This window comes from Thunnus albacares, chromosome 18 (genome assembly GCF_914725855.1).
Source record: "Thunnus albacares chromosome 18, fThuAlb1.1, whole genome shotgun sequence".
Taxonomy (NCBI): domain Eukaryota; kingdom Metazoa; phylum Chordata; class Actinopteri; order Scombriformes; family Scombridae; genus Thunnus; species Thunnus albacares.
In genome coordinates this window covers 29,414,170-29,634,350 of record NC_058123.1, presented here as the reverse complement: position 1 = coordinate 29,634,350, position 220,181 = coordinate 29,414,170, and the positions used below count along the sequence as shown (strand labels likewise).

The 220,181-nt window shown below is 39.2% G+C and overlaps 7 protein-coding genes across 11 annotated transcripts; 2 read left to right on the top strand and 5 right to left on the bottom strand.

Moving 5' to 3' along the window:
• Positions 1-1,938: 1,938 nt before the first annotated feature.
• On the bottom strand, positions 1,939-13,342 carry auh (AU RNA binding protein/enoyl-CoA hydratase). Its single transcript, XM_044332889.1, has 10 exons — positions 13,062-13,342; positions 10,626-10,693; positions 10,147-10,234; positions 9,822-9,908; positions 9,614-9,706; positions 8,909-8,965; positions 7,526-7,713; positions 5,929-5,979; positions 3,613-3,660; positions 1,939-3,475 (listed from the first exon to the last, which is right to left on the bottom strand). The coding sequence occupies exons 1-10, from the start codon at positions 13,294-13,296 to the stop codon at positions 3,398-3,400; spliced, it is 993 nt and encodes a 330-aa protein (XP_044188824.1). The 5' UTR covers positions 13,297-13,342; the 3' UTR covers positions 1,939-3,397.
• A 1,073-nt stretch (positions 13,343-14,415) lies between these two features.
• nfil3 (nuclear factor, interleukin 3 regulated) lies at positions 14,416-21,756 on the bottom strand. Of its 3 annotated transcripts, none has more exons than XM_044332887.1 (2): positions 21,659-21,756; positions 14,416-18,475 (listed from the first exon to the last, which is right to left on the bottom strand). In XM_044332887.1, the coding sequence occupies exon 2, from the start codon at positions 18,358-18,360 to the stop codon at positions 16,990-16,992; it is 1,371 nt and encodes a 456-aa protein (XP_044188822.1). In that variant the 5' UTR covers positions 18,361-18,475; positions 21,659-21,756; the 3' UTR covers positions 14,416-16,989. The 3 variants fall into 3 exon arrangements, with proteins under 3 accessions (XP_044188822.1, XP_044188821.1, XP_044188823.1); XM_044332886.1 differs by having other exon boundaries at positions 21,527-21,731; XM_044332888.1 differs by lacking the exon at positions 21,659-21,756 and adding an exon at positions 21,278-21,470.
• Positions 21,757-30,142: 8,386 nt separating this feature from the next.
• On the bottom strand, positions 30,143-95,844 carry ror2 (receptor tyrosine kinase-like orphan receptor 2). Of its 2 annotated transcripts, XM_044334550.1 has the most exons (10): positions 95,286-95,844; positions 95,118-95,203; positions 68,835-68,906; positions 54,648-54,935; positions 54,293-54,323; positions 40,494-40,615; positions 40,072-40,386; positions 39,646-39,900; positions 33,851-34,056; positions 30,143-32,992 (listed from the first exon to the last, which is right to left on the bottom strand). In XM_044334550.1, exons 2-10 carry the CDS (start codon positions 95,179-95,181, stop codon positions 31,535-31,537), a joined length of 2,811 nt encoding a protein of 936 aa, XP_044190485.1. In that variant the 5' UTR covers positions 95,182-95,203; positions 95,286-95,844; the 3' UTR covers positions 30,143-31,534. The 2 variants fall into 2 exon arrangements, with proteins under 2 accessions (XP_044190485.1, XP_044190484.1); XM_044334549.1 differs by having other exon boundaries at positions 95,118-95,844.
• Positions 95,845-98,983: 3,139 nt separating this feature from the next.
• sptlc1 (serine palmitoyltransferase, long chain base subunit 1) lies at positions 98,984-114,705 on the bottom strand. The gene is made up of 15 exons (XM_044334269.1): positions 114,614-114,705; positions 112,188-112,295; positions 112,002-112,096; positions 109,821-109,914; positions 109,633-109,705; positions 109,064-109,196; positions 108,266-108,395; positions 107,653-107,742; positions 106,704-106,811; positions 104,286-104,381; positions 103,481-103,577; positions 103,189-103,243; positions 102,017-102,134; positions 101,588-101,661; positions 98,984-99,466 (listed from the first exon to the last, which is right to left on the bottom strand). Exons 1-15 carry the CDS (start codon positions 114,665-114,667, stop codon positions 99,373-99,375), a joined length of 1,419 nt encoding a protein of 472 aa, XP_044190204.1. The 5' UTR covers positions 114,668-114,705; the 3' UTR covers positions 98,984-99,372.
• Positions 114,706-117,564: 2,859 nt separating this feature from the next.
• On the bottom strand, positions 117,565-125,582 carry chsy3 (chondroitin sulfate synthase 3). The gene is made up of 3 exons (XM_044334259.1): positions 124,403-125,582; positions 122,982-123,265; positions 117,565-121,561 (listed from the first exon to the last, which is right to left on the bottom strand). Exons 1-3 carry the CDS (start codon positions 124,977-124,979, stop codon positions 119,990-119,992), a joined length of 2,433 nt encoding a protein of 810 aa, XP_044190194.1. The 5' UTR covers positions 124,980-125,582; the 3' UTR covers positions 117,565-119,989.
• A 2,069-nt stretch (positions 125,583-127,651) lies between these two features.
• Positions 127,652-196,692, top strand: megf10 (multiple EGF-like-domains 10). Its single transcript, XM_044334423.1, has 25 exons — positions 127,652-127,899; positions 143,658-143,793; positions 145,976-146,077; positions 148,255-148,355; positions 150,993-151,085; positions 166,257-166,503; positions 167,973-168,093; positions 169,672-169,808; positions 174,979-175,191; positions 176,922-177,096; positions 178,590-178,710; positions 180,845-181,008; positions 181,415-181,517; positions 182,440-182,586; positions 183,329-183,463; positions 184,590-184,718; positions 184,831-184,959; positions 185,156-185,284; positions 186,310-186,438; positions 186,581-186,811; positions 188,183-188,298; positions 188,404-188,527; positions 189,657-189,701; positions 189,796-190,005; positions 192,063-196,692. The coding sequence occupies exons 2-25, from the start codon at positions 143,675-143,677 to the stop codon at positions 192,227-192,229; spliced, it is 3,387 nt and encodes a 1,128-aa protein (XP_044190358.1). The 5' UTR covers positions 127,652-127,899; positions 143,658-143,674; the 3' UTR covers positions 192,230-196,692.
• A 4,040-nt stretch (positions 196,693-200,732) lies between these two features.
• Positions 200,733-218,702, top strand: LOC122968844 (long-chain fatty acid transport protein 6). 2 transcript variants are annotated; one of them, XM_044334341.1, is made up of 10 exons: positions 200,733-201,373; positions 204,886-205,089; positions 207,544-207,702; positions 209,048-209,172; positions 212,604-212,798; positions 213,942-214,032; positions 214,148-214,346; positions 214,770-214,867; positions 216,354-216,484; positions 216,576-218,702. In XM_044334341.1, the coding sequence occupies exons 1-10, from the start codon at positions 200,896-200,898 to the stop codon at positions 216,750-216,752; spliced, it is 1,857 nt and encodes a 618-aa protein (XP_044190276.1). In that variant the 5' UTR covers positions 200,733-200,895; the 3' UTR covers positions 216,753-218,702. The 2 variants fall into 2 exon arrangements, with proteins under 2 accessions (XP_044190276.1, XP_044190278.1); XM_044334343.1 differs by lacking the exon at positions 207,544-207,702.
• The last annotated feature ends 1,479 nt before the right edge of the window (positions 218,703-220,181 follow it).

Sequence of the window (220,181 nt, the reverse complement as noted above, 5' to 3'; positions counted from 1 at the left end):
AGTTTGTGAACCCTTTAAAATTTGCTCTGTTTCTGCATAATTATGACCTAAAACATGATCAGATTTTTACACAAGTCTAAAACTAGATAAAGGGAACCCAATTAAACAAATGAAACAAAAACATTCAATTTATTCATTTATTTATTGGGGAAAATGATCCAATCTCACATATTTGTGTGAGGCAAAAGTATGTGAATTCTTGCTTTCAGTAACTGGTGTGACCCCCTTATGCAACAATAATTTCAACCAAATGTTTCTGATAACTCTTTATTAGCTCTGCACATCAGCTAGGAGGAATTTTAACCCATGCCTCCTCACAGAACAGTCTCAACTCAGGGATGTTGGGCGGTTTCTTTGCATGAACTGTTGCTTCAGGTCCTTCCACAGCATTTCTATAGGATTAAGGTCAGGACTTTGACTCAGCCATTCCAAAACATTAACTTTCTGCTCTAACAATTCTTTGGTAGAATGACTTATGTGTTTAGGGTTGTTGTCTTACTGCATTACCCACTTTCTGTTGAGCTCCAGTTCACAGACGGATACCTTGACATTTTTCTGTAGAATTTGCTGGTACAACTCAGAACTCAGCGCCTTCAATGACTGCATTATATTTGGCGCATCACCAAACATAATGCTTCTCATTCAAGCCGAAAAGTTTGATTTTGGTCTCATCCATCCACAGAACATTTTTCCAATCACCTTCTGGTTTATCCATATGGTCTTGAGCAAACTGTAGATGGCAGCGATATTCATTTTGGAGAGAAGTGGCTTTTTTCCTTGCAGCTCTGTCATGCACACCATTGATGTTCACTGTTCTCCTGATGGTGGACTCATGAACATTGACATTAGCCACTACAAGAGAGGCCTTTAGTTTCCTAGATGCTACCCGGGGGTCCCTTGTGGCCTCCCAGACTATTACACGCCTGCTCTTGGTGTGATCTTTGTTGGTCGACCACTCCTGGGGAGGGTAATAATGTTGCTGGATGTCTTCCATTTGTACACAATCTGCCTGACAGTCGACTGGTGGGGTCCAAACTCTTTAGAAATGGTTTTGTAAACCTTTCCAACCTGGTGAGTATCAACAACTCTTCCTCTAAGGTCCTCCTCAATCTCCTTTGTTTGAGCCATGACACACTTCAACAAACCTGTGTTGTGAAGCTCAGGCTTTGATAGTGAAGACCCAGATTTCTCTTAAATAAGGCAGGGCTCCCTGACTCCCAGAATGAATTGATAATCCTAGAAGTTCACATACTTTTGCCACACACAAATATGCTACACTGGATCATTTCCCTCAGTTAATAAACAAGTGTAAGATTTTTGTCTCATTTGCTTAATTGATCTCTCTTTATCTAGTTTTAGGACTTGAGTGGAAATCTGATCATGTTTTAGGTCATATTTATGTAGAAATAGAGCAAATTCTAGAGTGTTCACAAACTTTCAAGCAGCACTGACCTCCAATGAGTCTGAATTGTCAGTTGAACTGACATACATACAAAATGATGTATATAATTTTATTATGAGACAGTTTCCATCATTATGTTTTTGAAGTGTGTAAATCTGCAAAATAAGACTTCCATCAACATATGCTATTCCCTGAAGAGGGAGATCATTTTGGCACTCTGAGCTGGATTAAAATACATTTCCATTATTCTCCTCCTCACATAAAGTTCTGATTATTAAACCTCAAAATTTCCATTTCCAGCAATTCATGCACATGCCTCAGTTAGTTTCCACCAGTGTCTACAGTGGCTGTACTTGAGCTTACTGCATGTGAGGGAATCCAGCCCCCATTTGTAATGCTTTAATATCTCAGATACACCACAGAAAGAGCAGAAAAGTTGTGGCAACACAGGACAACCAGACGATATCAAGGGTTTATGCAAGAAAGGTTCAGAGAGCAGTGCAATAAAAAATAAAAAGACAATCACAGTGGGGAGGAAACTTTTGTTTGTGATAAGACGTTTTATTTACAAATGTGTGATATGGTCTCAGGCCCCACAGGCAGTCTCACACTGATGGAGGCTTACAGGCTCACTTCACTTACTAAAATAAAATCATCTTCACTGTGGCTGATTCATTCATTAACAGTTTCATACAAGCAGTTTGAGGCTTGATACCTAAATTAACTAAAACACATGTAGTACAGAAGAAAAGGCAACTCAGAGGAAACAAATTCAAGTGCTTCATGATGGATTACAGTTTCCATTGGTGTGAATACAGCAGTCTCTCTGACGGTCAATGGCTACATTGTTAGAACAGAAATGTGACCAGGGGAAGAGAAATACACAAAATCATGCTTCCATATACAGATCATTAAGTAAAACCTGATTACAATTCCATTAGTATTATATTGACATTTTCTCATGTTAAAAGGACCATTAAGCAATTTATAGGGACACAAACTGTGGTGGACGGAGCCCCTGGAGATCTGATTTTTTTTCCCTTCCATCTTGTTCACATCAGCTATGCTATTTCAGAGCCTGCACAGAAAAGATTTCTTCAAATTCTGATTATCAAATATGTTTGACAAATAACAAAATCTTAACTCAAGGTCCATTTACAGTATTAACCTTTTCTTGAACTTTCAACCACATGTCATGGTCTTCATCAGCAGATGCATTTTGCACAGTATGAGATCGACTGAGTATCAACTGCTGTTGAAAGCTCTGGAAACAGCTAATAAGTGGACCTTTTCTGAGGCATAGTAACAGTGGTTGGGGAAGATCCTTTGGAAAATTGCTTAATGGTCTTTGAAGCCACTATGTGTACAAGTTTTTATGTCATGGTTGTATCTTTTAAAATCATTCTGTGGGTATATGCTTTGGTTTGTAGAAAAATGTAAATGTAATGCTCTCGGGTTACAGTGAAACCTATAGTGGCTTTAAGTCAATCTTATCATGTCAAGCCACTGGTGTTCTTCAGTGCTGTGAACACAGAAGTTCATTTCCACCAAAGTATGGAACAATAAAACTTCTGATGCATCATTCATGTGAAGCATGAACAGAACTTCATGGTAATTTGATGGCTCTTGGATTGGTTCACTAGTCAAGGAGGCTAAAGTTAGAGACTAACTGCCAATTGGACTGCAAAAAGCAATAATCATTGTAAGTAAATCATGTCAGAGATCGCAGGTGTTTTTAGTATTGTTAGCAGTGGTCAGCACTTGGTTAGCATTACACTTTTAACCTGAAGCTCAGCGTGGTGGTCGACACACTCAGCAACCTGATGTTTAAAAACACCAGCCAGCATCAACCCTATTGTGCCGCCGTCACACAGACGTCCCCTGGGTGCTGTACAGGTTAATGTTTTGACGTGTACAGTTTCACCCCTAAATATGTTGGAAGCAGTGGTACAGTGGGAGAGCTGAAGGCAGATTGTTTCTGGGAGAAGAGTGGACTCACTCCCCTTTGAAGAGAGGACGCCTCTTCTCCTTGAATGCAGCCAAACCCTCCAGTCGGTCTTTAGTTGGTATCACCTTGGAAACAACATAAATATGTCAGTGCTCTGTGCACCTCTTTATCTAGAAGTTTGCAGACTCTTAAGTCCACACTATAGTATTTATCTCAACACTTAAGGGGTCAGTGTGGTTCAAAAGAAATGCTTTTTCCTCACCTGGGCATAGCAAGCCTCTTCAATTGCCAAACCTGTAGATAAATCCACCTGAAAGAGAAAGTACTATCTCTTAGTGAGTGTTCACATTGCAGGTGACAATGGGCAAGAATATTTTTGTATTCTTATTCTAAATCTCCCTGACTTTTTTCTGAGAGGTTTAATCGTTTGAGTTTTCCTGTTCAGATTCAACAAACTCTCTTAACTGCGCAAACCTGTAGTAAATCTCTTGTTTCAGCCTGATGAACATTACCTGTTCATGAGGAGGTGCACCTTGAGATGAGATTTGATCATTAGCATAATCAATGCCCCTAAAATGTCCATATAAGGCTACATGTTCTGCTCCATTTGTAGGCAAGTTTCATTCACAAAAATGTTCCCAAAGACTCAAAACAAGAATTTCACACTGTGGAACTTCAAGTCCTGCTGTCAGAAATCAACAGATAAAAAGATACCAAATTTAGTCAGTATTATGAGCTCAGGAGGAGGCAGAGAGACCTGAGAACGAGCAAAAACTGAAGGTGTCTGCAGTGAGGGCCTGGGAGAGCATCACCAGGGAAGATATGAAGTGTGTATCTGCTGGCTCCAAGACTTTAGCCAGTCATTCACTGCACATGATTTCCCATTACATATTAAATATTGGGGGTGTAACAGTATGTGTATTCGTCCCCAATTGTCATGGTATGGACGTTACGGTTCGGTGCATGCAGTCGTATGAAGAATACACTCTATGACCTAACAAATTACTGTCAAAATAGTTTAATAATCCAATTAGTCTGAGGTGAGGAACAATAATCCTAGAGCGTGAGTTCCATCCAGAAAATTTTGGCAGCGCACCACTTAGCTATAGCATGCTCATGGGTGTATGCTAGCCGGCTTTGCTAAGGTAGCCTGGTTATCCTGGTTACCCTGTAGTGTCGCTGCCCTCAGAATGACAATCGAGAGACCCATAACACTGAAAGAGTGCAACACTATTATTAAAATATGCTCCGTTATGTCCATAGTGAAAAAATACTGCGTCTCCCTCCTTCCTCTGTGATGGTCGTCTCCCCGTCCCTGTGTACTTAAAAAAAAAAAAAAAAAAAAAAAAAAAAAAAAAAAAGTATGAAAGTAAAAGTAGTGGTTTGGTCCGTCTGACTGATATATATATATATATTTTTTTTTTTAAATTAACCAGGAAGTCCCTTGAGATAGAAATCTCTTTTCCAAGGGAGACTTGGCCAAGACATCACACCAGTTACATTTTAAGTAGAAATAAAATGCAACAGATAGGGAATAAAAACATCAAACATACAAGGAAGAGACTAAATCCAGCTCTAATAAGGCAGTTGCAATTCTCAGTTACATGGACTTTTAACATGGCTTTACATATTTTCATATATTATATATGACATCATTAGATTATTTATACTGAAGCATCAGTGTATAAATAGTATTTTATTGTTGTAGCTGCTGAAAGTGGAGCTAGTTTCAGCTACTTTATATATAGTTAGACCATAAATCGTCATAAAACAGCTGTCAGCAGGTGTCCTGACTCTCTGCAACAAATCACTGACTGGAAGATCGGCAGTTCAATCCCCAGCTCCTCCAGTCCACACGTTGAAGTGTCCTTGGGCAAGATACTGAACCCCAAATTGCTCCTGATGGCTGTGCCATCTGTGTGTGACTGTGTGTGAATATGTTCCCCTAATAGGTTCCCCTCCTGATGAGCAGGTTGGCACCTTGCATAGTAGCCATCAGTGTATGAATGTGTGTGTGAGAATGGGTGAATGTTGGCATGCAGTGCTTTGAGTTGTTGGAAGACTAGAAAGGCGCTATATAAGTGCAGTCCATTTACCATTTTCTTTAACACTGCAGCACAACTAAATTGTTTCAGTAATAGTTTTGGCCAATGAGCAATTGTTGGATGTTTACATTTTTCAAAATGAAAGACCAAAATGTTATTTTTCATCTTTCTTTTTTTCTGCTGTACTGAAATTGTACCAAACCATGACCCCAAAACTGAGGTACATACCAAACCATGAATTTTGCGTACCCATACACTGCTATTTAATGTGATGATTTCAATTACTTTTGAACCCCTACACTCTGGGCGCTATTTGCTAAAGGGGCTATATCTCCCACAGAGTTCTTTCTAAACCTAATCAAATTAAAGCTGAGACTTGATTGTAGTATGCATTATTTTGTCAAATTGAATGTACTGAAGGACAGAGCCTGAAGAACAAGAATATGTAACTGTCCAAATTACTTATTGTCTGGATTGTGAATAAAAATGGACTTGACGGGATTTAAACCAGTCCAGCAAAGTTTAAGACTTACCTCTATGCCCTGGTTGATAGCCAGTTTTGCCATCCTGATTGCAATTGGACCCTGTGGAGACAAAAATCAAAGAGTCTGTCTTTTTAAAGGTTATAAAGTTCTATTAATTGCTGTGCATGATATACAGATAACAATAACTGCAGTCAAGCGCTTTCTGTAAGTCTGAATAAGATTTCTACACTTCTCCTCTGGTAGTTCGGCCCAATCTTCTTGAGCAAACTGCTCCAGTTCTCTAAGGTTTGTTGGATGTCATCTCCAAACTGCAGGTATCAGCTCTTTCCACAGATGCTCAATGGGATTCAGATCAGGACTCATAGCAGGCCACTTCAGAACGGTCGGGCATTTCTCATCCACTCTTGGATACTTTTCAATGTATGTTTGGGGTCATTACCCTGCTGGAAGACCCATGACCTACGACTAAGACACAGCTTTCTGACACATTTTCTGTCTGTATGTTTTGCTTCAAATGCCTTGATAGTTTTCTGATTTCATTGCGCCCTCCACAGATTCAAGGCACCCAGTGCCTGAGGCAGCAAAGCAACCCCAAAACATCACTGAGCCTCCTCCATGTTTCATGGTAGGCATTGTGTTTTTTTCTTTGAAGGCTTCATTTTTTCCTCTGTAAACATAGGGTTGGTGTGATTTACCAAAAAGCCATAATTTTGTTTCATCTGTCCAAAGCACATTCTCCTAGAAGGACTGTGGCTTGTCAACATGCGTTTTGGCAAAGTCCAATCTGGCTTTTTTATGTCTTCCTCTTAGAAGTGGGGTCTTCCTGGGTCTTCTACCATGGAGCCCATTTTCATTCAGACAGTGACAGATTCTGTGACTTGAAACTATTGTACCTTGAACTTGAAGAACAGCTTGGATCTGTATTAAAGTTTTCCTTGGTTCTTTCTGGACCATTTGAGCAATCCTTCTGTTCAATTTTCCACTTGTGAGCAGGTCCAGAGATGTTGGCTACAGTTCCATGGGCCTTAAACTTCTTAATAATATTGGCAACAGAGGTCACAGGAACATCAAGCTTTTTGGAGATTGTCTTGTAACCTTTACGTTGACCATGCACGGCTGTTACCTTTTTTCTAATGTCTTCAGACCACTCTCTAGTTTTCCTTCTGTTTTTCATGTTCAATGTGATGCACACAGTGGCACAAAACAGCACAGTGAGTAATTTTTAAACTGGCTGCCTGATTGATTACGAGATTGAAAACACCTGTGATACTAATTAAAACAATAGTTTGCTTAAAGTATCACTACAAATCAATTATTTCTTACAACATTAAAGGGTACCAATAATTTTGTCCAGGCTATTTTAGAATGTCTATATGTAGAATAAGCATGAATTCATTTATTTTCACAATTTTCTTGTTTTGTTCCACTGCAAACCAAACATAAACATGCATTAGTAATAAAATATCTTTTAATTTCAACACTGTTCAGGGAGAATGAAGCATTATTTTAATAAAATGCAAGGGTTACAATAATTTCGGCCACGTCTGTAAATTTCTCAGTGCAGATTATTAGGTCTAAAACAAACAACAGCCGTTTTAAGTTCATCACTACATCAAATTTTAACTGACTGGGGGCCTGTTGTTACCTGAGGGTTGATCTCGCGGGCGAGCTCCAGAGCTCGCAGGTAGGCAGCATCTCCACTCTTATTCTGCTCCACCGAATGACTGACAAGACCCACACGACAGGCCTCTGTTCCATCCACAACGCGGGCAGCAAAGATGAGCTCCTTAGCAAGAGAAACACCAATCACCCTAGGGAGACGCTGTGTACCCCCTGCACAGGAAAGATGAGAAAACTGGATGCAACACGGCCTCGACCACAGACACTGACTTCTAAACTGAGAAAAGACAGTACTCTGCATTATCAATGTGTGTCTATGTAGCTGTGTGTGCAGACTTTAATCGCTAACTGGCCTAAAATTAGCACAATTTGCACTTTGGCACACTCTGTTTGGCAACAGAGCATTTGCAGCATAACAACAATAGATAAATCAGAATAAAAACAAGTTAGGCTAACATTCAGAGAAATGATAAACAGTGCTGCTTGACTAGAAAATTACTCATGTATTCCTTCTTGGGCATAAAATGTTTTCAGAGTTTTCAATTTAGCAATTCTTAGTTTTTTTTTAAAGAAAATAATAATGAATAAAGTAGTTTTCCCATCATGTCTTACAAGCAGATCTTAACTTCTATACAACTAAGCCAAACTCAACAATTAAATCATGCAGAGATAAGAATGTCCTTGTGAAAATAAAGAACGAAGAAAGTATTTAGAGGCAGCCTGGGTGCAAACAAAGTAAATGGAGACAAGACTAAAAACAGACACCAACAGCTCTTGACTGCGTGATTTGAGAGGTGAATGAAGCCACAACACTCCTGCTCAGTTTGAAAATGACAATTTATGTGGAATTGTGTGTCTCCACAAATGAGAAGGTCTGGAGAAAAATGAGATAAACTGAAGCTGCTGGGAAGTTTGTTAATCAGTCAATCACCTGTCAATGCTTGTTGTTAGAACAAACATCAGTTGAGAAACATGTTCACTAACTGACCATTTGCTGTTTGTTCTGTCTATGGTCACTGAGCCAGGAACATTTCCCTTCTATAAGTTTTCTAATATTCAAAGGGTCCTCTGAATACCTGTACCAGATTTCATGTCAATCTAGAACGTAGTTCTCAAAATAACTAGACAACAGTGCTGGACAGAAAGATGGGTATCCTCAGTGTGACTTTCTCTCTAAACTAAGTTTTTAACCAGCATGTGTAGCTCTCACTTTTGCATCTTAAATAGCTCTCCCCATTTGAAAATTACTGCCTTTCAGAATGGTGGAAAACACTCAAATGTTCTTGCTTGTGGTTTCAAAAATCTAAGCCATTTCAAATAATGTCTATAACAGGTTGCAGTCCTCTGAAGTGTAGATGTGTGTGGGACAAATGAAAACTGGAAATTATGAGATAACCAAAAATCTTACCTGCTCCAGGAATGATTGCAAGTTTGGCCTCAACTAGTCCCATTTTTGCAGTATTGGCTATAGAGATAAAAGAATAGTGCAATTAGTTAGTGTAGATTACACATCAAGACACTACTACTATTACTTGTACTACTACTACAGTTCTAACATAAGAATACAATAAAGAACCTTCTTTCTGCATCAGTAATGGTATTCTAGGAACAGAGAAGGCTTTCAGGTGCCACTTTTACAACACAATATAACTATCTATAGCCAATTATCATTGTAATAGACTGGGAGACACAAGATGATACACTGACAAATCTAGCAACCAATGACTGTAGATGTTGATGATGTGCTGTAGAAGAGCTGAAAATGATCTGAACCAGTGTGTCCCTCAGAATACTGTGTGCAAGCTGTGCCTGTCTGAGGACTTCTGGACCTCAACAGGCCTCACTGATCAGACAAGAATCTTACAGTATGTTTAGCTGTGATGACGCCTCAGATATCAGTGGTGTATCATCATCATCTCATCTTTTCAGGCTGTTAGCATTAGCCATTACCAATTTTACTGCTTTGACACAATTCCAACTAACCTTTTGCACTGCTGATATGAACATTAACATTTACTGTCCTCACACTGGAGGGTCTTGTGCTACAGTGCCTTGCACATTTTCTAAAAGCACACTTTTCTCTCCCTTCAAAATAAAGTCCACTGAGTCTTACAGGCAATTCTGATGTCACAAGCCAGGGCCATTTCCAAGCCTCCTCCCAATGCAGCTCCATCAATTGCTGCTATTGTTGGCATTGGCAGATTACCTGTATGAGGAAAGACAATGTATTCATAAGTAAACGTTAATCTGACTACCCTCAACTAATCTATTAAAAGACTAATCACTTCAGCCCTAATTCAAACATTCTTTCAAGTCTTTACCCAGTTCTGTGATGAGCGCTCTTGCTTTCGACACAAACGGTCCCACTTCACTTTGGTGCATCTTAGCCCTCTCCTTCAGGTCTGCACCTGCACATAGGGACAAAGCATCGGCATCAAGCCAGAGGCCTGTGGCTTCCTGAAACATGCAGCAGACGACTACAGTGTGGTCTATCACACACACAACTGTGGTATCTGCCAAAAGCTCTGCGTCAAGGTTTCTGAATACAGAATTCAAACCTGCTCAGCATCACAGTAATTTCATCTGCAGATTTACAACTAAAACCTACTGTTAAATTTGCTCCATTGCAATAATCAAAAATTTTACCTGCACAGAAGATCCCAGGAACTAAACTGCATAAAATGACACTGCGAACTTTGTTGTTCTTTTTGATATCCTCCACAGCCTCAGACATCTAAAAAGATATTTAAAATATAATTTTATTTTTTTTTCCAATAATCTGCACATCAAAAATACATATCATAATTACTTATAATTTGAATGTAAAACTCATTTAATATTACATATAAAAAATTATAACTAGAAGCCATTTCACATCAGAAATTCTAAAAGGACTTCAGAAAAAACACTGCAGGTAGAAATGGCAACCTGAGGGCTAGAAGTTACACTTAGAGTAATAATAAATAGGCAAGATGGAAAACAAGTGTATTCCCCAAAATGTAAGTGTTTGCATACAATTCTACTTTCAATACACTGCTGAGTCATCAGTTATTTGTATTACTGATTATTAATCATTATCATCTTAATCATGTTAAAATAAATAAAAAAGATATAGTGATACATACCAGTTTGACCAGATTTTTGCTAATGGCATTTTTGGCTTTTGCTCGGTTTATCCCCACAACAACAATACCTGAAAGACAGTGTTACAGCATGCTAATTAACAACGGCAAACAAGTTACAAAGGCCATCTTACCAGGCTGGACCTTGTAACATTTCCATAAATGCTTTTTTGCACATAAAGAGGATGTTGTTGCCCATCATTTACATTGGAGACACATTGGAAGGGAACTCTTAATGACCAGTATGAACAGAAGAGATAATACAGCAAGAAAAAACTGTTTCAATGTACACTTGCCTTTTGGGTCATTCTGTGTCAAATCAGATACAGTTGTTTCAGCATTATCTAAGATTTTGTTCAAACCTTGTCTTTATCATGAATGGGCCCAAAACCAAGGCCTGCAAAATATTTATGTTCAAATCCTATCGATTTGATATTGTTTCATTTTTATAGCCTCAAAAACAGCTTATCTAGGAAGCCATGTTTGGGCAGTAATAACTTGACAAGTATTGTTCCTAACCTCACCAAACTTTGTAGGATGGAAGACAAACATGTGTTCTGTTTGCCAAAACCATTAAAAGTCTGTACTGCATGCTGTTTTGTGGTAGCATTTTTCGGTCATTTTCATACACCCCAAATGGTATTTGGGGTAGCTAGTAGGAACATAAAAGTGTACATGGAAATTGTTTGATGTATGGTTATTAAGGGTACAAAGTACCAACGTCCTTCTATTTTTCCTCCATACAAAATGGACTCAGATTTGAGAGATAATTTACTTATGCAGAAAAACACCCATTTCAGGATTACATTTTTTTGCCTCAGTATCTCTTGATGATTCATTAATCATATGATCATTGAATTCCTGTGTCATAGGAATGATAAGAAATAAAAGGATAAATATGTTTTCAGTATGTTCACTGCAATAGAAGGAATTAGAGATGAGAATGGTGTTTCCAGTAAGGTCCTGGATATTGAAAATAAGTGAAATATTATGATAAAACCTGTGGTATGAGGAGGAATAAGTACTATCCTAAATGGTCCTCTCAAGCACCAGAGGGAGTATCTGAATGTGTTTCCACATTAAAAGGTTGGATGTGTTTATTAATGATTTATTAATAACCTATAGTAAAGTGAGCCTAACGATAACATGTATTTCTTTACTCCAACCAGTATTCCAGAGGCTGAGACACATGGAAGTACAGATAATAAGGGAAGACCCTGCTTCTTCATTATAGACGTTTTTTTTCCAATGCCTTTAACCATGTGTATTTGTCTATGGAGGGAACAAGGAAGGGCATTGGCACTTTGTACTAAATGACCATACATCAAGCTATTTCCACATACATTTTTATCTTCCTCCTAGCTACCCCACACACCAGTTTGGTCCTATGAAAATGACCGAAAAATGCTACCACGCCTTGTTTTATTCATAATATCTTCAAGTCCATTGGTGGTAGAGACTTCAAATATTGGCACAACTTAATAAAAGATAGTATTTGAAGAAAAAATAATGATTGATAGCATATGGATCCAAGTAGCAGTATAGATGCAGTAAAAACATTTAATGGCTCAGTCATACTGAGAACGTGTTTGTCTTCCATCCTACAAAGTTTGGTGAGGCTAGGAATAATACTTTTCAAGATATTAATGCCCAAACATCTTCCAAGATAAGGTGTTTTTGAGAGTGTAAAAAGTTTTGGGACCCAAACATTATATAGACAAACTGTGAACAAAATGTGAGACAGTGCTTCAACCACTTTTCTGGATTCTGTCTGATTTGACATGGAATGACCCTTTTGTCCAGAGACTGACTTGAAGAAATGTGAACCTATACCTAAAAGACTTTCAGTGAAATCATATTGCGATGATATGACAATGGAATTTTAATGTCCACAAATTTCTCGCATGCACAGAATGGTTCTTGTTAAGCTTTAAAAACAACACACACACACACAAACTTTACATTGAGCTGTCTGTTTAAAACAGATGAAGTAGGGGTGCAGGGCTGGCCTGGGAATGACTTTGTTAAGCGGATCATTTATCATCAGCTGTGACTTGACGACAAATTCATACTATATATAGTTTGTTCACCAATGACAATCAGTTACATTCATTCAAGGTGGCTACTATCGAAACACTTTTTTGTTGTAATTTGGGTAGCCCAGCCCTAAAACTGTACGTCAAAGAGAAAATGACTGTTGTCACCAACGACTGTTACATTTAGGATTTTTTTGTTGTTGGATTGCTTATCATCTGATCGTTTTTTATGTGAGGTAGCTTACCCTCTATTTTAGTGGTGGGCGGGGCTTCCTCGATCGCCAGTGAATGGCTGACTGTCTCTTTAAGCTGCTTCACGTACCGGGTTGTTGCACACATCCACGGTTTGTCGGCTTTCTAACGTGACTTCCATGTTAACAGCAATGACTGAGTTTGAACTTACCGGCGTCCTCTCCGTCCAGGTATCTGACGCGCAGGTCATCCTTTGCCTCAGAGCTGTAGTGTCGTGTCACTGCTCCGTGGCCGTTCGGGCAAGAAGGCGCGACTTTACCGGGGAAAACATACTGTCTCGAGACGGAGCAGACTACCCCGAGCCTGCACGCGCTGTCCCGGTCCGCTATCTTCACGCGGAAGGCTTGCAACAGAGCTCTGCTTCCCACCAGGACCCGGCCTGCCATGCTGAGGAGCTGCAGTGCTATTTGACTTTCAACTTTGAACCCAGTCACATGTTGTCATCACATGACTTATTTTCGGACTGTACGGATACTAGCCAATCAGAGGCAGAGTAGGGCGGGTCATGACTTCGCCATGCTGAGAAAAAAAAATTGCGTACGGATCATGGATATATAGTCTATGGGATACATGCATGGATGAGATATATGAGACAAATATCATTAAAATATGATGACTATCATCATTATTTTATTCATATACTGATAGTTTATCTTGAAAAAAACTCTGATGTTGCCAAAAAGTAATGCATTACACAAAGTACCTCATTAATATCAGCCAGTTAGCACAGCCAGTTGAAAATCTGCTATTTTAATGCACAGACAGTACGCAAAAAATTGTCATCAGCGATGTCAACCGGCAAAGTTTTATTCATAGAGGAAAACTATGGCAAAATATATTCAGCTTTATGTCTTCTGAACTTTAATGTATAACTATTCCTCTTAGTATTATAATGCTGTTGGGATCCATATTTTTAATCCAACATTCCTTTAATTTAAAGAGAAGCATCCCTGTCAATGTCAGCTCCAATATCCAAATGTTATATTCATAAATGCAATTTTTGATCAGTCAAGGCCATACTTTTAGACTTGGTTGAAATCCTTTTTTGTAGATTTTGTAAATCTAAAAGCAGTTCATCCATATCCCTAGTGGTATAAAGCCATATGGACAGTTGCAGCTTTAATCCACAAGATTTGACATTTATGCCTCTTAAAATTCCTTCCCCACACCAATTCAATGAATGTACTGAAAATGTGGTGCCCACTGCATTGAAATGAAATAATGTCCTTCACCATTCAGACCGAGAAATTATACTTATTAGTGTTCAAACCCGGGATTTGAACACTATTTTTTTGGTGCCAGTTTATTACTTTTTTATTATTCTGCTAAAGCTCAAATTGCCATGAGCTGGAATTGGTTCATATGTTCAGTTGGTTGCAATCTGCAATGTCACTGCTAGATGCCACTAAATCCTACACACTGGTCCTTTAAACTTACTATATTTTACATTTTAGAACTAAGATTGAGATAAGCAAACATCAAGAAAAACACAGGAAAAATCATGATTATTCAGTGACAAGACATTTATTGTAAACAAAATCTCACCATTACAATAAATCTTGAGAAAAGTGTTCAGATACAGGTAGCTGGACTTCAGGCTACTGAGAAAAATGGAGTTACTACCATCATCATATTCCAGACTATGACAACAAACGCAAACACACTGTTGTTTTTAAATGAACTGCATAATATGACATCATATCAACTAAGGCTGACTGAAGTCAACACTTTTACATTGACTACAGAGAATGTCATGACAAGGTATGATGCAATCATCCCCAAATGGCTATACGAAATTCATAAATAAGCCATTTGATGAAACCCTGTCAGCTACAATAACTGTAAGGGTATAATGCTGACTTTTTGATCATACAAATGTTCATTTTCTACAAATTGCAAACATTTGAGGATATAATGTGTCAGAATAAACTGTTCATCAGAGATTTATTTGGCATGGACATTGATAAAATCCAGTTGCACTCCTCTCAGTTCCTTCAGATGGTAGTCACCACTCTCCAGCCAGTGTCACACACTCGCTTTAATCGTTGGCCTTGGAGTTTTAACAAATTAACAAATATCCACTAAAAAAAAACAAAAGAGAAGCAATGGCTATTTGGCAATATTTAGGGTTCCTTTCAAAAGAAACAAGAGAACAGTGAATGTAGAGGAGCCTATTTCAAAGTTACACTTGAACTTGGCTCAAAGCCAAAACCTGTAACCTTTTGCAACTACAGCAGAGATGATGGAGTGTGTAGTGTGGTGTCTGTGAATGTTTCAGCTCACTGTTGGAATGCAGTGATGATGTCATTAACTGCAACATGAACAAGAATACAGTTTTGTTCACTGCTGTGATGAAGGGGAGCAGCATTAACGTTGTCAACCAGGACAGGAGTATGATCATGGGTTTTCTTAGCTGTCTGTTTTTCTAAAAAAAAATTCCTAGAAAGTTTCCTGAAAAAAAATATGCAATTTGGTACTAATTACGAGGAAAAAACGAATGTCCTTGAAGGAAAAGCTCCATTTAAACCCAAGTAAATATAAATGTATTTATTCTTGGAAACTTTATTGTCCATATATATTCAATTATGTTTGACTTGAGACGAATTTCACACTTTTGCATCAACTGATCTGCTGTGCACTGACTGAGGTCACATTAGTAATTCATAAAAGTTAAGTAATTAAGTGTACCAATTAATATAAGTACCAAATTGCATAATACTTTTTAGGATATTTCTTTTAAAAATGACAAACCCATAAAATAAAGTCCTAATAAGTAACCCGACAATCCTGATCAACAATGCTCTTCAGCATAAGTAAGGAGAGTCTCTAGCTCCAGTGTCCGCTGTAAATCTGACATACAGGTGGATACAATAACCATACTACATGAATTAAAAACATGACTGATTTCAGCTTTAAGGCAAAGAATGACCAGATTACAAACCCAGATAATCAAATCCCACATCCCGACCTGTAATGACAACAGCAGCAGGGCACGTTGGAACCGGCTGTACTAACATAACTGGTGCTTTTTCCAGCTCCATAAAATCCAAACAGAACAGTGTTCAGTGACAGTAGGTGTATACTGATGGGCAAGAGAGCCCAGTGACAGCAGTCATGAATCATTTGGTAAAAGGAAAATAAAAGCTTCACACATAACAATGCTCTACACATTAATCATGTCTGTCACACATCATTGATTAACGATTTACTGTAAATTCTCAAATAGTGGCCTGAAGTTCTTCATTTAGGCTACCTCCCCTGCAGAGAGAACCACATATTTATTATTGACAGGTCTTTATATCTAATTTCCCATTTTGTTTTTGATCATATTTTAGTAAAATGTCTGATCTTATCTTGTTTTATTTTGCTATTAATGCAAACACTTCCTCCATGCTTACCTGTAGTCTTGATACATTTAGTATAATGTACATTTCCCCAACACTAACTTGATCAGTAAAACAGTCATGTCATACGCACCCCTCTACTGCTCTCACTAAGTTTTTATTTTTTTTAAAGCAGAAAATCCATTTTCATTCACTGATTAATTCCAGTCACTTTCACTTTTCACCATTGTTTGATGGCTGAAAAGCTGTTGTTAACGAAAGTCAACACACCTTTACATATTTTTCACATTAAAATCCTCCCAAGCTTCCTTTAAGGACATAATCCTGCCTGTTCCTGGTAGGCTTTTAATGTAAAAACATGCAGCATGTGTTGACTCTTTGACGGTAATTGGACAGCGGTTGAAAAAAAAAAAAAACAGGAGAAGCAGCAGCAAGTGGATTTAATGAGTGAATGAAAGCAGTACTTCTGTTGAAGAGGAGAAACTATGAGCAGTAGAGTAGCGAGTATCACACGACTCTGACATTGTACAATACAGGTAACTCTCCTTCTCAGTGTTTTTTAATTAGCCTTCATTAGCCATCAGCTGTTCATGCTCACCGCAGCTATTATTTGTGACCCTGCTTATATGAACACTTTTTATTTGAAAATTTACGGTAATTGAAACATTGCTTAACTCTAATATCAACCACACAGTGCAACAGCGAATACAGTGGAAATGCAAAACATACAAAGGGTCATTCAGGGAAACAACCTTTTGTTAATGACTCATGATGATCAGTGGTGCTTTTGGTTGACTCGATCACAGACCCTTCTTGTGTTGTGATCAGTCTTTTCAGAGAGGCCACTTTTGCAGACAGGTTGGCAAGGCCCTGTTTTAGATACAAGTCCTCAGCGTCTGAGTGTGCATAGGAAGGTTCTTTTACATCCACAATGGTTTTGCTTGAGACGGGGCTCAGACTTCGGCTGCTGCTCTTGCAGCCATCCTGCAGTGTTTCTGTGCTGCTTTTATGCCACTGCTCAGACCGGTGGGTCCAGTCTTGCATGTTGGTGACCTGTACTGACAAAGGGCACAGAGAGGACTCAGTGCACTCTGAAGAGTCCTGACTGGTCTGATAGCATCCTCTATCTAAAACGTTGACGGGAGAGGAGGACTTTCCGGACGACTCGTATTCAGGGTCGATGGCCTCCACTTTGATTTGGATGCTTCTGGCTTTGATCCTCAGTTTATGGGGCAAAGCTGAGGAATTAGCATCTGGCACTTTGTGTGTGGAGACAATGACACTTCTTGGGTCAGCTACAGATGGCATCAAGCCTTTGGGGACCTGCTGCTCATCCTCTCCATCTGATGATTTGCTAACAGCACCGTCGTCAGAGCTCCTGGGGGAGTTACTGGATGACCTGGTGATCTGCAGGAATGAAGCAGGCTGGGAGTAGACTCTAGACAAAGGGCTGGCCATGTAGTTCCTATAGAGTTCATAGGGACTACTCCTCTCCTGTGCATAGCTGCCGTTCTCTGCTGGTTCTTGCTTGACCTCTGTGTTCCTGCAGATACTAAAGCTACCCTGAGATGCGGTACATGTCTCTGGTATGTGAGGTGAATGCTTGATGACTGATATGCAGCTGCTGCGTAGGTGAAGAGGTTCCAAATCCCTGTTGGAAGAACTGTGACCAGCATTAGGTGTGACAAACTCTTGGAAGAGGGTGGTGGTGGTGGATAACTTCTGGACTTCCTGGGCATATGCTGCTGAGCTCACCAGACCAAACTTCAGCTTCAATGACAGCAGCTCAGCCTTGAGGGAGGCGTTTTCCTCTCCCAGCGCCATCAGCTTGTTCTCAAGCACCATGTCGTTGATGCGCCGCTTCTCCCTTGAGCGCTTGGCCGCCTCATTGTTTTTGCGTCGCCTCTCCCAGTAAACAGTGTCTTTCTTCTCATCTGGGATAAACTCCCTTTTTCTGCGACAGGTAGTTTTAGCCTTGAACGGCATAGCAGAGATTTTGTGGCCCATCAGGTCTCTGTTAGCCCCTTGTAAGGCCACAGCCAGGACAAGGGCATCATCTCCACTGTAGGACTCACTGGAGTCCACCTCTTGCTTGATTGATTGCATATTATCTTCGTTTGCTACTGCCAATATGCTCAGAGGACTTTAACTGTACACCATGATGCCTGTATACAGTAATAGTAACATCCACATTGGATTAATCCACTGGACTTGAGGAAATCTGTGGAGTGAATATGGAATGGAAAAACAGACAATGAGAGGTTTTAAATGTCAGTATCAAGTGGGGACAAACATCTAGGGATATTTTCCAATAGCCAGTACCATTTTGGATTTGGTTCCCAGTGGACTGAGTATTTTGTAATTTCAGAGTGGAGACTTTTCTCTAGAGAAAAAATCAGCTGATCACCTCGTGTCAGTTTAAGAATCTGCCAGTTTAACTTCAGATTCATATCATGTAAACATTTGAATCTGATCAGATTCGTGGTTCTGAATCAGGACAGACAGTAGATACATTTAATAAACATTTCATGAATTATGCAGCTTTTCTCATTTTCAAGTTGTAGATAAACATCCATTAAGTTGCCACTAAAAACCCCCATTCCTACAAACATCCAGTTCAAGTCAATGATATTGTAAAGTATTTCAGCTAGAGTAGGTAATGATTCAATATGTATCAAAATATATGGTCCAGAGTCTGATACAAAAATACACTATGATTCCAAAAATCTGTGGTTTTATATAAATTTGATAGCATTATCTGTATCTATATAGCATTTGATATTTTTACTTGTTCTGTAATGAATGTGTATTGCTTTTGAGTTAATAACTTCAATTTTTATTTCAAGTAAAATTTTACATATTTTTTACAGTTCTTTAAATTCCTAATGTACTCTGACTATGCGTCAAGGTCACATCAGTGGGTAAAAAACATTTCTCATCTGGAAAAACATCCACTTTTTTTCATATATTGTTAATGATTAATCGATTATTGATTGTTAATGTGGCTGACTATCGATTAAGGAAATAGCATAAAATTTGCATTCCTAATTTTGGTAATTGATTAATCCTTAACTGTTTAACTGATTTTTAGCTAACAATGCCAGAATGAGGGGATTCGCTGCTTTTCCTTGTCTTACATTACATTAAACTGAATATCTTTGGGTTTTAGGCTGTTTGTCAGATAAAAAAGCTATTTGAAGAACTGTGGGCTCTGGGAAGTTGTGGTTGGCATTTTTCATTATTTCTGAAATTTTAATAGCAGTCACAGAGGGTTTGAAATAAGGTTCATCTAGTGATATACCATTGGTATGTGTGTAATAGATAACAAGGATTGTCAAACATATTGAGAATTAACAGCATCTTAAGATTCAAACCCCTTGCACTCTTCCTGATTGTACTTAAATCTTCTTTTTTGCTTCTTAAAATTACAGTTAAGCACTGAAGTTAGTAGATAAAGTATAAATACAGTAGTAATACATTAGTATAGCCAATTATCACCTTAAAGTTTTGAAGTAACCTCTACTCCTGGGTTTAAAATATTGCTTTCCAGTGGAGTGGTACTTAAACAGGCAACTCAGCCTGCTTTGGGCTTCCAAGCTCCCGTATATCCAGAGAGGAAGGAACAAAGGACTACCTACAGCTGTAATCATAACACGTGGCCCAGTGCAGGCTCAAACACAGAAACACACAGCCTGTAACCTGAGACCTGCATTACACACGCTCTCACATAACTAATGTTAATTATGTCTGCTGCAGATAGATGTCAGTATATAATACAGGAGATTAAAGGTGTGGTAAATTTTCCCAAATATATATCTGAACATTCTCATTTTGTCCTTGGTGCAGGTCTACATTTAGGAAGTAAATGATTAAGGTCAATACATGTTTAATAACTAACTCATGTATAGGTTAAATCTATAAGCTGACTGAAATTCACTTGTGTCTTTTAATGGTTTAATGTGATATTAATCTCGATCTCAGAACTTTCAATTCTGAGAAATTGTTTCAAATTCACACAACACAATTTTATCACTTGAAATAGCAGCCATAGGTGTGTAGTCCACTCTAAAGATAGTTTTCTTTGTCTATATTCATAGATCAGTGGGAAGAGGTTTTACAGATCTTCAGATTTTGCACAACATGGCTGTTGTGATGCGAGGATGATCACTCCCTTTTGTCTTTTCTAACGAGGCAACATATGACATCAAGACTAAATTTGGAACACACGTGACAAAAATGGGTGGTTATATTACAACAACGTTCACCGTCGGTTCAGCCGCGGCTGGCCGGACCTGGTCGATGTACGCAGGGGTTGGCCCCGCAGCAGCGGCCCCTCAACACGTCCTATTGCCCCAGATTCCTTCATTGTGTCCGGATTACACAATAAACTCCGCGCACCCCCCCCCCCCCCCCCCCCCCGTCCCCTGACTGCCAGCAATTTCTATGGCTGCAGACATTATGCAATATTTGCCTGTGTGGCAACAACAATACAGGCCTATGTTTACTCCGCTTTGTGCGTGTGTGTGTGTGTGTGCGTGCGTATGTGTGTGTGTGTGTATAAGTAAGTATATCTCAATATATATACAGTATATATACATTAGATAATAACCTCTATGTGTAACAGGCTGCACTGAGACAATGTGGGCATTCACTCTGTTACATGACATCATTGCCTTGCTTACTCATGACAGCGTGGGGTCTATCTACGCCCTTACAGTGTTAGGATAAACTACAGTGTAGAGAATGTGACTTTGTTACTTAGATAAATAACTTACTAACTCGTTACAGTCACACACGGACAGCTGCCATGAGGCTTTGATACAGCCAGCCACATCGATTTTTGGGTTACAACACTGTGTCGCAATCTGTGAACTCCTGCTACTGGTAGGCCTACGTGCCTGAATAAATTCAATACATGTCCCTAATACCGGCCATTATCCTGCTTTTATCAGCTACGCTCAGGCGAACAACTAATACAATACAATATAATTATATTAACAACCGACCGAGAAATACACATTACCTCGAACTTGAGCTTGGTTATACCTTCCATGTGAATCATAACGTGGTTAACAGTTTCTCTAAGTTTAAAACGAGTTTTAGGCAAGAAAAGGTTAGCTACAGAACACAGAAATACAAGCTAGCTGTGCGCTGCGGTGATTCTGGGGCGTTCATCAGAGCTCGTAAACACAACACCATTCCGCAGAAATCTTTCAAACACTAGGTCTTAAGATAAGGTTGGCTTTATGTAAACCTTAAATCACAACTGTACCTTTGCTACCAACTGGCTGGAATGGTTGGTCTCGTTTTCCACCACGTATCAAGCACGGGTAAACAAAACAGTTTATCCATCAGCTTATAAGGAAATAACTGTGTGAGTAAAATCCTACAAGTTGCGAAGTACCTAGCTCTCCTCCTTTGGCTTTTTCCTCTCAAGGTGGCTCCTGACTCATGGATCTGTGTTAGTAGGTCAGTGGTTAAGTGTATTGGCAGTGTGAGATTAAATGACAGCCACTGCAGCCAATCGGAACGCAGCATTTTCCAATTTTTAGCCAATGACTCTTGGCTTCAGCAGAGCGCTCACAGCTCATATAAAATGTATGTCGTCATCCACAATGCGTGTGAGGCATTTAGGTGCGTCAGTTCATTACGCCGTAGATTTTTACATGAATTTACAACCAAATCTGATATATTTCATGTTTATACTACTACTGCAAATAATAAATAAATACATAAAAATCTTCATTTATAAAGCACCTTTCTAAACAAGGTTACAAAGTGATTCACAATGCTCAATGTTAAAGGACTACAGCCTACAATAAGTTGGTACAGTATCTACATACAGTTTTCTGACTGATGTCAGTTTATAATATAAAGACAGATATTACAAACAGCTTATAAATAGTCAGTCAGTCAAGTGTAGTTACATCTCTTACATCAAAAATTTCAAATATTGTTTTAAGATGAAGCTTCATTGGCCAAAATGTAGTGTACTGTAATTTAATGAATAAACATCTACTTGCAACTAGCTCTATAATAATAATAATAATAATAATAATAATAATAATAATAATAATAATAATAATAATAATAATTTGTAGCTGGTTGAGGTGGAGCTAAATCAAATGCTTTTCTATACTTCTGGGTGGTTTATTTGACATCATGTTTTATTTGCTCATATATAGATTTACTGTATAACATATATATACTTTATATATATATATATATATGTGTGTGATTTACTGTAACACACACACACACACATATATATATGTGTGTGTGTGTGTGTATGTATGTATGTATGTGTATATATATATATATAAATATATATGTGTGTGTGCGCGTGTGTATGTGTATGTATATATATATATATATATATATATATATATATATAAATCTCTGAATTGTGCTACACAAGCTTATTTTGAAAGGTTTCATTACAAAGTAACTAGTAAATTAAATTGTCACAAATGTAGTAATGAGTAAAAATGTAGTGGAGTAGAGGTATAAAGTAGCAGAAAATCAAAATACTCAAGTAAAATACAAGTACCTTAGAATTTCTGTAAGTAAATATACTTAGTTAGAGAAGACTAGATAGAGTACCACTTCACCAGCGCAGACCCCCGTCGTGTGTGGCAAGGCACCCAGCACATCACCAACTACAAAGGCAGCAAGGACCCACCCACCAGCAGCAGTGACTCTCTAGATGAGGAGCTCAACCACTTCTTTGCTTGCTTTGAGGTGGATGAGGCAGAGACTGGGATGACACTACTGCCAGCTACCAACAGAGTGGAGCGTGCTGTCTAACACGTCGGTCCAAAATCTCCCATGGGTGTTCAGTTGGGTTGAGGTCTGGTGGCGAAGGCCATAGCACATGATTCACATCATTTTGATACTCATCAAACCATTCAGTGACCCCTCGTACCCTATGGATGGGGACATTCTCATCCTGGAAAGACCACTGTTATCAGGATAGAAATGTTTCATCATAGGATAAAGGTGATCACTCAGAACAACTTTGTATTTATTTGCAGTGACCCTTCCCTCAAATGGACCCAAAGCATGCCAGAAAAATGTTGCCCCCAGCATAAAAGAGCCACCAGATCCCCTCACTGTAGGGATCAAGCATCGAGGCCTGTACCATTTTTTCCTTTAATTTGTCACCTGTCTGTATATGACAAAGGCTAGAATGCTAGTGCAGTTCTAGTGCTGTGTGTCAGTGCCTTACCACCCCAAGCAACAGGAAAGGCATGACAAATGACAGAGCTGCCCAATCTTTCAATGATGTTTGCCAATTCTATGACATGGAGGAAGACAGTATGCTCTCCCTATCAGCAATGTCCAAGCTATGCTTACGTGCCTTAAAGAACATGATGTGGATGCAGTCTTTCCAAAGCTGACAAAATCATTCAAAATAAATGCTACATTGCCAGTGACAACTGCATCAGTCAAGCAATCATTCTCCAAACTGAAGCTGAAACAGATGTGGAGAAGGAAAACCTTCCGATCTTCTGCTGTTGTGCATTGAGAGGGACATCTCAATTGACCATAACAAGGTCATTAACATTTACAAACTCGTGACCAAAAGAATTACTTTATTTCACAAATCTTGCTTCTCATTTCCCTGACAAGACTGCTCAAAACAGTTAATTCTCAAAATGTTTATAGTTCTGTGTTTTTACTAAAGTTGTGTTTGAGAAATAGATATTTAAAATGTTACCCATTCCCTGTATTTTATTACAGAGATGTTTGCAAAATAAATGTTTAAAAAGTAAATCCTTTTCCAATGCTAGTTTTTTACTTGGTATGTATGCATGTAACTAGCTAGTTAGTATGTACAGTTGAAGTTTGAAGTTTACGTAAACTTTAGCCAATCCATTGAAACTCAGTTTTTCACAATTCCTGACATTTAACTGTAGGAAACATTCCCTGTCTTAGTTCAGTTAGGATCACTACTTTATTTTAAGAATGTGAAATGTCAGAGTAATCGTAGAAGAACTGATTTATTTCAGCTTTTATTTCTTTCATCACATTCCCAGTGGGTCAGAAGTTTACATACACTTCGTATTTGTAAGCATTGCCTTTAAATTCTTCAACTTGGGTCAAACATTTCAGGTAGCCTTCCACAAGCTTCTCACAAAAGGTTGCTGGAATTTTGGCCCATTCGTCCTAACAGAACTGGTTTAACTGAGTCAGGTTTGTAGGCCTCCTTACTTACACATGCTTTTTCAGTTCTGCCCACATATTTTCTATTGGATTGTGATGGCTACTTCAATATATCTTGACTTTTTTGCCACAACTTTGGAAGTATGCTTGTGGTCATTGTCCATTTGGAAGACCCATTTGCAACCAAGCTTTAACTTCCTAGCTGATATCTTGAGATGTTGTTTCAACATAGCCACATAATTGTCCTTCCTCATGATGCCATCTATTTTGTGAAGTGCACCAGTCCCTCCTGCAACAAAGCACCCCCACAACATGATGATGCCACCCCTGTGCCTCATGGTTGGGATGGTGCTCTTTGTCTTGCAAGCCTCCCTCTTTTGCCTCCAAACATAATGATGGTCATTATGGCCAAACTTCAGACCAGAGGACATTTCTTCAAAAAGTAAGATCTTTGTCCCCATGTGCAGTTGCAAACTGTAGTCTGGCTTTTTTATGGCGGTTTTGGAGCAGTGGCTTCTTCCTTGCTGAGTGGTCTTTCAGGTTATGTTGATATAGGACTTGTTTTACTGTGGATATAGATACTTTTGTACCTGTTTCCTCCATCATCTTCACAAGGTCCTTTGCTGTTGTTCTGGGATTGATTTGCACTTTTCGCACCAAAATACGTCCATCTCTAGGGGACAGAATGCGTCTCCTTCCTGAACGTGTTACCTTCAGGTGTTGGAAATTGCTCCCAAGGATGAACCAGACTTGTGGTAGTCCACAATTTTTTTCTGAGGTCTTGGCTGATTTCTTTTGATTTTCCTATGATGTTAGCCTATCAGAAGGTTCCAAAGCTATGACACCATTTTCTGGAATTTTCCAAGCTGTTTAAAGGCACAGTCAACTTAGTGTATGTAAACTTCTGACTCACTAGAATTGTGATATAATGAATGATAATTGAAATAATCTGTCTGTAAACAATTGTTGGAAAAATGACTTTCGTCATGTGCAAAGTAGATGCCCTGACCAACTTGCCAAAACTATAGTTTGTAAACATGAAATCCGTGGAGTGGTTAAAAAATGAGTTTTAATGACTTCAACCTCAGTGTATGTAAACTTCTGACTTCAACTGTACAAGATCAAAAAAAGAAAATAATTAAAAAGATATAACTGAGCTCAAAACAAATTCAGAAAATACAAATGTATAACAGTAACAAAATGCATAAATGATCCGCTGCAATATACTCTGTATCATGATGTATTTAATTGTTTATTTTTTGTGTACATTCAACCCAGATGGTTTAATATATGTGGTTAGGGGGACAACCTATTACCGATCCAATTCATTTGCTCATACTGCTTAACACCTGCAGGGGTCCCTGTTGGATCGCTAGTGTAAAGTTCAATGCCACTTGTGGATCTGGAGGTTAAAAGTTAAGATGGCTGCTGCATACCAGGTTCTCTGCTTATGTGTTAAGTTAAGATGCCTGTTTGAATGAAAATGCCTATCCATTGTATTAATGTTTACTGTCTCTAGCATACTAACTCTAACATAGGCAGAAGCAATACTAATCAAGCCATAATTATATGAAGCCATATGGACTTAACTTTCTTAACCATAATTTTCCCAAATGTTGAGGTTAATTGTTTGGAAAACAAAACAAAAAAAGTCAAACAAGAAAAAAAAATATTACAAATACTGTATATTTTCCCTGACACTTCACTTTATATGAGACATGATGCAATACCATCAAGGAGGTAAATTTCTTCTGCAGCATGACAACCCAAAACATATATATGTGTGTGTGTGTGTGTGTGTGCATGTGCGTGCGTGTGTGTGTGTGTGTGTATAAGGCTGACACTTGTATTGAACTCCCTTGAGAAAGACTTGTGGTCATAATGTCGGTCATACAATAAAGTTATTGGAGTTTAGTGTGTGGTCATCTTCTTTTCAATAAGAGAGTGAACACACAAGACGCAGTCAACAGCAGACAGGATGGTTGGCTATGTCAAACTGAAGAATGACTGCCCTGTCAGACAGATGATGGGTGAAAAGTTTGTTTTGAGAAGTAACAGACTAAACATAGAAACCACTAGGATATGGCAAATTGTATATAATTTAGTGAATCATAACATGAGGTCATCATTATATTTCAAACTGCAGAAAGAATCACTTGCTCATGTCTCCCAAGCATAGAGTGTCTGTATACTGACCACTGCAGGAGCAAAGTACAGGCTATTCTCAGGGACTCCCTCAATTCAAGACACACTCTTCACCTGGCAGAACACTAAATACAACCTCATGCATCACAGACCACAAAGTCTCACAACTAACAACATTTTGGCTGGAGAAAGGTATTTCAAGCCCATAGCCCACCTGAACTCAAAGTACTCAACGCTATCCTCTAAAACATTGTACACACCTTTTTTTTTGAGTTTTTGAGCATTTTCATGCACATAACATGTACAAACATAGCATCATCTTTCTTTCCTATATAAGTATACATATCCTACATATTGTCGACTATAGTTTGTCAGAGTATTTTATTGTATGTAATATACACTGTGTGCAGTATATTAAAGCACTGTTGAATAACCAAAGAGAATAGAATAGACCCTAATGGTGCAATACTATGAAATTACATGATATTTGTTCTTTAACAATAAACACGTAAAACAAACATTATTGAAAAGGGTTATTAAACAGTTGTGACCAAGATATGCAGTGAGTGGGGCATTTTACAGTGTAAAAATAAAGTTGCCAGTGCTCTCTGGTGGACAGACTATGTAATGGAGACACTGTTTCTAAACTACCATGACTACATCTTATGAATTTCTACACTTAAATGTGTTATCACCTATCATATGCAAATACCATTATATCTGCAATAAGAAATAAAATTGGATGATAATAGCTGATACTGATGTATCAGCTTGGCTCTTCTTTAAACACTTAAAAAAGACCAGATATTTTACTATTAATACCATCATTGAAGTACCAAGTTAGCAAGGTCACCTTGTCATTTTAATGCTCAGCCACAATCAGAAAAACTTTGTGGCCAGAGCTACATATATCTGTCAATTTGATAACATTACTTTCATATGCATGTTCTGTTGATGAAAAGTTCACTGATTTAGAGCCTCTGTTTTTCTTACAGATATCTGACAAGGACTGCCAGCAGCTGTTTTTGGACCGTAGATTTCTGGAACAAAGTTCTATAGACCAATAAAACAAAAATCAACCTATCTCAAAATTATGGAAAGAGGAAAGTGTGGAGAAAAAAAGGAACAGCTCATGAGTCAAAGCATAGCACCTCATCTGTCAAATGTGGTGGTTATTCTGTTATGGCTTGGCAGGGCATGTATGGCTGCCAGTGGAACTGGCAGACTGGCAGTTATTGATGATTTCACTACTAACAGAAGCAACAGGATGAAAGCAGAGGTATACAGGAGCATTCTGCAAGGTGTCTACAGTGAAGTCCTGGAAGAGCATTACCAAGGATGATACAAAGCGTCTATCTGCTGATGTCTATGGCTCCAAAACTTTAGCCAGTCATTGACTGCAAACGATTTTCCACTAAATTTGAAATATGATGATTTTGTTTGACTTTACATGTATCTGTTCAATTACTTTTGAACCCCTAAACTTTGAGCACTATGTGTTATAAGGGCTGTATTTCCCCACACAGTTTTCTATATAGATGTAAACCTACTCACATTAAAGCTGAGACTTTAATGTGGTATCCATTATTTTATTTCAAATTGAATGTGCTGAGTGTGTGTGCATTTTAGTTACCTCATTGGGACCTTTTCCGGTATAAACACTGACCTTGTTGGGACCAGTAGTCCTCATGGGGACCAAAGCCCGGTCTTAATGAGGCAAAATGTCATTTCTGAGCTCCTGGTTAAGGTTAGGGTTTGGGTTAGGCTGTCCACAATGAATGGAAGTCAGTGCAATCTCCTAACCACAATAGCTGTGCAAACTTGTGTAGATATAGATGTAGATACAATATGCATGTGTGTGTGTATGTGTATGTGTGTGTGTGTCTGTCTGTCATAGGCTACCTCCGGGGACAAATTTCAGACTAAAACCAGTTAACTGGGGACGGCGTGTCCAATCTAGGACAAAGCCGTGTCCCCAATTGTTAAAATGCTGATTTTTGGGACAGTGGTTAAGGTTAGGCTTAGGTTGAGGTTAGGGTAAGGGTTAGGGTTAGGCAAGTAGGGGTTATGATTAGGGTTAGAGTAAATCTCCAGGAAATTAATTAATGTAAGTCTGTGTTATGTCCCCAAAAGTGACCTAGGACAACATGTGTGTGTGTGTGTGTGTGTGTGTGTGTGTGTGAGTGTGTGTTGCCTTGAGAAAAACCAAGTGTGGTCAAAACATAGGTTATGCGATAAGATAATTGGTGCTTGGTGTGCAGTCATCTTCTCTTGAATATACAGTATGTCATTGCCATGACCAGCGCCCTGTCTTTAGTGTGCATTCACCATCCAACTCTTGTTGATTCTGCATGTTCACTCTCTTAAAAATTATTAAAAAATGATCGATTTGTGGTTTAAATAAAATATGGCCTGTCACATCAGGAGATAAAACCAGTATTCTCACTTAAATGAATATGTTGATGCTTTGAGAAACAACATTCCATCAGTTCAGTGAGGTATCCAGTCGGTTATCTCAAAGTCTTTGATTGTGAGGGAGCATGCAGGGCTAAATAGGTCAGGAGCGTTTAAAGGAGATGACTAACTCCTTCATATGTTGGGCCCTGGTGTGTGTTTTTACACACTTGCAAATGTTTGAATAGACTGGCTTGGTTGGAGGCAGGTTTTCCAGATTTAATGGATTGTTTTTTACTTGTTGGTGAATTCCTGCATTCTTTAGCTTTTTTTCTTTTGGCCATGGACTTGCTGTGATTTTTAGATTGATGTGTAGAACTCCAAATGCAAATGATGTCCATCATTATAACCTGCAATTTTATAGTCATATATATGACAAGTAGTCTGGTGAGAATTTTAAATAAACATTATGAAACCCTAAATTAGTCCTATCTTAATATCAACTGAGCATGTACCTCAGCATTGTTGTTGACCAGGTGCATATGTAGCTTCACAGCCCCTGTATTCTGAAACGTGAAAGTTCCATCTTGACATTGTGAATAGCTGTTTGACAAAATGGTCTTAACTCAAGGCCCAATTATTAGCTTCTTCCAGATCTTTCAATCACCAAATTTGAGTTGTACTTAGTATGGAGCTATAGATACATGATTTTAGAGATTTTTTTCCAGATTGCCGGGAGTTTCTACCCCACCTGACATGTGGTACCAATAGCCTATATAGACAACAGTTTCCACTACACAACACCAAAGTCTATTTTTGAACAGAGATATGGGTTACAATCTGTGCATGATGTGACTGAAATTCTTGGTATGGAATGCAACTGTATGGAACAACTTAACCAACTTCATGACAACTCAGCCAACAATCCCATTCCCTGATGACGACTATACTGGTTGAAAGGTCTGCATAAGTGGGCCATAAGTTTATTTTGTTAAACCCAGTGGCCTTGAAATTGAATTGAATTATAAAAGGATAATTTCAGCAGGATCATGCATCACATTTTAATGTTTTTCATAGGGACCAACATCTATCATATGCTCACATGTTGTTTTGATGTTTACAGGGAAATATAATCCCACCAAAGTATTTGTAAATAAACCCTAATTGAAAGTTGGAGTATGTGTTCAATTAAATTATTTTATTAGTATCAGCAATTAATGATTTTCTTCACTACAAAGTATACTTTTTGGCCTAATGTAACTTGACTGTGCAGTGAACCATGTATTTAACTCCCTGAACATTTAAGGATGATGACAAAATATAATAAAAAAGTGATAGTACATGGTTTCCCTATTTTACTAAGGGGGAATACATTGTTTTATTCATTTGACTTTCTTGGATACACCATAGATGGATGTACACAATATATGGTAAGCATATTACAACTGCTTAAAATAGCAAATATCTGGTGGCAAGGACATTGTATTAAAAAACCATATAAACACCAGGCTTAGCAATGTTCACCAATAAAGAAAAAATATAAACAAATACAATGTTCAAACCGAAGTACATAAATTACAAATCTGTACAACTTGGTTATCAAAGTTGATGCTAAAGGTATCAACCTAGTGGGAAATAAGTCACATAAAATACAATTTTGTCACTGGCTTGAAAAACAAAACAAAACAAAAACAAGACATCATTGTCATATTATTCTTAGTTTTGTTTGATGGAGGTAAGTTCCAAAATATATCTCCATGAGTATAATTATTAACAAAGTAACCCATAGACTGTTTCTTTGGAAGCTCTTAAAATATGTCTATTCATCATACATTCTATTGCTCTATGATTGTGGCTATCTTTCACAAACAACAGAATAATAACCTCAAAAACAACATTAAACTGTCATCAAGTGTTGCACAAGTTGCACACCAGCAAAACACTTGTCCACCACTACAGAAACTTGGGTTCAGTTCTGGGTTATGGTAGTAATACCTCTGACTTGGTTGTGCATTCCAATAAACACAACTGGCATTGGGTGGGAAGAGGGTGTGAACTAGCTATTCCCACTGGTAGGTCAGGGTGACTGTATGGAGGGGTGTGTCATCCAGAGTGAGACGGCGGTTTAGCGGGGGTGTGAACCCCACCTTTACGCCCTCCCAGTAAAAGTTCTTGCTGGCAAGTGAAAAGAAGCGTCTGGTACACCATGTGCATCCAAGAGGGCAAAACGTCTATCAAGACAAGGCAACCTCTAAAGTAAAAATGTAAAAATGTTATGTGTTGCTCAGCAACTTTAAGAAAATAAATTCTTATGAATGGCAACATTTTAAAAACAAGGTCTATAGAGGACTGCATGATTAATTTTGCTTTATCTTTGACAGGAGTTTAAGAGGTACAAACGTGAGACACACTAGACATTCATATGTGTCAGTACTATCTAAGAAACTAGTAAAAAAAATTCAGTCACTGTTCTGCAAAATTGCTCCCTTCACTTCATGCTGCTCATCAAATTTATGGCAAGCAAGCACAGCTCACAGAATATTTCAACTCTACTGTCCTTCAAACAGAATCACACTTATGTGTCTGACGAGTGGATCGCCAATTCGTCAGTCTGTGGATGGTCATTGTCACCTAGCAATTCTGTTTCAGGCACTGACAAGTGCTCATTATGCTCTAGCTCTTCTTGGGATTCCCCGTCAGCCAAGTCCTCATCATTGGCCTTGGAGTCCTCATTTAGCAAAGCTGCTCGTTCTGTCACAGAAGTGTTGGAAGGGGCAGTGGTGACATAGCCTGTAGATGTGGAACCACTGCCACTATGGTGAGAACCAGCTTTGGTGACCATCTGTGGTGGGTGGTGAATCTGCTGGTGGGGCATAGGCATGGATATTTGCATTGGGTAAAAGTTCTGCAGGTATGGGTAAGCTGGCATGGGGTGATATCCATTGACAGGGATATAGAGCTGTGGGGGCACCATTGGTCGATGCATCTGACCCTTCATGGGCATGAACTGGGGCTGATGGAAAGGTGAGCTCTTTTTAGGGCTGGTGTAGCGTGATGCATTTGCTGTGCTCATGCTGATGTTGCTAACAGGGCTGGTGCTGAGAGAGCTGGTCTGGGTTGTGTTGCTGGTGCCTGAAGTCTGAGCAGAGCTGTTGTAGTTGGACAGGCTCTCCCAGGAGCGCAGACGTGTGTGGATGTCCTTGAAGCGAGGCCTTCTTGCTTGGAATTCACTCCAACACTCCAGCATAAGGGTGTAAATCCAGGCTGGGCAGTCATCTGGACAAGGCAGTAGCTGGTGGCTGCGCACCATCTCGATCACATCCTGGTTGGAGTAGCCACAATACGGCTGCAGACCATAACTGAAGGTCTCCCACAGCAACACACCATAAGACCAGATGTCTGAGTCAGTGGAGAACTTGCCATACATAATAGCTTCTGGGGACATCCAACGAATGGGGAAAGGACTTGTGCCCATGAGATTGTAGTAATCAGCCGAGTAGACATCTCTGAACAGGCCCAGATCCAGGATCTTGATGTTGAGTTTGTCAAAGACAAGAATGTTTCGGGCAGCAAGATCTTTATGGACTACTTGCTGACTGGAAAGGTACTCCATTCCAGCAGCAATCTGGGTGATGACATGAAGGAAATCAGCCTGCTCCAGTGTGGATTTGACTGTCTTGTCATCATCTGAGCTGCCAACATCTGAGTTGGGGGAACGCATCACCAGATACTCATGCAAGTCACCAAGGCTGGAGTAGGTGAATATCATGCTCATCGGCTGCTCCTTGGTGACCACACCCAGCAGACAAACAATATTTTGGTGTTGAAGGTGAAAGCGGAGCATTGCTTCATGGCGAAATTCATCACTGAGTGTGGGATCAACCTTGTCCTTTAATGTCTTGATGGCCACAACCTGGGTCTGCTCACCAGGTGCTGTGCCATACAGGTGGCCTTTGTAAACCTTGCCAAACCGATCCTCACCAAGCTCCTCCATAAATCGTACTGCTGACATGTTGATCTCCCGCAGCTTGGCCTGCAGCCACAGAGCAATAAATACAAATACATGTCATCAAAGTGTACAGCCAACAATAAAACCTAATGTAGTACTTTAGCCCAGGAATGCAAATGTTCTTAATTCAGGTGTTCAGCGGCCCCTTTTTTTCTATTACTGGGTGTTCAGTCCAAAACTAGCACTGCATTAAGAAAACACAAGTGTCTGTGTCCATGAGTTCTTAGATTTATCAAACACAAAAAACACTGCACAGTGGTTCATATAAATCTGGGACATCAGCAACAATAAGTTTTTACTCCATCTCCATAATCACCAGGTAAATGGTAGAATCACTACTGGGTGGATTACCAACAGGGCAAAGCCCTCAGAGGGCCAGAAGGCTACAGGTTACTGTGTGATTTGTGGTAATGCACCAATTTATTTGGTAATACTGCATGCAACACTAAAAACACGATGTAAACCAAAACTACTGGGACCTTAAGGTGACACCTGCATTATTACATAAGCTTCAAACCCCATCTTGCAGAGAGGCCCTGAGTCTAAAACTAGCTTAAAAGCCTTCATTATTTCAATTTATCTTGAATGAAGAAGAATTAATTTGTACTTAATCAAATAACCACAAACTAATCACTAATTACTAATTAGAGAGTAGGAGAAACAGGGGAGGTCAATAGATGATAAATAAATTTCCCACAGGGCTCTAACATGCTAATGCAGTAAGTATGAACAACTCTGTTTTTTTTTTTTTTAAATCTCTATATCAAAATTAATGAGGGGGCTGTGATTTTTAATTCTGCATTAATGTTGGTCTGAATAGGGCCTTATATTAGAGAGAATGTACCCTCATATCAGTGTGTCTTTACTGTGTGTGTATCCTACCTGGTGTTTTTGCTGATTGAGGTGAGACAGCTCCACATCCTGGCTGGGTGAGCAGTTGAGCTGGCAGCGAGGTGGTGTGTCAGTAGATTCCCTTTGCTTATTGCGGCACATGCAAACCAGAAAGAAGAGGCAAGCGATGACCAATGGGATGGCAATGGCAGGGATTAGAATGAACAGAATCTCCTTCCTGGGGTTCTCTGGAGGCTCTGGGGATAGAAGGATAGAAAGGAGGATAGAAGCAGGTTAAATTCTCTGATTTGTAATGTGTTCATTACAACAGTGTTCAGTGCTGTGAACTGTCTTAAAAACAGCTGTTGTATCAAAAACATACAACACTCACACTGATTTAACCATCGACTATAATGATGGTCAAGTGTCTATCGATTATCTGAGAGATGCTTGATGTGTCTTCACTTGATGTGCTAGTGGGAGATCAATCTGATCAGTCAATAATAATAGCTTTACCATGAATAATCCACTCTAAAAACCACATCCACTCTTCTAGAGGATGAATAGAATTCTGGTCTGTTGCATGTGATGTGGTCTTAGTGGAAAAAATATATTCTGCTCCCCCAAAAAAAGGGCCCACTGAGGGCCAATTGAGACTTCAAGATCTTAAAACAAAGAGACATACTGTATTTCCACATTTAGAAAACTGAAGGAAAAGTTACATGTCAATAATCAACATAAACTATAACTGACAATGAGCTCAAAGCAGAAGGCAGACAAGAAAGGACAAACATGCAACAAGGAGCTGGAACAGTAGTAATGCATTTCTACACTCCCCCAGAAGACTTTATCAGTTGTTATACATTTGTTATTTGGTGATCCTATATACCAGAATTGCAGATTAATAATAATAATACTGATGTAATGGCCCTGAAGTGAGTAGTGTTAGGAAGGAAGGTAATAGCAACAGAGGCCCTGTTCATCATGGCTGTGAGCGCTGCTACCAGCAGAAAGTTCCAGTGATGTACAAACAGATCAGTTAGAGATATTCAGGTTTAGATATGCCAACATCTAATCTGCTTGTTGACAGAGGCAGGTATGTGAGTACAAGCTGTAAAATGTGATGGATCCCAGGTTATCCAAGCCACTGCTTCTATGTTGTGCTCTTTTTTTGTCCCCAGATTACTGCACTGGCCTAGAAACGTGAATCTGGGGTTCACAACTAGGTAGTAGAGAAATAGAGTTTGAGTACCAAAACTGAAATAATTCACAGATGCATGTTGCACTTTTAAGATGAGAAGAAATTCTATGGCAACCACAGTGCACAAATATTGATTTGAAAGTACAGATTCATAATTTGTAATACAAAATACTGATAGTGATTCATGTACATGTTTGTTTGAACAGAAGACATGCCTATTTTTTGCATAATGTCATTCACTAACAAGACCATGCCATTTGTACGGTATAAACAAAATAGTTCATTTGATTTGACGGTTGGATTGAGGATCGAAGGGAGAAATGAAGGTGGTTGAGTGGATGAATGGGTGTTGTGATGCGTCTGGAATGTCGAGGAACCCAAAGAGTGAGACTCAGGGTGAGAACACGTCTTGATGAGTTTAGGGTTCATCATCCTCCAAGGTTAGCTTCAAATGAAGAGGTGAGAGCGGGCTTTTGAGGTGGCTGTGGATGTAGCTGTGGTAAGCTTGAGTTGACTGTTAGCTGAGAATTTTGATGGTTAGGTCTGAGATTGCTTTTCTGGATGCTTTGGATGGGTTTGAAAGGATTCAGATATGAATTTTGGTGGAAGAGAACTATGGGGTGAGAGAGAATGACCTGGTCAGTCTTCATGTGAGATTAAATATGAGGGTGTATGGGGAGTGGATGAAAATATCGGAGAGGCTTGTGTGCAGTGAAAGGAAAGAACGATCTTGCAGGATGATACCAACATTGTAATTCGGATGTGAGAGGGTGAGAAGCTGACACTTGGGAGCATCCAAGGGCAAGGACATAGGTTGAAAGCTGGTAGATTTAGGAAGGGCTGGATGTCGGGTAAAGAGGGATGAAGGAGGGTTGAGGGGTGGGATGAAAGATGGAGGTTAGAGGGGAGGAAAAAAGGGGAAGGGGTCGAGTGTGAGGGAATGAACCAAGGCCTGGGAGGAAACCGTGGGACAACCACATACAGGAAAATGGATGAACTGGCGGTCTGGATGGTTCTTTGGACATAAGTTGAGGTTGCCTCTTGTAATTAGTACTTTGGGATATGGCGTTGTCATAAACCGGTAAACCATTCTGCCAGCCTGGTAGAAGACAGGTCTGCCCCTTCTGTCTACACCCTGGGGAACTGGGCTGTAAGCAGATGGCAGAATGTTGGCTGGTGGAGTGGTGGATGGTTTGGGAGTGATGGGAGGCTGGGGCACGATGGGGGAAAACGTGAAAAAAATGGATGAGGTGAGTATGGCTGGAGTGGAAGAATGGGGTGGTGGAGCAGCAATAACACATGCGGTGGCTGGGTGGGAAGGCACTCCGCATAGGTTGCAAGCCAGAGAAGAGGAGCTGTGAACACGCAGCAGTAGAGCTCTAAATCGAGTGCACTCTGATAGGTTCCCTTATTGAACAGACAGCCATTGGCCTGGGAAGCAAAGAGAACATGATAGGTGTAACAACCAGTGCCACTGAACCACAAAGCTAAATCCAAGATGATGGACAAATAGTTGTCAAGCTCTGCCCTGCAGTCAGTTTAAGACTGAGCATATGGCGTCATGGTACAGAGAAAAGGAGTGAGCAAACTCAAGTGGCATGAGTTCTTTGGAACATGAAGGTGAAGGGTGCCTGAGCTGGGCTGCACTGTAGGGCGTTGAGAGCTCTCTGGGACCTAGCTGAAAAGGCACGAGCAGGAGAAATGCCACCGGTAGGGTTAAGGGCTGGGAGAGCCAGAGTACAGGTAGCAGGAGGTGCTGTATGGAAGGAAGGTGCAGTGGGATGTTAGGTGGGGGATGAGAACAGAGACAGGTCAATAGGAAATGGATTGGGCTAGAAGGAGGAAGGAAGGAGGAGGAGGGAAGAGGAAGGAGGCTTGCTGATGGTATGAATGCCAGTATTGCTAGTGTTTACTGCGAAAGTAAGGGCTGGATAAGGAGATGGAGTCGAAGGAGCTATATTAGCTGTGGCTGGAGGAAGCGAAGAGTAAGGGATGGTGGGATGGAGGGATGTGTGTGTGGAAGTGCAGCCTGTGGACACAGGGATGAAAGAAATTAAGAAAATGTGCGAGACAAATCACGGAAATGTGCGAGACAAACGAGGGAGCGGGCATGTGGGGAAATACAACCTTGCTCCCAGCGAGGGCTGAGGAAGTCTGAGGCTCTGTTGTAGTGGGTGGTGTGATGACCTCATTGGCGTGTGGTAATGGGGTGGTGCTAGGCGGCAAACCTGGAGGAGCGGGAGGATTTGAGCGGCTGGCCAGAGGAGTGAAGTAGTCTCATAGAGTTGGAAAAGTTTGGCTTTATTATCATTTCAGAGGAACAGGGTGTCCCCCCACGCTGAAGGTGAGTGACCATCCAGTTGGAGATGTTATTCGTGTGAGGAAGAGCTGTGTCTGGCACCTGTAAGTTGGCTATTGTGTGGATGCATGTGGTGAAATGATGGTGGTGGTGGTGAAGGACAGATCTTGTTGGTACTGCTGGATTGAAGGTTATGAATGGTACTTCATAGTGGTACTTTGCTGAGGAACGGGGATTGGGAAGCACAGGCAGGATGGCTGAGTAGCTGGCTGTAGGGATCGGGAGGCAACAACGGATCGATTGTCAAACAGGTCACTGTCTGAACGGTTGAGGACCATTTCGTTGTCGATGGTTAAGGTAATCGAAAAATGTTAGCAACTTGATAGTAATATGTCTGAGAATGAATGAAACAAATATGAGAACTGAGACAAATGGGAAAGAAAGAGGTTAGGCACATCTATGTAGGTAGATACAGGTGATTGAATTGGGGAGAGAGGCATGGTCTTGTTCCTGAACCCTAGTTATATCCTAGTTATAATAACTAATTATTTAGAAAGTGGTGGTAATGAGTAATTAGTTATGGTACACTTATACTCCGTACCATTATGGATCGGCCCTATTCGAGCACTGTGTTTTCTTCAGATGGACCTTAAACTCTCAGTTTGTAAAAGTAAAACCACTCTGTTTATGTTAAGTGGACCATCTGTGTGACTAATTAATCCATAGCCACCTGCTGCCAGCCAGTGGATCTAAGTAATTTGACAGAGCAAAGGAGGGCCTTGAGAGATATCAGCACCCTCTTTAGAGAGAAAGGTCAGTTTGTGTGCCAGGCAAAGGGGAAAAGACAACATTGTGGGCAGTTTCTGTTGTCCTTCAAAATGTCCCTGAACATTTTTTAGCAGCAGCTGGTGTTAACTCTCTACAGTTTGACTGGGCCCTGTGGTCCATCTTAAAAAAAGAATGGTATTCTGCCATCAAAAACAGGGACATGTGAAGACTGCAGAGCCTGACAGTACCTTCTACAGCATATCATCAACCTCCAGGACAAATGAACATCTGGAGAAATGGGCTAAATATGTACAGCAGTGTTTATAGATTTTGGATGACATCCTGTGCCTTGAAGCAGATGTCACAAAGGATGTGCTGAAAGTTTAGAAGTGCTGTCCTGCACTACAGACCAAATAAACAGCAGCCCACAGTCTCCTATTTCAGCTCCCTTCCAGTCTGAAAGAATCTTGGTGGTCTAATCAGGACAAAAGATTATGTCTAAAGTCTCTTTCACACATTCATTTAGAGACAATGATTGAATAAATTGCCTTAAATGCTCCATTACAGGCAGCTGCATCTGTTGTTCAAAAAAGCTATTTTTAATGCAATGTCACATTCACTACACTAAACAGTAACACTATACTCAGCTGGTCCAAACAGTGTTGACAAAAGATCACCATACATCACAGTGTTCTAAGGCATGTGTGCACCCACAGCAGTAATGTGATACTTTTGTTCATGCAACATGCCAGTATGGTGCTTGCATGGTACTGTTACTATCATTAATATCAATGACAAAATGACAAAGACTGCATGTGTGAAAGTGTCAGAATGACTCTGACACTGAGGTACACAGAATTCTGTATTTACACAGAATGAATCCTGGCTTTTGCAACCTTATAGTTAGGAATCCCTTGATGTATGCCTATATTCAAGAAAAGAAAAGAAATTCTAGCCATATGGAAAATGGATTAAAACGTTAACTTCAAGATCAAAGTACTATTGATGGGTCATATATTTTTCAGCATAGAAATGCAAGTGCCAAAATCAAAAAGTGGCTGAAGATATGCCACTTGGTTCACTGTAGCATATACCAGTCGATAATGTTCTAAGAGCATATCACTTACAAACAACATTTCACTCATATTCTACTGGCAGATACCTCTTCCTACTAGCACATACAGATTCTTACTGGCATATGCACCTGCTGTTTACATTATGGTATAAAAGTCTATTACGTCCTCTTTTTTTATGTTAGTCTTACCACAAATTGGCAGTAATAAAGCTAGTTAAAATGACCGCTTAGTCTTAAATGAAGAATCAGTGATGTCTTCTGGATCAAAGATGTATACCTATGGAGATACTCTAAAAATACTCTTTTTCCTTTCTGTTTCTATCTTTGTTCCACACTATGTTTCCCTATGAAACTGTCCTTTATCAAAACATTCTTTATCTTGATCTGAAAAACAATTACAGGACAGCCTTTTCAAAAACCTTATCGATTCTAAGCCTGTTGATTGTGACAGTTACAGTTAAAGTGGATGTTGACAGCACATCTTATTGCAGCATGTTACTTACTGCAGGGCTGGATGTCACACAGGTCAACCCTGACCTGAGGGTCCAGGGTGAAGCACCAGGGTGCCTGCATCTGGCCTCCTGGGTTCCGACAGAAGTTGTGGCTCCCCCAGAGCTCGGGGTACTCCTGGGACACGTGGTGACTATGAGGGTACTGAGCACTCCATGGCTGGCAGTGGTGACCAGATTTAGTGATGCTGACTGTGCCTCTGTAGTCAGCCCCACTTCCATTGTAGCAGCTGTGGTCTGAGGGGGAATCTGTAAAACAGATTGTGACTTAGTGTGGCTGCTTCTATACCCTATACAGAGATGGCCCACATTTTGTAGGTTTCCAAAATGATTGCATCTTCAGAGTTTGTCTATTTTTCAGCCAGTTCAATGAGTGACATATTTGTGTGTGTGTATATGCATGCTACAGTATCCACTTACATGGACCCAGTTTCTCTGGTGGCACTCCTATCCTCATACAGGAAGCAGCATCAGGCGTGCCTGACCGCGGCAGCAGGTGGCAGCTAGGAAGCTCCAGTTGCATGAGGATCATGGGATTGGATCGGGCAATGGTGTACTCAGTATGGCACAGGTCGTTCTCCAGGGCCTCACACTCATCTCGGCATAGCTGACGCCGCCGAGGACCCCGGGAGCTCTCATCACACAGAGGGAAGACGAAGTAGCAGAAGGATGGGATGGCAAACCTGGAGCACTGATCCGACAGGTGGGTGGAGGTTCCAATCATTGTGAAGGCAGCTTAGATGGAGGAAACAGAGACACGTTCTTAAACAGTTTGTTTATGTACAGTAATCTCACAAATCTGATGCAATAAGTCAACTTAGAAAGGCAGTTGATTCTCTTACCTGTGATGCGGTTTTCACTCTCACCCTGCATCTGCAGAGATTCAACATAGATGCTCTGGTTTCCGATGAAGCGAGCGCAGGCGATGCCTCTGTATGGCTGGCAAAAACCTTTATCACGTGACCTAAAAAATAAAAACAAACTATGCTTTAGGTGCAAATGATTTGAAAGGAAGTAGGCCAATCAGAAATGAAAGAGAGAAAGAAAGAAAAAAAGAAAACTGAAAACACTTTATTGATCCCAGCAGGTAAATGCAGTGTTACAGCAGCCAGTTATATCTACTACAGCTAACTACAGCCCAACTGATATATTGACCCTGCTATAGCTAACTACAGCCCGACTGATACATTGACTGGGCCAAAATATGATCAGCTGATTATGACTTACCAAAGATATATCTGCAGAGGCGTATACAGTAGGACAGCTAATAAGTAACAAGAAATTGCAGTACAAAGGTTACAAGTAAGTAAAGTAGAATCAGTGTCGCTATTACATTACATTTTGTCAACCACATGGATAAATTAACCTGTTAGAGAGCCAAGTCACAAGCATTTGCTGCTGGGCCCCTACTGGCCCCCCCCACACCTTCTGCCGACTGTGCAGTGTAGATGTATCCTGTCATCTCAAGGTTCCCATTAAGCTCAATGCACACAGCAAACTGCACATGGCAGCTTCATTATTTGCCCAGAGACCTGGAAACCAACCAGATCTAAGACCTAGGAGTTCTGTATGTGATTAGTTTGTGGTGATTTAATAAACAAAACTATTTAAGAATAAGCACTATGTGAGGATAGTGAAAACTGGAAAGAAATAAAGTCTTGAAACTACATTTTGACACAGGACCACAGGGTTAGCCAATAATGAAGAACCCACGTGATGATATTGTAATTTAATGTTGCAAATTCCTATGAGAATGTGCAATTAATAACATTATGTGCAACTTTTCAGCACACAGTGAAGATGAGGTTATGGATATTGCTGGCCCACTTTTCCTCTGTTGATAATCCAGCCTTGGCCTACCAGAGAGCACTCACAAGTTTTTTTTAAAAAATTAACACAAATAACATTACAAAATAGGAAGTTCTCATCCAAAGTTCCATACACACACGCCTGCGTGCGCGTGCGCGCACACACACACACACACACACACACACACACACACACACACAGACATAGACATACACAAATGTACACAAATGTAGTTGAACTAGACCACAGTATATAAAGAGTTAGGTCAGCAATACTAGAATATATGAAAGCAAAATATCATTGTTATATTAAGCTCTGTGCTGGGTTAAGATTAAGACTGAACAGGTGAGGAATCAGAGGCAGCACCTATGACGGCATTATACTGCCAAAATCTGCAGTATAATGTGGAGGAGCAACTCAAACAGCCATGCATAATGTTTTTATGAGTGCTTTCACAGGACTCGCTTGCAGAATGTCTGCTTGTGCGAGCAATATTGTAGCCTGCAAGGAGAAAACCATGCTTTGAGCGCACACAGAAGCTGAAGGAGTGCATGACATGTTATCCCTGAGCTCACAACTACTATCATTGCTCTCCTGCTTGCAAAACTTTCACCTGCTCGCTTGCGTGCTTTGATTTTTTGATTTTTTCTTTTTGGCAGTATGGTGGGTGGACCCAGTCACCATTGTATCCCTAAATATAATTGGTTGACAGCTAGGTAAGGCAACATCACTGCTTTCCCAGTGGTTGTACTACGACTGAAGACCTATTTAAATAAGGTAAATACAACAACTAACCAGGTAGTCATATTTAAAAAGTCACACATCTTAAAACACCATATTTCTACAAATAAAAGTAACATAATTTTCATTATTATTGAAATTAGAACATAACTATCAAAGCCAAATCATTTTTTTAAATCTCATACAGTCTATGCTTTAGCTAGGTTAGCAAATGCATTCAATATGTTAGCAACTGGTAGTTAGCAATGCAACACACCTCTGCTTTTCTCATGTAGAGTCAATATATTCGAATGGATAGTTAGTCATTATTTTATTTTTGTTATCCTTATTTAAGACAAATAATATGCCATTAATCAGCTTTACATCCTCCACAGAGGCCAAGAGTAAGTATAAATATCATAGAAATATCTGGAAGTCAGACATGGAAATTTCATCACAAGACATTTTTTCATTTGAGAATGATATAAACTAACTGAAGTTTTTAACATTACATTACATCCATTATACACTCATGGAACACACTATAGCCTGGTAAAATAACCTAACCTGTTTTCCTCATCAAATTGACAACTTGAATAGAAATTAAACCAAAACCAGAAAATAACTTGCTTTTCACTTGTCTGTCTAAAAAAATATTTCAGAAGCTAAACATTGTTGAACAGTTTCCTCTGTCCTGTAAAGTTGATAATTACAGTTTGAGCTAGTTTAGTATTTATAAAGAGGATGGCTGCTTTGCTCCAAACAGAACACAGAACATTAATTAACATTAGATCCTGACTGATCTTGTCAGTGTGACTCTAAGGAGTCGGATGTTCACTTTTTCTGGTAAGTTCATTTTATTTTAATGGTTTTAGGCCTGTTTTTTACTAGCAAAAATTTGCATTAGCACTAGCATTACCACAGTTAACCATAGACTGTAAATGCACTGTGCAAACCAAGTTAGCAGCTAGCACTAGGGTCAGCTCCACCCTCTCATCCAAATATGGTCATTTCTGGCTCCACGATGGCAACAGTCAAATCCAAGATGCAAAGGAGCAAAGGAGAACAGTTGACTGCCAATTGGGAGAATGTTTCACAACCATATGGTATCACTATATGCATCTAATTTTCATATATGTTTCACGTAATGATCATTATCATTATCATCACCGGTATCTATTAGTGCAATCCCTGACATAATTTGAATAGAATATCATGTTTTTTGTGTTAGAGGATCCCTTTGAAAATGAGATGGTGCATCTCAAGGGGATTATGCTCAAATTAAATTTCAATCAAAATAATTATATCATCACTTAAAAAAAGTTTATCTGGAAATCTAAAATGTCCCACTCAGTATATATCTTGGTCTCAATTGTTTGATAACCACATTTAATGGATCCTTATCCACTGAATGTATAAACTTGCAAATATCAGCAACAAAAACCCACTATCATTGATCATACTACATGGGAAATATAGTGTAAGTAAAATGAACATACACTGCAAAGTCTACAAAAAATAAAATGATGAAAGGATACAAAATGAAATCTACAGAGAATAACTACTCATATTTGTATCCAGTGGTCAGTACTTAGTACTGGTCACAAGTATTACAAATACTCATAACTACCATAAAAGTAAGAAGTACATTTTCAGAGTATCACAAATTCAAAACTGACTCTTTTAAGTCTCCCAATTTGAACAGACAGCTCTAATATGTAGACACTAATGCTCATGTACTCTGGACACCCATTGGAGGAAGGTACGTGCTGGGTGAGCAGCTTCCACCATATTTGGATTCATTATCCATTGTTTAAAACATCCAGGTCTGCAACTTATCTATTCCTCCTTTAAACATACACACACACACACAGGCACACACACACACACACACACACACATACACAATGTCAAGCTGTTAGTTAACTTGTTGACTGTGTACATCATGTACAAGATGGAAAAGTCATTACCAAACTGACTTCTGTTAATCCCGCTATGAAGAGAGACAGGCCATGTACTGTTACTGTAGAGCTTTGCATTCACTGCTGGAAGCTTATTAAGGGACTGTTACTGCAGATGTTAAATGAATGTAGAAGCTGTGGATAACTTTCTTTTTGATCTTGACCTTACAAACACTAGTTTGACAAAATTTAACTCAATGTCCACTTACTAGTTCACTAACAAACCACCACTTACATCAAGGAACAGTGGTGAGGACCCTTCCACACAGAGCAGAACATCTTGCCAGTCAAGTGTACAAGAGGATGTCGGTCTGATTTTGGCATAAGGGATGACACAGCCCCTTCTGATTCCAGCGTTGGTAAGAGGGTTTCATACCTTGTTGCACCATCCAACAAGCACTTCCTTTGATGTATACTTAGACCTTTAGGACTGTTGGGCAGCAAAATATAAGGTTTCTACAAAATGTGAAAAGGTGTGGAATGTAAGACACATAAGAGGAATACAGGCACTATATTCCCAACCTGAATATGGTGCTTGCCAGTAGACAAAGTTTATTAGTGTTTGCCTGCTCAGGATCTGTGGATTACAATCCACCAATAGTCCAAAGTAGACCCCAACAGTTAGTCTACAAATGAATCAATGTTGGCCCTGCTCAGATACACAGTGGATGAATTGTAAAGTCTGATTGCAGCTAGTAGAAAATGACTTCCTGTAGCACTCCTTGCAGAGCTGGCCCATCATGAGACCCTCTAGTGTCCCAGTACAAAAACCCTGCATTGTATGGTCACTGTCATTAGACATGTCTACTGAAAAGTAAGACAGCATGTCAGAATACAGGGTCACCACCGGCCTAAAACAGTTAGTCAACTGTTAAATCTAGTTACTGAAATGAGAAAACAACCAAAATTATCGAAAGACAGAAAATAATTTTAAGGTGGCCTGTGGAGCCGATGAGATGCAGCAGCGAAACAAGCATTTAAACAGCTGTTCTGTATTTTGAAACAGTCAATAAAATGCAGTAAATAGCAAAGCTGCCCGTTTCATCACTTTATATTCATGTAATACATATACAAATGTCAATTAGACATTAAGAAAAAGAAAAAAAAAATCAGTTATAATAATCATCCGCTTATAGTGGTCAACTTGGCCTGGACGGAAGTGATCACTATAAGTGGTTTCCACCTTATTAGGAACATTTTATATAATGCTCCACCCACTACAACCTCAATAGTAAACTTAAAGTGGAATATTACCTTTCTGACAATGTCAACAAAAACTGAAAATGTATAAGCTGCGTAAAAGTAGAATTTATGGCAGAATGGGAAGAACAAGATAGCCATCAACACGTACGCCCTGCCAGTCATCAGATACCCCACTGGTATAATAAGCTGGCCAAAGGAGGAGGTAGAGGCCACTGATATCGAGACAAGGAGGCTCCTCACAATGCATGGAGGATTTCATCCCAAGTCCAGCACCCTGAGACTGTACACTAAGTGGAATGAGGGAGGCTGAGGACTGGTGAGCATCATAGCCACTGTCCAGGACGAAACAACCAACATCAGGTAGAAGGAACGCGAGAAGCTTGAAAAATACCAAGGGCTGAAAGAGGAGCTAGAAAAGATGTGGGGAGTAAAGGCAACAGTGGTGCCAGTGGTAATTGGAGCACTGGGAGCTGTGACCCACAAACTGGGAGAGTGGCTCCAGCAGATTCCAGGTACAACATCTGAGGTCTCTGTCCAGAAGAGCGCAGTCCTAGGAACAGCTAAGAACCCTCAAACTCCCAGGCCTCTGGTAGAGGACCCGAGCATGAGGAAGACACACCACCACCTCCCATGGGAGGGGGGTGAGAGAGGGAATTTTTATATATATATATATATACATATATATATACGCGTGTGTGTGTGTGTGAGTATGTGTGTGTGTGTATATATATATATATATATATATATATACACACACCTTATCACATATCTATATATATACATATATAGATATAGATGAAATAACAAATAAGCCAACTAGTAATAACAAAATAACAAGAAACTGTGACTGCATGCCAGCAAGTTGAGCTGCCAGGTCAGTCATAGTCAGTCAGCCAGCTCTGTGTTGGCGCTGTACAGGAAATTATGTTGATTAAACATACTAATCTTAACTTGTTTTCAAACCTGGCTCTTTTATAAGGTCATTCATATGTTCTGTTTGTGCTGGGCTTAGTCACCTAAGCATGACTTAAGTCTTAATCCACAAAACAAACAGGCTAAACCCAAAACAAGGGATATACAGAGAGTAAAGGCCTCCATGCTCACTAAAATCAGAGACTCACTCAGAACTGTTGAATGGTGGATAATGGTGGATAATGTACTGGCTGCTCTGTCCTGTTCTGTGAACACAGGACACTGGAAGGCTTTTTACTTCTGATTACCTACAATCACATTCGCACGGCGCAGGTAATTTCATTCAGCTGCTAAGTATGGGAAGAAATACTAAGTATGAGAAGAAATACTGACAACTCTTAGTTTTCCCCACAATTCTATTCTTACCAGCAGTGCTTAAATTCAGAAGTTGTTAAGGAGAAAGCCTCTTGGTGCCTTTGATTTTGACCCATCAGCTTACTGTTACATCTTATTGCATACCACCACTTACTAATAAATAAAGGTACCCATGTTGTATCAGGCTTTGATCCCTTATTTTCTTGTCCAAACAAATCTGGAGATGAAGTGGAAGTGTGTTACTGCTCTACTGATCTCTGTCACTTCAGTGTAATCATTGTAGTCCAAACCCAACAAAATTGTTTGATATCATTTCCATCTGACTGACTGACAAACTTGGGATGTTTTGAAATGGAATTTTAATGAATCCAATACTTGGACAAATAGCAAGTGTGGCCCAACCAACATATCTGCACAGCCAAAGGCTGGATTGTAAACTAGGGGCCCAGAGTCCAAAAGTGTATTAACTGGTTTTGATAATTTGATTAATTGCAAATTCTTTGGGAATTTGTACCACTCACAAACAAAATCAGCTCAGGTGGGTCCAGCATTAGCAAGTGTTTAGACCCTATCTTGGAGGAGGCCTAAATGTAGGTTTCAGACCCTCATTATTAGGTGTGCTGGCACTGAAGGTGCAAAGCACAACTCTCGTAATCCTGCATACTTATTGCTCTTTGCTTTTTTTCTTCCTCTTATTTCTATTCTTCTGCCAAAAGTTAGATACAAAACTTAGAACTATATATGGTGTGAAACAGCTTTTTGATATCTTGTACATTTTTTTTAACAAAATATGTTTTAGTGTGATGATCTTTCAGCCCAGACTCAGACTTTTGGCAACTTTGCAGCTGGTGGTGTCAGAATGGGAGATCAAAGACTGAGTCAGTCTGTAGAAAGCACAGAAAATTTCAGCTATAACGAAGATACATTTTTAAGTTTTTGCGCTAAATAAACAATTTTTACACCAAATGATGTTGTAATTCTTCTCTCTGACATACTCAAAAATCAAAACGTTTTATAGTTTTTGTGCAAGAGACTATTATAGAGCAAGGATAACGTTCCAAATCTCCATTGATAGCCCATATTAAATCCTTTCTGATGAATTCTGTTTGTTCACAGCACTTTCTTCACCTCTTGCAGTGTCATTTTATGTCATATACAAAATACATCAAAATTCATCCCCCTGTTAACCAAGTCCTTCTGATTTCAACAATGAAATAATCTCAGCTCTAAGGCTTATAGTTCTGGAGAAAATCACCATTATGTGAAGACATGCTTGGGAAACTGGTGAAATTCGATGTCACAGTTAGAGTTTAATAATGTCATAGTGACCTCAGTGTGTAGTTTCTTTGGCAGCCCACCAGTGCTGAGTGCTCAGCAGTGTGGTCCTCCTCAGTGCTGGTTGACCTTTTCACTGCTCCACTGAAGTTTAAAGCTGGAGTGCGGGACTTTTGTCTCCCCCTTCTGGCAGTGAGAGTAATTACAAAAACATTGTTGACATGTGCTTATGTCATAGGCTCTGGCATAGCCTACTCCGTTGCTACTGTTGTAGCTGTAAAACAGTGGATACATTGTTTTGAGCGTCACACAACCCCTGCGAAATGACTTGTTTCACTATCAGAATTTGATCCATTTGGTCTGATAACATTTGAAAAGTCTAGAAGAGCTGCACGTTTAAATTATTTTTTCCCCTTTCAAGTTAGCAGAGAACTAGCCGGAAGTTAGCCAGCTTGGCTGGCAGGAGTCTGCATTCATGCATTCATCTGGCCAGCATGGGAATGTCAAACCTGACACCAGATTAAAAACTCTGTTATACTGCGAAATACAGAGAGATTTATCTAGCGGGGATAGGTTTAATCAGTATTGAGTGAACTTCTTTGGCAAGAGCTTGAATGTAACCAACGTTCATTTATGTGTAAAAGTTCCACATTGTAGGTTTAACTGGAAAAACACAGCCTTCCCAAACAACTGTATTAAAACTGTACTTCAGTCTCACGTTTATATTATTATTATTATGACGATGATTATTATAATGTCTGTTCAGTTTTTGGTTTTTTTGGAAACTGAAAATTCTATCCTCCTTCCAAAAACAAAAAATAATGTCATGGTAATCATGTTAACAGAAACTTTTCTTTTTGCATTAAAAGTAGTTAATCAGTGACATCACAATATTGGAAGGGTATTATATTAGCACTTAGTCTTACTAATGTAGGCCTACAAACCTACCCCCTAAAATCTTTCCCTTTTCACTCCCATAATCAGTTGTGTACACCCACATACACACAACTCAGTGTCTCTTCAGACTGTGAAGAATTAATATAGCTGCTAAATAACAAGGATGTTTAACAGAGGGTGATAGCCACTTCTTTCAAGCAAGAACCCCCTATGATCCAAACCAGAATTAGCTCTTTGTTTGTGAAAAGGGGCCCCATCTACAGCACTGACTGGAGTCTGCTGCTCCTGCTCAGGTCTCTTTCTCCTCTCTCTCTCTGCATGTGCACGAAGCTGGTGTGTTTGTAGATTATGTTTAAACTGTGTGTCCATATGGGTTGCTTTCCAAAATGTACCTTTTAGGATTCTGTACCTGAACTTAATCTACTATCCTGCATAACAACCCATGAATTCATTCACTTAAAGGAATAGTTTGACATTTTGGGAAATTATTGGTCCCCTGGGGGTACCTTTGCACAAAGCTAGACTAGCTGTTTTCAGTCTTTATGCTAAGCTAAGCTAACAGATTCCAGATTCTAGATTCATATTTGCCATCCAGATATGAAAGTGGTATCAATCTTCTCATGTAACTCCCAACAGGAAAGCCAATAAATGTATTTCACAAAATGTCAAATTTTTACTTTAAACATAAACATTAGTCACTATGCCAGTTTTTAATGATGCTGAATATCTCATTTTGGAATGAAAGTTTTTACAGCACAAACATCATTTGTGTTTATGTCTGTCCACATTACCAAAACAGTTGGAAACTGCAGCCATCTGTTATCTAGTGCTGTGGTCTGCAAGTGTCCCAGCCTTAAGCAAAGAGACTGTGATATTTGTTGGTTTGACACTATTATGTTAGACATGTTCTGCTCGTTGTGTGTCTGTGTGTGGGCAGTGCGAATGAGGTGGAACAGAGGGCAAAACTGAGAGACTGTGTACAAAGCTTAAGGACTATACAATTTTTTATCAGAGGGGAGGAGGGTGAACGTATCATTTTATTGGTTTAAATAGCAGCAAACTCCTCAATTGTCGTTTGAAACAAAATAATGCTAACGGCAGAAGCACTGTTCACTGACTCTACAGATGCTGAAGTGTTCACTACACTACTAGTAATACTACAGTGCTGGACTACACCAACTTGTTGTGAGTTTGGCGCTAGAGGAAAGGTTTTGCTCATTAAAAATCAAAGGAGCAAGATTGTGCTCAGCTTTGTCATGGTCATCTGTCTATTTGATTATGAAACATTTTGGCCTGAAGGTGGCAATATGTTAAATATGTTCACCACATGAGAAATTATTTATTTATTCACTTATTGTTTGGATGGAGTGTCCCTTTAAGTCAAAATAACACAACTATAGTTGTGATCGGGTGTTTGGGAGACAAAATATGTGCTGTTGACATCATGATAAAGTAGGCCTTACTCACATTCTTGTTGTCACACAGTACATCTACCTCATACATACTGTTTTTATTACCTTATATTACTAGTGTGATGCAGTAGACATATCTCATACTATTATTGTGACACAGCAGACGTATCTCATACTGCTACTGTGACAGAATAGGTCACCTGTGTAACTTGGAGAGGATACACAGAATGGAGCTTTTCCTCACAGCATGAAAGTGTTACATCATGTTAATATGATGCTCTCTGCCTACCTCATACTGCTACTGTGATATATCAGAACTATGACTGCTGAATATGACTGCTGTCGTCAGAAATCTCACTAATTCTTAGTTATTTTCATTTGGTTTTTGTTCTCATACCATGTTACTAACTCTCCTGTCATTTCAGATCCTGCCACTCCCTCTTGCCATGCAATCACTTCATTAGCTTCACCTAGTTTTTCCTGTCTCCTCACCTGCTATTGTGACAAAGAAGCCCTGCCTCATGAAGTTAATGTGACACAACTTCTCAACTTATTCACTACACTGGGAAACCTGGAAATAGTATATAAGTATACCACCCCCTCCCTCAACATGAGATAAAAGACATTAGAGAAGTCATATTGTTGGCTGATGAGATAGGCATTCAGGAACAGTTGCTCTGACTGAGTACATGAATCAGCATTCTTTCCAGTTCAGAGCAGGCCTGTCCTAACCACCGGCTAGTGTCTGACTGTTGGTTGAGGAATCTATTCTGAGCCCCGTGCTGGTGAGTCAAACCCACAAGAGAGAGAGAGCGAGAGAGAAAAGAAAAGCTGCATGTCCCGCTACCCTCATGTGTTGGTTGCATCAGTCAACGCAGCATAACGCAAGGTCTTCACCATTTCTAATAGTCAGTCAAAGTAGTGAAGGTATGAGAGTTAGCTGACATGTCTTTGCATGCCCATTTTTGCCTTGGGCAGACACTTCTAACACCACAAACACATGCATTCGCACTCCTACACTTCTGAGGATATTCTTAAACTACAGCCATTTTCTTAACTCCAACTTTCTAATCCATCCTCACCACTACAAATGCTTAACCAGTCTAATGGGGGAGAGGTGTCATTTCTAAATCTTATCTGAGCTCTAAAACAAAAACTTCCTTCTTAATATGATTCTAAAACCTAAACCTAATATTAAACCTTAATCTAGCAAGATGCTGCATACACAACATATTTTATGTAATTTACAGACTGTCAAAAGGCTACACATTAACTTTTTCGGAGCCAAGGTCAACAACATCCACTCTCTGATGTCCAGCTCTTCCTCCCTCCCTCCTCCTGTAATTGACTCTCTGTCTGGGAGCTTGCTGTCTCTACTCCATTTTAAAGGCATCAGGCAGAGCCACATCACGGAAATCCTCAGGAAGATGAAACCCTGCACTTGTGCCCTGGACCCCATTACCACAGCTCTGCTGAAATAATAAATCCCCATTCCAAGCCCTTTGATCACCCAAACTGTCAACCTCTTCCTTCAAACTGGTACAGTTCCATCTTCCCTCAAGGGAATCATCCACACCCTCCTAAAGAAGCCCACCTTGGACCCAGAAGTTCTTGCCAGCTACAGACCTATCTACAACCTCCCTTTCCTGTCCAAGATGTTGGGGAAGGTGGTTGTTTCTGAGCTTCAGGATCACCTTCAACACAACAACCTATTTGAAAAATTTCAGTCAGGTTTTCATTCAGCAAACAGCACTGAAACAGCTCTGCTCAGGGTTGTGAATGACCTGCTGATGGCTGCTGATGCAGGGTTCCCTTCTCTCCTGATTGTCTTTGACCTGAGCCCTGCAAATGACACTGTGGATCACACTATCCTCTTAGAGTGCCTCTACACCACCATTGGACTGTCAGACTCTGAAGTGGTGTACAGCAGCTACAGAGTATGTTTTTCTGGAAGGATGCAGGTCTAGATCACTCCCTGTCACCTGTGGTGTTCTGCAAGGATCGGTTCTCCCCATCCTACATACTCCCCCTTGGATGTGTCATCAGCAGACACAGGATGTCTTTCCATTGCTATGTTGATGATACCAATCAGATCAGATTGAGTCATCCCCCATACCTCATCTTACCTTTGACAGCCAGGACATCTCCTTTCCTCCTCAGTCACTAATCTGGGTGGTAGGCTTGACCCACAACTGACTTTTGATGACCATATAAAACATCTGTGTAAAACCTCTTTCTACCATCTCAAAAGCATCTCTAAACTGCACCCCTCTCTAATCCTGTCAGATGCAGAGTAACTTGTCCATTCCTTTATCTCCTCAAGACTGGACTACTGTAATGCGCTCTTCACAGGGATCACTGGCAGGAGCATCCAGAAGCTCCAGTACATTCAGAACAGTAGTACTAGAATCCTGATGAGAGTGCGAAAACACAAACATATAACACCAATTCTGTTTTCATTGCACTGGCTCCCTGTCTCCTTCAGGGTTGACATGCTACGCCCTACCTACAGGAACTGATCATACCACAAACCTCCACTCGCATCCTCAGATCTGCCAACAACTTGCTCCTCAAGGCCCTCAGTACCAAGCTCCGCACCATGGGGAATCAAGCCTTCTGCTCTGTTGCACCAAGCTTGTGAAACAGCCTTCCTAACCATCTGAGGGCAGCACAGACCCTAGTCTCTTTTAAAAATGGCTTAAAAACCTTTCCATTCAGGGTGGCTTTTTCATCTTAACTCTTGTTTTCTTTATGTTGTGTGTTCTATGTTATTAATACTATAGCACTTTGAGTTTCAGTATGAATGAAAATGAAATGTACTATTATTGTAACTATTATTATTATTATTAAAAGCACTGACAGATAATTCAACAACCAACTCATCATTCTGATAGGTGAAAATGTATTGCTGGTGTGCAGTATAATTGCTAAGATAATACACAGACATTTTACAAAATTAGAATACAAAAAAATGGCATATGGTCAAACAACAGGTCAAAAAAATAAGCAAACTGTCCAATGATCAAAGTGCATTAAGCAGCTTCAATGAGCTATTTGGAAAACTTAGTTGAGTAAAACCCACAACAGATCTCAGTCCATGTACTAGATTGGAAGCAGTAACTCCATAAACCTGTACAGTGAAGCAGTTGCTAAATTGTATGCAAAGCCGTACAGTGAAGAAATCAATTGTATTGTATGTAGCTGATTGTATTCCACAAGGGGTATACAACAGAGCAGATATCTGTGTACGCTTACTCCTATCTTCTCTCCTCTCCTTCATTGTTTACAGTAAAACTTTATCTAGATATAGATAGATTCAGAATGCCACAGGCATATATTAATAACTGTCTTTGCTAGACTATAAAAACTTAAGTGGTTGTTTTTGCATAATTTGAAAAGCACGTTTGATGTAGCTGACATATATAAGGTTGCAGCATGAAATATCTTAATCTTTATGTTACTTTGATTCATGTGAACATGGTTGAACAGTCTTTATAAGCTTTCCAATGATGTGTTTTTCACAGCAGAAAAAAACTGTCCATGTAATGACTCATTGTAATATTGTTTTTCAGTATGTATGTTCTGAAGACTTATATTATTGTCAAAATGTGGCTGAATACACAGTTTCTGTGTTGCACTGACAATTTTTGATAATTTTATTGCACCTCGATTCTAATGGGACACTGTGTTCAGCCATATTTTGGTGAAAATACGATTAAACATACTGTTGGACAGCAGATAAGTGGCTTACACAGCAGTAGTGGTTTGAGCAGTTTCTATGGAGGATTTTCAATGTCATGTACATTCAATCACATTGAAAGGCATTGAAACTGCCTTCAAGCCGACCATAACCACTGTGCTCCATCACTGACATTACAAACTTTTTACAGCCAGACTCTAGGCTTATAGGATGTGAAGGGTTGATACTTAAAAAATGTTAATTTCAAAACTTGTTGGTATACTAATTAAAGTCCTTCAGTGATGAAAATATCCTTACTTTAGAGGGCTTTTCTTTCTGTTGCTGTAAGAATTTATTTTCAGACACTTAAAAATGTTAATGTAAAGGTGTTCACTTACGCTTCATCTGGGCCATGCGTGGGCACCTGTCCTGTGAATTTAGAATAAATACATAAATAAAACATTTAAAACAGTGTTAACAAGCATACTATTCATATTAAGGTGTTACTTCTTTACAGTGCAAAGAAACATTTAAGGATCATTGATGACATTGGTCAAATAAAAATGCTCTCTGCATAAGGTACTGATCTAATTAAGACTGTACATACCAGATGATGATGAAAAAAACTGCCAATCATGAAAGGAGTTTCATTCATTGATTTTGTAAAGTCTCTAAATGACACACTTATCATTCAACTCTTAGTTTAGACCCTAAGTAACTAAGTCATTACATAAATATAAATATGACCCTTACCTAGCTTAACGTAAAGTACGCCTGTGGCAGAGATGACCTTGAGCGAGTTGGAGGCGACACACTGATAATAGCCAGTGTCTGTAGTGTCCAGGTCCTGGATGCGGAGCTTAGATCCTGATTCTGTTTTGCGGATCATTATACGTCCCTGCTCCTGGACGACAGGGGCATCGTTCTTCAGCCAGCGGATGATTGGTCGAGGGTTTCCAATCACTTTGCAGTGCAGCGTGGCTGTCTCGCCCTGGAAGTAGGTGATGTTGTTGACTGGCTCCTGGAATTCCAGGAAATAACCTTGAGGAGGTGAAACACAATGAGTTAAAGGTTTGAAGAGGCTTTTGGAATGAAAAACAGGTAGGATGGGTTTTATAGAAACCTGCCATTTATGGAACATTGTGTCAGTTCAGGCAGAGCACTGATGTGCACTTGCATTAGTTGACTGCCATCAGCTGCTTCATTCATGCTTCATCATCAGTGGCTCGTTCATCAGCTGTTTGGTTACCAACTGACTGGTATAAGCAAATCCTATTCATTCAGTTATACAGCACAACTATGACAGACTGGAGTGCATTTGCTGCCAAAACCACCTCCAGACATTAATTGATATGCCTCTTCAGTCCTGGATTACATCAACACATGCACTGACAGTGTTACCATCTGCAAACAGATCAGAACTTTCCCTAATGAGAAGCCTTGGATGAACAAGGATGTTCCACTACTGAAAGCACGTGACAGCTCTAACTGGGCTAATCTGAAGAGGGGTATCAGGATGGACAAACACAAATACAAAGAACAGATTGAGGATCACTTTCATGACAACTCTGACCCCTGAAGCACGTGGCAAGGCATCCAGGAAATCATTGACAATAAATCAAAAAATACTGCTCCTCCAGTCAGCAATGAACAAACTCAATATATTCTATGCTTGTTTTGAAAAAACAATAGGAAAGTGGCCATCAAATCAAATTTGATGGCCACTGCACGCAATCACAATAAAGTTGAATCTTATCAAATCTAATTACCTCCCACTATCATTCTGCCGATATGCTCATAGCAAAGCAGTTTGCTACTGCAGCTCTCTCCTAGACCCCAACCTCCTCCTTATGTGCTATTTTTGGTATTGTTGATATGACTAAGATTTAATGTTTATGTATGTGTTTGTTGATACAATGAGTGCTTGGATTCTTAAAGAGCTCCCTAGAAGAGCCATTTCCACCAAATCTCTCATTGTATAACTATTAACTATAAATCACAGATGTGTACACAGAGGTTTCCTGTACAATGAGGGATTATTAGCAACATTTAAGGTATGCTCACTTTCAGTTTTACGTCCAAATAAAGTGGTTTAGATTATCTGGATAAACTTTGAACTTTGACTGCTCGTGCCTATTGACCCATCTTCTTGTCTTTTTGTGGTTGCTTTCTGTATCTCAGGAGTTAACATGCTGAGAACAATGAAATCATGAATAATAGAAGAGATATCAAGTTTTTTCAAGTGCACAATGGATACAGTATTGGTTTTCTCAGAATACCAACATTTTGATATGATACTGAAATCATATATCAAGAAGCCAGATGATGAACATGTACATCTCATGGGTATGACTAAAAATCAAAAGAGAGGTTCAACTTATGCTGAAGTTTTCCCCCATGGTGGTAGCAACTAAACGTGTATATCCTAATTAAACCAGTAAAATATTCAATTCAATTCAATTCAATTTTATTTATATAGTGCCAAATCACAACAAAAGTCATCTTAGGGCACTTTTCACATAGAGCAGGTCTAGACCGTACTCTTTAACTTACAGAGACCCAACAAAAATATGAGTGAATGTAGTGTTTTCATGATATGTGACCTTGTACTTAACAGCAAAATATTAAACATGATAGGGAATTTGACAAACATTTGATATTTTTACTAAATGAATTTCCATTTCTCTGTCACCATCATAATGACTTCATTTTGGAGTGAGATGTGATTCTGTGGTTGGTGTTCAGTGAACAACTGCCCCAACTTAGCTTTTGTACACTTTCTAATTTTACAAGGTTCACATTTCAGTCTCAACAGTGACAACAGGGCTTTACAAAAAGGAGCCTGTGACTCCAGTCTGTCTCCATGCAGAAGGACAAGAGAAATTCTACTGAAGCAAACAAACAACTGAACATGTGGCACCAGCATTAAGCAGCCCACAATGCTCTGAATGGAATCCAGGTCTACCAAAGAGGTTGATGAATCCTCTGGCAGGGGCCAAAGATGGAATCATTTTACTTAGAGCTAACCAAGACTATCATGACCAAAGTCCTCTGCAAAAGATCACAGAGATAGATTTAATCCTTGTTTCAGAAGATTTTCACTATTGTCTGATTCACCCAAATTACAAAAAAAGTTACATCATCAAAAACTGTTATCTACAACAATCCTCAACATGGGGACATGGAAGCCTCCCGGATAAAGCCACAATATTGTAGGGGCATTGATAATTCTTGGTATTTGGTATTTGAACTTGTACTTAAGGCTATAATACCCATGAACCTGGGTGCAAATCAAAGCCAAACATTTGCTTCATAGTAATATAGTTCCTGAACTGATCCAAAGTTAATCTAAAATCCATAAATTTAACCTCTTACTTCAGCCTGCCATTAGCAGCATGGCAAATTCTCTGATTGATTGAATGTTTCTTGCCATAGCTCATTTTCCTAAATTTGCTACATATATAGTTTAATGCACACTGGATTTCTAAGGCCGATTATGACATTTAAGAGTTTAAAGGGGAACTATTATGTTCCAGCTCTATGTTTTTATTTTGGACTCCACTAGAGTAGTTTTGCATGAGTCACAGTTCAAAAAACTCCTTATTTATTTTATACAGGCACTTTATGCAGCCCCTCAGCTCAGTTTCTGTCTCTAAACAGTCCGTTTTAGCTCCTGTCTCTTTAAGGCCCCCCTCCTGATGAGTCCACTCTGTTCTGATTGGTCAGCTTCCTGGAAGTCTGCTGAAGGGGGCAGCAGTATCAGAGTCATGTTAAGTTACTGCTGATACAAACCAAACATTTCCTGCTTTACTGCTTCAAATTAAAAGCTTTTAAATGACTAAATAACAGGAGACTTTTAATGTGAAGAATTTTCAGGAAAGGAAACATGTTCCTCACCGAATTAGCAGAGGTTTGTTAGCACCAGGTCATTCATAAGCCTGAGTAGAGCTGTTTCATTGCTATGTGCTGAACGAAAACTGACTGAAATTTTTCAAATAGGTTGTTGTGTTTAAGGTGGTCCTGAAGCTCAGAAACAACCACCTTCCCCATCACCTTGGGCAAGAAAGGGAGGTTGTAGATAGGTCTGTAGCTGGCAAGATCTTCTGGGTCCAGGGTGGGCTTCTTGAGGAGGGGGCAGATGGGGATGTATGATTTGAGCAGAGCTGTGGTAATGGGGTCCAGGGCACAAGTACAGGGTTTCATCTTCATGAGGATTTCCACAATGTGGCTCTGCCTGATGCCTTTAAAATAAAGTAGAGACAGCAAGCTCCCAGACAGAGGGTCAATGACAGGAGGAGGCAGAGACAAAGCGCTGGACATCAGAGAGTGGATGTTGTTGACCTTGGCTCTGAAAAAGTCAATGAAGCTGTTACATCGTTCTTCTGTAGCCTCAGTTACCTTATGTTTCTTCATTACCAGGAACACACACACATTGTAGTTTATTTTCACTCAATCCTATAAACACCGTCCTGCTGCCAGAAATACTCACTAGAGCACCAAATGTGGATTCATCCACCACTGAAAGTAGTCCCCAACAAATGCACTGTTCCCTCCTCTTTGAGTAATCTACAGTGACCAGTCTTTTTATAAAAATGAAACTATGTATTTGTGATATCTGTGCCTTTTTAAATATTTATATCTTCAATAGGAATCAATAGGCTTGGAGCTGAGAGCAACAGACAGAGTAAGGAAAGAATTATTGAGAGACAGACTAACACGTTGTTGGTTTGAGTTTTTTCATGGAATGGGTTTGCTCTTTAATCAAACTTCCACAACTTGATGGAATCTCTTGCGCTTATGCCACTCTACAGGCAAAGGTTGGTGGTCACAGAAAAGGACAAATTGTAACAAACAGTTCAATGGGCCACTTCTCACAGACTGCACCCAAAGAAGAAAGTGGAGCACATGATTCACTTTAGCAATTTATTAAGGTGCAAACGACTAACGTTTCGATGCACGCTGTGTCTTGATCAGAGTCAAACAGTAATGGCATAGATTGAAAAAGTTAAATACCCTCCTCCATGGAAGAGTATCTTCTTTGGGTGCAGTCTGTGAGAAGTGGCCCATTGAACTGTTTATTAAATCTTCCACAAGTGTCCAGGTCCATTTATGGACACAAAGGTATCCTTTTGTGACAGACAGTGTTGCCTACAGGCAGTATCTCTGCTCGGGTTTGCCGAGTCCTGTTTATTACAGTATCAGTTGTGCCAAATATTTAGATTTAGATTTAGAAATTCATATTAATATTAGTGTTGGAACTCTGCCACTGACATCACTAGTTTCTCCTGAACTTCACATGCAGATGTATCAACATTCGGTGAGCTCACTAAAATCTGAATCAAAGAGCACATAGTGATATTCCCTCTTCAGATGTTTTTCATTCTGTATTCTATTTCTCATCCCTCTATTTTCTCTGTTTTCTCCATAAGAGCACAGACATAAACAAGAACTGACTCCAAGGCCCATCTACCCCAAACACACATTTATCTTTGGGTGAGCAGGACATGTGGACATTCATGGTGAAATCGATGAAAAATGTCTTTCCCTTGTGACCACTTTTGTCTGGTTTGGAAAAGCTGAAGATAAAGGATGTTTCTTTGAGTGCTGCAGAAGCCAAGAAACTGCTGTTTTTTTTCTTCTTATTTGTTTGTTGTTGAATTTACTGTATCTGCATTCTGATAAACTAATAAGGGAAAACTATGTATAATTTTAGATAAAGACAGTAAAACTGCTTAGAATGGACTGACTTCATATAGTAACAATGTAGGGTTAGTGCATATAGTATCTATGAATATCTCCCGCACAGTTCTTTCTATATTGATGTAAACCTACTCAAATTAAAGCTGAGACTTGGCACTTTAATAAAGTATCCATTATTTTATTTCAAACTTAATGTACTAAAGCACAGAGCCTTAAGAACAAGGAATGTGTAGCTGGACTGTAAATATAAACAATTGCAAAACAAACTCTGAGGGAGGTCTTAAAGAATGTGAGCAACAATCAGTATTCTACACATACACATAAGTGAACATTAAATCTTAGTTAAGTCAACAACACCAATGAGGATGTTGGCCCCAGATTAGTGCTCCCTCCAAAAATTGATTACACCACAAGCTTGAGTTCTGCAGTCAGAAGAGAGAAAGATGTGAGTGTGGCTGACAGCAGATGAAATTAAGCTGGATAAAAGGCCTTTGGTAATGGAAAGAGAACAAGAGAGAGAGACAATGAAAGAAAGGAAAAACAAAGGTAAACGAGGACAAAGGCAAAATTGTACACAGGCCACTGGAGAGTGGGCAGTGAGCCACTCATACTCCAATTGGAAAATTACTCCAGCTCTGTTTCCTCTTTCTGGAGGCCCGAAAAGTTGCTGGCTGCTGACCAACTGTTGATTCAAACAATTCTGCTTCAAACAGCCTTGGAGTCAGACAGATACAGGGTTCTTGTTATCCTCAAAACACTGGCAATAGGGTATTTTTTCCATTTAAATTGATGATAATCGCAGGTGAGACAGAGAGAAAGCAACATATTTAACAAAATTGCAGTTAAATGGAGCAATGAGTAAAATGGGACCTCATCACCTCATAGAGCCATTCAGTCTGCCCAGAAAATGAACCTTTTCCCTGCACTATCAACTCATAGTGGCTGGTCAGGACACCTGTATGGAGGGCCATTGGCCATTGCTTCTATTTGTTGTGATAACATCAGTGACCTCACCAAGTAAATAGCTGAGCTCTGGCAACACTGTGAAGTTGCTACATCAAAGTTCAACGGGTCAAGAAACACAGACGATCAGGGCAGTTAAATACTAATTTAAAACTGCTATAAATTAAAATACAGTATTTAGCATTTATATTCAGTATATAAACATTTATAAATACACTATAGTGTAGTTATAAGCAGCTATAAGGACATATTTAAGTGTTTATTAATGTACAGTATTTGTCAACAATTATAACTTCTCCTATGAAGACATATTTTATGTTATTACAACTGTGTTTTAGTACATTGTCATTCATTTTCTGTTTACAGCAGCAAACACTTATGGATGTCCACAGGAGAAGTTGTAGTTGTTGACTAATACATTAATAACATTTATATCTATGGCAACTACATTATAGTGTGTTATGAACCATTTATTCAATATCTATATACTATTTATGAAGGCTAAATATGGGGGGGTTAAAGTAAGGTGTTATCTCTATATGGAGGATATTTTTGGTCATAATTACAATTGAAGTCCTAATAGAAAATTAAAAGAGATTATTTTACTACACTACTAGGAATGATCAGGCCATAATTAAACTTAAAAAGAAAGAGGAAATTGAAAAAGCAAATTTAAAATTTTAAATGATATTGAAAATGTGACAATGAAGAAAGTGACATTTCCAAAAAGCTGAAATGGAAATGCTGAAACTGAAAGCTTAAATTGAAAAAGGGGAAAAATCAAATATGAAACTCAAATTGGGAAATGGAAAAGCCTAAATGGAATTACCAAAATGAAAAGTTTAAATAGAAAACTTTACCATTTGGCATTTGCCATTTAGCATTTTAAATTTGATCATTTCCATTTTGCATTTGCCATTCTAAATTTCATCTTTTCCATTTTCCATTAGGAATTTGCTATTTCGCATTTGACATTTGGCTTTTGCCCAAATGCTGAGGGAGGGTTTGAACTAGCTGGGGTGCAGAGGCACCTTATGGACAGCAGGGGATACTGACTACTAAAGAGCACAGTGAATTTAGCAGAGCAATATGAGTCCAAACTAGAAGAAGAATTGCACCGTGTTCTGCCATTCACATTGGCTGCTCACAATGGCAAACTAGAGTTACCCTCATTGCTGAAAGAGGCACTGGAAGTTCTTAATAAAGAGAAAACTTCCAGTAATGGCAGGCCACCATCGTCCGTCAACCACCACCTTTCCCCGTCCATTTACAAAGACAGAACGCATATTCAACTCCCACTCCTGGTCCTCTGTGTTATGATATATAAATAGCTGTAGATCTGCGCTTCTAATGGAGCTGAGGCATGACTGAGATTCAAGACCTGGTGTGGGAACCCTCTGTTGCTGTAATAGTTTATTTTAACATTTTGTAATGAAGTGTAATGAAGAAACAGGGTACAAATATAAATAATTTTACTGCCTCAACAAATTAACAGTTAGATTCTTCCATAGACAACAGAACAAATGACTAACTCTACATAATCATACTGTAATAGCAGTAAAACAGTAAAACAGGATGGGCCGAGTACTGATGCTTGTGGAACACCAGAGGTGACAGGGAATGATCTAGACCTGCATCCTCTCATAGTAAACCATACTCAGTCCTTCTGGAAAGGTAGGACTGAGCCCACTTAAGTGCAGAGTCTGACAGCCCAATGGTGGTGTGGAGGCACTCTAAGAGGATAGGGTGATCCACAGTATCAACTGCAGTGCTCAGGTCAAGGGGAGTCAGGAGAGAAGGGGACCCTGCATCAGCTGCCATCTGCAGGTCATTCATAACCCTGAGCAAAGCTGAAGCTTGCTTGTGAAGATTTGAGACTTGAAAACACCCTGCAATTAGCCAAACTAGATAGAGTTCCCATGTTGACTTTCCAGAATCACATGCTATGATGAAGCAAAAAATACTGTAATGTAGTCTTCTGTCAGTCATAATGACAGTGCTGATCATTGATAGATCCTCAGCACTGCAGAGCTGACGCAGGAATGTTTTGAGATTTTCTACAGTACTCACGACTCTCTGCTGGGATCCCTATTAGCTATGCAGATTACTCTATAAGGGAATAAAAAGAAACATATGGGGTGCAGAGACAATGATAAACACACACACACACACACTCGCATGCACGCACACACACACACACACACACTCAGAAGTCCTCTGGCAGCAGCCAGACTCTCGAGTTTACGCAATGGAAACCAGAGATGTGTGCCCAGCTTCCCATCCTGGCCACAGCAGAGCTCTCCACACAAGAGGCAGTGAGGTCACTGTGCAGCTCTATAATTATAACATCTTCATCCTTCATTTAAGGATGTACTGCAGCAGGGGGAATGAGTGTATGAGGGCAGGGAAGGGAAGGATAGATGAAACAGTTGACGTGCAGATCCAAAAGAGCCTGAATGTTTCTTACAGTTGTGATTAAAGGACTCAAAGCAAACACTGAATTCAATCAACATCTCACTGCTCTGGATTCAGGGTATGTCATGATAATATGACCACAAGAACAATGCGAACTGAGGGAGTAGGGAGAGACTGTGTTATGTACAGATTATATAGGCATTTTGAATTGGTGATACAAATAAAATGGACTCATATAGTGTCACATTCAGGAACCCTGTATAACTTGGCGCTACCTGACATACCATGTTTGTCTTTTATATAAAAATGGATACTAAAGCACTGATGTAAGAACAATGATGCTACTTATATATAGTATAGGTGGGGGCAATATTAGCAGACCAATAATAGATGCCTGTGGCACATTACTTTAAGTAAGAGGGCTTGATTTTTGATTTTGAGGACGTGCAGTTGATGTCCTTCCAACAGCTGCCATGCTCATAGGTAGAAAAGGCCATACTTGGTCCTGCTAGCATGCGTTATCGATAGTCGACTTATAACTCTGTCTTCATGTGTGGTTGTTTGGAAACAACACATCATAATAGTTCTGACAGAGCATAAAATAACCTTTAGCCTCACTGGCTATTATGTGGCTCATTGTGTGGGATGAACCTCAACCTGAACTCTCAAGATCCAGATATTTCTGAAGTGGCACTGGGATATTGTTACTATTTTTAGGCATGTGAACACCTGAGACAGTACAGGTATTTATGACAGGTACATGTATTTCTCTGATTTTACCGCTGTGGGTGAGACAGGTGGTCAGAGGATGGAAACCAACCCCATTTAATAACTGATTAATGAAAATCGATAAAATTGTAATTTATGGACTCCATGGATTACTTCCACCATTCAATATAGAGCTGTGCACTGAATGGAAACATCACTGTAGGGCCACAGTATAACTCTCAGGGCCAATATTATGTAATGTACGAGGTTATTGGCATAAAAATGGACATTAAAGTACTAATAAGGCAGAATAAATATATTTTCATATATTGTAAATAGTACTGGAACAACAAAAGAGCGCTGTGGCACTTTATTACTTATGGTATGAAGCCTTGATGTAAAGAATTATGAATGAAAAATTCATAATACAAAGAATAATTATAGTTATATAGCTTTTGTTCCAGATTTTTTCCCTGCACTACTGTGAGTGACCACTGGGGCAAATTGGCATCAAGGCTGAGTGGCAGCCCTGTATCCAGCTCTCTTAATCATATACTGTAAAAAAAAAAATAACAGATGTAGCATTGTGAAGTCATCCATTGGTTTGTGGACTCCTCTTTTGAATCCTTGAGTTTGCACATGACCGTCACCATCTTGGATTTTTGGAGCGAGATGTGACCATATTTGGACGAGAGGGTGGAGCTGACCCTAACGCTTGCTGCTAGCTTGGTTAGCACAGTGCATTTCCAGACTACGGTTAACTGTGATAATGCTAATGCTAATTCTAATTTTTACTAGTGTAACAGACTTAAAACCATTAAAGCAAAATGTACTTACTGGAAAAACTGAACATCTGACTACTTAGAGGGTCTTTTAGTACAACCAAACGCTGACCAAGACTTTTTTAGGCCACTGAAATGTTACAATTGACTTTCATGAACTGAAAACACACTGAAATAGCAACGGCTACAACTACACCTATATTCTGTGTATCTGGCATTATGCCATGGTTACGTTGTCTAAGCAACGCTGACGCCGTGGAGCGACTTGTCAATCACAACATAGCCACGCTAAAGTATACCCTGCTTTATCGTCTATATTATTCTAAATGGGGTCATAATTTACTGTATTGAAGAAGACATGAAACTAGCGATTGAGACCACAAACTCATTAGGAAAGTGTTTACTGAGGTAATAAATCAAGTGAGAAGTAGGGTAATTTTCTCATAGACTTCCATACAGTCTGACTTCTTTTTGGAGCCAGTGGAGTCACCCCCCTGCTGGCCATTAGAGGGAATTCAGGTTTAAGTCACTTCCGCATTGGCTTCACTTTTCAGACCCGGAGCTACCTGCTTGCTCTTAATACATCCATGGTCAAAGGTAATGTAAGAGTGCAGCACAATATTGTTTTTAGTGAGCACTGGCACCAGCTGTGTTGACATAATGACAGTCTGTAACACACACAACACTGATATAACACACTGCAAGACAATGACAGAAACATCTTCAATCAGGTGAAAAAGTGTCCAGTCCAGATTAGAATCATATGTCTATATTTATGACTTGCTGCCTAATTATGGCTGTATTATTGTGAATCAACACTTCCAACTCTCATTTCAATCACCATTCTCTCACAGAATCTAATGCAATTGAGTAGCAGTGGTAAAGGAGGCATGCCAGCATGTACGCTGGGCTCACTTTCAATAATCCACAGGGAGATTCAGACATCATCAGTCTTGGTCAGGAGCCAAACTATTTTGTGACTAGTATGGGACTTTTCTGGAGGAACGGCTGTCTCAAATATCAAGGCTGAAGTGCCTGATTGATTAGTCCTAACCCCAAGAGATGGAGGTAATGAAAAGCAGCTTTTTCTCAAAGCTGGATATCTGGCAAGCATCCAAAACCTGGTCCACTCAGACCACCAGCTTGTTTATCTGAGAAATGACTACTCAGGAAATGCAGCAAATGACAGCCAAAATGTTGGTGTCAGAGCTAACCTAGCTTCAGAGCAGAGATATTCTTAGATCAAACAGGTATTTGGCAAAAATATATCAAATTGTTCTGTTCAGCTGTCAACCATTGATCTACTGTTGCCATACTTCAATTTTATGATTGCGGATGGATAACAAGCCTTAATACTTTGTCAGTAGCAACCAAAATGCATCATAACACCAAGTACTGACTCTCAGATTTGGTTGGGTGATATGATGAAATGAAATATGGTGATAAATTGTGAGATGAAAGAAATTTGTCAACAGTCATATATTTTGCCATGATAGCTATCAAACCTGTAGGAGTATTAGGCCATCGTGGCCAATACTACAAATCAATGAGCAGGACTTCTTTATGGTAATATTAGATTTTGATATTTTTCTTCTATGTATTTTGTTTTTTATATTATATGTTATTTAGGTCACATGCAAACAACTGAGGCATCTCCAAGACAACTAAGCAAACTTAATTCACTGATAAATACTGTGAGATGCAGCTAGAAGCTCTGGAAAAAGCCTTAAAAAAAACTGGATTAGCCATAAATAAACTAATTTAGTGATTTTGTTTACAAAGTCTTCTCAATTTAAGTTCAAGAAAATGTACTGTATAATATGATATACACCTTTCATATATATTATATATACAATAAATGATATATATATATGATGTAAAATGTACATTCACATGATAATCTATTCCACATGAATGCAGACTGAAATACAAATAGTGACCACTCTTGCCACACTTACTTACTTACTACTTAAATCAGTGACACATATAAACAGTTTGCTTTGAAGCTACTCCTAAAATAAGGGAAGAATAATTACACAGAAATCTCTGCAGAGCTTCCTGTTTGTTCTAAAGAATGATTCTAAAATGTTCATGAAAACTATTACTGCTGACTTTGGTCCCTGGAGAGCTAACGGCCAATGCAAACAGTCCTCACGTTGTACCATGCCATTTCCATACCCTGTTATTAAACAGACCTTTCTGCAACAGTGTTGAAGCTTCCCCTTAAATTATAGCATGATTGATGCTCACAGGCCAGGAGGCTGCACTCAACACCCACCATGCTGCACACAGAGCTAAGCTGAGAGGACAGGGCTTAAAAACCAGAAGGCACAGCCATTAACAAGCTGTTTCTAATCATTAATGAACTCTTTAATACAGCAGAGAGGCCTGATTGTTGCCATGAGTTCACCAACTCTGACTTCTGGAGGACAGACTGGCTGAATCAATGGAGGAGAGTTAGCTTGAAAACAGAAACAACTGAAACTTGTTTGAAAATTGTTTGACTGCTTATCAGACTTCATTATAGCAACATTTCAGTTTCCAGATCTCAGCAATTAGCTTGGTGAATACAGTGTTACCATAGCTAATAGAAATGCTGGACAAAACAACAAAACTATGGCCCTCTCAATACTATCTGACTTCTCTACTCTGTGTCTCTCAGCTCCGAGTCTGTTGGTTCCTACTGAAGACATAAATCTTTAAAAACTCACAAAAATCACAAATATTATATAATAATTTCATTTTTAATAAAGGCTCAGTCATTTCATAGAGCACTAGCTTTTTTTTATTTATTTATTTTTTAAACATACTCTGAAAACAGAAGGAAATGGTGCATTTGCTGGGGACTATTTTTTAGTGGTGGATGGCTCCACATTTGGGCTCTTTCCAGCAGCAGAATAGTGTTTGTGGGATTGAGTCTAAATAAACTGTATAAATAAACTGAACATACAAACAAAAGTGTGTGTGTGTTCGTGGTTATGAAGGAAAATGTCACCCAGTGCAAAAGTGTGGCTCACTTATGTGTTTTTTTAGTTTTTGAGGTTCTATGGTACAAAGGAATAAGATGACACTGACAAGACAGACGCTGATAATGATGTAGGCTTCTCTAAAACAGACGACTCCAACTTAACATTTTCATCCAAGTCTAAGCAAGAACCAATTACTGGTCTCTGCTGACAACACATACATATACACATTCATACAAATTTAAAAACTCTCATAATGCACTAAAACAGTTCATTATTCATAGGGAAAGAAAATGTTTTTTCCTGTTTTTGCATGCAAATGCTGCACAAACTTTCAACACATTGTACTTTATTCCTCTGAGTTATGGTCGGTATGTATCAGTATGTTTTCAATGTAAAACAGGACTGCCAGTATACTTCTGAAGTTGCACCTGGCCTGTGCCTTACATTTTCACCTATGGTTACCCTGAGCAGCAGCCACCACGGATTAACACAATATAGACTGACACCTACAGCAAACTTAATTTAGTTAACAGAACATCCAGAGGAAGACAAATGTCACTGAACTGCCCACAGGAGATTGGTACATTTACATTTCATTTTGTCATTTGGCAGATGCTTATCTGAAGCAACTTACAAGCGAGGTAAGACAATAATAACAACATGCAAGAGTGAAATTTGTTAGGCTATAAATACATATGTATATATAGCCTCATAAATCATATATTGAGGGGGGCGATTACACATGCCTGGTAACTTGTAGGGAGTATGGAACTGGAGCTGGGTGGCAATTAGCTTAGCATAAACACGGTAAGCAGGGGGAAACAACTAGCCTGGATCTATCTTCTTATTTTTTATTGTGGAGAGAAACGGACGTGTTTCAGCCAAAAGCCATCGTCAGTGTAATAAAAAACAGAATAAATGACAATGTATATAAAAAGGTGAGGTTCAAACCTGTTCAAAGTTCAAAAATACACCTACACCTCTAAAGCTCAACAATAAACACGTTGGATCTTACTTGTTTGATCCATATACAAACATGAATGTAGTTTGTTACATGGTGGAACTATTTCTTGATGAACACTTTATCCATCCACCCAAAACTTCAGTAAAGCATCAACAGCTATAGTGTGGGTCTCTGCACAGGCACAACAGTACTAAACCTGGCAACCACACTATCATGATAACACTCCACAAAAGTGTGAGCAGCCATCAAGATGCAGTTCATCAAGAAATAGTTCCAACACATAGCTCACCCTCAAATATCTTTATATTTCTGTTTTTGTATGGATTAATTAAACAAGATTATGTCTACACGTTCGTTAGTGAGCTATAGAGGTGTTGGTAGATCTTTTTTTTTTTTTAACTGTTTTTACAAACTGAAAATTAAGGAGTATTTGTCTTACCTTCAGCTGTGGGTGCGGCTCCACTCTGAGCTTCAGCCAAACCATCTGCATCCACTAACAGACCGGGATCAGCTGCAGAAATAGCCATAGAGAGGAAACAAGAGTTAAAACTAAAAAAGAACGAAAACAAGACAAGTCTATCTCAGTGGTAGTGGTCCCTAGAGGATGCAACACCTGAGCTCACTGAATGTCCAAAATCAGATTTAAGGGGCTACATCCAACAATTCTTGAAACTTTCTGAAAAATCAGGCTCACCTCACTCAGCAATTAGTCAGTGAGTACAACACCAAGAATGCCTTAAACAGTTTAGACAACAATACTTAGTTTGTTTGAAGCATGCTGACACATTTAGGCCTCTCCCCTGACAGGGAAAAATACAGAAATAACACCTACTGACAAAATACAGCAACAGAAACATTTGTAATTGGTTTTATGATGACATTTTGTTGCCTTTAGAGGATACTATCCACCTGACAATATAACAATGGAATAAGAGTGAAATTACAATCATTGGAAGGTCTAAATGACAGTACGGCTGTGAGACAAACTGGCTTTTTGCTCTGATATACACAATAGACATTCTTTTTGTTTTTCATGAGGAATATGTGTAATGGATACTCTGGCTGCTCAGTGTGATTGGGTCTGGCTCTCCCTGGGAGCTAATCAGGACCAGGCGCATGTGAATGGACACAATGTATGGCTCGGTTATTAGCTCAACTTGACTTGGCATTGGCTCCGGCATTGGCTCCTGTCTTCCCTGTGATACAGACCATGTGCTTGACAGATGTGGGTGGCGGAGGAAATTGGTGGTGCCGAAGACTTCAGTGAACTAAACCATACAGCATTCCTTTCAGTGGCCACACTTTCCTCTGTAGATTGGTGTGTAATCCAGCCATTGATGTAGGCAGACACGGAGATATGTCTCCTTCAGTATGAGGAGGATGGATTATTTCAGCATCAGATACAGATGATGGATTTTTATTCACTTGGTCTTGGCCTTGCCTCTAAGACCATTCTTGTTCTTTCCATCTAACCAAGACATGTCATGGATAGTCCTCTAAGATATCGAGCATGTACATGTGACCAGCCCTAACTTTAAGACCTTCTTGCATTGTTCTCTAAACATCAGAGAAGTGATGACCACACTGCAAAGATGAAGCTCAAGCATCAAAACTAACTCATTGTTTGATCTTTTCCTTGATCTTGCCCAGCCCACTGCTCCCATCTGTTATAAATCTACTTCCGAAGTCACCGACTAAAAACTGAATGGAAACAACAGGGAGTGATCTGTTTGTTCCTGAAAGAACGTGAAATAACAGTCAGAACAGCTGTCACCTTAACTTAAGTTAACTGGCTTGTGATACAGGTAGGCTGCCTAGGCTTAGATATTAAAGAGATACTCTGGTGACTGGTCTGATAAATGCCCACATCTTTCAAACTGTACACCTCCAGTTTGTAATGCAGGCCTTCTGCTATAAATTTGTACAGGGCCCATGCTGTGGAATTACAGAATCTCTAACTTTAGGTAAGCAGGCTTCTCATTTTTAGCCCAGACTAACCATTTTACTTTTTACACTTCAAATGATAAATGACAATGTTATGCTACAAATTTTTAGAGCAAAAAAATGGATTTAGATTCAACAAAATAATATTGAACCCAACCCCGACTGATGGCATTGTTTGAGCTGTTTTCACAGATGAGGCTTTACTTAGGGACACTTCCCCGTGTGGCTGAGGCTGAGGTGAGTAAGGTGAGTTAGCACCTTAAGTAGTTTTGTAAACATTAGTTTTTATACAGCTCATCACATGACATACAGTCTAACATATGCATTTTGGTGGTGATACAACTGAGATTAGCCGTGTGTGATAAAAAACCAAGCCTTCTCATGCATTTGAAAGGGCACAGTACGTTGACACAGCCAGGGTGCAAATGCAGGGTTGTTTGGCAAAAAAATTAAACCTGAAAAAGTTGAACTAAGTGCACATTCCTGGTCAATCACTTTGTAATGTGAACAGAGTATTTCTACTGTTTACCTTGTGATTGTCATGATGAAAGATAAAGTATAGTTAAGGCAAGTTAGTTAGTTTTGGAAAGTTATTGCAATTATAAAATCCTGACTGTGAGTATAAACCGCTGTGTGTTGCTTTGGTGTCTGATAAGCTTTTAAATGCATAAATCTGTGACTTCAACTGGACGTCCTGGATTTCTCACTGGTACCTTTGAAACAACACATCCCCACCAATGCAGCCCTCTGCACTTTCTTAACACAGGACAATCTAAATCCCAACCCTCTCTGAGGGAGAACTAGAGATGAACCAATACCGATACTGATATCGGTCTGATGTTGACTCAAATAGCTGGATCAGATATTGGTGACAATGGGCTGATCTGGCATTGGATACCATTATTTTAATAAATAACAATTCATTATATTCATATCTGTGTATTTATTTGTTACATTTCGTTTTACAAAATTAGGAAAGCAACGTTTAAGTCAAGCCTTATTTTGCCTTGATCCCGGTCTTTTCCACACAGTGAGGCATACAGCTTATTAATTAAACACTGGTATCGGATCGGCCATTGGTATCAGCTGATACCTAAAGCCCAGGTATCGGTATCAGGACTGAAAAAGTCGAATCAGTGCATCCCTAGGGGGAACTAAAGCTGTAGCAGGTACTGGTGCCAAAATGTTTTTGAGGTTGGTAAAGGTGTTCCCTAAGGGTCTATTTTGGGTCCTCTTTTACTCAGATTATAAATTATATTATCTCTGGCACTCTACATTATAATTCACATTATAGTTCATGCATGAACCAGGGCCCTTAACAGGTTAATTCAACCATGCTACTACACTACTACTACAGTTATACACTACTACTAATATGACTACTAACTCTAAAATCTGAAACAATTAATTTCAAAGACTGAAATAATCTCTAATTCCATTTCAAAACATACACAGTGATCTTCTGAATGCAATTATTATTTGTTTGTCTTTAATATTGGATGCAATTTGGTGTCAATTTTGTGCCAGTGTGTGTTTGAAAGTTTTCATGAAGACAAATCTCTCTTGAAGAGATCATGATCTCAATGTAACTACCACTATTGGTAACTTAGAATACAAAATCATCAGTATGTTTGTTTCCTCTGTCAGTCTTGTACTGTGGAGTGTAATGAACACTACAGCCTCTAGGAGCCACTAGTGGGGCATAAGTCTTGTAGTGTAACCACTGCCAGATGCCATTCAGCTTACCTATATACCATGCACCCCACGACACAGTGAAGTAGTATGTTGTCATATAGTTAACAAATGTTTCATCAGAACACTAGAAGAAAACAAAGACAACCAAGAACTGAGTTGGGCTTCCTAAAGCCTGGGTGCATGCGTCACATCAGGCAGTGGCTGTGATTGATTACATGTATCCACAGCCTTGGAAAATGAGGGATTGAGGGCTATAGGATGCTTTTCCATCCAGGTCTGAATATGAGTGCTGGCTGCTGCATTCCAACAGCCTGCTGCCTCCGTCATGAAAGGGCCCTTTGAGAGCTGAGAGGCCAGGCCACGGCTCCATCTACTGGGGTTTTGACTGAGGGCCTTCTGGCACACCTCAACACTTTCCCTCTCCAGTTTAAACTGCTTGTATGTGTGTGTGTGTATCTCCTCCTGCCTCTCAGTACTCTAACCTTTGTCTCTGTTACTTCCCATCCTCCATCCCGCTAAATTTTTTCCTTTTTTCCAGCCCTTTCCTTGAGTTTTTGCTGAGAGTTGATTTTACAGTTCACAGAGAGCAGATTGGAGTTATACAAACATTTCTTGAAGACAGAGCAACTTTAGAGGCAGAAATGATGTTGCTGGCTGAGTTAAACCTCAATGGATGGAAGCAAAGAACCACAAAGTGTCAAAGGAGGAAAACATGACTGAAAACTAAACCACTGCTTTTCTTCTCGGCAAGAATGTGAGTGGTTAATGGAGTGTTTTAAAGCTGAAAGCAGCCATAATGTTTTTTTTAAATCAACATATCTGTACAGAGTACGTGGTTAAGTAACATGGTTGATGACGCACATCCTACTGAGGTACTGAAAATTGTTGACCAGCTTGTTCTCACATTTCCAAAATATAATATATTCATGTTGGAGTTACCTCGGCTGGATAGCTCTCATTAGTATTTGGAGAGAGGAGTCTGTTCAGAGGCAGCTGCAGTCAGCTGTTATAAACAGAAAATATTTCTCAGCATCTGACAGCAATGGAGATACAACAGTGCAGGGAAAAAGGGAAATGCTCGTAGTGGACAAGGAATAGTTGATCCCACAGCAGTGAACCAGGAAGAAACTTACATCTAACCCTGACAAGGTTCTTGGAGTTCAGGTTATGGGAAGCTCCAGGTTACATATTGTTTAGTAAGACTAAAACTGAGAGAAAAGGTTGCATTTTCACATTCAACCACATTAAAATGGTCACAGTCTGAGACCAATTTTATTTTCTTGATGTTTGTATTACAAACTAATTTTACATGATTCCTATACTTATCAAATACCCCTCCAAACATGTTTTAAGACACACAGAAATACTCTTCTCGGAATAATAATTTGTGTCTGATATGGTTTTTACACAAATAAAATCCAGAATCCAGAATGCAAATATGGGCATAAAATGTCTCCTACCTCACTGTAAAGTCCATTCTCAGAGTTTGCGCACTGGAGGCTTCAAGTTTCTGTATCTTACTCCTGTGAGTAGCATATCGGACCATGACACAAACTAGTTGTGATGTCACAAATCATGCTCGTAGGTTCATGCCTTAAACTCAGATTTAAGGTGAGCACGGAGAAACTTTACTCCTTCAGCAGATGAATGTGAAATCAAACTCTGCACCTACATCATTCTGCACGGTGAAGAGAACATCCAAGTGAAGGAACATGAAGAAAAAGATATCTTTAGATGGAGGGAGACGTTATGACTCTACAACACTAGCTGTGTAGTGTGTAAGACTGTCTTTATTCTATTTAAAGTGACTTTTACTTGCTGTCCCCCTCTAAAAGCATCAGCAAAACCACCTGCATTCTATCTCTTAATCTGGCACTTGACCTGCTGCAGTTCAGACTCTGTATACATTGCTAAAGTCTCAGTGTAGCGTGAGGGGCACACATTATCTCTGCAGTCAAAATAAGTCAAGTCTTGGTCAACCTCCCTCTTCAAGATATCCAATTCAGACCACACTGTGTGCCTTCTCTGTCTCTTTCACCCTGGTCAGCCTCTCAGTTTTCTGTCGTGGGATTTATTCAAGGCCTCCTCAGTTACAAAGATAAGTGCTGTCTTAAAAGGGAGCCCAGGCTGCTGTTTTGAGGCTTTATATCAATGGGTTCAGTACATTTGAGCATCCCTAGAATGTACTTAATGTAGTGAATTTGTTGTTTCAAACAGTCACGATTTGGGTTTGTTTGTTTCTATGGTTTCAATAAAAAATGTCATTTATTCCAAGAATTATGACTTTCATTTTGTGTGGCATCTTAAATCTTAATGTTTATAGGATATATAAGAGTTAATCAGAGGTCTGCACAGGCATGAAACATCTAAATCTTTAACACCTGACCCACATGAACCTATCTCGTACTGGCAAATTTAAGACCTGAACCCAGCCTGACCTGACATAATATTTTAGTAATCCCTTCTCAATGAGAAAATGATACCCTTGTCAACAGAAAGGCTTCCTCACAAATAACAGCCATAATATATATTCTGGCTATGCAGAGAGTAAGGCACAGAACATCAGAAATATCATTACATGCTCATTCATAAACACAGTCCCTCAAAGTCTGTTCACAGGCAACATATTATGTACTGAATAGTCCTTGAAACTGTTCTCTGAAGTGGATTGAAAACATTTGTTTCATGTTCTACTTTGGACAGGGGTGCATTCTAATTAATTCAGACATGGTTGATCATGGTTGGGATTAAGAAACATGTTGACTGGTGTAAATTATAAATGGCTGGTAACTTTACAATGTAGTTGCCATTTTTTCTTTTGATCCAAAAATGTCATTTCAAGCTTTGATTTCATAAACTACATTAATGCATAAGAACATTCATTTTTCCTGCATCCATACAACATAGTAATAATGTTGTTGCTTTTAGAGCCTTACCAGTATTGAGCCTGAAATCTATTAAGTTTGTCTTAAGGGTTGGAGAAGAAGTTATGAGGTTTTTAAAATGAAATGAAAGCAGATTAATCAGCAGATTAAATGCCATGTACTCATGAGGGTGGGGAAAGAGAAAAACTCATGGAGTGTCCAGAATGGAAAGGGATCATCCTCTAGGAAGCATGCATGTGTGGAGTAAATTTTATAGCAATGTGTCCAACACTCAAATTGTCCTCGACACAAGAAATGTTGGCCTATGATGGCACTAGAGGAAAAGTCAGGAGGTTGATCCATCCTTTGGTGATCTTGAAAAGCAAATTTTATATAAATCCAGCCAGTAGCTTTCCTGTTGGATTGGAGAAAGCAACTGCCAAACTGGGGCAAAAATGTGTAGTTGCTAAGAAACAAAACTTTAAAAAGATCTACTTAATCTTTGCACTCCTCCCTGATAGAGTTTGTAGCTGATGCAGAACTGTTATGAAATTAGATAAGTGCACAATGTGGGTTGAGCATACCTTGCTCGCTCTGTTACTGGTTGAAACAGGCATGGAAGATGTAGGACCAGCAGAAGAAAGAAGTAGTGAACTACCCCACCATAAACTAAATGACAGGCTAATTTTGCAGAGAAGCCATTTTCGCACCACCACAAACAATGTCCCGTCTGGTCGACTGAACTACCCTGGAAAGGGAGTGAAATGGAGCCAAATCAGACAAGGAAAAAATGAGAGCGGAAATCCTAAATTATTAGTCTCCCAAGCCAGTTAAGAGTGGGATGGAAAGTCTGAATGTGATGTGTTGGAATGTATTATTGGTATTTCAACAAATCACTTAACTTGTCCTGTCCAACACACACCTTTTCTCCACTATGAAAGAGGCTCAGGGCTGTCTCTCTGCAATTATGACCCTTCGTAAAAGCTAAGGGTCAGTGTATCTGATGGAAGCACCTAGGGCTGGGCTATGTAGCTGAAAAATTTATCATGATAAAATGTTTCATTTCAGGAGATATCAATAATTATTTATAATTTTTAAGGACCAATTTTTAATAAAGACCAGGAGAAAATAGGTTGAATTTAACCATTTATCAGGGCACGTAGCTAATAATTTTAATGTTAAAACAACAATGAAAAATGCACAAAAATAAATGAAACTGACCTGTCCTTTATTATCAACAATTTCCTCACTGTTTGTACTCATTTCTCACTCCACGCTGTTTCTGTTAATTCACATGTTGATGTCAACACATCTGTTAAATGATTGGCTGTTTGCGCGTTACTTGTAGCACGCTCCATTATCAAGGGATACGACAGGCTGTTTATGAGCCAGGGGTTTATTCATGCAAATGGACTTGCATATTAGTTCTGTGCTTTCATGGCGGTTTGCTTTTAATGCATTTAAATAAAACTATCGGAATTCTATTGAAAAACGTTCTTATTGCTATTCAAGGCTGTGCGATATGACGGTATATATCTTGTGATGATAGAAAAATGTTCACTTATTTAATTGTGACACAAATCACACTCTTTACAGCAATATTTTTCATCATTTGGAGTCTGTCCATCTTTTGCACAGATTACATTGATGAATTACTCTTCTTGGCTTTTTACTCACAAAGCTATTATTGCACTAATACTAACGTAATGAGTTTAGTTGTCATCAACTGTCCACCGCTGTCTGTCTCTCCTATGCTGCACTGCACAGCCCCGCCCACGGTGAGAAAGAGCAGAGTAGAGGAGAGAAGCAACGAGCTTGCAGCGACCATAAATGACAGCAAACCGCAGTAGAGACTGTCTTTATTTATGTTATTTACCAAATTTTGTGCACTCATTTAATTTCAGCTCAGTGTGACAGTCTTTGCTGCGTTTTGCTGTCATGTATGGTCGCGCTACTCTCCTCTGATCTCTAAGGTTCATAGCAGGCGGGGCTGAGCCCTAAAACCAAAACAATGGGCTAAAAAGGTTAAAAAGCTCCTAAGAGTGATCTCTGCATTGTGAGCGACACTTTATATAGTAATTCACTTTAAATGTAGTCATGATTGGTAAAAATTTAGCCTGTGAAAACTGTTGTATAATGTGGCTCTAAGCGGAGCTTATTCTAGTCTAAATAGCTTACAAAATAATGCTATTGAATTGCATTATGGGAAGTGTAGGATTCAGTGTTTGTAGAGTTTAACTGACAACTCAGCTTGAATTGTCTTCAGATCCTAGTAACACCTCTGGCTGCCCATGGCTGCTGCTGTGTATAATGGACAAAAATGCCACTTAAATTCCCTCATGCACACTAACAATAAAGTTCTCTCTCTAAATGTGTAGCTTGTTTTTCAATGAGTGTTTGTCACAGTAATCGGATTGGAAACGGTCAGTGCTCTGGTTACATTGTATCAGTGTGTTAACAATGTAGCGGCTAAAGCAGGTAAAAATGCTGACCTTCTGTGACCTTGTTAGGTCAGAAATGCGCCCTGAATATCCAGAAGCATCTATTAATATTCACAAATACAAATAAGTGCTAACCTTCACTTCATTTGGTCCCTGGTTATTTATTTGTTTGTGCAATTCATGAAACCATCATGTGAACAAAGTGAAAAGTAAAGTGAAAAGTGCCATTCGTAGTGATAAACTGGAGACTATCTAGTGAAAACAGTGGAGCATTTAGCAGCTAAAGAGCCAGATATTTTTCTGAGGAGTTGGTTGAGACCAAACCAGAGGTAAAAGGAGAGAGAATATTAAACTCATCAGGTGCAGACAAACACAACTCCAAAAAATGCTAACCATTATGTGTCAGTCATGTGTGATTTTTCGCTTGTTGGGTTGTGTTTCCTATTTTTTTTCTCTCTGTTTTCTCCCCATTTAACACATTAAATGTAAACTACAATTACCTGAAATGTGAAACTAGAAAAATGTACCAAATATGCATTGAGCCCTGTTTTCCCCAGCTATACTGGAAGCACACTCAAGACTCAAGTTCCATACAAAAATGTGACTGTTGTGAAGTTCTTCTTAAACACAAACCATGTCCAGATGTGACTAGTTTTGTCACACAGGCTCTATCATTCTTACCAACTAGATATAAACACTCATGTAAAACTAGTTTAGTCTTTCTGACATAATGACTATATCATGGTACTCTCTGGATTGTCAGATGGTATCACTTGCCAGCAATGGAATTTCCCCCTTTACTGGCTCTGATGCTATCTTCCCACCCTGCAAGCCCTCATCACTGAGGCAGCTTACACGGGGGTAACTCCATCCCCATGACTGAGTTAAAACAACAATAGCCATCTCATAAAAAGCAGGCACTTCCCTTCAAATATTTGGCCATTTGGAACCTCAAAGACAAGACAATAAAGCAGACTGAGAAGGTCGTGATGGGGGATGGGCTGAGTCATTTGCATTTCATTGGCTCTCTGATAAGCTTGTGCATACCAAACTAGGGTCAGCCATGAAACAAACCTTCTGAATGCATGTAAAATAAAGCTCTAGTGTCAATTGTTTATCTTTCCCCGAAACCAGCTCTTAGTCATTCTTTCCTTCACCCAAACAGTCTGAGGGAAGACCAGGAATGTGGAGCAGAAAGGTACCACGCAGCAGACTATTACACAGATTTAGTTGTGAGCAAGCGAGAAAAGTCTGCTCCCATTTTCTCAGTCAAACTCTTCCTCTTTGGCCCCCGTCTCTGAACTATGATTAACAAAGCATCTGCTGGAGGAGGAGGGACAGGTTATTAGTTTGACAAGCCTGCAGTTAACATATTTCCTCAGAGCCATGGCAGACTATAAAGGCCAGCCTCCGCTTACTGAAGACTTTCTGCATGTTCTCTTCATCCCTCATCCCTCTACGGATACACTTCAGTTTTAACAGGTGGGTCAGTCCACACAAACTCTTAGTGACACTGGTGAGATGGACATCAATACCGCACGGCACTATGAACCTTTTTTTACACGTCTTTTTGTGCAGGCCAACTGAGGCATGGGTGAAAACCCCATGAACAGTCTTACAAATCACACAAGTATCCTTCATTCTGTGTGCTGTGATTGTGGACTGTTTAACTATGGCCACATCCAGTGGGCGGCATAATACACTAGAGGAGTAAATTAAAGTTCTTGTCCATTGAACAGACTGATTGTGTTCTTGTTATTTCCGGTGACAGCCGCTTTCCTTTCAGCTCTTCAGCTCCATTCAGCTGCTGCTGAAAGAGGATCAGGAAGTTTGTCGAGTAATTCAACTATTTAACTCACAATATGCAAACTATGAAGCAAAAAGGTATTGACGTATGGAGTGATAAATGTGTTACCAGAAAAATTATACACAATCATTGGTTAATTATAATTAATCACAACATAGAAATGGTGAGTTAATCAAATGTACTGTTAAATCAAGTTATTTAAAAGGCTTATTGGCAAAAAAAAGCTACAAAATGGTCATTAAATGTCCAAATGGATGGATACATTTGGGACTTTTTAACATTGTTCTTTTATTATTCAGAAGAGCTCCATATGGATAAAATAATCTATCACAGTATACTTCAGTTTTACATGATGATGCTCACTGATTTGGAACAATACCCACAAATGGCAATAATACAAACAGAGATATTAAATATAGCTACCAAGTATAAATGGTATGACAAAATCACTGATGTCTTACAAATTGTATTGTCTCGTCATACCCTCATATTCCATCTTACAGTTCCTTTTCAATGTACTGAATTAGGAACTATTTATTTCTCTGCGAGCTTCTTCACACTGTATGGTAGTATCACATCCACATTCCCCCTAATTCTGCCTGACAGATTTGATATCTTTGGAAACTCTCCACTACAATTTAAGATGAATTGAATTGGAGAAGGAGGTTGTGCTTCAACGATGGGATTCTCAGTGGAATTTAAAATGAATTTCTGTGAGTTTTGTTAAGTTGCAGCCATCTGCAGGTCTGGAAGAATCATAAACGTTAGGTCCAATTTTGAATGCTGGACTATTTTTCTACTGTGTATTGATACTTCAGAAATGATTTAAGTTTTTTTCAACTGCTGTGCAGAATTGATAGAGTCTAACTTAGTATATATGCTTTTAAATACATCACTATATGAGCAAAAGGCAGACAATTTCTATACACATGCTTGTTGGATGATTAGCACTGTTAATCAAAAACAACAATGAATAGAGATTGTTGGGTCTCCATATGTGTTGATTTTCATGCTTTTACATTGAACATTGTTTGGTTCATGACATTTTTTTTCTAAATCCTTTAACCCTAATCACATATATGAATCAGCAAGATGAACCCACAGCTTTAATTCCTTTTTTTACCTACAAAGTTCATGTTGTGGAGATACAATGTTTTCATCTGACAATAGCAATTTGCTTTAATACTGACAAATCCAGGGTCCAAGACAAACTGCTCTGAGCTGCACATGTTTGGAAGTAACCCTGTTTCTATTAATTGAGTTTAAGAGGAATGTGTGAGGGATCCAGAGTCAAATATACATAAATACAAAAAAGCCCCTCCGAACACAGTTACACAGGTAGGGAAGTATGCATCATAAAACATGAGAACACATCCTGGGACACTTTAACAGGATAATTATGAACAGGCTCACCAACACTGCCTGTGGCTCCAAATATCTTCTAATCCAAACAGACGATGGCCAGACACATGTTAGAACTCAGCAAGATTAAAAACATCCAGAATCTCTTCTTCTTCTGGGAAATGCTCAGATTAAAAAATACATTTCTCTTTTCTCCAACAAAATATTCTTGATTAATAACTGTTGTGACATTCCTGTTTAAATATACTGACTGAGACACAAAGGGCCTGGCACTTCACAAGGGCTTCAGCTGACCTATGACCTCTGAGTGAGTGTGTGGATGGATTGGTAGGGCCGGGGCTGTCTCTCATGTAACAGACTATACATTTTATGTAAAACAGTTCGAGAGGTGATCCAGCCAACTTCCGAATCAAATGATGTTAAAACGTTAAAATCTTCCAACAAAAAGATCACCAACACACTGAAGGGAGTGTGATTCTTTGCACGTGTGTTCTGTCTGCTCTTCTATGTAAATCCAGCTAGACTCATTCACAAAGACATGCCCCACCTCCTGTCCCAGCACTCTATAAATCCACCCTATTTGGCAAAATGAACTTCTTTCAACTGTACGGACACTGGTGGATAATCCAGTCCACACAGGAAGAGACAAATTCACCTCCCAATTAAAAGTTCCTCCCTAAACAGCTGGGAGTGATAACTTCATCCTGGGAGCACCAGTGACAGTTACACCTCTTCAACTCCACCCCCACCAGTGAGTAAAGGCCATGTTATACTCCAAAAGATGTACTGGTAAGAGACCCCCAGTCTCAGCCTGAAAGGAGCTTTTCACTGCTTTGAGACTGCCTTAACACCTCTTGTTGTGAGTATCTTTACTGTATTGGCCTTTGGTGGGCTCCATCTGACAGTCAGTCCCACTTCCTTCACCAGTCAGCCAGATAAGAGTGCATTTATCAGACCAACAATAGGACTGTGTTCAAAACACACACTCACAGGTCTGGTGTGAGCATTAAAATCAAAAGTCATTTTCGAATGCTTACTAGGACCAAAATGCTACAATGTGGCTTTTCCTCCTTTGAGGCAGGATTTAATGACTATAAGCAGGAGTTTGCTTCTCTTCTTTAATGAGTATGAGGTAAATAGTTGAATTAACACAATGTCTGTGAACGCAGGATAGGCCACAAGGAATCAGCAACGTGTGCATGCACATATCTGATAAAGCTGGAATTCAGACAGTCCTCTGTTAAAACAACGCAAAGGGGCTGCATTGATGGGGGTGTGTTGTTTAAGGCCAGATAATTAAATACAATCGAGAAAGTCCAGTTGAAGTAACAAATTTGTGCATTTCAAGGCTTATCACCAAAACAGTTTGTAGTACTCTGGAAAGTTTTAACAGCAGAAACGATTTCATCTTTTGTTGCAACAATCGTAAGGTAAACAGTAGAAATTCTCTGTTCACGTTACAAGTAATCCACCAGAAATGTGTGCTTGCATGTATGTGATTAGTCAATGCAGTGTTTTCATGTTGCGTTGAAGCAAAAGTTGAACCAGGTTCAACTTTTTTGCCGGTTGACCCTGTGTTATTCTGCCAGAGCTCTCTGTTCTGGAGTCCCCACTGTGCCAAAGAACTGCATTTTTTCATGCAAGGCTAATGTCTAAAGTCTGAACATGCCTAACACGGGCTGATGTTGGACTGTGTTGCATCAAATGCTCAGCCAGAATCCACCTTCTAAACCCCCTGTGCCAAGATGCACAGAGAAGAGTTTTTCTAGTTTACCTGGATATCTGATCATACGGTCATAATTAAAGCTGCAAGCAGCGATGAACAGGCCCTCACGCACGTCAGCAGTGATGGTATCGCTACTGGAGGTTGGCTGACATGGCTCTGAATTTTCAGGATTATGAACACTGTGTGAATAGGCAAAATATTATTTCCTGTGTGCAGCACATGGCGTTGGAGATGACATATTGGAAATTGATAGATCTGATATACTATGTGTCATTTAGGTTTCATTTCCTGTTGCCTATAGGCAATACTACTACTAAGTCTGAGTCTAGTTGACATTATTGATCTTTAATTGACATTGTGGGTGTATGTGATGTGCTGTTGTGTGTAGCTTTGTATTTTGTATTTTGTATGGTGTGCTCTGTGTGTTTTTTTGTTTTGTTTTGTTTTGGTTTTTTTGTTTTGGTTCTTTTTTTTCTGCTTTGTACTGTTTGTTGTTGTGCTGCTGTATGTTTTGATTGTGGGGGACTACGGATGCAAATTAGCTTCGAGCTAACTCCGATGCAGTGCATCTTTAATGTTTAAAACTGCACACTGTCCCGATCAATAAATAAAAATCCTATAATAATAAATAAGTAAATATTAATGCAGCAATACATTTACCAGAGGGAAACTGACATGTAGGAGATAACTATCACTTCCTGTGTCCACTATGTGCCGCTAGAGAACACCCACTAATTATATATCATGTTGCTGTATATCATGTGTAGACCACACAATTTCATGGATGATGTTTGTCACATAAGACTGACTTCCTGTTGTCAGTAGGTGGTGCTATGACTATGACTCACCTTTGACAGGTAGATATGTTCAGACTGGGACTCTTGTCAAGCATCAGAGATTTGGGGTAGATTGGACAATGTAAATTTGAGTTACAACAACTTCCTGTTTCATGTTTCAGGCAAAACTGACTGCTGATTGACATGCTACACCAAGGGCGTTCCATGACAACTCAAAAGCTTTGCAATTTAACATGGCAAAGGTGTTCAGATGTAACCTACCAAATTTCAAGTCGCTCGGTTTAATTGTCTAGGAGGAATTCATTAAAATACAACATTTGTAAATGGCTTCACTTGGCAAAAAAAAATTGCAGAGTAAATTCACATCAAAGCAACTCGATTCAAACATGGCCCTGCCAGTTCTGATGTGTGTGACAAGTTTTTGAGTATCCCAAATCGCTCAAAAATGCAATGGCATAGGGGAATAATCATAATAATAATAATCTTTACAAAAACAATAGGTTCCTCTGGGCCCTTGGCACTTTTGTGCTTAGGCCCTTACTATATGCGTCTGCAAAGTCAGACACAATAAGCATCTTGACAAAAAACATTTTGAAGCAGTCCCATTCAGGTGATTTTAATGTGGTAATAAATTTTGTGGACTGCTTTTACATGCACGCAGACCCAGTCCTATTTCTATTGTTTAAAAAACTGGATCGTTTTCAGACTAGGACAAAATGTATCATGCTGAATTGATTAATGTCACTCTCTGTTTACCTCTAGCCCCTTTTTGGCCAGGAAGTTCCAGGAACTACGGAACCAGAGGAACTAATCTCAGGAGCTATGAACTATAAGTCCCTGTTGCACATTCCTGTTTGTGTTTCCGCTGCAACTGGACCCATGACAAATTAAAGAATGAAACGGAGTATTAACACATCAGGAAACAACAACAGAGTCGCCCCGTTGTGCTTTGTATTTACTGTTGATGACTGATGTTTGAGTTATAGATGTAATTAGTGAAAGAAAAGGAGAAATACATAGGATTGAAGCATCTCTCCACAGTAAAAGATACTGAGCGTCTGATGGTTATTTATTTCTGCTTTGGAATGTAACCATCGTGAATCTATCAGGAGATAAAGTTTTCTTTTTCTTTCTCATTTCTTGGCTCTGTTCTCTCTTCGGCTGCTCCTTCTTTCGCTTGCTAATGCTCCTAACTCTTTCGCACTTTTTCTTTCACTAACTTTGCTTTTAATGTTAATAAATGATGATGAATGCATGCTATATCAGTAAGTTGATACTAGAGTAGTTTCTTATTTTATGGATGAAACAGTACACAAGTTGAAGCAGCTGCGGTGTCTGTTTTTGACCAATCAGCAACAGTTATCATCTACTTCCCAGCCCTCACCTATGGTCACCAGCTTTGGGTAGTGACTAAAAGAGATTGTGGATACAAGTGGCTGAAATGAGTTTCCTCTGGCGGATATCTGGGCTCAGCTGTAGAAATAGGAAATAGGAGCTTGGAGATCTGGAGGGAACTCGGAATAGAGAAGCTGCTCCTTTGCATCGAAAGGAGCCAGCTGAAGTGGTTTGGGCACCTGGTTAGGATGCCCCCTGGACACTTCCCTCTGGGGGTGTTCCAGGCATATCCAAGTGGGGGGAGACCCGGGCAGACCCAGAACATGCTGGAGACATTACATATCTCTCCTGGCCTGGGAATGCCTTGGGATCCCCCAGGAGGAGCTGGAGGGCGTTGCCGGGATATATGATGTCTGGGTTTCCTTACTCAGGCTGATGCCACTGCGACCCGATCACAGATAAGAAATTTAGTCCCTGGTTCATCTGGTCCAAAGGCAGGTTTAGTCCCTGAGTTCAAACTAAAGGAGATTCTTGTTTGCTGTCATGTTCCCCAATGACCTCCCTTTAGACATTTCTCTTGCTACGTATATGACGTCTCTTAAATCTCTGCTAAAAATCTCTTTACCTCTTTTGATTTATTTGGGTCACCTTTGTGGATTAAACCCAATCTCTGTGTTGTTATTTTATTGTTCTTATGTGAGTGACTTTTGAAAACACCCACGTTCCCGTCCTGATTGGGTTGTATCTGTCACGACGTGCCGTTTCCTGATTTGTCACACCCCTATCACGTGACCTTTTATCCAGAAGAAAACAAACGACATCAGCCTTGACTACCAGTGGTTAATTCAACATGGATAATGAATTACAGGCATTGCTGACCTTGTTGCCTATGCTAGCAGCTGTTGTGCAGCTGAATTCTGCATATTATAATGCTACTACTGCCTACATGCACAGGGGGCAGGCTATTATTTTCAGGTGTGTTAGTATGGATGGAGATTATTTCTGAAATGGCGCTAAAATGCTCATGTGGACAGAGATTGTTTTAAAATGAAAACGTATTACGTGTGGATGTAGTCTTAAGGGAAGTGAGGGTCCTACTGCCTTTCCTCCTTCAAACATTTTTTGGCTTCCTCTGTTTCTGCTTACCAGCTATAGTAATTAGCAGCATATGTTAATACTATGTCTCTATGGTTTCTTTTCATCTATGATATTAATGCATACTTAAGTTTCCAAAGCAGCAGCATTGGTACCAATGCCATTATATTAAAATCTTGTTCTATGATTACTGAAACAACTGATCACCAAGTAAACAGAAGTTTGCACAAAATCCAACCAACTAGTATGTCTAGCCTAGTATGACTAGACTAGAATGACATGCAACTTATGTTACTGTAGAATGCTAACAGAGTTCATCCTGTCTGCAAGTCAATTCACACAGAGCCCTGTCCATGGGAATGTCCTGCATCGCCGTAATTAGTCCCAGATCCAAGACTGTAATGAGTACCAGACTCAAGACATACCACCATACGGCAGTATGCTTCCTGACAGTCATTTCTCTCTGTGCTGGCACCTCACATCAACAAATACAGGAAAGAGTTAATAAACTCTTCGCTGTAATAGCTTTGGTCCACAGAGCAAAACATATTAGTTTTACAATAAAGGCTCTAAAATTGTGAGATGCCAACGTTTTTGGTTTGTTTTTTGGCCTATTCTTTTCTATTGGCCTGTGTCCACATCGCATGACTGTCAAGTTTCTGTCTGCAAAAAAAACAACAAAACAACAAAAAAACTACAACAAAAAAGGCCTTCCTTCCTTTTATCTTCAGTGGAAAATGCAATATTTTAAAATAGATTTAGCATTAAAATGTATTTTGATAACATTTCTAGTGAGAAATGTGTATTTTATTTTCATAACATTTGTTCAGTGAATGTGTATGTTTGTCAGTTATTATGAAGATTTTTGCAGGCTCTCTATTGTTGCTGTGGTGGATGCTATGGACACTGCTATCACTGAAACCACATAGTTGCATGCTGTGTAGTTTTCTGAGCTGTTGTGTTATTTGTGTTGTTTTATGTATGTATGCATTCATGTAACATCAATGCATGTCACTAACTTTGCTTCTTCCCCGGAGTTTTTTGTGCTTTCTCATCTCACAGGAAAACCTGAGTCCCGGGCCGAACCTTCGCGGTCCTTCACAGTCCTGATGGCATCCTTCCCTGGTTGTTGCTGCTTGTGCTTGTTGTTGTGATTTTTTTTCTTCTGTCCCCCCTCCCCCTTTCCCTCTCTCTTTCTCTCTCTCAACCCAACCGGTCAAAGCAGATGGCTGCCCACCAAGAGCCGGGGTCTGCTTGAGGTTTCTACCCGTTAAAGGGGAGTTTTTCCTTACTGCTGTCGCCAAGTGCTTGCTCATGGGGGAATTGTTGGGTCTCTGTAAATTAAAGAGTACGGTCTAGACCTGCTCTATGTGAAAAGTGCCTTGAGATGACTTCTGTTGTGATATGGCGCTATATAAATAAAAATTGATTGATTGATTGATTGATTATGTAACTGTTTGATGATGTCCTTTCAATAACAATGAAGATTTTAGAGCACCCCAGGGATGAACTGACGCTTTCTGATTGGATGACCGGAGGACCCACCTGGAAGTATTTTCCTCACTGTCACCATATTATGGTTTTCTTTTAATGATATCTTTAACATTTCTCAACACAAAAACCAAAAAGTGTCCTTGATAACTCTGCAATATGATAGGTTAATGTTATGACCAGAAATAGTGCTGTGCCTGGCACAAGATCAGTTTCCCCTGCAATTAACGCAGACTTTTCAAAGTATGTTACCATAGAAACTACTTTGAGATCAGTTCTAATTGCAGGAAAGTTAGCTGATAATCTACTGCAATGGTAAGGAGGCAGTTTAAAACATGCATGATGTGGCCGAACAAACATTTTGAATCCATAACAAACAAGCCCCTTCAACACAGTTTGAAGTGCTGCATAACTCCCGCCTACACTGAACGTCAGAGGTGAGCGTACGTCACACATGTGCAAGTCACAAGCAAGTCCCAAGTTACTGTGGTAGAATCAAGTCGAGTCCCTGCTATAAGTCAAGCAAGTCACAAGTCAAGTCATACAAATTTCTGATGATCTACCACAGTTTCCACATTTCAAACTGTTAAAAGACAGTGGTCATAAAAAAGTTGAGTTTTATTTTAAACATTAATGAAAACTGTTGCAGCCTGCTTACAGTTGATATTTGACATTTTGTGGCAATAAATAACAAGCCTCCTAAATGAATAACAATAGAGAGTGGGGCTCTGAAATGATAATATAGCCCTATACCTCTAATGGGCTCTAAAGTGAAAACAGCAGTATGACAAAAAAAATATACATCACAATGTTAAACCTCCTGCCCTGACTCCCCTTCAGGGCGGTCACACCATTTCTCCCTGGCATCATCTACGTAGATTGTATTCTATTACCATTATATTATCAGCATCTGTCTAAAGCGGCAGCCATTTTCTTTGTTTGAGCGGACAGAAACTTGACAGTCACATAACATGGATGCAGGCCAATAGAACAGAATGAGCCCAAACAAAACAAAAGAAAAAGAAAACACAGGCATTATTGTGAAACGAAAATGTTTTGGGCTGTGGACCAATGTAGCTATTACACATTATGATGTGAGACTGGGTTGTTATTGTTTGTTTCCAGCTGTTCATTTTAGTACACTAAAGTCAAATATTGGTGGGTTTTACATGGTTTTGCTAATTAACTGCATATATTTTTGCTGCTGCACTTAAAGGATTTTGGCCAAACACTTTCTTGTCTGCAACAACTCTCACATTCCTACTTCTGCCTCAGTGTATGTTCACTGCTGAACTGCCCTGGCAGCGATTACATGTTCTGCTCCCAGAGAGGAGACAGGAGGCATGTAACACCCCACACTAGGGCTGGGCCATATACAGAATGTTTACATTATATCTGTGTGTGTGTTGGAAATACAAAATTAGGCAGATAGGCTATTGTCAATATTGCAGTTATTTCAATGCTTCTTTATGGACATTTACTTTGGTTATTTATTGGTTATTAACTGTTATGTACAGATGAGAGGAAGCCTGTACAGAACAGTACAATGAATCAGCAATTCTCCATCTGTATGCATTCATGTACCATCAATGCATGTTACTAACTTTGCTTCTTCCCCGGAGTTTTTTGTGCTTTCTCATCTCACAGGAAACCCTGCGTTGCAGGCCGAGCCTTTGCGGTCCTTCGCAGTCCTGTTGGTGTCCTTCCCCGGCTACTGCTGCTGTTAATGTTATTGTTATGATTGTTGTTATTCTGTCCACCCCCCTCTCCCTCCCCTTCCCCCTCTCCCTCTCTCTCCCCCCTCTTTCTTTCTCTCTCTCAACCCAACCGGCCCACCGAGAGCCGGGTTCTGCTTGAGGTTTCTACCCGTTAAAGGGGAGTTTTTCCTTACTGCTGTCACCAAGTGCTGCTCATGGGGGAATTGTTGGGTCTCTGTAAATTAAAGAGTACGGTCTAGACCTGCTCTATGTGAAAAGTGCCCTGAGATGACTTTTGTTGTGATTTGGCGCTATATAAATAAAAATTGATTGATTGATTGATTGATTGGTTCCTCACTCCTGAGCTACAGACTGGTATTGGTGTACGACGTGTTGCTACCTGGCCATATTTTTATTTACATTTTAAAGTATACTACTACAACAACTCCTACATCCCGTATATTACAACAAGTCTATGTCAACATCTTGTTTTGAGCGATCTGTACATTGTGTCTGCTCTCAGTCTGGTGTGGCTACCACTGAACAAACCGACCTTCACCTACTCCCATAGTATACAGGTGTTTGCTGGCAGCAGATTGAGAACATGTCAAACGCAATTTCCAGTAACCTGCCTGCCTTCATGTTTTTCATACTTCAACAGAGCCGTGGACTTGCACTTAAGACAGCAGATGCACACATGCTTCTATATGTATTATAGTCAGGGGCCAAATGGAGATAACAAAGCACATTTTCAGACAATCTTCCCTAAAAGGTGCATATGGTGTTGCACTTGGTTGAACACATTTAAAGTGACAGAAGTAGTTGTGTGAAGAATAAAAAAGTGAGCTTGAGAGATGTTCAAATCCTACTTACTTTCTCCCCTCCTGAACAATCACTGAGTAAAGAGGGTGATTGTTGAATTGTCTGTTTTGTAAAGTTACAAAAACTGTCAGACGCAGCTTTCAGACATCGTCAGATGATCCAACAAACACTTTGTTTGGAGAACACTGAGGTTTTTCCACCCTCTTCCTTCACGGACCAGCTATCATTTTGACACTCTTTATCCTCCCTTATTCAAAACATGCCACTTTTCCACGAAGATCCCTGTGTTTGACACTGATAATAAGCACATGTTCAACCTGTGTTTGACCCATTCAGAGGAGACTGCTGTCATGGGTCAATCTCTCCTTGTTACTGTTCACATATGACCAGAGTCTGCTGCTATTGCTCCTTTCACACTCAAAATGGTTACTGCAGTGTTTACACTGGTGGTAGGGGCATGCTTTGTCACTCTTGATACTATTATTGCAGGGCGCTAAAAGTGAGGAAAATACAAATTCTACACTTTAACTGGCTTTAACTTTACAGCTCTTTCTTTTGTAATACAGATGTTTGGCAAAGTCTCTCTGGGCCAGAGGCCATCATTTAAACTGCAGTTGTGACTATGGCCACCACACCGAATTACATTACATAATGCTAGACCTTACATTTTACGTGTACTTTGTGCAAGTACGTGCAAGTACATAAGAATTTCAGGTTTTTTGGTTTGCCATCACTCATTTATATCTGCATGTATCAAAGACTGCATCTAGGAATGTCAAACTATCATAGTCTGGAGAGTCTGGATCTTTCTGGGGCTGTGTCTGATGATGTGGTACAGCTCTGTGTATGTCAACACAATAGCACCCTGCAGCCTTCCTCAACCAGTTTCACACTCCTTTTAGTGCTGTCACCAGCCAGCAATTAGATGCATCTTAGAACAAAGCCACCACTGTTGCAGTCAGGATGACTAGGCACTGGCACTGATGGAAGAAGTTTGGCTATGAAACTGCACTCTGAAGGTATGGTAGATAGATCACTTTATAAATCCCCTGAAGGGAAACTAGTTTGTTCACCAAGACACAAGAGAAAAACAATATAAGCTTTAAGTCCCAGCTTTTAAATACTTCAGTCTTAACCAAAAAAAAGCAGTTAATTGGAGGTCTAAACAAATGTTACGCACATTTTTCATACAGAATTCAACTGTGTGCCCGAGTGTTTCTACCATAATTTTCTGGTCTACTACATGTTGACTTTTGAAACATCAACAGGAGGAATTGGAAGAGATGTTTGGGAACATTTTGGCTGATGATAATCCACTCCTACCGTGTTTTTGCATTGCAGAGATTGATAAAATTCCCTATTATTTGTAAGTGAAATGGGTTTCAGACTGGCTTCACTATTTTTTTTTAAATATTTTAAAGATTTCATCCAAAAATCGAAAAAGCATAAGCAGCTGATTACTCAATCATGACAATACTCGTTAGTTGCAGCCCTAGTTGTGTTAAAAGTCACCTGACACTGAATCTTTAAGGGATGATGCAACTTTTTTGGAGAAGGAGACACAGTGGACACAAAAGTCAACTAAATTATAATCACACTTCTTTAAAGCATCTGACTCAAGATTCTTTAGATTCATCTTTTCTATCCTAAAGTTTCCTAATATCAGCTACCATTAGCCACCATAAGCTAACTGGTCATACCAGATCAGGTAGCCCACAATACTGTTGTACAGACTCATCACTTTTTACATAAATCCTCATTTTCATATATGTACATACTGTTATATTTTATTTATATCTCATCACATCTTTTTATCTTTAATTTTTTATCATATATTCTATATTTTATGACTAGTGCTCTTATTGCTGTTTTCTTGTCCAGCACATTTCATTGTACCGTTGTGTGTTAACCTACATGACTAATAAAACTGAATTGAAGTAAGGCCATAACAGCACAAACCCTGTGTGTTGAATTTAGTAAGAGTGTGTTTTTATGCTTATGATTTCTATTTTTCATTTGTCATTTGTAAGAGGAAGATTGTATTATTTCTTCTTTCTAAAGTTACAGTTTCTTAGCACCGAATTACAAGTTTCTTAGCACAGAATTACAAGTTTCTTGCTCTAAAAACGGAGGGAAAACTGAGGGCTCTGAACACTTCCTTCACATTTCCACAAACTCCAGATTAATGGACTGACCTCTGGCTAACTTCTCTGGCTTGTCCAGTGCTGCTACGCATTGCTTCACTTCACAGCTACAGACAGGGGAAAGGGAAACACAGACGCGAGGTAAACCAGGGTGTATATGGTGAGGGCAATAAAACTTTGGGGAAAAGCTTGTAGTGTGCATGCCATGCAACAATTAATCATCACTCCTTATGTTTGTCAGTTACATCAGTGCTTGGCCTGTAGCTAAATAACAATGCTATTAGTTCATACAGTACATCAAACCATAGAGACGCTCCACCCCCAAGTGGCAGATGTATTTAGTAAACTATGTCTAATGTGATTGGTGGAGCACCTGATTACAACAGCATGAATAGTTTGTTTCCCCCTAACTGAGAATGAGACTCCACATGAATCACTCTCACCTGCTGTTTTATGTCTGCATTCTAAAATGGTTTCAGGAAAAGACAGTATTAGCAACACTTCAAAAATATAGTGGTTGGAATGGTTTTGCTTAGAACGAAGCAATAAATTGTATTATGAAAGGAAAACTGCAGTTTATTACAACTTGGGTTTTATTTTTTGTAGCTCTGGCCATCAGTTCTGTCAGTTATCACATTCACCAAAGTTATTGCTAAAATCTCAGAATTCGGCTACATCACTAAAAATAGGTCCTACAGGGTAACAAACACAAGCAGTCACACAATCAATGAGCCAACAGTATTTGGAGGTAAAACTGAAAGTGAGCACACCTGCAAAAACAGTCAGTTAAAAAAATAGGGCTTCAAACTTTTTTTGTCACCAGCACAGAATAGCACTTATGTTACATTTCATATTTGGTTTCTTTGTTAAATGAGAAATTATATGCAGCCCTTATCATTACCCATGATGAGTTGACCAATTACTGTGCCAGGTGGCTGTTTTTCAGTATCCCCAACAGGCTTTGGTTAAATGTGATCACAGGGATGACAGAGCTCTCCTTTAACACCCCCCCACAGCAACGGAAGGCCCTCTGGCTCCATTTCCAGCAGCAGCAGCAGCTCTGCCTTTCTGCTCTAACCTCAACATGGTGAGTCATATCACAGTGAGTACTCATTAGTAGAAAAGCTTCCACTTTATTCACAGCTGCTGCCTTTGGCTTTAAGCTATTTCATGTTGTCCCTCCATACAGTGCTCACCCATTGACTGGTTGTTGATCATTTTGTTGTGCCAGGGCCCTTAGACTTATGATTTATATGTATTTTCTATCTTCCAGGCAGTCGCTAGTTTCCATTCACTTGATTGCACTGAAGTGAATGAAAATACATGAAAACTAACTTGTAGATACTTAGTTTGCATGCAAGATATTTGTTGGATGACCTAACTCAAGTAAGTTTCAAGTTGATTTTTCTTATTAAATAAATGGAAGTCAATGACTGCCTTGCAGAGAAATCACATATAAAAAACCAAAACACCACAGTATGCTATGAGAAACTGTAAGCGGCACTGTGAAGTTGGTTTGGGCGATAATTAAATATTTTTATCAATAAAGGACCAAGTTGCAATTAAAAACCAATCAAATTAGCTATTGGTGTATGTGCTTTGCAGATATGAGGAGTTTTTACTGGGTAACAGTGGAACACAGTTCATTGCTTTGAATATTAGTTTGATTATTACATGATATTAGAGCTGCAACTAACGATTATTTTTGTCAATGATTAATCTGTACATTCTCTAATTGATTCTTAATCAATTAGTTGTTTGGTCCATAAAATTTCAGAAAATGGTGAAAGTGTTGATCAGTGCTTCTCAAAGCCTAAGATGACGACCTAAAACATCTTGTTTTGTCCACAACCCAAAGATATTCAGTTTACTGTCACAGAGGATTAAAGAAACCAGAAAATATTCACATTTGAGAAGCTGGAAGCAGAGAATTTTGACTTTTGTTCTTAAAAAATGACTCAAAATGGTAAATTGATTGTCAAAATAGTTGCCAATTTAACAGTCGTCAACTAATCAAGTAATTGACTGTTCTTTGCAGCTCTACATGTTGAGATACATGTTACAAGTAAAGCACATGTGAATGTAGAGGTGAAACAATTTTCATGTTTATCACATGTGAAAACCTATTTTAGATGTAAAATTTTCTCATAGGCACATGACTTACAGAAATACCTAATGTGAAATACAGAACATCACATGTAATATCACATGTCAAACATCATTTGAAATGTGAAAAATCCACATATACGGTTTTCATACATTTAACACATGAAAGAAATCATTATACCGGCTTGCATGTACACATACACATGTGAAAACATTAATTTCACATGTGCAGTTATTGTAAGAGTTTTTTTCAAATAACAGTGTTTTCTCTCTATTAATATTGCGATATTGCCCAGACCAGTTTGGTGACTTGATAACTGACACATTTGAATTTCTAATAAGCTAGCATATAGAGTATGGACAAGAGCTGCCTTTTGACTTCTTTTAGAGGAAGAATCTCAACTTGTTAATCTTGTCTCTTTCCTTCAAAGACCCCTCCACACTGTATCTCCAGTCCTGAGTGCAGGTCATAGAAATAGGAAGAAATGCTGCTTGCACAACCAAAAAGGGGAAAGGAGGGGGAAAGTGCTAATGATTTAGCCCTCTGCGCCCCACCCCCCATGCCCCTTTCACTTCATACCAAATGGTAAGTCCTCAGAGCTGAAAACAGGAAATCTCAACAGCTCTCACCCCCCGCAGGGGGAGTAAATGAATTAGCATGACTGACAAAGACGCGAGATCACCTCGAGCTATGCATTCAATTAACATGACAACGACACAGTGGCCCTTTGAGTCTGACACAAGCACCTTTTTTTATGAAGACTAGAAGCTGAAACACATGTCAACAAGTTGAAAGAGGACAAAGAGTGTTTAAGTAGTCACAGAAAGCTATAGGGGGGAGATTCCCCCCACCCCCACTCCCCCTTAAAACCATCTAAAACATTTTAAAGATGAAGGTGAAATGTGCCTGAAACAAATAACTTAAAGGGGTAAGCACGACATTTAAATCCAAATTAAACAAGACTGAAACGGTGAATAAAGAGCTTTAAAGTAGCTGAAATAGAGATGAAACTGTGTGAAAGGGTTGAGGTTTAAAGGGATGCCATCTCTTGATGTAAAGCAATTATGATCCTTTTGCTGCAGATGGGATGTGAAATCTCCAGCTCCAAACCCCACAATGGATCTAGTACAGTTTTGTTGAGTTTTATTTTGATTGCAACCAGAAAAAGCCAAAAGGAAAAACTCCATCTGTTGTGTAAAATAATCTCAACGCATGAAGAAAAGGGGTATGCTAGAAACTATTTCTCAAGTTCCTGAAATGAACCCTGCAGCCGATCACAGGAACATTATGCTTGGCTGTAAATCACTATCTTCTTGTTGGGCTACATGTTGCGCAGCACATCAGTTAAGTCTTAAATTCTGTCTTTTAGAAACTTGCGGTATGAAAGAGACTTACCGTCGCATCTCAGATTTAGAGCAAGGAAAAGCACCCAGAGCAGACTCTTCATGGAGGTGGTCATAGCGCCAGAATCCACTCACAGCCTGTGCAGCAAAATATCAAAAATCTGACTCAAGATACTTTCATCCAGTTTAAGAAGCCGAGCTTCCTCTGTTGGATGTTCACCTTTTCTTCTTTTCTAAGTCAGTAGCCGGGTCCGCACAGAAAGCTCTGATTCCAGGTCACAGAGAAGTCCGACATGAAGGTACGGGACAGATGCGGGTTCAGAGAGGAAAACACAGCCGCGTTCATCCCCTGCTCAGTCCGGCAGAGACGTCGAGAGCCGCGCGGCTCCTCCGGAGCTGTTGGTCCCAGAGTGGCCTCCTCGAGCTCAGGAAGGACGCACGCACGCATTTACACGCGCACACAGAGGTGCGAGAAGGTTTTGCAGAGGGCCCCATCTACAGACAGAACCACAGCAGCTTCACAACCAGCATACTGCAAAACTACAAGTCATTTGTGAAGACGTTTGTGTCAAGTTACTGTGTCCAAGGTCAAGAATGAACAAACTCAACATTATACTCGTATTAATCCCAACAGATGACCTGATTTCATTCCATTAATATCATGCTTTCCCCATTTTTTCAATTGAGACAGTGTAACATTTGTCAAACAATACATTTTCACCTTGACGGTTGCTTTAGGTAAAAAAATCAATTAAAACAACTCTTTGTAGGACAACACATTACAAGTAGTCATACATACATACATTCAGAATTGATATTGTTATTTATTTTTACAGCTGTGTTAAGTTCAAATGTCTTTTTTATGTCATACATTTCACAATTACTTAACTGTAATGTCTGTGTGTGACTTCTGTGGAAAACAATTTCCTAATATCTGACTTAACAAAATTTATTTTATTTTTATTTTTCTTTCTTTTTCATGTTTTATGACATGATTGTGCTGACTTCATAATTCATTAGATTAATGCTATCATCAGCCTCTTTCTTATGTAAAATACAGGTTAAAAACCAGTTGGATGTGTTTCAGCCTGAGGCAAAGAGCCCATACATACCTTTGTACATGTACATGCATTTCCAGTGATGTGACAGCATGTGCACTTGCAGATGTATGAACACTTAAACCAATCAGCACTGAGGGAAACATCTCTAAATTTAAATCTGTATCTCAGTTGTGCTTAACAGCAGTATTGACCAAAACCTTTTAGGGGGACCCTGAACAGATTTTTACCTCTCATCCTTGCCATAAAGAGAGAACTATAAATCAATGGTGAAAAGTAACTAAGTACATTTACAAAGTACTGTACTTCAATAGAATACTGAGGTTCTTGTACTTCACTTGAGTATTTCCCTATGTAACTATACTTTTACTCATTTCAGAGGGAAATATTGGACTTTTGAATCACTACATTTAGGCTATGTGACAGCTAAAGCTGTAGCCAGGATTCTAGATACAATGAGGTCATAAATCCATGTCCCCTAACCCAAGACCCCACTCCGGTAAATTTGGACCAGATACATTTTTTAAAAATTATTTGGATTTATAAAATATGTTTATTCAGTTAATTTTTTTAAGTTACGTTTTTTTCATAAATTGAAATAAAGCATGTCTATGCATTGTCATATGTCAGGGGTATTTATTAAATTTTAGCCTCCATATATTCAGAGTAAGTGCACAAACTCTTTAGTGAAATATGGAACACATTGTATCAAGTGTCTTGTGAAAGAATAACTGTTGATTATTAATTTACTACCATTGTAATGTTTCAGCCAGAGGCGAGTCTTCTTAATACAGCACATACTAGTCTGCAGGTGGTGTACTCACAGTTCAGTGTAGCTTATATACACCGATCAGTCACAACGTTACAACCACCTGCCTAATATTGTGTAGGTCACCCTTGTGCCACCAAAACAGCTCTGACCTGTCGAAGCATGGATTCCACAACACCTCTGAAGGTGTCCTCTGGTATCTGGCACCAAGACGTTAGCAGCAGATCCCTTAAATCCTGTAAGTTGCGAGGTGGGACTTCCATGGATCAGGCTCCACAGATACTCAATCAGATTGAGATCTGGGGAATTTGGAGGCCATGGCAACACCTTGAACTCTTTATCATGTTCCTCAAGCAATATCTGGACAATTTTCGCAGTGTAGCAGGGTGCATTATCCTGCTGAAAGAGGCCACTGCCATCAGGTAATATCAGGGAATACTGTTGCCATGAAGGGGTGTACTTGGTCTGCAACAGATTAGTTATGGAACCTAACTAACTATTTTCATTTCTACCATTCTACAAGCGCAATAATTCACAGGCTATACACAGACATACAATTAACAATTATACTGAACCTCTTCACTCAACAACTCTACTCTATTCACCTCTTTCCCTTCTATTCTCAACTTTAAAAAAAATTAAAAAATCATTAAGTTATTTATTTTTATTAACTTTTTTGCATACTCATTCTCATCTTTTGTTATGCTTTATTCTGTTACGTATTATTAATCCCTTTATCCCAACCATATCTGTATGATGGGACCACCTTGGACTGGGCTTTGGTGACTGGGGGGGCTCTTGGGTCTTTGGGGACGGGACTGGTTTGGGACAGTGGCAATTTTTTTGCCACTTTAATCTTTATTTGCAAGAGATTTACAGCATCAGGAAGCGCCCGACTTTTATGGACTTGCAATCATAGTCTATGAAAATGATGGACACAGCCACCGTGACGTCATCCATTGATTTGTGGACTCCCGTTGTAAGCGTCGAGTTTGGCATTTTGACCGTCACCATCTTGTTTTTTTTTTTGGAGCCAGAGGTGAAGAGAAGTGACCATATTTGGACGAGAGTGTGGAGCTCGCTGGTCAGGAGCTCTCCAGGGTCCAACACACCGTTGTGGTAACGACTCGTCAATCTCAACGTTGCAACGTTCTAAACATACGCTGATTTATCGTGTTTTACTCTAAATGGGGCCATAATTTACAAAATGAACATCATGCTGTATTGAAACTGGCGATTGAGACCATAAACTCATTAGGAAAGTATTTACTGAGGAAATAAGTGAGAAACATGGTCATTTTCCATAAACTTCTATCCAAACGGACTCAGCCTGTAGAGTCGCCCCCTGCTGGCCATTAGAGAATGCAGATTTAAGGCACTTCCATATTGGCTTCACTTTTCAGACCCGGAGCTGCCCGTTTGCGTACAATACTCGATTACTTTAACTAGCTCTCTGTCCTTGCAGATACATGTATTAGTATTGAATAGAGCATTGCAGACAGTTGACAACTGTGCCATTGACAAGGAGAAAACCTGTAGGGGCTTTGGCAGCATATTAATAACAAAAAATAAAACGACACTGGTCTGCCAATAGGAAACTCAGTTTACATATGCTTCTACAGAGGATGGACTGTTAACTGTGTCTTTTTGAAACCTATTCAGACCATGCTGTTGGAATACCTGAATGAAAAACCTAAATTGCAACAACGATAAAGGCGTGTGCAGTTTTCTCTTCCAAACCAGATGTATAATCAATCCATAAAAAAAGCCCACAAACACCACAACTTAATTTAAATCAGATGTATTTATGTTTCATAAAAGGGATCAGAAATGCAAAAAAAAAAAAAAAAATCCAAAACAAAAAACAAACAAAAAACAACTGGAAAAACAACTGAAAAACAAAGAATAAAAATTCTGGTGTAAAAGTCAGTGTCTATTTTAGGAGAAAACAATATAAAATCAGGACCCTTGTGCAGAGTTGATGTACTAGAGCACTGCAGACATACTGTATTAAATAAAACAATGAGCACAGTGTCTACTCTTTGGTCAGTACATAAAAAGCAACAAGTCATTTGGTCTGTGGACATCAAGTTTAGTTTTCACTGCAGTTGATATTCTTTATTAGTGACTTGAAGCCATTATCATTCATTCATGACAGTCCTGCAGAAGGCCAACACTTTCATTCATAACAATATAAAACATGTAGTACATGTAGTATGAATATGACACATGATAAATGAGAACAAAAGGCAAATAATTATTAAGAAACAAACAAAAGCAAGGCTAGGCGATATAAAATGTGTAATTATCAGTAAAGATCCTCACGACACATTCAGTGTACAGAGCTCACAGTCTGTGAATGAGAGTGTCTGGTTGGGAGTGCTCCCCCTTACAGTGATGTCCTACCCGGTCCACTGAGTGGACTGCTTCTAAAGCTCCAGTATATCTGCATAGATTCAGCAGGGATGAACTCTGTGCTGTCATTTGAGGATGGCTGAAGCTGCTTCCTGGATACAAGACACAGCCTTCTGGATGTCCTCCTCTGTCTGTTCGATGGTGACCACCACTCTGATGCTGAGGACACACAGGTGCAACAGTCAATACTAAGACTAAAAACATGTACAGGGGTGATTCTATTGAAACATTTTCACACTTATTTCCATAGTGAAACAATTCACTGAGCTTTACACCTTCTGCATTATCATAAGGTGGTGATTTATGAAAAATGTACATAAGTTAAATAATGTACATACAATAATTTTACTCATGTGTCCCATATATTCTTCTACTGTTAAATTTCCTCCATCTCCTCCCTGTCTTATCTTGATTCAAAATCACTCAAATTTCCATGATTCACTTTCACCACACCTTTCTCTGTTACCATCTTCATAAATATTGTCATTCTTTTCCAATTAAACCTTTTTATTGAAATATTTTCTTTAAACTTCAAGAGACCCAACTTAAAAGCAATCAGTGAGTAAATCACACATACCATGTTTGACTATTATGATGTAAGAGAGGAGGAGTTTGTTACATTGATGCATCAATTTAAGTTACAGGAGATTATTTAGAGTTGTTTCCTCCATATCCATATGTAGGAATACATGTGATATACTTAAAGCATTTATAAGATAGGTTCACAATTTTTCAGGTGTGTCTTAAAACAACAACTAGGTCAGGAACCTTGGCACTAAAAAGACTAACGTTGAAAGATATCTACTTGATTTGACTCATTTGGATGCTGAAGCTTCATATTAGCTTCAGATAAACTTTGAAATACATTTTTGCACAGAAGGAGGACTGTGGATTTTCATTGTAAGTACATTATGAAGGGATCTTCTAATGGTCAGTATGAACAGGAGGAATGATTACAGCAAGAAAAACATGTTTCACTGTTCATTTGGACACTTGACTGTTGTTTTAAGACACATTTGAAATGAAATGACTAAAAGTCTTTCCTGTGAAAGCACAGACATGAGGAAAGTGTCCTTCAGTTATTACCTTGTGCTCACAACTCAAATAAAACACAAGGTAAGTTGTTGGCTGTACTTATGAAGCCTGCAGGCAATACTCAGGGCAGTTAAAACTAACTGAAACTCTCTGCATTTTGTGGTAAAAAAAGTATTTCATCTGTTTTTATTAAAAGATAATTCTCCTAAAAGACAGCATCCTTTATTGTAAAGATGAAAATAAAACACTATTTAATGATTTTTAAGGTTCATTGTTGACATTAGAATTTGTTTGAATTTTTTATATAACATAACTTTTATCATAAGGTAGCAGGTCTTTATAGAAGAACTATTTTGGATTTTAGGGTTAGTGCATTATAATGCAACAATTGACATGATAGAGATAATATGCATTTATATATAAATGCAACTTTAATCGCTGATTTTATTGTATCTAAACTAAAAGCTTAACCAAGTCAATTTGCTTTGTATCCAGTTGTTGAAATTCACTTTGCACACACGTATCCTTTGTCTTTCTCACTTGCAATAAACTCTGTGGAAATTTTATGGTGATAAATGCATCAGATGCACATGTTTCAACCGTAATAGTCTTGCACTGTTCAAAATTCCACAGAAGTGGTGAAGTCACTGTCTGTTAACACTGATTAGATTGATGACTGTCAATCTCACATCAGAGGAGACACACAGGTGGAGCAGTGTTTTTTTCCCTGTGATGAAACAGAGCCCAACACACTTCAAACCCAGTGTCTGAAGCAAGACATAAGGATGATAACATTGAGGTAGAGGAACAACGTAGGAGCAGCAGTAACAGTAACTCAATGCTTTTTTTAAGAGCTGATGGCAAAACAACTAACATGTAGTAAACTTCACATTCATGATTATGAGTTTCCTGTTCCTTTAAAATGTTTGCAGATTCAAACATCTGCTTCTCAAAGAAAATAAAGTCATTATCTCTCTCTCTCTCTCTCTTCAGCAATAAACAAAGTAACTTTTTACTCTGCCATCAGGAATATTAATATCATGACTGTTAAGATCACTGCTGGTGTCACTACTACAACACTTCTACTACCACAGTCCCACTATGACTACTGTTACATGGTAAAAATGAACCATCATTAAAATAAAATGTGAGAAACTGTTTATGGAACTATTAGTAAGTCACTATTTAATTAGTATATGATCAGTATATATGCTAGAGTATCTCCAGCAGTGATATACAGCTTACCTGGGTGCAGGGAGATATCGCTCCTCTTTTTCCAGGTAACGAGCAAGAGTCAGAGCCACGTGTCTCTCCAAACACTGATACAGAAAACATGGGAACTACTGTGAGACACTCAAGACAGACTGCACTAGCGCATCATCAATTTCTCTACAGATGCAGGAGAATTTGAAATATATATATATATATATCTACAGTATTTTTAGCCAATAAATTGTTATGATTTCTAACATATGGACATTTTTTGTTGTTTTTTGTATTCTCTTGTTCAAAGTTAAATTGTTATCAAAGAGCTACCTCTGGCCTGTGAGTATAGAGATTAAAAGAATACTATCATCATCATCATCATCATCATCATCATCATCATCATCATCATCTTTCAATATCCTATGGTGCAGGAGTGTGATGTATTCTGCTGGAAAAAGGAGAACTTACATAATCTACAATAGTGCGGAGCAGCTGCATGTCAGAGTCTCTGGAGCCTGAACTTCTCTCCAGCTGTAAGTGAAGAGCTGGAGCCAATGGTACTCCTACTAACTTCAGGCCTGGAGTTCTGTAATACATGGATGATAAAGAAAAAACTGAAATTATGACATAATATAATGCTATGGAAAGCCCATTTCCACCAACGTGATGAAAAAAAAAAAGATCTTGTAAGTCATTATAGGCCTTGTTGCAAGTTGCTTTGGATAGAAGCCAAATGCTTAAATGTAAATGTCTAAATTGAAAAAAATCATGTTATTACAACTTGCACAAAAAGGTTATTTTTAGTCAAAAAGTAAAGTAGCTGCGACATTAGCTGTTCTGAGTCATGACAGTCCTGTAAACTGTGACGTGATTAGTTTCACTACATGCTCACTGCTGCAGTCTACGGGACAGTGGTGACTCCTAGTGCTGTCATTATTCAGATGTGATAGATTCAAACTGAGGACTACCACTTTATATCAGATGGGGAAAAGGCCATCCTATTATTGCTGTGAACAGATCAAAACATGAACATGTCTATGTTGTATTGCATTGAACTAAAGTTGCGGTGAATCATTACATTACAACAGAAATAAACAGGAGGCTGCTGAGAGAAGCAGGAAGGTAAAGTCATGTGAATGTTAACTGGCTTCTGCATTGTTTTTATGCCGTAGAGGAACTTTCTACAGCAGCTTTGCATTTGCTGTGAGAAAAGTTTTACACCTGCTTTTCTCTGGTATTTATCAGAGACCATTTCTGTGAGTGGGCAGTGCAGTAGCTGTTTGTATGAATAAACATTCCCACCTCCCATATTTTGCACCTCTGAACAGGAGCCACTTAAATAATGATTGTATAAGATCAAACACACTATACTCAGAGGTGCCACTCTGTGTCGTCCTTTAGTAAATGAAAAACACAATTGGAGTGTTTTAGTGCCCACAGGAGGGCCACAAATGCTTTGTTAATATCCCCCTTTGTTTAAGTTTTGCTGGCAAGAATCAAATTTAAATTTTTAGACAATTTCACATATACATAGAGGTCTTTATGAAACATTTTTTTATGAAAGTGTTTTTACTGTGAGGTATTTAAAGCCACACTGACAGACTGTAATCACAGAAAAAATATCATGGTGTGGAACTTACCCCTGTAACGCCTTGTAAACATGTTTGCACTTTTCCCTCAGAACAGTAAAAATATCTGTAAAGCAGATAAAGATAGATAGATGAGTGGAAACAGGTAAAAAAAGAAAAGAAAACACAACTGTGTCTACTAAAAAATATGTATATAAACAGTGGGGATTAGAAAATGGAAATCGAAAAGCCTGTAATGATATTCTGTCTCAGACAGGTTCAGGTACAGTTCAGGTAAATAGGACCCCAAAACGGAAAGATAAAGAGGAGTAAGCTGTAAAAAAAAAAAAAAAAAACAGAGTACCTGGATCCTCCTCCATGATGTTGAGGGCCTCTATGGCAGCAGCAGCCAGCATGGGAGGCAGGGAGGCAGAGAAACAGTAGCCCTGGCCCGACAGACGCTACGAAACACAGACACGCTGATGTTACTTTTTACTCTATCATATGGATGTCTGTAGGATTAGTATTTTCACACTGATCAACAGAAACATATCTCTCTATATAAAGCAAGGAATCTCTATCTGTCTGTCTGTATGTATGTCCTTCACGTATCTTGAGAACCATTTATCCAATCTACTTCATACCTGGCAGGTGGATTCAAGGAAGTACAACGTCGATGTGTGAAGTTGTTTGGATGAGTTCTCAAGAAACATATAATAATACCCTATAAACAACATTGCTTCCACAATGTTAATTTGCTTCTTCTTCTGCCCATGCAGTTAACGAGTGGAAATACAGACAGCACCACTCTGCCAATGCAACCCACATTGTGGTCAGAGGTGGGATTACATCCATAGTGATAAGAACTACCATCAGAGAATGAATTGAAAAAGTTTAGAGAGTTAAGCTCTCCTAAACTCTAAAGTTTAGGGAACATCAGTAAATTGTAGCATCTACCGATAGTCTGCATGACAACCTGCTCCTTTCCTGCTATGACAAGTCAAGGCGTGTGGTTACTTTCTGATAATACAGTGTCAAACCTTTAAGTGGAGCAGAGGTAAAGTGCAATTGATTAACAACTTCATCAAAACTTCAACTCTAGTGAACTGGTACATTCTTAAACAGTCATTTTTTAAATCCAGCATCAACAAAACCCCTGTTGTATTTACCTGGTGGTCAATCACAAAGGAGCGTCCGCAGCAGAAGCCTCCAATGGAGGCCACAGCGTTCTCCATGTTAGCACTGATCAGGTCGATGTCATCTATCTGCATGGAGCAGAGATGGTACTAGATTATCAATCCACACATGAGACACATGACAAATATACCCAACACTGACAAAGTGTAGTCTGGATCTAAATTCCATGTGTCATCTTTATCTTGAGGTAAGAAGATAATTTAGCTGCTTAAAAACTAATTTTTCTAAAATTTTGCCTAAAAATGGAAGTTTAGAAATTGGTCTAAAATTGCTGAATACAGATGAGTCAAAGTTGTTTTTCCTTGAGGAGGGGTTTCACCATAGCAGTCTTATTTGTGGTTGGAAAAACACCTGTCTGTAAAGAATAGTTAATAATAGCTTGGATCTCATGTGATGAATAGTTAAAAGTTGTTTTAAAAATGGTGGTGGGGATGGGATCAGGAGGGCAAGTGGAGGGCTTAAGCTGGGATACTACCCTCAGAAGAATTTCAGTGTCAACCAGGGCAAAAGAGATCAGTCCTTAGCTTAGTAATACCAGACCTGATGGTGGTTATCTTATCCCTGGTCAATTGTTGAAAAGAGGATTTTTGGATTACTCTGTTTATCACTGATCAGTTTGGAGAAATGAGTCTAGTATTTCTGATTGCCTTTTTGTACACACCAAGATGCTCCTGGAAAATGTCACGGTGGACATGGAATTTTCTCCATTCTCTTTCTGCTACACAACAACCCTCTTTAATTTTTTTTTTTCATTTTTCCAGGGGGCTCTCTGTTTGGGGATGACCTTTTTTTGTTTGACAGGGGCAACAGTGTCAATTGTTGATCAAAGTTTTGTAGTTAGTTGATTTAATAGATCATCACATGAATTGGGTAAAATAACTGCTGGTATGCTTTCTAAACAGGTCATGAAATTTGAAGCAAACTTAGGGGTTAGACACCATTTTTTAACAAGGGTTTCTGTATTTTTCTGTGCTGTGCAGGGTAAAACAAAAATGATCACACATAGCAGGCAGGACCTGTGACATGCTGAGTAAAATCCATATGATTCAGAATATTTAAAAATTCCATTGCTTTGGACTCTGACTTATTGTCCACATGTAGGTTAAAATCACTTACTGCAGATAATAGATAAGAATTCTGAAGTCGGCTAGGAAGAGGGAGCGTTGCTTGGGGGGGCCTGTATAAAAGTTACTACCAGCACAGTGCCACCACACCTGAGTATAGTGGCATGATGTTCAAACGAACAAAAGTCACTTAAAGATATGTCTCTGCTAGCAAGAGCAGATGAGAAAATAGTTGCAGTCCCACTGTCTTGTCTACAGGAGTGGGAGGAACTATAGTTATGGGGACAGGCCTCAATAACAACGGTAGGTCCATCAGTGCTGAGCCAGGTTTTAGTTAAAAACATACAGTCCAGTTTGCGCTCCATAATAAGGTCATTAATAAGAAATGTCTTATTAGAAAGTGAACATACCTTAAAAAGTGGCCTAGTCAATGTCTCTGGGCTGTTACTGAATCAGTTTACTTTTTAAAGAGACTGATATGAAGTTGTTCCTATGAGATCCTTGATGTGGTTGCTGTCCATTGTATTATTATGGTCAAAGATGATAGTTCCAAGAGAAATTAACAGTAGGAGACAGTAGTCCAAATAATTAAGTGTAGAGCTACATATGCTAAGGGAGGTAATAGTAGGCTCTTCTAACCACAAGGGGAGCTAGTGTGGTTTGTAGGGGAGGGAGACCGGAGTGACCAGGAGTGGACATGCAATGGAGGATTGTCAGGGTGAGGGAGAGTTCCAGATTGAGTAGAATAAATTGTCAGTTTAAGTGTGTGAGCCTAGGCCATTGGGGTGAACGCCATCACAACAGAAGAAGGCTGAGTGTTTCCAGAACAGGTTAAAATTGTCAATAAAGCTACGTTGCAGGCTGTACAGGTTCAATGCAGCCAGACTGGAGGCTAAGAGTGTGGCTAAAATAACTGTATGAACACTGACAATGAGGGCTTATATGATTTTAGGCCATCTTTGTTTATTGAAAAAGTTGATCAAATTGAATATATTAGTCACATGATTACAATAAATCTTTATTGGAGCCAATAAGTTCACTGCAGTTCATCAGCACAAAAACGCTGTTGCACACCAGATGAATGTAGGCAGGTGCAGGCCTGAGGCATAGCATCATACCACAAACATAAGAATGTTAAAAACAAAAAAATGGAAAGACGTTGTCACTGTGCTATAATATACTGACCTACTCTTATGACCACAGCAGAGACTACATAACAACCTGTTCTCAGGTTCAAGTGTTTCTCAGAACAGTTTCTGATACGCTGCTTGGACCTTTACTGTGCAAGTGTACAGTTTTTCTTTATTTCAAGTTGAGTGTACTCACATTGACCCCAAAGTGCTCTGTGACCCCTCGGCCGTGTTCTCCCAACACACCAAAAGACATGCTCTCTTCCAGGAAGATCCGCACCTTGTACTTGTACTTCAGCTTCACCTGGAAGTTACACAAATACAATAATTGGAGACGTGGAATACTATCATACCATATTAGATATAGTTTCCATGTTTGTAAGTAATGAAGCTGAAGTTTAGGAATTGAAAGCTGACTGTTAGACCTGTGTAAAGCTGACACATACTGCTGATTGTTAACAGTAATGGCTACCTGGACTGCTGGAGCATCAATGGCAAACAAATCATGAAGTTATGAGGCAAGGGGCACGTGTTAGAGTAGAGTTACTCCATTTGCATATTTCCCAGATGTACCACCTGATTGCTCAAGTTGACTACAGATGATGACAGAACATCAGTTCTCAATGCTCAACAACTTCGGCTACTTTGCAGCTTTTAATGTACTGTTGACAGAAGGTTTGTGAATCAAAAGGCAAAGATTCAGCTAGAGATCAGTTGGATGTTTGAAGTAGTTACATGATGTTAAATGTTCATACACAGCACTGTTATGTTCTCAACATGAAGTCGTCAGGATTACAGACAGAAGGAAATGTCCTCAAAAATCAGGACTTCTTACATCATAAACTGTGGTCACAACACCTTTACACTGACTCAAAGACACGTAACAAGATATATGAGTAACAGTACAGCCTCAAAAATGATTGATGAGTTAAACAATGTCATGTCCACAAATTAGGAATGGGCCTGCAGATGGCTCTTAATGATTATTTAATCATGGCTCTACTGACAGCAGTTATACAGGGATTCATAAACTGACCAGGCTTTCGGTCATTAAGTTTATTTTGTCGAGAAAGTTGAAGGACAGGCAGACAGAGACTGCTTCCGTTTTAGTTAGATAAGTAGCTTTTAAAGTGCATTTATTTTACCAGTTCAGGGAGAGGACAGACATCTGCAGTGTTGATGTACAGCCCCTCTACTACAATGAACTTCCGGGTCACTCGAGCCTTACGAGGGTTCTGCAACAGAAACAAAAGATATTAGTATATGAGACTTTGACAGAAAGAAAAGAAAGTAAAGAAAAGAAAGTAAGATATAGAACATTTAGGTAAAAAAGCTGAGAGAAATGGGATAAAAATAATATTTGCACTAAAGCTTTATGTGCAGGATTTACCCCACCCTACGCATCCATCTGCTTTGTCTGCCGTAGAACTCCACTACACCCTGATCTCCAAACTATTTTCACAGTGTTTATTTGTGTCATAAAGCAACAAACACATAACACACTTGTACTTCTATAGTAATCTGCACACATTCATTCTCCTGCTATTTAACCCTGACACAGGTCTACAAACACTGACATGTCCCCCACACACATGCAAACAAATTCACTCCTTACTTCACCCCAGGCTACCCAAGATTAACCTAACGCTGCTAGGCCATTATAAGCCCACCTCTCACACTGTGTGCTTTTGTCCTGCCTATCAGTCATTCCCTCATCTCTACCTTCATACAGAAAGAATGCTTAAGCCCCGTACTGACCTTCAGGTCCTCCAGCTCCTGCTCCTTCAGCAGCCTCTCCAGATCTTCCATATCGTTGTGTTTGAAGTATTTGATATAGCTGCGAGATGCTTGAAGGCCCTTTTGGATGGAGAAGCAGGCTGCCTCATCCCTGGATATACAACCAACGACACAACACAAAATGACGGGACGCAAATCCCACACGTTCTTTTTAACTTAAAGCTCTATAGACAGAATATATAATTAGAGAGAAAAATGGAGAGATGTCTTCAGGAATTTGTTTCAGTTGGGCAAGTTGTGATTGTTCTTTCGGTTAGCTAGTGCTGGTCATGCTTCATGCTATCTGGAGACGCTGGAAGACGCCAAGAGTGGAAACAGCTGATCAGTCATGTGAGTTAAATGTTTATTCCACAAATGTGTTTCCGTTACCCATTTTGTGCACGAACTCTTATTCGACATTTCCAAAATCCACCTCAAGCTAGCGTAAAAAATTATTTGCAAAATTGAGGAAGTTTTTTTTTTTTTGAATTCTGGTGTTTCCATGAAGCTTTTTTAATGTGATACTTCATAATGTGCATAAAAATAGTATAATGGGAACACGGCTATTGTCAGCTGAAAGATGCCGTCAGCAGATAAGCAGTACTTGACCAAATACTGCAGAATCACATTCTATATGACCATACAGTATATTCATGCACTGGCATGAACATATGGTCATGTGACATTTTACATTGGATTTGTATAAAATATTTTTTTCAGTCTGATCACTGCTTGCTGGTTCAGTATTGTTTCAAACCTGTTAGCAGAGACAGTACTTACACAAAGATGATGTCTCCCCTCTTGGAGTAGGCAGGGATCGCACTAGCGATGGTGGCAAAGCCATAAGAATAGATGATGGCCTCTTCTGTTTTCATGAATTTGGCCAGACGACTCTCCAGCTCCAGGTGAACATCTGTTAGAGAAACAATGAAAAATCATAATGATATGTCATAATCGTGATGTCATCTGACCAAGTCAACATAAATCCAGGTTATTGACAGAGCTGCACTGTGTTTTCAGGTATACTGATATTTGATGATTGATCATAGAAAATATGCTGGCTTAGTGTGGACAAAGGTTTGAAACAGAGAGATGGATTAAGATGCATTAAAAATAAACATCCTAATGTGGATGTGCTCTAAGAAGATGTAACAGCGTTAAGCTTGCGGGTGAGTATGCTTGACCGAGAAAGGTTGCAGCCTACGACTGACTGCTAACAGCTCATCCTACCACAGCTCTACCCAGGGCCCATCACTTTAACACATATTGGAGTGAGAGTATCCAAACCTTAAGAAACACATGGTCGACACTGTCTCTGTTTTTTATTTTCTTTTTTTTTTTGTACTCACCAAAAGTTCCATAAAAGCCTCTTGGACCACATGTTCCAACACCATATTTCTTCAGAGATGACAAAGCCTTTTGCTGTGAGAAGAGGAGAAAGGAATGTATTCAATGTTCCAATCATACATGGATGCAAAATAAAAAACACTCAGTAAAATTACAAGTAGTGCTGTCTTTAAAAAGACAAAATACTGACCTTAACCCGCTCGTTGTCCAGGAGACCCAGGAAATTAAATGATGCAAAGTTGGTGCACTCTTTCCCATTGATTATGATTTTGTGGCTGGGAGGGCTGGAATGAAAAACAGTGTTTAACACTGACTGACAGAGCATAAAACAGTGTTATTTTCCATTTTCCACTATAGTGTGTAGTGTGGTCTGCAATTTACCATGTATTTTTGTCATTTAAAAGAAATACATGATATGTGGTTTAAAGCTAAAAAAAAAAAAGCAAATAAAATGACATTAAGTAGAAGAACCTGCAGTGGCTGCAAAACTCACAATAAATGACCCATTCAGCTTCATACCCTGAATGTGTACAGGGGCTACCATGCAAGGTCCCAACCTGCCCATCAGAGGAAATCTAATCATTCATACACATTCACACACTGATGGCACTATTAGGAGTTAAGTATCTTGCCCAAGGACCCATCGACATGCAGACTGGAGGAGCCGGGAATCGAACCGCTGATCTTCCGATTAGTGGACGACCCGCTCTACCTCCTGATCCACAGCTGCCCCTAATGAGCACAACTGTGTTAAGGAGGCTTTCCTCTGTAGCTCAGAGATTTTGTTTGATGGCTTACCAAACAAAGAGACAATAAAATAAAATAAAAAATAAAAAAGACATTCCCACGTCAGCTGGAACCGTTGAACGACACATTGGAGAAAGCTGTCCACGTAGCACAGCATCACTGAAATATACAACTACATCAGTGGCTTGAGTCAGAGTTCACAACACGATTTGGATGGATGGACATGGACTGGATTTATCTCTGATACACAGGACACACGGGACATGGTAATGGAGCTGAAGAGCTCTACACTGTGGGTGACAGTTTGCAGAGCTACGGAAACAGCAGGGCATGATCATGAAACATGCATTTTCACCTACTGGATAACTCTACCAGAGAAGTTTAGCTGTCTCAGAACAACGTCGTTCAACAACGGACCACTCTGAGGCTTCTGTACAACTTAAAGTGACTAAGTACAACCCCCGATAATGGAGCTTAGCAAAGAAAAGCAAGGCCAGGGATCACATTCACTAGTAGGAATCTATTAATTTGTAGCACATATGGCTTTGCATAATGGAGCTCTTTGTCCCAGTCTCTTTTTTCATCTCAGATGTGATTGTTTTCATAAGGATGGTAGCATTCTTGTACAGTGCTCATATTTCTGTTTGTTAAGACCCAAAAGCACTAAAAGCGATATTGATCCGCCTCATTTGATGCTCCTATGGCGCACTGTGAACACCACAACTCTCTCAGTTTTGGCCTGGGTTGTGTCTGATGCAACATGGCTCCACATGATAAGGAGTTACGTGAACAAGTAAGAAACCAGATTATGAGACTTCAAGATCATCAGTAGACTACTGCACAGAAGCCAAAACACAGTCGCAACAGTGGTCAGGATGTACAGGAGGACACGTACTACCAATAACAGAAGGTGCAGTGGCCATCCTGGAAAAATGAAAGCCCACACAATTCGCTATTTATGCAACCTTGCATGGAAAAACAGACAAGCAAGTGCTTCTAACTTAGCACAAGGATTATCTGTGGAAATTTGTGTTTCAGTGACTGCTCAGACAGTGCAAAGGACATTGCATGAAGTCAACGTCTATGGACGACGTCCAAGAAGGAAACCATTACTCACAAAACGGCACAGAACTGCCAGATTAAAGTTTGCCAAAGAACATGAAAAGAAGCCTGATGAATACTGGCGGCACATTCTTTGATCAGATGAAACCAGAATGAATTGATTTGGATCAGATGGGATCCAGTATGTTTCTAATAATTAATGAAAAGATGACTCCCAGTCTCAAGAAGTTTGGCAAGAGGGGAATTTTCCAATATGACAACAATCCCAAACACAATGTTGAGTTTTTAAAGAAGAAAAAAGTGAAAACTATGACCTGGCCAAGTGTGTCCCCTGACCTGAATCCAATAAAACATCTTTGGAGTATTTTAAAGCAGAAGGTAGAGCAACAAAATCCCTCCAGCAAAGAGCAGCTGAAAAGAATCACCCGTAAAGAATGACAGAACATCTTCACAGTGACTGAAGTCTATGAGCACATTTGGGTGGACCCTTGGCCCTTGTGGACATTTGGCTTCAGCCAATGTTTGAGGGAAGTAAAACAGAGGGGTGTCCTATGTGTTTTACCCTGTGACGACATCGTATTTGAGGGAGGGATGGTCTTTGGAAAAAGGAGGAACAAGAGGCTCAGGCTGCCATTCCTCAATCAGGTCCTCCTTCTCCTGTAACACACAACCACATAACAGTTGTCTGGTGACACAAATACACAAACACTACAGCTGTTTGCTTTTCAATGCACTGTGTTGAATTTACCTTCTCTGTCAGCCGGTAGGTCTCATGGAGTTTGTAGGTCTTAGAGAAGAGAAGTCTGATGATCCATAATATGAGGATCCCCTCCAGAATCAGGTGATAAGCAGGAGCCTGAAGAAGACAGACATGGAGATTGTTTTGGTGACTAAATTCACCACATTTAGGTCCCATTTCCTCCTGGCATAAACATCTGTATAATGACAGAATTAACATTTCTGGATAATGACATCTGACCCATGAGCTTCTGTATTTACACCTGATAATAATAACAGCTTGTTATCTTGATTCTACCCACATAGTGTTTGTTTGATCTCAATATGCACATTAGTTTGGCAGGGTTGGTCAACATGTTGTGTCCCAGGTCAAGAGAAGCAATGCTGTGGATGGGGGTCATTCATATTCTTCAAGCTACGGCTGCTACTTCTGCCAGGCTTGTTGCAGCTAGCAGGAAGAGGTGGAGTTAGATGACCTTTCAACTTGTTGGGTGGATTTTCTTTTTAGAATGTGGCCACACTGTATAGATTACATTTACAGCTGGCCGATCACATTCACCTACATTAATGTGCGTTTCTCCTTATCCACGTTGAATATCCAGATTAAGATCATATGTTAATGAAAGCTGTGAATTAGGGCTGAACAATTTATCGATATCAAAATTGCTATATGGCCTGCTGCAATATTCAAATAGCAGGGGGCACAATATTTTCTTTAAAGGTGAAATGTGTGTCAAAATACCATTTTAAATTAAAAATGGTTGTGCTGCAGAGATGTCCTGACCTATTTGTAATATTCTACAGACTTAATAAAACATCTTTGGTACAGAGCCCCACAAAAAAAAAAAAAAAAAAAAAAAAAAAAAAAAAAAAAATCACACCATAATCATTTTAATATGTTTTTCAACGAAAATGACAACAATGATGTAAAAATGATCATTGCCTCTAATATCACAAATCATATCGCAATTTCAATATTCACAATTAGATATTTTTTCAAAATTGCATCTTTAAATCATTTTATTTCATCTTTGAGCTCCTCTGACCTCGAAAGGTAACTTTAAACAACAAAAACAAAACATGTGTATAAACCGGGCTTGGTGCTCTGGTTGGATCCATATTTTTCCAGTTCCATTTTAAATAATGTCATTCAATATGTTCCATATATTTTAATATTATTTCTGTTGTCCAATAATTTACTGTAATTATCCCTTTTGCTGCTTGTCAGGTTTTATTTTTTATTAGGCTAACAATCCTTTATGTCAGACATTGAATGCCTCACTCAATCTTCATAAATTGATGGACTGTGAAAGCACCATGGATGGAAATAATTCCAGAACTTAACCATTCTATCCCTGACAATTTGTTTTATTTTATAAACACATTTAAATGCTGTCATTTAAACCCAACACATAACTCACACATCACTTAATATTGGGTGAAATTTTGGTTGTTAAATTGGCATGTTTGTAAAGGTTTTTCTCAGGTAATAAACCTATAATCCTATACAAGAAGCCCTGGATATGAACAAAACTGCCAAACACATGTAGCAAGGTAAAAGGTGTTAGCATAGGAAACCCACCTGTAGAGTTCAGCCCAGTTAGTAATGTCATGAACTTGTCATGTATGTTACTGTTTCCACAGAATTCTGATGTTACACCACAGAACTTTCCAGCAATATATATATATCTTTATTAATTATAGTAATTATGAAATAATGACACTGAAAAAACTTAGCCTATAGAAAGGACGGTGAACTTTCATAACAGGGTTAGTTAATCGCTGTGGATAACAATGTATGTGGCTTTCAATGGAGGAGACAGGTGACATGAGGCTATCAGCAGAGTCTGAGCTTCTCTGGAGCAGTTCTGTACATCAAGCTTTTTGGTTTGGTCTGTAGCTACTGAGGCTGTTTCTATCAAACTTTACCTAAAACAGCAGCTGCACGGTTTTTAAAAAACATAAACGTCATTGTATATTTTGTTTTATTCATATTTCCGTAGTAGCGTTACAACACTTCAGGCTCACTGGCAGCTGGACTGACAAGAAGCACAATTTCAAGGGTTAAGTTAAATAACGATTACACATTCAGTGTTGCTGTTGATATTAGCTTCAACGCAATACCGTGTGATGAATCGGTTAAAATAATGTTCTACACTTTTGTATCTAGTTACACATGAAGCTAAATAGTTTAAGTATCAACCAACTTCCTTGAAACTTTGCCTCCTCGCGTTGACTGCTCCTTAAGTTACATCAACCGCAACACAAGGAGCAGCAGGCTGCGAGTCTGTCAATCACCTTCCTCAGGCCACGGATACTTCCTGACTGAGAAGTTGACAAAATTAACATCAACACGTAGCTAAACATACGAGGAATCTGCTTGTAAACGCCAGAAAAGTATTCTACTCGACTGAGCCGCCGAGAAGAGAACATTACCTCATAAAATGCTTGCACCATTTCCACCAACACCCACTGCTGTCCCGACGCCATGTTTATCTTCCTTCTGCAACGTCATGGGTGATGTTGTATTTAAGTCCCTCACGAAAAATAGGAGACCTGAGCGTCAAGCTATAAAGTACAATGCACCCCCCTGCAAACACCACCTTGTATAAACACTAATCTCTTGATTGTACACTATTTGAGACTTGCAGTACATAATCGAAATAAATAAGTACATAAATATTAGGAAAAAAATATATAAATAGAAAAAGGCGAGGACGGAGAGTATGGAGGATATAGCCTGCTTGGAAAATTACGGTATATATTTCTTCCTCATTGCTCCCAGCACAAGGATTTTTTAAACCTATTTTTTGGACTCTGCTGACCTTGGACTACACCCAGTAAATCACAGTGGAATAAATCTGCAGGAAACTGAGATAAATATTGTAGCCCAAGAGTAGAGTCCCTCCATCCCCAATGTACCACTCTCTAGAAGTCTCTGAAAGTTCTTCGATATGTGTCTTCTTCACATTTAATTATTTTGCAGTTGACTATTCAATTATATTTTCTGCAAATTTTATTTTCCAGCATGAGAGTCTGAATGTAAAGTCCCTGCCACACTACAAGGAATAATAAAAATACTATTTTGTTGGCCTAAAAGAAGTCAAATTGAAAGATATCAGGTCTTAAAATACTGCAATCTACCCAAACAATACTCACCATATCCATTCTCAGTATGGATGCTCACTATAGACTAAGCAATGGAGTTTATTATGTAGGGACTAGTGAAATGAGTGACCAAGAGAGTGAGACACAATGCACTTTGTGGGCAAGCAGTAAAAACTGTTGAATTTATATCAACTGACATTTTGTTTTGCATTGTTCTTTCACAGGTTGTCACTGAGTGGCTTTTAAATACCAGAAGAATTGCACCATAACATTTAATGGGTTGATTCAATCATCTTTAAGGGGAACTGCAGTGATTTTACTTGCATCAAAGTGTATTTCCACTCACTGATAAAGACCAATGACATGAGGCTGAAAGTTTCAGAAAAACCTAAGTGTACCTTGAGTTAAAGGTGAACTCTGTGTGTCTCCAGGTGTTGGGGAGTACTACTGCGTGTGCAAAAGTAATATAAAGCCTTTTGTATCTCCAGGAGGAGCTGTGTGAAATCTGATAAGTGATATCACTATTGCCTCAAGTGATCATGAATCTGTACAGTTAAGTGAATCGAGTCGAGTTGCAATGTGGGTAATGTAGGCACTAGGTTTTGACTAGAAAGAAGAATGCATGGAATTTAAAAAAAAAAAAAAAAAAAGATACCTCTGGTACTGCGGCATCGATTTTGATTCTTAAAATAAAACAGTCTGACAGTGTTATAGGACTGCAATTTAACTAGGCTTATTTAACTATAAAGTATTACTATGAAATTATGAACAATATTCTTTTACTCAAACATTCACAGATGTATTTAACAATATAATTACACCAATTCAGCTTCTTGCATAGAATGAAAGCAAAGACAGACAGCTCATTAAAGCACTGACACACTGACCAATATCTGTGGTTAAACATTTATTATAAATAATCAGTTGTTACAATACAAGTTGTTATTGCTAGCAGACTTTAAAGCCATTATGCTTGGGTAACAAAACCAGAAACTTGCTTCTCACAGAATCTATGCAAATTACCCTCCACAGTGAAATTTCTGGTAGGGCATTGTTATGGAGCCCCCCGGGGTAATGTGGTAGAAACACAATATTGACCTGGTTTATTAAACCGTTTGATTTCCATCTCAAAGTTTCTCCCCTTAGGAGGCTCCATACACTGTATTCACCAAAGGACAAAAAAAATTGGAGACCTTACCTCAAAATCATGATTTAGTATATTGTAATTACTGGAAAACTTGAATTATCATGATAGCTGGACGTTAAATGATGAGATAAAGTAGTTATGAGATAGTATTTCATACTTTATGAGAAAACTAAGTCACAAATACAATAAAACATCTTCTTTGGTGACTGCAATGAGCTTCCGAAGAAATGTAACAGAAAATGTTTATGTATTCTAGTGCCGTGAATTCGTCACTCACTGTAGAGCTTTCAGTTGGTTTTTTATTGTTAAGATGCGGTAATCCGGCACTTTACACGTAAATGTTCCAATTACATAAATACCAATATATTCACCAGTTATTTGGCGGACAATCACTTAATTGCCATTATTGATCTTTTAGTATTGATAAAAAAAATGGGAGGTGTGTACAGCAATTCAGAGCTCTGAAAACTACAGCTGCTTCCACCATACCAAAAATATTTGCACTATCTTGTTATGATCAATATTAAAACAAGTTATAAATTAAATATTAAACAAGTTCTTGTTAAAACTGAATAATCTGGTATGTAGCAATTCAAGAAAAATATGAAAATATCCGTAACGTGGAAAGAATCTCATTAAACTTTTTCATTAAAACAAGAAACTGAGCAGATTTTTTCTTGTCGCTGTAGCATCAGTACACTTCCATAGCACACGCTACTTCATAGCTGTTTTGCTAGTTTTATTCCAATTATCATTTACCAGATGATTATCTTTCACAATAGGCAGTGGGTACCATATTGATTAAAGCAAAAGGCTGCATTGCACTGGGTGTTAATATGTGGTCCTGAGGCAGAAGTGTAAACGTTATAATAACTATGCCAGTAAAAAAAAAAAGCTAATATAATAACAATTAATTACCATCAAGAAAAAAGCAATGAAGAAAACATTTTTTTGCTTTGCCCAAGGTTGTCCTTTGGAATATACTGTACAATGGAATGACATACACACAAAAAGCCATTAAAATTGCACCATAGCTGTACCAGCAGTACCATCAGAGGGCCTGACCCCACTCAAACCAGGTCTTGGTTGCAGACCTTCTAGTCCAATACAATTCCAAGTTGGGTCAGACTGAAATCACTGCAGGTGTCGGATCTTCCTGACAGGAACAGAGATGACCCAACAGTCTGATTACATGAGCATGTGCTGCACTTTTAGTCAAAATTCAACTACTGGCTTGACTGAGACTTCATCGTGGAACAGATAATCTGACTGTACCTGTGACTTTAATGTTGTCTGTATGCTTTAAATGAAGGTTTGTCAGATCATCAAACAACATCTAAAAGCCTATCTTCCAACACTGGAATTTTTTTTGTTTCTTTCCAACTCAACCGTCTGACATCACACCCACCTCACACAGCAACTGGCCAGGAGCGCAGAGTTGAGAAAGTAGGCAGGATTTAACCTCTCTCTGAAGATCTCCATTACTTTCTGTGTTGTTAACCCCATTTGTACAGTTCATAGTGTGCTGCCCCTCTCTAAGACAGCAGGCTTTTCAGAAGAGCTGTAAACACCTTTGTCTTTAAAGTGGTCGGACAACACCTCATAAGTATGGTGTGTAAATCTTAAGAATGCATTTTGGCCTGGCAGCTACATCGGCCCAGACAGACGTTTTTACTATATATAGAATAGAATAGATTTATACAAATGAGTGCACTCTTTTTTCTTCTTTTTGTTTGTAAAATGATCTTGCTGGCATTTTTGCTTTTATTAGATAGTAGTGAGTAGTGGTGGAGTCAAACCGTGGCTCGAGGTGGTGCTGCCCACCCTTAATATCTGATTGGCCAAACTACATTTCCTTTCACCATAATTGGCTGACCAGATTGAGAGACTAGACCCACACACTTATCTCAGAGTAAACTAGACTGCACATTACTTATAACTGTATAAAATGTGCAGTCACAGACAGCAGTTCAGTCTCCCAAGTGACTCACCAGTGATCTTATGATTTGCAGGCTGGTAACATCTAGACATCCATGTTAAAACTTTGTCAACTGATTGAATAATAAGTTTTTTAGGCGTCTAGGTTACATATAACCGCTGTTTCAACAGCATTTTAAATATTATATGTCAATGTGAAGAAGGTCCTATAACTACACACTGAAATACAGTCAATGAATTCTGTCAGTGTATAATAGTTACCTTTGTAAACAAATTTATCCCAGTTTTAAGCTTGATGCATCTACATTTATAAAATAAAATTAGGTTGACAAACTAGATTTATGCCTATACCAGGATTTAGGCATTTGCTTAAATTAGGCAAATACTGAAATCATGATAACTGCCATTCACCTTGAAAACATTCGATTAGCTGTCCTCTAGAATTACATTTACATCAATGGTAGGAAACACACTCAGGAGGACAGTAAACCACTGAATCACCATGGTTTGGCATTAATAACAGCAAGGTAAACAAATGATGGCCACCATGTTTCAGCCTTGGCTCCAGATCTGTAGGAGGAAATTTCTAAAAATTGACTGGAAGATTAAGGTAGTTCAAGGTAACGAATTAAAGCAGGCCAACTCTCTCTCTCTCACACACATAAACTTAAACACACACATACGGATTGTGTTACGCAGCAGATGATGCTGCTCAAGGTACAGCAGCTATCCATATCACCACAATCACTTCAGTCACAAAGAGCAGAGTAACACAATATTCAATTTACTGATTGACTGAGTTGCAGGCCATGGTTCTCCTGCACACTGAAACCTGAAACACATTAAAGCACTTTGTGTAACCTTTAACATCCTTATGATTCAACTATAATATATATTTTTTTCCCTTGATTTAATTTCCTGCCACGATAACATATTACTTGAAATCACCCATCAGGAACTTTGGGTGATTTAGCTTGTACTTTGGGTCATTTTTTTAAACTTGAGTTGGGACTCCTCAAAGTAGCCTTTGCCATTTATACATGTCTAAAAATGGTAGAGCGTTAAGAGTTAAGCCTAACTGTAGGCCTAAAGATTAAAACCAGCTACCCCCAACACCCACATGCGTGTGCACTCTATATTTGTACCACTGGCACAGAAAATAATAAATCAATGAAGTGAACTGTACAATGTTCAATGTACCAATTAACAGCCATTTGAATTCAACCAGTTTCATTTTTCAGCTGGTATGGAAATGGATAAGGTAGCAGATACTTTGTTTGAAACAGACTTCCATCAAATTAGGTGCAGAAATCCTCGACTCTGTTCTGGTCTTGTACCATTTCCTCTGGATCCCTTCCAGGTTGGGTCTACCTGCTGTCAGGTCAGTTCAGGTTTAGCTCCTTGTGGTTCTAATTGGTTAAGTCCATCTCTCTTTTGGAGAGGATAGTTTTGGGTCCTTTCTGGGTCAAATTTTCCTGCCAAAGACGACGTCTAATCAACAGTCACACTACAACACACACACACACACACACACACACACACACACACAGTCCATTTCCGTCTGCATTCAAGCAGAACTGAGGTAAACTTGCATGGAGGAGTCCAGATGGACTAGAATGTCAGGATGAAGTTCTGTTATACCCTACCTCTATGTGTTTTTCCAGCCACAGCTCTGCTAACTGCATTGACGATGCATACGTACTTGCTCTTGACCCAAGGCACATTTTGTGTTGCTTCTGCTCAAGACTAGAGTTGCAGTGGACAGGGTGATAAATGTGAACAATCCCGGGTTCTTGACTGCGTAATACTTTTAAACCAGAATTAATAACTTTTGTGAACAAGTCTACGTCTTCCAATCCCCAGCCTAGGATTGAGGTGTCAAATCCTCCGGCTTTTAACAGATCACTCTTGAAAACACAAGTGATTCCAAAGCCATAATCTCGCCAGAAACCACCTTTCTTGGTGAGCACAAATTGGTTTTCTCTTGGGGCCTTCTCAGCATACACTATCTTGGGGTTGTACTGACTAAAGACAACGGGGAAATAGACCTGTTGCCCTTGCACAGCATTGTCTCTGCAGCGTTGCAAGGCATCGCCATTAAAGATAAGATCAACATCGCAGAAGAAGAGTAGAGTGTCATTATCAAGCTGTGAGGAGCCCAGCTCCAGAGCAAGCCCTCGTGAAAAGTTGCCTGTCATAGGAATCACAGACAGATCAGCTTTGGGATACTTCTTGTTATAGTCTTTGATTAACTGAATGTGTTTTCCTCTGTTCAGACTATTTTCATTGTCCACTAGAATGACGGAGAGCTTAACATTTTGTTTGGGTATCAAACAAACTTTCTCAAAGTTCTCCATAAAGCGGACAAAGATGTCATAGCGACCAGACAGTGGGACGAGGATGTTGACCTTCCTCTGGCTTTGCTCCCACATTTCCCTGGTTGACTCATAGAACTGGAAAGGTGACAAGAACTTCAGAGAGTTGGATAGGAAAGACAGGGATTGGGATTCAGAGTTGATGGCAGCCACGAGTTCAGCCACATCTAACTCTTCAGTTTCAGTAAAGAAGGGTCGGCTAAAGGACTGCTGAAGGTAAGCATGCCGCCTCACAGGCACTGTTATTTTGCGTCCCTTATGTTTCTTGTATAGAAGCAGTAAGTCCAAGATGTACTCTGCTCCATGCATTGGATCCACTCTGTAGTAGCCATACTGAATCTCTTTAAAGTCAATCACACGGCCACGTGTTTTAGAATTTTCATTAATCATTTCCATGACCTGGAGTATAACGTCTTCTAGTGCAGTCCGCAGTGAGTTCCCAAGGTTTTGTCGGGCCATCTTGTTCTCAACAGCAGAATAAATATGGCGGCCAGTCAGGAAATCCCACTCAATGACATCATTTCTCTCAATGGGCTGATAGCGCATGTAGGAGGGTGGGGCTCCGAGCTGTTGGTCCTCCCACAGCACTTCTGTGTCACTGAGGTGAGTCATAGTCAGGCCTTCGCGGTGGAGCATAATGGTGTGGTAACGCAGCCTTGAGATCTCACGGCTCAGCATGAAGTTGTGGAGTCGGTACTGGTAGGCAGGCCTTTTGTTAGGGTGGAGTGTAATGGCGTTGTGGATCTTGCTACTGTGCAGTTCTTCAATGAAACCTTTCTTGTTTTGTTCATAGTTCTCATAGAAGAGCTGCTGCATCTGTGGAAAGAGTTGCAACATGATGAGAGAATGGATCATGTACAAGTAGCAGTACAAATAACTACTGATTAATTTAACCACGTGCCTCCTCGATCAAACTAGACCAACGGGATTTAATGAAATTGTTCTTTTCATTATAGATTTACCACACACTGAGCAGAAGACAGTGTTTTACTCACCACTATACTGAAAAGTCTTCTATTTGTACTATGTGGGTAGCACACTAAAGAGGACAAAATACTTGGGTGACTGGTATAAAAATCCAAAATCAATTAACGATATCAATCAACTAACAAATTAAAAACAAAATTACATACATTCCAGACAGTAAGTATTTGGGCAGTTGGATAGGTTATGTGCTTCAGAAAATAAAACAGTGCATACTACATTAATGTTCAAAGTTTCAGATTTAATTTGAGTAGGTTTACATCACTATAGAAAGAACTATGTGGGAGACATAGAGTAGCCCTTTTAACAAATAGTGCCTGAAGTTTATGGGTTCAAACCAAGCGGCAACTACCACAGCTTGAGGCTGAAGCCAATGTGGAAATACCTTAAAGTGCAATGGTATTGATGGCCACTAGATGCTTCAATTGACTCCCATTCAAAAAGCATCAAAGTCTCTCTGGAAATACTAAATTAATAATTTTTTTTGAGTCATTATGGTCTTCGCCTCTACAGTTTTGTTCCTGATAATATAGCAATAGTGTACAGACTATGTCTGTCATGAAGCCTCATGTTTTTTCTTACAACATACTTTTAGACTCCACATAAACCACTTCACAGGCAATAAAACTGAAAAACCTTCCCATAAAAGCTGTTATAAAGTGGAATGGTTTTGCCATTATTGTCTATCGCCAAAGAAGAGGGCCTGCATGACAAAAAATAGTCTTCCTTGCTGTTTTTGTAATGAAGTCTCTAACTACATTAGTGCTGAAAACCTTCAGTATGAAATTATGTTATTTACTATTATGTGGGGCGGCTGTGGCTCAAGAGGTAGAGCGGGTCATCCAATAATCAGAAGATCGGCGGTTCGATTCCCGGCTCTTCCAGTCCGCATGTTGATGTGTTCTTGGGCAAGATACTGAACCCCAAATTCCTCCTGATGGCTATGCCATCAGTGTGCAAATGTGTGTGAATAATTAGATTTCCTCTGATGGGCAGGTTGGGACCTTGCATGGTAGCCCCTGTACCCATTCAGCGTATGAATATGGGTGAATGTGATTTGTAGTGTTAAAGCGCTTTGAGTGGTTGGAAGACCAGAAAGGCGCCATACAAATTTACCATAATTAATACCTGAATTTCAATGGAACTGAACAAGTTCCCCCACTGTCACTGAATACAGATACCATGATATTCCAGAGACATTGTTACTGATGGGAACATGAAAGATCAGAAAGCAGACTGACTCAATCCATACCTCATATGACCACACACACTGTGTTCCTCCAAAACGCCGCACACAGCGGCCCACTTCCACATCCTCATGGGTGGTGTACATCTCCTTAAGACAGGTACTGATGTGAGGCACCATCCTGCGTAGCACCTCTCTGCTGAAGATCATCCCTGGGCCACCCATGCAGAAGTTCTCTCCAGGTTCTAGAGCCAGCCTGCCCAACTCCTCCGCTGTGCCGAGGCCTGTCTGGCCGAGGTAAAGAGGCTTACTGCTGTTCAGTGACCGCAGGAACAACTCCAGCTTCTCACCTGGTGGAGGGTGAAGTGGGAGAAATTAGATAAAGTCATCCTGGGCTGGGTAAGGTTTGATACTTACTTCACTCAGTATTATATATATATATATACACACATACATATATTACAACAACCTACCTGCAAGTTACCATGAAAAACTGTGTTAAAGTGAACCGAGGAGAACTGCTGCTGTTTTAAAGGCAAAGCTGCTCACAGCAAATATTGATTTACTTTAAGTTTCTGCTGTTTACTCAACTTTGTAAGAAGTTAATTGATAAATTAAAACAAGTTATAGCAATATTTTTGTAGGCATTCTCACTTTACTTTCAGTGCCTAAAACTTTTGCACAGTACTGTACATATATATATATACACATACATATAATATACATCCATATACATATATATATGTATATATATATACATATGTATATGTATATACATAAAATCTAATGTGTAATAGTGGTTTAATAAATTTGCCAAAATAAAATACAGTACAAAACTAGCAAAATTATGATATGTTGAAAATTAGGAAATATCTCATTACAGTTTTCAATATTCCAGTACTATGGATGTTATTTGATCATTACTAAAAAGTATTTAGGTTCTCAGTCTTCAATCAATTTTAATATTATATTAAAGATTGATTCAGCCTCATTAAAACTTTGTTATTTTCGTTGTTCTGGCATTTGTACTCACAATGATAACACTGTCCTCACCAAAGTAACTGCTGAGATCTGAGACACTACAACAAAGTCAGAGGACAAGAAAGCGAGCTGCCAGACGATCAGACAGTGTGGACACAAGCCAGTGGTTCAGTCAGTTTTGGAAGTAAAACTGAAGGTAGCTGCGCACAAAACATCACTAATAATCCTTCACTGCACAAAAAACTTTGTGACTACAGTGAGTACAATAGTCCAAAACTGAAGCAGGATGCGGGTCTGTAAACTGTCATGTGGTTTACAATGGGGGCCTTATCATTTTGCCCCTGGGGGTGTAGGGCCCCTAGACAGGGCACTTTGCCACTGACAAACACACACGCGCTTTCTTTCTCGCTCCCTCTCTCTCTCACTCTCACTGTCACTCTCTCTCACACACACACACACACACACACGCACACTTGAGCCATCAGCTTCACTCCCTGAATAATCACCTCTTATATAAACATCGTCATCTGCCCGCATGAACCACTCATATTTATCCAGGTAGTGGTCGTGGATGTACTTCAGCATCATGAATGACTTCTTCTGTGGCGGGTAGGAGTCGTCCACACCTGCCAACGACACCACAGGGACGGGGACGGGCACGTGGACGGTGCCGGACCCAGAGCTAGAGAAGAACTCCACCTTTCCGGGAACTGAATGCGCCCAGGTGTTGTACGCGGCCACGGCACGAGTCCCCAGATACTTTTTAGCTGTCATCACTCCGACATAGAGGAAATGCTTGGGCCGTGTTATGGGTCTGCCGTTATCTCCGCTACTGTTCCCCGCACCGAATATCCTGTCCTCCTCCTGACTGCGCTGCGGGCTGTCCCGGTGCTTGATAGCCGCGGTACTCCCGAGAATGTCAGGCACTCTGCCGACGGCGGAGTCACTGTAGTACGTACACACGGGAGATTTCTTCCTTTTACTTTCCAGAACCTGGGGTACAATAAGCCAAGAGGACGCGGTGAATCCGAGAAAGACGCCGAAAATCACGGTCGTCCACGGTCTCCTTGATTTCAGAGCCATGGCTGTTTAAATACCCTACGAAGAGTTTAGCTCTGCGGTGAATGGAGTGTAAATGTATGAATGCTGCCGTTGTCTGCGGAGGTGCTGACGTGTATGGGCATCCAACATCTCTGTAGAGCATTATTGGTGTCCTACCAGATGTGGAAAAATACACTTTCCATCTCTGCTAGCATAGTTCAAGGGGCTAAAAAGACATTTTCCCTTCAGAATAGTCAGTACCATCCTCAAAGCTCGCTTGTCCCATTTGAAATTGTCCACAGACCCATTTCGACTGAAGGTCGCGTTGAATCTTTCTGGTGTCTCGGGAAGTGTCCTGTTGGCTTTTTATTAGGCTGTTCCCTGCAGTCTTAGGGCTATTTGTTAGCACTGTGCCTCTCTAGGATTAGCTAGTCTAACAATATCACAAACACGTCGTCGTCCAGCAGCAGTCACGTGCAGCTCACTTAAACCCGCTCCCGACTCCCCGCCAACTGTTAGACGATTGTTTTATGTCGACTTTACAACGGCTTCATGATTTCTCTCCATGTCTGGAACAGGTAACTTGTCATCGTGTTGTGTCGGTGCCCGTTATCAAGAACAACAAGACTTCCAGTTGACTTTTTCCTTTTTCAGAATAAAAGAGTCATTTCTCTGGACATACACGACGAAGCTTTAGTTTTCCCATAAGAGCCAATTAATTGAACGCAAAATGAAAATATCAAGTATGTACACGATCTTATGAAATAATAATAATTCTAATTATTATTAATAAGAACCACAGTAGGATATTGGTCGTTTTATTTTGTTTTCATGTTTCTCTTATCAAATCAGACTTCCGATCAGATTTTTTTTTAACAGAATAGAAGCTTCCTCTCTGAAATGGTTCTCCATCCTCAAAACAAACAAACAAACAAAAAAAACAAAAACAACAACAACAACAACAACAACAAAACACGTATATGATAATAATTGTCCTAATAAGGTTTAAGAACTTTTAAGAATGTATAATGTTGCAGTGGTGGTTTCTGTCATAAAGCCAGCTCAATTGAAGATGAAGTCTGCATCTGATAATTGATATCCAAAGATATCATAAAGTCCCTTTTCAATTTTAGACAGAGACCAACCCTACACACAAACACAAGACTACAAACACCCAGACCTGATATCCAGTTAACATGGTCAGAAATAAAACACAATAAAGTTGAATGCTTAATTCCTTTGTGGTGCCCAATAGATCGGCCCCTTTCCACTGTGAGAAATGTTCTTACAATGGGAGGTAATTTGGTTTTTAAGTCTAACAAGGCTTTTTTGAGCAGTCAGAAGCTTGGTTTCGATGAGTTGATGAGAACTGTTTTACCAGCTGGTGGCAGCAAAGTCAAAGTGACGTTAAACTGAAGCCCTGGCAACACACTTTAATGTTGCACTGTCAGCAGGGCTGCTTTCAAAAGCAAGAGTGTTGTCTTTTGACAAATTTTGCCGAGAGCTTTTAGTACCATGGCCTCTCATGGGGGGAGTTATCTTAAAATATAACAGAAGTTTTTTTTCCTGCAATTATTATCTGATATACCCTAAACTAAAAATCAGGATATTTTCTCAGCTCAATTCGAGATCTCAAACAAACACACAAATTGCCATAATAGGGGGTTACCATACCCACACAAATGTTGTTAAAGGTTATTTAAAAACAATGTGGATTAATGTATCAGTTAATGTCTTTGTGCTGTATTTCAAACATGTGTTTGCAGTAAGCACTCCTACATAAACGCTATCAACATTTCTAGACAAACTATTTATCTTTTTTTTTGTATTTTTAAAATAAACTCTAGGTTTTCTGTGGGTCAGTTATTTTGTGGTAATTTGATGGAACACAGTTTGATTTAGGAATATGCACCATGAGCACAAACTCCAAACTAGATAAGAAAAGAATAACTTACTCAAAGAGCACTCACTAGATTTCTCAGGAGCTTTTGTCTGCAACTAGTGGACCTTGAGTTAATTTATTGAGTTATTTTGTCAGAATGAACCTCCTGCTTGAGTCTTAAAACTATGTTGACATATAGCCTCTTGGCAAGCAGGGCCACAATGTTAGGGAATAATGCAAGAGCCACATTAGTTTATATTGTTCTTTAGTTGTGCAGATTATTGAACAATTTTGCAGTTACCAAAAACATTGACATGCACTGAACTTGAGAATAGTGGAGCCCCTGGGGGGTCTGGGAACCTGTGGCAGCTACCAGCATTGCCCAGTTGGCAATCTGGCCTTGGTGGAAGAACAATAAAAACTGAAAATATTATTAAATAAAACTAAATTAAATTAAACTAAAATAAACTCTGATTTTGAGGCTACTCTAACATGGAACACATTTATTAAAATAATTGTTTAATCTAGTGAGAAATTGTCATTTATCTCCTGATACACAAGTAATATCAGTTTGACCTACAGCTGTCCTATCAAAACTATAAAATATCAGTAATGTATTATCGATATTTGGGATTTCTACAATGACTCGGATTGACTATTCAGTCATTTCAGTCTAAATGTAGCGACTGTAACTAGAAACATTTACATTTTTTCGAAGTCATGAATGAATTAAAAATCTATGTAGCGCAGTGAAACAAATAAATGATGCATATTGTGCCCATGTCCAGACGGTGACAGGCTGTCATTGGTGGAGAGACTGCTTACGTCACGGCAGCAGTCCGGCCAGTGTTTTGAGAATGGGAAAAGTTTGTCAGTGCGGATGAGACGCTCACAGCGACTCTGATCTTCCGACTGAACACTGCGACACACAGCGCATTCAATTACTTCATCTTAATGTCTTGTGGGATCTCAGGAGGACAACACCGTTACTTTTCATTATCAACTACTGGACATATCACCAGCAGCACCAAAGGACGGATCCATGAACAAGGGCAGGATCGCTGTTCTCTCATAGATAAGGTAAACTTGTTTAAAGGAGATGAACCTTGAATGAGCTCTTATTGTTTCACTCATCACACTGCGGATATTTTATACGCTCAATTATCCGTCATATGTCAATTAGTTATTTGTTTGTTTGTTTGTTTGTTTGATGTTGTTTTTGAGGTATGGGCTGCAGAACGTAAATGTCTTGTTTGATGCGTTTTTTTTTTACCATTATAAGAAAAGTACGTCTACAACTTTTGTATGCAGAGGCGGTAAAGTATATTCCTGTGCTTCTTTATTTACTTAGAATGTGTAGTAACTAGAGGGGTTTATATTCAAAATATATATTAAACCATGAAACATATATTACATATTATTATGTAATATATGTTGTAGTTACATGAACATTTTAGCATTTAACATTTGAATGCAGAACTTTTAATGATTTATTATTTAGCTACTTTTGTTTAGTGAGGATCCGAAGATTGTCTGCAAGACATACCGAATGATTACAGATTTGATATTATTGCTCCACTGAGCAGTAATAGATAGCGAGGAGGAGGAGAGGTTATTCTCCTATATTTATGTTCAGTAGGCTATATATTGTTATTATTATGCAGAATAAATGTAGGCTCTCTGTTTTCCCTCTTTAGACAGAAATAGAAACATTTGCATTGTGACTCATTGTGGTTGACTGGAATTGGATTTTAGAAATAGTATAATATAGTCAATATTTATCTCGACACTCCCTGCGTATCCTGTTTACAGTTCACAAAAACGGTTTCACCTGTATATAGTCATTGCTTGTGTATCTTTTTAAAGATCATTGTGTTGTGTGGATAATAACCAGTCCCCCCCACCCACCCACCCACCCAACGCACGCGCGCGCGCGCGCACACACACACACACACACCACACAAAGGTTTGCCCATATAAACTTAGAGATTTGATTTTCAATTACGTGTAAATATGTGTAATCTTTCATGATGGTTTTATTAGTTTAACAGTTATATTTTCCTCTTTATACTTCTACATTATACAGAAAATATTATACTTGTACCCCACTACATTTTTTCATTCAATTCACTATCAGTTTATAAAAAAGATGCATTATCATAGTACAGTATATTATCAAGTTGAATATTTTGAGATTAGAAAATATCACTTCTCAGAAATAGCCTATATAACTGTAGCTGTAAATCTAACTATAATTTGCACCTCAGCAACACAAAACCTTGTATTTCTCAAACCTACATTTCTATGACCTACATCCTACTACCTTTCCCGTCCACTGACAATTGGCCAGCAAAAATCCCAGAAATGCCTAAAGCACCATTAAACAGTGACCAAGCTACTCTTTGCCACAAGGCCAAACTATTTTAGGAGGGAAGATGTTGCCACCAGTGCTCTGGAAAGAGAATGGGCTATAGCAGTCCTGCTTTCACTTTATGGTCATGCAACGCAGTGTCTGGATGGAAGACATGCTGATATTCTTCTGTAGTTGGTGTTTGACATGCAGCAGAGTTATGGGAAGTTAGGCTGCAAAATTGTATTTGTTTGATATTTTTGGATAGAAATTGAACTATAGTTTATCATCATTTCAGGATACTGTATTTAGCACAGCATATGAGTTTGACCTGTACTGACAGAAAATGAGGTGTCAAAACAGAGCAGGGATTTCTGGCACAACATCACCTACTTTCAGTGTGCATGGAGAATGAAAGTTGTCTGAAGAGGTCAAAACTCCAGCAACACTTGCAGTATGACAAACATCTTTATTATTGTGTGGTACCAATGTGTTACAAATGCGTTGGTACCAGGCAATGGGTACAGTCAGAGAGAAATGTCTCAATAAATTGCATTGAAAATGAGACTACACCAGAACCTGAAGCTTTACGTGACAAAACGGCCTGATCACATCCTTAAACCCAACCCAAAACCAGATGCTTTGAAGGGAACCACAGGACTTAAGTTGTCTATGGGTACAAAGAAACATGTTTGAAAGTGTTTGTTGAAAGGAATGTCCAACATGTTAGGAAATACCTCTATTTGTTGTCTTATCATGTGTCAGATGAGAAGGTAATTGTGCTGGAAGGCGTTTTTTTTTTCCACCACTGAGAGAACTAGGCTCACAGTTTTCCTCTACTTTGAACCTTTGTGCCAAGTTTACCACATCTTGGACCTGTCTGTACATGATATGCTATCAATATTCATGAGGTTTGACAACCAGTAAGCATATTTCTTTTTTTTAAATATCTTTCCTGCATAAAACCTAAATGGGATATTTTTTGCTGCATGTGATTATCTGAGGCTTATTAGATTTTTACTTCGACTTTGAATTTCTGATATTTTATAGGTACATGTCTCTTGGATCCTTTTGCCGTCTTAAACTGAAGAATTTTACTATGCATTGCAAAGCTGTACTTTCTGTTCTGTGGCTGGATTCCTTTTCATTTCATTGCATATAGAGTTTTTTTCCAAATGGCCCACCTGTTCCTGTTAAGAGCAGTAAGGGACTCACTGGAGAAAGACTGAACAAATAGTGCCCAGGAGACTTTAATGGGTTTAATAAGTTGCACCTGCCAAAATCTCACACACACATACACACACACAAACTTTTCCAGACCACCAACTGCAATTGTTGTAAGACTGAAAGGCCAGTGCCTGTCAGATGCAACAACGTTAACATATTGCACACACACTTGCTTACTCACACATGTTTGGTGTTGTCAGTATTGTGTTGAGAACATGATGGTGTGAGTACAGTAGATGTACTGACATGAACTAGCACTCCTAATAAGTGACCTGTTGCTGAAATACATTTTCACATACTGTTTGGCCCATATATGCTGCTAATGTAGTTCTGTAACAGTCTGTCCATCAGTAGCCATGGCGTCTCTCAGAATGTCACAAATGTGCATGTGCTGCTGAAAATTTGTAGATGAGGCATTTCAAACTGATTAAATGTCTTAAATGGCTGTTTCTTTGGAGCTTCTACGATGTTGTATGGTAGTAATAGTTGAAGTTGAAGCCCTTATATGCTGGTTTGAAGTTACACCTGATTTGAAGAACTGAAAGAAGTTGATGTGGCATTTAAAACAAGCACTTCAGGAAGTTGAAATGGCAATTTGAAGTTAAAAAAAACAACTGAAGTTTCAGGTGTAGTGTAAGCACATGCAAGTGATGAAAGGAGTTAGGTGAATTCACTCTAATGTAATATTACATCTTCAAGAACAAATGAATACCTTCCAGCAGGTGATGCAGTTCAGCTGTGTAACCTGCTTATGGACAGTAGTAATTTCATCTTTGCTTGATCAGTGCTTGTTGAAGTAGATTTCCTCTGATGCATGTGCTGGTGTAGGAATAGTTGGCTGCTTAAGAGCCTCAAATGAAAGAGTTCTTGACAGGGAAATGCAATTTAGTTGTCCATTTATTTCCTCCATTCAACTCATAGTTTTCTGCAGTATAATCAAAGAAACAAATGCATAATACAACAAATCAACCTATCCATAATTAAGGTAGAAATGTAATCAAATGTATGGTCACAAACATAATTCAAACTGTCAAGAAGGAAACTCACTTTGATGTTTACATGTACACTAATATTCCGCTATTATTCTGAATATAACAATATTCTGAATGTGATATGGGTCATGTAAATAGCATATTCTGCTTGGATATTCCAGATTAGGCCTTATTCCAAATGTAGCATTTTCCGATTAAGACATGTGGGATATGCTGGTATTATTCAGGTTTTAGGAGCATTCTTTGGACATATACAGTGCATATAATATGGAATATGCATCTTAAATGGGGTTTTTATTGCAGTTTGTGACACACAGCCTCTTGTCTGTTTACAGTCAGCTTTGTGCGTTGTAAACAAACCAACTGGCCAGCAGTTTACAAGGCTGGGCTAGAGATGCATGTCAGGCTGGTTGTGTAACGCACCCTGTGCAGGCAAAATGACATATGCTGGAGCAGGAAGGCAGAAAGGGTAGAGGAATGAGAGGAGAGCAGAGAGCTGTTCAGGATGACCTGGAGAAACAGAGTGCCCCATCTCCACAACAAGGACAGAGGAGATTGGTTATTATCCTGACATGCAGCCATGGACTGACGGTGACAACTTGGTGTGTGATGCACCAAAAACACTCAGCAGTGTATTAAACATCATGGGACAATGTAGGTACTGGATGTGCCTGTAACTATAAATTTATAATATCAGTCATCAATATCACTTACAGATGGGTGACAAATTAAGGGAAAAACCGGTACAGGTCTGAATGCTTGCCCCCTACAGTGAGGGGATCTGGTGGCTCTGTTATGGGGCATTTTGCTGGCATGGTTTGGGTCCACTTGTCCCCTTAGAGGGAAGGGTCACTGCAAATCAAAACAAATGTGTTCTGAGTGATCACCTTTATCCTATGATGAAACATTTCTATCCTGATGGGAGTGGCCTCTTCCAGGATAAAAATATCACCATCCATAGGGCATGAGGGGTCACTGAATGGTTTGATGAGTATGAAAATGATGTGAATCATATGCTATGGCCTTTGCAGTCACCAGATCTTAACCCAACTGAACACCTATGGGAAATTTTGGACCGACATGTTAGACAGCGCTCTCCACCACCATGATCAAAGCACCAAATGAGGGAGTATCTGGTATATCTTGGAAGAATGGTGTTCATCCCTCCAGTAGAGTTCAGAGACTTGTAGAAACAATGCCAAGGCACATTGAAGCTGTTCTGGCAGCATGTCATGGCCCAACACCTTACTAAGATACTTTATGTTGGTTTTTCCTTTAATTTGTCACCGTCTGTATAAATATCAGGCAGCAGCTCACTAATGTTTTTCACATTGCTGGTTTCTTAAGAGCTTGTGATTCTCAGGATTGAAGTGGCACTCATCAAAATCTTTAACAAGCAATTCGGTGACTGGATGGTAAGGATCCAATACAATGGGTGGGACAGAGTCTCCATGAGCTGCCGGGAGGTTTCTGAGCCTTACATCCACTCTTATGAGTCCAGTTAGTTTCTAAAATTCAGGGGTGAGAGATTTGAGTCTACTGTTGGGAGGAACAGACTGCTTGTAAAGCCATGAGCTCAGTGGGGAAACATTGTATCAAGAGACTGACCTCAGCATCACTGTAAGTGGGTATTGATTAGGTACCATTTAAGTTGGCCATTTTAAGGGTTTTGTTTGTTACCTCTACAAGATCCTTCCATGAAATGTGCTGAGCTGGGTCAGGTTAGTGTGATGTTTGACAGTCAGACCACAGTAAGTGAGGTTTCAGAACTCAGTAAGGTCTTGCTGGGCTGAGAAATTGGGTCTTACAGGGGAATGTTGGAGAAAATGTGGACCATTGCTCCACTTCAACCAGAGTTTTGACTCGTTATATCATCAGCAGGATTGTTGTCTGAATCAGAGTCTCTGACATGTTTCTGAACTGCAAAGATGGCACAGCAGGGGCTGAAAGTTGTACCAAATGCTATTCATTTACATCTGGTGTGACGTCTCTGTTCATGTTCCACCTGAGTAGAGGTGTGTCCTCAGGTAGCAACTGGACCTGGTGAAACATTCTCTTTATGTCACCACTGACCGCTAATGGGTGTTGACGGAAACATAGCAGAAGATCAATAAAAGATGGGCTCAGAGTGGAACCTGGGAGTAGCTGGTCATTTAGAGATATACCCTGGTATTTAAACAAACAGTTAAACACCAGATGCGCCTTGTTATTGTTATGGACTAAATGATGGGGTTAGTGCCAGGATTCGACAGAACTGTTGACAGTCTCTGGAATTGTGTACATGCAGCCACTGGCCCTCCCTTTGGATCACATTGCACAGACAATGGGCAAGATGAGATGAACATTGTCTGAGCCGATCAGCACAACCAGTGGAACTTTACTGAAAGGTTGAAGGGGAAGACCTCTCAAGTGTACATACGAACACTGAAAGGATTGAATTTGGTGTGTCTGGTCGATGAGGTTGATTTCCTTGGCTGTGAAAGCCTTGTGTATGGTGTATCTGGTATTGGGCCTTTAAATAGGAGAGATTTCAAAACGACTGTTCTCCCTTCAAGGTGTGTGAGGTCAGGACAAACTGTACGGAGGGCAAGTATGTCCCTTTTCCCTGAAAGTTTGAGTTGTTCAGATGCTGAAGGTAAATCATGGTTCAGAATGCACCATTATCCAGTATGGCATATGTTTGGGAGAGACAAGTTCCCATTCCACAGCAGTATTGGACTTACCTTTAGTAGCACCTGATGTGAGAAGCTGGCATGTGAGAAGTAGTCTCTGCTGTGAGACAGTGCAGTGTCACCGGAAGATTTTCTTCCTGGCTACAGAATACAACTCTCCATATTCGGGGCAGGGTTTCGTTAGCTTACAGTCAGATGCTGAGTGTGAGGTACCGCCACATTTCCAACACCGGTTCTCCCCTTTTATCCACTCCTGTATTTTCTCTCTGGGTGGCTCTCTAAGATTTGAGCACTTCGTAAAATAATGTTCATAGCTGCGGCAAAAGAGGCAGTGAACATTAGACTTCTTATGTGTGCTTGTGGGAGAATTCACATGTTAGTCTGCTGCTCTTCTTGATAGCGTTGGGCAAGTTGATTTGAGAGTCTCTGCTGCTGAACCTTTGACTGTAGCCATCCAGCCAAGTCCTTCAAGTTATATGGGTTAAAAGTGGCTGAAGTAAGTATTCCCTGAAGCGGTAAGAACTTGATGAAGCTATCTCTCAAATATTTAGGCAATTTGCTGAGTAGTCAGTCAACGTGAGAGCAGCAGTTTAATTCATAGCCTGTCGGGCCCTCTAATGACATCAGCATGCTCACCAACAAGTGGACCCTCAAGAAAAAGCTCTGGAACCCTTGGGAGTCTCCAGTCTTTACATCAGGTGATGTAAGTATTGGATCTATCGCACTCTGAGCTAGTTGATGAGGCTGACCATACTGTAGATGAAGGGCTGCATTGTAGCTGTGTAGGGAGCTGGGGCGTGACGACAGGATTGAGCAATCTGAGTTTGAGGTGTCCCAAAAGAACATGATATTTGTATTTCTCCCTTAGTTGTGGGTAAGGGTTAAGAATGAATGCCATGCTTTGAACTGGCAGAATGACCAGTCTTCATCTGAGTACACCTGGGTACACCTGAGCACACGTGGAGTCAATCAGGAGGGTTATGTAAGAGGTAAGTTGTGTCTAAGTCCTCTAGGGGCAGTGTTCCTTAACATCACAGAGGGAATTCACAACACTTGGATAACTGAAACAGACAAAGATCTTTGAGTGATTATCTCAATTAATGTAATCATGAAATAGCAATGAAATCAAACTCTCATGAGATACCATTTGCATGGATGTACAGACCATGTAAATGAGGTTCTTAATGAAATGGTCATTTGCATCTTAACTGTTGGAGGTGAACTGTTGCCCTGACGCTGATGACATGTAGCGAGTGTAGTGTTGGTGTGCAAGGAAACATGCTGTAGGAGGACACTCTATGGTGCAGTGTTTCCCCAGTGAAAATGAGTGAGGGAAAGTCAGCTTACACTGCAGGAGAAACACAGCTGACTGGAAGATGAAAGCCAAAACACAGCATGGCCAACAAAACTAGACAACACACACACACAACACACACACACACACACACACACACACACACAGAGCTGTGTTTTCTCACAGGTTTCAGTCAGCCAATCAGAAGTGACAAATGTTTTTGAGTAAACAATTCAAAGATATTTAGATTGTTGCTTTCATCTTCCCAGTTCTGACTGTCATGACAGAATGTGTGCTCACCAATACATTAGGAGTGTTTCCCACATGTTGAGAATTTATTTGTGGGTGTCAGTCCTTGGGGGCTTAGAAGTTGCAAAAATCACTGTCTTGCAGGGAAATTGTTTTTCATTCAATATCACTATTCCAATGTTTCTTTTACACCCTCAGAATAATGATCACCGCAGCACATCATGGGCTCAGCTTGTCAGACTCAACACTACGCGTATGTGGAGTTTACTATACTATAATCAATCTAAGCTGTACTTTGTCAGGCTTGCTCAACCTCCATTAGAGTCAGCTGTAAGCCTACTTCATCAGCCACAGCTGTTGTTTTGTCAGGCACGACCAATGAGCCTCGATGGGAAAGTAAGAGTGCTGCTCGTGCCCACTTCTTTCTTGAAGAAACTCCAAATCTGTAGATTTCATACTGGAAGCTGTCAGATTCCAACAGATATCTCTGTTCCCATAGCAGTTCTATAGTTCTAGAAATTGAGGATAAAAATAGGGACAATATGTAAATGGCATGCTGATTATTCACCACAACCTCAAAGTAAGAAAAAAAACTGTTAAACTAGTATGCTGAAATTAGATTTTTTTAGCAAATAATTCCCAGAATAAAAAGCGAAAAACAGAATAATCAGTTCCAGTTATTTGCCATGTTTACAGCGTGAGTTATGCTCTTAGTTTTAATAAATAATGTTTAGGCCTTGCCTAGATGTTTTATTGGACATTAATATGTATTGCTTTTTAGTGAAACTTCAGGACCTATGGCTCAGTTGTACTTGAAGTTATGCAAAGTTCTTGCATAACATTAGCAAGGTGATGTTGTGCATGCAAACTAACTAACTAATTTGTGTACTGTACCACTTTGTATCAAGATGGGCACTGATGTAGGTCAATCAAACAGCAACTTTGAATTTTCAAGGATTTATTGCTTCATTTTTGTTTTCTGGGCTGTTTCTGGAGCTGTTACATATCAATGTAGCGCTTTCTTCATTCGAAACATTACCCGTGAACATAATCCAGGCTGCGATTACCTTGTCAACGCAACATAATTGGGAAAGCAATTTAGTTGTATACGGATGTAATTTCTAGGAGACACTTTTTTTCATGTATATATATATATATATATATATATATATATATATATATATATATATATAGTTAATCCTCAACTGCTGTAATTATTTCCACACAAGCAATAGTTTAAAGTTTAGGGAACATAATTCAAATTCTGTTTATCTTTATACACTCAAAACACAAACACAATCACATGCACATGCGCATATGCCCAGCAGCTAGTGTCATTGAAAATATTTTCCTGTATGCATTGTTTATAAAAAAAACCCACCTGATCACTATATCAGCCCTTTGAGGAGACAAACAACTCACTCAAATCACTTGTTAACTATAAAAAATTCTTACCAAATACTCAAGCATTTACTGACAGTGGAAAATTGGCTATAGAATGCCAAAGTAGAAAAATGATCACAAAAAACTGTACATCATTTTAGCTACATTTTAGATGCTTTTGAGAAAACAGGACCCACAAACTACATGTGTTGGCAAATAAATATTGCTCCATGGCCTGAGTGCAGCCTTTGTCTGGTTCTGGATGGACATCAGACAGCAGGTCTTGGTTCCTGGCAGGCCTTTGAGCGGACAGAAAGGCGTGAATACTGTGCTGCCTGGAACAGTGTATCAAAGTTGTGCAGCCCAGTCTAATCCGCTCCATTAGGGGTTGTGTGTCTGGAGCCCTTTCACACACACAGCATGGCCCTTGTTTGTGCAGCAGTGCAGTTGTCTTGGGGTGGGGAGGGTTTCTGCGTTGGTGGCTGCAGCTGTGCCCTCTCTTAGCTCAGTGAAACCAGAGAGGACTGGCCCTGCTGGCCCATAAACAGCCTGCACAGACACACTGTCAGCAGCCATACAGCCACTGGATACATCTTACAGGCTTCCACCATCAACTAACATTTTCGAAAGAAGGCTAGCCAGAAGACACGGGGCTAACCTTATTGGCCTCTATAAGTTTAGCTCGCTCGCTAGCACAGAGAGATTCATCAAGCAGCTGGAGTGATAAAGTGGCCATATCGTGTGCTGTAGTTGCCAGCTGTTTCTGTACTATTAAGGAAGAACACCAGACACACTCACTGTAGACACTGACATATCCTAAAGATCCCCCAGAGGTTTAAGTGATACTTTTATCTTTGGATTAGATTTTAGAACCTTTTTTAGTGCACATGTCTTTCTCACATAATTTTTTACAGCATACATGGGGTTTGATTCTTTTCTCGTAAAAACTCACACCACTCAAGAGCATACCAGAATTTGTTTAACCCAATTATTGATATTTAAGATCCCTGTCAGTCATAAATCGATATAATGATAATGTTATAAATAACAAATGCTATATAATACTTATCATTTGTGTCTGATCCTAGTTTTCACAAAGGTGTTCAATTACTAAGTTAAAATTCTTCAAATAACATTTAAAAAAGGCAGAATCTATGAATATGCAAAAAATTTTCATTTCAAATGTTGAGCTGCTTTACAGTGATGTCTCTTATCACTGTAAAGTCCATTCTCAGTGTACGTGCACTGGAGGCTTTCCAACATTGACATCACACTGTAAGTTGAATACATGTTGGGCTTCAAAACTAGCTATGTTATGAAATCCTTACGGTGCATCTGCATGTTTAAGTCCCCCTCCACTCAAACATCTGTTTTTCTTTTTGTTACTTCACTGTGATGTTTCTACGAGCATGATTTGTGACATCACAACTAGTGTAGCCAATCATGGTCCAGTATACAACTAGTTGATTCAAGTTTTTTGTGGAAAAGCCATATCAGACACAAATTATATAAAAATACTCTGCCTTAATGCCTTAAAACTTGTGTTGAGGGGATCTTTAAACTGAGCACAGAGAAACGTTCCTCCTTTAGCAAATGAATGTGAAAACAAACTCTGCACACCCGCTTCAGCAGCCTGAGTTAGCCAAATCAAGTCGTTATCTTTATCCTAGTAGGTTCAATGCTGGTGGTTTGTCCCAGTCTGGTGTTCAAACAGTGCTGTCCTCCATGGTTGGGGTTAGTGTTTAATTTAAGTTAATGTTAGGTTATGGTTAGGCGTGTAGAGATAACTGGTTGGGGTTAGGCTAAGTTTGGGTTGAGGTTAAAAAGCAATCTAAAAACCTGTTTTAGCTTGACCGCACCCCCTTCACAAATACAAAAAATGTATTTAAACCCAGTCTACTACTAGTTGTCTCTTGGTTTCATGATCTTAATCTCTGTGTGTTTTCACTTTACAACTCCATACTCTAGAACGCCGTTAATTTTTCATTGATTTTTTTTTATAGTCTACAGGACAGCTTGATTTTCTCTGGAAGGAAAATAATTACAGTTGCTCAGTTGCTATGACTACACTGGGACCAGAGTCAATTCATAGTGTAATAAAGTGACTACATATAATTTACAAATTCAAAAAAGTGGATTTAGTGTTAAATTACTCTTTTAGGAATTGCAGAGACCAACATGTTAGGGTGAGGACCAATGCTGGGTTCAGGTTAAGATTGGGGAGAAACAGAATGATGGGGAAACAGACTTTGATGCAACACTGGCAACAAACTTACATGCAACTTCATGAGGTACTCTTCCACAGCTTTAAGGGGGCTTGTCGGTGTCTGTGTTTGATTGACAGCAACTGAGGGGGCATGTTGGTGTCTGTGTTTGATTGACAGCAGCTGGAGGGGCGTGTCTGTGTTTGATTGATAGCAACTGGAGGGATATGTCGGTGTGTAGCTAGCAGGCTACCCATACAGATCAGAGACAAAGTAAACAAACTGCTGTAGCCACAAGTCATGGACAGACAGTGTGTTGTTTACAGGGATTTTAAATAGCAATGACCAAACCAGCAACTAACAGGCCCATCATGTTGCATTGCCATGTTTCTACAGTAGCCCAGAACAAACAAACCAAACACTGGCTCTAGAGAGGGCCTTTCGTGTTTTTTGCAAGTTTTGTTGCCACCGCAGGTTCTTCTACTTGCTTGGAAGAGGGGGGAGAGGGGAGGGCTTTTCAGTTTGTTGCATAAACAGTCATAAATACTATAAGTGTGGTATATATTGTGTACTGTATTTTTGTAACACATTCCACATCAGTGTATACCATTTCAAAATGCCTTATATGATAGACCTTTATCCCAGCTGCCATTTTGACTTGCCGTAGCAGGATGAGCACAGGTGGAACTAATAACATTAATGATGGCTCTGTTCCACGACTGTCACTTTCTCTATACAGGCCACTGTGGCCACAAGTGTTTCTCACAGGATAAAGAAGTGCTAAAATGTAGTGTAACAGCATCACAGGTGGAGGGAGTGATCAGTGAACTGACTCAGTAATGTCAGTTACGTAGCAGCATCTATCTGACATTAGCCACCACAAGTTACTGGTCATACCACACCAAGTAATGCTGTAGCTGCAAAATCTTTGAGTGTGTTGACTTGAACAAGGGGGATTTTTATTGCTTATGAATTCAACTTTTTACCTGCAAGAGGAAGAATGAGTTCTTTCAAAAACAGTGAGCCAGCATGTACAATAGCAGGGCTCTGGAACTTGTTCACTTAAATAAGATACAGCTGTTATTAATAACACCTCTTCTTTTCCTGCTACAATAAAATGGCTGCTTGTTTAGGAGCCTGTTGAACTTGAATCACATATACTTTATATTTACATTTACATTTCTGTTTTGTCATTTGGCAGATGCCTCTATCCAAAATGACTTACAAGAGAGGCAAGACAATGAAGCGTTATTGGACAGTGACTCTGAAAGCGCCATGTTACAAACTCTCAAGTAGCTTACCAAGTACAAGTGCAATGAGAAAAGAGCCCTAGACAGAAGGGTTTTTTTGAAAATATATTACTGTTGACATTTTGCAAAGCATGTAAAAGTGTTTTTGATTTGATTGAAGATATTTTATGTCTTCCAGGTTTCCGTTAGTTTCAGGATGAAAATCAATTTGCAAAGACTTTAAACTTTTTTGAGTTAATCCATCACAGTGAAAATAATTTCTGCAGTTTTTTGTTGTATGGTAATGCACTGCTGATTTGTCTGATCAATCTTACAACATATTACAATGTTACAAACATAACTTTGACACTGCTACAGTGAAATTAATTTGAACCAGTGGCTGCCTGGAGTGAAGGAAGTGTCACTACTGAAAACAAAGCTGTTTCATTTGCTAATGCCAAACTGATCACAAATACCTTTTTAAAAACCTGATGATAAAATTCCTTGAGAGCACACTGATGTGTAGCTAATCATCACTGAAGTTCTTTTTCTGTTTTTGTTTAGTTGACTGTTTTTCTGCCTGGGTTTATTTGATGTTCCTCTCTCCAAGATGAAGTCCACACAGGTGATGTGACAGGACTACTGATGGTCAGGATACTTTGTTAGGCTGTTCACTGGGCAGACAGAGAAATATGCTTACTGAATGGCTGAGAGAAACACACACAAAAGACACTCACACAAAAGGATTGGGTTTTCTGTGCCTTCCTGCTCCCTGTATACACTTCAGCTCTGACATTTCAGTCAATCACAGGTAGTCACAATTACTGCAACTCCGTCAGTGATTACAGGTTCATGAGGATGGTGAGATGATAAGAAATCAAGACTTGGGCTGGCCTGGGCACTTTTGCTTTTAGAAGGGCCAGTTAAAGGAATGGTTCAATATTTTTTGGAGAAGTTCCTTTCCATGAATGCCATGTTTTAATTATCCAGCTTTTGAGAGTAGTCTGTCCTATGTCCAATTTTATAGTTGGGGAAATACATACACAGCGGGACTGCAGTTGTTTGTTGGGGTATATCAGAGGAATGAATCACCCCTACATATTGATTATAAATGAGATATATCTGGGTTGTTAGTGAAACCCATAGACACACCAGCACACTTTATATGCTGCCTAGAAATAGACAATGATTTATTATCTTACAATAGCAATTCTTAGCTTAAAATACTTAAGTCCTATGGGATGTAAAGACAAGCTTTGTTTAAACTCACAGAACTTTATTTGACTTTCTTAAGATACCTGATCAGTGAGGCTAAATTTTGGGAAATGTATATGAAATGGTGCTCAGGCATTTGATGAAATGGTGCCACCAATGAAACACCTATTTTATTTTTCCATTAGATATTTTCATTATATTTGTGTGAATTCAGTGTTGGTGTTATGATTTATGATTTTTTTCTGCTTCTGATTCCGCTTTGGTTCATGGACAGAAACTGTCTTTGCCTTGCAGGTCTTCCTTATCATTATAAGAAGCTTTGAAATACCTAAATAACACCAGAGCATTGTGGAACCACCAATCTGTTTCTGGAGTTCTGTCATTGTGGTAAACAAAATACCACCACTGCATAAAAGAAACCAGAGTATCTTCCATGTTTGTGGTTCCTCACCAGTCAGTAAAGATAGAACTGTGTTGAATATTGTTGATTATATGACCCAGAATTGTTTAAATCAAACATTTATGTAGCTAGACTAAAGGCACCATTTTGGAAATTCAAGGTTCCCATTGAAGGTTTCTGTGTGTGACTAATGTGTTTAGTGGTGAAAGAATGCAGCAAATTGCAAAGCTGAAGCTCCTCATGCTAACCAGTTTGTGCAAACAAAATCAAAGAAAAGACTTCAATGAGGAAACATAAAAGTACCAAATATAGAAAAGATGCCTCCATGGGGGAATGTTGGGTCGTTCTAAAATAAAAAGTATGGTCTGCTCTATGTGAAAAGTGCCCTGAGATAACTTCTTTTGTGATTTGGCACTATATAAATAAAATTGAACTGAATCGAATTGAAAAGATGACACTTTAGCCTGTAAGTCATATTCAGACTGCAGATAAGCTAAATTCGACATACACAGTATGAATGGTACATAATATTCGACAAATATCCTCACACACACATACACATTAGACTGGACTCCACTCACATGACTTGGTCAGAATCTGATGACTTCAGGCTTGACTTGACAGAATCAAAAAGACTTGCAACTCAGTTTTGACTTTAATACTGAATAATGAATTGGGATATCACTTGCACTTCAACCTTTGGTGCTGTAATAACTTGATAACATGTCCAAGCCCCAAGACTCATGTTTACCATGTTCCCCATCTTAAATAAGCATGTTAGCATGCTAACATTTGTACTTTTCTAAACACAAAGTACAGTGACCCTGCTGAAATATCATTAGCTTTGCAGGTATTTGCTCAGAAACCAACTTGGAAACATTTAGAAATTTGACCTAATGATGGTGCTAAAAAAGTTAAGGGATCACTGAAGTCTTTACAGCTCATCTTGAGGGGAATTTGAAGGTTTATACAAAATTTCATGGCAATCCATCCTGCTGTTGTTGAGATACTAGTAGCCTATACATGAAACCTTATGGTGGCATTAGAGGAAAAGCTAGAGGATCACCAAAGTCAGAAGGAATTATCCTACAATCTAAAATGTAGTTGTTGAGATCTTTCTGTTTGGCTCAAAATGGTGCAGTGACCCACTGACAGACCGACACTGTTCAGTGTTCAAATGGGCACCTGACTGCTGTTTTAAGACACGTTTGAAAAATTGTGAAGCTATCCTTTAATGTTGTAAGTGACCTGACAAAAGGTCAAGCGAAAGGTTGCTTTTGTCTGGTCAATGTGCTCTCTGAAAGCTGCTGTTTGTACAGTCATCACTCAACATCACTGTACTATTGCAAATGGACCAACAGAGTGATTAGTGTCAGCTAGCCGTTGTACATCAGTGTTGGTAGTGAAAGTTTAATTCATATCATGTCAATAATTAAAGCTGATCAACTCAATAATGGCTTGTGCATAAATAGTTAAGGACTCGAAACATAAAGTTTAAGACTTTGACTTGAGTCTGTCCCCTTTTTGAAACAAACATTTGTCTTTTTTGAATATCTTTTTGTGAAACTGAAACCCTCAGAAAAAGTTAACTTGTGTCCTCTCCTCATCCTCCCCTGTCTGAAGGTGCAGCTCTGACTGAGATGGCCATGTCACTGCGCTGCCGCAGGACAGTCTTATTGGCTGTGGCCTTCTGTTTCCTGCCTTGCATCACTTCCTCCCTCAACCTGGAGGATCCCAACGTCTGCAGCCACTGGGAGAGGTCAGTCACACTGCTGTGGTCATTGTTTTAAAGGATTCATCAATTAATTAATCCATAAATAAATAAACTAAATTAAAAAGTGATTCATTTTTTTGATATTGTAATAATAATATCATAATTAATTGATTTGTACACCAATGTATTACTTCCTCTTTTTATTAGTTAATGAAATGCTAGTTAATGAACAATTAGTAGCTTTATTACTATTTCCGTGACACTTGTGGTCCTCCATAATAATCATGCAAAGTGAGTTGATATTCTTCATGACAAAGGTGTTAAAAAGGTGAAATGAAGCTGTTGGCTGATTTCCAAATTTAAAAAAAAGCTTGGAAATCCATTAGTGAGCTGTAAAAGAAGAAAGGTGGAGGCAGATTTCCCAGCTATATTGCCTTTCACTGACTAATCTGAGGAAACAGCTGCATACGCACTCTGAGCCTTCCTGTGTTGTTATTGTCCTGAAGACTGACGATGCAGAAAGACTCAGAAGAAGACAAGAGAGTGAACAGAGGAGAGGGACAACCTTACACACAGACCGTTTAGGCTGATCAAGTTCAAGCCATCTTGAGTAGCATTTGCAGCATCGCTTGCACTTGCCATGTGGTTAGTTTAGCCTGCTCTGGCACTCTTCTTGGGTCGCCAACTGTGCACTGAGCTCAGTGTTGGTTTCAGTTGGTTTAGGTTAACAAAGGACACAGACAGAAACTACATCAAAATACTTCAGAGATGAGAGTTATTATTCACTGTCCATCACTGTCTCAACACACTATTGTCTGCAGCACGCCAACTATCTAGCATCCTCCAGATCTGACCCTCCTTCTTGATGATTGAAAACCAATCAATAGGACAAATGACAACCAGTCTGTCACACTATGTAATTTGGTACTAATTATTTATTATTAATATATTAATTATTATTTATTATTGGAAACTATGTTGAATTCCATGTCTACGGACAAATTTCATATGTTTACATGTTCAGCTGATCTGCTGTCACTGACTAGTGGTGGAAGAAGTATTCAGATCTTTTACTTAAGTAAAAATACCAATACCACAATGTTAAAATACTCCATTATAAATAAAAATCCTGTATGAAAAATCCTAAGTAATAGCAGCAAAATGTAGTTAAAGTATTGCAGTAAAAGTACATAAGTATTATGAGCTTGATGTAGTTAAAGTATTGCAGTAAAAGTAGTGGTTTGGTCCCTCTGACTGATATATTATTATATATGACATCATTAGATTATTAATAGTGAAGCATCAGTGTTAGAGCAGCATGTTACTGTTGTAGCTGCTGGAGGTGGAGCTAGTTTACACTACTTTATATACAGTTAGCTAGTTTCAATAAAAATAAACTACTCAAACTAACTAAATACACCTTCTTAGTGTGAGGATTTTCTGCTTTTCTATTTCATGTATTCTGAAATTGAATACATCACATATTATTGGGATGATTTTATAATATATAAAAAGCAAAACTTACAATGCATTAATTGATCTCGATTATTTAATTAATTAAAAATAACTAATGATTGTCTGCAGCCGTTAGTGATATGGTAAGTGAATTGAGAGATGTATGCCTCCACAGAGCCTGTGGTAAGAGCAGTTCACGAGGCAGTCATAAGGTAGCTTTTGTCACCGCCCCCCAAAGTCTTTTTGATTTGCCTCTTAGTCACAATCCTTCAAGTCTTTATACAATACTCACTGATGGAGGCCACACACAGTACAGTGGGGAGTGGTACACAGAGTGGAGCAGCGGGGTGGGGGTCTCAGAAAAGCTGCTGATATCTAATCCTGCCTTGACACACAGACACACACACACACACACACACACACACACACACACACAGACACACACACACGCACACACACACACTCACACGCTCACACACTCACACACACTCACACACACACACACACACACACACACACATGCACACAAACAGCTTAATGAAGCCCTGACTCAAACAGTGAGTGGTTACTGTGGCGGAACAGAGGTGTGTATCAGTTCACAAGACCACCAGAGTACTGTTGGATAAACATGGTGGTAGGATATCACACATGAAACCCCCTACACACACACACACACACACATACACACATACACACACACACACACACACACAGATTGTGCTCCTCAGCTCATGTCTGATCTCTCTCTCTGTCTCTCTTCCTGTGGTTTCAGTTACTCTGTGACAGTGCAGGAGTCATATGCCCATCCTTTTGATCAGATTTATTACACCAGCTGCACCGACATCCTCAACTGGTTCAAGTGCACCAGACACAGGTGAGGACCACATCACTGAGGCCAGATATAAAGGAGAATATGTGTGTTTGTATGTTTGGAGAAAGTAGTTGTTCATTAAAGGGCCAAACTACTGTTTTTGCATGTTATAACCCAAGTATTTTTGATCTTTCTGCCAACAATTCCCCTTTTGTCTAGGTTATGTTATTGTGGTGTCATAATACTGAATAAACAGTCTACACTACTAACCGCATCACTACACAGTGAGAACTGACAAACACAAAAGCACATTGGGTGTTATCGGGTGTTATGGGTGTTATATATAGTTGTTTTACAGAAAATACGTCATTGCTGATTGGCTGATTACTAAAATCTTATGTGGTGACAATTAGTTCTGTTCAGTCTACTGCAGTTTAACCTCTATCCTAATTTAATGGACAGTTTTCTTCAACTTCATCTCATGCCACTCTTCACCTCCAACTCCTCCGTTCTCCCATTTCAAGACCCTCTGTCATCCTAACTCATGCACATTTCAAGTCTCTACAAGTTGATTTTCATACAACAGTAGCTGCTTGTAAGGCAGGAAAACACACACATTCATACGCTGAATGGGTACAGGGGCTACCATGCAAGGTCCCAACCTGCCCAACAGAGGAAACTAACCATTCACACACATTCATACACTGATGGCACAACCATCAGGAGCAATTTGGGATTCAGTATCTTGTCCAAGGACACTTCGACATGCAGACTGGAGGAACCAGGAATCAAACTGCCAATCTTCCGATTAGTGGACGACTCACTCTACCTCCTGATCCACAGCCACCACTGTATCTGTATGGAAGTGAATTATTTAAAGTTCTTGAGATATACTGTATTTCCATCCTTCTATCTGTCATCTGTCCATCATCTAAACATACTTACTTACTTACTGGCAGGGGGCTAGAACCTATCCCAGCATGCAGTGGGTAAGACCCTGAACAGGTCATCAGTCTGCCACAGGGCTGACATCCATACACAGACAACCACTCTCACACAATTCCGACTACCCTGCATGACTTTGGAATCCACATAGAAAAGGCCCTAGCCAGCCAGCTGACATTTATATACCATATAAAATGTAATACAAGATTTATACATCATGTTAATTCTCAAACCTGGAGATACTCAGTCATGGTGAACTTTTCAGGTCTATTCAGAAACTGTGCACAGTCTGTTGTGGCTGTTGATGCAATCAGCTGATGGTAGTGTGTGTCAGCTGCTTCTAGAGTACCAAACTGAGGTGAAATCAGCTGGACTGTGAACCTACATAGGTGCATTTGTTCAAATTACATCTTTAGAACATCTTCAGAATCATCTTTATTGGCCAAGTATGTTTACGAATAGAAGGAACTTGACTCCGGTTTAGTGGCTCTCAATGTACTTACGCAAAATAACACAATAATCTTCAGAAATATATTAAGGAATGACTATATACAGGTGAAACTGTTTCAGTGATGGATGTACAGAGAACAGACTCAATGACTGCAGTGTAAAATTGAATCAGCAGGTTGTAGTTCCTGAGCTGGCACAGGAAGTACATCCTCTTCTGGGCCTTTTTGATGACTGTGTTGATACTGGACTGCCACTTCAGGTCCTGGGAGATTGTAGATCCCAGTAACCTGTGGAGTATGGTGAGGGAGGCAGTGGTGGGGGGCTCCTCTTGAAGTCCATTGTGATCTCCACAGTTCTGAACATGTTCAGCTCCAGGTTGTTGTGACTGCACTAGAGGGCCAGCTGCTGACCTCCTGCCTCTATGCAGACTCATCACCGTCTCTGGTGAATGGATGAACTGATGAATGTTACTTTATGCTTTAAAATGAATGCAACAGAGTTAGATAAAATGTTTCAGAGAGAGAGGGTGATACACAGTGCAGAAACAAAACACACATTCAAGTAGATTAAGGTGATTTATTTCCAATTTGAAAAGTTCTGTGTATTTAAATCCTGTGTTTATTTATGCATGACTGACAGACATTGATCTCACAGGGTCTTCATCAGGACAGAGTTAATCTGGATTCATATATAGATAAATATTTAAATCACATGATACAACCACAAAATACACTTTACCAACAGGTCACATCAATATGAAGAAAGACAGTGCATATGCATCTCATAGCATTTCCTGTAATGAGTGTCTGATCCCTTATGTGACCTCACTTGCTGTCTGTGTGAAGGGTGAGCTATCGGACAGCCTATCGCAGAGGAGAGAAGACCATGTACCGGAGAAAGTCCCAGTGCTGCCCAGGCTTCTATGAGAATGGAGAGATCTGTGCTCGTGAGTGACACACACACACACACACATACATACAGTCATGTTTCCATCACTTCAGAGGACATTACATTGACTTACATTAATTTCCTGGAGACTTACCTTAATCTTAACCATGATCACCACATGCCTAACCCTAACCCTTACCCTAACCTCAACATAACCGTAAACTAACCTTAACTTTAAAACAAGTCTTCACCCTAAAAATATTGATTTTACGTTAAGGGGACTTGCTTTTTGTCCCCATAAGGGAGGTGAGTACCCACAACATGACTGCCTAAACAGATATACATCCCCAAAACATAAGGAATACCTGGACCACACACACACACACACACACACACACACACACACACACACACACACACACACACACACACACACACACACACACACCTGTACAGCTGTATTGATCCATTGTACCACCACCAAATCCAAAAACAGTCACATTGTGAGAAATTGAAACTTAACTTATGGGACACACATTCCTTTGCTTAATTTGACACCATTCAAACTTGATTTTAAAATATAAAGCATGAAGCATAAAGATAGAAGAGGATAAATAGTGACCACCAAAGTGATAAAGAGGAAGACACTTGTAGAAAGACAGAGGTTACTGAGACAGAACTATCTCATTGTTATAGTCTTTGTTATCATGGTAAACAGAGGGTGTGTTTGTGTAACTATAAGGATAAAATGCTCACTTTTGTTAAGAAAACACTTTTTTTCATCACTTTGGTGCTCACACAGCCAACTATTTCAATCTGTCAAAGCAGACACGCTTTTTTCTATTTACACGCAGAATAAACAGAAACTAATTTCTCGTACTTGTATGAAGAGTGTGGTCTCATGTAATGCAGAACAGGTCATTTGAACAAATTATTTATTGCTTTGATCACTCTTTTTATTATTCAAATAGATAGCAGATGTTTGTCATTTCGTAACACACAGATGGGTGACAAATAAAAGTGTGTGGTAATAGAACAAATGCGATGCAGATCACTAAATGGTTTGATGAGTATAACCACAGCTCAACCCAACTAAACACCTGTGTAAGATTTTGGAGTGACATGTGATTACATACTGCTACTACATGCTGAGGACACTGGAAAACATGGTTCAGCTGAATGACTGTTACTTCTCAGAACAAAACGGAACCTGTATCCTCAATTTCTGTTGTCATTACAGTGACCTCACTTGCCAGTGAGGCTACTGTGCACCCCCCCACCCCCACCCCCACCCCCCCACCCCTCTCTGTCAGTAGCCAGCAGGCAGCGACAGGTGTGAAGCCGCAGTGGCCAGTGGCAAAACAACAACTGTTGTTCAGTTCGCTCTTTCAGTAAATGAAAGCATTATGTGAACACACAGCCTGCTGTTATTACAGTGGAAGTAACTGGTGATAAAAAAAGTAATAATATCTGTGTGCTTTGGTGGAGACTGAGACCACAGTTTGATTCATGCAGGCGTTGGGATATTGTGCCCCGGGAGTTCAGAGGGGAATTTATTTTGGTGTGAAAAGACTCTGTTGTATCAGCAATATCACATGCTGCTCTGAGAATCTCACTGAGCTCCTCGGCACAGAACTGGAGGAAGGAGGATTTGCCAAATACTCCAGGCAACATTGCAGTCAGATTGGAAAGTAAATCCAATTGGTTAAATTTAGGACTTTTACTTTGGAAGGAGTCATTTTGCCTGCTATACATTAGAATCAAAAAGTTAATGAAATGTGTTTATTTCAAAATGTGATGGAACAGTGATGGTAGATGTAGAGATTTAGCAACACATTTACACTACAAATGTCTGCTGGTGAAAGTATACACACAGCTGATTTCTCCTCCTTCTTCTTTTTCCTCCACAGCGTTATAAGTGCAATTAAAAAACAATCTAGTTAAAAACATCTGTAATCTCAAAATTGGAATTAAATCAGCTCTTTTCAGCTCTTTTTTTCATTGTTTAGCCTGCAACTTTACTGTTTGGTTAAGTCTCAGCACTCTCATCAACCTGATGTCCTACAGCAGGCAGCTGTTTACTTAAGTAAACTTAACTCATTCTTAAAGAAAAAACTTGAAGAATTTCAGTTTGTTCTGTAGTTCAGCCCCCAAGCTGTCAAAAAAACAAACCAAATCAAAAAACATGTTAAATCAGCAGTAAGTAAGTAAGCCAGCTCACACTCAGTGCCCCTGTTGCTTTTTAGTAGTTTCTACAGCTGTCAATGTGACAAGAGGACCTCGTTAACTGTGATCTATGTTGAACAGTGTCTTCTTGCAGCAGGAAACATAACTTTTGGATATGTGGAGACACAAAGTCTGGTTGAAAACCAGTTTAATCTGATCTGTTCCACTGAAAGGATTCTGGGTATAATTAAGTAAAATTATTTATAATATGACTGACATACCTTTAAACTAAGTGGTCCAATCCTGTTTTGGGGGACCGAAGCAAAATGTAAGGCTTTTGAGGATTAAGTCAAGTGGAGTGTTGAGACATTTAATTCTTATATATTTGTAGTGCTGGTTGTGCTTTTTGATGATCACCATATTGTTTTTATTTACACCTACTTGACTAATTCTAATGCAGATATCTGTTTTAGAAGTCTCTGTGACTGTACTGATCCCTCTGGTATCTTCCTCTCTGCTCCATGTCCAGCTCATTGTGCGGAGAGCTGTGTTCACGGCCGTTGTATGGCCCCCAACACCTGCCAGTGTGAGCCGGGCTGGGGGGGCTCCAACTGCTCCAGCGGTAAGTCCTCCAGCTGTTGCTGTCTGTGAGCAGGCATGCCTTTGTGTGTGTGACTCTGGTTTTCTATGAAAGTATTCTGAACTGAAGAGGAAAAACAGACCCCTGTATCATCTTACTGACTGCTGCATTGCACCACAGCAACAGCCAGACATGCTACATGAGCAAAACACACTGTTTGTTCTCATGGCTCTGAGCTTTTCTGCCTCAGACATGCATACATACATACTGTACATTTACTCAAGTATTGTTCTCAAGTACAGTTTTGGTGGGTACAATCATTAGAGCGGGTCGTCTATTATTGTTGGGTTGGTGGTTTGATTCCCAGCTCTTCCTGTCTGCATTTCTTGAATGGTGCCTTGAATGGTAGAATGAGTGAATGAGAGAAAAATTACCTTTTATAAATACATTTAGCATTTAATTTTGAGGTAGTTGTATTATAATGCTACTTTCTTTCTTCTTCTCCACCACATTTCAGTTTTTAAAATAAGCTCTTTATACTCCACTACATCTGAAAGTTAGTTACTAGCTACTTTGTAGATACATTCCCCCCAAAAGTTGTGCTTTGTCATTGATTGGTTGCCTACTTTCAAGAAGGTGAGTCTAAGCTAACATGAGCCTGTCTGAAGGCAGTCCGGGAGGAGGACAGTACACATATGGGTGCATGAGAGTGGCATGCTGCAGATGATAACAGAGAGGAACCTTTCATTGAGACTGTGATGGACACTCATCCCAGAGGTATTTTGGTTTAGTTTCTATCTGCGTCTATTTTTTAACCTAAATAAACTAAAGCCAACAAGGAACTCAGTGCACAGTCGGCTGTGACCTAAATATCTCCACTCAATAAGTGTTTACATTTTTGTAAAGCAACAACATACTAGGGGCTCCCTGGGAGCTCACTTGGTAGAGGGGGTCCTTACCACAGGGGCTTGGTTTGAATCCAACCTCTTGCTTCATGTCATCCCCTCTCTCTCCACTGCCCCCCCCCCCCCCCCCCCCCCCGACTCTCTCCACCATCACTACCAAAGTGAAAGAAAAAAAAATCTTAAAACAGACATAGAAGATACTTTAGGGGTGTTGGTAGGTGTATATTTGAACTTGTGCTCCCTCCACTGTGCTCTGGCAACGCTCAACAGACACTTCAGACTGACATCATTTTTAATTGAATTAGGCTGCACAGTGGCTCATTTACAGTTCTGTCCTTCACTCAGACATCAACATGATCCATTGCACACTGTCTCTGCAGCCGTCGCCCACCAGCTGCCACTTTTCACTTTTTACCAGCTGCGAATAGTCCCTCCTTTTCTGTAGCACATTGCATTATGGGACAACAGTGTCCATCCATCAACACTACATTTAACTATCACTTTTCTTCATGTGTGAATACCACAACCTCCAACAAGCCACTCTCTTTGAGATAATGTCATTAAAGTTTGTTCATGTTTACCAGCTCAGTTGTTCTCTGAAGCTTTCAACCAGAGGATCCTGAGATTTGTGTTGTGAAGCATTACGTCATTTCATCACATTTCATCAGTTGGACCACTGTAGCACACACCAAATGGAATGGAAGAAGTAATGGAGGTCCAGTAGCCAGGATGTGCATATCTGGAGTGCAAATGGGACTAAATTGCTGCTTTCTTGAACAGTTGGCACACATTGATGCTGGGAAAAGGTTGATGCATGTTATGCAGGGCAACACACACTGGTAACACACACTGCCGGTGTGTGTTGCCCTTAACAATGGTCAGCGCTTCTTTTCTTGAATGGAATGTGTTCTTGTGGAAACACTTAAATTTATTTGTTAAATGGCTCATGAAATTTTGTCGTTACTTCTTTAATGTGATGCATCTCTATCTGAAAAAGCATGTTGGAGTGGAGACATTAGACAGTGAGGATTCATGTTAAATTAGACCAGTATAGTTGTGAAATGGGAGGGATTATTTTAGGCATTCAAGGTTCTGGAAATAAAAGTTATTTATTATTTAGATGTATATGTCATAGACAATGTTAGGTTACTGGTAAAATCTGTGTGGAAAAAAGTGTAGCTCTTTGATAAAAAAGTAAAAAAGTTTACATACGAGAGAGAGAGGAGAGGTTAGCTACAACCCAACCAGTGTTTCTGTAGGAAACATCCAATCAGCAGATGTTTTAGGGTTCTTTCACACCCGTAGTTCATTTGGTCCAGATCAAGGAAAAAAAAAGATAAAATGCTGCCGTTTAGTTCCTTTCCAATTCAACACTGATGTTATACAGACTGACAGATACTAATGCGTCTTATGTATATATATTATGTGTCACAAAGAGCCTATAAAATAACTGATTATGAGCGTTATTATTATTAGACTGCAAATCCACCACATTTTATGAATAATGAAAAACCACAAATTGGAAAACATTTTCAGTATAGACACGTTGTTAGTCTCACCTCTCTGTTGGTGTCACATTTTAGGCTGATGACTTGGTCTGATGACATTCAGCTTTAACACTTGGAGTATGTTTGTCAGTTTGTTCTTGAAATGGATTTGACATAAAACACTGGAAGTTCAGTCTTATAAGTGTCTGTGTCAAAGCTGGGGAAGTCCTTTCCCCTCATGTGTCTTGTGAGATTGCTGGACCCTCATCTCACTATCATTTGACACTTCAAAGGTCCCAGACTTCATATCAACATATGTCCCCAGGCTAACGTTAGCGCTGCATATTTGCTACAGTTGTAGCATCCACTCATTAACACATTAAGACTGTTGTTTGTTTTTGGGGCCTTTAATAGCTATCAGTTGAAACATGAGCTATTTTGTTTTTACAAACTTCCACTCAGTGTTTGTTGGAGGTTATTTTTGTGTCTGCTTATGAGCCTGTGAATGTGTCTCCATGCAGGCCTATATGCTGATATGCATGAGGAGCCCACAGGGTGTGCCCCTGCTGTCTTCAGTTTCAGCCTGTAATAAAGGAGCTTATTGTTGTGTCTGGGCCCCGGGGCTCCCCTGGGCCCCACTAGGCCTGGCCTGTCTGTCTGCTCTCTCACACACAGCACTTGTCTATAAAAAAGAAGTTTCTCTTGTCAATAGGAATTTAATGAAAGAATTAATGACTTGGAAACTTGATGTTTTAAGCGAGACTATGTAACTTTTGCTGAGCAGCAGCAACGGTGGCTTCTGCTCCCACACAGGGTAATGACAGGATGCTGGTGTGTTCAAATCTATTGATATCTGCACCACTCTAACAGGAAGAAGCACTTTTTGAAGGTTTATGTCTGATCTGATTACTATGATCAAAAACATCTGAACCATAGATATACAGTATACACATAGATACCACACTGGTACCCTGCAGCTGTATTGGTCTGGGGGAGTCATCACTCTGAATGCATACAAGTATATTGTGGGAAGAGGTCTAGCTGCTCTTACAGCAAGCATCATAATTGACTGAATTGTCGATCAATCAAGATAATGAGTTCCCTAACATGTAATATGCCCCACTAACTTTATGATCCACATCATCTTCACACACCACAGAAGATACAAAGCCTCATAGGTGCTAGCATGTAACTCTGTGGCTCTTTTAATAACCAGATAAATTAGAAATTGGTGTGATGACAAGCTAATGAACGACCGTAATTCACCAAGGGGCTGATCAAGGGCTGATAAATAAATGAAAACACAACAGATATGTCTGGTAATATGTGTGGTTACTATTAGTGGTAAATATGACAAAAACAAACCCAGCTATGCCAGACTAAGATGTAGTTGTGTAATTTAGGAATATTTGAATGTTCAATCGCGGCCACAAAAAGGAATAACAGAAACATGTAATCCCCACATGAAACCGCACTACAGCAATAACTAATGCAGAACAGAAGCCGGTGTTAGAAGTTTTGTTACTGATGGAGTAAAGCAGACTTTGCTTCTTTCCAATGCATTATTATTGGACCATGAAGGGTTAATCTTGCCTGATTCCACCGTGTGTCTTTGTTCACACCTGGTTGTTTTGGGAACACAGATATGATGCTCCTGACCACTTTAGAAAACAGGCTGTAGCAGCAGTAGGTGTGCTGCATTATTTCTATTGCTTAGAAATCAAACGTTTGTTTTTATGAGAAAGAATTTACTTTTTACATATTTAAAAGTTACACAGTTTTGCTTTGATCATTGGAGTAAGAAGTATGTTGTGGGAACCATGAGGCCATCTGCATTTTGTGTGCTCCTTTTCTTTTTTTGCATTGTTCTGTTTGGTTTTGTTGACTTCTTTTTCACTTAATTAGAAGCAACGAACAAAAGAGGTACTTGTCGCTACCATCATACACACTGTGCAAACGTAAAAGTTGGTACAAATACAAGTCATTGGTAATTAATAAAAAATGTTGGTCTAAACAGAAGGAGTAGAGATGAAAAAGGGAAGAAAGGAGAAGAGAAGGAAAAACATGTGGATGACATTACTATAGTGACTGAACACTACTGCTCTGAATAATCCAGTTAAGACAAACAGTCTCACCACATTTTTTTCCAAGACTTGAATTTGAGTCAAGCATTGTTTGCACTTTGTCTTTTTAGTATTTCAACTGCCAGTAAAATGGCTGATTTCCCCTCTGTAACATCACTTCTCTGATATAAAGTCTCATTAAGATTCATCTGTTAATTCAAACTTTTGAAAACTTTGGAACCTACTGTCCCTTTGGGCCTGATTAACATGCTGGGTTATTATAACTCAGCAGTGTTCACATATGTTGCCCCAAAATCATGTTCAGTGATTTAATCAGGTTAAACATTTAAAAAATGTCCTTTTGACCTGTGATTTGTGTTGAGGCTTTGCAGACTCTGGACCGAAAAAGGATTCACCCTCCTTATCAAAAATCAATACATTTATATTTCGATTTCAACACAGATCACCACATCATCCTGTCTGGTAACTAGTGTGTGCTTTCTGAGCTCAGTGTCTAATCTCCTCCTTCCCAGTAACCACTGGTCTGTGACTAATTAGTCAGTCCAGTCAGTCCACAGATCAATACCAGGCGTTGGCCCAGACAGCTACCTGAGCTGAGCCCTGTCACACAGCATCAGAGTATAATAGATTGATAGTTGTTTATTCCACTGTTCATGTCTGAGAACTGTGGGGGATGTTCTCAGCCAGTCATGAGAGAACTTGTAATTATTTAATATTGTGGATTTATTGTGGACATTTGAAAAAATGTATTTTTTTGCTCTAGGAGGAAAGAGGATTAGGATTAGGATACAGCCAATGTATCAGCTGTATTAGGTCAGTGACTCACAGCACTAAGTCACTGTGCATTCCCCATCCCCTTTAGTAACATATCTTTAATTTCCTCAAGAGCCTCCAAAGAGTCAGATGTATTGTAACTGTGTTTTACAGGTCAGCGGGCCCCAACAATATGTCTGAGGATCAATTTAGGGGCCAAGAACAGGAAATGGGGGATGGCTGCGTTCAGGGGGAAGCAGGAATAATAGGAGACAATTGTGTGGTAGGAAATGACCTGGGGCGATGGAGCTTGTGATTTAGTACACATGACAACAACACAAGATGCTCAGGAGGCCTCAAGTTCAGCTGTGAGAATATAGCAGCAACAACAACATATACTGTATATTTTAGAGAGTCGCTGCATAAAATCCCCTTCTGACATATGTTAGTCAGTAGACCTACAGTACTTTACTTTGTCATGCTTTGGTGACCTGTTGTCAGCCTTTATATTCCAGTTTTTTCAGATTTTAATACATATATAATACATCATTTAATTTGTACTGCACTTTTCATTCATAGTGAAACCATAGTGCTACAGTATTGATAACATAGAACACACAACATAAAGAAAATAACAAGAGTTAAGATGAAAAAGCCACCCTGAATAGAAAGGTTTTTATGCCATTTTTAAAAGAGATGAGGGTCTGTGCTGCCCTCAGATGGTTAGGAAGGCTGTTTCACAAGCTTGGTGCAGCAGAGCAGAAGGTTCGATCCCCCACGGTGCGGAGCTTGGTACTGGGGGCCTGGAGGAGCAATCTGCTGGCAGATCTGAGGGTGCAGGTGGAGGTTTGTGGTGAGATCAGTTCCCGTATGTGAATTGCAGGACTTTGTAGTCAACCCTGAAGGAGACTGGGAACCAATGCAATGAAGACAGAATTGGTGTTATATGTTTGTATTTTCACGCTCTCAGCAGGATCCTGGCAGTGCTGCTCTGAATGTACTGGAGCTTCTCAGTGCTTCTGCCAGGGATCCCTGTGAAGAGCACATTGCAGTAGTCCAGTGTTGAGGAGATAAAGGAACAGAAGTTTCTCTGCATCTGACAGGGTTAGAGAGAGTTTAGAGAGTTTTGAGATGGTAGAAAGAGGTTTTGCACAGATGTTTTATATGATCATCAAAAGTCAGCTGAGGTTTAAACTATGTATATTCAGTACATATATATATATATGTGTGTGTGTGTGTGTGTGTATACACTCCCTGAGTATGAGGAAACATAATTGTCGGCAAGATTTGTTTTCCTTTTTGCTAACTATGTGCACCACACAGATTCCAGGATGATCAGTGATAGGTTAAGTCCCATTCTGTGCTTAAAGTGAGGACCAGAATCAGGTTTATTGCCAAATAGGTTTGTACATACAAGGAATTAGTGGTGCATAATAATCAAAAAATAGAAGGTAAGAGAAAATACAAGTACCACAAAAAACAGGTGATATAAACATATAATACAATTTTACAATTAAAAAATAAAATATAGTAAGTGAAAGTGTAAGTGAAGAATGTGCAAATGTTCACAGTATAATATATAAACGGTATAAACAGTACCTGTAATCATTATATTATGTATATATATTTCCGTACAGTATATGTATGTGTTTATTCCAAACAGACTCTTCTGTCTGCGTCTGTGCTCTTTCAGATTCTGCTCGCTTACACCTCTATCCCTGAGTCACTCTGACCCTTGAAATTCAGTCAGCTCTTTGCTTCTGCCTCCACTTGGTTTCTTTCAACACCTACAGTATTCTACTGCCCCCAAATGCACTCCTCATGTTCAGTCTAGCTGCACATAAATGATTTAAACAGATCTTGTGTAAGTATTTTACACCCTAATGCACAAGATATAAAAGACAATATGTCTGTACATTGTCAGGGCTAAATGAAGAAACCAGAAACCCAGTAAGACAGTTCAGGAGGGAAAAAGAATAATGAATGAATCCCTCACTTCTCTTAAAGTTCTACTGTAGTTGTTTTAATTTCCATTTACAACACAAAATATCTCTGGTGTCTAAGAAGTCTTTGTCGTCACACATGAGCGGATTTTCTTTTTGTGATTATTATTGTTGCAGTACTTTATGACGTCAAGTATCTCTTGAGCCAGATGGGTTTTGAAATTGTTGGATGGACAACTGAACTTAAAAGAGTGCTCCAGACATTTAGTTCCATACATACATAAGATTTTGGGTATCACAAGAGAGATTAAATAGTGACTGAGATATCCTGACTTTCCAACATTTTAAAGTGTGGGAACGCTATTGGGCACTACAACAAAATCAGGGAGTGCAGCTTAAAGAAGCAAACAGATGATTTGTGGTGCAGGTTCTATAAAGCATGGTATCCCCATGCAAAGACACTGTTGATTGGTGAGATAGTTTTATTGTAATATGCCAATAAATCTCTGGAGGAGGACACACATTCCCACTCAGCGTGGAAAACTAGAGGGACGCTACAGATGTTTTTTCTCACCGGGAATCCTCCGTATCAGTGTGAAAGGCGTTTTCTGTTCCCATGAGCGCACCATGCCTGGTAGACTGGGTAATCACTAAATAGATGGAAAAACATCTCGGTCCCAATCCCTCCCCAGTGTGGAGGGTCAGAGCCGAGCCAACTCTCAACAACTGGCAGCTCAAATTACTGGCTCATGACTTTTTCTTTTTGTGACTGACTCTTTTCCTCCTGAAATCTCACTTGGTGCAGAGGTGTGAGGAAGCTTTTGAACATTTTTATGTCTTCTTGTGTCTACATGTGAAGATACATGTATGTAGAAGTTACACTGGCTATTTAGTTTTGTTCAGCACCGTAGTTAATAGCAGATGAAGGATAACATTATGGGGTCTTTTTTATGAGGTTTTTTTTTTTTTTCTCCATGATGAATATCCAGTAGAATAAAAACTGTGCAATCCTGCAACTGTGATGTATCTAGCCTTGTGACCATCACAGTGCAGTCTTTTTTGTTCACGGCCATCTTAAATAGGCCAATGAAAGAGACTAGTCTGTTCTCCGGCGAGCGGATGAGGAGCCCCAAGCTCCTGGAGTTTGGCCTTTTTTCAATCTAGGTCAGATTTCACAAAGGTACCAGGATGCTAGACTTGAATGCAGGAGGGTTTTACATGTGCATCTTAGTATCTCTAATCTCCTCCTCCTCTTTGTCTCCTCCCCCACCCCCAATCCTCGCCACTGTTTGTCACACAGGGCCAGACTGCCTGGGGAAAAGGAAGTATGCACTTTCTATCAGGTCAGAATAAAGCAGGCTAATGCAGGAGGAATAAAAGGAGCCTGTTAATCACTTGAACAGCTTCAGAATGGTGGACTGGTTGGAGATGGCTGTGTTACTCTGCATTCTGGGCACATAAACACCAGGCTGTGTTTATGTAGTAGAAGAGAGGAGGCTGATCTCTAAGGAAATCCATAGTTATTTATACAAAAATACCATCTTTATGGTACTGTTTGTATGAATAATTATGGACTGTGTGGGCAATTGTTTTTACAATAATGCAAGTGACCAAAACCAATATAAAATAATTCTAAACTTAAGGTCCTCTAACTAGCTTTTTCCAGAGCTTTCACCCTCTTCTGGCCGATAGTAGATGGCATCCATTTGGACTGGGAGATTGGAAAAAGTGAGTGAGTGGAGAAGGAACTTTTCTCAAACAAAACTTGACTGATGCTCACCAAAAGTAACTTCAACCTGTTAACAGTGAGCCAAAACAAGCACTAATCAATACTTTTAAATGTACAATGGATCAAATGATAGTGTGTAACGTGAAAGCTCATTGTTTTGGTTTACTAATCAATATTTTTTTATATGAACAAGAAATAAACTTACTTTGTACGATATGAAGACAGTTTAGCACTCCACCTCCCCCTCATTTTGTTATTCTCATACAGGCAGGAGACTGTAAGGTGTTTTCAAATTAATTAATTCATTAATTAATGCAGTTAACATTTTAAAATAAAAAGGCTGCAGATCTGCGGATTATCTTATTTGCCAGTTATGTTTCATATTGTATTTCAGTGGACTAAGGACACGTATATATATATCACGTCATATCACGTGCACGTGCCTGGTTTTTATGTAGGGGAGAACGAGGTAACATGAACTACTTTTTACATTTGATGATTTTACTGCAAAATTAAAGTGTTTTTGTTTCAAATAATAGTTACTATATATACCTCAGGTTGTTGTGTACCCATGGAAATTAAAACAAGTTATCTAATTATTATGGTTTTAGAACAATGAGCCATCAAAAAAAGTTAGTCAAATGCCACAACTTGACCCAAGGTAGGGGTAAAATGAGCATAAGGATGGGGTAAATTGAGCGCTCTACGGGTAAATAGTGCTACCATTAAATATTGATATAAAAATTACACAAAGTCAAACAAATTTGAGATAATTTTGTACTTTATCAATGCCATCAATTTAACAAAGGCAAAAACTTATACTTTTAAGTAAAATGATATGTTTGTATCCTGTTACACAACATGTTACCTAAACATTTTCAGTAAAGATTAAAGTGTGATCTGAGCTACAGAAAGAATGTATGTGTAAATGTGCTTTTCTGTATACAGACAGGTGACAAATTAAAGGAAAAACCACCACCCCCTTGACCCCTACAGTGAAGGGATCTGGTGGCTCTGTTATGCTTTGAGGGGCATTTTGCATTTTGCTCACACTGACTTAAATTAACATGTAATAATGTCCAAAACTGATGTGTTTTAATTAAGATACAAGATGATAACTTTAGTAACATGATGAATTCACTTGGCATGACAAAAATCATTTTATTTGCTCTGTTTTGCTTACAACTCTCTGAGTCCAAGATGGATTGAGTAATGTGAACTATACTTTCTTAATTTGTGGTCACATGATTACTTTTGTTTATGATTACCTAGATAAAGGGGGTGGCTCATTTTACCCACTGGCTCTATTTACCCCATTCTCCCCTACGTGGGTTTTGAAACTAATAAAAAAAACATACATTGTTAGGACCAATCATTCAGGGCTTCAGCTTTTTGGTGCTCAAAAACTGGTATTTTAATGGAACAGAGCGGAATTTATCTTGGAGTATCGGAGAGAGGTGGAGAAATATCTCAGCACATGACAAAACGCAACAAACACAACGAAATACACTTCCGTGTAAATATTTTTCTAATGTGATGTGAGTCAAATAAACTAATGAAATGTTAGTATTTAGTCCTCCTTGACTAGGAAATTTGAGATGTGCTACCTTTTTTTAATATTTTTGGAACATGCCTACTGGATTTTGGGTTTAGCACTCCACTGAGAATCCCATTGTTGAAGCGTAACCTCCTTCTCCAATTCATAACGAAAAAAGTGTTTTCACTGATGTACTACATCTAGTACAGGTGTCACTGCACTACTGAAATTGGAATAAAACTGCCACTCTCAGGATCAATCCTGAGCTCCTTCAGAGTTGTCAAGACATTTTTATTTATTATTGAGTATGATGGTATTCTAAGTCATTAAAGAAATAACATTTTGTTGTCCCATAAGTTAGTTGTTGCCTGACACTATTGGAGTTATAAGACCATTTAGAACAAAAAAGGCACAGCAAAGTGTTAGAGAACGCTTGTAAATGATGATGGGACAGAGATGCAGTGCGTTACTGTTCATCAGTTATTTTGTGGTAATTTAAACATTTAAAGATCAGCTTAAACAAAAAGGCCCTGTCTTGTTCTCTACTTTTACATGATGCATGCATGCATTTAATTATGATAAGTTCCATAGGAGTGAATACTCCTGAAATAAATTGAGTTCAATTTAGTTGAATTATTTTGAAATATGTTCATACTATTTACATGGGAAATATTGCACTCAGTATGCCTTTAGTTTCAGTAGCAGTCTTACATTTGGTTCAAAGACATGATTCATTATTTCAGGCTGAAAAGGCTTTGATTCATTTAGCATTCTCTACCTTGCTTCTCTCTCTGCTGCTGCGGCTCATGAAGTGGCAGTACATCTGTCCTCTGCACTGCACACAGACACTATATTAAACACATATCCAGAGAGAAAGGCACATATGACCATAAACCACAGGAACACCATCACTGCAATCACCTAGTTTTACTGCAGCTTCAATGTGTATACTCTAATCAGAGCAGTGAAACCACAATCAGCTGCAGAGGTCAGTCACAGCCTGCAGGATACCACAGAACAGATGGGAGACAGTTTTCCTTATTTACCATAGACACGGTACTATCAGGATCAGAGGTGAAGCTCTGAAAACCTAAAGCTAGCTGTTGAGTGTGGCTTGAGATTAGGTTTGAGATGAAAACATTGTGGATTGACAGCTGACAGGTGACCAAACATACTCTGTAACTGGTTTACATCTCCGAGACAAAATCAAATGATTTTTTCTCCGATTACCTGCTGTGAAAACCAAAGTTAACAAGGTTACAACAGCATAATGACAGGTTTTTAGAGAATGAAAGGTCATTCCAGACCTTAGAGACGGTAGTTTAATAAGATTTTTTTTAAAACTTAAGCTCCATACACTAGTTTTCTGGAGTTTATTTCAATTTGAATCTTAAATTAGTCACTGAGATCTGGGAGCAAAAGAAAGCTGATGAGTCAGAAACATGAGCAGTCAGATGAAGGCTGTAAACAAACATCCAGGTTAGCGAACTTATCTGGAAGAGAAAAGGTGAAATATGAAATTATAATCCATACATCTAAACCCACTCCATGCTTCAACTTTGACCTATTCTACTCACTGTAGTTCAGTCAGCATGTGGGATGGGTTATTATGTGAATATGTACAGTGTTGATATTTGGACTGTGACCTTATATGATACGATATTTGGTGAGTGACGATAATAACTTCCAAATAAAATGGTTTATCGTTGGTTTGTTTATAACCTGTCTGATCGTCTAACTGATCGTGCTTCTTGATTTGTCAGACTTCTTTATAGCAATGTTGCCGTGTTTGCGGATCACATGTTTTTCATATCAGAGAAGAAAGAGATTACCTTAACATCTTTTGCGTTGGGAGGAGGCTACTAGTTTCTTATAATCAGGAGTGTGTCAGCTGGTTGCAAGTCTTGGGCAGGCTGATATGTGGTCGTTTGTCATGTGGGAGAAAGCAAATTTACAATGGTAGGTTGATCCAAATATGTCTGACAGGCAAAAGGCACATATCCTTATGTTGGGATACCTGTTCTCTGAGACTATGCCTCAGAATTCATCCTTCAAGTCAGTGGATAACCCTCTATTTCATCTGAACATCATTCTGAAGTGTACAAATGTCACGCTCCTCTGCAGTTGTGTCCAGGAGAAAAAGTGATCTGGAGGTAGTATCATCCACATCAATATTTGCCAGACGGAAAATACATGTACTGTATGTAGCAACCGGCTTGAATGATGCAAAGTCAGTGAAATGTCAAACTCCAACACGATGGTCTGAAGTTTTTCAGCATAACAGACTGAGCTGCGTCTTTACCGTCTGAAGCATCTATTTTGTTCAGCACTCTCATCAAGCTGGTTTCCAGCAGCAGCATGCAGCTGTTTGCAATAAAAAAGCTCTGATAAAACCACACTACTACTGTACACTACATGCCCAGCACCAAACAGCAGACAGACACAGTTAGAGACTAGCTGGCGAACATTTAACTGCTAAAGAGACAGATATTTCTCTCAGGAGTTGGTGATCAAATGTTGCTTTGCTGGATGTGTTAAAGGCAACTTCTTTGCTAACAAGTTGGCTACAATAACGATAAGTTAATATGTCGGTGTTGTCTTTACAGCTTGTTCTGCTGCCCCCAAATGGCCAAAAAATCAATAAATTTTGTCTTTAGCTTAAACAGCAGAAGGTTATAAACTATAAATGTTTGTAGTTACCTGTTACATATCTCACAGACGCATCTTTGGACCGTTGTCTTTATAGACTATATAGTTTGTAGTTGGAGTATGCATATAGCTTTTCAGGGGAATCAGTTTTCAGGTGTTAGTTTTGTAAATATAGTGGTATTATAACCAATAGAAATTATGGAAAAACTATAAAACATTAGACCTGCCAGAATTATTGCCCACAGAAGGGCTAGCTGACTACAGAGCCACATAGAGTAAAAAGCCCCTATCTCAACTGTCAATTCCTCTATTTTTTTCCTGGTTAAAATCTCGCTTTCCCCTAAACTTAATATAGACCACCATGACGTAGAGTCCCATAATGAAAGGTCTGGCAGTCACTGTAAACCTTCTATTTGTTCTCCAGTCATTGCCAGTGGCCTCCTGACGTGTTCACTTCAAGATTAAAGACATCCAGAATAAACATGCCGTACAACACATTCTCAGGTTTACCAGTTAACTGTGGCTACACATGGAGAAGCTCCCATACTGCAAGTGGTGATGAGAAGGCCAGATGCACGGCAAAGCTGGCTCGTGTGTAAGAGGTGTGGTCTGATTAAGGCTGATATCCAACAGCCAGAGGTTAATGAGGTGGGTTCAGGTCGCCGCCTGCCTGGCCACATGGTAATTTAGATTGTAGAATCAGATGTTTTTCATGTCAGTGATGAGGAGCAGGCTTTGGTTTCAACCTCCAAAGTTTGTTCAATTCTGTTTGTTCAGTGGTGGCACACAGCTCGCTGTCAGATCTCAGTTTGGTTCATGGAGTTAAGTGTTTGAACTCATTTCTGCATGAGGTAAAAGCATATAAATAAAAGAGAGTAAATGCTATTTATGTGAATGGGAGTGTTAAAATCTCAGCAGGATGATGGAATCAGGAGATCGATTACCTCACGTTGCGTTTTATACTTTTTTTGTTTCTTGTTGTCAACAAATTCCACAAAAACACGAATACCAACAATGACTTCATCTACTTAGTATTGTGTATCAAAGCTTGATATATCTTATTCCTCTGTGTCATAGAGTTCTATTGTTGTGTAAAAATTATTAAAAACACATCAGTGAGCCACATTGTTGCACTGGGTTACATGTTCCTTCATCACCATGAACACACACATACACACACACTGTAGTTTATCTGGACTCAATCCAACACACACTGTCCTGCTGCCAGAAATACTCACCTGAACACCAAATATAGATTAATTCGCCACTGAAAATAGTCCCCAACAAATTCACTATTTCCCCCTGTTTGAGTAACGTTTGTTAAAAAGTACACTCACCAGCTGTTTTAGAAAATGATTGAGCCTTTTTTTTTTTTTTTTTTTTTTTTTTAAAGAAAACTATACATTTGTGAGTCATTTTCAAATGTTTCATCTTTGTCTGGAACAAATTGGGTTGGTGCTGACAGTGTATGGAATACAACAGACAGACCAAACAGACCAAATTGTGTGCCAATCCAAATGATAGATGTTGAGATACTTCACTGGTTAATTGAAAACCTTGACCTGGGATCAACAAAGTCAGTAGTATTTATCATCAGCAGGACCTGTACCAAATTTTAAAACACTGCATCCAATAGTTGTTGAGATATTTCAGACCTATTGACCAAACAACTGACTGACCAACACTGCCTTCCCCAGAGACACAGTAATATAGAATATCACCATACTTATCCTTTAAGTATTTGCAGCTGAGTTCCACTGGGTGCTGGTGTCCATGAAGCTCTTAGAGATCAGGGTTGGACATGGTCATAGGGTCACTTGGTGACCAAGAATCAGTGCAGGGCCAGTGATTACCTGGCTGATAGCATCTTGTGTTCAGAGCTTGACATGGGGATATTACATTACATGTCATTAGGTTTTGGTGTTTAAGGGCCCCCAGTTCAGGCTGAACATAGGTCCTTGGTGTAAAAAGTTTATAAGAGGGCTGAATACTGGTATACAATGATTCAGTTCTAAAGCCCTTTTAAATGGCTTTTATGTAATGTCTTCTTTTGTCTGGTAGTAGTACTAAAGATGAGAACAATCATGTCAGAGATGATCATCACTCTTCATTCATCTCATCCTCAGCTTGTGACAGTAACCACTGGGGCCCCCACTGCAGTAACCGATGCCAGTGCCAGAACGGAGCTCTGTGTAACCCCATCACTGGAGCCTGTATCTGCACTCCTGGATACAGAGGCTGGCGCTGTGAGGCCCAGTGTGAAGTGGGTACCTATGGTAATGGATGCCAGCAGAAATGCCAATGCCAGAACGGAGCTGCCTGTCACCATGTGACCGGAGAATGCAAGTGCTCACCAGGATACACTGGAGCTTTGTAAGTGTGTGTGTGAGAATCTGTTTTCTGTTTCTAATCCCAGCAGTGACATGAAATTAAATCTTCTCTTTTGGCTCAGTGCCTACATAGAAACACTTTTTACACATTTGGGCAGCAGTCAGTTTTGTACTCTGTTGCTGGATATATTAACATGCATGAAGAATTTCTTTCCAAAGCCAGCTCCTCAATTGTTTTGTTTTGGACCAGAGTATGAGCTCATCTTGTTTCCACGGGTCAACGCAGAACCAAGTTACTAAAGAAACAGGCTGGAACAGCAAGGATTTATGTGATCAAGTTGTGTTCAGTAAGACCTTACGTGATATCTGGTGTATCAAGCTTCATTTTCACTGCCCATATGTGTGTAGAGGGCTAGTCCAGTCCACTGTAAGAAAATCCACAATGGGACTTTGGTCCCATTTTCACTTGTTGTTATTACACTTGTTATTATTTGGATAAAATCCAGATGTCATTTAATTCACTTCATTTACACTTAGTCATCACTTGCTTCTCTGTTAGCCAGATCAATGCTAGTAAATCCAGGTTGCTGTAACTCCAGTCCAGAGGGTGGTGGTAGTGCAGTTGAAGTTTTTTTTAGCTGCCAAAAAATGCCAGAAGAAAAATAAATTGTTCAGTTACAGCAATAGGCTATTTGAGATAAGGCAGGCCTGAGGATTCAATCACAGATTTCTGTCTGACTTTATGTGGCCTCATGTTGTCATCAGTAATGATAATGTCAAGAGATCAAGGTAACGGACAAATGTCAACTAATGGTTGAATTTCTTTATTTCAGGATGTGAATCAGTTTGAGGTAATGGGTCTGAAATTTCTGTGTAAAATCATTTTTAAAAAACTGAAGGTTACAGAATAAATTCTGTCATGAATATCACAGATATTCAGCATCTTAATACTGTATCACAAAGTATCACATCATAAAAACACTTGTGACAGAGTATCATTATTATTGAATAATACTCACTATTAAATCACATTCAGTCAGGATGTGATAGATGTTTATGTGACAGGCTACTGGAAACTGTCTGACTGCATCTTTATTTTACTTTTTTATCATTAGTTCTATAACAGTTAGTTGATTAATTAGTCATTTATCAATCAAAAATCCCAACTATGCTTTTTTTTGTTTTATTGTACATTAAATATCTTTGGGATTTGGACCGCTGGTTAAACAAAACAAACCATTTGATTATGTCAGCGACAGTTTATAGATATAATGATAAATCAATTGATTGAAAAAAGATATTCAACATTAATTGATAATCAAAATAATAATTAATTGCAGTCCAAATTCCATTGCAACAATAATGTAACATGGAACTGAAAATAAAAGTTTCACTGTTAAGGATTGCACATGTCAAGCAGGTTTGAGTGTTGTTACATAGAGTAAACCTCTATATGAGACATTCAAAAGGTGCACAGATATTAACCACATGTTGTTTTGTTTGTCCTCAAAGCTGTGAAGACCTGTGTCCTCCAGGTAAACATGGGCAGCAGTGTGAGGAGAGGTGTCCATGTCAGAATGGAGGAGTGTGTCACCATGTGACTGGAGAGTGCTCCTGTCCTGCAGGATGGATGGTACACACCCCCAACACACTCCCTACACGACCCCTGCTGTTTGTTTTAACGCTTCAGAAGAACAACTTATTGTCATTCATATTCCTCATGAATAAATAAATTAGACACAACGCCTACACCAGTGCACAGTGGCATAATACATACAGGACTATACATGACATGAGCTGTGTCACATATCATGATGTCATGAGATGAGGTTAGTGCCTGCTGTCTTGCACATTCAAATATGACCTATTAAAGGAATAACATTTTAGGAAGTACACCTGTGTGCTTTTCGGTGAACAGTGGGTGCAGTGACTGTGTACAGCTTCCTGGAGTCTTGTTGTCACAGTGACAGAAACCTAAACCTGTTCTCACCATCTGTATCTGGCAACCTGCGCTGTAGCCATAGACAGTTTTGTTAGCTCAAAAACAGTTTCAGCACATAACTCCCTCTAAAACCACAAATTGTAGTTTTTATATTACATTTTACAACAAAACAAACAAAAACAAACAAATGAGATACAACATGTTAATAGAAAATAAGATACAACACGCTTAACTCACAATTAGACCTTGCAGACTGGCTGCTGGATCCTCAATGTAGTTAATCATAAAAAAGAAAGACTAGGACAGCATACGATTTTGACTTTTAATATTGCAACATATATACAACATTTTAATCAATGAAATTTAGAGGTGTTGGTAGGTGCATTTTTGAAATTCGGACAGAGTCAGGCTAGCTGTTTCCCTCTGCTGCTAGTCTTTATGCAAAGCTAGGCTAGCCACATTCTGACTACAGCTCTGGACTGAACACACCGACATGAGACTGATTTTCATCTGAACATCTCACTCTCAGAGAGAACGCAAATAAATGTATTTCCCAAAATGTTTCTACACATTTCTAAATTGACAGTATTTATAGATTATGTGTCCTCCACATTCCCATGGCCTTGATGTAGCTGTGAGGCTGGGGTTTTAGGTTTGACCTTTCTGTATTTAAAATGAGAAGAATCATCAAAACAGTAATTGTTAGAAATACTGCAAGAGAAGTCAGATGAACTGATGGCATAACATACTTTAGCAACACACTGGGCATGAAAGAAGCATCTTAAAAATGGTGCACTAGACCTGGAGACAGAGGCAGTCACCATAATCCTCAAAGTAAGAACAGTATCATCAGACATGCTGCTATCTTCTGATAACATGTCAGTTTGAGCTGAGCCAGAGGAGAGAAAATCATGGCATGTGTCAAGGAATGAGCAGTCTCTTCAACATATTTGATAAAGTTAAAAGGCTCAGTGAGATTCAAAAGGTCTCTGGATACATACAGTACCAGTCAAAAGCACTATATCAAAATCAGTATCCTACATGATGTGATAGGAGCTCAGTGCATTCTTGCAGAGAAGCAGAGTTATGGATGAAAACAAAGAATAGAAGGTCTATAATATATCTGAGATGAGAAAATGAATTACTTGATTTCACACGTCAATAGGCCTGCTGACATTTAATACGTGTACTGTGTAAAACTGAGTTTAGGCCTAGAAGCTACACACAAAGTTCAGAAATTAATGTTCTTGTTGTTGTTGCTGAATGCAGGGCACAGTGTGTGGCCAGCCATGTCCAGAGGGGAGATTTGGACCGAACTGTTCTCAGGAATGCCAGTGTCACAACAACGGCTTCTGTGTCTCGTCCACTGGACAGTGTCTCTGCAGCCCTGGATACACAGGAGAACGGTAAGAGTACATTTTTACTACACGTAAGAAGAAATTGTGAGCATGAAAGATCTGGACTGTCTGCTTTGTTAGAGGATGTTAATCCTGCAACAAGGCTGCACACAGGATTCAGTTTTTGTGATTTAAGACTTATCACACTGCATAACAAAGAAGAGTGTGCACATAAAATAGGTGCAATGATGTTTTTAAATAAATGTGTGAATTTTAAGGACACATTCACAAATTTACAGTGCCCTAAAAGATGATGAGTAGTTACTGAATTACTTTATTGATATTTTCATCTAACTACACCCTAAGCTCAGAAAATGTTTCTGTTAATGAGCTGCTGATTGTGCAACAGAGACCCTCAGAGTTTTTACAAGTGCATACTTATAATTATTTTCAAGTAGAAAATAACAAGTGTTATTGATGTTTTTCAGTGATGGAACATTTGTGTTTAATGATCCAAAACTACTCCTTTCAAGTGTAGTTTTGACATATATAACAATTGATATATAATCCATCTGAAGCTGCACAGTGCTCTTAAAAACATCCTGACAACAGAAAGCCTGAACCAGTGATTAATGCTTATCACTAACTCACCTCCGATCACTATAATGGGATGAGATTTAGACCAACTTTAGTGCTGTCTGTTGCAGGATTGTTTATTTTAAATAACTTTATGACACACTGATTTTGTTACAAGTGCTAAATATGTAGCAAATATGTTTAACCATGCAGGGATTGTGCTTTGAAATAAATGGTATCAGAGGCAGTGAAATATTGATAATAGTCTAAAGAAGGAAGGGTAATATTAGAAAGTGCACTTTTGTGACAAAAAGGCAAATGAAACTGCAGTATGAACTGAGGATATTGTTACTATGCTTCAACTTGTTGATAAGTCTACAATTACACAGTGAATGTTATGTTTGGTCAGTCACACTGTCAGTATAGCAAGAATAGGCAAAATCTTCAAGTGCAAGTTAAGGATTTGCTGAGGGTGGAGATGGTCACATTTTGGCCCTGCGGTTAAGTGAGACAATAATATCACAGGTCAGACTGGTCATCCCCTGTTGAGAAGCCATAGTGGAAACATGTATGATCATGGTTAGACATGCCACAGAGCTGCCACAGCATGCTGTAGTCAGCTGAAATGGCAGTACATTATGAAGTCAAAACTCTGTTATGAAGTTAAAACTCTTGTTTATAAGTTTAAAAGTATGTTTTGTGGATTTTAGAGGGTCTTTATAAAGCCACCACAAGATTTGTCCCTTTAATTGTGTTTTTCACACACCACATTAAAAAACTAAATAACATATTTTTCATATCTCATCCAAGCAGAAAAAATACAGTAAGCAATAATGAAAATAACCACATCATAAGCCGGATAATATTGGTGATGTTACAGCTCATGATTGCTGACTGTCATAGAAATGCAACACAGTTTCCAGCTTGTCGTCACAGCTAGCAATGGAAAGATTTGTCACCGTAAACAGAACTCAGAAAATGCTGATTCATCTCAGCCCTCAACACAGACGACCAAAAGAAGTTAAATGAGACATTGAAAGCCACCAAGCTTACAACCCTCACCGGTTTTGTCTGCTTGTAAATCACAGACTCATCTGTCAGTGAAGTCAGACCTACTGTTCACTCTCTCCTCACATCAAGAGACCTTTACACACAACATCTCATGGGAGTGCCATGAAAACAAAATTCCTGTGATGGGTTGCCATGGTTAAAAGAGTCTGCAAACCACTGAACTACAGTTTATCATCCATGAGGAATTTTACTGCTTGGATATGGAATCAGTGACAATATTCTTTTTACAGTATTCAAACATACATTCTTACATAAAGCCATATCATATGCACAACAGGATCTAAGATTGACCTTTTATGAAAGGATAAGACCTGTCACTTTCTATAGTTTCTTCTTGCTATCTGCAGATAGCTGTTTAGTTGCATTAAGCACAGTTATTGTTCTTGTAGCAGCAAGATTAATAATCCAGGACAGCAGGGTCTTTCAAAACAATGAAACTTAATTGTCTCTGTAGCTCAGGGAGCTTGAATCCCCCCTGTAAAGATACAGAAGACATGAACTGGGTGATTATAAAGTGAAACAAACTAAATCCAAATAAAATCATCTGTATCTGCTTAATTCTTCCACATCCTCCAGACCATCATAGAGAGGGAAGTCAACCAGGGAGCCCAGTCAGTGTTTTCACAGACAAATCTCAGCAGAGCGCCACGCAGGGCTTTAGGTCCATATAATTAGCAATATCAGAGAGCACGCACCATATACTTAAGCAGACCAGTGACGAGACAGGAATAGCCCTTCCAAGTGCACTTTTATGAGTAAATAAGGGTTTGAGGGAAGCCGAACGTCACGGTATAGCACTGCTTGAAAATAGGTCGGCCATGCCACACCCGAACCCACTGGAATCCATTAACAGGATGGTGAGGGAAGGGGGGCATTATCTGCACCTCGAAAAGAGAGAACACCAACAACTGGGAAATGAATTGCTGAGTTTTGCTGGAATGTGGATGATACACTGGAGAGGCTTCAATAAGTTTGACAGTACCGTCAGCGGGGATGGATGTAGAAATGTGTCTGGTGCAAGGGCGTAGCTTTGGTTTTCACTTTGGTAAGGACATTTTTGTCGGACGGCCAAAATAATTGTGTATTTGTACTTGCTCTCTATCACATTTTTCTTTTTTTTCATAGGCACATGTTCACACACACATACACACATAAAGAGCCTGACTCTGCAAAATGTTTACTGAATATGCATTTGCTGACTGGACTTATATCATGATTTTTTCTCTGATTTTTACATTTTATTTTATTGATAGATTACTTAACTATAAATCTGAGACCAAAATTAATATTGAAAATCAACATATCATAGACCTCTCTTTAAATCATCTCAAAAACTTCTATTCCTATGTAGATATAAAGGGCTCATTCTAAGGTAACAAAAACACAACAATTCTTAGTTTCAGTTTCATTATACACTAATTAAAACATATGAAAATACTACATACTTATGAAAATGATATTCCAGTTCTACCAAGTCCGTTCTGTTGACAGTAAATCCTATGCACTGGTCTTTAAATACATTTTGCAGGGCAAAGGGCAGTCAGTCTCTATGTCCAACACTGTTCCAGAGATCTTGATGTTGTTTTGGTTGAATATTCATCATCCCCATAGGATGATCCTAGTGGTAGGTAAGCCCTTGAGCTTATCTATAGTGACACTGAGTATTTAGATGTAAGATCTGTTGTAAATGGTTCCATGAGAATGGAGTTGACTGTCTAATCTCGGTATAGAACCTGTAGCTGAAGTGAGTCTAGTCAAGTTCAAGTTCCTTTTATTTGTCATTTGCACAATAATTACAGTGATGCAGTTATTGGCAATGAAAATCTTGAATCTCAGGCTCTTCAACAATGTTCAAACCAATATGGCAAGTAAAAAGTAAAAATAAGAAAAGTAGAATAAGAATGTAAGACATAACATTCAAGAAACATGAACATATATATACTGCTGTGGTGGTTAAATAGCCTTGTGGACAGTAGTGAGTAGACAGTAGTAGAACAGTAAATATATTGTGTTTACTATGCACTAATAAATATGTATAGAGTGATGTAAACAAATGTAATGTATAAAGCCTATCAGTGCAGAAGTAAAGTGTTCAGTCTCTGAGCCTGGTGGTGCAGGACTGGATGCTGCCTGACACAGCAGGCAGAACAGTTTGTGGTTTGGGGTGATCGGGGTCTTTGATGATCCTGTTGGCTTTCTTCCTGCACTACTGGGTGTAGAGGTTGTCTGTGGATGGCAACTCCATTCTGGTGATGTGCTGAGCAGTTTTCACCACCCTCTGTAATGCCTTACGATTGAAGGCGATGCAACTGCCATACCAGTCTGCAGAACTTTTCAGAGATTCATGTTCAAAGGAAACATTAACAGTAAAAATAAAACTTTGTGAAAGAACTGCAGATTAATAAACTGTAATAGGAAAATATATTTGGAGGAGTGCTCAGTCAGGATGTATTCATGGGAATAATAGGACTTCCTATATGGATCACTGACCTTCAGAATAAAAGCAGTGGGGGGTTTGTGTTAAAGTAATACAATTTTGCTATCATACTGACTAAATGAAAGCACAAATGAATCATCACTGTCAGAAAAATGGATTACTATAACATACAATTGTAATATTATATAGGACAAAAAGGGGGACTATTATAGTACTTTTACTATCTTTCTAGCACCAGTGATTAGTCCATGCTTTCATTTAGCTGGTATGATAATTCAGTACTGCACTACATTCCTTGAAAACTTTTTAACAGAATTTTCCAGTTTTATTCTGAATGCCAGATACATAATCTGTAAATGTGACTTCAATACTATTTCATCCAAAGTGTACACTCAGTTTAGCAATCTGTTTATAGAGTTTATGCTATGGGAATAAATTTGTGTCAAAATAATTGAACAAAATCTTTCAAAAATCAAACCAAAAAAATGAAATTGAAAATCAATAAAAAGAAATTGAAAGCAAAACAATGACCTCAAAGGCAGAACAAACAATAAAACTACACAGGAGAGCTACATTTAATCACAAAATTCACAATTTTCTTTTACTTTATTGACCACTGTGGATGCAGCCCTGTAACACCCGCTCACAGGAGAGCTTTGTGTTAGATCTGAAACTGAAAAATTCAGAACTGAACCCTGAAAAAACTTAACTGCAAAAGAAAACTCCTGATCAATAAAAGAAAGTGAGAATATTGTAATCAAATGTTACTTTTCATTTATTTTTATTCACTTTCAATTACATTTTTTTCTTTTGTTTGATTCTTGGAAGATTTTGTTCAATTATTATGACAAATTCAATCCAGCATTATTCAGCCATGTGCACTGATTCCTAAACTGAACACTGTTTATGATTCATTTATTTCCATCTTTAAAAACATTTTACAGATATGTTAAATATGTATTGTTAACATTTTGATATAAAACTTGATGTGTGTGACAATACTTTTCTCCAAAAGCATATTTACTAAAACAAATGTGTTCCATATGAACAGAATTCTCAGGAGAAACAGTAGCGTCATAGATAGTGAAGAACTGATCACCTCCACCTTTCCAAATCATTGACCATGGGCATCACTGTGTGTCTCTGTGTGAACAGGTGCCAGGACGAGTGTCCAGTTGGTACTTATGGTGCTGGCTGTGCAAAGACGTGTCGCTGTAAGAACAACAGCAAGTGCTACCACACCAACGGAATGTGTCTGTGTGAGCCAGGCTACACAGGGGAGACATGTGACGTCCGAATGTGTCCTGAAGGACACTATGGCCTGCGCTGTGATAGGAAGTGTCCATGCTACACCCAGACTACACGCAGGTACAGTATGCAGTATGCAGCGAAAAGTGTTGATCTCCAAATAAACAGAAATACATTTCGTGTCATCAAATTTAAACAGAAAATCTTCATCCATCAGCTTCTTAAGTCCCAGAATATTTATCTCAAACCTTTAAATCCTGGATCTTTCTAGTTCAAGTTAGAGAGTCTGTATATGTTTGTCAGTGTGATCATGTAGACAGCTGACTGTTGAGAGCCAGTAGTCAGTGATCAGTTAGGTTAGCACAGCTGGCGGGCTGCATGTGTCATTGGAGAGAACAGCTGTCCCTCTGCTTCTCAATGGGACTGCTGTGTCAGGTGGACCAGCTGTCAGTCAAACACATACACCAACAAACACAAGCAGATTCCACCTGTGTTACTACAGATAATCCTCACCCTGCTGGCACAGAATGGGGAACATCATGGAGACTCTCAGTCCATCAGTATCATTCTGATTCAGTCACCTCCTACATCTCACTGTGCCCTTCACCTGCACAGTTTATTTTAATTCCAGATTTCAAAGGACTAATAGACGCTGTGTTAAAGTTCTGATGCCTGACCCAAACTTGGCAGGATCCAACAACATATCAGGGTTTGGGTCAGATTATTTCATAAAGCTTCAGGCTCAGGTTTGGTTACTTTCAAAAGTAATTTCAAAAGACATTTCTCTCTTTGATTCTGACTGAGATAATCATCTGCTTCCATGTTTGTCATGTGTAGCAAGAAGATACACAATGTCTCGAGGGAAAAGTGGCAAATGTGTTTCACTAGCTCAGCTAGATAACGTGCAGTAATGAATAAAACAAGCAAACATATGGCTTTGAGTTCCAGTCCTGGTTTTAAATTTGGCAGTATCAGTCAGGTTCAGTTGAGTCGGGCTGGGTATGGGTCTTAGTTTCAGGCATTTGCAGAACCCTAGCCTCTGCAGCCAGAAGGTTTTGTTTTATTCTCTGAATCTGAAAAATGTACAATTCCAAATAGTCAACCAAACAGACACTAATAACTTTTTTCCAAACCAAGACTCTGCAGTTCTTGTTTTTGGCCCACTAGTGACAAGGCCTAAAAGAACAATTTAAGTATAGCCAGGAGGAGGCTGTGTACAGGCTCTTCACTCTATGTGGACACTGGCAGTGCTCCATTTGATTGTGAAGGTGTGCTTCTTGTTACATAGTGGCAAGGGTGGAGAAGCCCTTGCAGGCAGGTGTGAGTGCAGGCAGCATATGAGGCAGCAGGTCTGATGTTAATCTCTCATCCGCTGATTATCACGTGGTAGTAAATGCAGTAAAATTTCATCTTTTCACAGCTTTAAACTGTTGGCAAAGATACTGCAGAACATTACAGGTTGTGCAAAAAAATGTTTTTATGAGTCAGTACTGTTTACGATGCTGCACATGGTATTTAGTTTACTTGCCGCACAAGTAAGACTAAATACCGAGACTTTGATTCAAGTCGGCATGATTGATGTGCAGCATTGACATGGAGTGGGACCCACATACAACTGGCACACACTGGCACTGTGCCAGTCAGGTTTTAGAGTGCACCCACTCACAACAGGGAGAAACAATTGTGCTTTAGATGTAATTGGATGACACGTTGTACGCACACATTTGTTTGTTTGTGGCAGGCCAATATAGAATCTGGGAATGAATCCTAAATGTGACCTACAGTATGAGCAAAACTAAACATAATAAAGTACAGTCTTTAACAATGGTGTGCACCTCTCTTGTCACCAGCTGCCACCCCATGTCCGGAGAGTGTACGTGTCAGCCTGGTTGGTCTGGACTCTACTGCAATGAGACGTGCACGCCAGGATTTTATGGAGATTCCTGCCAGCAGGTGTGCCAGTGCCAGAATGGTGCCGACTGCCACAGTGTGAGCGGAGAGTGTATCTGTGCTCCAGGCTTCACGGTAAAACCCGTTTCTCACATGTCTGAATGTCAATGAATGCTTTAGGTAACTTATACTGTACGTGTGATACAGTATGTGGTTGGCTGGGTGTGGGCCCATTACCTGGCCCAACTGTCTGTCTCACAGCCAGCAAACACAGACCAGATGTTAATACTGTACTTCAAGAACAGAAAAGCTTCAATATGAATACTGAAAATGTCAACTCTGTACTGCTAACATTCGTGTGCACACTCAGGGCCAGATTTACTGCACCTTTTGTGCCTGTTTTTCAGGTGCAGATGTGATGCATAGAAGGATGGATAGTAGAATAAAATACAATAAAAAAGAATGAAACAAAATACATAAAATGCATTTCATTCTCAACCAATCACACAGATGAGACTTTCTGGACTTGAAAATTATATTTTGGAATTTTGCTTAAAGAACTAGTTAAACATTTAGGATGTACAGTTATTTGCTTTCTCTCTGAGAATGAGGTGAGAATATGGATATCAGTCTCATGTCTGTGTGTTACATATAGATAGAGTTAGTGATTACAGGTTTTGGTTTTGGTCTCTGCACAGACACAATGGTACTAAACCTGGCAACCTCAGTGTGTTAACAAGAATTTAGAGAGTTAATGCACCTGATTGTTGCTCATCTAAAAATACTTCCACCACACCTCCTCCTAAAACAAATTATGTAAACTGAGGACTTCATTCGTTTCATAGAGGAAACTTCTTTTCATTTACACATTGCCCTATCAGAGTATGACTACTGAACTCAGGCCTCATACACAAGTCCTCATCTTTTCTATGTTCACTGCTATTTGCTTGATGTGCTTTCCGTGATCTCTGAATCAAACCTTGCAGATGTAATTGGTGCGGTGTTTGGAAACATCAGTACAGCAGGAGATTCAGCATTCATAGTGACAAAGAAAGGATTTAGTAATCTTAAATTTATACAAATAATGAGGTTTAATAGTTGGTTAATATGAACAAACATACACACCTCACCTCCCATCCCTGCTTGTTGACCTTTCAACCCTCACAGGACCATTTACAGAGTTACATACAGATGGGTGACAAATTAAAGGAAAAACTGGTTCAGATGTGAATGCTTGACCCCTACAGTGAGGGGATCTGGTGGCTCTGTTATGCTGTGGTTATGTGGCATTTTGCTGGCATGGTTTGGGTCCACTTGTCAATTTAGAAGGAAGGGTCACTGCAAATCAATACAAAGTTGTTCTGAGTCCTATGGGAGACTTTGGACCGACATGTTGGACAGCGCTAACCACCACCATCATCAAAACACCAAATGAGGGAATATCTTTTGGAAGAATGGTGTTCATCCCTCCAGTAGAGTTCAGAGACTGTAGAATTAATGCCAAGTGGCAATGAAGCTGTTCTGCCGGCACATGGTGGCCCAACACCTTACTAAGATTTTAATTTGTCATCCATCTGTAAGATCACATCCTCACATCCATCCTAACTATTTAACTATTGATCTTCCAGGGTCCCAACTGTTCAGTCCCCTGCCCAGCAGGAACTCATGGAGTGAACTGCTCTTCCAGCTGTAAGTGTAAGAACGGAGCTCAGTGTTCACCTGTGGACGGATCCTGCTCCTGTAAACCAGGTGAGCTGAGGAAGAGAGGGAGATATGATAATGTATTTGTCTTTGCTTATATTGCAGTGGACTAAAAGAAGAAGTTAAAAGTGAATGACTCAAATGTCCCTCTTCTGAACTTTATTACAAATCACTAATGTTTGCTCCTTGCAGGGAGCATTAGAACCCCCAGAACAGCAGAGCCACTGCAATCCACCATTCCACATCTATGCAGCAGCATGTTGGAATTTCACTTGAATGTTGGCAAAGCCCTTCTAATCTGAGATGAAGCTCAGACAAGATGCGAGGCGTTAGTTTTGTTGTGAGTGGTCAACAGGGTTGCAAAACACGCATGGAGAAGAAAAAGCGCAAATAAACTGCAAAAGACTTGAGAAGAATTAAACATGAAGTTACCAGGAACCTATTATCCTCCAGTGCCGCCATATTCCAGAACTGCAACCTATCGTGAGTGTCCAGAAGTTGTTGAGGACTGATGCTATTCTGTCTATTTAATGAAGCAATAGGAGAAGATATTGTTAGGCTCAATATCTTCGACCACACCTCTGGGTGATCTGAAACTTCAACCATCAAGAGACAAACATCATGCTTTGCACAATCTATGGATCAGCATCACCTGTCTCTTAGAGTGCACAGCTTAAGACCTTGAGGCTATACGTGGCATTGTTTTTCACAGTTGAATGGGTGCACTCCACTCTCACACTTCCTGTTTTGTTAGCTGAAAGCAGAAGTTGAGGTTAAGCTGACCTATTACTAAATTCTAGGGAATGTGAATTTGTAAGTTTTCTCGCATCCAGTACTTTTCCACTTTACAGCCCACAATGTTCAAATACAGTATAATAAGCTTTCTTTCACACAGTATAAAAAAAGAATCTAATATCTAAAACACCTCTATTAAAAATAAGTAAATAAATAAATCTCTTTGCTAAAAAGCAAATCAAGGACTTTATTTGTTGCAATTATGTTTTAGCAAAAGCATCAATCATAACAAGAAGTACAAGGTTTCAAGTGCTCAGAGACATGGCTGAGGTAAAGAAGGCTGAAACATGACCACCGCCGAATAAGAGTCACAAGTTGAAGCGTCAAGATTGGGCCAAGAAATACCTGAAGACTGATTTTTCAAAGGTTTTATAGACAGATGAAATGAGAGTGACTCTTGATGAACCAGATGGATGGGCCTGGGGCTGGATCACTGATGGACACAGGGAACCACTTCGAGTCAGGTGCCAGCAAGATGGAGGAGGGGGAATGGTGTGGGCTGCTATCATTAATGGTGAGCTAGTTTGACCTTTTCGGGTTAAGACTGGACTGATAATCAACTATCAAACCTACTGACAGTTTCTGAAAGATACTTCAAACAGTGGTACAGGAAGACATCCTCAGCATTCAAAGGGGCCATGATCTTCATACAGGACACTGCTCCATCACATGCATCGAAGTACTACATTGCTTGGCTGGCCAGCAAAGGCCTCAAAGATGACTGAATAATGACCCGGCCCCCTTCCTCACCTGACTGAAATTCTATTGAGAACTTCTCAAACATGAGATTTACAGTGAGGAAAGACAATACAGCTCTTTTAACAGCATTTGGGAGTCTGTGGTTGCTGCTTCAGCGAAAGAAACTGCCAGACTGCATGGATGGAAGGCTCATGGCAGTTATTGAAAAGAAGGGTGGCTATATTGCTCACTGCTCATTTTTGAAAGGACAAAAAATGTTATTTAATTGTCATTTTGTGTTACTTATTTGTTACGCTTTAAAAATTGAGAATATACAAGTGAGTTGGGAAAAACTGTTTAGTTGCCTAATAATTCTGCACACTAATGTATTCCCCTGAGAAAGACAAAACTCATTTTTCCTTTGTTAAACATTCCGGTTTGAGGTTCAATAACATTTTGAATTGACTGAGAGCATTGTATTTGTTCAACAATACAAATGGATCCTGAGGAATACAATTTGCCTAATAATTGTGCACACAGTGTATAATTGAGTTCTGAGGTCATATCTTAACTAAGGTAGTGAGTCATTCTTCTCTGGTAGGAATCTCTATGACCTCCATCCCGATGATGTTTTCTATTGCCATCATCTCAGTGATGTAGAAATGAAAGTGTTTTGATTGTTGCTTATGTTGCTGCTGGAAATCAACAGGGTGGCATGGAGTAGACTGCTCCATCAACTGCCCCAGTGGTACCTGGGGTCTGGGCTGTAACCTGACCTGCATGTGTGGGAACGGAGGAGCGTGTAATGCTCTGGATGGTCACTGTACCTGTGCTCCAGGCTGGAGGGGTGACAGGTGTGAACTCCACTGCCAGGTGAGTTCTGGATGCACCATAGTCCACTGAAAATCACCTCTAATTATTTTCAGTTTAATATTCTGTATGTTTTAACTACACAAATCACACATTGTTGACAGTATACAGTTTTGTCATTTGATAAGTTTATGTTGTCAAAACAGCTGAAAATTCGATGAAAATGAAAATAAATCATATTATTTTAGATTTACAGCTTTTAAAATAAACACAGGCTAACACAAGCATGCAACATATTATATAGTTGTGGCACAGGTATAGTTGGTGTGTATTAATACATTTCCCCTTTAGAGCACATGAAAGCTATGGAAGTAACATAGGATTTAAAATTGAAAAGGGATTTTAAAAGATTTGCATGTGTTTTGAATGACATGTTGTCTCTGTGATGGTAACTGTTTGTCCTCCTCAGGATGGTACATATGGTCTGGACTGTAAAGAGCGCTGTGACTGCAGTCATGCTGATGGATGTCACCACTCCACTGGACACTGCCGCTGCCTGGCCGGATGGACTGGTAAGACAAACAAGCACGTGTTCTCATGGTCTGAATAACTAACCACATATTTACATGTCAAAAATCTTCCATTACTTACTGCTCTTCTGTGGTTATGAGTACAAAGCACAAAAGGTTGTGGTGTACTTTCAGTTTATATTAACCAGGGGTCCAGTTTTGGAAAACTGTACCCACACCTGCAAAGCTCAGTATCTGAACTGACATCTGTGTGTTGTAACACCAAGCTGGGGAATGTTTCAGTGTTGTAGAGGATTATATTTAAAAATTTGAACTACCAAATTGAAAAACACAACAATATCTGTACATGCCTTTTCAATACAGTTTGTCTACTCAGGTTTTCTGTCATTGGAACACCATATCAGTATTTTACATTGCTCTCACCACCAACAAAGACTGAATTGGCCTTATTTAAACATGATTTTGACTAACATGTTGGCCTGTATGGTGATTTGGGCTACTGTGTTGCAGGGTGTCAGGGTGTCTTTCTCAACAGCATGTCAGCCTTGCTGAGCAATATGCACACAGCTTCCTCAAAGAGGCCTTTGTACTTGCTCCACTGAGCTCCTCAATGAGACTGCCTGCGGAGCCATGACAAAAGACAAGAGGGAGGGAGGGATGGAGGGCAGGGTTAGAGATTAAATGGCTGTCAGGAAAGGTAGCACATGAGTTTAGAGAACTCTGCTCAGCTCAGCTTTCAGCTCTGCTCTCAGATTGTTAACTTAGGGAGTCAGCGTGTGTTGACATGATACCTCAGATGAGTAAAGTATTTAGTATTTAAAGGTAACGGTATCAGAATCACCTCTGCAATATGAGAGGTATACTTTAATATTCACTGTCAAAATACACTACAAATTATCTTTGTGTGTGTGTGTGTGTGTGTGTGCGTGTGTGTGTGTGTGTGTGTGTGTGTGTATGTGTGTAGGTATTCACTGTGACAGTGTGTGTGCAGAGGGACGTTGGGGCCCAAACTGTTCCCTCCCCTGTAACTGTAAGAATGGAGCGTCCTGTTCTCCAGATGAGGGAACCTGTGAGTGTGCTCCAGGATACAGAGGCACCACCTGTCAGAGGAGTAAGTCCTACATCAGCACCACATCCTGCTGCAACATCATCACTCAGCTGACTCTTAAGACTTAAACTTTAAATTAAGTTAGGTTTAAAGTTGGTATCTTTGTCCATCATTTCAAACAGTGACATTTTACTCACTAAGTTAGTAGGTGAGATCTGGGAACACAGTGACATCACTAAAAAGATGTCCCCAGCCCCCAGCAAGACACACAGCAGTTAGACAATTAAATGAATAAATAAACTGCAATTTTCCTTAAAAGTTATTGGTTTTGTAAAAAAAAAATAAAACATTTCAGTTTACTTCAGACTAACTAACCTCATAAATAAAGCAGGCCTCACACACATTTTGTAAACTACAATTTTGACAAAACAATCACAAGACAGGTTCCACTTTCTAGCTCCTTTTGGGGTGTGATATGTGTGGATGTTTTTTTTATCACTCTGGATTTACTGTTGCATATGTGAATTGTCAGGTTTGCACATTAATTCTTCACCTCTTCATAAGAGGCACAATGCAACAAACCTGTATTCTACACAAATCTGCACCATTACTTCAAAAATCAAAATAATATCTCACAACATAACATCTCAGAACAAAACCAGCAGTAACCAATCATAATATTTTTTATAATATTTAAAGACAGTCCCAGTTGTTGATTGCATAATTAACTGCTCCATCAGTAAATTTGGCAAGCATTGAACATTAATTACATGAACTCACCTTTGTGTTCCCTGTTTCCCTGCAGTCTGCTCTCCGGGTTACTTTGGTCACCGCTGCAGTCAGACCTGTCCACAGTGTGTCCATAGTAACGGGCCGTGTCATCATGTCAGCGGACAGTGTGACTGTCTGCCGGGTTTCAAGGGGGCGCTGTGCAACGAGGGTGAGCATCACATCACAGCACATACAGCCTTGTTACTGCAGCACACTGTTTCCACTGTGTAACACAGGCTGCAGGGTTAACCCATGTGGGCTGATACTGGTCACAGCTTCCTGTTATCATACCAGACGTGCTGTTCCACGAAAATTCTCCAAGTTATGATGCTGTCTGAGCATTTCCCCTTACAAGAGATTAAAGCTGTTCAAGAAGCATTTTAGCCTGAAGACAGCTGCTAGCATGAACATCCCTTTGATGGGACACACATCTGGTGACACACATAGCTTGTGGTGGAAAGTAACTAAGTACATTTACTCAAATACTTTCTACTCCACTACATTTATTTGACAGCTTTACTTACTTTTCAGATGAAGATTTGACAACAAATTGTTAAAGATGAAACCAGTGGCTTCCAACATATTTGGCTTTTGACGTATTACAAAAAGCAGTGTGTAGTCAGGGTCACATTCCAGATCTATGAGTTGTTAACAGCTTCACCAAATAGTGATTTTTCCCTCTAAACTTCTCACATGCTTTCATTTCAATAAATGTTCACATGATCCAATATTTCACCAAAAATCAAAGAGTAGAGAAAAAGTCCAAAAACTGAAAACAGATTTATGTATCAGGACTTTGTTTTTTCTTCTTTCCTCTCCCATTAATCATCTCACAACCTCTCAAACCACTACTTTTACTGCAATACCGCAATTAAACTACAACAAGCTGATAATACTTATGTATTTTTACTGTAGTAGGATTTTTCATGCTGGACGTTTACTTGTAATGGAGTATTTCTACATTGCTGTATTGGTACTTACTACTTACTTACTAGTACTGAACACTTCTTCCACCACTGAGTTTAGCACATAACACATAACAATACTGAGCATTTGTGTATGAACTTTGACACAGTGAACCTAAAAAGCAACCAAGATTCCAGGACGCCAAAAACAATCCAGTAACTCCATGAAAGATATCTGAGTTGGCAGCGATACTCTACGAGCTGCATCATTTGTTACTGAGTTCAGAGTTAGCAGTGTGTCATGTTAACCAAAGAAATTGTAAATGTGCTTCTAGCTAAAATGTATTTAAGGAAAATGAACAATGAACACATAATGTGTTGTGTATACAGTGTGTCCCAGTGGTCGCTTCGGGAAGAACTGTGCGTGGAGCTGCAGCTGCACCAACAACGGCACCTGTAACCCCATCGATGGCTCCTGTCAGTGTTACCCAGGATGGATCGGCAGCGACTGTTCTCAATGTGAGTTCACTCAAGATAAATAACATACAAGGCAGTTCTGATGTCATTTACTTCACACTTAGCCATGGACTGGTATGACAAGCACTAACATGTTGTTGTCATTGTGCTGCAGCATGTCCACCCGGTCAGTGGGGACCCAACTGCATCCACACATGTAACTGTCACAACGGAGCCTACTGCAGCGCTTATGATGGAGAATGCAAGTGCACCCCAGGATGGACCGGTCTCTACTGCACACAACGTCAGTCACACACAAACACACAAGCAGTTTACTTCTGTGACAGCTAGTTGATGACACATATATTAGATTACCATAGAAACAGGTACAACTCTATATAATAAAACCTAGAGGGTCAAAATTCCCTTCTGAGACATGAATATGTTTATTTCAGAAATAGAACATTTTGAAAATATATCATGTGATGACTCCTTTACAGGCTGTCCATTAGGTTTCTATGGGAAGGACTGTTCTCAGAGCTGTCAGTGCAGGAATGGAGCTGACTGTGACCACATCTCTGGACAGTGCACCTGTCGCACTGGCTTCATGGGACGGCACTGTGAACAAAGTATGTTAACACTGTTTTGTCTGCTTTTTATGGTGGCCCGGTCCAACAGCAAGCAGCTTTTTTTTTTTTTTGCTCATATTTTACTCACGTTTTCTTGTGCTCACTTAAGCAATTTTACACTCTTGTTTATGTCTTTTTTTCAACACCTCTACATGCTTACACTTCATGTGTGTAATTTCAGTGGTTGAACTTGAAATGACTGTTCAACTCCTTTTGATGTTTGAACTTAAAGTGACTCTTTAACTCTTTTTAGTGGTTGCACTTCATCAGTGTCTTTCAGCACTTTGACGTCAGCTGACACGTCAACATCTCTCTATGCTTTAACTTCAGTCACAAGTTCAGTTGTGTTCAGCTCTTCAACCTCAAGCTGTTACACCCATACAAATACATTTCAAAAGATTCAAATAATAAAACTTTTAACACATTTAGTGGTTCAGAATAATTTCATGTTATTCTATTTGGTGTGTAAACTGTGTAAAAGTTGATCCTATAATACACAAAGCCTGAGTGTAAATATGACTGTATTTTCATTTATATCCAAGGCAATATATTCCTATTACTACTGGTAAAATTAATTTGTTCTTTCATTTATTAGTTGACATTTAAGAGAGATGAATGAGACTTCAGCAAATTTCACATTTTTGTGTACTTTTTGAAATTTCAGACTGCTTAAGGAGTCATTTACATACATTCATTATGTAAATTAGTGAGTCACTTAATCTGTGCTGAGCAAAATATGAGCTGTCTAACTGAAGAGAGCATACATCACAGCGTACAGTAGCCATAACCATGCAATGATGATAGTTGACAGTAAATCACAGAACTACTCACTGCAATCTGAATAACATATCTACATAAATAATGCATGATTAATAAAAAAGAGTGTATTTATAATGTTTGCTAAATATTTCCACTTCCTGAAGCTGTTAAGAATACATTCATATTTCTTGTTATAAGGGTTATAGGGAGAGCCTCATTTAAGTGGACATTGGAACTTTGAATGTGATGTCATTCTCTTATTACAGAGTGTCCTCCTGGTACATATGGTTATGGCTGCCGTCAGGTGTGTGACTGTCTAAATAACTCCACCTGTGATCACATGACTGGTACATGTTACTGCAACCCAGGCTGGAAGGGAGCCCGCTGTGACCAAGGTGAGGACACACGTCACATATATGTGTGTGCAGGAGGGTTTTTGATTGTTGAGAGTTTAATGTCACTACCATTATTCATTCAACAGACACTGAGGCCTCTAACTCTGTTTCTGTGTCCTCCTCCTCCTCCTTCGGTCTGCAGCTGGTGTGGTGGTGGTGGTGGGCAGCCTCAACAGTTTGACCAGTGCAGCCATGCACGTAGACACCTACCAGATCGGAGCCATTGCGGGAATCATTGTGCTGGTACTGCTGGTGCTCTTCCTCCTCCTCCTTTTCATCATCTACAGGAAGAAGCAGAAGGGTAAAGAGCCCACCATGCCGGCTGTGACCTACACTCCTGCTATGAGGGTGACGGCTGATTACACCATCGCAGGTACAGCAGTTGACTGCAACCGACACATTTACTGCCCCACATGTTTGTCTTTTTTCTTGATTGCTGTATTGTTTTTAATCAGTTACACAATATTACAGTAAAATGAAAATACAGACTTACTTTCATGCTGAATGAGTCCTTTGCCCCATCTAGAGTGTATGCACTCTTAAGGCTATAGAACATTTTATATGTTTAAAATCATCACATGGTGTAGACCTGAATCATGATATATTAGTCTAAAGAACACTAAGGGTTTGCTGCATATTATATGATACAGTACATAAAGCTGCTGGTGAAAGTAAATATAAGGAAGTAAATCTAGTGCACTTACACCAATGTGGCTTTTTACTCCAAGTAGATGCAGCTCTGTGCATGATGTTTAAAATGAAAACAAATATTTGATATTTCTTTTTGAACTTTGGACTGATGTTTTTTATGAATTGGCACTTCATATTGTTTGTATCATGTGAAAGAGGATGCACATGTATGCACACAAGTTTGCAGCAATGTGATTCACAGTTCTATTGGCGGTTTCACACTTTTCCACTGATCGACAGTTAGTGGCAATAACATGCCAAGAAACTTGGAAACATGCTATCAAAGGCAGTGAAGAAGACTGCCAGCAAGAAAACATGAATGTAAGCAGTGTAGGTTTTAAGATATTTTTTTTAAATCCGCTTTGCTAATGTTTTTTGAAGATGGAAATGCGCTCAGTGTGTTTGTTAGTGAATGACCTAAAACATATCTTTGACATTTCTTTATGAAAAGTTTGTGCTATATGTTACATATGCTGATATACCTGTGAGATATTTGATGGGGTTCTAGGATTGATTTACATCAGTGTTTATTATGCTGCAGTTATTAATTCAGACTGACAGGAAAAGTCAAAAACAATAGAGCAACAAAAGCCAATAGAGTGGATCTTACTTCAGCAGACCATGACCTGTTTTAGTTTAATTGCATATACAGGTATAGGTAGGGGTAAATATTGTAAACCAAGATATATATAAAAGCAGGAAGGTCATGTGGTCACAGGAAGTGATAAATAGTTTGTTTTGACAGTCCGGCCCACACTGTCTGAATGACAAGTGCAGGACAGATCTCTTCTGTAGCTGCCACTGTTGGACCAAGGGTGGAGGCAAAATACCTCAGAAAAATTAGCATTTTATAGACAGTATACCATAAAACATGCACTGGAGCTTCACCAGAGCTGAAACCTTGATAACAGTTTTACAGTATGACCCATTTGTTTCTTGATGACATCACAGGTTGACATGCTTTTAATTATTGGTCTTATGCTCTGACAGCAGGATGAACTGACTCATACCGTCCATCCTGGTAAAAGTTATTTTCATCTTGTTCATTTTTCAGATGCTCACCCACCAACATGTGAGGCTCACCCCAGCAACTACTTCTCCAACCCCAGCTACCACACTCTGACCCAGTGCATCAGTCCCCCGCATGTTAACAATACTCCTTATGGAAAGGTAAAGAAGTGGACTTTTTAGAATTCTTCAAGGGCAAAGAGATGTGAGAGTAAGAATGAATACTGTAACAACCAATGTATGTCCCTTTTTAAACATCTGTTTTAGGCCAAGAATAACCAGATGTTTGTGAACTTGAAAAATGGGGAGCAGAGAAAGAGAGCTCCTCTAGCTGACCACACTGGCACACTGCCTGCAGACTGGAAACATGGGGACTGCTTCAATGAACTGGGTGAGACATTAACTAGTCAGCATCTTTTATATTGCTACTGATTTTAAATGATAGTGAGCCTCTATCCCATAACCCCATTATAGATCTTAATTCATAATTTTTAGGGGATTCCAAAAGCCTTGTTCATTATATTCCACTCCTTTTTTATGAAATTACAACCCCACAAGACTCAAACTGCTCGCATTTTCCATTTTCATTTTCATTATTATTGTTATTATTATCTTTATTTATTATTCTCTCTACTCTCTCTACTTTCTTTTTCTCTTTTTTTTGTTACTCATTAGTCTTCCCCTTATAAACATACACACTACCTTAAACTCCTTCCATTCAATGTCAACTGTTTTGCTGTTTGTCTTAATGTCTATATGTTCTGACACTGTCCAACTGCCTTGTCTTATGTTCCTTTGTCTTTTTATTATGTTATATTGCACCAATAAAACAAAAAGTATTTCCAGCAAAGCTAAAGAGTCACACTTCAGATTCAAAACTCATGCTTATCGCCGTACAGTACACTATGGTGGCTGAGAGAGCTGCAACTAAAGAAAACTCAAGCAAACAAAGAAAAGATCCTCACCACTTTGACAACACGAGTGCATTTAGGAACAAATTACGCAAATAAATCAAAACTCAAGCAAATAGAACACGAGTCATCAAGAAACGTGCTGCAAATACAGAAACTCTGCAAAAGAAACAAAAAAAGTTTCCAGGCGACATACCTGTATCAATTTTTACCCAAATATTGATTTGGGTAAAAATATGTTTTTATCTTTCAAATTAAATGGGCAAAAATAACAGGGATTCTACTTGAAGGCTCAAACGTAGAATGAGAGAAGCTGCACTCAATGTTTGGCTGAGTGTCCACACAGATGAAGACACAAGTTAAGATCTCGAAATGATTTCATTGTTAGGGCATGAGAAGTGTTCTTATCTCACAATATTATGAGCAAATGGGCTGTATTTGCATCTTAAATCCAGTAGTGTTGATGAATGATCTTCTCCATAGTAACCCAAATTCTTAATTAAGAGTTATATGAAGTGTACTTTTTTTAAATGGCAGCCTTGTCTAGTGCCACTCATAATTTTACTTCTACCATTCACTGACCTTCATTTCTTTTCCTCTCTGCACCAGGAGCCTATGGAGTTGACAGGAGATACATGGGGAAATCTTTACGAGGTAGGTTCCAGAAATGTACAAATAAATAAACTAAAGCTAAACTGGTTGGTTTAATGTCGGTATTCATGTCAGCTCCTCTTTCTTTGTTGTCCAGATCTAGTGAAGGGCACGCCCTATCATGCCAGCTCCTGTTCCCTCAACAGCTCTGAAAACCCATACGCCACAATAAAGGACCCTCCCCTGTTGATGGCCAAAAACACAGAGTGTGGCTATGTGGAGATGAAGTCGCCAGCCAGACGGGATTCACCGTATGCTGAGATCAGCAACAGCAGCCCGACCAATAACAGGAATGTCTATGAAGTTGGTAAGGAGTAATTATGTTATTATTATTAGAATCGCCTTTGAAGTTCTTCTCTACACGTTACATGCTTTGCTGTCTCTGTGTTATGGGTGTTTAAATAAGTAAAGGTCTGTATGCATTTTGGCGATGCACTAGGTTTAGCTCAGTAGTCAGCGCAGTTGTCTATAATCTGGGAGACTCAAGTTTGAAACCCGGTGTGGGGACCTACTATGTAAGATAGTTTATTCATAAACACTTATTTTAACACTTTAATATCCTAAAATTAAAAGCGTTATAAAAACAAAAACTGGATTTTCATGCAGATTTCCACTTTTATTCCAATACAAATACAAATATAAATAATTTTGCTGCTTCAACAAACATATACAAATACAAATACTGGGCTCTCTGCACATCCCTAGTAAGGAGCTTAAGTTTAGAATGGTTCGTCATCATTGTGAAAAATCTTGTTAATCCAATATTCCCTGCTCAGTCGATTCCAAACATTGCTCTCAGTGACCTATCGCAGATATTAAAGGGATGACTGCCACAGTATAAACGGTCATGTCATGTCACAGTATAGTCACATCATCCAATCCAATATACAAAAATTAAACACAAGGAGAAAATAGGTCCTTAGCTTGTTACATTGCCACTTACTTGCTTGCGGTCTTAATTGTGCTTGTTGTGCTTGCAACTTATCTCCAAAAGTGGAAACATGAAAAAACTCTTATTCAAGCAAAGCCAGACCTCTAAATCTGCCTTATTTACACATTTACACCCTACTATGAGGACAGTGCAGTTGTACGCTCCTCAACTGCTCTAAATGTATTAAAGCTGCACTACATTTTTGATATGAATATCAGATCAAATGATGAAAGGTGTGTGAAAGAATTATTACCAACTCTACAGTTCCCCTCAGCTCTATGTAGCTTTTTAGCCTCTTTTTTTTACAGGAACAATGCACATTAATCAATATCACTGTGTTGTAAATGTGCCAGTGTCAGCCAAAAGGCAAGTTTTCAACTGTTGTCCCTTTGCCAGATGTTAGATTAGCCAACAACATGTGAAATCAAATGGAAAAAAGCAGGGAAAACATGAAGCAGCTGGACAGGATAGAAGACCTAAAATGTTTATGGAAAAAGACATGAAAAATGACACGAACAATGCAAGCCATTAAACAGACAATCAGTGCAAGCAATTCACATATAACAACATAAAATCATTTTACATTAAATTACACAAGATGCAGCAGGCAGCTAACCCTAACCCTAACCCTAAAAACCCACCATACACTACCTGCTCAGCACCAAACAGCAGACAGACACAGTTAGCTGTAGACTAGCTGGTGAACATAGTGGAGCATTTAGCTGCTAAAGAGACAGATATTTCCCTCAGGAGTTGGTGTTGACCAAATCAGAGTTAAAAGGAGTAATGTATTGATCTTACATTCATCAGGTGGACACAAACATGACTCCAAATTCATGTTCACGTTGCTCTGTGTCTGTTGGAGGTGTAAATAAGCAACTGTTGCTAACATGTTTGCACACAGCGTTGCTTTGACCTAAATGCTCACAGTGGCAATGCTACTGTAGCATGTTGATGTGGATGTAGCATGTTAGTTTAGCACTTAACATAAAGTACAACTGCAGGTACATGGTCATACATGTATAAACCCATAAAAGTCTTGGAATGATTGAAATGTTGAACTGATGATGGTGCTAGATCAAAAGTCAGAGGATCAAAAATGTTTTCAATTCCTTCTGAGAGGAACATGAATGTCTGAACCAAATTTCACACCAATCCATCCAATAGCTGTTTTATTCAAAACCACAAATGTTAACATCATGGTGGCACTAAAAGAAAAGTCAAGGGATCACCAACATCATTAGGACACACAGTCTGTGATCATGACTTTAAATTTTGCTATTTTATACATCATAATCTTTATTGAAAGCACACAATGATGATGTTCCTTTTCTGCTCCTGTATCACATTGCAATTAGTTTTTTTATCAGATATGAAAAAATATAATGCAAAAATACTTAAATTATTGCCAACTCATCTGTCTTTGATTTCAGAGCCGACTGTGAGCACCATCCATCCTTTTGGAAACAGCAATGGCCACGTGCAGCTTGGTCAGGACCCATATGATCTACCAAAAAACAGCCACATCCCCTGTCACTACGACCTGCTGCCAGCCAGAGAGAGTCCAACCTCAGAGCACAAGGAGCTGGACAGTGAATGACCACACAGAGACTCAGTACAGAGAGCAGCTTACACCTTCATCTGCAGCTCCAGCACTGGATGCTCCACAAACAGGCACACTTTCTACCCACTTCATACTTTCACTTGTTTTATTGCTGTTATACTCTACCATTGTAATTATGTATTATGACTTTTTCTGAACAAAGTGGGTATATTGTGCACAAGACCTTGGAGGTTAGTTTTGAGGTACGGCTGTTGTTTTCTACAGCAATTTTTAAACTGCGATGAAGTCTTCATAGGTCATTCCACACATCTGGGAGGTAGTGCCTCAGAATGCTTTGAACAAAGCAGTTTGCATGATATGTTGTCCAACCACTGCTAAAGGCAGCATGTTTCTTCCTGTTCTTAACGGTGAAACGCCTGTCGTCATAGCCTCGTCCTGTGTCCCACTGCCTCCCCTCTCTCCAACAAGTCTGGGTCTTTTGCATGTCTTATAGTGTCAACACGACTGCTTGTACAAATGATAACACCACACACTTTCAGACAGTTTGGAAGAATTCGTGCTGGAGCATGAACAAGGTTGTACACATGAAGTTAACTTAAACACCTTCGTGCACCTGACCAATCGCTGCGTAAAGGGGGCGTGACTGTCAGGTTGTGCCCGTCCAATTCTGACATCAGAAAGGCTGTTTCAAACGCTTTTAGACAATCTGACAAGGACTTTATTTGAAGCATACTGAGGCCTTCGCATATAACATTCAATACCAATCAAATCTCTATTTTTGTAACAACAGAATTAAAAAGTGGCTAATTTGATTGAATATTAGCAAATGTATCAAAGATTAGATGTTTGTATACGTTTTGTTTCGTGAAGAAGAGTAGATGTCAAGCTGCTGACAGTGGGTGCGTTTTTGATATCAATATATGATATTGAATTTGACATCAAATTGTTGAATTAACCAAAGGTACAAGTGCCATTTAAATACTATTTTTATCAGCATAGGTCAAAGGTCTGCGGCGGAGCAGAGACCCTTCTCATTGTAACAGTATTCCATTTTTTATTTTAGGTCATTTACTGCTAATTTCAGATCATTTCCTTTTCAATTAATCATCACAATATATTCACCACTCATTTATCACACAGTGAACAGTATCATACTGTTCATCTACTGAATGATCAACACCACCACTCTGTGACACCTGTTGCTATTTACAGAAGCTCTTCTGAGCTGGATGTTCTTCCATACAGTAGTACTTTGTATAGTTGTTTGTTCTCAGTGTGTACTTTGTTCTCAGTAGTATTTTGTTTACATATTTCTGTATATGTCTTGATGATTAATTTATCTGTCTTGAAAAACCATTGCAGTCCATTTTAATTGCTCTAGATCCCCATGCCCCATGTGCCCCCATGAGCATCAAGTTGACTGTGACCCCATTTCAACCTTGTATTAACATGCAATCTGTATCTGGATATCTCATCTGGATCAGGGAAAGCACATGTTAATGCAGGTGTAAATGCAAGCAGAAAGCGTCATCTGAATGCTTTTGGATTGGCCAGACCACTTCTGTAGGTGGTGTGATTCACTCTATCAGATCAGATCTCAGCCATGTGTGAATGACCACACTCTTAAGAAACAAATCTGTTAAACAGCCACCTAACTCCACCTCTTCTTGCTATCTCAAGCTGCCTCAGATGACCCTGCCTCTGCAGAGAAAGTACAACTCATACAATAACATCACTGCAAGAGACTCTTGAGGGAGCGCTAAAATATGGAGGGAAAGGGTCCAAAGAGTATTTCACATGGCTTTCATACGCTGGAGATGCATCACGTTCGTTGTCAGCTTACCTAATATGCATATTGAGATCTGATCACATCACAGGCAGAATTGAGATAATGAGAACACTCGCGAGAATCCCAACTTTCGAGCACTTGTCCTGGCCCCCCAACGGGATTTATTTTCAGTAATTACATGTAAAGTACCTTTGATTTTCTGAAAATCAACAGTTCCAATTGGTGTTTGTAAAATGTGTTGCTATGACAGGATTTGGGCTACAGTTTCATGTTTATAGGGATGCAGCAAAATATATTTTTGTTAACAACTAATGAGTCGACAGTGAAAAGATTTGGTTAGCTGTGTCATGTATAAAATGTTGGAAATTTGTGAAAATACTCATCATAATTTCCCAAAGGTGACTTTTCTCTACATCCTGGTATTTTTCTGATGACATCACACTGAAAATAAGTTAAATGCATTCTCTTTTTGTTTCTTTGTTTGCTCATTGTGTTGATGTACTGAGTAACTTTTTCAATGTTATGCATGAATGGAGTGTTATTAAAAACATTATTTAGAGTTTTAGGTGAGAGGAGATGGCACATGCAGCATGGTGAAAGTTTTCACCACAGCACATGTAGGAGTTTCATCCAAATGTGTAGATCAGTGCAGTGCTGTTCACAAGGCACTTGTAGCCCTTTTCCACTGCCGGAACCCATAACCTGAGGCTTTACATAACCTGACGTTTTAACCTTATCAGTCTTTGGAGCACCGCTCTTCTTTTTGTGTCCACTACACTGTAAAAATCGCAACATTTCCCATGTATGCCATTAAAAGGGCAGAAGCAGTACACACTCCATCATTTTTGTGACAGGGCTTACTAACAACAAGAAGCCCTTTTTTCACTGACAGAACTTAACAACCCGTAACTTAGGGCTTCCTCTAACCTGAACTTTTAAGAACCTTGTGAAGCTTTGGTACGAGGTTCTTCCTTGTATATCCACTTTTAAATGGCAAAAGCAAAGGAAGTAAGCAGTTTTAGGATAGACAACAATGGAAACAGTGGCAATAATTGTTTATTTTCTTTCTTATTTATGTGAAGATGTTTATATGCCGATGAAGAATCCATGGCACTTCCGCAAACAGTAGAAATAAAAGCAGTGGAACAAAATGATTATGATTCCTCGGTGGAAAAGGGATAATTAATTTTTTTCTCTGCACCACCAGCTCTGAATGGCTTTCTCTCCTCATACACTAATGAGGTTCTGGACATCTTGGTTTGTCCAGCAAGCCTTCTCCACTGGTTTTCCTGCTCCATACAGAGGCAGTAGTAAAGTGGTGGTTACTGTTGCTGTTGTTGCTTGACCAAACATTATCAGCAGCACTGTGGACAACCCCTGAACATACTTGGCAGAGGCCAAATCTAGTTCCAGGAACTCATCCTCAAAGCGGATGTAGATGTTGGAAACAAAGTCAGAACTAGTGGTCATGGATACACTTTATGTTTTGTGAAGTTACTGCAGTGTCACTCCACAGTCAGGATTCATGTACTCCTGTGTAGAGAGTTTCCACCAGTGACCACATTTAGACTGAAGAATCCAACAAAATATGTTTGCAGGATGTGATAACAATTCCACAATGACATCATTACATCTTGTGCAATAGTGCCACTTCACAAAAAGTGAATCGTCTGTACAAGAAGACCTAGTTTATAACACATTTGCTGATCTTTATTGCTGTGCAATTTAAAGGGCTCAACACATCTAAATGTAAGCTTAAGCTGGACCTTGGCTTTGTGTAAGGATAACTGAAACAGGAACAATTGACATCATTAATCTGTAATTAGCATTATCATATACACGCAGGAACTTGTTTAGAAAAATGATGCTTTATGATTGATTGAGAATGATTGTATGTGTTTTGTTCCTGTCTTTCCTGTATTCTGAATGGTCTCAAATAGCAAACAGTCTTAAACTATTCTGAGCCTATTTTAAATTTTGTAAAATAATGTATATAGTTTGATTAGTTCTGATGTAAAAATGTTAACATCACCCAGTGTCTTATTTCTGAAATTGAAAACTGGAACAAATGTAGCATTTGGTTTAGCATGGAACGATTCAGACTCTCGTCCTCAACAGACACTGCATTTCTTATGTAATCTTTTCCCTTTCTAATCTGTCAGAGTGCTGTGTATTTAAATGGCCACTAAAGGTGTTTTTCTCTGACAGAAATGCTTGAAAATTAACAAGCACATAGAAATCATCTGTTTCTAGGCTCTAACTGTTTTTTATTCCTCTAGTAGGAAGTAGAATCATTTATACACCAGCTACCACTGCACATTTGTTCCCCTATAAGTTGACAATTTAGTCATCACCATGGGATTCTATCTATTACACTTTTTGAGGTTTTGTTTTTCATTATAGTGCTGTTTGTGCAAATGCTTTTGAATAAAAAGACATAATATGGTGAAATAGTTTGCTGTCTTGTGGAATTTGTGAGCCCCCCAAGTAGATTCTTTTTCCAAACCTCAAGTATACTAATAGCATATAAAGTGTGTTAAATGTTTGATGGAGTACATTTTCCCAATATGAAAGTAAATCTTTTTTAGTGGAATACTACTAAGTATATCAACATAGCAATACAACTCAAATTGTAATTAGTACACAGAGTGCACTTTATTTTGGAATAGGCTACAATATTTTCAAGTGTAGTAATGCTTGTTATGGTAAGTTTAATTCTGGCTGACTACTTTTTTAAAAATACATTTTTAATGAGTGTGTTATATGTAGTTTTTACAACATATTCCCAGCAAGTAATTGTATTTGCATTTAACTTAAGCTGTTTTTCAGTATACCTATAAAAGTTGCACAATGTATAAATTTAAATTTAAACACATTATTAATTATGCTCAACTGTATTTTGCTTAATTGTAATAATGCCTGTACTAATTTAAACTTAATTTAAAAAAAAAAAACCTAATAGTGTATTATATGTAATTTACATCATACTAATTGAGAATAACAAAATTTGCATTTAACTTAAAGGATGTGGTTGGCAATTTTCTATATTTTTCTTCTTGTCAACAAATCTCAGGTTTGGATCCAAACCAACAATGAACTGATATACTAACAAGCATTGTGTGTGTATCCAAAGCCTTCCAAATCTTGTTCGTCTGTGCTGTAGACCTCCATTGTTGTCCAAAAACTATTAAAAACACATGAATGAGCCACACCGCTGCACTGGCTGACATGTTCCTCTGCCACAAAGAAAGCGATTACGGTAGCTTGTTTAGAAATGGCTCCAGAGAGCAATAACAGCGATAAGATTGTAACTTTCAGGAGAAAGTTTCCTAGTACGAGAGATGCCACTGTGCTTTTGCAGTTCCATTCACAGAACTTCACCACTTTGTCATGCTACATAACACAACCTCTTGACTTTGTACTGTATTATACATTTCTATCATGTTGATACATTTATTTATATATTTTTGAACAGAAGGAGGATTGTGGATTGTCAGTGCATTATGAAGGGATCTTCTAATGGCCAGTATGAACAGGAGGAATGATTACAGCAAGAAAAACATGTTTCACTGTTCATTTAGACTGTTGAGTTAAGACAGACTTGAAAAACTGTGAACCCACCCTTTAAGTATGTTCCAATATGAGTGTTGTGTGGGAGTTTTTTCAGTAAGCTATATTTTCTAACTACAACAACAACAGCAGAGAGTTTCTCTTAATGTTTTAGAAATTGTTTCCCTGATTTGGGTTACAATGTCTTTTGGTTGACTTGTTTGAGTTTAAACAATGTTTAAATTGACTGTGCTGTGTTACAGGGAAGTAGTAATACTAACAAGAATGAGGTGGTGTAATTGGTTATTAAACGTAAATGATTGAATCTTAACATTATGAAATTTGTTTTTCAATCAACATCCACATAATAATCCTTTCTATGTATGTTGTTGGATGTGAACTGTATATATATTATATTTATATGTTTGGCAGAGGTGGGGGTAGGGAAGTGAGATAAGTTGTGGGAAGGGTTTGTGAGGAAAATCTACTGCAGGTCATCCAGAGCAGCAACAGCCATCTTGTTCATGTATTGATGCCAGAAGTGCCACTTCTTCTTTTTTTCTTGTTTTTCAAGAGGAGACTACATTTTTATTTCACTGTGAATGGTGAATTCTGAAGCAAACTAGTCCTTATTCCAAAGCAACATAATCAGCTGAGACAGCTTACCTGAAGCTGGATGCTTTGGACAAACAGGCACCATATCTCCTCTGGGGCCTTATTTTCCTGCTGCATCCAGCCCTGCTCTTTCAGGAGCTACTTCTTCTCCAGCTCTTCGTTTTCCGCTTACAGCTACAGAGTCTTCCTCCTCCTCCAGCTCTGAGTCACTCATGGTTGGCCTGCAGTTCTTTGTTGACGCTCTTCTCTCCATTTTGAAGAACTCTTCCTTCAGAGGGAGCTGCTTCTCCAGCATCAGCTCCTTGGCAGCCTTCTGGAATCTGTTCTCTCTGGCTACCAGCTCCTGTTGGAAGCTCTCTTCTTTCAAAGAGAGCTTTGTTCTGAAGTGGAGCTCCTTCAAGGACAGCTTTTTTGAAGCTCTCTTGTTTGGTGGCCAGCTCCTCCGTGAAGTGCTTCTTCTCAGCAGCCAGCTCTCTTTTGAAGCTCCTCTCTAGAGTGTCACATTCCATTTTCCTCATGTCCTTGCTCCAGTTCACAACTTCTGGTTGTTTGTGGGCTTCCAGAGATCTGTCCACCTTCCTGAGGTCCCTCTCTTTGTCTTACAGCTGGTCCTTGGGGAGGCTCTACTGATTCTGCAGCATCTCCTGCATTTTGTTCTGCTCTCTTTCTAGTCTTCTCCAATGGTTTCCATTCCTTCAACATGCAGTTCTCCTTCCTCTCAGCCTGAACACTGGCCTCCATGGAGAGGAGCAGTCTTTGTCTTTTTGGTTCTCCTGGCACTTTTTCTCAAACTCTTCAGTCAATGTAGCTGCGTCCTACTACTAGTGAGATCTGTTTGTTCTTCTTGCACCTCCTTTAAAGTCTGTTTGCACTGTTTACTGTTCATTCTCTTGGATGTTTGAGCTTCCACTAATTTGTGACATTACAACTAGTTTGGAGCCCATTGTGGTTCAGAATGCAACTTAAGAGAGTGTGATGTGGTAACTTGAAGAATGGACCTCACAGTGAAGTATTTTGACACATTATTATTCAAAGCAGAGTATTTTTATGTATCTTAAAACATGTCATTTATTGTTACCCCTGCTATGCTGAGGATAATTTTTCAATTTGAGCATAAAAAAACATGAGTGGAAATGCTGGAAATTTGCTGGAAAAGTCTAAATATTGCAACAAAAAAAGTATGCCTGGATGAGGTGGAAAGTTGATTTATAGCTCAACTATTAATGTTCACAGAACAGTAGTGGATGGGAACGCACATTAATTTGCATTTTCTTGTATCAATTTTCTGAAATTTCAATTGAAATTTGGACTACGTTTGGATGGAAACCTGGCTACTGACAAAGAGGCAATCAATTGAATATCCAGGAGAGCTGGGAGGCTGGAATGACAACAGAGAGGACAGTGGACTCTCCGTATTAAAACCACCTGTCTAAGATGTTGTTAAGGACTGTGGAGGAGGGACATCCATCACATGAGTGTCTTATTAATCACAGTCTCTCCACCTGTCTCTCTTTGATTCCATAGGGAATACAACAGTAAGGGACAGGTTCACAGTTTTTCAAGTCTGTCTTGAAACAACAGTCAGGAGCCAAAATGAACAGTGAAACATGTTTTTCTTGCTGTAATCATTCCTCCTGTTCATACTGACCATTAGAAGATCCCTTCATAATGTACTTACAATGGAAGTGATGGGGAACAAAATCCACATTACTCCTGTGCAAAAATGTATTTAAAAGTTTATCTGAAGCTAATATGAAGCTTCAGTGTCCAAATGAGTCAAATCAAGTAGATATCTTTCAATGTTACAGTGTTTTTAGCGCCAAAGTCCCTCTTTTGTTACTATACTTCCACCACAGCTCAACAGGGAAACACTGTCCGAGGAAACACAAATAGGGAATTTGATGCTAAAAAGACTGTAAATGTGTCAGATATCCACTTGATATGACTAACTCAGACTGCTGAAGCCTCATATAAGCTTCACATCAACTTTTAAAAATGACTGTGTGGACACACTGTGGATTTTGGCCCCTATCACCAGTATGAACAGAAGGAATGATTACAGAGAGGAAACCTCTTTCACTGTTCATATGGACACCTGACTGCTGTTTTGAGACACACTTGAAAAATTGTGAAATTATCCTTTAATTAGGTATTTAATTACATTTATTTTTATATTGTTGTTTGGGTGTTTTTCACTTTGTGGGTATTTATTTCCTGCACTTTGATAATGACTGTTGGTTGACTGTCATTTCCATGTTCATATGAATGAATAAATTGAACCTATTAGCCAAATACACAACTAAGGACTAAGGCAAGTTACAACAAGGCTTACTGTTTCAATGGTTCAGATTAGGGTTCTTAACAGGTCATTCACAACAGGCTATCAAAGCAACAGGTAGAGGCAGGCGGTCAAAGGGTCATTTACAATATTTTTTGCATCCAGCATCTTCTTGATTTGTAGACGTGTGTTCTGGACATTTTTGCTAATCATTTACTAGAAACCTGGTAGAGGGCAATCAATCAATTTTCGGGTCCATATAACACCTAGGAGCGGCCCTGTCAGATCTACAGACTGTTCATCTCCCTGCTCATAGCTCATTGGCTGTCACTCGGCTGCTGTGAGATTGCATAGGCTAATGTGCAGGCTATCGCTGACTGCAGGTTTCTAAGGCATGCGCGACTGCAGCCTATTATCTCAAGTTCTGAAGCAGTCTTCAAGTGAGGAGTAGCCTAGTGTTTTTACGTCAAGATGATAACTCTGGTGTTTACCAGCCTTTTAGCAGGATTTCTGGCTCTTTTTCTCTACCAGAGAATGACTTATCCCTTCTTCTGGGTGGATTTGATTTATTACTTAAAACTCCGGAGGTACGGGAAGACGTTGCGGGCTCGTATGCAGCAAGGAATCATCACATACCTCGACTGCTTTCTCCACCAAGCGAAGAAGAACCCGAACAAACCCTTCATTATCTTCGAAAACCAGAGCCTGACATACCAGGATGTGGACAGGAGAAGTAACCAGTTTGCGAACGCGTTCAGGACGGAGGGCTCTTTGAAACAAGGAGACATTGTTGCTGTGTTGATGTGCAACGAACCGGACTTTATCTGTGTGTGGTTGGGACTGTGTAAACTTGGCTGTGAAGTCGCGTTTCTCAACGTCAACATTAAAGCCAAATCTCTGCTTCACTGCTTTCACAGTTGTGGAGCCAAGACGCTGGTTGTTGGCGCAGGTATTGCACGTCTCCTCTCACGTTTCTGTACAGTCTGAGAAATTGCTTTAACTGAGGTAAACTGTATCCACCCTGCTTCATTGTGCTTTGATTCATGAAGCCTGACTCGGTCAGTACCTTTCTGAGGTGGTTAAAGAAATGTCTACAGTTCTCCTGCAGCCACTCCCCATCAATGGGAAATGGGAGTGGTTGCAATTTACACACATTAAGATCCACGTAAGAACCCATGGTTCTAAAATAGAATGATAAGGCTGACTGTTGCCTCAGCAGGGCCACACAAATACTCTCTCAGGCCTTGAATTCACCCCTTTAAGTTTGGGGTCCCACAATATGCACAGAACACAGTTTACTTCTTGTTGGATATTTAAATGTACAATGTGTTTTAATACACTTTGATATAAAATACATCGACAAGATAGCTTTCATACTTCAAGTCTAATTTATAACAACTCTTTTTCAAAGGACTTTTGTTGTGTTAACATCATGTCAGCAGAATGGGAAGAGATAAGAGATGACCTGCCATTATTCCTCCTTATGCCCCCCTTCAGAGTTTTATATTATAATTATTATTATTATTATCATTGGATTATTGTTATTGATGCATCAATGTGTCAGCAGTATTATAGTAAAAGTATATCATTTACTCAATTATATACTTTTTGGCAGCTTATCTATAATAATTATCTTTTTGAATATGATCATACATTTTGTATGTAAAATCTTAACTTAGAGTGAGTGAGTAACTGTCACATAGTGTAAATATAGTGGAGAAAAAATACAATATTTCCCTCTAAAATGTAAGAATACTAGCACCTCAAAATTGCATTTAAGTACACTTGAGTCATTGTAATTAGTTACTTTCCCCCACTGGAACATAGACATTGTAAAGGATGTAAATATAGAGCATATTAATGAGAATGATGAAGAACAGAACACTGTACAGTTTAATAAATCTGCTGTATTGTTATATATTTATAGTAGTTAGTTAACAGGTAAACCCAGGAACAAACAAACCATGTAGAGCCACTTTTAATCTGTTGAATTGATTTTTTTTTCAGATGTAGTGGTGAAACAATTAATTAGTCATTCAACAGAAGATTAATCAGCTACAATTTTAATTAGCGATTAAGTGATTTAGTTATTTATCAAGCAAAGATGCTAGAAGATCTGCTGCTTTTCTATTTGTTGTATCATTGGAAATAACAAAACAATTTGAAGTTGTCACTTTGGGTTCTGGGAAATGGTGACAGGCACTTTTGTTTATGATTTCTAGACTAAACAATTCATAAACAAAAAGCAATAGATAAACTGATAATGAAAATAATTGTTAGTTGCAGACCAATTAAGATTGACAGCTTTTGCAGCCAATGGTTTGTTGAGAGTCTGAAGTTTGTTTGATATCTCAGCGTGCAGAAATTCCCAATATCTCCAATTCAGATACAACTGGGAAGTTTATAAACTATTTTCTCACACTGCCATAACATGGTTATGGTTCCCATAAACAGTTTTATAACTCAAGACCAAAACAAGATTAAAAGTGTGTACCCTGGACTATAACTGAGGATTTTGGGCTTTTGTTAACCCCTGAATTTCTGGACTTAAAGGACAGGTTCAGAAGTTTTCAAGTGTGTCTTAAAACAACAGTCAGGAGCCCAAATGAACAGTGAAACATGTTTTTCTTGCTGTAATCATTCCTCCTGTTCATACTGACCATTAGAAGATCCCTTCATAATGCACTTACAATGGAAGTGATGGGGGACAAAATCCACAGTCCTCCTTCTGTGTAAAAATGTATTATAAGTTTATCATCCAAATGAGTCAAATCAAGTAAATATCTTTCAGTGTTACAGTCTTTTTAGTGCCAAAGTTCCTCTTTTTGTTACTTTACTTCCACCACACTTACAGGGAAACACTGTCTGAGGAAACACAAAGAGGGAATTTGATGCTAAACAGACTGTAAATGTGTCAGATATCCACTTGATATGACTAACTCAGACTGATGAAGGCTCATATGGGCACCTGACTGTTGTTTTAAGACAGACCTGAAAAAATGTGAACCTGTCCTTTAACTTGTTTTATGTAAATATTATCCACAGTGGACGAGATTTTATTTCACAAAATCTCCAATGAGATGAGAAGTACTGTGTGTTTGAGATGCAGCAGTTTTAACATTATTTTCTGTCCTCTATTGTATAGTAAGAGTTTTTTTTTAAAGACAGGCCCTCATGATGGAAGTTTCCTAACATGTGAAATGCTATCAGTCACACTGATAGGTGACAGGTAAGGAGCAAAGTACCATGCCATGACAGCTATAAGTTTGAAAGGTATGCAGCCCTGAATCAGAATGATATGATTATATTGACTTTTTACCTACATTCTTGAAGTGTCATGGTCTGTCAATGATCGTGAAAGGTGTTATCTTGACTGCAACCTCAACCTAAGACACATTATCATGCAGGGACGTGCAGAGGATGTAAGAGGGGCAGGGGCCCCAAATTCATCATTAAATAAATATATGCCTGGAATGACTACTTTTGCAACACTGTTAAAGGGATATTAAAATGTATGTATTTAAAAGAAACCCATGACTGAGGTTGGTTCAGACACTGCTGCATGATAATTAATGATACATGCAAAGAAATGAAGTGTATTTCAGCAAAATTCTCCTTACATGTTAACCAGCTCAACTCTTACCTGTCGCCCGCTGACTGACATCCTCGCTTGAGCAGAGGCTCTACTGCTGACAAAGATGCACTTCCTCTCTCACCTCCATATTCATCTCTTACCACCTCTCCATAGAAGGCATACTGTAACTGCTTCAGTAATGACAGGCAATAAGAAGATGCTGATACTGTATGGCTAAGATACTATTACTATGTGCCAACAAATTAGTTCAATATAATTCACATATCATATTATACTGAGGCTCGGAAGACATCATGCATTTAAGCCACAATTCTGAAATGCAACATATGCGTTTTAGATAAGGTGGTTTATAATGATTTAACAGTGTTGTATTATTTAACAGCACATTGGCTGCTTGTTACAGAAGGGAGGGAAACGTGTTTCTTAAAGGGGAATTATACTATGCTTTTCCATGTTTTCAGTCATACAAATAATGTTATGATGTTGGATGTTAAACTGTTACACATGTTAAAAGTGGCCGGCCTGTCTAATAATGAGATAAAGTTATCCCTGTTAGCAAAAAGCACTGCTGGGTTTATAAAAGGGCACTTTCTCTCCAAGAGGCCAAATGAGCAGGTGCTCAAGCCCCCTTTGAGGTCAGTCTATGCACATGCCTATTATTGTGTGTGTGTGTGTGTGTGTGTGTGTGTGTGTAGAGGAGGACAAAATAACAGGAACACCTTACAGTACAATTCAATGTGGTGCAACAACACCACTACCACAGCCTCTAAAATGAGCGTAGAGATGGTTCAACAGCTCTGTCTACATTCTTACTTACTAGGTTTATGAGGAAGCAATTAGATGACTCATTGTGTTGGTTTATCCAGATTTGGTGCGTTTGGTGGAGGAGGTGCTGCCTGACCTGAAGAATGACAACATGGCTGTGTGGGTGGCGGATCACTCATCATCCTCTGAGGGTTTCAACAGTTTACTCGATAAGGTGGAGCGCATGTCTGGAGAAAACTTAAGCGACCTTCCTAAAGTTGACATCATGTCAAACTTCCTCTTCATCTTTACTTCAGGCACCACAGGTACTGCATGAGCGTTGTATTCTTACAGATGGCCAGCCACCTTACACTGCACAAACATCACACGTCCAAACTACTCTATTCAACACATTATTGTGTTTATTAAAAAAATGTATTGTACGTATGTATTATTGTATTAATATAAAAAAACAGAGGAAGCACTACTTAGATCTATGATATGATATATGACTTTATTGTCACACTGAAATTCATTTTGCAAGGGCAAGGCAACTTTATTTGTATAGCACATTTGAGGGCAATTCAAAGTGCTTTACAGAAAATAGAATAAAAAGAATATTGTAGCAAGAACAAGTCAAGTTATTAAATAAACCCACCGATGTGACGATAATATAATAACTATTAAAGCAATGAAATTAAAAGTGTCCTCAGGTAGTTTCATTTGAGAGGGTGACACACGGATTAAACATACGGTTACACATATGACACTTTTCATAACACATCATACATATCACGTCATATCCTCTGGATTCAGATCTCAATTACCAGCACACTGATCTTGGTAAGCAACAGGATAGACTAAGGTACAAAAGAAGTCTTCAGTTTGTTGTGTTTAAATTGAGGGACAATTAGAGGGCAGAATTTGGTATTTTCGTTCAGCAGGGAGTCAGAAGAGATACTGTTAGCAAGTCTGAGCATGCTCTTGTTGTGAGCTACTTGAAAGGAGTGTGCCACAGGTTGGCCAATAATCTTTGCTCAAATTCAGATTTGTATAGCTTAGTTTTATTAATAATATTAATAATAATCTTTATTTCTAAGTTTCACAGATTGGCTGCTGAACCAGGCTGTACTGCAGTAGAGCATGACACTCTGAGTAACTGATTTAAAAAAACAGAAACATGATCTGGCTACTGGCTCCAAAAGATCTGAGTCTATGAAGAATGTAAATGTGCTGCTGTATCTTACAAATAAATTCTGCATGAGGAGTCCACGACAGGGTGGCGTCTATCATAACGCCACCCAGGTATTTATATGAAGAGGATATCTGACTGTGATAAAAAACAAAGTGTCCACAAGTAAGGCAAAGGAATCCCTTACAAACATTTTATTAAAAAACAGACCAGTGTGTGCCAACAGCTCAACCAAACACACACACACACACACACACACACACACACACACACTATTTGAAGCACAGGCTTCATCATACAAGAGACTGCCTCCCACATTATACTACAGTCAATGAATGGACACTGTGACAGTAATAGTAATGAAATCATAGTAAATATGAACAATACATAACAAATAAAAGTAAAGTTCATTAGTTTCATTCATTAGTTTACTTCAGTTTATGTTTAGATACCAAAACTAATGACATTCCTATCAGCCTCAGCTGTACCTAGTGTTTAGTGCTATTTAGCAAATTAGCTAAAATGGTAAATGAAGATGGTGAACATGGAACTACAACATTTATACCTACTGAACATCAGCATGCCAACATTGTTATTGCTAGTATGTTGGTTAGCTCAACATTTAGCTCAAAGCACTGCTGTCTCCATAAGTACAGTCTCCATTTGTTATGGGTGCAGTTAAAAGATGAAATGCAGTAAAAGTGATAAATAAAATTTTGCCCAACTCCACTATGCTTCAGAACAGCAGTGGAATCACAAAACCATTTCAGAGGTTAAAATGTGCTGTGCTAGCACATGCAGAAGTAACTTCTAACTAAGTAACTAACTACACTACAAATTAAAGGATTTGGCTGGTGATCATCTACACCTTTTGCACTGTCAACAAATCTCATGTTTGGACCCAAATCAACAATGAACTGATCTACTAACAAGTATTGTGTGTATCCACAGCCTGATATATCTTATTCCTCTGTGCCGTAGAGCTCTGTTGTTGTCTATTAACTATTAAAAACACATCAGTAAGCCATACCGCTGCACTAGATAACATGTTCCATCACCCCTGAAGACACTGGTTACTGCAACTTGTTTAGAAATGGCTAAACAATGATATGGATAAGATAGCAACCAGTCACTTGCTTGTTGTGCTGCATATCACAACCTCTTGACTTTGTACTGAAGTTCTTTGAGAAATTTATAATGTAATACAAAGTCAAGGTTGTGATATGCAGCACAACAAGCTAACTGAGCTGTAAATAGAACCACATTTACAGGGTCTTTGGAGCCGTTTCTAAACAAGCTAAACAAGCTACAGTAACCACTGTCTTCAGGGTGAAGGAACATGTCACCCAGTGCAGTGGTGCGACTCACTGATGTGTTTTTAATAGTTTTTGGACAACAATGCAGGTCTACAGCACAAAGGAATAAGATACATCAGGTTTTGGACACACACACAATACTTACTCGTAGATCAGTCCATTGTTGGTTCGGTTCAGCAAAGACTTGTTTACAATAAAAAAAAAAATCGTCAGCCAGATCCTTTAACTACATGTGGACCATCTCTGCAGTAACTGGTGCCATTCTCTTACAGGTCTCTCTAAGGCAGCCCGTGTAGGTCATCTTAAAGCCATTATGAGTATGGCTTTCTTTCAGATGTGTGGAGCCACATCTGATGACATCATCTACATCACTCTTCCTCTTTACCACATGTCTGCTTCACTGTTAGGGATCGGTGGATGCATACACCTTGGTAAGAACAGCTGTACTGTAGTCAATGTAGAATTTAAACTGAGGCTTTGGAGCACACTTCCCAGAGGCACTCGCTTTACCCCCATTGTCCACCACACAGAATCCCGTTCCACCTCAACCGACTGTCACGCTATAGTTATTGATAACTGGTATGTAATTCATATTTTTCTCCGTATTTCATAAGTTATTTACCTTGTCTTGACATACATATAGCAATTTTTTTTTTTGTTCATGTCACTGTCCTCCGAGTTCTGTGAAGCAGCAGAAGCACAAGCACACAAGCACAATTCTCGAATCATCTCCTAATACATAATTTTCAAGACGTTTGGAAAGAACTCTTGACAAACAACTATCAGTTTGACCAGTACTTAATGCAGTTTGTCTGGAAACATTACTGTAACGACAAAACCCCTGTCCAGAAGTCATTGCCCCTGGCTTCTGTTCACCAAGAAATAGTTCCAGCATGTAACTCCCCCTAAAAAACTAAAAATATAACTTTTTGTGTACATTAAACAAACAAGATACAACATGTAAATCAGTAAGATTGAGAGGTGTTGGTAAGTGTATTTTTGAATTTTCGACAGAGTCAGACTGTTTCCCCTGCTTCCAGTCTGATATGCTAAGCTAGGCAGATTACATTCTAACTGCTCCAAACTTAACACAGACATGAGACCAATATCGATTTTCTCATCCAACTCAGAAAGAAAGAGAATTAGTGTATTTTCAAAAATGCTGAACTATATTGTACCTTTAAGGATTATAACTGCAAAATATATTTTTCTTCTTATAGCTGTTTGAGTTGGAAAACACACCCCATCCCCTGATGGCTGGGTCAACATAACCATTTTCCTTTTGAAGTATCAGGTCTAACTATGAGCCAGTGCAAAAACAAAGCTCAGATTTAGTTTTGCAGCTTTTACTGTTTCTTCCTCATATAATTATTTGTTTGGTCGCAGTGACTGTCCTTCAGCGAGCTGTGCTTTCCCACACATTAACTGCAGCTTAGAGACTGTGGAAGCATATGATCCTGACAAACACACAATTCCTGGAAGATTTTCCATTTATATTCAGCACATTGTGAGATCCAGGGCAAATGCTGGAGGAAACCAACATAACCACGGATATCCTTTTTATAGGCCTATAAGGAATTCTCACTTCCTCATATACCAGGAGAACAGGCCGAAACAAACTAGAGGACTTTTCTCACTACAGCTCCTTCTATGAATAATTTATATTGTCACTGTTAGACATATAGTATGAATGATAAGCCAGTAGTATTCCCCGGCATATAACCTTACACTACTTACTGTTTCCATCTTCTCTCTGTCTTTTCCTTTGGATCACAGGTGCAACATGTGTCTTAAAAAAGAAGTTTTCTGCCAGTCAGTTTTGGAAGGACTGTGTGAAATACAATGTGACTGTGGTGCAGTACATAGGAGAGCTCTGTCGATACCTGGTAAACCAACCCATGGTAAAACGATATTTAAAATCACTTTCTTCATTCTAAATTAGAACATTTTAGACTTGAATTTGCAGCACAAGTTCTAATCACAGCAGTGACCCCTAGAGACCTCATTGTTCATTATAGTCAGTGATAATGATGCCACAAAAGAATTGTTTGAGCATTATGGTGCTCAGTAAATATCATGGAATCTGCTCTATGTACTATGTACTATGTGTTTCTTGTGTGGACACAAGAAGTGTCCTGATGGTGGTGCAAGAGATAAGGTCTAGGTGTCCTCGGGGGACCATGAATATTAGTGATAGATTGATGTGGCCTTATAAAGCTTTGGGGCTTTTTTTCCTGTTTGTGCCAAAAAATATGCGGTATCGTGTCACTGAATGCAGCAAACACAGTAATTGATCATATGGTGATATGATGGCAGATTTTATAGTTTCAATTGCATATGTGTATATATAACCCTTAATTTGAATGTAGTGATCTTCCTGTTCAGCTAAAGAAGGGCTGCAGAAAATGTATCTGTATGTATGTCCTATTTTGCAATAAATTGCAATAATTTTTTTAAAATTTATTTTCAATCAATATTTAATTTGTATTAGTTCAATTAAATATAACTTTATTCATAAAACCAAACACAAATAAAAATAACAAAGCTCTTAAAACTAGATTGTAGACCAACTAGACCAAAACTGGATCTCTAATACATTGCATTTAACAAAACTATACCTCTACCTCTATACCACAGCAACAGTCCATTTTGGGTTTCTTCATGTAGTTTTCATTCATGGTATGTAAGTATGTGACAGGTACTTCATATGAGTGGAAAGGTGATGTATTGTGATTGAGACACATTTGCAGAATGATGATGATTTATTAAAATATTACCTCATCATAAGAGTAGCCTATTCTCTAATTTATTGGCTGGCCTCCTGTGCTAGCCACTTTCTCCCGGTTCTAATTGTAATGCCTGCAGAGGAGACAATGGTGTTGGTTGAGTCTCTATAAAGTAGCACCTCTCTGCCTCCAGTGATCTGTCATGCCAGTGAAAGGAAGCTGCAGCTTGTTGGTGTGCCCATATAGGGCAATGCAAGTTAGGCTCTTTGGTAGGCCCAGCCACCTGCAAAGTAACTGGCTGTCCACGATGGTCATTGGAACTTCATATATCAGCGTTTGCCAGAGAAGTCTCGGCAGGATACTGTGCTGATAAATCCATGCCTTGACCATCCTGGAAGTCCTGATTTATCCACTGCTCATAACCATGCTTTTAGCTCTGTTGACTTGACCACCACAGCATCTCTGAGGGTGCAATCAAAGATATTCCCCAGGCTCTTCACAGGCTTCTCAGACACCAGTGGAATTTGGACTCCTCCCAAAGAGAAGCGATGCTTGTCAGACACTCTTCCCTTCCTCAGGACCAAGGACCTGGATTTGACTGGCTTGTAACTCGTTCTTGCCCAAGTAATGAGCCTTTACGGTCCTTGGAGGAGCCATCAGCATCCTGGCACTGATGCTGTGACAGTCAGGTCATCTATGAAGGCTCTGATTGACGTGTGCCAGATCTGGACAGGGGGCCCCTACATTCCACTTCTGCTGCCTTGACAAGCATGTTCATCGCCAAGGCAAACAAAGACACTAATTTGGTACAACCAATGATAATGCCTTTCTCTAGGTGATGCCACGCAGATGTTGAATCCCAAACTGAAACTATTGTATTAGTCCAGTAGTAGTAGTCTTTGATCCTCTCTGGAACATGGTATCTTGTCAGCACTGTTGCCTCAAGATCAAGTGGAATGGATCCATAGGCATTAGCAAATTCCAGCCAAACGACTGCCAGGTCTCCTCTATTTTCCCTTGCTTCACAGATCAACTAGGTAACCACTCCTGTGTACTCTATACAGCCCAGTATGCCTGGGACTTCTCTCTTCTGCACTGCGGTGTCAATGTACAAATCCCTCAGGAGGTACACTGTCAGGCAATTAGCAAGAATCTTGAAAAAGACTTTGCCTTCCTCACTGAGGAGGCAGATGGTGGGGAACTGTGTGATGTCACTTGCGTTCTCCTCCTTTGGTATCCAGACACCTTCTGCGTGTCTCCACTACTTGGCTACCTTCCCCCTCCGCTATACTACCCTGATGAGTCTCCACAATATCTCCAGGAGTCTCGCGCAGTGCTTGTACGCTTTGTATGGCACTTCACTTGGCCCTGGAGATGAGTTAGTCCGACTGACTGTATTCCTGACTTCTGCCAGGGTGGGCTCCTTGATGTTAAACAGGATCAAGGGTTCAGGTGGTGTAATTAGTTCTTTGCAAGTCTTCCAGGTGAAGTCTTCCTCTCTCCTACTGTCGCTGTCGCTAAGATGTAGATTGATGTCTTCTTCTGGGCATGCAAGGGTCCTGCTCCACCTCTGCTCAAGCAGCTCTTCAGTGAATCAAACCCTTACTTACCCTTCTCCTGTGCCACTCAGGGCATTGGAGGGAGATGAACTTCCATATTAGAATGTACTGAAGCTCTGTGAGGGCTGGTCTGTCCTCCTGTCTTGCCTTCCTCTACTGGTGTTTTAGAGACTTCAACTCTTTCCTAAGCTGGGTGATCTTGACCTCTCACTGATTAGGCATAGCTATGTTGTTACTGGCTTTTGGTTGTTTGAAAGCAAATCTCTCAGCGCCAATGCTGATAATCAGGTCACACATCAACTGGAGTCATTGATCCACTTCCCCCCTTGATGATACTTTGAGGACAGTATCAACATCCTCATCAAAGTGGTGCCCCTCAGTCTCCTTGTTTGCGGCAGGCCACAAGATCTGGCAATGTTCAGATGCTGCTAGGTGCAGCATGTGGAGCTCAGAGATTCTGGACACGGTGGGGTGGCTTCAGCCCCTGCTCCTCCTCCATCATCAGGTGCAGTGCAGTGCTGTCGCTCCACTTGCTTCCTCCTGGTGCAGCCCATCTTGGTCTGGTGGATTCTCACACCTTTCAGGTTCTTGCAAATTTTACCACAAAAACAGGGTCACTTGGCTCACTTGTCTTGAGCACAATATATAACATAGTTCAGCATCAAAAGTTAACCGTCTAACCATTGATATATTGATGAAACATGGAAATATTGTGCTTCACAGGGTGAAGCATGTGTTGGTGCCTTGTCTGCCCATCACCAATGACTAAACAGCAGATCAGATTGAAGATTTCTCATCATTAGAGAGCTTTGTACTTATTGAGAACTATGTTTTCACTTTTACAGATCTCTTAGCAGTTTCCCCAGCTTCCAGTCATTATGCAAAGCTATGCGAAACACATCGAAGACAGGACACACAGAGATGCATGTGATAATCATGTCTAGCATGTGACACCTGACTCTAGATAAGCTAGTGCATAAGCATATTTCCCAAAATCTTGGAGTGCTTGAATTCTGCTTTTTAATCCAAGCTTTTTCCTGCCTAAAGGTTCCAGAGGAGAGAGCTCACAGTGTTCGGCTAGCAGCAGGAAGTGGTCTCAGGTCAGATGTGTGGAAGGAATTTGTCAAACGCTTTGGGAGGATCAAGATCAGGGAGGGTTACGGCTTGACCGAAGCCAGCATCGGCTTCCTCAACTACACAGATGAAGTGGGACCAATTGGGAGAGCGAGCTACTTCAACAAGGTCAGGAATAAAACATTTCCTCACATTTCCTCCTCATCAAACATATTGGAAACCACTTTTCCCCATTTTTAAAGTTTGCCTCAAAAGGTCTACTGACTGTAAAATGATGACAGAATCACATTTCCTACATGGCAGAATATTATGTTTCAAGGTCAGTTTACCAGAAATGGTTATCTCAGTTTGAAAGATATGTACATTGATGCACTAAAGAAAAGATTATATTTAGTGCATTATAGGAAATGTAAGATTCAGTGTTTTTGGAGTACTCCAGTTGAAGATAATAAAGCCATTTGCAGGTCCATTACCTATATGCTTCTCTGAAAAACGCCTTCAGAGGCTTAGGGATCCCACTCTGTTAGAACAAAGAGCCTAAACATGATTGGATAATGGGTTTATGTACATTTATTTCAAATGATACAATTAAAACAATTTAGAACAAATAGATGACATTTATTCCCTTCTGTGATTTCCCCCCTTTTTTCCTTACAGTGGCTTTTTCATAGCTGATTACAGGGAAATCTCCATAAGCTCTTGTACATTTCATGGCTGGAACCAGCTTGGCTCTTTTTTCTCTATGTGGCTGTTCAGAGTAGTCCTTATTGATGTAGATAGATGTATCAGTTGCTTGTTTTTGAGTCTGAGTAGCTTGATTACATTCAGCCTATGTTTTCTATTGTCTGACATGTATTTCCCATTCCTGTGGGCTCCACTATGTTCACCAGCTAGACTGAGTCTGTTTGCCGTTTAGTGCTGGGTATGTAGTGTATAGTGGGTTTATCAGAGCTCTGTCACTGGTCACAAAATATCTGCCTGCTGTTGCTGGAAATGATCTTGATGAGAGCGCTGAGACTGAACCAAACAGTAAAACTGTGTGATGCAAAACCACAACAACAGCTGAAAAACGCTAAAGCTCAGCAGGACTGTAGAGATGGTAATAATTCACTGTGGGTTCAACAGTGCAAGTAACTCTTTTTCATGCAAAATAATTTAATTCATTGTTTAATATACAAATACTGATTAGGTAAGTTTTAATGTACACGATAACGGTTAAAGTTACTGAAAAGCATCTCCTTCTAATATGACCTATTAACTGGTAAAGCAGTGGCTAATCAAGTCACAACTATTGTCAATCTTCTATTTCAGCTTTCTATGTCATTTGAGCTCTTGAGATATGACACACAAACATACGAGCCGGTACGAACAGACTGCGGAAGATGTTTACGAGCACAAATAGGTAAATTAAACACATGACTGACTCCTTTAACATGAAAGTCATTTCGTCTTCAGCACATAGCTGTATGTACAGAAGAAAAGATGACATGTCCACTAAATGTCCATCCTGTGTGCAGGAGAGCCAGGTATCCTGGTAGCACCTCTGACAGCTATGAACCAGTTCCTGGGCTATGCTGGGAACAAAGTCCAGTCTGAGAAGAAGCTGGTAAGGGATGTGTTCAAGGTTGGCGACGTCTACTTCAACACTGGAGACCTCCTGCTTCATGACCACAGGGACTTTCTGTACTTCCGGGACCGCATCGGAGACACCTTCAGGTACCTTCAGGTTACTGTCTGTATGATTAGAACTTGTGCTGCAACTTGACAAACATTGGTGTCATATAGAGCAGAAACCCTGTCCCAATGTTATCTAACTGAGATTTGTCAACATCTATCTAATGTCTCATGAATGTGTCTTATAATATTGTATAGTACATATGTGGAATGACGAGGCAAAATGTATCATGTATTCCACTGTACATGATCTATTTTAAAGTGTAGTGTAAACCAGTTCAATAGTGTCCTCTGGTGTCCAAGAAGGTTCATGAAATATTTCCATCATACCAGACAGCTAATGTGAAATATCTTTGACACATATTTGTTATACATAAGGATTACATGTACTGTTTGTGTGTATGTATGTATATATGTGTTTGTTCTCAGGTACAGTATAATTGCATCTAACACTGTGTCCTACAGATGGAAAGGAGAGAATGTTTCCACTACAGAGGTCTCAGAGGTTTTAGGTCATCTTGATTTTATCCAGGAGGTCAATGTCTATGGTGTCACCGTACCAGGTCTGTTGACACTGTGATTTCTAAAGCTGTATAACCATAGATATACAAATGTAGATACCACATTGGGTGTTGCTAGTCATTGTATCATCACAGCTGCCTTATTGGTCTGGGGTAGTTGCCCCTCTGAATGCTAGCAAGTATATTGTGGGAAGGGGTCTATCTGCTCTTACAGCATCATAACTCACTGAATTGTCAATCAATAATTTTTCCAGCAGTTTGTGTTGTTACAAAATACTAGACATGTACAGTATGTGAAATACAGAATACTTTGAACTTTGTTGATCATAAATGAAGGTTTTCATACCAAAATACTGCAAAGTAACAGTAGGCTGATATTACTACAATAAATTTAATTTGAGCCTACATTTTTTAATTATTCTAGAAGTTCATTGTTTTCATATTGCATTGATATATGCTACTGTGATGATTTAAAAAATAGAATAGAGACTCAATACTTATTTATTTAATGTTTATTTGTAGAGGGACAATTATATAGCATGAATTAATGCCACATACCACAGCATTTATAGCCTAAGCTAGTCTGCAATGCCCATCCCTAGATAGGCCTATAAAATACACAAAACTCAACAATAAAATACATGTAGAACTGCACAAAATGCAACAATACATATATGCACATTAAAGCACAAAACTCAAGAAAAGAAAATACATACAAAACAGCACAAGACACGAATATAAACAATTTACATATAATGACAAAGTATCATCATGTATCACTGATCACTACATGACTGATCTTTTTTTTTTTTAAAAAAATGTCAAATGTCAGTGCATGTCAACATGCTTCACAATTCTGTTTTAATGATATTCATATTTTCACATACTCTACTAATGTTTCCTACACTATTAACGTCAATTATGTAAACAGTGAGTTATATCATTGTTTACAGTGTCTGTGGTGCAGATTGCAGGGAAGTGTGCGTCGGATGCACCCGTGACACACTTCAATACCAGATGGGATCAGAGAGAATGCATTATCATACATTCTAGGTGGGGATGTTGGAGGCTGTGACAATTGTGGCCAATCATATTCACTAGTTTAGTTCCTTTAAACACAGGGCTTTCCCTGTTATGATGCACTGACAGCTTGGGAATCCTGCAGATTGTGTAGAAATTTAAGAGCGTTCAAACACTCTTAACTTCTTCTTCATTGATTGTTGTCAGGAAACAAGGCCCTTATTTGTGACTGACTGAGGCTAAGGCTCATGGGTAGCATAGCATTTAGAGCCGTCTGCCAAAGTCCTGTGTTTCTGTGTTAAAGAACATTTAGAAAACTTAAAATGGGAACAAATACCTCTGTAACCATTGTTGCCTTCTAATTCACAGCTCTGCTGCATGTTGCACCTGAAAGCCTCCATACTGCTATATCATAGACAAATCAAAGTATGAGAATGGAGGTACTGTGGGTAGTTTGCCCTTGTTTATTTCAGTCTGACTGTGGTCTTTTTCCAATCTGTGTAAGCAGGATATGAAGGTCGAGTAGGCATGGCTGCTATCGTCTTCAAACAGGATCACAAATTAAATGGCCCAAAACTCTACAGCCATTTAGTAAAAACACTCCCTGCGTATGCCTGGCCATGGTTTCTCAGAATACAGGTAGGTCACACAGGTTTTCATCACCTTCAGTATGTTTTCTTAAAAGTGACAATATAGAGTTTTTCACTTGTATCCCTCCCTGTGTTTTCAGACCTCTCTGGATGTGACAGAGACCTTCAAGCAGCAGAAGGTGAAGCTGGTCAATCAGGGATTTAACCCAGAGATCACCCAGGATCCTCTCTATTTCCTAGATATCTCTCAGAAGGACTATATTCTCCTGACAGTATCTGTTTATCAAGACATTGTGTCTGGAAAAATCAAACTATAAACACTGTAGGACAACTGGACAGTTAATGCAGTAATGAGTACTGAGAGGCAACAGTGGATCTTAAGATAAGCTAAAGATCCATCTAAATCCATATAAAGGCTACATTTCCAGTCATTTGGATTTAAAACCGTGATGGTGGATGGATAGATAGATGAAGAGACCTCTTTAAAATAAAGTTTTATCTACCTACCTTTACATATGTCAATGAGTTGTGACCAGTTCAACCAAAGACTGGTTCTTTATTCTCAGTTTGATTTATTTGAATTATTATTGTTATTATTAATTGAATTATGTTGGCCCGAGGACGTGAAATTGTCCAATAATTCGCAAGAAGTTAAACTGTTTTTTTTTCCTGCTTTCCTATCCTGTTAAACATTCCAAACACCCTCAGATTTATCTCGTGTGTAGACAGTTCAACCATGACAAATCATGGCATTAAGCCTCAGCTGGTCGAAAACTAGTAACTCCGTTCAGTATATTCTTTTATTTAGTGTCTGACTTATATTGTGAATCAGGATTTAAATTATCAGGAGTTTAGCCAAATTTGGGTGAAAAATCTCTTACTTTACACCATAAATTCTCCAATAGTGGCCGGGCTCACTGTATGTTTTACAAGCCTGCAGAAATTCAGAGAAAAAGTAGGCCTTTGATGCCCTGAAAAATAGCATATATTTTTTTCACATCATGTTAGATGTCATATAAAGTGGGTCTTCCCGACCCTGCTGCATCAGACTGTACAGCAGCAGGTTGCAGTGTGAGTCTGGACACTTACCACAACTCAGTTTCTCACTGCTGGCTGTTTCATTCTTGGCTGTTCCTGGTCTCTCGGACACCAAGCACACCCGTGATTATAAGGTTGTGCTCTGTCACATGTGTGTGGATACATATTATAAACCTCATCAATCTCAAAACTAGCATTATGATCCATGTTTATTATTAAATTTGACCTATCTTGGCCACTCGCCCTTATCTGACGTCTTGAGCCTTCCAGTGGCTAAAGACGGGATGATCACTTGCTTTTGTAGTAGGCTTTTAATTTGACAACAAATTGACAAATTGATGCTTAACAGCATCACAAAAAAATAGAAGAAGCACCTAGAAATAATTGTTGAATGAAAACACTATGTCATGAAAAGAGAAACTGTAGATATTTGCTAATTTGATAATATAAATGAATTTGATATGAAGGCTGCTTCAGAAATAATATACCAAGTAAGCTATTCAAACAATGGAATTCAAATATTTTATATTTTCAACATTGTTGAAAATTATGTTTTATATCAAGTTTTTAGTCCAGTTCCTATTTTGTGATTAAACTCACTTTTTTCTCAGTTTTCTTTTTAATCTCTTTGTTAAACAGCCTTACATGAACATGCATCCGTTGAAGAATGGTGCAGTCTCATCCAAAATAATGAAAGAATGAAAAATGAGTGTCGCAATGTGAACACATCAGCACAGATCAGCAGCCAGAGTCAGATGGTGTGAGGGATTTTAAACAGTTGATTTGTACAATGAGGTAAAATTGGTCATTTTTTAAATTATTTTTTTAGTTTCCTGAAGGTGGCGCTATAGCAACTGTCCAACTTTGAAGCTGTAAAAACTTAACATAGCACTTGTAACATTCGAGTAAATACTCACATATAATGTGTGACCTGGTGGAAATTCCAATTAAAAAATCTCCATTTCAACTTGAATTTCACCTTTTTTATACCATCTTTTGACTTTGATGTGATTAATTATTCAATTGAATTTTGATATCTATCTATGAAAGAACAGTAAAAACTGGCCGACAAGACTTAGACTGTCAGCACTTCTGTTAAAATCATCCCTAATAACAGAGGTAATATTTTCATATTTATGTACATTTCATTTGTTAATAGACATTGAAGATTAATTGCTGTAGTGTAATGTACTGAAATTTTGACAAAAATAAACTTTTAATTCATGGCACATCTTTTGTCTGTAAAATATGAACTCTCTACTGCAAGGTTGTCCTGAACCAACAGAGTCTTGTAGACCATCACACCATATTTCACCCTTCCAGGGAGGAGAGCCTGAGTCGTTATGAGGTGGGGGGCATATCTCGAACTTTGAGCTACTTAAAAATAACAATGTCCTGACATCTCTGATGGAGCTCAGGATTCATCCATAAGTTCAGCTTTATTACAAACAATTCCACTGTATTAACCTGGAATCGGTATGTAACAGCTGATCTGTGTAGGTGTGTAACAGAACATGAATCACCGTCGGATCCTAACCGGTGTTACCACTGCTGTGCCGCGTGCGTAAATGCGCACACCCTCTTCTCTTCTTAAGTTTAGAGAAGTACTTGTCGTTGCAGCTGCTGTGTGATGCTGCAGCCAGCTGTGACAAACAGACAGCTATGGATAACAAACAAAACATCAGCAAGCTTACTGATGTTTCTGTGAAATCCTGGATACATTCAGTGAAACCTGAACGACATTATTGTTAGATTCAGACAATCTGTTCAGACCTGCCTGTGTCACACTAATAACTGTATAGCTGACATTTCAGTAGATAGAGTCGTGGCTCTATCCACTAATCAGAAGACCGGCGTTCGATCCCCGGCACCTTGCATGGCAGCCTCTGCCATCAGCGTATTGTGAAAGTGGCATGCTTTGAGTGGTCGGAAGACTAGAAAGGCGCTATATAAATACATTCCATTTATCCATTTACCAAAGATGCGAAATACTAGAGAAGTAAAAGAAGCTAAAAACATGAAAGAGAGCTGTGTGTGTGCGCACCTCTGCTAATTACAGACGCGCAATTTGAGGCTTTTGTGTTCTCTGCAGTTTTCATTATGGACCAATCTGTGTGTTGGTCCATGTAGAGAAAAGCCCGCAACACTGGAAACCTCTCCGCTCACCCATTCAGACACAAAACAAGGACAAATTGCACTCAGCTGCAGAACTTTATGGGTGTGTTTTCGCCGTCATATCATTCGCGCAAAATCTTTTGTGAATCGGACCTTGAGGCAGTGCAGATAGCGGCTGCAAATGATGCGCAATTCATGATGCTATCAGCGGCCTCAGTGTCAATGAACAATAAAACACGTGAAAGTCAAAACTCAACGCTAAAATGTATTATTTTTGTTCATGAAGTCAACTTTCTGTCATTAGGAAAAAGAAACACAATGACTGTGTTGTATGTAACAGTGTGTAAATCAATACAAATATCGCTCTCTGGATGATCTGAAGCAGGTGTTTCATCCTTTATGTTAACGAGTGTTACGTACGTCACTGTCAGTTGATGTCTTCTTGTGAGAATTCTCCTCAGCTCTACTGAGAGATTTAGCTCACAAGTAAACTTCATCACATCACATGGAACCTTGCATGTGCTACAAAGCTGTCTAAAAAGAAGCACCTCAGTGATGCTGTCAAAGATCCAAATTTGAATGTTTAATTAAAA

Excerpts from the sequence above, each read along its gene's own strand:
- auh (XM_044332889.1), bottom strand. The coding sequence starts at position 13,296 with ATGGCAGGCCGGGTCCTGGTGGGAAGCAGAGCTCTGTTGCAAGCCTTC. Across the intron at positions 10,694-13,061 it reads CCTGGACGGAGAGGACGCCG|GTATTGTTGTTGTGGGGATA; the intron begins GTAAGTTCAAAC and ends ACTGTCTTTCAG. Across the intron at positions 3,476-3,612 it reads AAGAGGCTTGCTATGCCCAG|GTGATACCAACTAAAGACCG; the intron begins GTGAGGAAAAAG and ends GTTGTTTCCAAG.
- LOC122968844 (XM_044334341.1), top strand. The coding sequence starts at position 200,896 with ATGATAACTCTGGTGTTTACCAGCCTTTTAGCAGGATTTCTGGCTCTT. Across the intron at positions 209,173-212,603 it reads ACCTGGTAAACCAACCCATG|GTTCCAGAGGAGAGAGCTCA; the intron begins GTAAAACGATAT and ends TCCTGCCTAAAG. Across the intron at positions 214,347-214,769 it reads CGCATCGGAGACACCTTCAG|ATGGAAAGGAGAGAATGTTT; the intron begins GTACCTTCAGGT and ends TGTGTCCTACAG.
- ror2 (XM_044334549.1), bottom strand. The coding sequence starts at position 95,181 with ATGACCACCTCCATGAAGAGTCTGCTCTGGGTGCTTTTCCTTGCTCTA. Across the intron at positions 54,936-68,834 it reads AGCCGCACCCACAGCTGAAG|GTTATTTCCTGGAATTCCAG; the intron begins GTAAGACAAATA and ends CACCTCCTCAAG. Across the intron at positions 34,057-39,645 it reads GTGTGACATCCAGCCCTGCA|AGCCTCCAGAGAACCCCAGG; the intron begins GTAAGTAACATG and ends TTCTATCCCCAG.
- sptlc1 (XM_044334269.1), bottom strand. The coding sequence starts at position 114,667 with ATGGCGTCGGGACAGCAGTGGGTGTTGGTGGAAATGGTGCAAGCATTT. Across the intron at positions 112,097-112,187 it reads CCTACCGGCTGACAGAGAAG|GAGAAGGAGGACCTGATTGA; the intron begins GTAAATTCAACA and ends TGTGTGTTACAG. Across the intron at positions 109,706-109,820 it reads TGGACAACGAGCGGGTTAAG|CAAAAGGCTTTGTCATCTCT; the intron begins GTCAGTATTTTG and ends CTCTTCTCACAG.
- chsy3 (XM_044334259.1), bottom strand. The coding sequence starts at position 124,979 with ATGGCTCTGAAATCAAGGAGACCGTGGACGACCGTGATTTTCGGCGTC. Across the intron at positions 123,266-124,402 it reads TGACGATGTTTATATAAGAG|GTGAGAAGCTGGAGTTGTTC; the intron begins GTGATTATTCAG and ends ACCCTCCACCAG. Across the intron at positions 121,562-122,981 it reads AGTGTGTGTGGTCATATGAG|ATGCAGCAGCTCTTCTATGA; the intron begins GTATGGATTGAG and ends CTCTTTCCACAG.
- nfil3 (XM_044332887.1), bottom strand. The coding sequence starts at position 18,360 with ATGCAATCAATCAAGCAAGAGGTGGACTCCAGTGAGTCCTACAGTGGA.
- megf10 (XM_044334423.1), top strand. The coding sequence starts at position 143,675 with ATGGCCATGTCACTGCGCTGCCGCAGGACAGTCTTATTGGCTGTGGCC. Across the intron at positions 186,439-186,580 it reads GGGAGCCCGCTGTGACCAAG|CTGGTGTGGTGGTGGTGGTG; the intron begins GTGAGGACACAC and ends TTCGGTCTGCAG. Across the intron at positions 188,528-189,656 it reads GGACTGCTTCAATGAACTGG|GAGCCTATGGAGTTGACAGG; the intron begins GTGAGACATTAA and ends TCTCTGCACCAG.